Below are 288358 nucleotides of genomic sequence, written 5' to 3'. Positions count from 1 at the left end.
AATTTTTCCAGATATGTAGGGAGAGGAAATACTTAGTTCCAATGGAAGTCAGGCAGGTCTTTTCTACTGGGAAAAATATGACATTGGATGCATATCTTTGTGTTCTGAAATTATTTTGAAAGTCTGATCCTTGTTTTGTTTAGCTCAGGCTGCCAAAGCCCTTGTTCTAAACACTGCAGCTCCAAGGCTGGATTCAGTAAAACCAAAGTTGATTAGTAAATTGGCCATCAGAAAAACATAAAGCAGGCACACTCCCTCCTATTCCCACACTGCTCTTACCAAATCCACACGGAGTGTGACACATTCTTATCTACATGTCTTCCTATACCTAAGTTTAAGGCACAAAGAGATACCTCGCCTGGAGATGTCTGGGATTTTGCTTCCTTATTATGCCCTACAGGATGTAGCAAATCTGATCTTTTTCAACTGTGAGCTCAGCACTTCAACTCCTTATTAGGAAACTAATCTTTTCTGAAGCATCCAGAGATTTCCTGGCATGAGAAGGTTCCTGTCTGTGATAAGTTTTTTTTACAAATTGAGTTTGCTTTGTATTGCAAAAGAAAATCTGTTTCATCTGTTTCCTTCTTCAGCTTGTTTGTTAAATGGCAGAATGCTTAGATAGAATGCAAGGGAGAGAAACAGGTGCTCTGGTGCTTAGGGAAGAGCATGTAGATGACCTTCATTTTGCAGATCCCCAAGGTATCACATGAAATTCAAAGATTTTGCAGCAAAAATCATGGCATACAAAACTAACATATCTGTGGAACCAGAGGTGAACAGTCCAGCTGTTATTAGATAGTTTTCCCTGTGCAGTGATAAAAATCTAAGGTGCTGCCACTGAAAAAGCAGCAAGGGAAGTCAGAGAGAGAAAACATGTACACACATCTATGCATATTTCAGATGGTGGAACTGGAATATCTTATTTACAGCACATGCTAGCAATTGCTATTTTGCAGCATTCCAAATTACATTATGGTTTGCATTGATGCATTTGCACATTGATAGCTTTACACTGATGTCCTCTAAAAGCTGCATTCCCCCCAAAACCTAATATTGCAAAGGAGACACTTGCTGAGCTGTGCTAGTACATAGCTCTGCAAACTCAGATGCTGACATTCATATGACCCATTGATGATCTTATTGACTAAGTGCCATTGTTAAGAGATTGACTGCTGATTTCAGAGAACCAGAAGATGAAACCAGGTGTCCAGGCTTTGATACTTGTATTTGACAGCTGGATTCATATCCCTTCACAAGATATCTCTATTAAAATATATTGGCATCTCCCAGTGAGGCAAAAAAACCCCAAAAGACATGGGCAAAACTTTGTATTAGAGGAGAAAGGTGAAGCAAAGACAATAAAATATTTTGTCTGGCTAACATACAGATGCAGAATAATTGGATTTGAATTCAGAATGGCACCTCTAAACCCAGTACTGAATGATTAGGTATTTTGTGGGCTGACTTTTTCCATCCCAGCTTGTCAGAAAGGCTGAAGGAGGCAGGCAAGTGTATGGTCATCCCTACTGCTGCAGGTACAGCAGCTATGAGGACAAAACTGAATTTGTGTTGACTTGTATTTACTAACCCTCCCCTACCTGGCAGGGTTCCTCTGCTGACTGTAACAGGAATATTTTTATTTCCTCTGAGATATGATTTAAGGCTCCTGCAGAACTCAAAACAGCTGTGCAACCTGAAAAAGAGAAGGGACTGCACAAAATGCAAGGAAGAGGCAGAGTAAGTAAAAATAAAGCCGAGTGGAATGATAGTGCAGAATATAAGGAAATGCAAGCATGACTCTTGCTAAGGCTGCAATCCAGACCTTATTAATTTCTACAGATCTTTTCCCCTTGTATTCAGTGGTCTTTTAACCAACTCCACGTCTGGGTTTAAGATCAATAGATCTTCTTTTTACCAGTTTCCCAGTGTATAAACACTACTGGTACAAAGAACCAGAAATGGAGGATGTGATAATGTTGTTCCCCTCACAGAGAAGAGGACCGCTCTGCACCACTGCAGACAGCCAATCGGTGTACTCAGGGTGATTTGTAAATGCATGTTCTGTGGTGTCAGTATAGCTGCATATCAGGGAATGGAAGGACAGAATGAATTATTGAGACAGACGGGCAAAATTTTCATGAAGAACTAACTTAACTGCCCATTTAGAATTTGTTGTATGGCAGATATACAAGACTGAAAGAAAATCTGAAACAATACTGATAAATTGCTAAAATAACGGCTTTTTGATGAGCATTATGGATCCCCATATCCTCTACCTTATCCCACATGCCAGATCTTTCTAGCTTCCTGTGCAAGATCCACACAAATCCAGAGATCTGGAAACTTTGCCAAGAAAGGACTCATCAACTGTTGTGGAGAGTTTTTGTAATTGATTGAAGATCTTTAGCAAAAAGGGCACACACTTTCCTGCCCCTGCCCAGGACAGCTTCTGTAGAAGGAACTATCAAAGACACAGGTGATGCCTGATTATTTTCAAATGTAGAAATAGTTTTATTAAAGGAGCCATATAGTTCACAGGCAATGTTATTACTCAATTTTAATATGGCTCATGAAACAAATAAATAGTTTTTAGCAGTAAGTGTGCAAGTAAAGAACTGCACTAGGGCAATCATCTGCAAAAGTAAACAACAAAAAAATTGCAGTGGTATAAAGCAGCTCCTAAAGGGTCCTGTCACTGTGGTTATAGTCAGCCAGGTGGGACTGCAGAACACCTAGAGCTCGACTTACACAGTTAATGTTCCTCTCTTCTGGCACAACAGCAGTCTTGGGGCAGAGCCATCTTGGGACATCCGTGGCACTGGCTATGAGCAGAGGCATTGAGTGACAGGGAGGCAGTTGCTGCAGAAATCCCCAGCCAGCATGGTTTTCCTAGCCAGTCACCCTTTGGGAATCATAGAATAGTTTGGGTTGGAAGGGACCTTTAAAGGTCATCTAGTCCAACACCCCTGCAATGAGCAGGGACATCTTCAGCTAGGTCAGGTTGCTTAGGAAATATTCACTCTTACTGTAAGAGTGAACTGACTGGATTGCAGTTCCTAGTACTAGCCTCTTTCCACCAGCCTTTCTTTAAAACAGAATAAAAATGACAGGCATTCAGCCTAGCTCTATATTAGAAATTAATATGGCTGAGGAAATATGTTTTCTAGAAATTAAAGGGAAGTATAACTAGAAAAGATAGTCACCAGTCTTGACTATGCTTTTTGCCACCAAAACAGTTTAATGATGTCCTTTATTAAGTTCTTTGTGTACTTCTTTGTATAGACACTAGAGAAAGAGAGAAGAATTGAAAAATAATTCTGGCTGTGATACAATGATAATCTCATAAATCAGTCCACGAGGGGCAGAACCACAGATGTACAGTGCAAAGCTGTGTATGCTACAGTGCATCTGAAATTACATTATTAGAGAGAAGATTTGGCTGTGTTGTGCACAGCAGAGCCTGAAACAGTCAAAAATCTGTTGTAATTATTCTCTATTTTAGGAGTAGCCATTAAACATTCTGATATGAAGTTTAACAAGCAGTACTCTGCGAGAGAAAGAGATCCTTAAGTAGTGTCGGGTCTGGGGAAGACTTGACAGTTCATAAGTCTTGTGGCAAAGGCACAAGTGGCTTGCAATCCATACAGCTTTTAATTCAGTGCCCCTCCCTGCTGATTTCTGGCGTGAGCTTCAAAAAGCCATGACAGGGCGCCTTGAGAAACCCTTCTTCAACTAGCTGGAGCAATTCCTCCTGGAGGTGCTCACTTTTACTCCCATCTGCCTCATCTCAGAAGACTGAATTCTCTGAGGTTGGACTCACTAACGGGGTCTACATGCTTCACTTCCCATGACAGGCCCTGTCAAGAGGGGGCTTGACATGTCACTGATGATGAAAACTGTAGCCACTAGCTTTGGTGAGTATATGTGGGAATGGTCTGGCCTCATTTCATCCCAAGGCAAGGGTGATATTCAGTACTTCTCTTAAATGTATGTGATACAAATCAGAGGCAAGTTGTAACGTGGCTTTACTTTCCTTTGGGGACAGGCCTTGATTGTTCTCTTCTCACGAGAAGCATGTTTAACAAAATATAGATTCCTCAATCATGTGTGTAACAAGCCGCTGCAAAAATTGCTAGGACTTCAGTTTCCAGGATAAAGAGAAAAGGCCGCTTTTACTGAGACAGACTTGTATGCACAGGAATTTCCAGGGACTCTGTACCTCCTCCTGCATTTTGCAGCCCCTTTTCACTGCTTTATCTTAGGTTTGGACTGATGGTACCACTGGGGTGGTCTAGGGAGAGTTTGCCTATGTGCAGTCTTTTTACCTGAAAGACCATCATGTCAGCACATCATTTGCAAATGTTAGTGCAACAGGAATGCCTTGAAAAGTGCTCATCAGTATGCATACAGTAGCTGCTGTGCACAAATATGTATGAAATTTTGATCATTGGTATTGAAATGGTGATCCTGAATATAAATTAGGAGGCTTCTAAATATATCAAATTTCAGATAAATGGGAATGAAGTAAATACTGCTTTTTTAAATTATAGTTGTCTTCCATTTTAAAAAGGGAAATCTGATGTTAGTTGATTCTTCAGACTAGCTAAAGCCCTTTAGGGAATGTAAAAAACATTATTAAAATAACAGAGACATTTAAATTTGAAAAATAATTGCCTAGGCATAAGCAAGCCTCTTATCATGCATGTGAAGCTTTTAAATCTTTAGATGTTGTTGAGATATGGCAGATAGGAGATAAAAATGTTTACCTGTGCAATACCTTTCTGTTATCTGCTCAGGGAATAAATTTTCATATAAATTTATTATCCTAAACAAACAAACAAACCCTAAACAGAGAGAGAATGTACTGTACCTGGTTCCAGATACCGCCTGTGAGGAGTTTGTCTTTACAGCTTTCTTGCTATGTCAGCTTTCTGAAAACCATTAACAATTGGACACCTTCTTCTTCCCCCAACATTAAAGAAGGGAGAGTTCCCATCATCAGAGATGTAGAAAAGCCAACGTCAAATTTTCCTCAATTCCCTTTGCACAGGAGCTGAAATGCACCTATTGAAGACACCCATAATTTTTTCTTGTTCAACTAGCAAACTTTCTTTAATTAACTATCTCTCTCAGAAGTTTTTAATTCCCTGAGAAACACTTGTATCAAAAGTGCAATCTTTCAGGTTTGTAAACAGTACACTTATTTGTGGTTTTGAGACAAAGGTTTTCTATTATGAAAATACCAAGAATTATCTAGCACAAGATCCCAGTGCTTCTCTGTATTTAGGAGCTGTTATTGCCTTCATTCCAAATTGCACTTGAACAGCAAATCTGCTATGTGATATGACTTGCTGTGTGTTCAGTAATGCTCTGTAGATTCTGTGCATTTTACTTGTACAAGAAACACAAAGTATGTTAGTACTGCACATGTTCAAATCACCGTGATGTAAATATTTGATTAGTTATCTGTTCATCTTAAGCCAGTCTATGCTTAACACATCAAATAGCTGTGCTTTAATTGGGGAAAAGGAGAATGCAATGAATAGTAAAAGAAATAACAGGAAAGGATGTCAAAAATTCAAAATCAGTTGGGAATAGCAGTTCAGAAGGCAGTATGTTACTGGTAGAGTATTATCTCAGTCTCCAAAATAACATTAGTACAAGATGCATCTGTGAAATAGAGCCACTGTCTGTGATGAAACTGTAAGTGTAGCTACTTCAGATGTTTATAGTGTAGCATTATTTGAAGTGTAATAGGCATGCTGTACAGCACTCTGTCCTGCTGCTGTACAGTTTGGATTGTGTACAAGCTGAGCTTCTCAAAAATGACTATTACAGCTTTCTAGTGTCTCCCCATTCTAGAAGGACAGAGGATGTTGACCATCCATAGAAGCTCAGGATGGGAACACAAACACTAGTAAATCCAACAATTGTAATTATCCTGACAGTCTCAGATATAGCCCATGGATCTGCTGAAGACAATCCTCTTTGTTTTCAGCCGTATTCCATATTCCATCCTGGGAGAAGGGGGAGTGAATGCATTTACATGCTCTGCTGGGTCCACACTTTCCTCTTACGCTGCATGCTATTGTTGTCACCTGTGTTTTCTCTGACTTCCTGCAAACTCACTGGGGCCTGAGCATATTGTTTACTGTTCATGTATCATGCCATATGTGCTGCCACATGTGTGTACTGCACACTAAGCAATGAGTATTTTGTATTCTGATACCTAAAACATGCCCCTGTTTAAGAATTTAACTGTGAAATTACAGCAAAAGGAAGCTTCTTATTTTTGGTTGCCCCAGAAATCTAGTTGTATGGGTATGATCAATAAAAACAATCAATCAATGACTGACGACTGACAACTGTCTATCAACAATTTTGACATGACAAATATTTTTGAACCATATGTAGAAAAGTGAAATTAGTGCTGATTTATGTATCTTCGACTGTCCTCCCAAATCATCTTCTTCAGATTCCCGAATAGCTGACCGTACCAATTATATTGGAGACTGTCTTTTTAACCTGACATCATCTTCATTTTATCCTCACCACAGCAAGTTACAAACTATGACCCTGACAAACATTCTGCTCTCGCTGCCAGTTCAAACATGGCACCTGAGTCTCCTCCTCGTATCGTTGGTGTAAGTGGAGAAACTCCACTGAAACCAATGAAATGATGTGAGTGCAAAAGTTGTGCAATATTAGAAGTGGTCTGAGAGCACTGCAAAAACCATAAAGCAGGTTTTTCTTACCCTGATATACCTGCTTAACCTCATATCCTGCTGTATACTAATGTGTAGCTATGCATTTCAATCAGGATTGTTATGTACAGCATCATTTCCAAACAAAAGTCCTTTTTAAATGTTGTGTAAATTAATTTTCAAGGGTATTAATTCTGTTTCTTGAAAGGGAGTCTTATTTGTGCCATGAACCAGACTTCAAATAAGACTTACCTGAGTCTCTGAGGATTTAACAAGCAGCAATTAATTTTTTTTTTTTGATAAAAGACTTCTGCAAATCAATGGGCCTGAGTTCTGATGCTGAGTAGTATCTCGTCTTTGTGATATTTAATTTCCCAATATTTTATGACAATATATTTCCTCTTCCTAGACAGAATGTGCAGGTAGAAGAAAAATCAGGAGCATTTCAAAAGGTGAATTATTTTGAGTGGGTGAAAATCGTCCCTCTAAGACACAAGTACTCACAAGTGCAAACTCATGCCCTATTGAAAATTAGGAAACACTGCAGACGCTTTGTGCTAGCCCTAGGAGGGCATCTGGTATTTGTTTCTATGTGCTTTTTTCCTTAATGATGATAATATTTATACATTTAGTAAGCATATATATGAAGAGAAGTGAAACAGCATTTCCACTTGCAGTTGGCATGCTTAATGTTTTATTGATAAGATGCAGGTCTTGCTGACTACTGTACTTATCCTTTCCTTCATTTCCTTTGCAGGCAGCAAGAAATCTATCATTCACATTTTTCTTTTAGCCTACATCTGTCTTAGGCAGTATTCTCAGTATATAGTATTGTAAAAGTATAATCTATCATATTATTAAGTTGATGGCTAAATGCCTGATCCTGTTGTTCAAGCGCTCTCAGTGGGCAAAGGGGTTCTACAAAATTTTGAAGGTCCATGAACATCTGAGACTCTTGAGTTAGGAAAGAAAAACTGCTAAGTCACAAAAGTAACCAATTCATTTTGCACGTACCGCTGTGCAAGAGTGAAGATGCAGATTGAACAATGATGCAAGAGAAATGTACACGTACAAAGTGAAGTCACACTTCTTTCCAAAGTTGCTAGGATAGAGATCTAAAAACCAATGAAATAGTAGCTTCACCATCTCCAGTGAGTTGGCATCTTACAGTAAAGTTCACTTCGGTGCAAAGACCTATGCACTGTTTCAGTATCTCTTGGGCTCAGTATTGGCCCTTTCGGTGGGAATAAATGTGTTCTTTAGTACACTTACTTTCATTCTAAATTATAATTCACGGACTCAACTCACTGTTCACCATCATCTTTGTTTCTGTCCAGAAATAGAACTATTCCTTACTTATATGATGCTACTATTACCATAGGAGAAGGATATTATCATATCCTGTACCTCACACCTGGTTTTGAGAATGTTAAAACAAGACCCAACTTTGTGATACATAAAATCATAAGTAGAAACAGTTCAATAGAATAAAGCAATGATTACTGCAATGTACAAACATGAAAGCTGCCCTCAGGAGGTCCCTTAAACACATTGTCATAAGAAATGCTTACAAATTCAGTTTTCCATGTCACTAAAGTCTTCTGCTACAAATATGCCACCACTCAAAGAAAAACTGGCAAAATGCCTTCTGGCAGAGTGGAATCACTCAAGAGTATGGGGGTAGATCACACTCAGCCAGTCAAAGACAATAAAAAAACATTTCTGTGTCCATTCTGGCTCACTCATGTTTTCCTATTAGCCAGCAGCTCCAAAACTCTTACTTATTTTCATTAGACCTGCTTCCACTATAAATTTTGTCTTTAGTCATATGTGTAATTTTAATTCCATATTTGAGAAGTAGATCTGGTGGCTCTGTCTTTGTTCATTGCTTTAAAAGTAGAGTTGCTGAGGTCTTGCCTGGTTGGTGCTTTTTTTCTCCAGTGTTGTCTTCATACAAGTATGTGTGAGTGTGTATGCGTAAGAAAGAGAGCAAGAGAGCAGATAGAGAAGAGCATTAGTTCTTCCTTTAAATTACATTCTCAAAGATGCCTGGATATCTGGATATTGTCAATATTTTTTTTCAGAAGCATAGCCCCTTTCTCCAGAGTTTTCACCCTGCTTTACAAGTAGAGGAATCTTGTTTTCCCCTTTAGAGACAGAAAAATTGAGACACACACAGTTAATGCCCAAAGTTATTCAGCAATTTCTCTCTTTCTTTTTTGTCTTATTCACCAAAAGTATTCTCTCATCTATTTCATATCTCTCAAAATTTCTACCGATGAAACATCTATTTTTTCATGGTTTGAGCTGTATGTTGGCCTTAAAGAGTAATTCCTTTGGTGCAGGGACAGAGTCTTTTGCAAAAAAGTACCCAGGTGAACTGCCAAGTCAAGACTCAATATGATAATACCATCTGAGGGAGGCTTTGAAAAAAAATAATTAGCTGTCCTTGCTCCTAGATTTCTATTTGAATGTATACATTCTCATTTTTGGAAGTTCTAGGAAAGCTTAGTTATAAGTTTTGCTATTCTATTGCAGCAGTAACTTATCACAAAGTGATATTTTAAAGCGGGTCAGTAAAACTTTGATCTCAAATTTTCAAATATAGCTGCCTTTTGCCTGACATACAGTAACTTAAAGAGGGTATGATTTACAGACGGTGCGGGCTCAGCACTTTCTGAAGGCGAAGTCCCCCTCTTGTCTTTCAAGTTGAATGTTCAAAAAGGGAAGCGTCCCCAAATATCAGACACAGTTTGGAAGTCAAAGTGAATATTTGCTGTACTATATTTGGTGTCACTGACTGATTTAGTTTTTTTCTCTACTTTTACAAGCATAAGAAAGAGATTACGCAGTCTGTCTTGTAGCCCATGTATGCGGAGTAGAATAAGTGGTCCAATAAAATGAACTGTCATGTTTATGTTCATTATTTTCAAGAGCTTAAGCTATTTAGTTCTCTGAAAATAACCATTCAGCAGTGTTAGAAGTTCTCCATGTAGCAAGTCTGTTCTATTACACTGAAGCACCCAGCCTGAAGGAAGATGCATGATCAAGCTGTCATCTGCATCTTTCAGACTTCACACCTGCTTGGAGTCAAGACAGTTTTCTATTCATAGACTTTCCCCCCTCATCACGCTGGCCAAAGCAATTCTTAATAGTAGTACTGAGCTGCAACAGCAGGTAATTCATACTTGTAAATAAAAGACCAGCTTCTACTGATGCAGATGCATGCAAAACAACACAGTTCTTACACTGAAACCTTTTCAGTGCTAATACAGACTCAAAGACAGAGTCTTACTTCCTGCCATAATATGCATTTACTCATCCCTTTATCACCACAGGGCAAAAGTGATCTTCACCTGTCACAGAACTACTGGAACTCATCTTCATGTGCCACTAGCATAAGGGTTTCTTTGAAAATTTCATGGGAGAGCCATTTGCATGCAGTACGTTGTGGACGTGCTCCAAATGCTGCTGCACCAGAGGCATACAAATGTAGAAGTCTTATAAAATAGGGTTTGTCGTGGCTAGTCCTTGAGAGACAGCATATTGGAAGGAGAAAAAGAAATGTATTAATTGAGACCATAGCCATTCTCTCCTTATGAGAAGTGTGTCATCTGCCCATCATTGCTAGTGCTAGTAGATGCCAACTTTACAGAGACCTTGACATGAAGAATCTCTGAAGACAAGGGGGAGTGTACATGGACTTAAGGATTGATATGGAACATCTGCAACATTTGCAAATAAAATTATGAAGACTCTTTATTTGGAGATGCAGATGTGCATATTAGGGCATGTATAACTCAGTTTACATCTAGTAAGTAATGAAGTGGCAACAATGGAGAAAGAAGGAAAGGTCTTTTGTGACACAGAAAGAACTTGCATAACCAGGTTACAACACCCAGAAAGGCATATAGTTGAAGTGCATAGTGTTTTCAGCATCTTGCTTTTTTGCTGTTACAGATCCTGTAGCTAACAGAATTAACCAGCAGTGCAATTAATCATTTTGCTATATAGTATATCCTTTGCTTTTATCTTCTTCCAATGATGTGATATATAAAACTTGGTGATTTCTGGATATTTTATTTTCTATTCAATACAATATGTTTACTGTGGTCTCAAGGTATGTGCAACTTATAAACAACAATTAAACCATAAAAAAACTTGATATAGCAGTTCAAAATACAACTTCCCAGACAGCAGGGAAGACAAAAATTGTGTTCTTATCAGTTATCTAACTGTCATAAAAATATTTTGAATCTTTCATTGTCTATTCCCTGCCTATTTGAGCACAAATTCGCTATGGAAGTGCATCAGTAGTTCCACTAACGATGAGTCAATAGAAATTAAGACTGAGACTGAAAAGGAGACACTTTCTCTTCACCAGAAGAGAAAGGGCACACACATGGGTTGAGAATAGAGGTCTGTGTCAGGAATCCTGCAGTATTTCCTGTGGAATATGCGTCAACTTGGGAGGTCAAAAAAGGTAGTTAAAAAAGCCCTATTATCAGGAAGCTTAAATTTGCCATACATGGAGCCACATCCCTATGTCAAATGGGGCTACTCAAGCTGAAAATGTTTAATAACTTCATTAATGACTTCAATGAGGTATTAGAGAACATGTTGATTAAATTTGCAGATTAACACCAGGACTGAAGGGCTGCAAGCATTTTGGAGGATAGGATTAGTATTCAAAGCAATGTTGATAAATTAGAGAAATGAACTGAAAAAATGTGAAAACAATTTGATAAGAACAAGTGCAACACAGGTAGGAATGAATGCTACAGCATCAGAAAAACAGGATGACTGGCTAGAGAGAATTCTGCAGAAAAGAGTCTAGAAGACTTTGGTGGATCATAAATCGGACTTCAGTCAACAGTGTTGTACTATTGTGCAAATAACCAACAACATTTGAGCTGTCCAAACTGAAACACAGCAGGTAAGGTATGTAAATGCTCCATGCTTCCCTCACCTCTACTGGAACAATTTGACCTATTTGGCACATTGCACTTCAAGAAAGATTTGGACAAACTAGTCCAAATGAACCAATGAACAATGGTAGCCAGAGAGATCACAGGTCTAAAAAAACATGGCTTTGAGGAAAGACTGAAGAAATTGGGATAGTGCAAGGATGTCAGGGCTGATGGGGGTGGAGGAGAATGAAAACAAATTGCCATGTAGTAATACGCATCTTCTTTCTTACATCTGTGTTCTGTCAGCAATGTTCTGTTATCATTGGACTTCTAAGGAAATATCTCTAGACAGCAGCATTTAGCTTTTTTTGCTCATCTATGGCATAAAAATATTGATATCAGTTTTCTTGGCTGAATAGATAGGAGGATGTCAAATAAGTCCCATTTTTCTAGGCCAATTTGACAGAAATAATTCAAAATTGCTCTTTATTCTTACCCAGTATGGCTTTAAAGTTGAAATTCAGTAAAAATGACTGACTTTGTGGAGGAAATATCAAAGTTGGAATTAAACTTTGTATTTAGCTGCCTGTAATAAAAGAGGTTTCCCATACTTACTTTCAAGTATTTAGCTCAGCAGGAACAGAAAAATTATTAATGTTGTTAATCTGTGACCTGTTAGCATTTCACATTTATTTTAACTGTTTATGTTATGATATTGCATAGATATTCTGGGATCCACACCAACTAGGACATTAGTGATTTTCCTTTTCCTTGTCTTTTCCAGAAGACGATGGAATTGGGAGTCTTTTACAGACATCAGAGTGGTAGATGACCAAAACGTGCTTTGGACACTAGCACTTAATTCTCCCCCTTTAACAAACAAAACACTCGATTTCCTTGGTTTATGTCTCAAATTAAGTACAGAATGAAATAAAGAGACAGAAAACAGGGAACGCTGCTGCTCTGAGTCTCTGTTACCTTGCTGATGCTAATTTTCCGATTAAGATAAAAGATTTTTTCAGATTGTGCCATTCTGCAGACATAGGTGAACTCTTCTCCCAGAGCGTCATAGTCATTTTGCCCTTGACCATTTTTAATGGAGTAATATGTAATTCATTTAGCTATTTTTCAAACATCAGCTGTTTCACCACCAAATCTCTGACACTTATCTAACTTTTGAAGTATCAGCCCAAGCAATGTAGAAGGGCTGCAGAGCCAGCTTGTGTCTGTCAGTGTATATTGATGATCCTCAGCCTCTTCTATATTCACATGCGTTACAGGTATTTTTCCACCAATTAATTTGGTTTGCCTTCTCTTTATATGATGAGCACTGGATTTACGTCCAGGGTATATAGAGTTGACTTGTCTACACAGAGATAGACAGTGCCCTTCATTGATAAACTAGTCATTTATTTTCAAGGTCAGTTATTAGGGGCATAGCTAACACTTCTAGTTAGAATATTTTAAGAGCTGACTGAGTCAAAGTTTTAAGATTCAAACAGCTAGGAAGGGATAATACTTTGCAGGGCACCTCCAGTAATTACAGCAATTTTCTTAGAATAACATGCTCTTCCATGAAGTGCATCTGTAATTATTTATCTCATTAATTGGATAATCTGCTTTTATCAGCATGACCATGTGAAAATGCATTTCAACATACAGATACAATGCTAATGCCTTGTGTGTGTTTTTATTAATTTTTCAGTCTTTGAAGTATTAATGTCTCAAGAATGTATCTGTGCAGTGAAGATACTAAAATAATTTTCTGTCACTATCCTAGAACGAGTACGCATATCATCATTACAGATGCATCCAACTTCATTGCAGTATACTGCCTTGATTTCTTTCATGCCGTATTTACATGATAAGTCTTTCTTTTCCCAAACACTCTTTTTAGGAAAATTATTCTCTTCTTATACTATGTTCTGGTTTGATCTTTCCCCTTTTTTAGTCTTTCATTTTGCTCACTAAACTGACTTAATAATCTTCAAGGACACAATGGATCTTGACATTGGATTTTGCCTTCCTATAGCTGAATGAGATTTGGGAATTTTACAGGAGCAGTTGCTAGTCCTTCGATTCTTCCTTGTGAACATGCTCTGATATTTTCAGGGACTTAAGTGAGGCTGACTGGCCTGTATTTCCCCGAATCTTGCTTTTTGTCTTTTTATATAGGTGGATTTTGCCTTTTTCAAATCATTGGGATCATAGGACTAGTCCAACTCTTCCCCCACAAGAGATCCTGGGAATCGGGTTGACAATGACAGGCTACTGATGCCTCACACCGAGAACCCTTGCTGGGATGATCTGGCATTACCCTAATTTTATACAGTGGGCCAAAGAAAGACTGCAAAAGAATCTGAATGTTTATTTTAAATTATAAATAAATTGCACCTTTCTGGGTGTAGACAAGGGACTCATGGAAATCTCTTTTGCTGTGTGTCAGCTGAGGATTTGGCGAAGACTTACATTGCAGGACAAACTATATTTTCTTCAACCAGCATAGTAAAAAGGAGATCAATGTGTATTGGTGTCTGTTGGTAAGGATGGTAAGTCATGGAAGGAGAGAGCAGCACCAATGGAAAAGTATATGAACACTACAAAAAAAATGAAAGCAAAAGGCAGCTATGTGTGAAATAATTTCTGTTCAGACAAATACAATACTATGAAGGCAAGTTACTGAATGGAATAGTAATATAGGGAAATGTCTTGGCCAATTACTGAAGGTAAATTGGAAGGAATGTGCCTAAACTATGGTGAACAATTTCAAGCAGCTGTGTTTCTCATGTAAGATATGTTAATGTATACCAAGGGTTTTACAGCTTCCTGTACATATGAAGTAATCTACTGGGAATAGAAGTACAAGGGGAAGCCATAGCTACATGATACCATTATGAGAAACAGCTAAAATGGCTGGAATCACTTTGACCCAAGGTGCAAAGGAAATGAGACTTCAGCATCAGTGTGTAATATCATGCTCCTTTAGGAGGTAACTGTTCTTTACTTTTGTCTTTTAGATGAAATAGAGAATACCTTGAAACAGAGGCTATGGAATTTTTTAAAATAAATTAGAAGAAATTAAGAATGGCAAAGAGCTCTCTAAGGATGTGGTTATCTCTGATTATAATGTGGGTCCCTGAATGTACTCCCTACAGCCTCAAGAATCTGTGCAGAAGAGGACAGAATCATACTTAGTTGTGCTAACTTAAGCACAGCAAGCAATTTCAACTCCTGTAATAATCAATCATTGGTTCTTAATAATAATCAATAATAATAAAACCATAGAAACAGGAATCCTTACTCAGCTCGATAAAATGTTAGTTGACAGCTATGAACCAGCAGACATCTAAGACATTCTGCTTTATGCAATGTTATATTCTAATTTTTTATACATGCGAGCAGCTCTAAGGCCATCTCAAATAACATGCATAATCTTAGAACTTGTATTTGACTCTGTGTCCTGCTCTGCAGTACAAAGTTGTGCAGACAGAGCTATGACAATGTGGTACTGTTACAAACTTTATAATTTGGGTTGGCATACTCAGGGTAGCAAAATCCTTGTTATGAACACAGCTATTCCTAAATAGGAATGATTGTTTTCAGCTTACTTCATGTTGTTTAGAGAGGTTGCATAACTTCCCCTATGAAAAAACCCAAACCCCTTCCTTCTGCTGTGATATGCTCTGCTCTCAGCAGCTGTATGTGCACAGAGGAAAAATGATCCTGTTTCGCACTACTCTTAGTTTCCTGTGTAGCAACTTTTTGTATATGTTTTCTGCACACTGCCTGCCACAAGAAAGAGAGTTCGTTCTCCGAGTACTACCTGCTATGTGCTGTTTGCTGGGCAATATGGAAGGTTATTTTGTAGGAGACTGGGAAAATACATAGTAGTTGTGGATTTCCTATGTCTAGAGAACCTTGAGAGTAACTCAAGGTTCTACTTAAGGGAACTTCTAAGTCAGGATTTTCTCTGCTAACGAGAAATAAGGTATATGTGTCTCCTCTCCTACACAATGTTCATCAGTGTAATGAAAGCCTTTTGGTTAATTTCTTCCAGGGTTGGGACAGGTATTGCTAATTCCTCTATTCTCTGACCATTAACCCTTGCAGTTGTTCATCCTACAACATAAACTAGCTGAATTTGTATACTGGATGCTTGTCCACTTTGGCACCTTTTCATCTTTCCCTCTTTTCTCATATCCTTATCCGACAAAATGAATCAGTTCCTGTAAGGTCTATGCAAACCTGTCCCCAGTAACTCAGGAACAGGGATTGGTATAGGAGACAAGGAAGCTGCAAGGGTGAATTGAATGGATGTGACATCTCTATTCTCCACTTCTGCATTATGGTTCTTATTTTCCTTGAGGAATGAGACAAATGGGGCTTGTTTCCAAGCTAGTGAGTATAAAGTTGAAGTAATTGCATCTGCAAATACGTGGTCATGGTTTATATGGTTGAAATAAATGACATTGTGTCTCAGTGGTCAGTGATGTAGAAAACACAGTTAGAGACAGAAACATAATTTTCTTCTTTTTTCTTTTTTTTTCTCCCTGATTAACCAACATGTCGCATCTTCATCTGAACTCTACCTTATGTGATAATAAGCAGCTGTGTGTTCATCGGCATAGAATCTGCAGCAGAACACCTGTGACATGGACATTTGCAAGGGATTTTAATGGTTCTCCTCCAACATTAAACATGATCTGATTTGTTATTCACTTTGTGAAATCCTGAGTATACAGCACAAGGAGAAGCATACATTTGTTATGCTTTAGCAAACAAATAGTGTTTGTGAAAGATCCAAAACAAGTCTGCTGCTAGTTATGTCTTACATATAGGTTGCTATCTTAAAAAGTATGGAGCTTTCCATCAGTGGGGTCCTGTAGAGTTCAAGTTAATATTTCAGTAGTTAAATTTTATTAACTTACTATCTAATACATACTTTGGCATGGTTCAATTAAGTTTAATTTCAAAGAAAATTTACCTCATTTTGGTTTGTTAGTTTAAAGGAAAATTATTCTCATTTTCAGGAGTCATGTTACTATACTTGCTATTGATTCATGGTTGTGTTTCATGAATAAAAGCAACGTTTCTTTCAAACCATATTTGAGTTGATCATCAAATTTAATCTTGCTGTCTTATTCATGGGAAGGAGCCCTTACATGCTAGTGTAGTAAGATCAACCTGCCACAGGGCGAGAGCTGCCTGCTGTAATAACAGGCCAAACTGATCACATCTCTCCTGTGCTCTGTAATGGGGACAGAGTATCCCTAGTGCAGCTATTTTCAGATCTGCTTGCTTATTTGAACTGGTGCCTAGGGTCTCCACTGGAGATTCAGAGTTTGCTGGCTGATTTAAACACAAAGTGAAAGCACTGCCTGTCCCAAAGAGGGACACATGTGGGAGAGAATGTATAAATGAGGGATCTGAATACATAAAGAGATGTAGTGGTATGTCCATGTATCCTTTTACTGAATTGCCAAACTGCCCCTGTAGACAAGTGTGCTCTGGGGGACAGGGGGGGAGAGGTTGGAGGGAGTGATTTGGAAGGAGCCTCTTGAGGGAGAATTGCCGAATGAGTCCACCTGCCAGTAGTAGGAGTGCTGGCACAGCTTCCTTCATGCTGCTGGCTGCTTCCTCAGGTTTGGTGAAAGCCAAAAGGAAGAAGGCGCCAAAAGGAAGAAGGCAGCAAAAGGAAGAAAGAACAGAGAACAGGAAAGTGTATGGGATTTGGAAATTTGCTGACAGAAAAGGCAGGAGGGTTGTTAGGATCTAGGAGACATTCCCAGATTAACAGAGCTGAGGTTGTCAAGAGAGAAGGTGCCAGGGGCTGTCAGAGAAGAGAGATGGCTTTTCAGGATAAGAACAAGGAGAAATTGAGGGCAGATGAGACAAGTGCCATGCTGGTGATGGAGGGGGACATGGAGAAGTGGGGAATTCTCACCCCCAGAAGGAATGGCAGAGCACAGCAAAGCAGAGGTTGTGGGAATCAGTATAGGAGACAGAAGGGGAACGAAGGATTGGCAGACAGAGAGATTAATTTTTTTTCTGTGTGGATCCTGCCTCGCTAGTGTTGAGAAAGCCTGGCTAAAGCTCAACAGGATTTCTGTGTCACAGGCCTTGCACCCTACACTACTTTCTCATCCAAACTAGGGAATCGTCTTTAAGCCTTCACTAGCATCCCAGCCGAGAAACTTTGTGGCCTGGATCAAGGAGGCGTATAAAAGCTTGTTATAGGGTTGATATACTGATTTACATTACTCTTTCTATCCTTTAGGCTATTCTCTTTTCATGAGATGATTTAAACTCTGACCCTGACAAAAAAGACAGGTGGTACCAACCGATGGCACAGTCATTGTGTGAAAGACAAGTGCGCGTTAGTTCTCCCATCGAGCTGCGGTGACTGCAGATTCACTTGTACCAACTCTGTACCACAGTGGAGCTTACTGTTTGGTTTGTGCTGGACTGAACATTTGCTCAATACAGTCGCTGCCTGGCCAGTGAGAAGGAAAGCCCTAAGCAGCCAGAATTAATCTTTGAAACCATTTTCCCAGTTGAAGATGTCTGCCACCTAACTCACCCTCCCTGGATTGTGCGTTTACCTGTCATGCTCTCTGAGCACCTAGGCTTCAGCCACCCATGTGAGCAAGGGTCCCCACCGATGAAAGCAATGGGAAGTGGAAGTCTGCACAGCTAGCTGTGCAACCCTTGCTTAAATGAATGGTTAACATGAGTCTGGCCAGGGGGAACAGAGGTTAAACAGTGAACAGGAGAAGAGACAAGCAAAGGGGTATTCTTTCTCTTTCTCAGACCAGTGCTAAAAATCCAGACGTTTTTCCTCCTCCTTCCCACCTGCCCATTTTACAGACCAGCAAATGCATGTAAGTATGCATTCTGGAGAACCTTCTCTTTGCCTCTGTCATTTCCCACTCAACCATTCCTCCCTCCTGGCCATCTGAGTCAGTACGGGTTTTCTTACGCTAAAGCATACTGCTTTAACTTCAGCTGAAGAAATAGCTCTGTTTCTTCTCAAGCTTAGATTTTGGCAGAGGAAATAAAGCCACTGTAAATTTTCCAGTGCTAATATATGTGCTCAGGTTTACTGAGACTAGGAGGTGGATCATTATGCACAGGTAACTTTAGAAACCCCTCCTTTTTTAGACTGTTATCATTTGGCATGCTATCCTGCACATACAGTTTTTATAAGGTCTTACTAATGAAGCTCGGTGTAGTCTTGCATGTGGTCTAAAAAGAACCATAATCTCAAGAAACACCAGTTTTCCCATCACTGCCGTAGCAGTATCCACTGTGTTGTAGGTGCTGCCATTAACCATGAAATATCGGCTTAAGAACTATATAAATCTTGAACACAGATAGTGTGGGATTCAGGGAAGGTTGGCCTGAATTGTATTTATTTTTTGGACATGAATTCACCGTTAATTCTTGAACCTTATACGGTATGCTCTGTGCTCATTCTAATGAAGATTCCCATCAGAATCCAGATTGCTCCATGTACTTAAAGGGAATTTCTGAGTCTTAGAAGAAGTTGAGGCACAATTCTAGGTTTATCTGCTTACAAAGGAGCTCTTCAAGAAAATAAGTATTGGTAGCTAACCACTACTGACTGTGCCCTAAGAATCTGTCCTAACTTCAGGTTATAAACAGAAGATTATTTTGAGGATAATAGAGAAGAGCATCTCAATGTGGGAACACAGTCTACTTCTCCATCTGTATTGTTGAAAAGGATGCATTGGAGTATCCTTCCGTATTCTGGAGGAAGTAAAGGGTAATGATGTACTGGATAAGAGATAGATGCACAGACAGCGATAGCTGCAATGAAAATACATTCCTCCTTTTTCCTAGCCTGTTTGCTAAAGACAGCTGGAGAGAGTGCAGCCTGGGAACCCTGAGCACTTCTGCATAATTTTGCACTTAGTAATGATTAAAAATTTGCTCATTTGCTGATTTCTAAGGAATCAGTTCCAGTTCAGCTGTGGATAAGTTATTTTTCCAGCTGCATCTAAATGATTGTTTTCATATTCAGCACCATGATTAATGATTTCAGAAACAATAAGAAAAAGTATAGTTTTCATAGGCATATTTCTAATCCTTGTGAATCTGGAAAGTTCATGTAAATAACCCAGTCTTATCTTTATCTGTGTTGGTTTCTTTCTCCTCTTTGTTGCCTTACCTGAACACTGTAAAAAGGCTTCTAGATGAGTGCCACATGTTTAAGTAGCCAGTGTCCTAGTTTATACTGCTCATATGATGTAGTTCAAAGCAAACCTGCCTTCAATGCAAATCGGGAGTAATCCCACTATTGTTAATGAAAGTACTCCAGAATTATACCAGCTCAAATGAGAATAGAATATAGTGCTGTGATACAAATCCAAGGCAATCCAGTTGAACTAAGCCCTTAAAGTAACCACCATAAACGTACTATAGACCTATGGCCACACAAAATCACCACTTCTTAATTGTTGATTTTAGACATGTTTATTTTTATTCTCAGCAAACCTGAAGTGCCATAAAACTGTTAATAAAATTCTCTCCATCAGAATGTGAAATCTTGAAATATTCAGCCTTGCCATTTTGTGTTCAAATACTTGATCCCAAATCGTTTAATTCTTCTAGCACTTTTATGAACAGGTGTTACTAGTGTCATGAATTAAAGCATCAGAGCTTGGTCCTGCATTCCTGGATTCCTCCTATAGGTTCTGTGTGCTATGCTTCAGCTTGTATTTTGGCCTGGGCTGGAGAAATACAGCAAGCACATGCGAGGACACTCATATATATGCTTTGGACTGTTAGATTAGTAGGAGAAGATAGGTATATGATTAACAGTGATTTCAAATGTGTTTCAACAGGCTTTTACCAGAGCTGATAACTTCTGTCATGGTAACTTCTTGTACATGGGCTTTTTCCAGCTATGGAGGACTTTGAGCATGAGTTTCATTCCTTAGACTATTTTAGCCTTGGCATTTCTGAAGATAATCTGAGTTCCTAGCACCATATTCATTACTGGTGGCTTTTTGGGGCTAGTGTATTACTTAACTTTTACCTTACCAAGCAGTCATCATTTAAATAACTTGCCTTACTTGCTTTTGTCTTAACAAATGCTTATTAGCAGCTGCACTAACATGGTAAGTTTTTTCGGCAAGCTCCAGGCTAAGTCTTACTTCTCAGGCACCATTCCTTTATTTGAAAGCTGTCCTCTGCTGCAGATTGAGTTACTCTGTTGGCAGAACCACTTCCTTGAGCACCTTAGATAAAGGAGTTGTGGCTGACAATTTGTCTTCAAAATGCCCTGTTTTCTTTAGGAAGGCTTGTTATTAATAGATCCCTTTAGCAAAGAGTTAATCTTTTTATTGCCAATTTCCAGTCTGTAAAAATCACTCATACTTCATCATAGCAATAGTCGTTATTACCTTGTAAAGACCTTTTGTTTGCCCCTGTCATAAGCTCATTGTCATCACACCCATTAATCTGAATAAACTGCATGTTGTTTATTTCCATCATTCTGAAAGCTGGCGATGAGCTCTGTCAGTCTCACAAATATCGAGATGAATGGGTTTCCTTGGAAAAACAATGCCAGGGCAGGGAACAACAATGACAATTAAAAGAATAAAGTGCCGAGGAAAAGAAAGGTGAAACTTAAAAACTGGGCGTAAAATTGAATCTTCTGGATTTAAAAATAAGATTAAATTACCCTTGGCTAAACTGCTGGTAGGTTGATTTTGAATTCTCTGAAGTCAGTGGGAATTTTGCCTATGTTCCATGAGAGCAGGATCCCATGTGAAAATGGGTATGTATTTCTTACCAGGTTATTTGTCAGCAGATACAGAGTCCTTTGAGTCAGTTGAGCCCATTGATTAAGCTAAATACAATATGAGCCTGCAGACCACCCAGCTGATCAGATACACGTGACAGACAGCATGATGGATTAGAGCCCAAGGCTCTAACCCAGATCTATGTTAACCATGTGAGCAAAACCAATGTGACCAATCTTCTGCTGAACCTTCTCCATTTCCACAGAGTTATAACGAGGCTGTTTCTTTGAAACCTGCAGCTATGAGAGGATATACATTTTAACCAGGAAGGGAAAAGTGCTTCGTATACTTTCAGTAGTTATGTTCAGTGCATATTTGGAGAGAAATTACAAATGAATAAATTAGGATGTCTTGTTGCACTGAAGCACCTTTTAACAAATTGAAACCCCTTGTAGTTGCCATGGGAGAGTCACCCTGTCTTGCTTCTTACCATGTAAAGTGCAATGCAGGAAACAGTGGAAATGCAGTACAGAAATCCTTTGTTGAGGTTGCTGTGAATATGCAGAGATCCATCTCTAACAGCAGAGAGGAAGAAAAGCTTCTTCCAGGTTTATTTTTAAGGATTGAATCATGTGAAAAACTTGCTAAAGCTGAAAATCTCCAGATTCAGATAAGCTTTCCCCATATATTTCTTATCTCCCATGGCTGCTGATAATGGCTGGCCTTTTCACCTGCGGAACTGCTCAAGAGCACATTAGAATGTCAAGTGCTAAATGAAAGCGGGCGGCACATATTCATGAATGCAAGTGGTAGCTTATGTCCCAATTTCCAATGAGCAGTTTCATTTGATGTGACAGAAAGCATGCAAATTGGAATATTGGCATGAACCAAAAAAGTTTTTTGTGCATACGGTGTTACAAAAGAAAGCATCAGTGTCTGCATATATTAAAACTAATCTGTTTTTAAGGTAGCAGTACTGTGAGAAACAGCTCCTCTTGCATTCAGTGTTTTAAAAACAGAATTGGGATTACACAACAATTTACAGAGAGGGTTTTCACACCAAAGAAAATGTAATTCCCGAGGGTGAGTGTCCACAAGTTCCATCAGTGCAAAGCCTGCAATCATAAGTCCCAAACCACAAGTTAGATACAACAGTGTCTGGTCATATGCCTAGTGCTAATTAAATACTGAGCATTTCTGACTTAAAACTTTAATTGGTGTTAAAAAGAAAAAGAAAAAGAAAAAAAAAAGAGAAACCCCAAAACTAGAGGTCAGACAAATTCTGAAGTTTTTTTCTTTCTTTTTTTTCTTCCTAAAAGTTTATGTAGATCTAAAAATGCCACTGTTGACATATTTATAGTTTTCTCTCTGGGTTGTGAGGTCTCTGACTTTAGGTCACTCCTCTGACAAAGCAGAGGAGTGAAAGCTCTTCAGAACAGTTATGCACAATATTGGCAGAAAGGAAACACCAAGGAGCAGAAATACAGGCAGATTTGGTAGCATCCTTTCATTTTTGCCTCCTTCCCTACTCTATTTGCTTGGTCTCTTCCCTTCTTCCTTGAGGCATATTTTCCTCTTGTATGTTGTGGCTCATGTTCCAAAGCTCCATGTTGTGTGTCAAGTGTGAAGGTAGCTCTTACAGGGCAAAAATGGTGACTTGGAGAGAGACTGATTTTCTTTACCTGTGCAGTAGTTGCTTTCTTTTCCTTTGGCACTGATCAAAATTGATCATGGTAGTATGTTCTATCTCCTGTATATAGGTCAGCTGCTGGCATACGTGGTCACTGTTTTTGTGGTGATTCTCCTCCTTAATGCTGACACTGTTACCAGTGCTTTGCTGAGACGTTCAGCCCTTTGTCCCATTGTTTGAATGCATTTAAAATTTCTTACTAAATGGCCATTTTAAGCAAATTCCATTTATCAGCAGAGTATCACTGTGATTTCAGACATGACTTCTGGAGTAGAACTTGTGATGACAACGGTTGCCTCATCTTGGACTGCCTCTTTGGTGATTTACTCCCCTAAATAAAGTCTGTCAACTACATACTCAGTTATATATACATTGCTGTGTCTCCCTCCAGACATTTGATACCTGCTGATATCCCAAAAGGACCCTCTGAGACTGAAACTAAGCAGTGGTTTTATTGGGGAGGAAGAGGAAAAAAAGATATTCTTCTACTGGCTAGTTTCAAGATGATACAGTGGAAAATTTGAGGTTCTGTGAGTTTTTAAAAGTGGAAGGAGCTGGAGACAGAACGGAACTTCACCTTTTGATAGCTTATGTTCTGCAGATGGGTATCTTGGAAAAGGCTAATCTTATATTGTAATGCTGGACTGTGTTACAGATGGAGAGAATAAATTGAGTTGGCAGAAGATATGGGCTGTACTTTGTTTCTGTAACTGACTTACTGGCCTCAAATGAAAGGCGGAAGGGCTGGCATGTATATACTGCCAACCCAAGCCTCCAGCAATTTGGGGACACCTACTTCCCTGCAATGACTATTAAAGTTGTATGTGCCATGCGGCAGGGCTTGCTGAATTGCCCCTTTGTTAGATGTCTGCAGCAGGTGAAGAGGTTTCCACCTCAGAAAGACAGGCTGTAGTCATGGCACCTGGAACAGTTCAGAAAGAAAAAAGGTTGGAAATGTTTTCATTTTCACTTAGGCTGCTGTTCATGAGGGCTTGATCCATGCCCACTGCCTTCCTCTCATTCCTGGCAGCTTGAAGCTCTTCATGTTTCTGAAATATTTGGCCATCTTCTAGCATCTCAGATTTTTTTCTCCCTTCTTATTCCTTGCATAGTTTGCTTACATTTTTGGTAATCAAATTGTTTTATAGCTAGTGTCTTTTCTGCACCTAGGTTCTCATACCCAATATTCAAAAAGCAAGCAAAAATTTTGCAAGAAGTTTGGTATGGTGTGATGACCTATAGTCAATCCTGCAGGACTTGCATTGTCTTTGTGTTTTTCCCCCCTGAGCTCATTTACACTTTCAAATGGTTTCTTGCTGTCAGCTTCCCTATTTATCTCCTCTATTTCTCCTGGTTGCTTCTGCCAGCATTCTTGCCTGCCACCTATCGTAAGTTTGGAGATGTCATCACTTATCCCTAAGCCATGTTTGCACTGAGCACACACATTTAAATATGGATGAGCCTGGATAGATTCCACTTTGTCTTTTGCCTGGCACTGGTAAAAGCTTGTCATAAACACTTCCTAAAGGATTGCCACATTGAAATATTTAAGAAGCTGTTTAATCTAGTCACACTGATTAAAATTATTTAGTTCTTTAATGCACCTCTCTTGCTTGCTTATATTTGTTATATTTACTGTGCTAGTTTGCAAATTTGCTGGGGAAAAAGATCAACAAATGATACTAATCTTAGCAACTTGCATGCTTTTGTCATGAAAGGCTCATCTTTTGCCACTTTCTGCAAAGGAGGAGTTGGCAGCAAAGAAATACACAAAAGAAATATAAATATAAAATATTTATAAAATATAAAAGAAAAATAGTGGCGTGGGTGTTCAATAATTGCTTAGGCAGGAAAAAAGCTATAATTGAAAAGACTTTCAAATAATTTGATTCCAGGACTTCAAGCCTGAATATTATCAGTGGCAGTTCTGCTACTTCCATCATTAGGGAAGACTTTTTACTGCCCTTTCATGTCTGGCAAAATCAACAGTCATCTGAGAAGTGTCAAATTATTCGTGACTTTGGTTCTGAATGCAGTAAGCTCCTGCTTTATGTGTCATTAGTTCAAAGCCAGTAAGGACAACCAGGTTTTGCCTGTTCTTTGTCTTTTATTCCCCTGGATAGCTTGCCTTATCTAATTAATATTTTGTCATCCATCACTATATAAGTCCTCAATGCTGTCTTCCATATGAAATGTTTTAATCTATTTTGCTCTTTGTACCATGTGTTGTATAATGGGGTCTAGTCAGTAGACAATAGAAGCAGCTGCCTATGGCGTTAAAATGTGTGGCAAACATGTCCTCTTCCTTGCTGTGCTGCTTTGAAGCTCAAACCTCATGGTAAGGCTCAAAACTCAGAAGCATGAAATAAATATTAGTCTACAGACAAAAATCTCTTATTATCACCAGCAAGTAGCAGGAGTCCATGTTACCCTTGTTCATTGTTCTGCAAGTCACATGAATATTGTTGGTGGTGAAGAAATAAATAGTAGAAAATAATAATAAGTTTAAAGTATTTTCATGATACATATTTGTAAAAAGACATAGTTCTAGGTTTGCAGAAGCCTTAAGGATTTTGGAGATAATCATCGAGGCTTTTGGGGCCTTGAAGAATTGGTCCAGGAGTCTCTCAAGGAAGAAGCTGCTTGGGAAAATTTTGATACTGTTTTTTCCTGATTTTTTTTCAGAGGTTTATCTACTTGCTGCATATTGGCACTTCTCTTTCTGGTATAATATGACAGGGGGAGACAGAAAACATTACCTTGAATTACAGGAAGAAGAAAAGAGCTAGCCTTGATCAAAGCTGTTGAAAGGTGCCTCTACAATTTTTTTCCTCTTTTTTAAAATTTGGCAGCTCCCTGCTCATTCAGAATGGTTCCAAAAATCTCTCTGAATGTCTTCCAAGTGACTTGTGAGATTAAGCTGGGTGCATGAAATGCAAGTCTGCAAAAGTCTCGTGATTTAGCAGAGTGATCACCATTTAAAATCTTTTAAGGTGTCACAAATTAGTCTTCTAATTTTTTTCCGGTTTTATTCTAACATGATGACTATACCTATTCTAAAATTATTGCTAATTTCTGCAAAATCTTGACTGACATTACTTTGACCTAATTAATTTCTAATTCTTTAAATCTGTTACAGTGTTTAAATGAATATTCCTCATCTATTTCACAGATTTTAACAATACTGAGTTTGTTACCCTGGTATTTATCTCAGCACTTCCATGTAACTTACATTTTTGGAGCAAGATCCTCTGTTTCAGTTGAGAACAGGAAGACAGAATGATTGGAAGCAATTTACAGAGCATTTTTGCATTGTTGGTGTGGTGGGTTGACCCTGTTTGAACGCCAGGTGCCCACCAAAGCCACTCTATCACTCCCTCTCCTCAACCGGACAGGGAAGAGAAAATATAACAAAAGGCTTGTGGGTCAAGATAAGGACAGGGAGATCACTCAGCGATTACCATCATGGGCAAAACAGACTCGACTTGGGGAAATTACTTTACTACCAATTAAATCAGAGTAGGATAATGAGAAATAAAACCAAATCTCAAAACACCTTTACTCCACCCTTCCCTTCTTCCCAGGCTCAGCTTCACTCCCAATTTCTCTACCTCTTCCCCAGCCCAAGCAGCGCAGAGGGACAGGGGGATGGCGAATGGAGGTTGTGGTCAGTTCATCACATGTTGTCTCTGCCGGTCCTTCCTCCTCAGGGGGAGGACTCCTCACACTCTTCCCCTGCTCCAGCATGGGGTCCCTCCCATGGGAGGCAGACCTTCATGAACTTCTCCAATGTGAGACCTTCCCACAGTCTGCATTTTTTCACGAACTGCTTCAGTGTGGGTCCCTTCCATAAGGTGTAGTCCTTCAGAAACAGACTGCTCCAGCATGGGTTCCCTATGGGGTCACGAGTCCTGCCAGCAAACCTGCTCCAGCATGGGCTTCTCTCTCCATGGGTCCACAGCCTCCTTCAGACACACGAATCTGCTCTGGCATGGGTTCCTCCACAGGCTGCAGATGGATATCTGCTCCACCGTGGATCTCCATGGGCTGCAGGGGGACAACCTGCATCACCATAGTCTTCACCATGGGCTGCAGGGGAATGTCTGCTCCAGTGTCTGGAGCACCTCCACCCCCTCCTTCTTCACTGACCTTGGTGTCTGCAGAGCTGTTTCTCTCACATATTCTCACTCTGCTCTTCAGCTGCAGTTGCTGTGTTGCACAGTAACTTTTTCCCTGTCTTAAATATGTTATCACAGAGGTGCTACTACCGTCACTGATGGGCTCTGCCTTGACCAGCAGCTGGTCTGTCTTGGAGCCGTCTGGCATCAGCTGTATCAGACGTGGGGGAAGCTTCTAGCAGGTTCTCAGGGAAGCCACTCCTGTAGCACCCCCCACTACTAAAACCTTGCTATACAAACCAAATACAGTTGGGAAGCCTCAATAAGCTGTAAAGTGTCTCAGAAGTGTCTGTGTGCCAGCACACTCTCTTTCTGCCTGTCATTGCATGGGTGACGGTGCACAGACAAGCTGGACTGACCTCATAGAATAAAATCATTTATCTTTCATTTATACTGCCTACTTTGTGCCTTATCTTGTAGCACTTTACAGGTGAAGATACAGAAACTTAACTGAAAGTGAATTGTCCTTTCCCTGTCTCATACGTGGGTTTCCACAAGACGGTTGTGATTTTGCAGGAACCTGGATATTCCACAGCAAGCTCAGTGCTTTTTTCTGTATCGTTTCTTGGGAATCCAACAGCAGAGGAGGATAACCCAGACTGGCATTTAGGCTTATGTTGCCTCCAGGTAGCCCTTTGCTTAGGAGGGCACAGCGCAGATGAGTGTGTGTGCACCTGCAGCTGGTTGTCCCAAGACTTACCTCCATGCATCCAACTCTGACTCAAAAGTCCCATGAAGATACCAGCATGCACAGGCTGCCATCCCTCCTGTCCGCTTTCACAGGTGGGTCACAGAATCATGGAATCACGGAGTTTTCAGAGTTGGAAGGGACCTCTAGAGATCATCTAGTCCAACTCCCCTGCTAAAGCAGGACTGCCTAGAGCACATTACTCAGGACTGCATCCAGGCAGGTCTTGAAAATCTCCAGAGAAGGGGACTCCACAACCTCCCTGGGCAGCCTGTGCCAGTGCTCTGTCACCCTCACCGTAAAGAAGTGTTTCCGTGTATTTGAACGGAACTTCCTATATTCTAACTTGTGCCCATTACCCCTCGTCCTGTCACTGGGGACCATTGAAAAAAGCCTGGCTCCATCCTCCTTCAACCCACCCTTTAGATACTTGTACGCCATAATAAGGTCTCCCCTCAGCCTTCTCTTCTCCAGGCTAAAGAGTCCCAGCTCTCTCAGCCTTTCCTCATAAGGGAGATGCTCCAATCCCTTAATCATCTTAGTTGCTCTTCACTGGACTCGCTCCAGCAGTTCCCTGTCCCTCTTGAACTGGGGAGCCCAAAACTGGACACAGTATTCCAGTTGTGGCCTCACCAGTGCAGAGTAGAGGGGGAGAATGACCTCCCTCGACCTACTGGCCACACTCTTCCCTATGCAGCCCAGGATTCCATTGGCCTTTTTGGCAACAAGGGCACATTCCTGGGCCATGGATAATTTACTGTCTACCATGACCCCCAGATCCTTCTCCTCAGAGCTACTTCCCAGCAGGTCCACCCCTAACCTATACTGGTGCCTAGCATTCTTCCTCCCCAGGTGCAGGACCTTGCACTTGCTTTTGTTGAACCTCATTAGGTTTTTCTCTGTCCAGCTCTCCAGCCTGTCCAGGTCACGCTGGATGGCAGCACGGCCCTCTGGGGTGTCAGCCACCCCACCCAGTTTGGTATCATCAGCAAACTTGCTGAGGATACAGTCTGTCCCCTCATCCAGGTCATTAATGAATATATTAAACAAAATTGGACCGAGTATTGACCCCTGAGGGACACCACTGGTTACAGGCCTCCAACTAGACTCTGTGCCGCTTATCACAACCCTCTGAGTCCTGTCCCGCAGCCAACTCTCAATCCACCTCACTGTCACCTCATCTAGCCCATACTTCCTCAGCTTCCTAATGAGGATGTCATGGGAGACAGTGTTAAAAGCCTTGCTAAAGTCAAGGTAGATGACATCTACGACTCTCCCCTCATCCAGCCAACCAATAGAAAGCTATCAGACTGGTCAAGCATGATTTACCCTTGGTAAATCCATGTTGACCACTTCCAATAGCTTCCTGTTCCTCAACGTGTTTGGAGATGACATCCAGAATGAGTCGCTCCATTGCCTTCCCAGGGACAGAGGGGAGACTTACCGGTCTGTAGTTCCCTGGGTCCTCCTTCTTGCCTTTTTTGAAGATCGGAGTGATGTCAGCCTTCCTCCAGTCCTCAGGCACCTCTCCTGTTCTCCATGACCTTTCAAAGACGATGGAGAGTGGTCTAGCAATAACATCTACCAGCTCTCAGCACTCGTGGGTGCATCCTGTCAGGATCCATGGACTTACGAACACCCAGCTTGGCCAAGTGGTCTCTGACCCGGTCCTCCTCAACTGAGGGAAAATCTTCCTCCCTCCAGACCTTCCCCTTTGCCTTCAGAGTATGGGATTCATGAGGGACAGCTTTAGCAGTGAAGACCGAAGAAAAGAAGGCATTCAGTAACTCTGCCTTCTCTGTGTCCTCCACCACTAGGGCACCTGTCTCATTCACCAGTGGGCCTACATTTTCCCTAGTCTTTCTTTTTCTATTGATATACTGAAAGAGTCCTGTGCCATGGAGCTGCTCAGCAGGCAGCGGTGCCAGAGATAGCTTTTCCTGCCTCTCTCTTGCCTACCAGGCATTTGTGCAGCTGCTTCTGTGGCTGGCTCCATCAGGAGTGCTCTGGCCCCACTGCAGCAGCACTTGGTGCTGAGCTGAGGGAAGTGTGGCAAACCAAACCTAACTTAACCTGTGTAGCTCTACATGTGGTGTGGGCATGATCTAACCAATCCTGTGTGCAACTCAGCAGTCATTTCCAGCTCTCTCCTCCCTCATTCGGACTGAAGGGATTTTTTGTATTTTAGTTTTTCATGGAAGAAAACTCCTTCAGAACTGAAATATTGGAATATACTGTTTTGCAATCAATACAAATGTGCTTATCAGTAGCTTTGGGCTTGAGAGGCACACAGACTGTGGCAGTACATATCTATTGACTCTAATATATTAGCTGACTAAAGTACTTTCCAGGAAAATAGCAGCAGCAGTTTGACCTCTAAGTAATGCTGCACTCCATTGGGTCCTGTGAACTAGGCATCTTCATTCCTATTGCTCGTAAGTGTGGACGCTGTAGCATGCAAAAGCAGGGAGATATGAATTTCACCCTGCTGGTTCAGTCATCGACATTTTTCCTTGTCTCTCCAGCCCCATCTCAGCTTGATGTACATCTTCTATGTAACTGATAAACAGAATTGGAAATTTGGAAATTAGTGAAAATAACTGGGTTGTAGAGTAGAAAAGTGTTTCCCTTTTTAGTTGAGGTGTAAGAACTGCTGTCCTTGCTTGCCTGCAGAACTTTTATGTGGGGAAGGCCACAGTGGCAATAAATTCCAGTCTGAGCTTTGGTCTAAAGGGGGTTAGAATGCCAAATCTCCTGCAAAAGCTGCTCTGATGATCCCAGACTGCTTCTGGTTGAGGGACAGAAGCCAAAAATCACCAGGAATTCATTTTTTTTGTGCGTGAGGTTCAGATAATGGTTCTCTGTGGTTCTTTGGGCCCGAATTCTATTTGAAGCTATTTATTTTTTGGGAATCTCTGTAGCAAACAGTGACCTGTATTACTGTTGTATCACAAAAGCTATCAATTAACAGTGGGGCTATAATGTGGGTCCTACCGTATTTAATGATAGTTGCTGGGTAGGTTAAGTATCAATGACAGTTTAAACCAATCTTTAACATTCAAGAGGCTTGGAGGTCCATGGGATTGAAGAGCAATTTAAACTTCTAATGAAGATAGATGGGAGTTACAGGACCATTTAAACAACATAAAGGTGAATTGAGCAGGGTAAGGATGTCAGGATATTGCACTGGATGAAATAGACGCATTAAATCCTTTCAGTTCTTATACTGAAAAAAGATATTTGGTTCTATATGTGAGAAACTGGGGTCCTGCTAGTGCTGCTATATTAATTTTCTGGAGTGAATATAGTTTGGTTTTTTTTCTGAGCATAAAGAATATTTCTTTTGAAGCTCTTCCTTGCTTGGGGGAAAAGGGCATTTGTTAATGCTTACGAAGCCAGATTTTACCATGTGCACTGCATATGAAGTCCCACTGAAATCAATTAAAGAATATATGCCATAAGTGACCATTCAGTATGAGTGAGGATGGCAAAATCTGGTCTTTAGATAAACCACAGGAGGAGAAAAGTCTGTCTTAATACTTTATTTTTATGAATCCTGAAGAGAACACAGGACAGATTGGTACAAACATGTTGCAGAAATTGAGGTGAGCAGGATTTCTTCTAAATAGCCTGCAAAATTGCAATCTTGCACCCTGCAAGATTGATCTGGTGATAAATACAGAAATAAACTAATTAGCAGCATTTTCTGTGAGAGACTAATATCCTGCTGTATTAGCCCAAAGTACTGGGAACCAAAGAAAAAAGAGACAGATGAAAGGATGGAAAATAAAGGCCTTTAAAGGAAAAGACAAAGGGAAAAAAAAATATCATTTCTGCCTCTGAACAGATTCCAAATGGGTGATTGACATAAAGGATCCTGGTATTGTCTCCCACCTTCTGTTAGGGCTGTCTTATGGCTTGAACTGAGGAAATCTTAATTTTCTAGACTGGTGCAAAAGGAAAAGCATCTTGAATTCCCTGGCCTGATGCCCTATTGAAGCATCAATTCATATGCCGTTTCGGAATGGGCCTGGCTAACAAGTGCTTCTGTTTGAATCCTGAAAAGCTTTTGAGGACATGCAGTGGTGGTTGCCTGGCAGAGAGGAGCCGTCTGTTGAAACCCATATCTGGTGTACATCTGAAGAGCTGGACCAACTGAAAATCATACCTGCTCTACTTATATGTATGAAGAGATCAGCAGGATGGTGTAGAAGGATGCAATACTAAGACAGAATTGGTGTAACGTACATAATTATGGTTAGTAACAGCAAAAGACTGATGGAGGGATGTGTTCACTCTTCATATAATAGCAAAAGACAGAAAAATGTAACTAATTTATTTCTGATTTAAATTTCTTAAAAATGACTGCTGTGATTATTGAACATCTGGATGACTTTTAAAGAAAGTACATAGCTTTTGATTAAAAATATTATATTTAAAAGAATAGTTATTCATTTAAGAATATGCAAATAAAACCAGAAACAAAGGAGAAAAAAAGAAGAAGAAGGAAAAAAAGAGAGGAGTTTAGTCATGGTTCTGAAGACAAACATGAAGGAATTGTGCGATCTCCAGAGCATATGCAGCCCTCATGCAGCTCGTGGTAGTGACGAGTAATTGGAGCTGTGGTAGATGATTGTGGGCACTGACCAATGCTAATGTGGGACAAACACCTAAAGCCACAAGAAATCTGGGAAACCTCAGCCTTTATGTTTTTCAAAGTGGGACAGCAGAGAGGAGTGTGACATCGTGGTGTGCACCACAATGAGGTTACCAGTTATGGCTGTGGAAGTGTTGAATGTGAAGGCTTTTAAGTTAAACATTTTAGCCTGAGAATGAACTGCTTTGCTGTGCTGAGTTTCTGTGCGCTGGCAGGGGGACCTGCACTTGGGTCATGGTCTATACACACAGAAGGGGGTACTGAGATGCAAAGATACCATTTTGTTAAAAATATAGGTAGGTAAATGTAACGAACTGCTAATAGTAGTCTGTTCTAATGACAATGCCTTTCATTTTCAAAGGGTATTTTGTCCAAGAATTTTGAAGTATTTCAAGTTAATCAAGGGAAACCTTAAATCTGTCCAGTTTTCTGTGATCCTGCTTACGCAGGCTCCTGTGCCTCCCCTGTTGAAGCCATCTCTGGTTGCTCACTGGTGATTCCCTCAGATTTTATTGGTCAGGTCACGGTAAAGAACAATTCTCACTACTTTCCTGTATACGCTTCTTGGAAACTTCAGGCTGCTCTTGGTTCCTGCAGCCACACTGGCAGGTGACCAGAGCAAGGAAGCTAATGGTTCTGAATGGGAAAATGGGTTCTCCCCTTTACTTGGTGAGAAGGAGCGAGAGGAAGGATAAATTCCCAATTTACTGCACTCGCAGATGTAGTAATTTCTTTTTAGTTTGTCAGCTTTTCTGAGATGTCTTTCTATAAATTAGTAGGCAATGGACTGCATCAATTTATTGCATGATTGATAATGGTGCATACTTTATCCACAGTTTTAAACTCTACAACCTTATGTCCTGAGCAGTTTTTCCATATCACTTTTCATAGGAAAGATAAAAATAATCTTGAAGTCTCCTTTGTGTGTTTTATTAGCATTATTAATATATTTTGTTTCCAGTTCAGTCCCATTAAAGTCATACTTCAATCACATTCACTGCTGAATATCTCATCAGAGAGAGCTGTATATTTATAGTCCCTGTTTGTAGCTTGCCAGTCATACAGTCTCTTTTTTTTCCTCCTTCAGAACAACTTCATTTTTCAGTTTATCAGTATCTCTGACAGTAGAAGTAACGGGTGCTCCGTTCTGGACTGTTTTCTTTTACATTATTGCTCCTTAATGTGTTATACGGTAGTTTCATCTTCCTGTCTCCTCCATTCCTTTGCTTATGGCATCACTGTAAATGTATGTTCTATAACCTCCTGTTTTGCACAAGTCTGGGAAAAACATGAGCAATAAAAGCCCCATCCTTTCCTATTCAGGAGGACATGCAGGAAAAGTGTAATGGTTATTAGTACAGAGGACAAAAATATTTTAAATCTAAGTAGCTGGGTGAGAAGAATGGGTACTTTATTATTCCATTAGGTAATTTGTGTGAAAGTCACATTGCTTTATCATCCCACTCCTTTATCACTTCTATTAATAATCATGTTTATTTTCTATTAAGTTGTTCCTGGAATGTACATCCCTGGAGCCATAAATTGTGCTGAAATATGTTAAGATTGTGTACTTGTTTATGCAATTTGGTTAAAGCCAAATTGGATAAGAATGGCTGAAAGTGATGCTCAGGATTTAATTCCATTGAATACTTTATCAAAAACATAAAATAATAGATAGTAATTAAATGGTGCAAGCAACTGATTAATGCTTTGTGAAGCTGCATATGTAGTCTGTCCTATTGCTGCTGTTTTCAAACAAAGGGCTATGACAGTCACTCTATGCTTCATTGACTTGTGTGAAAAAAACCCAAACTTGTTATACATCAAGGCCACTTGCATGGTCATTTCACTGCTGACATCTTGATATAAACCCCTTAGGGGTCTAACAGAGATCAGTTTATCAGTACAGTAATAACCTTATTAAGTGCCAGGGAAATCATGAAGCATTAATGCTATAATGCGTTAGGATTTGGGCCATTATTATGTTAGGAAAACATTATTAATAATATTTTATGCCCGTTTATAGGAATTCTTATGAGCAATTTGAGATAATAAATTGCAGGTGGGTTGGTCATGCTCTCTTTAGTCAATGAGCTTGTGGATGAAAAGACAGGAACTCCTAACTTCCACTCTCCTATTACTGCAGACCTCCTGTGCAGCATGGGACTAGTGACCTGAGCCAGTGCAGCGGCACTGGCACTGCCTTACCTCGCAAGTCTCTTCATACACACATCAAGCATTCCTATCTGTCCAAGACAATATTAAGAACTTCAGCTTTAGTCTTTTAAATATAACTGTTAGAGACATCCATAGCTGAATAGTATTGTCTTGTGATTTATGCATAGCTAAATTGCGCCGTAGGAAAGGTGACTCATCCAAGTTTTCATAGATAAGGTCCTCCTCGCGTTCCCTAATTCTTCTAATCCCCTCTAAAGCACTGTGACAGGTAAGCTGAGTCTAATGCCAGGTATCTTAGCTGCAAGTGTGAGGGGCAACTGTGTGCTTGCATCCCCTCAGGAGTTGTTATAGCTGGTATTGCCACCTATGGCTTTAGTTAACATCTGATGCCAGCTGGAACCTAGGGAAATGGTGATCAGTATCAGTTTCTTCAACCCTTCAGGAAAATAGCATATTACATTATGTGCAGGGGCATTTTTTGCAACACAGAATCACAGAATCACAGAATGGTCAGGGTTGGAAGGGACCTCTGAAGATCATCTAGTCCAACCCCCCCGCCAGAGCAGGGTCACCTACAGCAGGTTGCACAGGATGGTGTCCAGACGGGTTTTGAATGTCTCCAGAGTGGGAGACTCCACAACCTCTCTGGGCAGCCTGTTCCAGTGCTCTGCCACCCTCAAAGTAAAGAAGTTACTCCTCATGTTAAGATGGAACTGCCTATGGTCAAGTTTGTGCCTGTTAACCTCTTGTCCTATCACTGGGCACCACTGAAAAAAGACTATTCCCATCCCCCTGGCACTCTCCCTTTAAGTATTTATAAGCATTAATAAGATCCCCCCTCAATCCTCTTTTCTCTAGACTAAAAAGACCCAAGTTCCTCAGCCTTTCCTCATAGGAGAGATGTTCTAATCCCCTAATAATCTTTGTAGCCCTTTGCTGGACCCTCTCCAGCAGATCCCTGTCTGTCTTGAACTGGGGAGCCCAACATTCCTGTGTGACAATGATTTGCTCTTAAAAGGCACTGGAATACGTTGCTAATTCTGTGGAAGATAAATTCTGGAGATTAACAGAGTAATGAAACTATAAAGCACACCAAAGTCATTTCCAACTCTCCTCTGCAGCATAATATCAGGAAATGTCAGAACCCTGGGTACTGACATACTAAACTTTACCTGGACTCCTGACACCCAACCAGGCTTTGTGTTTTAAAGCACACAAACACATATGATAGAGGTTTAAAGTTAGATGTCAAGGTACCCAGGAGCTAGTCACATCATCAAAGATGCTTTTTAGGACAGAATGCAAATTCTGCTTTTTAATCTGCTTTTGGCTTTTGTTTTGTTTACTTGTTTCTTGTTTCTTTACTTATTTTTTAAATAAGGTGGCTTGGTGTGTAAGGAGGACAGAAGCAGACTCTTCTCAGTGGTCCCCAGTGACAGGGAAAGAGGCAACGAGCACAAATCGAAATGCAGGAAATTCCATATGAATGTCAAAACTTTTTTTATTATGACTTGGTTGAACACTAGAACAGGTTACCCAGAGAGACTATGGTATGTCCATTCTTTGAGATACTCAGAACTTGACTGGACACAGCCCAGAACAACCTGCTTTAGCTCACTGCTCTGAGCCAGGGTTGGAGTAGATGATCTCCAGAGGTTCCTTCCCACGTCAATTATTCTGTGATTCCTTTGAGAACAAAAACTTGGTGCGGATTATGTAATGTTGTGGAAATAAGGAAATATTAAATATAGCCATGGGAACACAGGGCAGAAGACAGACTCTCCAAAGGGTATAGCAAAGAGAATTTACACACTTATTACCACAGCTGATGTATATTAGCTCCTGGAGAGAATGTAGAGCTTACTATCACCTCTGAGAGGAAGGCCAGGATGTGAGCTAATACTCAAGTCATTGCTTAATTAACCAAGGAAAAAATATCAATAGAGGTGCATCTGAATGTCATAGATAATATGGAAATACAGCTTCTAATTTAATACAGTAAAGTCTCCAGACATGCCCACCCCACATAAATGAGATCTGGGCCATTATTAAATAGAAAGGATGATAAAGCAGGGAAAGAAAGGCTAATCTTAAACAGCTTCCTTCAACTTTATCAGAGATGTACTGATAGGGATCATCTGTGTTTCTGAACAACTGTACTTTCAGTTTAATAAATAATTGTTTTAAAGGAGTTGTCATTCAGACTTTAGGTTACAAGTCAGTGCTCTACTATTGTTCACACAAATAAACAAATCTACCATCGCTTTTTAACCTGAAGCCATTGCATTGATAATATAGTGTAGCTTGTAAAGTAGAAGCATCTTTTTCAGAGCTGCAGCAAGGCTTGCCTGCTGAACCCCAGCTAGAGAGGGTACCCAGACACTTCCCGGTATCTACAGTATTTGAAACAAAACAATCCCTCACCTTTTCACTGGAGATCCTGTGCTGCTCTGTTCCTGAGAGGTGCGGCATTTGGATTTGGTCATATGCATTTACTTTGTGTTACTGGAACATCTGGAAGTAATGCACCTGGAAGCAGAGAAAGGTGCTTTCTCTGCCATGGTATTGGGAAACCCAGTGTGGCAGACAGCTCTCCTTGTCATCAGCAAGAGTATCTGCTAACTGCTGAACCATTCTAACTGAGCTAAATCTTGGTGTGTGCACCACAGAGCTTTGTTGCCTTGAACTGAAACAATTCCAATAAATTGTGTAGTGCTGTTTCTTAGCAGCTCTGTAATAGCAGGTTATTTTGAAGTCAGATATGCTTCAGTGGCATGGATTTACACTGAATGTCTGGGATGTCAACATTGCAGTCTGAAAGGAAATGTTTCTAAAGTAATTTTCAAAATGTTTTGGTTTTCTTTTCTCCTGCTGCCTAAACAATCTACTTTAGTTGTGTCCTTATTTTCCTGCACTTGAGTGCTCAGATTTGCATAGCAGCCACAATGCTTTCTGCACAGCATATCAAATGGGTTGTGTAGTCCATAGCAACATCTCAGTTTCAGTTCTTGTTATAAGTCTCCTGCATTCACCCAGCTTCATCCTTCACTGTGACTTTTGGGGACTTTTATGACAACAAAACAGTAAATCTCTCTGTAAGCATGTGTTCTGTTCATGAATGGTACTGGGTAGTCCTGGAAAGTGTACACCTTTTCCTTATCAAACAAAGATAGTATGGACAATTATGATGGATATTCTTCTCAACCTCTTGCTCCTTTTCTCTGACTGCCCTTATCTGAAGATGTGACAAAGTTCCTCTTGGGCAGAACCAGCTCTGTGCCATTCGGTCACTGGTGCTGTTTGCCCTGACTCTCCAGGCAGAGCACCATGAGTAGGCTTTCTGGCTCTGGCGTCATTCTCTGAACACCCACTCCTCTGACCTTAAGCAACAACACCAACCTGCCTAATAAGGTGCCCTGCTCTGTGTTCCCTTTTTGTGCTTCATGCCAGCTACCAGCCAGGAATATTGCATCACTGCACAGTAATGTTTCCATTAATATAAGTACGATTACCTGCTGCTCCATATCACTTTATCTTGTGCTCATATGCACAACAGCCTGTATCTGTGCTGTGCAGAAGGATGCATCCAGAATTCATTTTCTTTCTGGTGAAAGGTATTTCTGAAAGAGTAACTAGTGAAGTGATGAGAATCCTCCAGGCTTTGAAGTCTAAGCTTTGCTGGTGTGATTAGTTTAAATTACTAGTTTGCCATATAGGGAAGTGGTATTGATGGGTTTGGTTTCTTCACTCCCCTCTTCTGTTTTGAAATTTGATCTCTCCCAAGAAGTGCTATTTGGAGCAGGCTCAAAGCTGCTGTTGTCTTTCTCAACAGGAGCCCTCCAATATATGTGCAAAGAGGAAATCACCTGGCATTTCTGAGCTGTTCTTTTGGTTTCCCATGCGCTACTTTACAATGAAGGTGTTTGAGAAGATGGTGGTGGGTGCATAAGACAAGCTTAGTTGGAATCTTTTCTCTTCAGAAGTCCAGGGCACTTCTCAAGATACATGTTTCTGACTCATAGAGTTAAACAATTGCAAATGCTTACAAGAGCAGACGCAAGTTGTCTATGCACCCAACTGGACCTTTTCTGTAAAAGTTATTTTTGGTTAAGTTATTCAGCTCTTCAGTCAGTCTCCCACAATGAGGATTTATCTTGGTGTTTGTTGCTTCACTCTCATCTCCTCCTCATTAAAATGAGCTCTCAGCCAACATAACCAAGACATCTGCCATTTATGCACTCCAGACTTCCCTGTTGATGGGTATTTAGCCTGGAGAAAAGGAGGCTCAGGGGACACCTTATCGCTCTCTACAACTATCTGAAAGGAGGCTGCAGAGAGGTGGGAGTTGACCTGTTCTGTCAAGTAACAGGTGATAGAACAAGAGGAAATGGCTTCAAGTTGCGCCAAGGGAAGTTTAGATTGGATATTAGGAAGAATTTCTTTACTGAAAGGGTCACCAGGCATTGGAACGCATTACCCAGGGCAGTGGTGGAGTCCCCGTCCCTGGAGGTACTTAAGGGTCGTGTAGATACAGTGCTCAGGGACATGGTTTAGTGGTGGGCTTGTCAGTGTTAGGTTAATGATTGGACTAGATGATCTTACAGGTTTTTTCCAATCTAGGAAAATCTGTGATTCTGTGATTAAGATGGACCTTATGATGGTAAAACTCACTTATGCTACAGACTGACCTGATTTACTAACATGAAAAATCAATCCTAGAACTCATCATAAAAAGCATTTTAGTCTCTCAAACCCTCCTGTTAACTACTCTGTTTCGGCTTTCAGACACGGAGTGCAGAGGACAGCAGGATCCAGAGATAGGTGTAAGCTGTAGAGGCATTGAGGGACCAGAGTATTTCTATCATCATTTATAGGCATCTCAGGAGCTAGAGACCACTCAAGCAAAATAAAGTACACACGAGCCAGACCTCTGCCTATCCCTGACAGTGTATACACCAAGAGAAGGTGATGGAAATGGGCACTTCAAATCCTATTAGCAAGTAGGAAAAAAACAGCCGTCATGAATGTATTGATTTTTAGGGGATGTCACCTGTAGACAGACATTCAGTGTTCAGTGGTCTACACCAAATAGCAAAAGAATGAACCTTCTCTGGTGATGCAATGCCTTTGAGATACGATGACAGCTAAGACAGAACATTGCCAAACTTAGGGATGTAAGGATTACAGGAATATATTGTTGGAAAATTGTTGACCTTGCCAATATTTCACAGGATGGTTGATCACCCTATTCTCAAGGCCAAAACCACCCACACACAAACAAACAAACAAACAAACAAACTTTCCCATCTTCTTCCATTATAGATGCTTGCTTCTATTTTTCTGTCCACTTGAATGCTTTGATTGTCTGTATGTTTCACAAATTGGGTGTTTTGAAACTTTTCCAGGTAATGAGACGCTGCTCAGAGAACATAAGCTTCTCAGCATAAACTTCCTGGTGTTCATACACATGGAGATTCTTATCTGCCTCATAAGGAATGGGAAATAATAGAACTGCAGTTGTAATTAATCACCTTTTAGCATGCTCAATTCGCTCAAAAAATAATAATACAAAAGCAAGAGGCATAAAATATAAAATGAAGGTGCTCATATTATTAACTATACATGTCTGCCGGGTTTTGGTTGCACTGGTTGATTTGGTTAACTTCTTTGTTTTCAGGAAATAACTAGCCAAAATTGCTTAGCTGTTTGGGTAGGGGGCTGACCATCTTCAATAACACCCCAACTACCCTTCCTAGTGACCCTAGGCGTGGGAGGAGGAGTCATTTTGGCTGGAGTATTACTTTTATGTGTTTCAATCTTCCTGTGGATAGTCATCCACATGCTGACAGCGCAACATCCTTGTGGATTTGGGTCCAAAAGGCTTGCCAGAGCATCATTGTTGAAGCCTCCTGTGACTCTGTGTGCAGTGAGCATGGTCTTCTCTAGCTGAGCAGGGTTTATTTGCAATCAGGGGATACTTTAAGTCAGGCTGGGCACTCATCCTCTCTCTTCTTACACCCCAACAACTGAAAAAGCAAGCTGTCTGAGTGAGAGTCTGAGGAGCTAACAGCTGGGTCTATGGTTTGTGCTAAGAAAGAACACAGACTTTAAATAAATATGTTTAGAAAACCTAGACAAAGGAGCGTTAAAATGACAAAGTACACAAAAGTTGAGCTTTCCTGTATTTCCTATGCAGCGTTAATTCAGCTATTTTACACACTTGAATTTTGTTGAACTTTTTTTTTCTTTTCTTTTTTTTTTTTTGCTTGGGTCCTTTGCTTCATTTAAAAACTAACATAATAAAGTGTGCTCTGGAGATAAATCAATAGTCTGTAGTGAATGAGCACCAAAGCCGTTCCAGTTGCAGAAAGTGAAGAGCACATAGCCAGTGATGCAAGGATCTGCAGAAAGAAAAATTATGTTTTTGTGATGGTTTTCTCTTGTGACAAATGAATAGCGGAGAAATGGATTTTATCTCCACATGCGCCAGAGAACTCTTTACTTGATTCTTAGCATCCTACTTGCATCAAATGAAACTTTTCAAGGCTGTTTTCCACTTGTGAGTTTGTCTTTTTTTTGTGGTACACAGCTAAGGTCTCAGGGTTGTAAACTGGCTAACTGTTGAGCAATCACAGTTCCAGCTGAAGCCACTGAGATCTTAATCTTAAATATATGAAGCACTGTATAATAGCCTGAAACCACAGGTATTAAACAGCTTGTGTTGGGTACCCAAAGTTAGCTGGTACTTCTTACTCAGTTCATGTTCCATAAAAATGGCAAAAACTATAACCTTAATATCTCAGAAAGTTTATAAAAATGAATGTATTGATGTCTGTAGCATTCATAACATTCTGATAAGCACCACAGAAAAGCCTATGAAGAAATGAATAATTCTGTTTTCAAAACAGAACCTGAATAGTGTGCAATAAATAATGCCTGGTGAGAGTGAATAATGAAGGGAAAATAAACTATTGAAAGCTACTCATTAGTTGAACGTTGTTCATTCTGCACACTGAATGAGGTAAGGGTCTTATGGAAAACAGCATACGTGCCAATGTCATTTACAGTGCTATCGTGGTGCCTGTGCACGAAGCACATGAATTCATGTTTCACAGGCAACCACACCATTTTATGTGCTTGATCAGCAGCCTTTATAATGTAAGCATAGCATAGTTTTTGTGTCCAATAAACAAGTTACATGGTTTTTAACTCATTTGAAGTCCCTACTTCAAGATCTGAATGCTCTGAAGCCTTTTCAGTTAAATGGTACGAGGGTTATTCTATTCATTCATGTGGGTGAACAATATATTCTCCCTGCTTTAGTTCCCTGAAATATGTGAACTATTTTGTCTGAAACTGAGAAAGAAGATAAAGAGACAGCCTGGTGCAGGTATCTCGCACGATTAATTTTATTAATACTGTAAATGAAAACAGAATTTAATCATGGAAAGTACTGGGCAGGGGCTAAGACATCCCTTCATGACCTCAATGTTTCCTGTTGTACCACTGTTATTTAGGAACATGGTAGTGGTTCATGCACCTCATAACAGCAGTGACTGGAGATGCCAGACCAGTCTTTTCCTTGGCAGAGTCACCAGTCTTGTTTATATTTCTGTCCTATCCTGCTGTTACTCATAGAAAGAAAAATCTGTGTCATTATCCACCTTCAAGGATAAAATGGCAGTTTGGTCAGCCTCTGGGTGACGAGGCTGAATTGCTGGGTTTCATAAGTGGTTTTGTAAACAAATACTGGTTAACACTGATAGGATTTAAAGGAGACTCTACATGGCAGACACCAATGCAGTATACAGAGATGTGAGCTAGATGGAAGTTACTCGTGAGATGATCAGGTTGTGAGGATGGGTTTATATCGTTTGCTGCTGCCTAGATAAAATTAGTGCTGATGACACAGGAGGGTGTCAGATGGTGGTCAATCTGACTTCCCATATGGCAGAAGACAGAGAATTTAGGATTTGCTGAAAGCTATGAACAGCCTGAGGGTCATTAAGTAATAAGCTCCTCTGCCCAGAGCAATGATTAAAAAAAGGCTACCATTCAACTTAAATTTTACTTTTTAGCCTTTTTTAGATGTAGTCTTCAGTTTTGTCCACTGACAAATTCCCATTCTGCTGTGCAGGACTCAGACACTGGCTTATTTCAGGATAAATTCTCTTAAGTACTGGTATCTTTTACATCTGAATCCTTGTGTGCTTGGTTAAAAAAACAACAAACCACCATGTTGCTCTATGCTTATTGTTTACTCTTGCATTAAACCACAGGAACGTTGTCTTGCCCTTTGAGTTTCCTTAGAAGATGGATGAATTCCCAGAGATGTCTGAAGCAAACAAGGGAGCTTTAACTTAACATGAGAACAACGACAATTTAAAAAATGTATAAGGGTGCCAACCATGCTGGTTTAATTTTTGATAAGGGATGATACCACGTTTCTGCATTTTTAATAAAGCAACTGACAGGAGTCATTTAAGCTACATAGAGAGACAAACTTTTACAGCAGGACTGTAACCAATTCAAATGTTAATGGTGAAAATACCAGGACAGTGTGTGTTAAAAGACTGTCATGAAATACTCACTAGTGCTGCTGCATAAAAGTAAAAAGATTACTTTTGATTTGAAGATACATTATGCAATGCTTTCAGATTCTTAAGATTTATTTGGAAATCATTTTGATATTGTGAAAAACTGACGTAATAAAATCCATGAAAATACCGTCCCACACTTCAGGTAAAACCAGAAAGAACTTAACTCTACCAGATTTCTGATTGTTAAGGGAAGACTTTGATTTATATTCCCAGAATTTTTTACGTGTTTCAGAAAGATAAGTAACTTCAGATTATTAAACTCTTAAGAATATAATGCACAAGAAAAGATTACTGCTGCTATTGGTACAAATTTCATTTTCAATTGCATGGTATGTGTTATGATCAGTAGATCATAACACAAGCATATGAGGCACAGTAATACTTCTTTTTTTTATTTGCACAGTCTAGCCTTACAGATTATCCTTACTTAGGAAGAGCGATGTTTATCCATGAAACATTTATACTATGAGCACCACTGCAAGAAACCTGACTGGACACTTTGGCTTCAGGTCGGGTTTGTGCCCTTTGGCTATTTTGTGAGGGAGCTGAGTCATGAATTGAGACCTATAATCATCCATGCATCAGATATGCTAGGTGGGTTGAATAGTAAGAAGAAGGGCTCTGTTGTTGGGAAACAACAGAGGGCTTTTCATAGGGTTTCTGTGCATGCAGTGCGCTACTACCTGGTACACTTCCTAGTTGCAAGGCAGTGCCATGGCCTATAGATGAACTATGTCTTCTCCGCACTGGATCACAGAGCAGTATGACCATCTGCATCCTGCATATGTGACCACAGATGGGGAGACAGAGGTCACGGTGCAGAGCTGCGAATGGATTTGATATGAGCCTCACTGTAGGGAGTGTGCAACAGGAGATAACTACATTGCTCTCAGCCCTGTGGGTAAGATGTACAAGGCTGCTGGTTGCCTTTCATGGGCCTGTTCTGCCCTGTCTCATTTTTTCTTCCCTCTCTAAAATGGATCCTGCATAAATTTTCCTGGCCTGGCAAATTTTTGAGAGGCCAATAATGCTGTTAGACCCTAGATGAACATGAATAATAGCCTGTTTGCACAGCTGATAACTGAGCTGTAAAAATGAATCTGCTCCCAGATGAAACTTGACATGCAAAATTTAAGCTTGGGGAGCAATTCTTTGAATGTATTCTGAAAAAAAAAAAAAAAAAAAAAAAGTTTGGACTGCTTAATTTTTATTCATCCCTAAAATAAAAAACCCTACAGGAGGGTCAGCAGAGAAAGCTTCTGTGTTTTGACATAGCACTTGGAATTAGCTTTAAACATAAAATACAGCAAATGTCTAATCTGTAATAAAGTTGAATCTGCTCATTTTGGAGAAGAACAATGGCCGAGGGTCGAAGCTTTGGGTTCTGCAGTTGCCAGATGGGATCATTTCCAAATGGGAATTTGGATGGTAATCAGTGTCCGCTGGGATCCATGCCCACCGCTCCAAGTCCGCGTGCCACAAAGGAGAGATTAGGGGCAGAATGAGAATGTGCAGGGCTGGCACGAATCAAAGGGACTCCCTGTAAAACCTATTACATCTGTGCTCTAAAAAATGCATAGAGAAACTGACAGTCAGGAAAATGCAGTTTTGATTGTGCTTTGATGGCTGGGAAGCTAAAATTGTGTGGGTGGGTGGCTAAGTGTAGCTCCATGTCCATGCCAGCTTTATTTGACTGAGACAGCCAGAGTCAGGCCAGTTTTCATTGTCCTCTCAGGACTTTCAGAGCAGCAGGATAAATAAAGGAATGAAATGGGGAAATGAATTTATAGACTTTGGTTGTCAAATGATTAACAAAAGGCCTGAGTCTTGGTGTTTTGTTCTATTGATTTTGTTTTGGCAAGGCAGAGATAAGATTGCAAACCTGTACAAAGGGAGGTGGCCTTTACTTCCCTCTGTGCCTTTGTGATGGCTGGGTGATTTGCTGAATTGAAGTTTCACTTTCAGACTGAAAGCAGGTGTTACTCTACACTGAATTATGAGCTACAAACATTATGTCATGTTTGTGGGACCCACAGAGTTGGCTAGTATTAAATCAAAACAAACTCCAAACATTTGGGTGGGAATATCTGAATTTCTCCAATGTCTGCTTTGTAATGGTAAGAAAAACAATTCACTTCCCCAACCAAGTTTCAGGTGAACTACAAGGACTTGTCATGATCTCCGGGAGCACATATTAGTCCTTGAGGCCTGTGCCTTCTAGCAGGTGAGTGTGCCCATGGTTTGAGTGCTAGCCCTCTAAACCAGATGAAGAACATGAGCTGCTTTAGCCTGATCTGGCCACGGGATGTATCATTTTCCAGGGGAAAGGGAACAGCTGTGCAGGGCTGGGAGGTTGGCTGCAGCCCTTCAGTGCTCTACTCCAGCGTTTTGTGTTGGCCTGGTGTTGCTGATCTGTCCTCCTAGGGATCATGGGTCTCCTTCACAAATACAAAGACCAGCCTTTGATGACTAGTGGACAACAAATATCTGGCAATCCTACCAAGTGGCACAGGTTATATTGAAACAGAAAAGTTACTTAAAAGAATAGTAACTCTGAGATTAGCTTAGACGTGTTTAAGCTTTCTAAAGGGTGAATGAAAGGAGACAGGGTCTTTCTGAGAGAATAGTAGGAGTGTCTATATGTAAAAATTTAAGTGCATTAACCAAGTGCTGTTTGAAGAGTTTGTGGAAGTTAAAACTGTAGGAGTCTGACAAGATCTGTGCAGACATACAAATGCATAAATACTGTGCTTTATCAGAGCCATAGGAGAAGACAGGGCTGAAGCACAAAAGGTGCAGCAAATCAAGGACCAGCTGAATTAGTAGGAGTTGGTTTAGGTTGGTTTAGACTAAAAGTATCTGTCTGCTTGTACTCTTTCAGGCTTGATCTATCTTCGTTAGAACTTAACATCTGTGGAACTGAGAGACACTTTTGTTTTTGAAGGAAGAATTGGGGCTGAGGGAGCATTTTGAAGGGTATACGAGGAAGGGTGGGAGGAGAGCTGTTTTGTACTTCTAGAAACTGTCTCTAGGACATGTTATTCTGAAGTGTATCTATCACTTGATGCTTTATGTGATATGACAAAATGCCACAGGGATTGTTCCATCAACTGCTGTTGTTGCAACATGGTACAATGGGCAGGAAAACTGAAAGGACATGTTTTCTGAAACTTTGTTTAAAAGAACTGTAGCTCTAGGAGTGCACATACACGTCTGTCACTCATACAAATGGGGATTCTACACATGGTGTCAGCTCTGTCCTAGCATTGGTGAGAAAAGGTTTCTCAACTTCAAAGAAACAAGTTTTTCACAACTCAGTTACATTAATATCTCTTCTCAAATGTATGGACAAATGCAAGCGAGGCTACATTTCTGTGACTTTCATGTATCTCTAATGAAGCTGTGCAGAGAGACACCCAGAAGAATTTTATCATTGACTAAGCAAAACACCGTGCAAAGTGAGGAGATATTTGAACATCAGGCCTACATTTGCAAGATGATAATTGGATTCTTTTTCTCTCCTGGAAAAAAAGATCTGCCAGTGTTTCCTTTTTCTTCACTTCCCCCCATTCGTCTTTTGGGGTGATTTTAAAAACTAGTTTGATTTTTATCCACTTTGAAAAGCAAATCCACTCTGACCAAGCTCAAATCTTTTTGTTATGCACAAGACTCCACTCATTCTCTTGTTGTTTAGGGATTGAAAGTGATGAGATGGCAATATCTAATGGGATAGCTTTGAAAAAAATTATTAAAGACAAGCTAGTAAATCAAAAGAGAAAGCAAGAAAAAAATATTCAGAATCCAACCTTGAAAAATTTGCTTTTAATGAGCTTTCACTTTAAAAAGGAAAACAAATCTTGGGTTCATATTCTTTCATACAGACAGCTTTGTCAAGCAGCTATAAGAATTCACAAATTAGATGACTTAGGCTCTGCTGGCCACTTAACATGAAGGCATAGATTCAGCACTAGCTTGAAAGCAAGACGGGTTTTAAAGTGTTCTGCTGTCATACAAAATCCATAGAAAAATAATGAGATACATTCCATGCAGACATCATCCTAAAGTCCCATTTGGGTATTATTTTCTCATTGATGTTGTAATTAATGCTAAAATAATTTGTCTGTGAGCCTTCGAGATGCTTAGAGCTTTCCAGAGGGCTGCTAGGAGCTGAGGGAATTTTGCACCTCACAGAACCAGACCTTGTCTCTGCTTCTGCCATCCATGCACAATATACCACTTCTTTGCAGCATTGGGGACTAAACAAATAAGGTATGGGAGAAAAATTGAGCGAGTGTCTAGCTTACAGAATTTTTAAAAAGGGAAAAAAAATAAATCCAGGCATGGTGCTGCTATAGGTTTCACTGTTTGTGTCTAAGCCCTTTGGGAGCCATAGAGCAAACAGCCGTCTGTGGTACTAATCTGCTGCTTTACAGCACTGGTATATGGTCACTGTAGAGTTACACGAGACACTGTCAACTTCAGTTTTGCTTCAATTCATGATTCCTTTGTTAGTAGTAATAGGATAAATGGTTTGAAGTGAAACATCTTGAAAAAATCCCACTGTACTTGTTACTAACTGTGGCCTCAAGTCTGCATTTCTGTTAGCTTTCACGGTGATTAGTCACTGTATGACAGCAAAGAGTAGATCAGTCTATAGCAGTGCTCCCCTAGCATGCAAAAGATCTTGCCAGACACCTAATCCTCACTTTTTTTCTTCTTGGTCCCTTCATTCTTATGCTCATTAAAATTAATGGCAAAGGTCCCTATTGTGACTGTAGGTTTGGTTGCACTCAAAGATCTATTGTCTAGGGATACTGCTATGGCGGGGTGTTCAGTCTTGGGATTGGAAAGAAAGGCAGAAGCCTTCTGTGTTAACTCCTCTCTAGCTGAATAAAAGCTTTACCAATGGACTGCAAAGCATCTCATCTTCTTCCTACACCCTCGAAAGAGCTGCTATAGAGAAGCAGGAGAGAGAGCATGAAGTGGAAGAAGATGGATTTGAAGCCATACTGGAGAAATACTGTGAATAATACAGTGCTTTCCAGGAAGCCAGGTTCCCAGGGAGCTGCTCTTCTCAGCTACATTTACATGGCCAGAGTACTGCTGAATGGCGATGGATAATATTCCAGTTGATTTGCTAAGGAAAATCAGGAGATGGTAGTCAAAATGGACTAACTTGGGTTTGCAGTGTTATATATATAAAAGTTTAAGACAGTGGTTGTGAGTCAGAATTGCTCTGAAGACAAGAATCCATGAGTGTGAGATAGGAACAGTTATCTATGCATGTGTATATGCAATTAGGGAATGTGTGATGCAGTGTGTTTCACATTTAAGTGGAAGCTTTGGTCACTAAATGCTGCAGTCTCATACCTGGACAGTAAGCACCACTGAGATTTTGTTTGGCCAGCGGTGTGTCAGTGTTATATCATACTGCTACTTAGGCTTGAATAAAGGAGAACTGAGTGACAGTTTTAGGACAAAGAAGAATTATGGCAATGGAAGTGAGAGATTCTGCCTTGTAGGAGAGATGATTCTTGGATGATAAACTGATGAGGTTTGTAGTTTGATTTAAATCTGATTGCGTGATGCCCTCCTTCATTTACTAGGCCACAAGCTAACTAAAAATAAGGATATCATTAGAAGACTTTGAGTGTGATAAGGGGGTTAAATTGACTTTTTAGGCATAAAACAAGCACAAGGAAAGTCCCAATGGCTGTGAAAGGTCCCTAAAAACAGGAAGATGTATCCAATAGACAAAGTAGTACAGAGCATGGGTTTAAATAAGAAATATGAAAAGCAAAACAGCAAACAGCTGCACTACGGGATTGGAGTCCTCTGGAAAGAAGCTGAAGTTAAAAGAGAACAAAATTAATCTAAGAAACAAAACAGATTATGGAAGATAAAAAAAAACCTAAAGAATTAGAGCCTTAACTTGCTTTCTCACACACAAAAGAAGATTTGTGCAAATGAAAAGTAATATCACCTGTCACTAAAAGTGCCCTTACAAAGAGACAGATGGGAATGGCCACAACGATGTATCAGGGCTGGAGGGTAAAATGTTAATGAACACCAATACTACAGTAACAGTGGTCAAGTGCATGAATTAGGCAAATTTCTATAGCCACATGGACAAAAGTGGAAGTATTTAAGGAAGTCAGTACGAGAAAATTTTTAAGTGAGAGTTCTTGGAGATCACTCTAGGGCAAACCTATGAAAAGAGGGGAAATAGAATAAACTTTTCTGTGCAGTTTAAAATGGGCAGATTTTGAAGAAGTAAAGCAAAAGACTAAAGTATTTTAACAGATAAAAAGGGTAAGTAGAAAATTTTAAACCAGAGTATTAAACAAGGTAAAAACACAAGTAAGTTTGGTTAATCCCAAAAGTAGGAAGGAAGGTTATGAAAAGTGTTAGTCATTTTGAGTAGGTAAAAACCAGGAGCTATGTAAGAGTCTCAGGGACAAGTCCTGATCAGAAGTGAACCTGTACTTATGCTCCGCTGGGTTTCTGGCTTGTTTTGTAGAAGCAGCGGAAAATGAATTTTAGCTTTAAGTGTAATATACAATACTATGTATAGCTGAAAACTCACAGTAGATTTGGCAAGAAAATATTATTAAAAAATGTAAATAGTATTGCAGGTACATTTGGCAGTTTAAGGGATGTGGCTGCTAGTGCACCGATACAACTCACTTTAATTAAAAGGTTTAATTTAAATATCTGTTTGTAAAACATATTACATTAGCATGTCTAAAAGCCATGAGGTATTAGAAAGAATTTGAATTAGATTTGCCTAGTTGAAAGAGAAGACTGAAAAATGTCAGCCTAATGGATGGGATATTTTCAAAGGTTAAACAGAAGAGGTCAGTTTTTTAAATGTCCATTTCAAAGAAAAAAAAAATAGATTATAGAAGAACATTAAGTTGTTTGGGGGAAAATGGGGGTGAGCATTAGTACAAATAGCTTCAGAAACTTGGTCTCTGTGGCTTGAAGAGTTTCAGCAGATAGACTGGGGACTTCCTAGTGGAAGTATATGTACAGTATTGTTCTTTCTCTTCTCTGACAGTCTGACATTGCTTTTTTTACATTTAGCAAAGATTTTATTGACAAAAAAAATGAAGCACCTTCCATTCTTCCATACTTGAGAGAGCTCTCTTTGGCTGGGGCTCTCTCTCTGACAGTGGTCACAGGGCAGGGGAGGTCCATGGCTTGCTGACATTCCTGACTGTGAGTGGCAGTAAAAAAGCCCAGGTAAGTCTGATACTGTTCTAACTTGGCACCATCATGCCCAGATTATCAGTGTTCAACTAGGTGAAATCTGTTGCCCACCTCTAAGTCAGTGTGGATGGTGTTGGTCACCCCATCTTGCACAGTTCGTCTGTGGTCTCTTCAGCTGCTATTTGGTGAACACTACAAGGCTCCAGGGGGTTGTACACCAGGTGGAAGTGCTTGTAGCATATTGCTCAGGATGGACTTTTGGTCTGAACCTGTGTAATGTTCTGCAAAAGAAGGGAAAGTGTATATACAGTAGACAAAAGCTGGAAACACCAGATGAACTTTCACTTAAATAAGTTTGATGCATTGCTTTTCATGTGCTTCTAAATGATTTTTGCAATTCAAATAAAATCTGAGTGGGAGGGTGTGTATATGCACACCTGTGTGAGTAAACAACAGAAGAACCTGGTGTACTAATACAAGCCTGCAGAAGATCCAGCGTGCAGGGTATCAGTTATTTATCATGACACCAAGGAGATGTCTCTGATGTAGCTATCGTGAGATACATAAGGATCTAAGTGGCCAATTGTTGAAAAATCTAAGTATGGAAAAAAGATCTGTGTTCTGTGTTAGGAAAACAAATCCAGCTATAAAAATAATTTTGTGAAATAGACCAAAGAAATGGGATGGATGATGAAAGACACAGAGCTAGCTGATGGGAAGCTCGATCTGGATGGAGCTCTATAGAAATAGCATGTCAGTATTTTGATGTGCCTTGCTCTGTTAGTGGCAGGCTGATTTGTGTTAGTTTGTGTTGTTTAATGTGCGGTGGTGTGTGACCTGAAGTAGAAGCAAATTAGTGGATCACACATAAAGCAGGTTATTGAATTGTCCCTTCCTTCACGGCACTTTGAGATGGTCTGAGAGCCTTCTGCTCTCATCTTCTTCGTGCCCTGGGGATGAGGCTGCCCCGTTGCTGGTTGGTCTGCCTGAACTTTTAGGATGACTTTGAATGTTTAGTTAGTAGATGGAGGTAGAACATACCAATGACTCAGATGGAGGAAAAAAAAAAGAGTTGACACAGCAGCCTGAGCCTAATTCCTAAGAAAAACTATATATAACAGCCAGTGAAAAAAAAGTCTGCTACAGCAGGAGCCCTGTACTAGCTTGAGAAATGTTGAATAAAGCTGGGTCACCTTTATGCTACAGATCAACCAAAAATAGGTAACGTGTAGTTCAACTCTGTGCTGGTCTTCTAAAAATTATTAGGATGGATGGCACTGTGTTCCTAAGTTTACTTATGTTACTCTTAAGCTGAAATATTTCTATGCATGGCAAGAGCACACATTCTGTGCTATACAGCTGGAGCCAGTAAAGACCAAGCAGGCGCAGAGCAATGCAAAGCAGAAGTACTTCACACGACAGGTAGAGCTGGGGAACTCCTTGCTTCAGGATGTGACCCCTGCTAAAGCTTTTACTTATGTTACATTTGAAACGGAACTGATATTCCTGAAAACTTATTCAGGACTATTTGAATACAAAGACACTACCACTGTCTCAGGAAGTCCTCAAGCCACTAATGGCTGGAAGGTAGGAAGCTATTCTGTGCAAGCATTGCTGGATGCTGGCTCTGGTCTTACATTCGCCCTCAGGCACCTTCTATCAGCCGCAGTGTCGGTCAGAATGAGCTAGAGACCCTTGGTCTCATCTACCGTAACCAGTCTGGAGATTAGGAGACAGACTGGTGTATGTGTGTCAAATCTATAAGCAAACTCAGTCACCAACTAGCAAATGCAGTATATTAGAATGTATTTTGTATATGGTGATTGGTAAATGATGCATATTAGCTGTTAGAGACTTACTGTTTGGTCAATTATGTCTGTGCTGTTGCTTTACAGATCTCCATACAGTCTGGATAAAAGAAGTATGAGCTCCCGTTCCAGTTTCTGACTCAAAGAGTTGAGCTCCTGGAAGAGATGCACCTTGGGAGGTAAATTAACAGTCTTAATTAATTATTGGAACATAATCGATAAAAGTAGATTTAATTTCACTTACATACCAAATGGTTTCCTGTGCCCAATTTATTTCCCCTTTAGCACCCCTAGTTTTCTTCTTGCCTCTGCAAGTCCTTGGAGACACATATGTCCACAAGATGGTACTAGGCTACAAGTAGCCCCTACAACGGCCAGTCAGTGAAGGCTGTTGAAATTGCTGTTGGTCAGATGTCATCAGAGCAATTTACTCAAAAAAAGCTTATTAATGTTGTTATCTGTGAGAGGCATTCAGGCCAAAATACCAGTTTGGCTTTTTAAAATAAACCAAAATTCTGACAGGAATCGCAGCATATCATTGCTGTGACTGATGCCCTGCACACTCACACCTGTTCCATAATGGATAGCTTCATTATTGTCTTCGGAGCCCCTTCCAATTTAAACTAATTTAGGAAAGCGAAGAATGAGGCCAGGAATTATAGTAGCTTTATGAATCTGTGTTTTGGCACATTTAAAACAGAGAAATTTGATGTAATGTATTATAAATACCTCATTTGCTTTAAGCAATTATTGTAATCTATCACATTGATCCAGCCAACACAAACATGCACTACATTTTGCATGCTAAAAAATTGTTCAAACAGGCTTGAATAAATTGCTAATACCCTATAAGCTGCTAGTGAAATAGCTCAATGATTAGCTCTTCTCTTCACATGATTCAAACGCATTAGGGACACTACTGACTAATGACTTGCAAAATTTTTGTTAAAGGCACAGGTGCATTTTTAAACGGTGGACCAGTTCTGCAGTCAATGGCATTTCAGGGTTTGAAACAGAAAAGTTTTATTACATCAGTTTACGTAAAATTAGTGCTTGATTTTAGTTTTTTTCTTTTTAAAATAACACTCCACATATAATCACGTTAATCCTGTTGTATTAGATTTGAGTTACTCCTGAAAAATATCATTTCGCAATAAGGTTACTAAAATACTCTTAATCCTGACTGTAGGAACAACGCCGCAGTGTTAAAGACAGTGAACCGCTTTCCCACCAGCACTGTGCAAATGCAGTGATGAACACGGCCCCCGATAGCTTATAAAACATTTTCCTTTGTAGTTACTGGTCAAACCGCGTGTGCTGAAGCGCTAGCAAGGGTGACCTGCTCCCACCAAGGCGGTTGCCACCTTTAGCACACCTCGTGCTCGTTTCACTAATTAGAACGCAATTAAGTGGAGATGACCACATCAGTACGGCCATAATGAAATCCCTCAGTGGGAGATCTGAAGTAATGAGGAAAGCACACAATTTGTGACTCGTGGGCATTTAAAAGAGTCCACGTCTTTAATTGACTTAATAAAATTAAGGTCATGAATGAGACTGTCACTGCAACCGGGCACACGCAGGGGGGGTCGAGGCTGGAGGCCCCGACCCCGTGCCCTGGTTCAGAGCGGCGCAGGCCCGTCTACCCCGGCAGGAGCTCCGGGGCTATGCCAGCAGAGCCTGCGCCTGCCCAGCTCCCCCGGGGCCCTTTCGCTGCTGGCTGCCCAGCACCGCCGGCCCGCGGGTGCCGTGGCGGCACTTCGCCCCTCGCCAAGCGGCAGCAGGTGACCCCCGCCGCTGCCAGCCCCGCCGCCGACGCGGCCAAGGCCTCCGGCCTGGCAATACGTGCCCGAGCGCGGCCCGTCCATCCGCGGGGCTTTCGGGGGCCGCTCTCTCTCCCTCTCCCCGGGGGCAGCGGCAGGCGGCTGCCGGGGCCGAGCCGAACGGCAGCGCGCGGGGCCCGCCCAGCGGGGCGCGTCACGGCGCGGCGGCGGCGCGCGGCGGGGCGGGGGCGGCGCCGGCCGCAGTCGGCACGGGGCAGCGAGCGGCGCGCCGGCTGCGCGCACCCCGCACACGGCCAGGGAGGGAGCGAGCACCATGTGCCGGCCAGCGCTCGCCCGGCTGCTGCTCCTCCAGCTGCTGCTGCTGAAGCTGCACCTCAGCAAAGGTGGGTTCGGCTCGGCCCGGCGGCTCTCCCTCAGCGCCGGGGCGGCCGCGGCGTGAGGCAAGTGCGCGCCTCGACTCGGCGCTGCCGGGGAGCGGGGCGAGCGTCCTGCCTGCCCGGGCACCCAGGGGTGTGCGGCCCCGGGCACCCACTCGCCGCGGTGCCCGGGAACGCTCGGGGGTTTGCGACCTGCGAGGGGCCGGGCACGCTCTTCAGCGGGCGAATGCAACCCGACCGCTGGTGACAGGAGCTGCCACCTTTAATCCCTTTCTGAAGAGATTTGTGCCTCATCAGAGCAGCGCTGTACCGTGTCTGCAAAGCAGATTTGCTCTGTCCGACACCCCCCGCCCCCGCCCTCAACTTTAGTTGGGTCAGTTCCCTTTTCCCGGGACGGCGCCGGTGCCTGCCTCCCCCCCCCCCCCCCCCGCCCGCGTCCCCGGGTATCTGTGCGTTTTGCCTCGGTAACGGACGCGCAGGAGGTCCCAGCATCGGTGTGCTTTATAATTTTTCTTTGTCTTTTGCATTTCGGGTTTAGCCATCTTCTATTCCTAGGCTCCTTTCCCCCCGCCTTTAAAACAACGTGGAGAAACACGGGAATGGCCCCTTTATTCCCCGCACAAAGCAGCTTCGGGATCACCGCCGTCCTCCCGCGGAGGCGCGTCTCCCCCTGCCCGCACCGAGCCCCTCTGCCCTGGGAGCCCAGCCCCCACCCGCGGCCGGCGGCTCCCGGCGCCCTGCCCGCCTTGTGCGCGACCGGGACCGGGCGGGGGGGCGGCCCCGGGATGCCCCCGCCGGGGGACCGCGCCCCCCTGACCCAGGCACGGCCCCGTGTCTCGCAGGCGCCGTCAAGGAGTGCGAGGAGGACCAGTTCCAGTGCCGGAACGAGCGGTGCATCCCCGCCATCTGGAAATGCGACGAGGACGACGACTGCTCGGATAACAGCGACGAAGCGGATTGCCGTGAGTGTCCGACCCCCGGCACGGTGGGGCGGGGAGCCGGGTCCGGGGGCCCGCCCCGCGCCTAGCCTGGAAGGGCGCGCTTCCCAGCTGCGCCTCTTTTTTTTTTTTTTTTTTTTTTTTTTTTTTTATGAATGAAAGAATGAAGTCGCGCCGTCCCCGGCTCCGGCGCCGATTGGCTGCCGGGAGCAGCAGATCCGTGACGCGGCGGCCGGGCCCGCCGCGGGCTGCGCTCCGCACCGCGGGGTAGCGGCTCCTGCTCGCTGCCGGCCGCGGTCGGGCTGGCTCGGCCGGGGACACCCAGAGGGTCGTGCGGCAGCACTCACCTGGCAGCTCCCTGCCCGCCATGAGGTTCCGCCCTCGCCTTCAGCAACGTTTCTGCTCAGAGTGTCCGAAGGGGGCGGCGCGGTTTCAGCCCTCAGGGGAGTTGGGAGAGATGTTTCACCCTGAGGGAGGTCTGTGCTCGGGGCCGGTGACAGGCGCTCACGTGAAGCGCTGCTACTTTTAAGCATCACCGCAGGATGTGGGGTTGGTGTGAGTTTTGTGTTTAAATACATGTTTGCAGTCACGGTGAGAAGGGACATGAACAAGTAGCACTGCCTGGCAGCGTTAGCTGCGTAACACTGACTGACTCCCTGGTAGCGTAAGGGAAGAGAGAACAAGGAGATATGTACTTTCAATCCTGGGAAGATGGCAGTCTTGCCTTCTGTAGTGTGGCCCTGGTGCATGTCAGTGACACCCAGTAAACTCTGGGTGGTTTCTAGGGATGTGCTGTTACTACGTCTTCGTTATTCTGCTTACAGCCTCTGACAGCCTAGTAGAATTTGTCTCAACCATGGAGTGTAAGAAGCATCTGTAAAAAAAGTTATGGATCCTAAGTATTAAAGAGAAGTATCTTTAATTTGGAGTTTTAAGTTGCAAATATTGTAGCAAGTACCTCCTCTCTTGAATTGTCTCTGTAGGACAATAAACACTGAATGTGCATTGGGTTATAATTCATTGAATGAACTCATGAAAGTTCATAGACCAGCAGGATGTATCAAGAAAAGAAATGTCATTGGTTATGTGTTTTTCAGTATGCGACTATCCTGTTAACAGCTTCACCAATAATTATGTGTCAGGTGATACTCAGAGTGATGTCTAAGTAGATTAGTTTAAAGAGAGCAGGGAATCCCAAACTCTTGTTTATAGGAAATGTTTTGATGTTATAACATAAACCACAGCATTTATTTCTGGTGCTTTTGTATTCAGAGGACTTGATAGGCTTTATGTATGCTTTAAGTTTATGATCTGGGGAGTTAGCAGCATCACTTAATTCAGATATAGACATGATTTATGCAGGAATAATATTGGCACTAATTAGAGGCACCTTAGATTTGGAATGTTTCAAATTACAAAAGACTCTGGGAAGCCATGGCTGACTAAAAACTAGCTCGGACTCGTGTGTAGTCATAACTGGGCAAGTTTTCTCAGAAGCATGAATTTCCAGAGAGAGACACTGATCTGTGGAAGCACTGGCAATCTCTGAGCAGGCTGATAATGGTATTCCTGAAGCCTTCTATTTAGAAGTCTGTCTGTGCGCTGTTGTACAGAGGCTTGGAGAGCTGCAGGTGACTGATGGGCTGTGCTTTGGGAAATGAGCTTTCAGAGGCTGGCATCGTGGCTGGAGTAGCATCTTGAGGAACAGATTCTGCACCCCGCACTCCACATTGAAGAGTAGGTTTGTGTCCTGAACTCCTTGCCTAGGACGAGTGAGTGCGCCAATATCTGGGCTGCTTTTTTATCTTTCCTTTTTCCTTGTGATCTGCCCTCTAAGCACTGTGTCAGAAAAGACAGTGTAAAACAACATCCTGCTGAATATCAGCTGGGTGTGAATTGTGCTGTGTTAGAATGGTTACATGGATAATTGCATCTGATTTAGTTTATTTCAGAGGGTTTTTACAGTTGTTGGGTTTGGGGCTGGTAAAAATATGATGGCTAGTTTCTGGTAGAATGGTGACTTGAGATGTTGGGGAACAATTTTTTTGATATGGAGACATCAGAAGGAGTTCTTCGCTCTATTCTGAACTTGGCATTTATTACTGATTGGGGAGCGTACTACAGAAATTACTCATGGACTGTTAATTTAGTTATATATGTATTGACTTTGCAGTTGTTTCTTCAAGCAGTCTGAAAGACATTCAAATTGCATTTTTCTCACACGTTTTTCTCACGTTGTTTCTGAACACCATTTTCTTTTCAAAATGCATACTGCTTTTTAGCATATGTAATGTTTAGAGTTATACTCACTGGGTGAAAGAATACGTTCTGTGTTTCTGCTTCTAGATATCACCTCTGCTATCACTGCTGTAATAAACAGATGCTTATTTAAAACTATTTTAGAAACATTCACACTGGAAGAAATTGTTCTGAAAAACTCAGCATGCTGGAGTGGTAATGGAGAAGGAAAAGAAAACGCAGGTATCCTGTTGGTAATGAGTACTGATACGAACCCCAATAGCTTCTGTAATTACTTGCTGATGCTTTTTCCAGAGTTGATAACATATTTATAATAGCTCATTGCTGCTTGTATATATCACCCCTTGTTGAAGAAACATGATGGTCTTCATCTGTGTTAAGAGTTGGTTTATGAAACAAGCGGGTCCTTGTGGTAGATGGTCTATATTCACTGGAAGATTTTGTAACTAAGAGTATCTTGAACAGTTCTGGAAGAAGATAATTTTTATTTTGTTTGTGCAAAACAAGGGCTTGACAACCTGGCAGTACTCTGTGTGCTTCCTAGTAGAAACCATCTTTGCATAAAGACTGATAGTGTTGGGTTTTGTTTTTTTGGGGGTGTTTTGTTGTTCCCCCCCCCAATTATTTGCTTGAGCTCCATCCGGTCTGCCTAGGCCTGACAAAACCCAGTTGCAGTTTACAGCTTGCACTGTCACGATCTGCACTACAAGTGATCCGCACAATGAGGACAGGGCTCCAGGGCAGTTTTGAACATGATTTTTTAGATGCGTTTCACTTCTTCCTTGTACAAGCAAGTGATGCTTTTTCCTCTCAGGAAAGTCCGGAAAGTTAAGACTGAATTTTATAATCTATTTCAGGGAATGTTTGCAGATACACAGTCATCAAGGCTTTTACTTAACGGTATAGCAACAACATTATCAAACACCAAAGCTATTTTTATAGTGGGGAAAAATGTCCATTTTCTGAGGCACAGTGTCTTGGCAAGGAATCACTCCTTGCTGAGATGCTCGGAATGTGGGATGCTGGGTTTTGTTCTGTCTCTCTTGGGATAGGTGGATGCTGCAGGGCCAGGTGAGTCTTGGGGCCCACAAGCTGTGTGCCCAGGGTGCCTCCTGTTGTGTGACATGTTGCCCAGAATGGAAAATCCTAGAGAGCTGCTTTCATTAGGGGAGTGGCTCTTGGAGACTTTTTGCCCAGTTTTGCAAGTTTCTTCTTGCTTGCTATTGCAGCCAGCGGGAAAACAAGGAAGAACTTGCAAATTGCAGCCAGACACAATATATTTGATACAAAATAAGAGCTCTTAGTTTGATGGTTGTGTTTGATAGGATTTTATTTTTCTGCTGCAAGTAGAGTTCGCATTATCTGAACCTGGACCTGAGAGTGGGTAAAAGAGACTGGAAGACCTCCGCTTAAATGTTTCACTATTGATTAATCCTTAGACGTGGCAAAGAGTATAGTTGCAGAAAGCAAGCAGTAGCTTGACTGGTTTCCGAAAATGAAACACAAGCTGCAAGGGCACTTTGGCTTTGTAATACCTTGCCTGCATGGGGACACAGCCTAAAAGCACAATTGCTATTTCTCTTTTTAAGCTGTTTTCCATGTTTGTATTGGGATACTTTCTGTGGCGTTCCTTTCTGGTCAGTAGTGTGCATAGGGTTATTTTGTACTGGACAGGGTTGAGATGCAGTCTGAGGGCAGTTACTGCTTCAAAGACTGTTCCTACACGTGCAGAATTCAGGGTAAATACATGGCATCAGCAAACTTCCCCCTACTCCAGCCCTTGCCCTGCATTGGGGCCACAGTACGTGACTGTGTAGCTGAGGCATGCTGCACTTGCTATCAGGAGGAAGAAAGACTCCTTTCTCCTCCTGGCTTTGTGTGTAAAGAGTCTGCAGAGAGTTTGATTCCTGCTGCCTGAAAGCCCAGGAGGCAGCCAGCCTGGTATTCTCTTTGCTTTTCAGTTCAAATTTCACTTAGAGCTGGAATTTGGGAATAAAAATATATCAAAAGCCTATTTGAGAACTAAAATCTGGATCCTGTGAAGAGTTAAATATGGCCTGAGTGGCTTTGACACGCAGGAGTGCAATGGTGTGCCATGCTTGCAGGTTTTGGGACATGACAAAGTGAGACAGCCGGCAGTCAGAATTGCCACATATATGCTATAATTTTTTTGTCATCCTTTAACCGTTGCTCCAATTTTTCTTCATGTTCAGTGTTGAGACAGTATTCTGTGTGCTGAGTGATAGCTGCATATTACTCTGGAGATGCCAGTGTGTCTTCGATACGTGCCCATCACCATGTGGAGAGTTTTAGGTTTCCTTGACATATGCATAGTCATATGCTAGTGATGCTACTATTGATTGAAAATAATGATTAAGTTCAAGAAGGAAATTATGAAAGTGCAGTCAAAACTGACAATGACTTAGTTTGTTTATCAAAGAGGGCAAAGCTTTTGTTTCACAGGATATAAACATATTCCACATCTTGAGCCAAGGTAGGCAAGCTACATCCAGAGCATTTTAATGTATAGAAAGTCAACGTAGACCAGTTCTCTTTTGTCTGCAGTATTATAGATGCAGGATTAGCACAGGTTTGAGATGTGATTTCTTATGGCTTGATGTTAGAGTGGAAGATACTTAGGATAATTTAATGTTAATCAGAAAATGTTTAGAGATTAATTCAAATAAACAAATTACAATTATGAGGCTGGAGGAATCCAGCGTAATGTGTTGGTGAACACATTTCTAACACACCTAGACTAAGAGATTGCCAGTGCTAGAAATAATGAGTTTTCTTGACTCTATTGTCCACCTAAAGGACCATTAAACACTCTGTAACGTCTGAAAAGGTATGACAATTACTGATTGTCTTAGCAGTTTCTAATAGACCAAACACCCAGCTTTTGTTTATGCTAGCTTTTTTAATGGAAAATTTACCGTGTCTGTGGTGTGCTTCAGAGACTGGGATGTTGTATTAGAGATGTGTTTGTGGTAACCTTGATTTGGTGTGAATCTCTCCTGGTCCTTCTACAGTTGCTTCTCTGATGGCCTTTTCAACATCTTTCAATAACTTTCCCATCTACCTGCAGTTTTTCTGTGGTAATTTCAAAGATGTTGCCAAAGCATGTTACTGCTCAGCTCTGCTTTTCTGTGTCATTACATGCCTTATGAAATGCCATAAGATTTCAATTTTTCTTTCTTTGCTTTGCCCATGAAAACAAATCGGTAAGCTGAGTTTGAGTGATGGGGATGACGATTTGTGTTGCTGCTTGTTTCCTTATGCAGTGGCATGTCCTTGGTGGAAAAGCGGACTACCTGCTCCAGTGTGCTCGGCTTCCAGTGCAGACCGCTGGCTCGAGCCAAAGGGAAGCCTACGCTATTTTACGGTGTGTGTGTGGGAAGTCTTGAAAATGCTGACTGTAGTTTTACTAACTCTCTATTTCCTGTTAAAATTATTAATATTTAGATAGCCACAAGGGGAAGGGAAAGGGGTAAAAGGCCCTGTGATAGAATTAATGCAGATTTTCTGCTCTGTGAAAAATTCTGGCTGAAATACAAGAGATAACAAACTGATTAGACTTTAAAAGTTACAAAAATGCTTTAAGCTAGTTGAAAAATAAAACTAAACCCATCCAAACGGAAATATTTTGAAAAGCCAGATTTTAACCTAAGAGAAGCTAAAATATTTTTAGAGTGGGGACGTGAGCTTCATCTCTGATGGTCTCTCAGGGTAAGGTATATTCTGAGTCTTGCCCTAATAATGATGCCCTGATACGCTGTGGTTCTGTTCCTGGCAAGGACCGTGACTTTTTCCCCAGAGCTGAGGCTGATTCGGCAGCCCTGTGCCTTCTTCCTCATGAAGAGGTGAATAAATAGTGTTACAGCTTTTCTGCAGGTGAGAGCTGTCCCTGAGTGACTCACAGTTGTACAAGTAGTCAGTAGCAGAGCCAAGAAAAGAAACGAAGTCTCCTGCCTGCCTACCAGGCCAGTGCTCAATACGCTCAACCATATTGCTACTGCAGAGGTACCTGTTGGACTAGTGGAAGTGTTTCAATTTTTCCCCTGGCTTTCCTGGCTTTTTTCAGTCTAAGCTAAGGTCTGGTGGTCAGTTTAACCTTATGGTTCATGCCAAGAGCAAGTGTTAGAAACTAGGAGAGACCAGGATTTATAGTTGGCTTAGAGTAAGGTTAGTAGCCTTTGGGCTGCCGCCATGTAAAGTGAGCTTTATTGCCTTTTTTTTTTTTTTTTTTTTTTCAGATGTTCTGTTTCTGATACATTAATATTATTTTTGTGTTATTAATGTTTATTAACTGCTTGAGAGCATGTGTGGCACTGTACCAGGACCAGAGCAGTCGGGGACTCAGTTTCCATGGCAGCAGGAGCACAGTCCTGTACTTGCAGAACCAGAAGGACTCTTTTTGGCAACTGCTCTCTCTGCTGTGATTACTTTTTCTTTTTAAAGATAGATACATAATTTAAAAAGTAATTAATTAGTGCTGCAGAATCTTGTCCATCCTGGGTGAGAATTTTGCCTGCTGTAAGTTCCTTTATCTTTTCGAGAGTTCTAGCTTGATTTCTCTGGCTTCTGTGGGTGTGATTTCTTTTACTTGTAAAACACTGAAAGGGGGGGAGGGAGAGAGAATGTGTTGAAAATCCCTTGAAATAGATACAAATTTCTCCTTGATTTTCGTTACATTTGGAATATGTTATGTTGTTGTAGACTTCTCTCCCTTTCCGAGTAGCCTATAGCACAGTTTTGTCAATTTAAAAAAAAGATTGTTGAAGAAATGGGTGTGTACAACTAACAGTAAACTCTTAACTGTACTTTTTTCCTTGTTTAGATTACTGCTTCAATTCCAGGTTTTAACTTTGTATTTTAACTGGCCTTGTTTCGTACTTTTTTTCAAGCTTCTTTCTTAGAGATGTAGCGTGTAGTATAGTGTACATTGAGATGACGTTTTACTTCATTTCAAAGGGTGAATTAAATTTGTCTTTTGATCCTAAGTCTTTGTTCAGCTGTGCGTTACCCAGTAGAGGTTTTCTGTCCATCTTTGCTTTCCCTGTATAAAGTTAACATGATTAATTTCTTTCGTGACTTTTCAGGCTTCTTCTATTTTTGTTGATCTAGATGAGTAAGGTTGTAGGTATCTTTCCAGACGTGTTCCGTGGGTCCCCAGTGATATCAGCTGCTTGGCTTGCTTATTTAGCAGTGATTGTAGTCAGTAAATCTTGGTGGATTTGCTGGGCCTATGTCATCCAGATATGATGCGTGTGATCTGGGGAGTAGTTACAAGCATAAAAATCTGCAAGTATATTCACTACTCCTGCTATTGCTCTGAGCCGAAGAATAGGTGACAGGTGATGGCTATTTCAGATGTAAACTTACAACTTTTCCTGTACTCTTCTCATCCTGAATCACAATTGCATCTATGCAGCTACTTATAAACAGAGAGAAATGTCCTGGTTTCTTTAATAACAAATGTCAGTGTTGACTGATATAGGCCAAGAAATACACCTCCTGTCTCTGTCGCTGAGTAGTTCTATTCTTGTTAGTGTAATTGTGTTACACTGATTACACATTTGTCATCCAGTGGCTGGATAGCAGTTTAGCTTTCTGTAAATCTTCACCATACAAATAGACTAAATATTATCTTATGGATGTGAAAACTGATGCTCAGAGAAGTTATCCTTTGCCCAAGGCTGTAGAGTGATTCAGCAACTCATTGTGAACATTAGTGACTCATGAAGAATGTTCTCAATTTTTTTTCTAGTCCATTATTGCATTGTTTTACACAGATAATCGTGTTCCTTGGATTAAATGACTGCTCAAGGGCTCAGCCTTTGTCATACACAGTTTGTAGAATAATCAGAAAAATCCCAGTGTTTAGATAAGTCACTGTTTCAAAATTTTACCGTTGGTCAAGTGCAAGAAATGCTTCAAATGGATCCTTACTTGTATTTAGTATAAAGACATAAAATACAGGTGCTTGCGAAGGAGCATGGTATTAGTTTTGCTTTTCGAAATTGACTTCTTTTTGTATATTCTAACATACCCTAAGGAATAATAGAGTGTGGCCTGTATACAGGCAGTCATCACTGCAGCTACCTTTTCAGCTGGCCAAAAGTCCTCATTTTGAGACTGCACACAACAGATTTTTTTTTTTTTTTATTTTTCATTGCTAAAGGGGCTTTTTCCATTTCACCTGGGGATACTGCCTCTCCTGACCTCCTTCTCCTCCATGCCCACACCTTGCTGTTATCTCAGCACTTACTATTGAAATAATTTATCACTAGTGCACATTTGCTTTGATAAATTATTTGTAACGTATCCTTGGCTGGCAAGAACCAAGATAGCTAGGGAAGTTCAATTTGCTATTATATATTTTATTGTTGCCTCTATTTTCCTTCTTCCTTTCCTGTGTAAAACAATGAAGATGCAATTTAGATTGTGCAACTCTTAAGTTTGCGCAACAATATTAATTTCTGCCAGCTTGATGAGTAGGGCTGCATCCTTACCTTGGTGGCAATAACAGGTAGCATTTAAATTTAACTGGATACTATTGGGTGATCCCGTTGGGCTTGTTATACAGTGTAGAAGGGGTGACCTATATGGGCACAGTTCTTTGGATGATAAATAATGAGCTTCAAAGGGAGGCTCTGGAACAATCTCTGCCAGGATCACATTGGTGTATTGAAATTGCATGCTTTACTTCAAGGATTTCCTCTTTGCTGGGTGATTTCTGTTCCCCTTTACACTAGAGTTCTTTAACACAGAATTTTGTCCCATTTCTTATAAAATGTGTTATCTGTGTTTGCCCAAGGTGCCAGTGCATGTTGATCCCTGAAGTTAAATAAGGATTAAGGAGCTGCATTGACAGGTGCTGAAAAGGATCGCAATCCGTCCAGTTCTTGTCTGGAGGGACTCCGATCATGGCGTGGCACTTCAAAGAGCGTGAGTGCAGAGCAGGGGAGAAATCCTGGGGCCTGCGGTATAAATCCAGGCACTCTCTTCTAGAGGGAAATGACAAATAACGTAGTTAATTTTTCTTCACGGTTGTGGGTGAGCATGTGCCTGAGCAATGTGGAGCCATTCCCAGGCCTGCATGCAGCATCTCACTGGCTTGCTAGAATCTTTTTCCTTTGAGTCCTTCTGCATGAGTTTAGCCATTAATTCTCACGGCCCTGTTTCTCAGAGTGCCTGTCCTCAGCACCAGTGCACAAAGCCTTTGTTAACACCTTCCCTCGCTCAGGCATTGAAGGAGACTCTGCAAAGCTTGGCTGAGAGCAGCAGACAGTTCTTCGCATTTGATTATGCACACAATCATGTGAATGCTGCCAGCCTTATTCTGTGCAAATACTTGTAGAAAGAATTAATAGCTCCTGCACAAATGCTATATTTCGGCTGTCTAGAAGCTGCTACTTTCACCCTGCCCAGATCTATTTAGTTCATTTACAGTATTTTTAAACTTTGAGACTGAAATCAAGGTTGAGGCTGCTAGGGTGACAGTGCTGGAGAGACCGGAGCTGGCATGGAGCTTCACACCTGCCTACTGTTGACTCTGATTTAGTCCAGGGCAGTTGTGCACCAAATTGTTGGGCATACTGTGAAGTGTATTGGCAAATGATAAGCCAGAAGATGGCTTTTGTTCTGTGAACATACATCAGCTGTCACTGAGCAGTTTTGATCCTCCATCTTTCAAGGTCAGAACTGAGATATTCAGTACCATGGGAAATATTGCATTCCTGCAGCAAGAGTCAGGTTTGGGGGGGGTTTACAGGGCCCTTGGTTTACAGGGCTGTTGCCCTGACAGCTTCATCTCTGCCTGCTCCAGCACATGGTAGGAGTGTTTCAAGAAACCTTGAAACCAAAATATGCTTTTAGGAGACTGTTTTCTTTCCTTTCTTCTCTATGCAAGCTTGGTAGCTCTCAGTGGGTTGTCTGTAATAGTAAGGCTTGAGCAGTGATCTTTGTTACTAACAGGTTACTTTTCTGTACTGTGTTGTGCAGGTTTCATTATCATATCACAGGGTTAGTGTTAGAGTGTAAAAAAGATGCTTCTCTGGCAGTGAAAACCATAAAGGGGGAGGAAGGCCGCCAAGTACAGGACCTAATTTGCCCCCTTCCTACAAGAATTTTTTTTTCTTTCTGTGGGGGAGTGTGAATTTGAATCTGGCATTAGAAACTTATTCAATGACTGTTTTAGGGCAGAGTCTTGCTTTATTGTTTTTGAATAGGCTTTTCTCCCTGCTGCTTGTTTTTACTGAAGTCTTGTGGGATTAGGTTTCTTGAGGGAAAGAACAAGCCTGATGAGACCTAGAACAACAAACTGAAATTCCCTAAAGCTTTTCTTTAAAAGCTATGGCTGTTTTTTGTGACTGTGGCACACCTGAAACCTGGTGTCATCTCTCCTTGAGCTGGGGTGGGGGTGGGGGCGGGATTTCCTGTAGATTAAGCTTTTTGGTGCATCAGCTTGACCTTTAACATAGAAAAAGGACATGTGTAAATGTCACTTTTCAACAGTATTCAGCTGGGATTATCCGTTAACTGTGTTGGTTTTTTTTCCTCTGCGTTTATAATAGCAGAGATTTTTACAGTAGTTTGTTATATAAGAATGATACAGGTTTCACTGTCTTACGTTGGATAAATTCTTGTCAGGAGATGGGAAGGAGAAGATTCATGCCTGCTATTGCTGTGTTTGTGAGAATTATATTTGTCTTTGGATATGAATTGGAAGATTGAGGATCTCATTTAATCCTGAAGTGTTAGAAATCAAAATATTAGACAATGAGTATCTCGGGATTTGGGGAAGATATTTGCTGTGTGTCTGCTCTAATTAATTGTGGCATTTGGTAGGGTTTCCTTATTACTTTAATCTATGGACAGCACCATTCCCTGATGTTGAAACTTGAAGAGGGGGAAAAAAAAAAACCATCTTGTCTGCATGATGTCTCAGCCTGATCTTGCTGCTGCAGAAGTCTCTGATGAAATGCTGATCTGTTATTTCAGATTGCTGACTAACAACTTGACCCCGCAGCTTCATAGCACAAGCCTGACCTTCTACCTGCTGGTGTAGCTCTGTTGAGATTGACGTCTCTTAGATGGAAAAACTGCTGCTGTCGGCCCAGAAAGGCTGAAAGGAGACAGGTTTGTGTGGTCCGTGAGGTTCTGCTGAGAGAAGAGCCCTGGTTGGCCTTGCTGTGCCTGTAGGGCTGTACCCACGTAGCTGTGCTGGCAGGGGCTCCTCCAGCATACTCAAGGCCACAGACTCCCATCCAGGCAGAGTTTCACTTTGGGTATGTTTTATCTCCTGGGGTGAGCCTTGTGAAATAACTGCAAGAGGAGCAATGTTGTTAGGGGAATACACTGGATAAAACATCACGTATAGAATGGTTTGGGTTGGAAGCGACCTTAGAGATTATCCAGTTCCAACCTCCCTGCCATGCGCAGGGACATCTTCCACCAGACCAGGTTGCTCAAAGTCTCATCCAGCCTGGCCTTTAACACTTCCAGGGATGGGGCTGCCACAACTTCCCTGCACAACCTGTTCCAGTGTCTCACCACCCTCAGGGCAAAGAATTTATTCCTAGTATCTAATCTAAATCTTTCAGTTTAAACCATTACTCCTCATCCTATCACTAGACTCCCTAATAAAGAGTCCCTCCCCATCTTTCCTGTAGCCCCCTTTAGGTACTGGAAGGCTGCTATAAGGTCTCCCCGGAGCCTTCTCTTCTCCAGGCTGAACAACCCCAACTCTCTCAGCCTGTCTTCACAGGAGAGGTGCTCCAGCCCTCTGATCATATTCATAGCCCTCCTCTGGACCCACTCCGACAGGTCTGTGTCCTTCTTATGTTGGGGGCCCCAGAGCTGGATGCAGTACTCCAGGTGGGGTCTCACCAGAGCAGAGTAGAGGGGCAGAATCACCTCCCTCGACCTGCTGGCCACGCTTCTTTTGATGCAGCCCAGAATGCTCTTGGCTTTCTGGGCTGTGAGTGCACTTTGCTGGGTCATGTTGAGCTTCTCATCAACCAACACCCCCAAGTCCGTCTTCTCGGGGCTACTCTCAATCCATTCTCTGCCCAGCCTGTATTTGTGTGGGGGATTGCCCCAACCCACGTGCAGGACCTTGCACTTGGCCTTGTTGAACTTCATGAGGTTTGCATGGTCCTACCTCTCCAGCCTGTCCAGGTCCTTCTGGATGTCATCCCTTCCCTCCAGTGTGTCAACTGCACCACACAGCTTGGTGTTGTCGGCAAACTTGCTGAGGGTGCACTCAATCCCACTGTCCATGTCATTGACAAAGATGATGCATTGGTCCCAGTAGCAACCCCCGAGGAACATCACTTGCCACTGGTCTCCACTTAGACATCGAGCCCTTGACTGCAACTCTTTGAGTGTGACCATCCAGCCAATTCCTTATCCACTGAGTGTACCATCCATCAAATCCATGTCTCTCCCATTTAGAGACATGGATTTTATGGTTCTTTTATCCTCCACAGTTGTAGTCACAGGTAACAATGAGGAACCTTTCCAAACTCAAAAATCAATGGTTTCAGTCCTGTTTCGTTCACAAAAAATATTTTCTGCAGCAGTTTTTATTAGGCTATTGCCCTGTTTTCTTTTAGCCTCCAGAACTGCATGGAGCATCATTGTAGACCTATAAAAAAATCAAGGTCCAGTCCTGGTCTGTGATGCATGCTTTGTAATGGTACAGACTTAAGTGTTTTCTGCAGACAGGAACAATGGTGCGCAGGAAGAAGAGCAGGCTTGCTGGGGAGATACCATCTTTGATGACTACCCCTTGATCAGTTGTCAGTTCCCACCTAGTTACGTGCAGAGTAGGCTCGACGAGGGGGCAGCAATTTCTGGGCTTGGACAACTGTTTTGTTCCAAGTGAGGATTAACTCTGCTGTAATTCTGTCTTGGAAAAGAAGGTGCAGTTTCATTCCGTTCCTGATCTCATGCATCCCCCAGCTATATTGTTGTGTGAGGACTTGCCATAGGCAAGCCATGAAAATAGAACCCATCCATATTTTATTGACTATTCATTCAGTCTGTATCCAGTACTTCTTTTGCCTGTGTTCTCCAGTGTCCTGCTGAAGGGCAGATCAATCACAGGCGTATTTTAGTTTGTGGTATCCATAGTTGAAGAATGGTCTTGCTTTCAATTTGGAGGGTGCCAGTAGGCTGCTTAGTCTGCATTTACAGCTCTGCTCTTTTGTGGAAGGGGCCAAGCTCACTCCAACAGATGGTGTGTTATTCCTACAGCTAAAGAAGGTTCTTCATGTGCTAAACTTAGGTCTCTCTGCTTTTTGGAGCAGAAGGACCTAGAGTTCTCGGTTTGGTATAGGTGTAGCGCGTAGGTTTGTGCTGTAACACGGGAAGGCTACAAGAGCAGGAAATCACAAGGGTTGCCATAATAACTGTATTGAAAGCCTGCTTATGGCAGTAAAATCCTCACAGTTGCTTTGACTTGCCAGTGCCTCTGGTGTTCACCCTGGCCTAAACAATAAACATTGCAGCAGCTAAGGTTTCTCCAGGCTTGGCCCACAGTTTGCAGCCTTATCTGTCAAAGCAGGGGTGGACCCAAGGGAAATAAACAGCGTTTCTTGGTCCCACAAAGTGGTATGCAGGCTGTGCGTCTATCACTGCTTGGGTTGAGTATCCCCAGTTGAAGCTCCTTGTCCTGCCTGACAGTCTTGTATCCTGTCCTAAATGCGGCTTGGAAAGCCTCGATATTATTGCTTTAATCCACTTGCTTATGAAAAAGTTCATGTTCTGTTTTAGATATTGTGCAATATATTCAACTGACAAAAAAAAAAAAAACACAACAAAAAAAACCCCAACCCTGAACCATTTGGAGAGGCAGTTCTGCCTGCTAAGCTGTAGGCTATTAGACCGCACGGCAGAACTCTTGGTGAGTTCAAAGCGAGTTTATTGTTGCTGTGTGAGTATTTAGTGAGTCATTGTAAACCTCTCTAATTCTGTTACGTCAATATTGCAACTTACATCCTGCTTTTTCAGTACCCAGTCCTTAGCTAATATTAATAGGATTTTCCTGTAATATATAGCTACTAAACCACTTCCAGAGTATTAGATTTTTTCAGTTTGACTGCAGAAAATGGCCAGGAAGAATTGCCAGATATGAGCAGGCACTCTGTATTTCTGTCTCTGATGTGCACTTGTTTATAAGTGTATGAACTTGATGGAGGTTAGTCTTGATGAGCTTTTGGCAGGTTGGACTTTCATTCAAATAGCATTATGTCTGAATAAGTGAGTCAAACTGCCTTCGTGTTTTTCAGCATTCTCTCTCTCCTCCAGATGAAGAGCAGGTAACTGTAGTTCTGTCCTGCCGAATCTATTTTATTACAGATTTTTTCGAGGAAGGTGACTAGAGTAAAATTGTACTGCTCTTGCAAGGATCCTTGCTCACAAAGGCTTCGTGCAGCCCCTCTGGGGACAACACCCAGGGGCCATGTTCTAGGGGAACACGCATGTGAGAGCCAGGCCTGCTGACGGGTGATTTGGGTGCTTTGGACGTTTATATCTGCAGTTCTCTGCTGGAAAGATGCCTCCCTGCGCAGAAAGCCTGTAGTGTAAGCTTGAGTGATTGGGCTCAGATGCTGCAAGACAAGGGAGCCTAAAGAGAAATAAAATGTCACCAGGGCTGGGAATGAAACCCCTGTGCAAGGTTGGGTGAGACAGCCAGAAAGTCAGCCATGCCTGAACTTTGTGGTTTTAATAAATGGAGCTTGTGTGATGCCTGTTGAGGAAAATATGCCCAATGTGGAGAAGCCATAAAGGGCAGAAAGAGGATGTGATGGGAGAGGCAGGCTGAAAGCTTGACAAAACATGCCCCTGTTTCAACAGGCTCTGTGGTAGGCTCTCCCCTCCTCACCCAAAGAAACTGTGTAAACTTAACCTCAAATGTCATCAGAGGAAGTCCTCATCTGGAAATGAAGAGCTGTTTGTGCTCAGGCCTGTTCGTTCCTTAGCCTCACATTGCTGATAATAATCGTGATGGTGTGTTCTGTGTCATGCAGACCTCACCAGTCAGATGATGCTAGTTTGATCCCAGCTGTCATACTGTAAAGGTGAGTGGTGCCCCATCTCATGACCAAGTCTGGTGGGGTGACAGCACAGTAACTGAAACTTGCCAAGCAGCAGACGCACAACAGGAAAGCAGGAGACCTTTGCATTGCTTTATTGTTGCTATTTCCTGTGGAACTGGCTTTGTGTACAAAAAACTATCACTGTCAATGCAGAGAACTGGAAGGGTGCAGCCGCATGTCATTAAGGTGTTTTTCTGCTGCAATAAATAGCAATAGCAAAATAAGAATGCCTACCTTACCCATTTGACTATTAGTGGGGCAGATAGGCCCCCCAAGTAATGCTTAGGTTATGCACTAAATGCCCTATTTTTTAAAATGGAAACTAGAAGTCTCATTATAGCTATCAAGAGATGCTGGGTACTTAGCTCTCTTAAAATGTGGCCTATTTATTCAGGCAGGGGCAGGGACTTGGTATAAAATGTCTTTTTATTTTATATTGGTGCCTTTCTAAGTTTGCATTGACAAGTCCCTTCGGCTCTCATTTTCCCAATTTACTTACTTGTGAGATGGGGAAATAGTTTGTCTTTATTTTCATAAAATAGTGCAGTTGATATATGGTCAGAAGAGTGGAAAAGGAGCTTCGTATTGCTGTTTTAAGTGTGCGTGCTTGCAAACAAAATCAGCAAATTGGCATTTGGTCAAGAGAAGCAGCTTTCAAGTTTAGAGGGACGGGCTTCTGAATCCAGTACGAATATTGAATGCAACCCAGATGGCATCCTGGAGGGAAGTTTGTGTCATCAATTAGCTTGTAGGTGACCATGCTTCTAGCCAACTGTGAGTTATTTGGCAGCTTGCCACTTGACTGTTAGTGCAAACTCAAGAGCAATGAGATGAAATAGAGTTCCTGAGAGACAAAGAGAAAGATGTCTTCACTTGAGAAAAGAGACTTGTGGATACTGTTTCTTACATGATTTAAGCTGTCTGCTCTTGTACAGCCACATATCTCAGCCTCACTTATATACATTTCTCTGCCACATTTGTATAAGTAAACCCATTTAAAACTTCTCTCAAATTTCACTTGTAATTTGTTCTCAGGAAGGAGACTGCAAATAAAAGGGCCACCAATAGCTGGACCAGTGCCCTTGTAGCTATTAGAAGGTGAGTTTAATTTGACATTTCCTTCTGGAAATTATGTTCTGGTCTAGATTTTAGGACTTGGGTATTTCTACTGCAGGTTAAGGCTAAATGAAGTTGTTGCACTCCAGACTCAAAAGGAGCTGCCAAATCATAGAATTGTAGAATGGTTTAGGTTGGAAGGGATGTTAAAGATCATCTAGTTCCAACCCCCCTGCCATGACCAGATTGCTCAAAGCCCCATCCAGCCTGGCCTTGAACACCTCCAGGGATGAGGGATCCACAGCTTCTTTGGGTAACCTGTTCCAGTGTCTCATCACCCTCATAGTGAAAAATTTCTTCCTAGTATCTATTCTAAGTGTACCTTCTTCCAGTTTGAAGCCATTACTCCTTGTCCTATTGCTACATGCCTTTGTAAAAAGTCCCTCTCCAGCTTTCTTGTAGGCACCCTTCAGATACTGGAAAGTTGCTATAAGGTCTCCATGGAGTCTTCTCTTCTCCAGGCTGAACAACCCTGACTCTCTCAGCCTGTCTTCATAGGAGAGGTGCCGCAGCCTTTTGATCATGTTTGTGGCCCTCCTCATGTCCTTATGTTTTGAGCTCTAGAGCTGGGGACAATATTCCAGGTGGAGTTTCACGGGAGTGGAGTAGAGAGGCAGAATCATCTCCCTCACTGCTCGCCACACTTCTTTTGATGCAGCCCCCTGAATTTTTTTTTTTTTTTCTTAAAGTCCATTTTAAAGGGACTTAAAATCATCTCCACGTCTCAGGTGCTAACGTTTCAGATAGCTTTTGCATCTGTGCAATGAGGGATAATTAGGTTTGTAGAGCAGATGTTCTGGAAGCCTGCACTGCAGTATGCCTTGGCTGTTTCTGGCTACAAAGATTTACTCCTGGGTGCACTTGCTTTCTTTTTATGCAGGAGAATGGCAAATTCCCAAACAGTCCTCTGTATTCGGTAAGGACTTCAAGATCTCATAGTAGATTTAATCCGTAAATGCTTCACTAAGAGCTTTAGAAAGGAATAGTTTTGCTCCCAAGAATTTATTTCAGCTGCTTAGTACTGAGTTTTTACTCTGCACTGAAATGTGTTGTGGCTTTTTCAAAATGAGCAGAATTATTTGCAAAGAAGTAATGGTGGTGAGATTTTTCACTTTGTTCTCCTGAGCATAACAATTTAAAAAAAAAAAAAAAGCCTCCAGGGACTCCAGGGAAAGCAGAATTATACCATTATCCCAGAATTGCATTCTGTTGTGTACTGCCTTTTGCTGTTACTGCCTGTTGAAGGAAGAAATGGGATTTTGTAAATAGCCAGATAAGAACAAGGATATGAAATGTGAATATGGATGTATGCTACGAGTGACCTAGGACTAGCTTTCTAAAATAAAAAAATGTTCTGCATGACAGTTTTTGGTCTGTAGATGTGGTTTTGCTCAGTTTTATCACATCCCACAACGTTGCGTGCTCGCAGTGTAGCTGTAACAAAAAAGGCAGTGTTCTGCTTTTGAAAACCTTAAATGCAAAAAAGAGGTAGCCTTATTATCAAAAAGTTACATCTGAGATTTTTCTGATCAGACAATATTACATGCAGATGTGTTTTCCCTCATCCTTTTGTCAGGTATGCCTGTTTTTCACAGACAAGGGCTTAGGCAGCTGATCTTCGCTTTTCAAAGGCCACCAATTTGCTTCCATTCCAGAGGGGACAGGTCTCTTTCAAAAATGACTTCGCTAGGTCATTCCTTCTGGCATTAGTCCAATACAGCACACGCATTTGTTTTAACAACTTCAAAAAGATGTGGTATGAGAAACAATAATAGTTTCTAGGAAGGACCTGGAGATGCAGTGTTAAAAAGTAAGACAGCTTCACAGGAGCACTTGTGTGGGGAAAAAATGCTATGCATTCAGAGTGATACGGTGGGAGATTTTTTTGGGGGGTATCTTTTCAACTGAGAATCAAAATGTACACTAGTTTTCTTGTTTCCATCTTGCTGCTACTGAGTTGGGGTCAGTTACATTGCAGTTCTGAGCAAACTCATCTCCAGTTTGAAGTCAATGGAAATTGCAGGGATTTCCTCGATCTAGTTCTTTTGTTTCATAGTGACTATTGAAGAAAGAGACATGGGCATGCACTCTCAGGCACTTTACACGTAAAACTAAAGCATAACATTATTTTTAGATCAGATTTTTTAAAATGCCTGCTGAAAGAGCTTTCTCTCTCTGCTTTGCATAAGAATGAACCTGGCAATCAGATCCTTATGTAAATAAAACTTGCATCTCAATCAATATTTTGTTCTGTTCTTGGCATGTATAGAATAAAAATCACAGAAGAGCTAGTTAATTTTCACAATTAATGCTGATTCTGCAACAACAGTCACAATTTTAAGAGTCACCTGAAATCTAAGTCTCTGCAAAATCTTGGTCAGAGGATTTTTTTCTTTCTCCAGAGGATGCATTGCCATGGCACTCTTCTGTTCTGAGGATTTTAATTTTCATATCACTTTTGGCAGAGTCACGTTTAAGAGCTGCACGTTTCTCCTTTTTAAATACCGCAATAATTAGGAAGACATCCTGACAACTGAGTCATCTGAGTGACTTTCCTCTCATCCTTGATACAGGATGAATCCTCCTCATGCCTGATGCACAGGAAGGTTCAATTCCTTCCTCTCAATTACTTCCAGTAGTTTATGCAGTGATCTATCAGCTGCTGCGAGAGAGAGAGGAAGCGATAAATACGGCAGAGGGTTGCTATGCATATACAATTTCTGTTGCTGGCGAAGTTCAAAGTCTGTTTCAGTTTTCCCTTGATTCTTTGGAAAGAATCCCTCCAAAATGTTCTAATATCTTGTCAGGGCTGTGCTCCAAGGATGCTGGATGAACTGTCAAAACCCAAAGTGCTACAGTGCTTTCCGTATGCAACGGCAGCTGCTGCAAGGAGGAGAGGGAACAGTGCACTGTTCCCTTCTGCTAGCAACAGCAGGAGGATCTTGTAAGGGGCACTGTAATATTTTAGTACCTGCTGGGATAGTTTATTTTCTTTTTATCTCTGAGGCAGAAAAGTCTCACCAAGCTGTAAGGCACTTAGGATCAATGCTGAGAGCTGAACTTTAAATCTGATGCAGCCAAAGGTGTCCAAGGCTAGCACAGTGACTTTTGAAGGTATTGGGATGTTTCCAGATACAAGACCGTTAATCTCCAGAGTAGACAAGACCTTGATTTAACCTCTGGGCCCTCTGCAGTGTCTCTTGTTGTGTTGATGTGTTATTGGTCACTATAAGAAGTCCAACTTAATCCTCAGTCAGAATTTGAACTTCTGTGGTTTTTGCGTTTTGAAGTCCTGTGGGATCATCTGGTGTGGATTTATGCAGGAGCGGTGAGGACATGGGCATTTGCCACATGTTAATGGAAAAACTAGTGCTCTTCTCTCTCTCCCGAAGGTTTTTTGGCATGGTACTGCATTCCTATCAAGTTATTGCTCTTAGGCTCATGACTTTCCTATACTCATGGGACATTTTCAATTTAGTTTTTCCATTTCATCATGGTGGGTACTACTTGGTGGTTTTGTTGAATGTCTGATCTGTTTTTTTTGTTTTTTTAAATTCTTTTCATATTTTGTAGGAATGACAAAAGGAGGACTTGCCTCTTACCCTCTGGTCTAGTGGTGACTCAGCAACTTAGCAGGCTTACACACCTGCCAGGAATTCAGGTCAAGTGGCCCAGTGTGATTTCCGCTGTTAATGCCAGGTGTAGACAGATCAGAAAAGATAATGCGAGGCCTGAAGAAGGACAGCTGTGTTCCTGTTTCCTGCTTAATTCTTATGTTTAGGATTGTCTGGCCTTTGTGCCATCTTCACCTTTACGTCCGCAAACAGAGCGGTGACAAAATCTTCTTTACAGACTTGTTTTGACAGTACAAAAGCCAAAGGAATAATGTAGTTTGTTTTCTTTGCCTTTAAAATCCTCCCGCAGAAAGGGTGCAAGCATGGTGGTAGAACTTATGAAATAAACAGTTGTTGGATGAATTCAGACTCTGACCAATTCCCTCCCAAGCAGGAATGGTATTTTTTGGTCACAGCTTACGTTGACTTGAGACAAAGCAGGGTTTTTAAGTGTGAAATATTTCACAGGCAGTTACTGAACCAGAGCTATCCAGCTATCCCTTTTGAGCGTTTTCTGAAGTCTTCAGTAGGATCTCCATCTTTCCAGTCCAAGTCTTGTCACTCACAGCAAGGTTGCTTTTAGGATTCCTAATGGCTTTCTCTTCCACTTGCCTTTTCTATTTTGCAATAAATTATACAAACCTTTGGTCTGGTGCCTCATCTAATTAACTCCTGTTCGGTATTTTTCTGAGATGAGTACCTGAAAAGCACAACCAATCCATTACACTAATGGCACTAATTATGTCTAATCAGTGTTTTTTTTTTTTAAAGCATTCTCACAAGCAAATCCAAACCAAGCCTAGCAATGTTTCAGACTACTGGGTTTTTTATTGCTTTTTATATTTTTATTAAGTTTTAAAATTTAATGTTTCAAAGTTTGGCCATAGTCAATTATTGGCTTTTCTTTAGGTCTCCGAGCACCCTGGCCCTGGCTGGAAGCATGAAGTCTTTATGTCACACATCAACACAGAGTTAATCTTTTCCATTTCACAAAATTAAATAAATTGTCTGTTTGGGTTTCTGCTGTCATTGCAGGTTTGAAATTTAGTCCTAAATCTTCCATACTCAGTTTATAAGTCTGTCCCAATTTTTGCTTGGTTTGTTTGGTTTGGTCATATATTCTGTTAGCACACTGTTTTCAAGATTGGTGGGATTAGAGTTTTTCTTAATCAGGAGGCATTTATTAAAGAAAATTGCAATTGGAGATACAGACCAAGACCTTCCATAGGCACTCAGCTTAACAAAATCTGAGCCACGTACTTTTGTCCTGTGTGTCTTACCTGCATTTTCACCCTCCTAGCCCCCAGCAATCAGCCTGATTTCTGTGACCTCTCAAGAGAGCAGAAAAAGCCACTCTGGTACTCTGTGTGAAGCTATGGATACTCTGATTGGGTTGTCAGTGCATCGCTGAGTGCCACCAAACAGGATGTGTGCACAGATATGCTTTCCTTCGGTGAGGATGCTAATTCAGAGCACTCTCACATAGGCTGTCATTTTCTGAATCTTAATAAAGTTCCTATAATCAGCTTTGAGACCTATACTTTGTTTTCAGACTTGATTGAAATTAATCAGCTGGTTTGATTAGTGGATATTAACAAGAGGTGTAACAGACAGAAAGACAGCATGATCACACAATCGTGGTGTTTTCAAGATGACAGTCTACGAACAGAGTAGGCTTCTACTTAACTGGAGTTCCAGCTTTGTCTCTGCTATTATCAGGGGTAAGTTATAGATACGTAACATAGACATCTAGTGGCTGAATACGATACTGCGAATAGAGGTGCCACTGGGAGATCCTGGCTCCGTGTGGATGCCATACAGGAAAGATACTTCCAAAATGAGTCCTATCAATGCTCACAGCTCCAGAATAATGGAAACCTTGGACCTGCAATTGTTGTGCCCCACAGAGTGGGAATCAATGCAGAAATCCCCTGTAATACCCATGAAGCTGACAGATTGTTAATTGGGAGCAGATTTATTGCTTACACTGTTGGTCTTGGTTATAGAGAAGTAGACATGTAAGTTCAGGGCTTAAGGTCTCCATAAGAAATGCAGTTCAGAATTGGAGGAAGGTGATCAGTTTTTGCCATGGGATGTTAATTGGTTTACATGGTGCTGCAGATATCCCTTTATTGTTCATCTTTCTGTAAAACACAGACATTTTTCTTCCTCTGACTTGATTTCATATTATATTTTATCTTCATAATAGATATTTTTAGTGTACATTTGGATGATATTTTGCTTATCCCTGAAGTGCAGTTGTCCCATATGGGCTGAAGGGACGCTTGTCAGACTACTGTGAGGGGATCCAGATTTGACTTTGTTCAATCTTGGATAGAGCAGCTTTTAGGCAGTTTCAAGCCTTAATCCTGGAACATTTGCCTTGAGGCTCAGACTTGGGGTCTGTGACGCCCCTCTGGCAGCGGAAGCTTTGCCCCGGCTATGAAACTGGTACCATTTCATTGGTACCAAGTCTCAGGCTTTTAACTTTTCCACTAAACTACCTTATTCCACTGTAAAGATCAGATTTCTTTTCTTTTCATTAATTCTATTGATCTGGATTTCCTCATGGCAATCTGACTTCTTCAAGCTGTTTTTCCTTCTATTTACTCATCTGGTCTCCCCTGTGCTCAGTTTGGTGTGTGCTTGCTAGAGGCCTCACTACTCTGCCTTGACTGGTGAGTCTGTCTTCCATAGCCCTGGAGGCCTTCGAAGTGCAGCCTTTGATAATGGGGCTGCAGTGTTGGCTAGGATGCAAAAGCTGTAGGTAGAGAAGTTCCCCGTATTTTGTATTTTTTTTTGTCCTGATTGTGTAAATTGCTGAACACTTCCTCCTTTCATGTTGGGCTGATGGAGCTCTTAATTTCAAATGACTAAGCTCAAGCCCTTAGGCACAAGCCCTTGCACTTTAATCTGTTTTAGCTGTTTGGCTTTGACTGGAAAACTTGTGTGATTTCTTGTAACAAGAATTAAAGCTGCAAATGGTAATTCCAAGGATGAGACTGACAGAAGAGTCAAGTATATTCTTGGAGTTTTTTGTTATTGATGTGCAGATGCAGTCTGGTATTCGTGAAATATTAGAGGTTGGTATTAGGACTAAGCAAGAAGTGTTTCTTTATGTGCTTTCTTTTTTTTTTTTTTTGTTAATTTAAGTAGATAAGTTAGTCCACAATTACTGAAGAAAACGATACAGGGCTGTAGTGTGATCACAGTGATGAAAAATGTACTTTGGTGTATGAATAATGGTGTCATAGGAGAGGCATGCAAGGTAACCTTTCCACTAGTGGAGCTTCTTTCCAAGGAAGTACTTTGATACTAGTACTGGAAATTTGAATTTTTGGTACACGAGATTTAGATTAGGCATCTAAAGGGTGGCAACAGTGAAGCTGTGGTATGAACTCTTTATGTCTTTTAGACAGTATGTCTGTCACTGGAACTTTTAAGACCAAACAAACTTATCTCAGGAGCGGCTCAGGGCATTTGATCTTGCCTTGGGACAAGAGTTGGAGGTGGAGGACATTTCAAGATCCCTTCTGCCCCACTTCATGTATTTTCCTTTGCTGGGAAAGAAGGTGTAGCTGCTGGTTCCTCTTTGTGCCCAAATTCAGAGGAGATGAATTGTTTCGCTCTTGATTGAGCAACGGTTTATATAAAAAAAGCAGTCACAAAACTGGTCATTTCGGTGTGGGGAGGAGATGCTCTTCTAAAATAATGAGAGTTATTCTTTGGAGATTGCTGGTTATTCTGCGACAGCTGCCTAGTGAGCTTGCTTACTTAGAGTAAGTGCAACTCTTCAGATGCTGCAATTATTCTGTCTGTTTTAATGAGTTATGCAATTTGTTAGATCCACACGCAAAAAACCCACACCAAATCTTAGATATCCATAAAATACACATTGTTTTCAACTGACATTTATTGCTGCTGTATTTCAGTTTAAAAAAAAAAAAAGTACAATAAATATGGGATGTTTTTTCTTTCCAAGCTTCAGAGATTCCAGCTTTGAGAACATAGTCATAAAATCGTAGAATGGTTTAGCTTGGAAGGAACCTTTAAATATCATCTAGTCCAACCCCCCTGCTGTGGGAGGGATGTGTTTCACTAGACCAAGTTGCTCAAAACCCCATCCAACCTGACCCAGAACACTTCCAAGGATGAGGCATGCATAACTTCTCTGGACAACCTGTTCCAGTGTCTCACCACCCTCAAAGTAATTTCTTCCTTATATCTAATCTAAATCTACCCTCTTTTAGTTTAAAACCATTACTCCTTGTCCTATCACTACAGGTCCTGATAAAAAGTATCTCTTTATCTTTCTTATAAGCTCCTTTATATATTGAAAGGCCACAATAAGGTCTCCCCAGAGCCTTCTCCGGGAATCTGCAGGATGAGTCTGTGTCTCCCGCAGTAAAAGCGAATCAGGGGTATGAGGTGTTCTGACACGTGGATTCTGGGATACGGCTGTGTCAGGAATACCTGCTCAGCAAGGCGAAGGGGAGAAAAATGCAAGGATGGTAAAATTGCAGTAATCTCGGAAAATAAGCATGCATGGGACTCTGACTTCACTGCTGGAGGACAAAAACCAATAAGAATGTAAAAGTCCAGTATGCTCATTGAACAGAAAATCCAGTTGTATTTGAATCTGAGACAGAGGCCCTGGCAATTAAAGGCTGTAGGCCCTAATTTAGTTTTGAAAAAAGCCAGATTGGTAGCGGTATTGGGTAGCTTGGGTCTGGGGCTGTGCCTGCATGCTGCTAGGCTCCATCCAAGGGGGCTGTTAGCTCCATGCTGGGATTTTCTGGTGTCTGTCAGTGCTGAAATGTGTTCATTAAAGGAGATGGTGCTGGTGTCAGACGTCCACATGCAGGGTTGTCACAGTCTGGTTATTCTGCGAAGATTAGTTCTTTTATTGACTTTTTGCTAAAGATTGGCATGCATTTCCTAAAGAAAATCTGGACGCCACCCCTAAAAATAGCCGAAGACAACTGGCTTCTGAGTAGTTTGCAGCCAGTCTGTGGCCTTAGAGGAAACAAATCTGTTCATGAGCTTCTGGTGAGCCAATCCAATATGTGACTCTGTCCAGTCTTTTACATGTTCTCTTAGCCCAAAGCTTTGACTAGTTCACAAAATCACCCAAAGTCCAACCTCTCTCATAAATTCGGGTAGGATTTAGGAGGTCGGTGTGGCACTTTACCCTTCTGCTGGATATGCTGCTCCAGGTAAATCCCACAACGGGATTTTGGATATGCAGCCTATAGTAGTAGCCCATGGCTTGGTGTGAGCAGTTGAAGCTCTGGTGGACTGGGCTGTGTTCACAAAATTGTGATGTGTCCTTGTAATCAATAAGAAAAATCAACAGGACTCAGCATGTGTACACAAGTGGATAGGATTGATGGCTGTATAAGTCACTGTCCTGCTACAGGTCTGCATACCCGGGGAAGGTAGTAAGTAGCAGTATGTGCAGTGACACATAAAGGTGTAAATCATTTGCAATGTCTGTATCTACTAGCTTTTGGAAGAAGTGGGACTCCAACTGAATGGGAACACGGCTGTGACAGCAGAGCTTACAGTGAATTGAGGCAAGGTGTCTGTGCTTCGCTGCTTTTCAGAAATTGGTCTGTCCTTGGCTTCAGCTGCATTTTTATGTGACATTAGACAAATCGCTTAACCTCTCTGGGCATCGTTGCTTAAAATGGAAGCCTCAATATTCTTGCCAACCTTTGTGAGCTATCACTGGATTAATGGATAAAAATTGCTGTATGAAGTATAAGCGTTGTTTGCGAAATATTTTATCTTGTTTACTTGCAAAGCAGCTGGGCTACCTTGAAGTGTCACAACTGCCAAAAGTGTGAGAGGGGACCTACTGTATTTGCCTGAGTCAAGATAGCCCCAAAACTAAGATTACCTATAAATTCTTGAGACTGGTTTAGAAATGTATTTTAAGCAGGTTTTATCGAGTGTTTGAAGTTTAATGTAGTGCAGAACTTCACTTTCTTTAATGGACTGTCTGAGCTCCGTGCTTTCAAAAATTGAGGAAGATGACAGCATAGACACTGACAACCATAGCTGTCATGAGCAAACCTGGGTAGGCAGAGGAAAAGCAAATACATTGTCTTACTTCCAAATAACCCATCTTCTGCTTTACTTATTTAATTCCTTGGATCTTTGTCTTTAGCCTCCTATTTTTAAGCAAATTCTTCCTGTGCATTTTCATTATAATTACAATGTTTAGAATTAAAATAAGTATAATATATAACTACTTTTCAGCTGCATTACTGAGAAAAAGAGACTTAATATGACAGCTGGCAAATTGTTGCGAAGAAAGAAAAATGTTTTAAGGGGAAGGTAATTCAGATTACTCCACATAGGAGGAGGAGCAGCATACACACGGACAAGTAGTAAAGATCAGTTGATGTGCTAGCATTTCCCTGTGATAAGGTGTTCTCCCCTCCCACCTCCAACATGCAAATTTAAGACAATGTTTATATTTAGATCCTTAAGAATTGTGGGGGGCTGGAGGGGTGTCATCTTGGGTTCTGTGCAAGATAACATCTTTCTTTATGCACACGTGTGCTGAGAATTAGCAGTCCATGCTGAACCCTGTCCATCGGACTTGTGTGTTTCTGAGGGTGCCCCATACCCTGTTTTTCTGGCCTGTAACTCTGTCCTCTTGCTTTGCTGTTGTGGAATCACCGCCCAGTCCTCCAGCTTACAGGTTCGCTGCTTCCATCCCTGAGCTGATGACGTTCAGCCCGTGGACAGTTCTCAGAAGTGGTTAAGTTTTGCTGCCAGGTTGTTTCATGTCTACAGAATTTCTACCAAAATGGTTGTTTGCTGTGCTGTTCAGACACACCCTCCCTTATCAGACAGTCAGTCACTATTTCAGAGTGACTTGAAAATCTTGCAGTGTTGTTCTGGGGCACAGTTACCCTGGAAAAATGCACGGCCTGTGATTCTCAGCTGTTTTCAGCCAAAACAGTCTATGGAAATGAGGAGCCAGTGGGGTAGAGTAGTGAGCACAACTCAGGGCAGCGCATCCGAGAAATCTGGCCCATACAGTGCCATTTGCCAGTTCTGCATGGGACCGGGGCACCATGGTGTTGGGCATGTCACAAACACATAGCAAAGACCTGGCTCTGAGGCTTTTAATTCTCTGCTAGATGCTGATAGCTGATAAGTGAGAAGAAGCACAAAGATACAGTGTCTTGTAGGAATAGGGTACAATAAGGGCAGAAAAAATGTCTTTGAGTCTTGGTCTGTCTCTTTGTCTGCATGACCCTTCTTCTTCAGGCCTCTTGGATGTGCCGGTAGAACCATGTTTTCTCACTGCTGGAAAAACTTTGTGTGGCAAATGTGGTGTGACTCAAGCTGTGATTGGCAATGACTGTGAGATTGTCCCTCAAAAGCTTGTTGAGGTTTGCCTAGGACTCGGAGAAGCACAACAGGGAAGGGCTGGGGCAGGAAAGAATCGGTAGCCGGCAGTGTTGTCTTAGGCCAAGTACTGTCATCACAAAATCCTTGCACTAAGCTAGGAGGAAGATGTTGGGGTGTTCATTTTGATTCCTTAAGCCTCAACGGCTGTCTGTTTTTGTTAGCAGGCTTCCCTGTTACCCCATAATCCCTTCAGACACTTGAATTTGTCTGCTTTTCTGCCTAGATGGTGGGGGGTGTGGGGAGGCTTCTTGTTTCAGAGGCAGTCGTGGTCTTTGAATGCAACTTTTTACCCTAATGTGACAAAAAGGAGGCACAAAGCCAGAAATCGCATGCTGTGCTGTTTATTGCTTGATTTATTTGTGGCCATGTCTGTCACACAGATGCCAACATGTTTTATCTTCATTTACAATAGCCCAAAATGTTTCACCTGGACTGATATACAGTCCTAGGCCAGACAGGGAGGTTCCACAGGGAGATTTTTCTTAGCATGTAGCTTGTTGCTGTGATTTTTTTTTTTTTATTACTTTTTTTTTTTTTTAACCCCTGCTTTCCTCTCTGACCTTAAGTTCGCTTGTAAAGCTGTGCATGTTTTCAGTGCACAGTTTGGATAATTAAAAATAGCTGCTTGCGGCTCTTGGCTTCTGTGCAGTCTTTTATCAATAGTGCCTCTGAGAATACCTTGTGTTTGGATGAATGGTTTTAAATAGAGTGGTGAGAACTGCATGGCAGACAAATCAAACAGGCCTCTTTCACAGCAATCTTTTTTATTTTACAATTCCTAGAAATGATTTTTAAACTGAAAATAAACATACCAATATTTGAAATTTAATATCTCTTTGTTGATCTTGTTTTCTAATTATCATGTTTGGTTTGTTTTGGTTTTTTTTTTACTGGTGGAAAAGTTGTGCTCACAGAAATTAGTTATCAGTGTGTCATTCTAGGAGTGGTGCGGGACATGCAGGATCTGTGACAGCGAGTCTGCTGCAGGGTCCCATCCTCATTCTGTCCCGTGAAGAATCCAATACGGTGGGCTAAAAGGGAGGGTGCCAGAAACCAGTTAGAAAACCATGAGTGAAAGTTGCTACCTAATCTCCTTCAGTGATTATCTTAGGCTCTGAAACTGAAGACATTATATCCCATTAGAGCTAGAATTCCCATTAAAAAACCAACCAACCAACCAAACAAAAAAACCAAACCAAAATGTGAATGTACTTGTGTTCAAAATAATAGTCTAATTCCTTTTCTCCCTTTCTGCAGAAATTTCTTCCTTCCTTGCACCCTAAATCTCAGGGATATGTTGTCATGATTTCTTCTGGAAATCCATATGCTGTTTAAAATCTTTCTCTGATTTATTTGTGGCTCTCCAGCTTTGTAGTCTGCCATGATCCATCCATTGTAAGAGCATGCAGAGTTCCTAATTTCCTTTTTTTTTTTCCTGTGCAATTTACTTTATTGAAATACTTTCCCATGCTTTCTCTCCTTCATCTTCTCTCTACGTTAAACAGTTGAGGAATGGAAAGTTATATGAATTGCTGTTGTCTGTGGTGTGCTTAGCCTGTGAATTTAAATTTTCAAAGCCTTTGTCCTGGTACGTTTCATGAACAATGCATTCTCTTAAATGAGGGTGTGTAGAAGTAAAGGAAAAAAATTTCACCTCTTTACACACAATTTTTGGAACATATTGATTCTTGTATGTTCTTTCTCAGAAAAATCTCATGTGTGTCACAGTATCTTATTTCTTAAAAAAGAAAAAGAAAAAGCCAGGTGAGGCTCTTCTGAGCATGCAGATCATTGTGTAAACTTTTTTTCTTTAAAAAAAACAAAATACACCCAGGTATGACCTCCTAACAGAAGTGGAATAAATCTATACCCCAGTAGTGTTGCATTGTAACCATGATTTGCAAATGTGCATGTGTAACCGTGTCCAGTGCAAAGCTTACTGACTTTCTAGGAAGCTTCTGTCCTGAAGAGCTTGAAATCAAAGGTGGTGGGTTTTCTTTAAGTGTGTACACACACACTCAAAAGTAAAGAACAATGCTAGAGGTGTGTGTGCCCCTGTATGACAGGTAATTAAGTTATGTGTTACTGCAATATTGATTTTTTTTTTCATCATTGACAGACTTGGTGATGTCTAAGCCATTGATATTTTGCGTCCTGAGTTATAGATGGGTAACATGATAGGTTTGATACTGTCCTAAGTCATCTTGATAACTTTAATTTTAACTCTGGTGAATTTCCGATGCTGACTTATGATTTGGGAGAGAAAAGTAAGGTACATGGACTGAAGAGTGTTTGTAGAGTACCTGTGAAAGCATTGCTTAGAAAGCATGAAAGGGGAAAAAATAATGAAGCCATAGTGTCTTGGTGACATTTTTGCTCTGTTTTTCTTACCTGGTCTCTGTTTTGCAGTCATACTGCAGAGAAGTGAAATGAGAATTTGGTTATGGGTGAACAGCTGCAGAAATAAATTCTCAGGGCAGGCAAAGGCTTCGTGTGTGTACAAATACATGTGAGGATGTAGACCGGGCTATCTCCAAAGGTTTGCTTCCTAGAGAAAAGTATATACATAATCCCTGATGGTAGGGCTTCTGTTTAGAACTATCAGCTTCCCATTACCGATTACATTCGAGAGCAGACAGCAGAGTTTCGGGATGCCTCTGACTCTTACTCTTGTGGTAATTAGCAGATAGCCGTCACTCTGGTGAATGTGTGGTTTTCAGTGTCGGTCTTTCTGGCTTCACTGTTTATCTTGAATTTAAATGGGAATTCAATATATAATCAAGACCTGAAACCTGCTAAGCGCTGACGTAGCAGCAATGCCCAGTGCTTCTGATCTGACCGGCAGCATATAAGAAGCTAAATGAATATTAATGCATTCCTGTCGACTAGCAGCTTGGTTTACTTGTCTCTTTCACCTTCTGCAATGAAGTATGAGCTTTCTGGCTGGGTCATTAATAAAACAGCTAGTGGGTGATTTATTTCACCCAAAGTACTAGTTGGCCATTGTGTCTCCAGCGTCAGCAGTGAATGGCTTTTCTGCTGTTGTCATGGTCTCCCCCTTAGTAATCACAAGGATTCAGGAGAATGCGAAGGACTAGTATCGTGAGGAACTTGCTTACCGCTCATCTTGCTTCTATTGTTCTCATTGTACAGTTTTCAACTGAACACAAATCCTCTTTTCCTGGGAGACACCAAGACCTCCTAGGCCTCTTGGTAAGAATGCAGGGACCTTGGTACATCCCTCATGGTGCAGGGCAGATTAGACTGCTGTAGCCACTACAAAAGAATATCTTTTTTTCCAGACTGCTGAAGATATGATGGTGTCTGTCCTTCTTCCTGGTCTGGAGGCTGTCTTACTAATCGCCTCCGTGTGTCTGATGTCCTCATGGCTCCCAGTCTTGGCTTTGTTTGGGCTGCCATGGATAAAAGTGCTGATTGCCTGTCAGTCTTAGGAAAACATATTATTTAGAGTAACAAAGTTGCTCTATAGTCTCATTTAAGCTTAAACTAAACAATTTTGATGCAGGGCGCAGAAGAACACGATCACCTACTCTGAATGAATGTAAGATCTATCGAGGAGAGGGATCTTCCTCTAGAGAGTGTCAAAAATGGGCTTAAGTTACTTGTTCTGGATTTGGACCACTGTTCAGTTCAGTTAGCAGACCTTAGTCAGCAGAAGAATTTGGTTCAAAGCTAAATAGCTCAGCAGTGAACTATGATGAGGCAAAAGTGTCCTGGCATATCTAGACACGTAAACTTCTGAACAATCTGAAGACTGTAACGTACGTATGGCTTAGACCAGCAGATCTTATCAGAAAAATGAACGGGCTCCCTTCCCCTGCCGATTTTGGTGTTCATAATCTTTACTGTTTGTTTGCAGCCATTAAAAATATATGGAACAAGTCCTGGTTCTAGGACATTCATTCCCTCTCCTATGGTTTTAGTGGACGCTGCACATGCAGCAGCTGCACTAGCTGAAGCACTTGTGCAAATTTTTGCTCATGGATACGCTCTTGCAAACAGGTGATTACAGGTCTGAAGAGGTAAGTATATACTCTCAAAGGCTTCTGTACAATGTGCATTTCTATGTATGCAGATGAATTTTTCTGTTTTCTCCTTGTTCTTTCTCCTCTCCTGATTTTTTTTTTTTTTTCCCCAAGCACATTTTTGGCATCTGCTGTCAAAAAATTTGCCCTTTCATTAAGACTCCAACTTTAAAAGACACTGAAAAGCTCAAACAACCATTTCAGCTGGTATAAGCAATTACAGATATTTCCAGAAAGCAAAATGACAACCTCAGTGAAGCTTGGACAATTGCTACATAGATGTTAATCAAGAGGGACGCGGGCAGATTCCTGCATTATTAAAAATGCAGTAATGTTTCTGAGGCCTTGATATGCCCTGATGAACCATGCTTAGGAAACAGCTTTTGCCTGTCCTAAGTTCTCTTTGCTGGTACAGCAGAGTAAGAACTGAGCAGCCTCCTTTCCTTGCCTTTCATCAGTTGGAACATCTTTTCAGCTTTGAATTTCTGAGGCTGTTTCATTGCTTGTGCTGCCATTCCCCCTCCCACCCTTCCGCTTTGTTTGCTTGACAAGAAGAAAAGGCAGAAAGTGAAGCATGCAGCCACATTTCCATAAGCTTAGACAAACTATTTCTTTTTCTTTGTACCCCGGACAGGGTGCTTATAATTAGTCATCCCTGCTGTGGTTGAAGCAGAGTTTTTAGAAGAAATCTTTGGTGGTTTCTTACCAGCAAGAGCAAGAGTGAAAAGTAAAACAAATGCAGTTCATCGTTGATTTGGGGAATACTTGTTAGCCTCATAATCCAGGCAAATAATTTTCTTCAGCCATGTTTGTTAGAAATAATGGAGCAGAGAGCCCTAGTGGTACTTTCTCCTGTCGTGCTGAGATCAGACAGCACTGGCAGCATGTGGTGTCTTCAAGCTGAATGCAGAATTAAAAGCTTAAAAAAGCGGGCTAATAAAGTGGCACTAAGAAAACTCGTTACACTGCTTAGTGGTTGGGTGGGATAATCGGAGTTTCTGCTTTTAATTAAAAGTGTTGTAGAATGCTGGCCTGGGTTGAGAGGGTGTTCTGCATGTGTATTTTAAGTCCTCCTGAAACTGGCAGTATTGAGCTATTGGGTTTTGGACAATGAGCAGTTCTAGTGTTGAAACAGAGAAGAAAGAAGAGGTGAAATAAAACTTAAGGGAAATTTTACTTCCTATTAGGGAAGTCTAGAGTGTAAATGGTATTGCAGACTCTTCCTGGTAAGAATTTTAAAGCAACTGTTCAGTGGTGAGATGTGAAATATATGGTTATTAACCTTTTAGTCTAAGTGATCCAAGAGAAGTTCTCTCTGTCACTGTTCTTGATACTTGCTATGTCATTATCCTGTCTTGTAAGGAGCTGAGATGTGATCTAGCCTTCTCTAACCCTGCAGAGCTTATTCTCTCATCCTTTTTTAGTAGGAAAGGAAATAAAATACATTGAAATATATGTACATAAACCCTGGCTATGAAAGTCATGTTCTGTTGGAGCAGCTAAAGAGACGAGTCCTTCTAAGTAATGCACAACATTTGTCTTCGATTTCATTTAGACAGTTGGATGTAGAAAACTTGTTGGTGTACAAAGCCGAGCTCCAAGTACAGCTCAGATGTAGTGTGAATTCAAGACTTGTTTGCATGTTGCAGCAACAACAGGAATATTATAACATAATCTATTTGTGCAAAAATTGGGCCCTCACTGCTATTTTTGCCATACAATAGATTCTTAGAACTGATGATTTGCATTTAATAGACATAATATGAACACTGATTCATTAAATCTGACTCTTTCTTTTTTGGTAACGAGATACAGGTTTGGTTATTTCCCACTGTAAACGTGAAATTGTATTTTTTAAGTTCTATTTAATTATTCTGGGAAAACAGTTCTTTGTGGAAACTTATATCACTGTTGAACTGAGAAATGGTTCAGAATTGCTTGGTCATTCTGGGGGGAGGAACAAGGATATAAAAACAGGATTTGTCTGTTTTAAGCAGTAGAGATTCAAAATTTGGAAAGGTAACCAGTGCTATGCCCAGTATTACATAGTTTTTATTGAAGTAACTGAAATTCTCTTTTAAAGTCAGTCCACTACACAACAGATTTACCACTTAACTGAGTTTTAATTGACCCTTTTATTATTATAATGATGGGAATAATGCTCTGGTAAATGTATTTTCCAGTTGCTGATTTTGGTAATAAAAAACACCCTTAGATTGCAAAAGAGAGAGAAACTCAGTTTCATGGAAATGGGCTGCCCTTCCATTTCAAAGATAACAGGGTCTTATTTTAACCTTGGATGGCACTCCTGAACTTGTTTCCTGTCTTTTCTTCATTATGTTGGCTCCTTGCCTTGAAGAGGAGATGGCTTTTTAATACAGCCACTAAATTCCACCAACTCAGAATCTTTCAATCCAATTACTATGGTAGATTAGTTCTTGACTTTCTCTGTCTCCAACTACAGCACTTGTGAATCAAGTGTTTGTTTTTCATTGCAAGTTTTTTGCTAGACTCAAAAGATTTTCTTTTTTTTTTTTTTTTTTATAACTTAGCTTGCATTGTTAGAATGGCTCTCAAATGTTAATGACAACGGTTTTACATAACACATCAGCTAGGCACTGGCTGCTGTGCTTTGTAAAATAAAGCTTGATGTAAAGTTGAGCTCGGAGACACAGCAAAGGTTTACATCCTGGAGCTGCGAACGTGGCTGGAAAATGGGTAATCCCAGCTGGTGTTCAGTGCTGTCCAAAAAAACAAGCCTTTCACTTTCCCCCCAGGAATAGTAGTAATACGATAGTACAATATTTTGTATTGTATTCAACAGTTAGAGGACAAAGTGTAGAATGATAAACATAATTTTTAACCATAATTATAATCTAGGGACTGTGCCATATAATCTAAGGAAAATAATCTTTTTGTCCAGGAAGGACGACAATCCTTTATTCTAGAAATTACAGTTTTAAAATAGTTGGGCTTGGGCTGACATAGCTCGTTGATGAGCAAAAAGATAGTTATTAAAAATTATTGTGGGACTTGGTTTTGAACTCTAACCTATCAGTGTGTTCCACTGAGCGCCCCCAGCACAGGGTGCCAAAGTTGGATTTAATTTACAGCACTTCTGTTGAGGCTCTGGGAAGGGAGGATTTAGGCTTTACGTTGTACTGATCCTCTAGCGGCACCAGACCCTGGCTGGCTCCCGGCATCCCTTTAGGTGAGGGCTGCTCTGCTCTGTGCTGTCTAGAAAAGTCAATCCACCGGCCAGAAATCACTGTAGTGCTATCTAATGTCATCCTTCCACATCTCTGGTGTACTTGCTCTTCTCCTTTCTTTCCTCAGCTGATCCCCTGCTCCTGAGGGGACTCTGCAGCCATTGCCATAGTACACAGCAGCCCCAAAATTACTGAGCTGTGCTTGGACATGACCAGTTTCAAGATGTAACACTCGTTTCCTGTGGCTCATTCTAGTTTAATCTGTAAAGTTTGGCAAAGAAAACTGTCGCTATGAAAAATTGTTTAGCTACCTAGGTATTATTTCTTTTAGTGCAGAACATAGTTTGTGTTTAAGTAGACAGTTTTTTGCCTCCAAAGTACCTTGCTTTATGCTAGCTTCCAAATGAGAACCTGAGTTCTAAGCCAGTTTCTGCTGCAATTTCTACTGAAGTCTCAGAAGTAGTTTGGGCTGAATGCACTGGGAATCATTAAACCAAATCCTGTATTTGTGCTTCATTCCCTGGTGTAGGAATTGAGCATCTGTTTTGACTGGCAAGTGTCCCTCAGCTGTAGTCACACTTATAACATGACATGGGAGTTTGTGGACAAAAGAGATGCATACAGACAAGATCTCTCGTACATTCAAAAATGTGCAAAAGTCTTTACTGCTGGTAATAGAAAGAAATGGGAAAAAAAGCTATAGAATAAATTCCAGGTATGGTGGCATTTTTATCATAAGCAATATACCAAATTTATAGCCTGCTGATGATAAACTGAAAGTTTTGAAAACCTCCTTTTTTGTATAAGTTTAATGAGGATTAAATACTAAATGAAAGGTAAGTAATTTGAATGCAGGCAAAACGGAGCAAGGGTGGTTTCCTGGTAGTGCTACTCCCAGTTAATGTAATTGTGCCAAGGATGTTGGGACACTTTATAGATACCCCTTCTAAACTTTACCTCTCCACCCCTGTGAAGTTGTGTGGTTCATCATTTACCGGCACGTGATTCCCATCTGGGTACACAGGTATCTATCGCTGTGCTTCTGCAGACGGGCTGCTGCAATGAAAGCTATGAGAGAGGACCTGGATTCGGAGTAATGGGCTGTTCTGCGCACTGAGGGCATCTGCCAACTGCTCGATGTCTCCAGGGTCTCGCACAACAGCAGTGCTTACCGGCACTGCAGAACTGCGAGAGACTTCATGTTCTTCAAAGTGGAGTTTTGAAATCCTTCGTGGATTCTGCAGTGGATTACACCATTAAAGATGTAATGGGAATGAACACTCTTAATCCTTCAAACCAGTAATATGTATTTGAATCACTAAGCATCAAATAAATATTAAAAACATCTAGAAACAGCTTTAGAAAAATTGTATAAAGTCAATGCTTATGCTGTAAATGTACTGCAGCAGTTTCAGGAAAATATTTTCAAGTAAAAAATTTAAAACTGAAGAAGTTTAAGAAAAAATACATTTAACAAAATAAATATTAAACTTTGAATATAACAAAATGCAAATTTGAGGGAACTCAACAATGTTATTCCAAGACTTCATGTAAAATTTAATTTCCAGTCTTTACACACATTTAATGGATGTAGTATAGCCAAAGTTTTATATGCTTTTAGTGTTCGCTGTTTTTAAGCAGTATGCTGCTGCTTTGTTGGATGAACTAAAGCACGCTTTCTGATAGCTCACTTCTTACAAGCAACCTGCCCAAGCAGGTTTCCCTGAGGTGCTTTTGAGGCAGATTACAACTTTGTACTGTCCTTTACTATGTGGCTGCATCACAGCTGCAGAGAAGTGATGTTTGTAGTCTTTTGGGTTTGTTTGTTTGTTGGGTTTTTTTAAGTGCAACAAGGCATGATTCATTTTTTTACAGGGAGGCAAGCTTTATGTTACTTAATGCTCAGTTAATGTAGCTCATGGAGAAAACCAAGCCCTTCCAAATTTTACAATGAAATGTGTCATCTATGAACCGGCTTGCCCTGCAAGGAAAAAATATTACAACCATGTCACCTTTACTTCAGATTTTTTTATTGTCTTTATTCTGTGGATTAAATTCCCATTTAAGCTTAACTTTGTGTTTGACTAAAATTAAAAGGTTGTATCACCTACTTCAAGTACTGATATCCCGCTCTGCTCTCCCTTTATAAGGGAGAAGACTATCCCTGCGTATATATACGCATACACATGGGCACATATACATATACTAATTACCTAATCAGTCTGTTTTCAGAGTGATTTTGAACATATGTTTTTCCTTGTTTTGCTTTCATTGGAGTTTTCTTCTGAATATTCATCTTTACTGTGCTTTTCATTATTTTGATGTTCCTAAGAGCAGTTATAAAGAGAACGGCAAGAACACACTGATCACTGAATTCTTTTTAAAAAGAACAACTGTGAAAAGAAAGACAAACAAATGATTGTTTGCTTATTTACTGCGTTTTGCAGATTTTTCCAGGTTTTTTTAAACCAGTTCAGCTTCATCAGTTTCTTCTGAAATTGGGAATTTTGATGTTCCCGTTGGTTGTATTATACTACTTACTTAATCTTGTTGCTTAAAATGTTAAGAGGGAGCTGATACACTAAGGCTCTCCACATTAGTAATGTGGAATTTCGAACAGTTGCTGACAGCAAAGAAAACATTGCACAATTTTCCCAGTTTTAGTTTAGTGTGTTTTTTAAAATAATGGGAAGCAAAGGCAATACACATCGGAGAGAAATCTGCTCTTCGGATAGGATTTTATTACACACTTTGCAGTAATGAGAAGATTGGAGGGTCTGCAAAATCTCTGAACAAGTGTCTCACCAGGTTTTGTGTGTCACGCTCTGATTTCTTTACCTTAGGGCATAAGCTGTCAATGCATCATGCAGAGAGAACGTATTCTCATTTGAAAACATCTAGGAAAGAAAAACTTCTGTGGATGCGTCACTATGCAGTTGCCTTTATAATTTATGCCTCTTTCTTCCTTCATTTCAAGCTGCGTTCAGCTCTGGTGGTGGTGAGGAGCTGAATCCCATTTTGCTTCTCCTGTCTCTGTTTGAGGCTCCGCTTTCAGCATGCGGTGACGGGGTGACCCAGATTCCCAGGGGTGTTTTGTGAATGCAGTGTTGATGCACTGCTTTCAGAGTCCTTGGTTAGCAAGTCTTATCCCAGCTAGACAATGTTCTGTTCTTTCCTGCTCATCAGTTTCTGACAGGTGCATCTACCAGTAGTAGTTTAATAGAGCTAGCTTTAACTAGCAGCATGTGTGCCTGGGTATTTGTACGAATACAAATGGGAAAAAGGGTTGGATGAAGTGGCAGACAGGTGTGTTTAATAAAATATATCAGTGGGAGGGGGTGGAGAGAGAGGGAAAAAAAGCCCACAGGCATAGCAGTCTTGTGGTGGAGCCTGAGAAGCCATGAAGCTAGGTAAGCTGGAGAGGGTTGGAAAAGCCAAATGGAAATAAGATGAGGGGGGTGGCTTCTCCCTGGTGATGAGCAAAAGGAAGAGGGAGTGGGAACAGATGGCTCTAAATTGTATAGCCCCCTGATGCTCTACGCCTTTCTGGGATCAAACTGTGCTTGACTTCTTATTTGAAGGTGGAACTGAAGCTTTTACAATTGCTATGTAGAAAATTAGATCCTTAAAAGGCAAACCCACAATTTTGGTGATTCCTGAAAAGGAGAAGGAGCTTGTGAATGTACATCTTTGTTGCAAAAGAGTGGGGCATGAACAGTCATGAGCCTTTTCTGATGGGTCATCATCTTTAAAAGACACCAGTCTGTTCATCTTAGATGGTCTTGGTTTGTTGTGCTTCCCCTCCCCCCTCCCCCCCCCTTTCTTTTTAGCTACACTAAAAGCAAGGTAGGTTGGGGGATTGTTTTCAGCAGCTTTCTCAGGTTAGACACTGTATCTAGGATTCTTTTGCCAGGAGTCCTTACTGCTGCTTGTACGGTCAGTATGTTTAAAGTTGTTTTTTGTTGGTGGGTTTTGTTGTGTGTTTTCTTTGTAAAAATACTTGAATCCTGTAACACAGACACGTAATGATGTTGCTCATTAACACAGCAGACTGAGTTTATAGCTGATGAGGAATATCACGTGAGGGAGGCAGTACAGGGATCCCCAGTGAATCTTGAGATCCCACCACAGTTTTTAGTTTTCCTCTTCCGTGAAGTAAATTATTGATGCTTTTAGGAAAGCCCACCCTGAACTGTGAGATGGTAAAGGTGCTTCCCAGTCCGTACCTGGCAAGCAACTAGCAGAGCTGGAAAAATAACTTGCATGAAATCTCTAGGGACTGAGATCCTCTCCAGGGGAGGAGTGTCTTTTCTTTGACCCTAATGCGCAGTGTATCCTATGGTATTTTTTCTGTGTGCTGCTTATTTCTATTAACTGAAAGGACAACTTTGAGGAACTGGGTTGTTTCCTGGCTGTCCATTAGGCAGAAAACCTTTTGCTTAAGTTCTGGTAACATACTGCATTGCTCTCTGTGGACACTGCAAAACACACTCCTGTTCTGAAAAGCTTTAAATATGGGAAACTAGTAGAAAAAATAAATAGCTTTTTGTAAGAGTCTGGAATCCTACTAGATTTTATACTGCTTCTCAAGTGTTTTCGCATATTCAGAAGAATGACTTCAGTTTCAGGCTTCTGCCCCAGTCTCAGACATATTACCTACTCATTTTACTGTATGAATTCAGAGGCTGCGTAGGTCTTGGAAGCAGTGTCCTTTTCTTTGGGTTCTCATTGCCTTTTATAAGTGAGTGCTTAAAAACATGCCAAGCATGAATATGGCTTTAAAAGAATTAGTAAAAGGTCCCCAGTTATTTATTTATTTTTAAATTTTTTCTTCCATTTTTTTAATCATACATTCTCTGTCCAGATCTTCATAGTTACACTTTGTATCCTGTGCTCCTCTGTTTAATTCAGTTGAGTCATTTTTGATGTGTATTGCCGAGACTGTAGTCAAGCCAAGAGTTTTTGTTTGTTGAGGAAAAACAAGCCATGGAGTTTCAAACCCTGCTGGTTTAAATGTACTTGGCTGAAAGGCATGAAAGCCTTACTCCTGTGCAAGCAGCCGTACAGAAATGCGGCTGTGGAAGTTATGAACTCTCAGGCTGTAAGACAATCCCATATCTTCAGCCTGTGCTGGGATAAGTTGGCATAACTCAACTGAAATGTTGCTTTAGGATGGGCAGAGTTGTATAGTCTGCATGGCAGACTATTTATAGTCTGTTTGCAGGATTGCTGGTCTCTATTAAGTATTCTTTCCCTTGGCTGTCTTACTCTGACCCTTCAGGGAGGGTAAACATACATCTGTCATGATAATTGGAGCCATGAGGAATACTGAGGGAATTTCATGTCTTCACCACCTCCTGCTTCTGGAGATAGCAGCAGCTTTCTGGGCATCCCTAGGACGCAACCTGGGGTTTGACTGTTTTGGCTGAGCGTAGTTGGCTGGAACAGTATAATGATGGGTTTGGAAGAGCAGCGTGCAAGGATGCAAAGTGCAGCTCAATGAAAAGTTAAGAGGACACCTTGGTTTCAGTTTGTGGAGTCCGTCACATTGGATTGGTGACAGATGGAGTGAATGGAAGTTGGCTGTGTCAGGAGACTGTTTTGGCAACCGGAAAGAAATCTGATGAGACAGACACAGCAAGGCAAGAGCTGGGGAAAGGGCAGAGGGTGTTTCATGTTGGAGGGGAAGCGATGGGGTAGAGCACTGTGGTGTCTGCAGCTTTAGTTATGCATCTTGATGTTCCACCTTCTTATGAAGTACCTTGAGAATCAGAAAAATTGCATTTGTGGTATTGTGCACTTGGTACAACTCGTGACCAAAATTTGAAAAAAAGATGGCAATATCAAGTTAGCTATTGAAGGCCAAAGGGAACCTGCGTGCTGTTACATTTCTGGGGCTTAGTTATTGTTCACTGTCGGATAGCAGCCCAGCTTTAGGATTCACTGGAAGGAGTTTATTCAAGGAAAATTCAGACATGAAGGCAGTAGCAGTGACAGTGTGAAACACCTGATGACTTTGGATTGCCTGGTGTGGCACATCTCAAGCTCTGGCCTTCAGAGAGCTGTCTGGTACTCAACTGTGAGAGCAGAGAAGGAGAAACTATTGTGTCAGCTGGACAAAAAAGCTGCAGAGCATTGCATGTCTGTTGTGGGGAAACCCGGCAGTAGTTCCTCTGTTCTGAATGCCTAATGCTTTTCAGATTAACTTAAAGGATTCCCATGGTTTGTGGGAAGGGTGCTAATGACCTATCCCTCTTCCTCTGTTTGTGGCAGGTGTTTGAAATCTAACAGGAAGAAAGCCTGCAGACCAAGAAAGTCCAACTATAAAATTCTTTTCAGGTTTTGTTGAGATAAAAATTGTATTTTCCTTTTGTTGGGTTGTTTTATAAGACTAGCAGGATGTTTCTAAAATGCTGGCCTACGTTACTGCCAAAGGAACAAAAACATATGCAAGAATGTCTGTGTGCTTGTGAATACTGCTTGCTATTACATGTTCTCCTAGTCTGGGATTATGTTCTTCAATTATATGATGCGTTTTGATCTGCCCCATAAAATTCCTGTGTTCCCTGGTGCATGTGTTGGACTCATAAGAGGACAGAGCTAAGACTGTGCAAACTCTTAGGTGTGCTTGATGCTGCAACAAAACTATTTTATAAAAAATACTTTGTAGATAATGCAGTGTGTACTATTTATGGGCAACACAAATATTTCAAGGTTATGCCTGGAACAATGAGAGCAAGAAGAGTTGTAAGAATTTGCAGATTGTAGTATGCGAAGGTAGAAGATACAGTCGTATCTGTTACATTTAGGAGAAGTCTCATTGCTGACACAGACAGCTGAAAATGATAGGAACAGGACGGGGTAGACCCTGATATCCCTTGAAATTGGCAGCTGAAAGCAGTCAGGTGCAAAAGGGGAAGGTTACTGCATCCTTACTAGGAACAACAGAATGGGCAAACCCTTCACTGCCAGTGACAGTTATGGAAGATGCTGGTGGATTATGAGAAAGCCTGTGGTTGGAGGTGAGTAACAGGTACAGGTGCTTTATCTGCTAGTTCAATTCAGTTTTACTTGAATTAATTATTAACATCAAGCAACTTCTGCCAGTGATGTGGATCTATCATGTAACTTCCTTGGTCTAAGAGAAAGCTGTAGATGGCTCATTTTTGGAGAACAGCTCATCTTTCACTAGTCTTCTCTGGTTGGACAGGAGCGGTTCTATTCCCTCTATTGGCGTGAAAACTGCATGAAGAAAACAGAAGGCTGTGAAGATGTGAATAGGTATCTTTTTCTCCATCTTCCTGTGCAGACTTGAGACAGGGTGAAAGTTACAGCTGGGTAGAAGAAACCAATGCTCTTGGTTTCCATACTGGTATATAGTGTTGAACACTATAAAAATAAACTTGAACAAATATATGCTCTTCTAACTGTCAAAAATCATAAAAACATGCGCTGGGTTTGACGAGCAGTTGTCTAGGCATTGTAAATATATTCCTAAGAAACTGGGTTTGACAGACAGGGGAGGACATGCAAGCTGCAGGATTTCAGCATTTTTGAAATCTCATTTTAATTTCTGGACTCTCAGTTGTCTTTTGTGAGTACGTGCACAAATACCCATGAAGGCAGCGTTCCCATTGCAAACTAGTTTCCAACTTTGATGGTTTAGAAGTCTAAAATTGTGCTGTTTGCATTTCAAACGATATCAGATTTACTGTAGCATAGGGGCGCCCTAAGCAACAATATGCCCAGAGGGATATCTGCTGACCGCTGTCTCTAGAAGAGGCAAGTTTTCGAGGTAACCTGGAGTTTGCCCAGCTAAGGGGCAGGTTGTGTTTTTTTTTTAAAAAAAAAATCTATTGCAGTAATTCTTCTGGAATAAGTATTTTGGGAGAGCTGCTTTGGTAAACATCCAAGTGCAGATTACTTCCGAGTATCTTATTTTCCTTCTCCACTAATTGCCTTGGGCTCCTGCTAACAATTGCCCATCCCTTGCATACGGAAGGGCAGTTGGGGGCGGACGGTGCGCGGCTCTGGTCGGTATTGCAGCCGCCTGCCCGGCTGCTGTGCCCTGCAGCCTCCCCGCTGTGCCGCTCTGCAGAAGGACCGGGAGGGGACCCCACTGGGAAGCTCCGTGGGGCACAGGCGGTGCTTTGGTATCCAATTCAGAGGATTAATACCACTTTCTGTTCCTTGGACACTGCAGCCAGTTGGCCTAGTGTTCATATTCAGTTTGCCCACTTCTTGAGTGCACTTACTTGTGTAAATCTGCTCAAGCGTTTAAGTCTGAAAGAGCAAACAAACAGAGAAATGAACAGACGGCTCTGCTGGCTCTGGAGGGGTCGCTTGCTTCTCTTTCCTTGTTTCCATGAATGTGGCCCCTTGCAGTACACACAATGCCGTCTGTCAGCCCTCCTTTCCCAGATGAGGGCTTTGCTGTGAAGTGTAAAGCGCCGTCTGTGCATCCAGCATCTTTGCTCCTTTAGAAATGCTCATTGGAAACTGGACACATAGTCATTCCTCTTCCTCAGCGCTCGGTTCCTCTGCTGCTGCCTGTTTGTGCCCTAGTGCCAGGGGCAGGACAGATGACTGAGTCCCCCTGGGGGTCTGCCAGGAGGAGCTGCCCCAGTTGCATGGTGGCTACCTATAAACACACACACACACACACACAGAGAAGCGTACAGGTGGGAAGAGATTGTGTGCTTGATACAAAATGGCATGTAGGGTTATACCAGGGGAGGACGGAGGCCTTTGGCCATGCATATTCAAACACCGTGGCTTGTCCCACGACTGATGGACCTCCACTTTATTAAGCAGCATGGTGAGGATTGACCTGCTTCACATGCTGACAGTACCACAGAGCTGACCATCAGGTCGGGTTCATATCATCTGAAAGGTTTTCTCTCAGAAAAGTGCTAGTGCTGTTTTGTTGTGTATTGTGGCTTGGTTTGATACATGCATGCACTTATTGCTGAAGAAATCTGACCATGTTTGAGAGTCTTAAGATTATTTTTCTGTTCTTTATTACTTCCATTAAATGGCAATGGTGGTGTTAATCCCCTCCTGGTTGCCCAGTGATTCTCAGTTGTTTTAGATGCTTTGGTCTCCCAGGTTATTGCAGGGGTTCCTTAAACACCCTTCTCTCGCAGACATCCTGTGCTAGATTTTAGCACCTGCAGTATTGCACCTTCTGCATTTTGGCACAGTGCTTTCTATATATTACCCTGCATGCTTTGTCGTTTCCATTCTCTTAACCTTCATACCTTTTAGTCTTGTACTAAATGCCTAGCTCCTGATTTGAGTAAGTTAGAGCAAACTTTCTGACCAAATTCAGGTCAGAGTTTCAGGCTGGATTTCTCATGGGTAATTTAATTTTGCCTATTTTAAATTTCCATGCAACCACTTCAGAAATGACATTTATTCCAGTCTCTAATTTTTCTATGGCAATGTCTGTACTGTTTTTAAAGGCTGCCACAGTCTATCCATGAGTATCTGGTGTTATAAAGATTAAAGGACTGACTTAGTGCAGAATCGGCCCTGACAGTGTATTCTCAATTGAAGAAAACCTGTAATGACTGTAATTCTGTCGTGGAAATTCTGTGTTCTTGTTGTCAAGCAGAGGAATATCTTCAGGCAAAAAGGAAAAAATATCTAAGATCTACCGCATATTTTAATAGTAACTTTTAATTAAGCCTGTTTTACTCAGTTTACTTCTATATAGTGTATTTTGGGCATTTGGTGACAGCCTCCAGGATGAAGAAGGTTCTTGTTCTTTGGTGCCAAGCAGATGTGTTGGAGACCCCCAGACAGCAGTGCAAGGGAGGGAATCAGGCAGATTCTGGAAACTTCTGTACCTATGGTCTGTTTCCTCTGTCTGTGCTGGTCCTGTATGTATCTGGTTTTGCGTGCCATCCATTTCAACATGTGCTTCCTGAAGCTGCCTGGTTCATTTAAAATCCAATGCTTTGTTGGGAAGCCAGTTCTCCAGGCTTTTTGCAGTGAATTATGTTTCAAAAGCTGATAGATTTTGCTTTTTTAATTGAGCTATGATGTTAGGCTTTTCAGTGGAAGGTTTGTATAAAAGTGGCTCTCAAACTTCTCTGCTTGTGTCCCCATTTTCAGTTGCAAACTCTTCCGCTGAAGTTGAATTTCATCCGCCTGTGATCCCATCTGGGATTCTTGACCCTATTTGGGGAGCTACTTGCCTAGGCACTCTTAAAATGTATTGCTTTCTCCAGGTTCCAGCAGGAGCTGCTGCTGCTCAAATCCTGAAAGTCGTTCTTTTGGTGATACTTATTCTTGCTTTAGGTGTAGAATGCTGGGCCAAAATCCTTCCTGGCATATCTGCATCAAAAGCAGGGTCTACACTGCTGCTGCTTTTGGTGTTATTACAGAGCTTGGCTTTAGTTGAAAATGTCAGCCCTAATCAAACACACAGGTGTTCCTGGTTGGTTACATCTAAGGTTTCCTACAAGAAGTGTTTATTTATAAATAATATATGCAATTTCTGTTCAAGTCCTGTGTGAACTTCAGTGAAGATACCACAATGCTGATTCTCTTTCCCTCCCCTTTCAGCAAGGTAAGATGTTGTCTCTGTTTTTTATAAGTGCTGTCAGACTCAGTCCCCCATCCAGGCAATGTGCCCTGCTGCTTTGCATTCATCCAGGTTTCTATCCCTTGCTATTAAACAGGTGTTTAAAATGTCACAGAACTCACCAGTCTGCCTTTTGCACAGTTCATTTATGATTATTTGCACCCTAGTGATGACCTGCTGCAAGACTGGGGAGGAAGGGAAGCGGGTGAATTGTTGTGTGAGACCTAATGTCATCTCCCAGATGGAAGGTCACTAGCACAGCAAGAGTGTTGAGAGAGTCTTACTGGTGGGAGCTGCTGGAGAACCCTGCTAGCATGAGGGCTTGTCTGCAGTTCTCTCAGTGAAGGGGAACACTGTCCCTCGAGGTAGACTGACCCTAAGGACAGAGGCTTGTCCTGTGAAGATTCACCACGGATAAGTCATCTAGGCAGAAGCATATATTGTGGGACACCAGGGAGCCTTGTTATAGAAGCTGTATGAGACAGGATAGGAGGAGAAAGAAGGTGGAAGATTTCAGGAACTACCAGTGTGGTGATGGATCTGTGCAACAAGAAGTATTCTTCTTAAGCCCTTGTAGCTCTCCAGGAGACAACCAGAGTGCAGGGTCCTGGGACAGACTGATGGTTCATTCCAGTCTGACCCTTTCTCTCTTCTTAGTTGTCATTGCTGTGTGAAGTCCGGTGACTAATTGCACTAGCCATACCTCCTCTTCCAGATCAGGGAATTCCCTTGTGCTAATAGACTGCTCGACTCACAAGTCATGTTCTCTTTTTCTGTGTTTCAGAGCAGAATTTTACATCCCCCTTAAATGGGCTGCCGAATCCAAACTTGCAGTAAACTGAAGCTGTCTTTCTTTGGCTGAATTCTGCTATCGATCTTGGGTCTTGACTTGCAGTATTCTAACCCCAGACTAGGCGCTGGGTTCAGTGTGCCGCAGAAGTGGCCCAGATTACCTCTCCAGCTCATCTTCGAGATATCTGGAACTAAATCTGGCCCTGAACTATGTCTTTGGGAGATCTGCCAAGATACTCTGTAGCCCTTCTTTGACATTTGAGCACATCTCTTGATCTTGTGTATGGATCTTGGATCTCGCTTATGTTGAAAAGTCCATGTCTTTCTGAGTTCGGATACTTTGGACAAAAGTGAAAGCACAGCAGCATCAAGGCAGCTCAATTCACTTGCATTTCATGCTGCCTCAAATTGAGGCAAATTCTTTCCATCAGAGGAGTACAGGCTCACTGCCCTAGTGCAAGGCTCTGCACCTCTGCCTACCCCTTACCTATTTTTTTCTGGGCTGCTCTGAAACAGTAATCAAATGTGTGATCCTCCAGTAGCATGCCAGCACTCTGGGATCCTTTTTAGTTTTAGTCGGGGTGGGAGGGAAGCAAGATGCAGAGCTGGTTCCTGGGAGCCCTTAGGAAAAAAATATTGTGCCTTGTAAAAACAAGTCATTTTACTTATTGCAATTGAGGAGTCAATTAACTGGCTAATTAAAGCAATTTCTCATTACATAATTGAATTCTGGTTCGTCACCATTTCTACTCTGCAAGGCTGCCCCAGAGAGCAGAGCCGATTCTGAGAGCTCTCTATCACAAATAGAAGAACCATTCGCTCTCTCAGCATTCAGATGCGGCACAGAGCCACTCATGAGTCTCGGAAAGGGAGAAATGGTTGGGTGGGACCTCCCTTGATTGCTTGTGTAAATAAACAATGGGATGTCATCCAGATGGTTAAGAAAAGGGCAGTTTTCTCAAACATGTTTCTAGTGCCAAAGATAAATGAAGAAAGGAGGTGGCGAATACTGGAGTCCCAGCTGTTAGCATGGAAAACATGAGGTTTAGGATGCCTAGGGTTGTAGGACTCAAGGTTACACTTGAATATGCAGAATGTCTCAAGCTCAAAGCATTATGCTCAACAGATTTACGCTTAAATTGGCTGAAGAGGAAGAGCTTTTAAATGCTGGCAGCTTCCCCTTGTACAGAAAGATAGACTGAAGATAGAGTTATTTTTTAATGAAGGATGAATTAGTAAAGTGTCGATGTACTGAAATGTTGTATGGTAATGGAAGGTATATGGAAAAAGTGTATAATAAGAATTTGAAATGCTTTAAAATCTACAACATGAGATTTTAGTGGGCATAGTTAAAACCAAGCATGGAGTCAACCCATGCCATCTGAAGGAGAAGGGAGGGCCAGGTTAATGGCTTTTGTTGCTGGTGAGCCCTAATGTGACAATGAGGGATTCTGGCAGAGATATTTTTGAAGTTAGGATATAACTACTTCAAAGCCCAGAAAAAATTGCATTTGGCAGCTGATGTGGACTTTGAAGACTGAATAAGACACAATTAAAAGAGCTGCATTTAACATGTTCAGTTTCCCTCACTAGCGTGATACCTAGTGACTCTGAATGCCCTGATCGTGTTGTACCTTGGAAATGGGACTCAGGTGGAGCAGCAACCATCTTCTCACTGAAGGAGAAAACTAGTTAAAATTAGCATATGTTGTGGATTTAGTTAGAATTCAGGTATTTTGACTGATGTCTCATTAGTGAACGTGAAGTGCTTGAGAGAAAATTATTGTGTGGGATTTTTGTTTGTTTGGTTTTTTTGGTTTTGTTTCTTTTAAACATTCTTTTCAGACTACAGACCTGGGCTCGTTCCTGTGTGTGAGACACCAATCAGGTACCATGTTCCCTAAGCCCCAGTTCCTCATTTAGAAGCTGAATGCCTTTCCTCTACGTCACAGGACCCCTTTGGGGCACAGTCGCTAGTGTTTGCGAATCCCTCAAACCTTGTTGATAATGACCTCCAATAGAAATACTGGGCTTCTAAAACTTAATGGGAAATTGTTTCATGCTTAAAACAGATACTATACTTTGAGAACTGCAAAATTTACTGGATAGGGAAGAGTAAGAGCAGAATAAAAAAAACCAAACAAACAAACAAAAAAACCCAACCAAACAAAAACAATCAAAAAACCCAAACCAAACCAAAACAAAAAACCCACCATATATATAACTGGGGCCTATTGGTAATATTTAGTGTCTCCAGAGTATGATGAAGAGAGAAGGAAGAAGCAGGTAATGATGGTTTTGCACAGTGGAGTATCTTGACCTGTACTTGGATTTCGGTCGAAGTACAGAAGGGAAGAAAGGGAAGCAATGAAGGCAGAGTGCAGTATGAAAGCTGGGGGAAGGAAGCAGAAGGTTAGGAGGAATAGAAAATGCCCATGTTAGTGTATGCTGTGAGGAGGGAAGGAGTGGGTATAGTACTGTGAACAACTATTCCATAAGTGGGAAAGAACATTAGATTGTTAATGACTGAGTTATATTTGATAAATATATTGCCAAGAAGAAAAAGAACATAAATTTGGAAATAAAATCTATGAGAACAGCATATTTTAAAAATACTTGACCAGGACCTGGAGAGTAGAAAGCCCTAGGATGTGTTGTAGGGAGCTGCCCAGCACTGGTGGAAGTAGATCACCTGTAGAAACAAGTCTTTTGTGGGCTCAGTTTAGGTTATTTTTGCTGTGGGTTGTGTGATGGGGTTTGGTTTTGTTTTGTGGGTTGGAGTGAGTTTGTTTGTTTTCCCTGTTGCTGGAGTATGGTAGGAGGTGAAAATTCAGGCAATATTTTTTTCTTTAAATATGTAAAATTTCACTTCTGACTACCACTGCTTGGTATCATGACTCTGGTGGAGCTTAGTTCCCACCCTTGACCAGCGGCATCAGCCTCCATATGTTCCTGATACCGTGGGTGAAATGAGCCTTCCAGCACCTGTCAGACCACGCAAAATCATGTTTTAACAGTGGCAGTCTCTTCCTCTCTCGATCAAGTTATTAGTGTCATTGTCATGAAGCGCTCAACATCTTTGAGCCCTTAGGGATGAGGAGCCCTGTTTGAAATAGAAACCTGTGCACCCTGACAGCACACGTTGAAGCACTGTGATGTTCGTTGTCCCTTAGGAAGTACTCTAATTCCCAGGCTGGCACTTATGACATAACTCAATTATGGAACCATAAATAAACAATTGACATAGGCCAGGGGACTTCAAAGCAATCAGTACAGTCATAATAGGTTCTAGCTTGATAAATAAACCATGCTGATGAAGTCTCAAGGATTCTTAATTTTTTTTTTTTTTCCTTATGTCTTAGATCAAAGCTGCTTCCTTGAACTGCAGCCCGGCAACTCTCCCTAACCCCTTTCTTTCCCCAACATCCCCTCCTGATCTCTTGGTACAAGCATCATTACCCTTGGGACTGGTTTCTTTGCAAGGCACACTCCATCTCCTAAATTGATTGGATCCTGATACACGCTTGCATGCCAAGTAGTTCCTAGAGAATGATTATTGGCCTGTATTTATTTTTTGTTTTATTGAGTTGACACATATAGCCTGGCTTCTTAGGGAATGAGAATCACATGTATGTTGATCATAACAATTGTGTCCATGTTGTTGCGTCCTCTTTTAGTTGCCTCCATTGTAGCTTTGTACCCACACAGTGGGGTTTTGTTCCCAACACGACCAGGATGCAGTGAGGTGGTGGCTGAGGTGGTGTTGCTTGCACAGCTTGAAAGGGTTACTGAGGCCTTTCTCCCAGACCGTTTATTACGCTTAGAAGCAGTTGGTTGATGTGTCACGCCTTCACTGAGCCCAAGACTCTCTTTAAGATATCCCATCCTCCATTACCAGACTGAAAGCATCGTGGGACAATCAATGTCCTGGGAATCAGTGACAGGCCTTGTGATAAACTTGCTCTGGGTTCAACACCCTGTTTTTGTGCAGTCCTTTTTCTTGGCGTGTTGTCCGTGTCAGTAGTGAGATGAGCGCAGGAAGGTATGGAGGGGAGCAGGTGCCTACCACACTGCTTCCGCCTGCGCTCTGCGGCCTTCGCAGGGAGCGCGCGTTATGTAAAAGCGTCCGGTCTAAAATAGTGTGAGTCATATGCCCGAGTTCATAGTTCCAACTTAATTTGTGAAGTCCGAACCCAATCAGTGAATTTTCCCGTTCATCCCTGGCAGTGGCATGGCACTGGCTCCAAGGAAAAGGTGCCTTTTGCTTCTGTGTCACAGTGCTGAATCCCGCACTGTTTCTGGGATGGCGAGGGGGCGAAGGGGAGAGGGGAAAGCAGCAGGCACAAGCAGGCTCCTGCTGTTAGCGTTTAAATACTGACATGTCAGGAGCTGGGAAATTGTGTGATAGGCAGTTTTCCTGTGACCTGGATCCTGAATGCTTAAGGAAGTCTGAAACTTTTTTAAAGAAGCTGATGTATTAATAACAAGCCAATTGTGTGTGTATGTGGGAGGGTGTCAGGTTTTTGCATGAGAAGATCCGACCTTCTGAAAAATCCCATGTGATGCCTGGGTGTTGATGCACAAGACCACCACCTATTATCGTGCCGCCTCCTGTCCAGAAGAACTTTCTGAGAAGAAACCAAGCAAAAAACCCCTCATAACTCCAAATAAACAGGGAAGGAGAAGTCACTGATGTTGTTAGCTTCCTAACAGCTGCATTTACAATGACTCCTGTCGGCGAGGACAAACAAAATCTCTAGTTTTGGATTAATAAAAGAGCCTGATCTATGGAGAGCTCATCTTTTCAGGTGTACCGGGAGCTTCCTGGCCTGCCACAGGACACCCGTGTCAAAATAGTACAGAGCCTGTGCCTGGGTCTTTGGCCCCAAAATGTTTGATAAATATTTTAGTGTTTTGCACGTCTTGTTGCCAAAAACTCAGTCTAAAACTGTCTTCAAGGGAAAGGGATCTTTATGCACGCTCATGTTTGATGCAAGCATTTGTTCTTGCTGTGTGGTGCAAAAAGGTAAGCTTTAAAATCAATTCTCTGCTCCGTTAGCATCCTCAAAGGATTTCTCTGGTCACATCAGAGGCAATCTGTGCTCTCTGTCTTTTACGTTATTGTTATTTGTGTTGTTTAAAACTTCATCATCTATGAAATCATCTGTCACCCTCTGCAGGGACCTGTCAGGGCACTGTCTGTGTATCTGCCGCTGTCTGGGAATAAGGAAGAAGTTTCTGTGTTGCTGGCTGCCTGGCTGCCTCCCCTTCGGCTGAGGGAGAAATGCTTTTTCGTGGCCCATTTGGTCCTTGGCCTCTTTGTTCGTGCTGTCGTTAATGTTAAACTGAAGGTAGACGCTTCTCTATTAGATACTGGAGCAGTGCCATCAGCTAGTCGCACATGGGTCACCAAGCAGCTGCCAACAATAATGTTTATTGCATTTCTACTTCATAACCTTCACTTCATGATTGATCGCTGTGGCTTATATAAAACTAATAAAATTGACAAAATTTTAAACTATTGTGAAAGCCGGTAAGTGAAATGTGGGCATGAGAGCAGAGAGTTTCTAGCCAGCAGCTTTTGTACTGTTGTTGAGAACACAGAGGAAGGAAAGACAGTGAAATTAAAAGCAAATAAGGGTGTGTTTTGTTTAGGTTTCAAACAGAAATTTTCCTTGTCATGTAAGGATGTGATGTTCAGTAGCACACTTTTAAGTCACGTATTTTACCTTGTCCTTAAAGATGCTGTAATTTCTGCCTGCCCTTGCACACTCACCTCTGCATAGGACAGCTCTCAGGGTGGTATTTGACTGCCTAGGGAACATTAAGACACAGCGTCATATTTATGCTGATCCTCATGGCATTTATATTTGTTTAACCAATGAGCCGGACAGTCTGGATCCAGTGCTGATTAACTGCTCCCTACTACATCATAAGTAGTTACCTTATTCGTCTTGTAATACTTCTGTTAAGGAACCGGATCAAGTGAAAGCAGGATTAGCCCGGCCGATAAGGGAGCCCTGCTGTGGCACTGACGGCTTCTCTGAGCACACCATGGCTCGGGCTAGCAAATCTCTGCAGCATGTGCCTGGCCGTCAGTGGGGTATGGCCCTGGCGGAGCCCAGGGAGCCTGCCGTGCTTCAAATGAAGTGCTCTGTTGGACTCGATCCACAGGCCTCATTTTGATTGTTTACAATTGAGTAAATCGGACCTGTCCCCATGGAAGTTAATGGGATCAATCCTGGTGTGACAGCAGAGTGAAACCCTGCATGCTTGAATCTTGCAGGCTTAATATAGTCCATTTTTTCCTGTTTCAGGTCCTTTACTCTTTCTCACGTGTCTTGCTTCACGAATGCGTTCTGTTAAATGTGTCATGGATCAAAACTGTAAAATACCATCTGTCAGCATGGGTGAAATCTGTAATCCCAGTGCTGTTCAGGTGCCCAGCAAACTGACATTCATTTATTTGGAAATGGGGCACTTAGCCATCCTACTAATGTTATGGATTTGTTCTTTTTTTTTTTTTCCTTTCTCTCCAGATTATTAGTTACATAACGTATGGACTAATAGTTGCTGTATGGTTTACATGTAAGTTGCTTTCTAGAAGCCATGTGTAGGCAGGGAGCTCGAGATGACATAATGTAGGATTAAATAATTGTAATATTATGTTGTGATGCCAAAAGGGGGGCGATTGCAGTACATGAATGATGCTATCCAGTTAAACTGCATCCAGGCAGAAGTAGTACAGCGTGCGGATGGATGGATCCTCCTTGATTCATGTTCTCTGCAACTAAAATTCTTCCTGCTGTCTGTTGGATAGATTTGGGAGGACAGGGCTTTCCTAGTGATGCCACTGTAAATTGGGACTGAATTTATCCCAATGCCACTGAGCTGTCAGCCTAGTTCATTGTACTGGTGTTTATTAGTGCCTTCTGATTGTGCATAGCTTAGTTTGGTATCCCCCATCAGTAAATTTTGCTAATGTTTCACAAATTAAAAATGTTTTGACTCCATTTTCCCCCTAGTCAGCACCAACTTTTTAGATGAACAGTTTGTAGCTTTAAATAAGCATCGAGATTTTGTTGTTGGCTTTGTTTGTTTGTTTTAATTCTGCTTTGGAACTGGTTGTGCCTAAACTCACTGTGACTCAGTGTGGGTCTTGCTGCCTTCCTTCAGAAATGCACATTTGCTGAACTCAGCTGGAAAAGATTTTTTGGTCAGTGGAGAGTGGAAAGGTGAAGAGAAGTGCTGGAAAAATTCAGTTAACACGTCACTGCAGTGCTTATAGCCCAGCTATTAGCACGGTACAGGAATGTGAAAATGAATGTAGAGTATAAACTACACAATTTTGGAATATCCAGGATAAGAAGCAAAAAACCCATAAGATGTGGTTAGGTAAGTTACAGTCTAAAATAGCTTTGCTTACAGATACTCAGGAGTTCCTACTAAACACAACAAGGATTTTCTTCCTCAAGGAATGCTTTTTTTATAATTATTAGGTATTTATTTAGCTAGAGAAACCCTTAAAGAACAGTGCTATGTCTTTGTTTCTATACGGGCAGCAATTTTCTGCTATGAGAACTGGGAAAACTTAAGCCCAAGCCTCAATGTACGAGGAAAAAATACAGGAGTGGAGACACAGGTGTGCCTGGTTTCTACAAGCGTCTGCAGGCTCTCCCCGTGCTCCGGGACAGTCGCCTGTCATTGTGTGCCATGAAGTAATACGTTCGCTATCAAACTAAAGTGGTTGGAGTGGCAGAGCCGTTGGGCTCATTATCCTTTGCGGACAATGCAGTGTGACAGTGAAATGGCTGATGAAATCTAATGCTGTCTTTTCAGTTAAAAGGCAGCGTGATGATTACAGCCATTCATTTCCTGAAGGCAGCTGAGTGGCAGGGATTAACGAGAGCAAGGCAACCCCACTGCATCTCGTGAGCAAAGGTTGTACCCCAGCGTGGAGCTGACTTACCTCCTGAGCTGCCAGACCAGCTCTGGCCTGAGCTGGTCTGAGGGTTTGTGGTGGCCAGTGGGTTGCTGTGAGCAGTTGAGGCCTGAGATAAAGTCAAAGGAAAAACAGTTCATGTATGCAGAAAGCAATTAGGTTAACAGCACAGGATGATGTGTAAATTAATGTCTGCGGTCAGTGGAACTGTTTGTTCAGGCCGGGTACTACCTTGTAAGCTTCTGCGCATGCAAGAGTGGTAAGGTCTCCCCGAGTCTTTGATGCTTGTGTTGCTCTGCGACATGGAAAACGCTGCTCTTTTGCGGTTTCTGGCTACTGTTCCATATGTGGAAGTGTCTTTTGTCTTGTCTTGGAAACTGGGAGGGTTAATTATAAACATTAGTGGCCATTAGAAGCCTGGAGAGCAGCTGAAGGTCTGCAGGAGAGAGAATCTTGCACTTGGTGCTAAGGCTGAGCAGTGGGTGGTGAGGGGCATGCTTAATAAGGTGCCCCTGGAGGCAAGATTAAATTTTTTTCTGCATTTGGTTACAGTCTTGCCACCCGTGTTGTTGGAGGCTATTGTTGGAGGGGGTAGATAAATTAAATCAGCTTAAGGCATGTTCTTTCCTCAGTGAGATTTTTCTTGTGCATTGATTAATCTGCTTTAGGATGTATTGCCAAAGTGCAGATGGCACCATCTGTAGAAATGATCAGAACTGGACACTGCACTGTTACTGGGAACAGGTATGTGAACCTTTAATTAGCGAAGTCCTTCTCAGGCTTACTGTTAAGCATCCTCTGCTGAGGCCCCAGTGGATGTTCCCTGGGCTCTGGCTTTGTGTCACTGGCTCTTTGCAAGATGGTTACAGGCAGCGTCTCTTACACTTGGAGCAATTCAATCTTTGGTGATTTTAAGGATGCTTATGCAGTGTAGTGGAGATGCGTGTTAACTCCCCATCCAGCCCTACCAGCGTGTCCTCTGATGAGCCGGTGCTGACATCTCCAAACAGTTAACTGTTTGCCTAGCTGCTGTAGTCACCTGGTGCTGCCATACTGTCAGTCCAAGGGGGTGCTGACTGCTGAAATAAATGCTATCCATCTGATTAGTATGTGTAGCAGCAGAAGGGTTTAATTATATGGTTAAATACACAGAAATATAGGATTGTCATATGGGATCAGTCTGTTAGCCCTTTGTGGCTGACATCCTGCCTCCAGCGGTAGCCAGTGCTGAATATGTTCGTGCATAACATATTTCTTTTTGCCCTCAGAGTAATATGCACAGGCTGTTACAGAAAAATTTCCCCTCGTGCTTTCTTAAATCCAGTTTGTGTCCGGAAGAGTAATTCCTCCGCTGTGAACCCTTTCACTCTGCTGTGGTTCAGGTTAACCCAGGGCCTTTTCATATTTTATGTTTTCTAGGCAAATTATGTAAGGTGATTGAGCTCTTTTTATTTTTTCCCTGGCTTTAACAGGAGAATTAATCTCTGTAGAATTTCCTGAAGTTTGTGGTTTCTCCAGACCTTTCAGCACTTTCTTGTGCGTAGTGGAAATTCATTCAATAGGTGACCAAGTGGTGACCTTCCAGAGTATTTATGCTCCTGTTACTCTTTCCTTTTCACCTTTACTTGTGACTATTTCTCATGCAAATCAATCTTGTAATTTTTGTTAATAATTTTAGGTCGGTTTGAGTTGTTGGGGTTTTTTTTATTGTTTTCACTTTCTATTTAATTAAGCATTGACTGCTGGAAGTTAATTATACAGTTCTGATCTAGATATGCATAAAATGGTACACTAAAATTTTGTTTTGATTCATGTGGGATGTGCTGTGTGGACTCTCTCAGTTTGAGCAGGTGAGTACGAAAAGGGTGAAGACAGCAAAGCATTCTTCCTGGTGGCAATATCCATGCAGGGGATTCTCTGCCACGTGGATGGTGTGGGATGGGGAGAGTGGCTGTTCCTTTAGCACTGTGACTATTGTGCCTTTCAGTTGTGCAGGAAGAAAGCTGTGAAGCAGCTATTGCCACGTCGCGTTGGAGGATCCCAGTCCACTGAATTTGGGTTTTCTGCTGCCGTATGGAAGGCTTGCTCATTCAGCTGTGTTGGCGTTGGCAATAACGGTAAACTTGCTCACTGAGAGTCAAGAGGTCTCAATTACATTCACAGAGGTCACTGAGCATGTGAATACCAGTCTGCGCAACCAATTTTAATCTGTGGCCATCTGGGAGCCTCAGACTACGGCTCTGCGGAGTCAGAATGACTCATCAGCCGAGCCCGGGCAACCTTTGGTACAGATGCAGCTCTCGTCAGCAAAGGAGTATTGCTTCTGTAATAGTTTCTGGTATCTGTCCAATAGAAGTCGGTGACACCTGCAAAAGCTATAGTCTTCTGTGAATTTAAGTGGCACAAGGGTTTTTCCAGAATGCAAATATTATCATAAAACCCCCATGGCCCTGGCAGTTTGTGTTTCTCAAGTTATAGACCAATAATACATTTATCTTGGGGGGGGTGGGGTGTCATACACCAGTAGTTGAAATGCAGATTATAAAAAGGGTCACTGAAGGTCTCTGGAAACTGTGAGATGCTGTTGCTCCTTTGAATGCTTACATACAAAATTCAGCACAATGCAGGTGCAGAAAGATTCCTGGGAAACCAGGTTCTTGCAAGATGTGAATTCCAGTCACTCAGTGGATGCATATCAGAGTATGTCGTAATCCGTGCTAAACAAGTGTGGGTGTTATCTTATTTTTCATTGTGAATGCTGATAAAGGATTAAGAGATCCCACTGGACTGAGAGATAAGCCTAACAGGAATTTTCCTGATTACTCGTTACTCTTTTGACACTAACTAAATGGAAGAGGGAGGGTGGAAAGACGTGGCTCTAATGGGTTTTAGATTTGATTGGTTTAGATGTGGTTGTGGGAGTTCATTTCCCCTAATTTGGGAAAAGTTGTTTAGGACTTGAGGTAATGGATATTCTCTATGTGTGAAATACACTGGAGGCTAATTGATTTATGGGCAAATTAAATGTTACGCTTTCACAGGTGGAAAAAATTACCTTCAAAAGTTCCTGTCCTCCCAGGTTCCCACCCACTGTGCTAACACTGCGCCTTGGTCCACAGCACAGCACCCTCCCTTGGGCTGCTGCAGTTGCTCTGGGGCAGTGTTATATCTTGATCATCGCAATGACTGTGTGTTTTGGGGTTTTGTGGGTTTTTCTTTTTGCTTTCAAGGAAGCAAAACTGGAGAAAATACTATAATGTAATGCCAGACTGTACCCCTCGCTGTATGAGTTTGTGAGATCTCTGGTAACCGTATTTTGTGGACTGTAGGTTATGCGAATGAAGTAATCATCCAATACTGCAAAGAACATATTGATTTAATGGGTTAAGTAAGAGGCGAGGTAGTATTTAGGAGTTGTAGTTTGCAGTCTGAGAATAAAAGAGTACAGGCATTGGCTATATTGATACATGTCGTTCTTCCCAGGCATAGTGGCTTTTCCTAGGTGGTGCATGCTATACGTCTAGATACTGTCTATTTAGTTATCCTGCCAGATATTTACAGAAGCTCATGAAATACACAGCTGCCTGCGCAAGTTTGAGGCTTTACATACAGTCTGCATACAGCTCTCCTGCGTTGCCTCACAGGAAGGGGATGATGGAGAATGAGTGTGTAATGAAGGTAGCTGGATACTCTATTCTTATTCACAGCATTTTGCAGCTGTAATTCACAAAAGGTATAGAAACTATTTACCTTTCAATTTATTCTTCCTTTTCTCATAGACTGTTTAACAAAGATATTCTCCTTCCCGTTTGTAGGGTTTGGATTGGAGACAGCCACAGGAACTGTATTGAAATAAAATGGACCTAGCAGAAACACTGGTTGTGATGAACACTACTTACAACTTCCCTTTTTAAAACTCTGCTCTCATTTGTCCTAGCTAAGCTATCTAGACTCTGCATTTGTTTCAGACAGATTTTGTTGGTAAAGCAAAAGATGAGCTGTTTATCAGAGAGACTTAAGGAAAATAGTCTCGCTTATGTGTATGTGTTTGGTCTTCACTGAAGAACTTGAGTCATTAAGGGCTTGAAATCTGTCACGGCTTTGTCTTTGTGTCGAGGATGTGCTTTTAATAGCCCCATTAAAATTCAGCTGGGCATGAACCTTTGTGCAAATCTCTATAGATGCATGTTTAGCTTCCATCCTGGAATTGTAATTTTTCTGTCTGATTTTTTTTCTTTTCTTTCCAAAACCTTGGAATAATCTTCAAGGATTTCTATTCAAAGAATATTGAAGGCATAGTCAAGCACTTAAAAATTAGATATTGTCAGAACTGACAATAGGAGCTGTTTTTTGCAACCTCTAATACTATTTTAATCTAACTCTTTATCTGCACATTAAATATCTTACATGTGATCTGAACCTGGAGACAGAGTTCCACAATTTGTGGCTCCTTAAAAGGAATTGTATTTTGCTAGAATACAGAAAGTGTGACAGATGATTGGGGCGGGGGGGGAGAGGATAGACAGAAGTTTTTGGTGACATTTACTTCAAAAAAGCTATACTGTAAAAGGAAACATACCTCTGGCTTGTGGTAGCACATGTCAGGAACAAGCAAGCAGCTCGTGCTTCTGACCTGGTAGTGAGATGAGCTCAGAGTCCAAAATCGTGTGAGTGTGGGTCCAAGTTGTAAAGAAACTTTAGCAATTCAGTAAACATCTTTGCTTTTTTCAATAATGGATGATGTTATTTAAAACCTCAAGTAGAGAACGCATTGAACATCACCTTCATATAATTTTGAGTGGTAATTGTTCACAAAGGATATGTCTAAGCTATTGTGTTACTTTGCTTTGCTTTATTTTTTTAAAGTACAATATCTGTTTTCTTTGAGAAGCCCCAAGACAGCTATTCATAAGTTTTTCTGCAGAGGGTATCATTTGCTACCAACAGAAGCAATTGTTTGCTCTACCTCTCATTGTAATTGTAGGGACTGCCACAAATCTGGAAGCAAATAAAATAGAGCAGCACAGCAGATGTCGTTGCCCATCGATTCACAGGTAGTACAAACCTGATTCTGTTCGTAACACTTTTTTTTTCTTGCAGTGTGATTACTCTGATACCACTGTAACTTTTTATATCACTGTAGTTGAGGACAAAATTAGGCCCCCTGTGATGAAATAATGATTCCAGAATACAGCTTTTTAGCTCTGCTGGTATCCCCACAGTTATCCATATTCCAGTTGCTTGGGAATTCCCATTGCTTTAGCATGTGTTTCAGTGACTCCCCTATTCCTGCCATACTGTGGGACTGGACCACACCAAAATCTGCTTCTGGATTCTGGTTACATCTGCCCCAGGAGCTGCTGAACGCGTCTTTCACACGATGAGGATTTCTCATCTGCGCTTATATTAAAGGAGCGACTCTAGTTGTGCATGATGCGTGCTTAAATGTCAAATCTGGCTGCCAGCAACAACTGACTTCATCTATTTTAGTTCTAATGTCAGTAACAGGTTAATTTGTATATCTTATCTGCTATTATTCTTTTTTCCACATTATATTTAATTTTCACGTGGGGTACTAAAAGTTATAAATCTTGCTAAGAGAAGCATTTCCACGGCAGGAGAGCTGAAGCAGTAGGATGGACTCAGACTACAGAGGCATTTTTATAGCACTTAGATTGTCTAGAAATTCTGCTGTGTTCTGAAGTAGCAAGGGAGAAATTTCCTTCAGCAAACGATGCCTGGTCACAGAATTTGATTTTTAAGGTGGATTGTGTTTGTATTCTGCAGCATGCTTGGTCAGATGATTTGGATTTGGGTTTGGGAAAGCAGCTTAAGTGCTGACTTGAATTGTGAGTCACGGATCACATGTCTGTGAGGCTGGTGTGCGTTTGAGCTGCTGGAAGTGCGTGGTACTGGAAGGACTCTGGTGAACTTGAGGAGAGGAGAATGTGGTTTATGCAAGTGGAAGTGAGCAACTCTGTCAGTGCAGGAATGAACAGCCAAGGAAATCTTGCCAGCAAAAGAGTGAATACAGGTTGCATAACCCAAATTTAGCATTATCAAAAATAATGCTCTGGAAGGTGAGGAGGAGAGAGGGGGTTGAGATTTTTGCATGTCCCCATTGAGCAGGATTGTAGAGGGCTAGAGAGCTAGAGTGGAGCAATAAGAAAGATGGGGACATGGAGTGGAATTGGATCACTGTGATTTGCAGGAAGGCAGAGGGATATGTTGCGGAGATCGAGGGGCTTTGTGAAAGAGCAGGAAGAAAAACAATTTGGAAATAAATGCTAATCTTTTGAACACTGAACTTAATCTGAAACCAGCCTTCCAGACTTTGAGGCTTACTTTTTATGATCCCTTGGCTTTCAACTGAATAATTATTGCTTGGCTCTTGAGACAGTATTATCCTGTTTTATTGCCTTGTTTGTTATATGGAGAATAAAGCAGGTGATTTCTACTTTCCTTGCCTTGCCTCTCAGAGCAGAGGACAGCAGGACTTGCCTTTCAGTAGCTGGGCTTTGAAATGTGCACCTTTCACACTACTTTAAGTGACTTGGTAACGACAAACGCTGGGTACCACAATGAAGGATGTGAGCATACCTCCTCAAAGCAGAGAATCGTGTGGCTGAATTGCAGTTCCTGTTGCTGCTTTAGGTGCCATCCAGACTTCATGAAATCATGTCATGGGAGTGTTTATAAGGTAGAAATTGTCAGCTTGCTATGAAGTTTCACTGAAAGTAGAAATAATAGGATAAAAATGTATTATTAATACTGAGTTTCCTGGATACAAATGGAAACCACTTGACAGGTTTCAAGTGTGCATGAGTTTCAGGTAGAGGAAAAGAGCATAAAACTGCCAGGGAGGGAAACAGAGGGAGACATATGTGAATCAAGGAGACATCACAGGTTGTGGTGGTTACTGTGAGACAGAATTAAAGATGCGCTCTTTACTTCGGGCGACGATGTGGAAGATTTGTGTTAATGCATTACAGGCTCTTGTGCGATGGGCAGTGACCCTTTCTTCCTCGCAACTGCCGCCTTCCTGCCAAGGACGTGACAGCAAAATGCACCCAGCAGGCTGACCCCGCTGAAAGGGACGCAGCAGATCTGCGGGCGAGTGAGATGGAAGGGCAGCACTGCAACATACAGGCTGGGAGAGGAGGATGTGAGCCTACTAAAGATAAAGCAGGCCTCCGCATAAAGAACAAATCTGGGCCATGCCATAAAGTTTTGGTTGCCTCCCCAGCACCCTCTATTTGGAATCGGTCCTTTGGTGATGGCCATGAAATATACAACAATGCTGCGTGCGGAAAGGAGGGCAGTGGTTTTAACTGGAGAGGTAAATACAGTCATTGTCCCATAGAACCAGCAGCAAGTACCTTCCACCCAAGCTGGTAAAGCCCTGCCTCAGAGATAGATCTTTCTTCCATCATCATGGCAGCTCTTTACCCATTTAATGTCTTTAAGACTCTACTAAAAGTGCAAAGATCCCACTGAAAGTTTATTGCTGTGTTTCTCGTAAGTGAAAGTTTATCGCTGTGTTCCTGGTGAGTGAAAGTTCACTGCTGTGTTCCCGGTATGCTAACAGCTCTCGTGCGGTCCCCTTCACCCAGTTCACATGCTCTGCTCTTAGCCTTTGCTTTAATGGGCATCAAGGTTGCGTGGAGTTTTTTTTCTTGCTGTAAATTTTGACCTGATAATATCCAATATGAACGGAAGTCCAACCTCTTGGATGGATGAGTTTTCATTGTAGCATTTAAGATGGCACTAGTGAATGCTGAGTACCCTTAGAAACTGAGCTGCATTTCTCTTTCGCTGGGGTATCACTATTGTCTTCACTGCAGCTCGTTCTTGATTTACCCTGCAGCAAGTGAGAATGGCCGCCAGCCCGGGAAAGCAAGCTGAGCGAAAACTACAGCAAGAGAAAGAAACCCTGAGAGAAAAATGCTAATTACATATTTTGACCTTGTTGCATTAGAGATGGCATCACCCACATTAGCCACTATTCATGATCATTCCCCAGGGCCTGAATTGCTTCTGGACAAGTGAAGAAGTCTGGGGCTTTTATTGTGGCTGCCTAGTTAAGTTACAGAATGAAATATATACCATGTAATGCTTTTAGACAAATTCAGTGGTTCTTAGCTGCTTTTGCCTGCTGTTTGTCTTCTGTAGCTCTAAGTAACTTCTGTAGCAGACAACAATTACAAGACCAAAATAAAATCCTGGGCAGAGGATGGGAGTGAGCTGCACAAAGGGGACAGGGGTGGAGCACAGTGTTCCCTTTGTAGAGGAGGAGGGAAGTTGGTCAGTAAATTCACAAAGAAATTTGTTCTACTCATTTGCTTTAAATCTTGGCAGGTGGCTCAGTTGTCTGAGTGCATGACTGGGAGCCAGAATTTGTGTTGCAGTCTTGTCCTGCTCAGTGATCCTTTTAAAACATTCTTGAGTCCCCAGCTCTCACTCTTTAGTACCTTGCACAAGGCAAGATTTCTTGCAAATGGGAGTTGGTAACAGATCGAGTTAAGTCTGTTCGTGCTCTAATGGTAGGAAGGGAGTGGGCAGAGACAAGTGGGAAAGAGGCACTCTGTGAAGAAAGGCGAGAACAAGTTATTTTCTGTAAATCTTAGATTAAAACAGTGGTGTATTTGAGAGAGGTAGAAGAACCTAGTGCCTAGACATCAACGTAGCTGGCATCTTCTCACTTCTTGGGAGAGGTGTTCTATCTGCTATGAATCAGGTTAGAATTAGGTCCAGTTTGTTACAAAGTATGTTCAGTTGCCTAACCTTGTTTTCCTTTAAAACCAAGACTTGCATACACTCATTCTTGATGTATAGGTGTCTGGCTTCTTTTATTTGTGGACTGTTTGTAGTGGCATTTGAATGAGGGACGGAGGTCTCAAAGCTGTAAGGAAGTAGGTCTCCTGCCTCTATCTTTTGAGTTTCTTGGTTTTTTAGGGGATTGGAGAAAGGGTCTTATGTAACTGCATAAGACATCAGGGAATCTGCACAGAGGAGTCATGTTCCTGTCTTTAAAAAAAAAAAACAACAAACCCTTCATTCATCTCTTGCACATCTTCTACACCAAATCCATTGAAAGCTGAGCTTCAGGAGGTGCAAGAAATTAATTTGCTTTCCATGACTGAAACAAAATTTCTTGTTCCTGAGCACTGATCCATGTCCCAGTGGTGACCAGTCAGCTGTACGCAACTCGGAGGGCAGCTCATTTTGCAGTAAGGAATGGCAGGATTCCCCATGGTGGTCGGTCCTTCAGCTCTGCTTCCACAAATCACAAGCCAAGTAAGCAAAACAGGTAGTAACACACAGCATGGGATGCTGGGCTTCCTTCTGTGGGATTGCCTGTTTAAGTCTCCCAGACTTTGGAAAAGAAACACGCATATAATATAAATTTTAATTTCAAGTAAACTTGTAGCTGTATGGATTAGATCTGCCCTTATCTTTTAGATGTTACCCTTCCCTATGGGAAGCCTATTAATTTCCATAAGTTAAGCATGTATTGTCCCTCTTGGCATTCTAATGGTGTCACAGTCTGATCTTTTGTAAAGGTACTGATGCTGTCTTTCCTGTGGGCAGAACAAGTTGCCTCGCAGAGTGCACCCTCATGTCATTTGTCATCAGTTCATCTCATTTACTAAGGCTATATTTTATATTGTGTTGTTTTCAAACCTGGACGAAGCACAGACACAGTCTAAGCTAATGCCTCATTTTTATTTATTTAAGTCCCATGCTGCCAACTTGACCCATTTTTTCCATTCTACCGACTGTTCAGATCTCACAGATTAATTAGTCAAGGAAGGCACAGCTGATCCTGGAGCGAAATCCATACCCACACATTCTGCCTCTCTGTGATCCAGCCCTCTTGGTTTTTTCCCCATTCTGGGATATAAGCTGTCGGTATTACACTGCTCTGTAATAGACCTGACTAGCCATTATCATTAGCAGTGGGTACCAGCTTAAAAACCCAGTCATCAAAGAACAAAAATGCTGGCAGCTAAATTGAGAAATCCAGCCAGGAGGAAAACAACCCAGAGCATCAGCCAGACGCCTGCTACTCCCTGTACAGAAGAGGAGGACCATGCAAGACAAGTCAGCTAAATGTTGTCTGACATTTACAAACAACTGCTCTGTTGTATTTGAGGATGTTGTTAAGAAACCGCAGCCCAATGCAAATGGCTGTCAGCGTGCCTCAAAATGACCACAAATAGGCTGAATCCCCCTTCCCTCTGTGTGTGTGTGTGTGTGTGTATATAAGTAGACAGCCAATTATTTCATGTATTGCATGGGGGCCATGTCCCTTATTTATTAGAGCCCTAGGATGGCTTTAAGCTTCCTTGCTCCAACCTTAGCAAATCCTGTTACACCTGAGAGCCATTGTACTTACCATTTGTGTTCACGTCCTACTGAATTTAGTTCCCCCCCCCTTTTTCCTTCGAAAATGTTATTAACTAGAGCATTAAATGCTGGCCTCCAGCAGGGCCTCTCCATATGTTTACAACAAATGTTTCCTCCGTAGAGGGAGTATGTATGTGTGTGAGAGAGCATGCAGATATAATGGGGCAGCTCCCAGATCCAGCCTCCCTGGGAGGCGAAACTCAGGCACTTGAAAATGCTTCTCAGTTCAAGTAATTCAGATGGAAACAGATTGTAACATCTCCCGATGCACCTTTCACCCGTGGCGAGGAGAGGACTGCAGGCACGACAACCAGATTTTTCTCCCTTGTGATGCATGAAGATTGGCCTATCTCCTAGGGGAGCACAGACCGTTATTTGGTGTGGCAGAAACTGCTTTATCGGGCAGGTTGGACTTCAAAGCCAGTCGGACTGACTCTACTCTTCTTTCAGTCCAAATTCTGTGCATAAAACATGTTTCTTATCAAGCCATGACTTGCCCCCCCTGTGAGCAGTTGGGAGGATGTAGAGCATCTGCCTTCAGCGTTCCTGAGCATCTCTCTCCGCCGCTGGCCGGCGCAGCGCGGAGGGCTGTGGGGTACATGGCTGCCGCTAGCTCTGAGCTGCAGCGTTCCCAGAGAATAGCACTATCCTGTAGGAGACGGGGTTCGAGACGCTGTTGAAAGTGACTCTTGTAATGCAATTCCCATGATTATCAGTTGGAACTGGACATCACTGCGTTGATCCCTAGTGTCAGTACTTTGTGGATTAATTGTTCAGGTAGTAGCAAAGGCAGACTTAATTGCAGCTGTTTTGAACTGGAAATAGCAAATAATGTTCGTCAGTTTTATCCCCCTTTTGGTTTGTAAATAATTCATAAGCTGACCCTTCTTTTATACAAATGTGTGGTGTTCACAATGATGTACTTTGAAGGACTTATTTTTATTTAGTGTATGCTCATCAGCTCCTTTACCTTCGTAATTTGTTCTACTGTGGCTGTCATCCAGCAGTGAAGGTTTTGTTTCTGCTTCCTGCTCAGCAATTGAAATTTAAATGGAGAGAAGTAAATAGAGTAACAAATAATATGCTTTGGTACACATTTTCATGAGAAATAATTGTTTGAACTAAAAGCTTTCAGGATTCATTAACTACTGGGCGTTTGTGGAAATGCTATCAGAGCATTTATGAATAATGGAACATGAGTGACTATTGCCCACTGAACTCTGGCCTTTTAGATTATGCAAATATTTGTGACCCTGATTGTGTATATTGTAACATCTCCTGAATCGGCTCCTCACAATTGCAAGGAGAGGAGTGGAAGCAAGAAAATGTGATTTTTTCCTCCTTTGTTGTTTATAAATAGTTGTAAAAACACAGAAAACAGTTGTTAAAATTGAATGTTAAATGTTAAAATTAAAACCATATTTTTTTTTTAAATTGGGAGAACCACACTTTCTCTGACTTTGCAGACTGATACAGCTTAAATTTGTGTTGTCTGATGTCAAGGTTGGGGAATAAACTGTGCAGCCTGTGCTATAGACTGTATGTAGGACACCTCGGTCGAAATGATTTATTTGGAAAAGTTGTAAATAATGGAAAGTCCAGACCACAATACATATGCTGCACTTGATAAAACATCAAGGTTTTATCAACGTGCCTTTGGGAAAGCTATAATAGTTAATACATTAGCCATAAGTTATGTAGGCCATTTCAAACAAGTTCAAGTAAAAATAACTCTATACTGTAAGATACCCACTCGTGTTCGCAAGTTTTTATATATGTTGCAGAGAAACTGCCTTGATGTTCCAAACACATTGAAAGTTGAGGCAAAATGTAACCGAAAGCTAGCAAAGCTTCAAACCTTTGGCTGTGTGTCTGTTTATCTGGGCAGTATTGATACCCATAGGTAGTTTTACTTAATCTTTCACGAGAAATTCTTCAATATTACCTGGTTAGTAGTTTACAAAGGCTGTCCGGTGTTCTGGAGCTGCGTGGCCCAAAAACCCCTGAATTCGGCTAGGATTGGTGTCTGAGGACATTTTGCAGCATACCTGGTGCATAGGCAAATATTCTGGCGGGATTCGGGTAGTTTGAAGCTGAAAAGAGGGGCAGTAGAGCAGTGCAGAGGTGGTATAGAGACGATACCTTCTGGTTGCGTCCAACCCAAAGACGTGCTCGCTGTCTTCTTTGTAAGTAGGCAGAAGACTTCTAACGCCCACCGACAGTGATTGTGAGACCTTCCCTGCTGAAATCAATGGCAAATACTCTGGCGACTACAGTGGAAGCAAAAATGGGCCAGTCCTTTGGAAATGTGTTTTTAAGGATAATCTGGAAAGTGTAACTAAGGTAATTGCGTCGTCTCTTGAATGACTGTCAGATGTTAACAATTACAGATTTTCTTTATATTAAGAGCATCTTTCATTTGTTGTTCCGAAACGGTCTCAGCCCCCTCTCCCCCAGCGTGTCAGTCTGGCTGTGTTGCTCCCTTGGAATTGGACTGCAAGTATCTTAAGAGATTTCATTTTGCTCAGGATGCAATGTTTTACGAGGCTGATTCACTCAGTTGGTTTTATGGTTTATGGTCTGCTGCGGGGGCTTTCTGTCTTCTGCCCAGCCTAGCATAACTCCAGCTCTGTCGCTTCTGCCTTCCTAAACATCGTCGGGTGCATCAGTGCTGCTCTGCTTGATAATGTTTGCCGGAAAGTACTGCAGTTCCGACTGTTGCATGTGTTGCCCGTGGAGATGCGTTTTCTCATCTTTATTTTCCAGCTTATGTTTCCTGGGCATTTTAATGCGATAGACAGGGACTTTTTTGTTTGAGGAGGTTAGCCGGTCACTGCTTTGTGCAACTGGGGCCTGGGCTAACCAGTCCGTTAGTTTATTTTCCAATGATCGTTTCCTGACTGCTTTGATAGCTACCTCATTACGTCTCAGTACTTAATGGTTTATGAAGCACATGGAATTTTGTAATAACTTCAGGACTCATTTTCATAATATCAATTTGCAGTAGCTAGAAAACTATTCATTTTCATTTTATTGCTTTAATAATTGTCCTAGAAGGTTAATACCGGTAGTCTGGCAGCACTAGTGGTGCTTTAGCATCTGTTTCTCATTGAAGCGCGTGCCCTTCTGTCTGTGGGGGCCTCTCCTTGCCCTGAGTCAGGGCGTGAGCAGCTTATGGTGGAAGCACAGGTGGAAGTATAAATCTTTCTTGAACATTTATTTTTATGTTTTGAAATGGGTTTGGGCACAGGTGAGAGCAGAGCTGTCATCTGTGCGATTGCCTGGGATTTGCTTTTTGCTCCACGGACAGGTAATTCCCCTTTCTCTTCTCCCTTTCATCCCTTCAAAAACCTGAATTTCATTTAACAGCTTATTGCTGCAGAACCACCAGTGGACTCTTCAACGCTGTTTTGAGATATATTAGCTCCTAGAAGTGATGTTACCCTTCCAGTCTGAACTTACCTCCAACCTAAAGTCACTGGAGCACGGTAGACTTGCCTGCGAGGGTAAAGGAACATTCTAATACCTTATTCTTGTTTACGAGGTAGGTGCTCTCAGTCAGGAATCAAATCACTGTTCACATCTGCTTTGATAAGCTGCGAAAACTGTTATTTCTGTGAGGCTCCTAGACCCCTGAGCAAAACAACTGGTTAATTTGACAGGATCTCATTTTTATAAAGTTATGTTGATTGTCTTAAAATTAAAGACAAATGTAGTTCACTTCCTTAGATCAGCTAGCACTGATACTAGGTTGACAGGTCGAAAAGCAGTCAGTCGCATTTAAATTCTGACATAACATTAGCTTTCTTTGAGTCTCCTGGAATGAGATGCATATTCTAAGATTTACTGAAAACAAACAGTATTTTTTATTGCCTCCCCTCAGCCAGCTCTTTTAAACTCTTGAGTACCGGTTATTTGCCTTAAAAAGTCTAAATTTAATAACTGCTGTTTAACATCCTAGTTGTTGAAATTGAAGTATTTTATTGTCTTCTGCTATGGAATGGAAACTATTTTTGAGCACTTTCTACATTATTACTGTCTTTTTTAGGATATTTTAAAATGTCTTTAGTCTAATTTTGCAGCCTGGAGAGTTTCTCCTTGTGTCATCATGTTTGAATGTTGCTTTCAAGAGTCCCTGCCCTGTATTTATTGCTATCAGCTCTGCTTTTTGGTTTTCCTCTCTTCTATATAGGTTGGGTTGTATTTTTAAAAAACTCAGTCTTCATTTTTATTGACTTTTATCTGATGTTCATTCTAGCCTTTAAGTGTGAGGCAAAGATTTCAGTTTGTCTTTGGCTTCTGAGTAGTTTTCAAGCAGAGTGTCCGTCCTGTGTATTCTGAAGCAAGTTAGTATGTGTTTACCGAATTAGCTGGCACAGGGCTAAGGACTACTTTATTATCAAAAACATGCTGAGGATGGCATATATGTCCAAGGGATGCTAATAACTATTTCATTATTATTAATTTTCCAGCAAAGTGATTTAGTAACGGACCTTTACCACAAAGATAATTTAGCTGCTAAATCATATCTAAATTACATGTGCACTTCCACTCTGTACACAGCCTATTAGCACTTCTGTTGAAAACAGATAAAGTTGGAATACATTTTCTAAAGGAAAGCGCATTAGAGAATAGAAATTAGTTTAGTTCTGCTTGTGACTGGGGGAAAAAATACCACGCCAACCTTTTGAATACTTTGTATGCTTTTTCTTTATTTTCATTGTCTGGCTTTATGTGGTTTTTCTCCCCATGGCACCTGAACGAGTAGGTCTGTCGCTGGTTCGTCTTTTCTTTGTGGGAGGGTTTCTTTGTGTGATCCGTGGGTTGTGGATTAAGAGCTTTCATTGCATTACTGATGGAGCAACGTTGCTGAATACTTAGCAACAAGCTTTTTCTCTCAAGTGTTTTTAATGAAACAGAAGTTTCTTGTTGCCATCTAATAGGTTTAAATACTATTAAAAAGAAATCCCCTCCATTTCAGTTAATCAGATTTTGTTTGCTACCCATGATAACATAAGCCTGCTAGTTCTGACATGTTCAGAGGGAGATGAGACCTGAATGTTTAATTTTAAAAAGAAAAGCAGAAAAAAATGGGTGGGTTTGTGTGAGAAAACTTCCCTTGTGGATAATAAAAACAAGAAGAGGGAGAAAAGGGGTGCAGTAATAAATTTTCTTCCTTTTACAGCTTGCTTAAAGCAGAATGCATGAAAAATACTTGCAAATTTATACACAGTAATGTGATTATATTTTTACAACAGCATAGTTTTGCTTCAAAATTTATTACAGAAATTTGCTTGCCTTTTTTGTGGTGGTGTTTTTTTAAGAGCTATAGCAAGAATATTGTTTGCCAAACATTAGCTTTTTAACTACTTCCCTGAAGAGCAGCCTGGTAACTCTCCAAGGATTACCATACTGCTGACTTCAGAAAAAAATAGAGAGCACAAAGAAATTTATTTGCAACCCAAGCGGTAAGAGAAGAATGAATCCCAAGTGATTGTGGGAACTGCTGACACTGGATTGCCTGGAAACAACATAGGTTTCCAACATGGGTGCATTTGGGGATTCTGCTGTTGAGTGACACTGAAAGCGTCTTGGGTGTGAGGTAGGATGAGGGTCCCATAGCTTCTCCAGTGGGCAGGGGGCACAGCCATCTTGGCCAGGCAACGAGTGCCCAGGAGGCATCTATAGCAAAAGTTGAAATTGTCTCTCTCTTGAGTGATTCATAGCTCAAGTTTCACAGGTCATCATTTTTTAAAATTACATGTAGTTGGTGGTAGTTTTATAGCAAGGACTTGTCTGACATTTCTGATTTATATTGCAAGCTTTCCTGTGTTTTAACGTTTGCCAAACTGTGACCTTTTAGTCTGACCTTCTTTGTGTCCAGCATTTTGTTATTTATTTACTACATATATGGTTTTGGTTAAAATGTCTTGAGACTGTTGGAAGAGCACTATAAAATGTCGCAAGGGAGTTGCCAGCTTTGCATTCAGTGGAGAGTCTGGATAATGCTTGCTGAAGATCAAATAAGCAGGTATAGAATTAAAATGATGAAGAGAAATACTCAGTAACTCCCTGCTCTGTAAATGAGGCACAGCTGGTAGGGAAAGAAAATAGCCCTGGAATATATAATTCTATATTATACTGTAAATTCACAAGGGAGCTCAATTAAGGTTGTTCGGGAACTCTGGCTTGACAGTTTGCTTTGAATGTGTGATTTTTATAAATGTAATGCTCCTTTAGAACAGTAGTTTCTAAACTACTGTGTGTTTTCTAAAGAGGCATATAATATACTTGCTTAAGGGGGAACCTGCAAGCAGGAATTGTGAGATACATTTGGCTCACGTGAGGACTGCTCTGACAAGATGCTGATCTTGCTAATAGAGAAGTCTGAGTTGTGCTGGAGGCCAGTATGTCCAACACCAACACTGATGTATGCAGGTCTCTGGCTGTTGGGAGAGGACCTGTCGTGTGCTCCTTGATCGTACCTGGATCCTGCTGAGCAGAGAAATCTCAGCACTGAGTTTATTCAGACAGGTCCCTCTCGCAAGCCTGTGTTTTGTGGGCAGTATTGGGAGTTCAAAGTGGATGTAAAGGGACCTTGAATGGCGGCAGCCATCAAATGTTTACCGTAGTCCAGCTGCTGTTGCTTCTGCTGCTACTCCATCCAGGGGATGTTTAAAAACCTTGTGTGGACAAAAGATGGAGGCCTGGGTTGTCCCTACCTGCATGAAGGCAGCAGTTTCAGACCCTGTTAATATTGTACCTTTGGCAAGATGTGGCTGGACAGACCCCAGAGGATCTGTACACGCAGCGGTTGGCTCCAGTTCCTTGGCAGGAGTGTCTCTAGACAGCAAACGAGGATTCTGGCTGGTTTGTTTTCCAAGGCTCTGCAGTGACAGGCCTGTCTGTGACAGCTGAAACCATGTGGGTTGTTTAAAGCTGACGCTGTCCTTCTTTTATGGGTTTCCCTCATCTGCTAGCTGGAAGGGTAGTGAGGGGTGATACCCTTCAAATCGTTAATAACACAGAGCTCTGTTATCATAGAATAATATAGAATACCAAAAAAGTATTGCACCACCAAGTATTGTGCTATTGTGTCTTTTGGACACAGGATTAGTGAATTGTCCAGATTTCTGACTTTTGTACTCAGTCCCTGAGGTCACATAGGTGTTGGCCGTGAAGAGGAAGTACATACACATTCAGATACTTACATGTTTATTACACGTGTTTTGAAGAAGTAGGTGGTTGCTTCCCTTAACTACAGTAGAGTTTTTCTCCTCTCATATTTCTGCAGAGAGAAGTCATTTGCTTGTGATCCAGTTATGTGAAATGTAGTCTTTCAAGTAGTTGATTTCTTTATTCTTACTTTAGTTTGTTCTTTCAGCTGGCATTTTGAAACTGGATGCCAGTTGGCATTCTGCATAGGGGAACAGAATCATCGGCTTTGTCAATATTTTACCCTGATGTATCTTGTTCAATGTAAGTTGAAATTAATTGCCTTTTTCTTTCCTCCACAAAACCAATTACAATTCTGTCATCTGTTTAGGATTAATGCTATTAAACGTATCCCTTTTTGCAGGTAAATATTCCACTTAGTACACAGGTATTCTACTTACTCTAGGCTTATGCATAAGCAGAAGCTGCATCAGTTTCAATTAAATCCCTCTAGCCAATTGTTATATAATTTTCTGTGTATGTCCTTCATTTGAGTTAGATGTGGCTTACATTGATGGAGTTAAGATTACGAACGTCCAGTTGAGTGGGTGTCCTGTCCCCTCCTGGAGCTTCATACTGAGATATTGATACTAGATTCATTTAAACTTTTCAAACGTGTTAAGACGGCAAAAGGGTGAGAACATTTGATGAAATTGAAGATGATGCAGATTGGGGGAAGAAGGATCAGGAATCTACTCATGCAAAGAAAGATGCTCCTACCTGGGTTTTGATTACCGGGTACTGTATTTACTGGTGACGAGAAGGACAGGTCGACTCTGTATTTTTTTCCAAACTTAATGTTTGGTTATATTTTAGGGTAAAATTTTGGGAGGAATAGTGTGATAAGAAAGTAAAGCTGAGCAATAGCCATTGAAACCAGACGAGGATTTCAAATGTTGCTCGAGTCTGAGGACGCTTGGCTTTTCTTAATACTACGATATATATGCAAGTCCCAGGATTTATCACTTCCAGAGGTATCACAGCTTGTCAGAACTGCCACTTAATTATTGTCCTCTTGTACCATTGCCTGCTGTACCGTCTCACCTCAGGACCTCTTCTGGCCCTGTGAGACACTTGGAGCGCTAAGCAGGAATTTGTCCTGATTATGCAGTATTGATTCATACAAGAAGGTAAAAAAGAAAATGCTGAAAGCTTTTGCAAGGGCTCATGTCTGTCAAACTTTGTGGGGTTCTGGGATTCATTCTGTTTTCATTTTGACTGCATTTAACTCCTTGATAGGTTACCTTTCTGTTTTGAATTCACTAAGTACAAGATTTGGCCCTCGGCCCTGAGTGCTCTCCAGTCAAGTGGAGTGTGGTTTTTAAGAGTCTGTGATGTGAACTCCCCAGTAATTGGTCTCAGTTGCCAATATGGATGTGGTTTTTTTACACCCCACCCCCCCAGCTATGGAATGTCAACCCTGGAGTTTTTCCTTTTGGTTTTAGTGTGGTCAAACAAGATGCAGGTAAATTTTGCATGAAAATAGTCATATATGAATTAGCCATCTGCTCCTAAAGTGATAAAAAGTGATCTAAATACTCCCGTGGGGAAAAAAAAAAAGTATTCTCTAATCTGTGTACACATTGGAGAATACTTTTGTTTGGCTCAGGAAAGCACTCAGCATGAACTCTAGCCTACCCAAATACTCCAAGAGCTGGTGTTACACGGAACCATTCATGTGGCAAATTAAAAAGTCTGGTGGACAGATGATATGGTTCTGAGAACTCAATAAAACTTATTACCTACGAGACTGATCTTTCTATTCCAGTGACATATGTGCCTGAGTTTTGCAACAGCAGGAATAATTAAGAAAAAAAATACTATTTTAGTATTTTGAGGCTTCATTTTAATGGAGAAAGAGAACTAACTTCTGCCTCAATATGTGCAGGATTAAGTGGAAACCTCCCCTCCGTTGCCTTCCCAAAAAGATGTGAGGTATCTAATTGAAGTCATACTTGCTAAGCTAAAAGCTTAGCTAAGCTAAGTTATGGAGGCGTGAATATATTAAGGTAAAACTTTGAGAGGCTGAAGTAAACAAGAGTGATTTGACTTGCATCGTCAGGGGTATAAATTTGTCAGTTTAATCTGGAAAACAGCCTCATTTCATTTAGACAGAATGGTAGCTGAGAAACACACAGCTGGTCTTCCCTGGGACTAAGCTGATCTTATAAAAGTTCTCTGTAAGGTGGTTTAAAACCAGAGCAAGTGCTTTCATGCGTCTCTTGTCCATGAACTGTTTGGTGTTTGCTCGTGATTCTTCAGGGTAGGAAACAATAAGGAAAACCTTCAAATCCCATCATCCAAAGTAAGGCAGACCCCCGAATGAGAGTTGTTTTGAACACCGAGATAAGTATAATGAGCAGCAAGGTAATAAATTGCATTACTCTTCAAGAGTGCTTGTTTGCCTCTTCTGCCAACCTGTCTTCCGCGTGGCCCAGAGGCACCAGTGAGAGCTGAAGAGGTGATGCTCTTTCTCTTCCATTTTGAGGGCGTATTTTGAAGTTCAGTCTGGAATAGGAGCACTGACTTAAGCTGTAAAACCACATTAGGTTGTCTGCTTGGTCAGCCACTGTCTGAGCGATAAGAAGCGTCTGTAAGGTAGGGAACTGAAACCGCTATATCTCTTTCTATACTTTTTTCACAAGTGAATGTCGGATAACTCCTTGAAGTTGAACTTGCAGGCTGTCGGTAGTGGCAACCTGCAGAGGCTGGCTGGCAGCCTTACAAGTATTATAAGCATCCTCCTGTTTCTGGGATAGTATAAAATCATTTTAGCTTCATCTTTTTTTAATTGGAGGAGTTGGGGGAGTGAGGGGTAGATCATCAGTGCTCTGAACCAGAAATCTTATTCGGTAGTCCTATAATTGTGTATGGGAACTGCAGTATATTTTAAGATCCTAGAAAAAAAAAACTATTTTTGTCATATTAATACAGGTTTAGGCCTATGCTGGAGCAAACTGTAGGCCGAATTCTTTTTATTTCCATTTCCACATCACAGTATCACAGTATCACAGTATGCTAGGGATTGGAAGGGACCTCAAAAGAGCATCTAGTCCAATCCCCCTGTCGGAGCAGGAACACCTAGATGAGGTTGCACAGGAAGGCGTCCAGGCGAGTTTTGAATGTCTCCAGAGAAGGAGACTCCACAACCTCCCTGGGCAGCCTGTTCCAGTGCTCTGTCACCCTCACTGAGAAGAAGTTTCTTCTCAAATTTAAGTGGAACCTCTTGTGTTCCAGCTTGAATCCATTACCCCTTGTCCTATCATTGGTTGCTACTGAGAAGAGCCTGGCTCCATCCTCATGACATTCCCCCTTTATATATTTATAAATGCTAATAAGATCACCCCTCAGTCTCCTCTTCTCCAAACTAAAGAGACCCAGCTCCCTCAGTCTTTCCTCATAAGGGAGATGCTCCACTCCCACATGCAGCAGTGTTGGGTATACCAAGAAAAATTCTAATTATACGTTACTTCTATTTCAGCATTTTGATGCTGGCAGCACAACTATGTCTCCCCTTGATCTTCTTTTTCTTCCCTCTGAGCCAAGTAACTTCAAGAAACATTTTGAGCTAATGATGATCATGCAGTAATAGTGACTGCAGTTCTAGTACCTCTCAATAATACACATAAAATCACAAAGGGCATGGTAACAAGTATTTTGGGAAGTCCCTTTTGTTCTCTTCCCTTAGCTATCTCCCCTCATTTGCTTATATTGTCTTTGGAAGGATGTATTTCCGTCAGTTGACTAGTGGGGAGGGCCTGCATTGCTGGATGTGATTCTTTGTAGTCAACTCAACAGAATTTACAGATGGCGTAATTGCTGTGCACGTGGCACCAACTTCCTTTGTTACTGCCCTGCCAGGTTGCTTTGCAGTTGACTTGACTTTGAAGTTCTGAGTTCTCATTTCTAAGAAATTTGTTGTGTTTTTTTGGCATTATTTCCTCTATGTTTACGAAGCTTCCCATTCATATTCACTTCTTGTCATTGCCTTTGCACTGGCTGGTTACGAGAGAGATTTGGGGTGTTATAAATAATAAAACAGAATGAGACAGATCTATTCTTTGTTCGGTTCGGCAAAGCTCATGGGAAGCAGCATTCTTATTAATTCTCATCTTTCTGCCAGTGACACGAGAGGGGGGTGGACATGCATGGTTAAGGGGATGGCATTGTTGTGTTTTCATCGGTTTTGTCTCAATGTGTGTTTGTGTTGGGCAGGGGTTGGTGTGAGTTTTCCGGCTCTTACACAGGATGATTGTGGAAGCAGTTCATGTCTGTTAGTTGTGAACAGATGGTAATGCATTATTTTTGGCATGGGGAAGGAAAAGGAGACCTCACATTGCATATGAATAGACATCTCTGGGGATTTTCCTACCAAAATGAGGATGCAAAAGTAAAAGCAGAATGAAACTTGTCTAGGGTTTCGTGCCCCACTGTATGGGACTTAAGTGAGTTCCTGGCGTTATCTTCTGGAAGTTCTTTTGGTGGATGCAAACATGGTAGGGCTGACAAGCATATTTATTTTAGCTAGTTAAAAAGATATTGCTTGCAATTTTTGGAGGAGTATTAGAAATGGGTAGGTAGATGGGCCGGCAGGTTGGGTGAGAAACATAAGGACTAGCTTGACTATAGTGACATAATTTGTCATTTGGGTTTTTATTATTAGTGTGGCTGGGACTGTGTTGTATTTGCTGTCGTGCTACTGCAGAACAAAAGGACTGTTTCTGGAGTCCACACGTGAGGAAGCATAAGGAGATGCTACTGTGCCGAGGCCAGTGTAATAACTGCTAGAAAGAAGACATTACAGACTTTACCTGTATTGAGTTTTTCTTAGGTGTTGTAGCAAGGGGCATCTTCAAGGAGGTATTTGAAAGCAGAAATGTGGTTCCTTATGATTATGGCAAGTCATCTGAAACATTAGCGACCGTGTAAGGGAAAGCAAAAAAACCCAAACGACTGCTTTAAAAATGGGCTGGAGAAAAGGTGAACGTTCGTCCCTTGCTGCAATGTGAGAGGAGTGCAAATTCATCGGTGGAGGGATGCACATAGATGGCTGATGTGCCAAAGTGCTGGTCAATTTTTCTTGTCTGTACCAGTCCTCGGCTGGAGGTGGGTAGCTGAAAAGGAAGTCTGCATCTGTTCAAGGGCAGAGAAAAGGATCCTGCAATGACTGGGGCTGATGAGACTCCAGAGAAGACCTATACCTGTAAGCAGAGAGGAGCCCAGGGTGTGCGAGGTGCTATTTAGATGGGGAAAAATAGAAAGAGGTATCAGTTGAAGAATGAGGCACAGGCTACAGGTGAGGAGTATAATGTGAGGGTAGTTGCTGACTGACTAAGAAATGAGATTGCAGGGAGTTTGGAGTAAAGATCAGAGTTTCATTTTAGGCATACAGACTCTGTGGTGAAAACCCAAACATCTGCAAGGAGGAACTGAGAAGCAAGCTAATTCTTCTTCACCATAGGAAACTTTGTGATTCCTCTGTCCCCACATGTGCGCCTCCCTTGCTCCATTTCCCACCCCACTGTTCAGCGTTCAGTCTAGCTGTCAGGCTGCGTGAGAAGGACTGTAATACAGCTGCCCTAATTACCTCCAAAATAAGGTGCACAAAGCTCTATGGCAAGGAGCAAATCTAGGGAGTGAAAGAATACGACCGGGGGATTTGAAATTGGGGTTGTTGAGCATTTAGGACTAGTGCTCAAAGGGGCACATCTTAGGAGGTGAGTGCAGTCAGGAGTGATAGTGGAAAATCTGAGGAGCTGGGGAACTTCAAGAGATAATACATCCTGGGTGAGATGTGACATGATAGGTTCATGCCATCTGATACTGGACTCTTGAGTACAAGGTACTGGTATCCACTGATACCTGTGCGTGCTGGTTTTGGCTGGGGTAGAATGAATTTTCTTCACAGTAGCTAGTATGGGGCTACATTTTGGATTTATGCTGAAAACAGGGTTAATAACACAGGCATGTTTTACTTACTGCTGAGCAGTGCTTACACAGAGGCAAGGCCTCTTCTGCTCCTCACCCCACCCCACCAGTGAGTAGGCTTGGGCTGCACAAGAAGTTGGGAGAGATACAGCCAGGACAGCTGACTCTAACTGACCAAAGGCATATTCCGTACCATATGACATCATGCTTAGCAATAAAAAGCTGGGGGAAGAAGGAGGGAGGGGGGGGACGTTTGGAGTGATGGCATTTGTCTTTCCAAGTAACCATTCCACATGATGGAGTCCTGCATTCCTGGAGATGGCTGAACACCTGCCTGCTGCTGGGAAGTAATGAATGAATTCCCTGTTTTGCTTGCTTGTGTGCACGGCTTTTGCTTTACTTATTAAACTGTCTTTATTTCAACCCACAAGTTTTCTCACTTTCACCCTTCCGATTGTCTCCCCATCCCACCTGGGGAGAGTGGGCGAGCGGCTGTGTGGTGCTTGGCTGCCAGCTGGGGTTAAACTGTGACGCTGTGGAAGCAAAGTATGAACCAAGACAGAAAACCAAGTATTAGAAACCTTCGGGGTTTTTTTTTTTTGCGTTTAATAACTTGCATTTGGCTTCAAATGCTAATCATTTAAACTCCCAATAGCATTCTCTCAGATTGAGGAATTAAGGGTTCATGGGGGAAGTGGAAAGCTCTTTGTATTCTTATGGAGAGTCCAGCCTGGACATTCAGGGCTGAGTGATTGCTCTCCAGCACAAAGCCTCTGAGATTCTGTGATGCCTGTGGTGCCTGGTTCCCTGTAGTTTCTTAGTTGTCTGGCTTTTAGTTTGTTTAAATAAAACTTGACTTTACAGCATGAGAAAATTGTTTCTTGGATGCATTTTTAATGAGCTCTACTACAGGTGGTGGGACCCAGTTCAGTGTCTTCTGCTCAATGCTGCTGATCCTTGTCAGAGACGAATATTTGACAACACTTAGTGATTTAAAAAAACAAACAAACAAAAAACAACAAACAAACAACAAAAAACCACAACATCGAAACACTGGTATTATCTTTTATTTTTAATTCTGTTTTACAGTGGTAGGTTGGGTTTGTTTTGAGTCACTGCCACTTTGACTTTGTGCTGCACATTCCTTCAGTGCTGATGTGATAGCAAATGTTTTCAGGTCGGATCAGACTAATTAAATGCTAAGACACAATTGTATGTGAGTGTCTGAGAAGGTCAGCTCTGAGGTTTGCCTTTAGCCTTCTCCTGAGAGAGTAATTATATCGTATCTCGCTCTTCGGGCTAAAGAGTGCTGCTCTGTTACCAGGCCTGGTCAAGTTAATCATGCTGCTCTGAGCAGACATGTAAACAAGGGCTGTACTGTGTATAAAGAAGATTTGGCTCTTCTTGTGAAGATCACTTAAATATAACAGCACTCAGTACGTGCAGATGTCTATATTAGCTTTTGACACAAGTGTGCTATTGCCTTTTAATTCTTTTGGTCTCAATGTAATGTGCTGGATCGTCATATGGCATCGGTATGCTGAAGTGGTAAAAAATGATGTTTTTATATTTTTACTGCAGTCTGAGTAATAAAAAAGCTGTAAACCAATAACTTGTTTTAAGGTTTTAAATAAATGACAAAATTTAAATAAATAAGTAAATAAAATAAATGACAAAAACTGTACACTTTAAAAATAATCACAATTACAGCACTAAGTTTACAGTGACAAGAGCTAGGCACGTTTTAACCCTTTGGTGAATGCACCTTGCAGTTTAGTTTGGGGTCAAGTGATTTAAAAGCTGAAATAAAGATTTTTATTTTGCTTGACTGCTTTGTAGCAAGTATAACTTGATTTGGTCTTAAAGACAGCAGTGTGTGGAGAGTGTTCATTTGGAGCCACAGGCAAAATTATTTTGCACCAAAACGTATTATTCAGGAATAATACTTGAAGAACTGAGAGAAGAGCTTCCTTTGGGTTCAGGATGTCTTAACTTATGAAGACGTGCTGGCAGTCAGATGGGCTGAAAACCACCAATCCCTAACCAGCCATTTAAAGTACTTTTGCACATCCAAATGGGACTATGTTTAAGTACTTGCTGTTGCTCGTGGCAAGCTTGTTTCTGCCCTCCCTCCTAAGTAACACACGATCAAGAGGGAGGGACTTGCATGGTGATAGTTCCCAGTGATTTTAGTGCTCTCTGAGAAATCTGGAAATCTCTGGGATGCTGCAGTGTAAATAAACGCTGCCCCTTTCTAGCTGAGATAAACTTCTGAAACTGTTGTCTTTGTAGAATATGAATTCTACGTGAAAAATTATGATTATCTGCCTAAATTAGCTCTATAAATAAGGATCCTATTTTAAGAAGTGTGGTTTCCACTGAAATACAGGTGCTGTATTTGTGGAGAAAAAAGGTATCCTCTTCTAATGAAGTACCAGAAAGATTGTGCATTTCTTTGCTTGAAGTCAATTAATTGAAGACATACATGAATTTACTTTTCTAGTTTATATACTCTGTAATAGCTTAATACTAACTAGATATCACACATTATTGTAGTCTAATAACTTGTCTTTGAAGAAACGGAGCATGCTCCCACCAGCTCTGGATGGGCAAAGCTTCAGGTTGCTTGTGGTTTTGGTGATAATATTTCCAATTTCAGACTTATTCTCGAGTCAGAGGGGACAGGAGTTAGCTTGTTACGGTTGTATCCCAACAGCTGAAATGCCACTGGGGGAGGGGGGGAGGGTAGAACCCCAAAACATCTCCTCAAAGTTTAAGAGGGCTTCATGTCTGAAACATAAACTGCTTTTGGAAAACATCTGAAGTTTCAAAACAGTATCACTTCTGGGGGGGGGGAGGGGGGGGCTGGTTGTTTTTAAGCGCAAATTCAGCTCATTTCGCCAACTGCAAATATCAGGAGAGCCTGGGTGCACAAATCTGTCTTACAGGCTCAAGAGAGAAGCTCTGTGCTTTTCTCTTTCCATCAGGCAAACAAAGAGTCAAATTCTCACCTGGTGTATGTTGACACAGGCTCTGAAGTCAGTGAACCTTTCCAGTGATCTCTGGTTCATACCGTGTAACTCTGTAATAACCATCGGCAAACACAGATGTTCACCATATCATGGCCCCGGGAAGTAATCTAAACTCATCAAAAGAGTGGAATGATAAAGGTGGTTCTTGATCCTAAAGATCGACAGTAGTAATGACTGCATCCGGAGCCCCTGTGACACTAGAGAGCTGTATGGCATTGAAAAATTCCCCTGGGTGGATGTGCCTATGGCTTTGTGCTTGTATCAGCTGAATAGGGCAGTAGTATTTGTTTCTCTAGCGAAAAAAAGACATTGAGGTCTTTGTTGTGAAGACATTGGATTCTAGGAATGCAAAGCAAATTAAATAAATGAAAATAAAAATGACACGAATATAAACTGATGTGATGGGAATTGACCTTAAGCAGATCAAAACTCCTTTTTATTTACAAAATACAGAAACCAATCGCTGAGAGCATTTGACATGACTGATGCCATATTTATTTCAGAAGGCAACGCGAGTTATTGTCATAAGTGCCTCAAGCAAGTCTCTGGTGTTGCCGAGTTTGGCTTCAGTGTCAGTAGTTTGCTGTTCACAATGAAAACTCCTGTTTGGAGTGGCCTCTACTGGGTTTCTCTTTAGTGCTATGATAGAGCTGGGGCTTTCAGAGATATTTGAATGGAAGTGCTATAGCAGGCAGCTGCTCAAGGGAGGTTTTCTGGGAATGGGGAGACACAGAAAATAGTAGCCGAGATCCTTAGACTTGTTGGCAGATTGGAGCAGACAAGAGATGAGGAAACACCAGTAAACCGTCTGATAGCCGAGCATTAAAGGAAGGACAGGAAACTTTTGCTTGGCGAAAAAACGCGGTGAAAGGAGGAGAGAGACTCACGTGGAGGCATTGGTGCCTGCATTCAGCATGGATGAGAGGAGATGGCAGTGTCGGGGATGGCAGAGAGAAAGTGGCTGTGCATCACTTGGGGTGAAATACAACATGATCCAGTGCATTCATTTTAGAGAAAACTTTCCCAAGGCACCAGGAGGTCTTATATTGCTCACAGGGTGACAGCAGTTTCAGCTGCCATCCAGGGGAAATCCTTTGGAAATTTCCTCTCCAAAACTGGAAGCAGCAGCTTTGTGTGCCTTGCCTGCCTGTAAACCAGTTGTGGCTGTGCTGCGGCTTGTGGGGTGGTTTGTTTACCCTGTAGAGATGACTCTGTAGGAGACATTAATGGATAAAGACTTGAAGGAATAGTTGTGCTTGGGGTTTGCAGGAAATTTTAAGTTTTTATCGGTCAGAAGTGGCCAGCTGTATTGCAGAGAGAACTTTCTGAAGGCTGGTGGAGAAACGCAGGTCAGTTAGTAGTGACTGCCCTGGAGTAGATGCATTCAGTGGTCTCGGCTACGGGTGCAAGGATGTGAGGCAACATTTTGCAAAAGTCTCCGCAGTACGTCGCTTGGCAGGTTCACATGCTTCCTCTGAGTAGTTCTGCTCTCACTGAGCCCAGACTGACAGTTCCAGATATTATTTTAATGCTGTGCAAATAGTCTTTGTATTTCAAAGTGGGTTTTAGATTTTAACAACAGTTCTTTCTGCAAGAGCTGATATTTCTCAGTGTTCTCGCACTATCCAAAATGTCAAGCCCCTTGGGAAACAGCAAGCCTAATGTACAGTGGTCAGCGCTAGCTAATTAAACTTCTAAATATTTCCTCTTGTGTCGGGAAGTTGAAAATTCCTTGCTTTTGTTTAAATTGCTTTGTGATTTCCATGCTCTGATTTTTTTTTTTTTTCTTTCTTTCTCCTGATTGCTTAATGCATGTCATAACCAGAATACTTGTTTCTCTATGTAGAAAACGCTATTTCTGGGGAGAAATGCAGAACTTGTAACCAAAGTACTTGCCTCTTCTTAATTATACTTGACTATTACTGTGTTTGCTGATAATTGTCAGGTGGTCTCTATACTTGCTGCTTAAATAGTGAGCTTTTTTCAGTGTTGTTGGAGGGAGTTGCTTAACACAAACAGAAAAGTAATTCTTTAATCCAGTGTTAGCTTTAGAGTCAGTTTGTGCTTGTGGAACTGGCGGACTGGCTTCCAGCTTGCTGTTACTTCTTTTTGGCGTTTTGGCAAAGAACACGTCTCTGGCACTCTGGGCACCCTGTCCTTCCTGTACAGGAGGCTGATCTTCCTGAGAAATAGACCTTTTTCTATTCTTCTCTACAGCTGCTCTCTGCCTGACTTGCTCTGAAACTTGTGGAGACTCTTTCAAAGACTCAGTCACATTATTCAGAGCCAGAGGCGTGGGGGTGAAGTCATCCCGGGCAGCTGTGAGAGGCAGCCACCTCTGTGTCCCTCTGCTTGGGAGTGCTGCTGCTTTTCCATGCCTGGGATTCCAAAGAAGGTCGGGGGGATGTACAGGTTTCCTTGGTACTCTGTAGGGATGCAGGTACCAGAGTCTAGCCATGTTTGTCTCTCCCTTTGGAGACTTCGAGGATTCAAGGACACAAGTGTGTCACTGGTATTGCTCATCTGTGTGTCAGTGCTGTGGGATGATTCCTAGTGTGCGTATACCCACTCCGCAACAAGTGTGAAATAACACGTTGGCTTAAGTGGCAGCGAAGGAACCCCTAAGCACCCACAGTGAATTTTAGTACATTAAACCAGTGGCTGTGTCTGTTAGCTGGAGCTATGCATACGATGGGTAATTTTCACAAGGATCTTTGAATGTTTTTGTGAAAGCCTTTTGTATAGCCCCAAACGGCCTTTACTGAAGTTGTGTTTCTTCACCCAACTTTATTTCAAACAAGAGGATGACTCCTTTTTCGGGTGATGGCAGCCAGCACTCGTGGGAAGCTCCTGCCCTGTATAGGATCTTCCTCTGGGCCTTTACACTTTGTTCCTTAGAGGTCTTGTAATATAAGCTGGCACTGAAGAGAGGAGGCAACAGGGAGTGCAGATTGCTGATGTAAAGCCTGCCCATCTGAAGCGTGAAGGTTGGCAGAAAAGGCGCTGAAATGGGAAGCTGGAGTGTGATTCGGTCTCCAGAAGTGGTGCTCATGGAGATTAGGTGGAAACAACGAAGCTCTTTCAGGATGACAGTGGAACAAGGTCAAGTTACAGTGGCTGAACAGGCTGTTGCTCATCCGATGGGCAGCCATGGCATCTCTGTGCTCGTTTGGCCCATCGAAGTAGGTGGAGAAATGTTCTGGCATAAAATGCAATGAACAGAGCCTGTGTCTGAGCTCGGGAGATTACAGTGTCTGCACTGTTACCGTTATTACTGTTCTTTATTTCTGTCCTTTCAAAGCTCTAGAAGGCATAACTAATTTAAAGGCACTCTCTCCCATTTGCTTCTGTCTGATGTGTAAACATGTATGTGTTTGTAGCAAAAAGGAAAGGGGGAAGTCCAGGAGAAAAAACGATCCTGAGGTTTGACATAGGGAGGTTCAGTCTCATGGAGGATGTCTGTCTTTCAGCAGTGAGCTTTGTCGTGACGCAGCACAAACAGCAACAGCATTGGCATTGCCATTGTTTCTTTAGTACTTTTTGAATTAGTCCTCAAAACTCTTCAATCTGTGATTGCTAAATAAAAATGTTCTGGGGCCTTTATGCATGTCACTTAATCTCCATCTGTTTCAGTTCAAAAGTATGGAAATCTATTCCAAACACACAAATAGCGTGGGGGTCTACAAAATCTTTTTAGGGAAAAGGATATATTTGAGTGTGGAAGCTTAACTGCTCTTTTAAGTCCCTGAATAGCTGCTAGAAAATTTGTCACTGCCACTTCTTTGAATTGGAAGAGAACAACCTGTATTTTCTGAAATTCAGCGTATCTAGAAGATCGGCAGTCTTCCTTCTCTTTATCGGGGAAATGATGCAACATTATTCCAAACAAGATGAGCACTGCACGCAAAGAATAATCAGGATCACAGTGAAAACCAGTCATTGAAATCCTTTTGCATCTCAGGATCTCCTTTATCATTGTATATTTGCACAGTGTTTATTCCTTTATGCTGAAAGACAGCAAGGAGGAAAACCCCTCTGGTCCGGGACTGAGCGCCTGCAGGCAGCACCACTCTGGTTAGTAGATGTTTCTGTCCTCCTTCCTTTCCATCTCGCTGCTTTGTATGTGAACCTTTGACATTTGCATATGGCGGGAGTCAGAGAAAAGATGGTGAAGGATTTAGCCTGAAGGAAAATAGACTCCGATAAGAAAATGAGACTTTCAACCTGGGATATGTGCACACAGTCTGATGGTGGGAGACTGGCTGGCTCTAGTTATTATTCACTGTGGATACGCATGACACAGAAGTGATGGTCCCTGTCTCATGGTAGTGACAATGTAGATGGTCCCTGAAAGATTGGGAGATCCCTGGCATGGGAAAGAGTTTGCGTAGTAGCAAACTCTACTGTGTGAAAATGAAGCATTTGAGACAGTAAACAGTTTCCAGCTGTCACTTCCTAGAAAGTAGGACTTTTTATTCTTTTTTTTTCCCCCTCCTGGTTCCTTCATGGGTTAAGAAGATATCCCGGGTGTTAGATTTGTTCAGATAAAGACTCACTGCCTTCGTACTTCTGGTTTCTGATTGTTTTCCTTCAGATAATTTGGAAAGCATCCCTGTTAATGGTACTCTGTCAAGGTCCCCTCAGGCTTGCTGAAGTCTCAGGGACCATTTCTGGGCTCTGAGTCAGTAGTGCAGTTCTCTATCTTTTCATCTTCAGCACTTCCTTCCTAAATTCTGTGTTTTAGACTTTATTTTAACATTTTCTGCAAGAAAGACTCCATGACGTCGCTAGGGTTCACTTAGGTGCAAAATGACGCTATATATTAGAAGAAAGAATTGGGAAAAGGATTAAAACTAAGAAGAGTTGGCATGTTTGCATTACTTGATCTTTTGTCTTAGTGTTGCCCAGACAAACAGAAATGTCTCCAGTGGCTATGTCTCAGCAAAGAACAAAATCAGGAAATGTTTTTTCTTAGAGTCTTTCTCTCTGATGCGTACGCACGTGTGTGCCCATACACATGCGATCTAGGAACCTAATAGATTTGTTGGTGATTAATAACTGTTAATTTTTATGGAGGCAGCCCCCAAGGGAACTGTCATGAAGCATTAGGATCTTGTAGTTCAGGATGTCATGCAGGCATGTGATAAGGGTAATCTGTCCCAGAGCTGTGACTGTGCTGGGGTGGGACAGGGTACAGGGACTGAACGACTTGGGCAAAGGGAGGGTGGGAGGTGGAACAGAAGAGAACAGCGAATGAGAGGTTTGCATTAAAACCGAGTTCTCTCCTAATCCCTGGTATTACAGAGGGCTTTAAAGATAATGCAGACATTGCTAATTTTGAGCCTTTCCATGTAAAGGAGGCAGCCAGGGAAATGGACCCAGCGGCCATTATCCTTGCTTTGAATCCCCAGCTAGATTGTTCCTTCTTATAACCTGTAATAACTTTTCCTTCTAAGATCAGCTCTTCCTCTTCACTTCCAGATTAAGCAATGCGGCTGTTTTTTGAAGCCTTTATGCACTGCTGTACTGTGCTAATGCAAGGTTTCTCCTCCTCCATAATTTCCCTATTACATAATATCACCATCCATGAAAGTGGTGGTGAAAAGAAGCAGAATTGCACTATGTTTCCAAGTTTAGTGCAGAAACCTAGTTTAACTTAAATAGATTTAGCCAATGTATTTTTTCTTTAAATTGTCTATTACTAGTCAACTTAATATCTTATACAAATAATCGTTAAAGCAAAACCACAGGGTAAAGTCTTCGTGTAAGCAAAGAATGGGAAGTATTCCAACCATCTAATGAATTAACCTGTTCAAGGAAAAATTTCAGATCCTTATAGCATATTAGTAAAGGCTTTGAAGTGAATAATAGATAGTGTGCTGCATATTTGAGAAAATGCATTTTCCTTGCATCAGGGCTGCATGCCTGATGGGATTTCTTGACATGGGTATGAACACAGAACTGCTATAAGGGAGCATAGCTCAGCTTAGATTTGCAGAACTGCACCTGCCACAGTGGATTTGATCCATTACATCTCCACAAATGTGCTTTTCATTTTATTTCTCACCCAAGCCTTTCTGTGAGTGGCATTCAGGGCTCCACCAGGTGCCTTGTTATTGTACTAGAAGTATGTCTAGTTCTCAAAAACAGTTTTTTAGTGCTGGAAGGGACCCTGGCATCTAGACTGAAGTGCACTTGTATTTGCTTGCTCTTCTGTTCTAAAGAGGAGGGGATTTTGCTTGGGACTTTTCTTTCTCAACCAGCCCAAAGAGCACTTTCTGCATTAGGGGAGACGCCACAGCAGTAGAAGAGGAGGAATTCCCTCTTCCCTGAGAGAAGAGCTGTGACTCGTGTTCACCTTACTTCGCAATTATTTTAGGATCTAGCTCTTTTGTCCCTAAAACCACAGTATCTGCCTAGAGCTATTCCTAGCTCTGTTGCACTTTGAGAGTGAGTTAAATCCTTGTTCTGATGCTTGGTACCTTGTCCCAGCCTTAGATGCAGCACTCCTTTGATTGTGCAGGAAAGGTCAAACTGGAGGAGATATGTGGAAGGGAAAAGTCGCACCTTTTTTTTTCCTGCTGTCTCATTTCTTGCATATTTCACTTAAACATGAAAAATAGGTTCCTTTTTGCTTTAAATGTCTTCCTACAAAGCTGTGAATGCATGAACAAGCTCAAGCGCTTTGAAAAAGATTAACTGAAATATTAGCCAAACTCAAGACAGAGTGTGAGACCGAAGAACTGGCAGGGAGAGGTGACCAGTCTGGTTATGCATGAAATATGCAGGTACCTGCCTGCACCTTGGGTAGCCAGGAACTGGCGTGTTAAAAGGAGCTCTAAAGGTAACACAATTGAAGTCAGAGGCTGAAATGGCTGTTGTGATAGAGGAAAAATGCTTTGGGGGAAAAAATGAAAGAGCGTTAGGGGCAAGAAGACTACTGAAGAAGAATTAACACCCTGTGAAATGTGAGAGCAGGTCAGGTTACTGGGTATGATGTGGGCTTCTCTGGTAAACTTGCCCTGGTGTGACTTCTACCATCGCTGAGCTGTGGGCAATTTTGCTGGTAACAGAACGTATAATACACGTGCTCATTATTAGCTGGCAAAGTTCACGTACTGCTTTTGTGTGAATGTTGTTGCTTGATGAGTCTATTGGAAGCTTTAATGGTGGCTGGTTTAAAGCTTGTACAATAATAAACACAAATCCTGCAGTGCTGTAAATCCTGCAGTGTTTTAAAATCCCTGTTCTCAAACTGATAGGATGTTAAAGAACTGAATCCTTAGCAGCAGTGAATGTAAACAGCTGTGTTGATTTCTGTAAAGCTAAACTGGTTTACGTCGACTAGGGTTGTGGCCTAAAGTACTTACGTATGTTTAGCCCGGTGCATTTGTCCAAAAATATCATGACGAGTCTCTTTGCAGTGCCAAGAAAATTGTCCCACAAGCAGTGGAGCGCACTCAGTACATCATGCCAGTTCGGTCAAGGCTGAATAGCAAACGACAAGCCCCAGAACTGGGTAAATGCCTCTGTAATTTGTCTTCTGACATTGTACTGCTTGCAGCTCTGCCAAGGAAATGGAAAAATGTAGAGAGTGAGTCTTGAGCAACCCGTCACAACACAATGAATCCAGCTTCCAAAACTATTGTAACTGGGATGCTGCTCTCCTCACACATGCCAGCAGCTACAACAAATTAAACAAAGCAAAATCAACCCCCCCCTTTGAAAGAAAGGAAGGGGCGAAAAAAAAAAAAATCGCACGATGTCATATTTTGTGAGAGCAGCATAAACTTGGCAGTTTGTGCAGCAGGATTGGGTCAGTGTGTGGAAACAACAGGCAAGCCTAGATCCACATAGCCTCCCTGCTTCAAGTTTCAGCTGTCATACACCTCTGACCAGCAAGAAGTCAAGGAAGCATCTAAGATGTTCCTTTAGGTCACGTTCTGCAACATGCACTTTATTATGGCAATATGTACCGACGCAGCTTTGATGAAGTAGAACCCACTTAAGGAGCAAGAACTGCTAATCCAGACAGAAGTTCTCTATTGACAGCAGTAGGTGAGGTTCTGACTTCACAGGGAAGGTCTACTACATTAATACCTTAAGTATGAAGTGAGGGCAACTAAGCAAAAGGCAAACCTTTCTAGAAGCTTAGGACCCTCAGGGTTTTGATTCAATACAATTGCCTGCTCAAGCTTGTGTCATGGACACACAGGATCACTCCAGGGATCCCCTAAATCTCCAGGGTGCTCTGGAGAGACAATGCAGCTTTCTGATGCAGTCAACGTTTAACATCCAGGATCTTTTCCTGTTGTGCCACATTTCCTTTTTTTGTTTGTTTTTCTTTTTTCCCCAGACAGGTTATTAAATACAATACTTTTTAGTCATACAAAATAGATTTTTCTCCAGATAAATACATTCTTCAAACAGAACTAAATTTCCTGAGAAAAAATAAACCACATCTCTGTTGAAGCTGTGCTAGTGATAAAACATAGTCCTTTTCATCTTCAAAGCACTGTGCGAACTTTAAATAATGGGATTGTTTTTATCAGGGCTGTGAAGTATGTATTAAAGTTCCAGATGAAAGGTGGGAAACCAAGAAGAGAGGTTAAGTGATTCGGTTAAAGTTGTTGGGGTCAAGAGCTAGCTTAGAGGGGAGACTCTGGGCTGCCTGGACCTAGAACACGAGCTTCATGCTTCTGCCAGTCTGAGACCTAGATGTAATAAAACCTAGTGATGCCAGTGGAGATCCACTAGGAATAAATTTATTTAGTCTTACTCGTGTGCTGAGGTGCTGCACCATTGAGCAAAAAGTCATCGAACTGTTACTCAGAACGTCCTGTGAGTTAGAGGGAGCAGTTCAGTAAATGTTTTCAATGAGTGTCGTAGAAGTGGAGAAGGTTCTTGGGGGTGGAATTAAACCTGTTTGGCTTTGCCATCGGTATTGACTGTTCACGGGAAGGGTTTCCAGGACAATGACATCTCAAGGGATATTAAGAAATAAAGTGTATTTGGATTTTCCAGGCTGTGGCGAAATCTCAGCCTGTACCCTTAGGAATGAATGTGTGATACTGCAGTGCGGCGAGTTTATGATGTCCTGATGACTGTTAGGGTGGCTCAGCATGTTGTGATGATGAGGTCTGTCTATTCCAAGCACAGTAACATAAGCAGCGCATTGTAACTTAACAGTTTTATTTCACGATTCATTCTTGCAAATGTCACAAGGGAAATGAGAAGGAAATATAACATTAGGATAAGACCTGGGGTATCTGAAGTGAGAGATTTTTAGTCCAAAATACTATGCAGATGTCAGGTAAATATGAAAGCATTTGAACCAAATGAAAAAAAAAATGTTGATTTGTATAAGCGACTGTTGTTTATACACAGGTCACCAAGGGAGCACATTATAGAAATAGGCAATAAATTAAGATGAATTGAAAGCAGGAGATGGGTTGAAAGGGTGAGCCTACCAGAATAATTCAAACACAACCCAGTTGAAAGGTCAGATAACTGAGTGGTAGCTACTGTTCCCATGAGATTAGGCTAGGGGAAGGCAGACCAGATGCTTCCCAGATCCTCATTGATGTCGGAAAGATTTTTCTCACTAAGGAGTGTGATTCCCATCTGCAACTTAAAATGGATGAGAGGGTGGTCAGAATGCAGCGCATGGTCTGAAACTAGCTTCAGATATTGCTTGTTTTCATAAAGCACTGCCTACAGCTACAGCTGGGCTTGGTGGTCCTTGCCCTTGATGACCAGCATATGTCCATTGATGGAAGCAAAGGAAGAGGAAGCACTAACCTCAGGTCTCCCTGAATTGCCCAGATTTCCAGTGAAATCTGATTTCCTTGGTGTTCAAATACCTACTGCCATTAGTAGTAGGCTGAGGCTTCTGGCAGCCCTTTTTAGAAGTAAGATTTAAAAATGTAATGCGTCACGGGTTCGTTTGTATTGTTTAAAATCAGGCCATTCACTGCCTTCAGTGCTGCAGACGGACGGCATGCTAGCATGGCTTATAAGACCCCAACAAAATTTCTAATGGGGTATCACAAAGACTGACTATTCCTACGTGCTCAGTCATGAGGTGTTTTGTGTACAGCTGTTTGAGCAAGTTTTGAAAACTCAAAAGTGGAGCGCAGGTTTCTATTCATCAGAGAATGACATTGCGGAAGTGGCTAGGAAGATCTTCTGAGGTGTGGGAACCATGGGGTAGCCAGGAGGTTCTCCTCATGTTGTATGTGCATCCCTTGGTCATAAGGTTGCACTTGTTTTCCACTCAATCTCTGAACAAGTAAGCAGTAATAAGCACTTGAGCATTGTAACTAGCGACCACGTATGCGTTTGTTGGCTTGTAAGTAAATCATATCTCCTGGAAAAAAAGGAGATATAAACACATAAGTAATATTTCTGAGTTTGAGGATGCTTGGAAAGGTATATTGCTGCTAGATGGGTGGTTGTAGCAGTTGAAGAGTTGCATGCTTTCTGAACAACCGAGGATGGATAGTTAAGGTCATAACAAGTGCATATGAGTATGTGTACGCATACGTGTGCATGCGCGAGCACATGCGTGCTGGAAGATTGATTTCCAGCAAGCAGGTTAAAACTTTTCAGGAAGTGTTATGCTTTCTGCTAATGGGCTGTTTCTCTTTTAAGGTGTAGACAGTGCCGTCACACAAAATGGTGACCATCCTCTATGCTGAAGTTTGCAGCAGTTTGTATCTGTTAGCAGCTGTATAACGCTATATTGCCTGAAAAGTTGGCATCTTTTTTGGGGGGTTAAACTCAACATCTGATTTGTCATGATGCCTTCTGCCATGTTGTGAATTAAACCTTCAAAATAATCAGGAATGAACTAGTTACTAATCTTCAAAGGGAGTCTTAAAAAAATAAATTTGCTTTAGGAAATGCTGTTAAACATTGTTTATGTGTCTCTGATATTTTCATCTTGTTCCCTGGGCAAAAATCAATATTCCTTTGTTCTGGCAAGAGGGTGTAAAGCTATGGTAGGTGTTGGTTCTCCAATGCATACAGCTGGAGGAAGAAAGAGGACTGACTCTTTGGGATCTGTCTTTTCTCAGAGTTTCAGATTAATGTGATATTATTCCATCTCCATAGGCTGTATTTGGTGCTTTGGCTTCTCATGAATAGATTAGAAGCAGCTGAATTTCTTGTACAGGTAGATTGATTTCTTGCTTGCTCCTTACAATTCATGTGGGCAGGTTTCTAGGGCATCTTACTGCTTTCAGATAAAGGCTTGTATGTGCTCAAATGAGAGAGTCTAGTGTTAGTTGTGTAATACACACAAATTTAAATAAAAGTGGTTATTTTAGAGTTAAATTAGAAATATTAAGACATTACCTTATTTAGCATCTTTCTTTTCTGTGCTCGACTTTGAATTGTTGTCCTTGACCCGGAATACATAGTTATTCCCTAGCTAGCACACCCTTGCTACCCAGCCCTATGGGAGGGCCTGGAGCAAGCGGGTGATTCCTAAAAGGTTTTAATAATATATGAATAGCATTAAAGTAAATGCAGGTAAAGTTTTGACCTTTTGAATCTGTAAAATTACAGATGCGTGCGTTCCGGAAGAGGGATTGTGATTTATAGGTGCCCTGGGGGCAGGTAGAGAGGATTGTTGCTGTTTGAATGTGATGTTACAACCCTCTTGATTTATTATCTTATCATAATATAGATTGCAAAGTGCTACAGTGTGGGAATGGCATCTCACCCTGCTTCTGTCCAGCACCATACAGCCTTCAGTTGGGACGTGAGAGTTGCTGAGTGTGGCTGTTGGCAGAATGGTCAGCTTGGAGATGTCTGTCTGGGATGTAGCTTCTCCAGAGGAGGTTTGTCCCTGCAGAGAGCAGATTTTATAACCAACAGCTTACATACTAATCCTGGCAAGGAAAGGGGGGAGGGGGGGGGAATGTGGAGACTGGCTTGAGTCCCTTTCTTTTCCACCACTCCCACCTTATTTTGGAGCTGGCAACACATGGCTGCAGAAGAGCAGAGGTCGTGGAATGATGTGTATGTGTTCATGTGCTTGTTCCACCTTCTGTTGGGATTTCTTCTTGGAGAAACCTGAGGTCCGGGGAAGGACGGAACCCATGGGGCAATGCAGCCAGAGAATGAGGGTTGGGCTGAATGTGATGCACCTCAGGTATCACTGATTTAGGACTCGGCTGTGTCCTTGCAGTGTTAGAGGGAGGCTTTCAGTTTTTGTTTCTTTTTGGCTTTCATTGTTAGAAAATATTTTATTGGTTTATAAAAGATGATCACAAAAATGTAGACTAATAATAAAAGGACTAAGCTACCAACTAAAGCGTCACCCTGGCAGCATCTTTGCTGCATCAATAAAAAAAGATTCGGCAGTGTGGCAAGTTGTACAGTAAAATCACACTGAGAAACAGCAGTGAAAACAACTAATAAAAACTGACATAAACATCCAGTTTTAAGAATTAATTCAAATAAAGCAAAAAACAATACATACTTTTCAAGTCAGTGATTGGGAAAGGGGATGAAAATATCACTGCAAGCTGTATATTTTCCACAATTTTATGTTTGCATAAATCAAATTTAAGTAGTATCTTATTGCTGACTATGGAAAAATATTTCAAATTATAATTTTGTTGCATGTGTTTGTTCTGAATGTTTTTATTAGTTTTTAGATAATATTGAATCTCTAAGGACAGGCCTGAAGCTGAAATAACTGCAGATTTTCTATTGCTCTGCTATTTAAAAACTTGTTAACCATTCAGGTCTCAAAGCAGAAAAGCTGGTCCAGAGAAAACTGGACTGTGACTGCAAGGGCAACAGCAGGTGTCTGTGGCTTTCCACTTTTCTTGTTTTACTGCAGCCAAGCCACAGAAGACCAGGTATTGTTCTCCATTTGAGCTTACGTAAATTCAGCTTAACCCATTAGGAGAGCTCTTCCAGGCTATGTTTAGAAGCACAGCATGACTTGGGGAAGCAAGAGGGTTTTGTCTTCTCTCTCAGGTTTTGATCATTGAGGATTTCTTGAGAGGACTAAATTTTGAGCAGTGTCCTCTAAGCAGCCAATAGCCATCATCAGTTACCTTTTAAATATTAGCGACTGGTTTCCATTTGGCCTCGGGTGACTTGTGGAGAGGACGATGAGGGTTTGAGCTAAATCTTGAGCCTGTGTCTGAATTGAGTTAGCAAAGGACTTGGTGTTTTCACAGAAAACTAGCATGAGCCTGAAGATTTCTAAGCAACTATTTATAAATTCATCTGTCTCCAAAATAACTTTGTACCGTTGTACGTAGTGCATCTGGCTTCAGGGCAGAGTCAAATTTAGTCTTTGGGAGACTGCCAGCAAACCAATAAATCTTTGCTATGCGGGACAGGTTGCTGTTAGTCCTTAATTTGGATTTGGGTGCTTCTGTGTGTTGTAGTCCTAGACCTGTGGCTGGTCCTTGCTCGCTCTGTAGCAGCCTTGTAGGGACCGTGAGAGGCCCATGTCCTGGATATGCAAAGGGCACAGCCCCTGTGGGTGCAGGACCCAGAAGTTGTGATTCTTACAGCCTGAGAGTCCAACAGTGTTTCCAGGCATTATATGCATTTACCACATTTACCCCTTGATAAACAGCTATTCCACTGTTAGCAAACCTTGACTGGGTTGCTTCCATGGAAAAAGAAGAAAAAGGGAAAAAAAAAAAAAAAGTGTGAGGCAGCTCCATTACATAACGAAGGTTACCTGGAGACATAGATACTCTGAAAGTCCCCTCTGTTCTTTTCTATTCCCAGGGACAATCGGCTTATTTTCATTTTAACAGCTTACTATCAGTTCTGACCCATTTAAAATTCACCTGCCAACTGAATTGCATGACAGGACCTAGCTGACCCAGGAACAAAGTGAAACGTTCATCTCCTCGTAATGAACTGCCACAGAGCAAGAGCCGAGAAGAAAAAAGGAAAAGAATGGAGCCAGCTCTGAGAAACAAAACTTTTTTTTTTTTTACAAGGCAGAGAATAGAAGCTTTCTTACTAAAATATTGTAACTGGTTTTGCTCTGCTGTCTGTGGTCAGCTTCACATCCTTGAATTATTTATTCTTTCACGAGAAAGGAAGTTTGCGAGTTGGCATACATTCATGCATAGGCCTCTTCCCTTCTCTCATAATTATTCTGCCAACCTACTCCTCCCTTCCACCACTCTCCCAATCAAAAGCCGAAGGCAGAGGAGGGAGGATGGGTCAGTCTGTGTGTTACCTGCTTCTGCGGGACATATGGATGACTGTCCATCAGAAGGGAAATGCCTGCTGACCGGCGGCTGTAGTTTCAAGGAACAGGACTGTTAAATGTGTGGCCGTTTGCAGAAACTTCTGCATTCTAAATTTTCCATCTGCATCTGCTCCATATTTGATGTCAGTTGGGGTTAGGGTTTTTTGTTAGCTTTTTGAGGGGAGCGTGTGTGGTTGTTTTTAGGTGTCTGTCCTCAATAGTAATTAATTTCATGAGAAATGGCCACATGCGTGTCCAGGGATACCTATTAGGTGATTACCTGACCTGGGATTGAGCCACTATTGACTTGGCAATTCATTTAACTACATATTATTATTTTGCTTACTTTTTTGCCCATAACAGCCAAAGAAATGTGTGAGAAGTGAAGAGCATCAAAGCCAGTGTGCAGTTATTTTCCCTCCGTGCAGATGGGCCCTTCTCTCTGTGTTCCTTTACCAGTTCCCTTTCCTTTCCCAGAGGCAACTAATGGAGAAATGTGGACACATAGAACGGAAACGGAGAAGTCGCACGGTGATTAATGATATTGGGATTGAACTTCCCAATGCCAAGTACTGTAGGACAAAGTCATTAGAGCAAAATTATTTCTAACAATAGTAATTTGCGGTTCTTGACTTCTTCAGGCTTTCAGAGGGATTTGTTTCTCTTATTCCTATCTTCTGCTTTTGGGAAAACAAGCACTTGGTAATGGAGACATGATATGAACCACATCGCACAGCTTCTCCTTAACAGATTTGTGTACTGACTTGCAGAGGGAATGTGCAACGACAGTGCCTCCTGCCTCCATCGTGCCTCCAGTCTGAAAACGAAGGGCTTGCCACCGTAGGGAGAAGAGGTGATTCCTCTGGTTAGACTTCTTCCACGTCCCTGTATTGCACACCACTGAGTGTTTAATTACTGCGTTGCTGTGGCTTCAGTGCCAGCTGCCAGCGCACATTTGGCCACCTGGAATACAAGTACTCTGAAAGCAGATTTTTATTTTATTCTTGCATTCATGGCACTGCTGAAACCAGGAGAGCTGGGGAAGGACTTTTTACTAGGGCATGTAGTGATAGGATGAGGGGGAATGGCTTTAAACTGAAAGAGGGCAGGTTTAGATTAAACATTAGGAAGAAGTTTTTCACTTTGAGGGTGCTGAGGCACTGGAACACGTTGCCCAGAGAGGTTGTTGAGGCCCCATCCCTGGAGGTGTTCAAGGCCAGGCTGGACGTGGCCTTGGGCAACCTGGTCTAGCAGGAGGTGTCCCTGTCTATGGCAGGGGGGTGGAACTCGATGATCTTCAAGGTCCTTTCCAACCTAAACGATTATATGATTCTATGTGGCCAGACTGTATTGCTTGGGCTAAAACTTACAACTTGATTTGAAATGGGAAAGGAGGAAGAAGGAGCAGATAAGTTTTTTATGAGTTTGAAACTGAGTTATGTTTGGAGGTTTATAACCTCAGTCAGCTGCCAGATTGATTCACAGATGTAAAGATGTTGAAAGTTATTGTCAGGTGTTGAATATCCCACTGATCTAGATATTGAGCCCCCTGAAATTCCTGCACCTGGCTCTGGTAGGGCTTGTCCACTTAGTGGGCAGCTTCTGACAATGATGAATAGTTGGGAGTAATCTTTTGAGAAATTGGAGTTCTGTACCTCCAGGGTTTTTATTATTTTCAATTACAATGTTCCCATCAAGGAATTGGGTGATTGCTCAGCAAATTTGGTCTGAAACCTCCATTCATCTCTCCTAGCTCTGGTGACATGAGAGAAGCCACAGACAGGAGTAACTGCGGGATTTGCAGAGGAACGTCTGCGTGGCACAGCCAGTTCAGCACATTGTCATTAGAATTGATGACTATCATACTCTGTTGTACTCCTCTTCCCCAGTTGCACTTAATGTCCAAGTAATACTGGGCTCATGTAGCCCAGTATGGCAGTTAGATCGTGTTTTTCTCTCTCTCTTGAGTTGTCACTAAAAACCTAGATTTCCATCAGAACAACCCTTACTGTCCTGAGGACCACTGTGTGCTGAGACAACTGCTCTTCCTGGCTCCTCACACAAGTGGCAAAGGTTCCAGAGTTTACAGAATTTGGGGAAATAATCTGCTGCTTTTACTGTCAAGTTAAGCACTGAATGGGTTGGATTTTAATTGAGAACCAATTTTTCAGTCTCTGACATCTCTTTGACCCAAAACATCAGAGATTTTCTGATGACTGTGCCGTGACCCCTTGGAGTCCTCTCTGATTAGCATACTTTGGCATTTTAGGGCCAGCCAGCAACATACATAGTAGGCTCTACAAAATATTTTTCTGAACGTTCATATACTATGAAACGTGAGGGTTTTTTAATGCACAGACATGAAGAGACTTCTCTTAATATTTGAAATAAACTCTTCTGTGATTTAATCAATTGCTCGCAGCTAGGCAAGGAAGGGCCTAATAACAGGAGGTTGTATCCCATGTCTTCTATGGAATGATCAATGTCTCGAATGAGTGTAACTGCACAGAGAGCCCCACCAGGCAAATTGTCATAGTCTAGCAGAGGCTCCTGCCTGATCACACAGGCTATCCAACAGTAATTTCACCTGGCAGGAGAATGAGAATTTTTGCTTAGAAGCTGCACTTTATTAATCTGGGAGAAAGGACTTCACCTTAGCAAAAGGAAATGTGGAACAAAGAGGTGACTCACGTTGCCTTGCTTTTGGCTCTCTGCAGTTGAGCTGCTTGCAGTTGATACTTTAATCAGTAAATCCTCTTGTAGCCAAGGACTTGATGAAGTGTCACTGTAAGAGGAAAATAAACGCATGTGAACGCTTCAGCAACACCCAAGCAGCTACGTGAGCTGCGGACAGCAGGACGTCTGAGCTGACTTTCATTTGTGTGGGGGACCTGCAAAGCTGCCAGAGGGTCCAGACCCCCTAGAAAGAGTATTTCAAGAGTCTTGCTGGAGGAATATGGAGCCTAATAATAAATCTTATTTATTCCATATATCTAAAGTAACAACTTAAATGCCTGTTGATGGTCTGGTAGAAAGATATGTGAAATAAATCACACTGCTATCTTTCTCATTGTTATTGCCCCAGTGTGTGCTCTCGAGGGATCCGGTTTAGCATGCTCTCACCAAAAGGCAGTGCTGCTGGGTTTTTGTTGTTGTGTTTTTTGTTACAATCTGCATGAAGGTGAGACAGCAGGGTGAGGAAGGAGTTTGCCATAACCCTCTTGGCTCTCACTGGTTATGAGAAATTTCAGGTGAATTACCTCCTGATGGAAGCACAAAATTGAGGGCACCACCAGTCTTCTCTTGAAAATCTGGCTCTAATTGTTCTGGTTGTAAAGTGTTTGGGACTTTTCAGTGAAAAATGATCTGATACGATAAAAAAATTACTTCACGTTACTCAGCTTTAATGGGGAGTGCAGCTTTCAGTGTTTCCTACTGCTCCCTCATTCTCAGATCTTGGTCTCTGAGCTTGTCATGCATCTTAAAATTCTTCATTATGTTGTCCAAGTCCTTTTAGTTACACTTGCTGAAGCTGTTTACTAACTTAATTTTTCAGACTGATAACATAACTACCACTGTGCTTGGTTTATCACCATTTTTGCTGAGCAATTCGTGCATCCAGAGCATGTCTTTAACACTCTGAATTTTAAGACTGCCTCACACATCAGTCCCAAAGGCAAGATAAGGTATATTTCTTTTTTTCTTCTTCTTCCTTTTTTGGGAGTTGTCGGAAATAAAACAATTGAAATGCACAGCTCCAGGGTTGTTTATAACCGGGCATCTCTCGACGCCCAAAGCTGACTGGCTTTCTTACACGTAAAGTTCTGCCCCAACATTGGGACTTATTTATAGTTGATATCCGGGACAACAAGTAGTCAAAGAAAAAGTGATGTTTCCTAGGGAATGAGAAGCCCGTGTCTGGCACTCCTGAATTACAAGGCTGAACTTTTTTATGTGTGTGTCTCCTCCTCCTTTTGCTCTGTTTTGTTGCTGCCTCCAGTAACATTTTTCCTGACTATAGTACCATTGACTCCTGTGATAGTTTAATAGTTTCTGCTGTTTACACAGTTGTCATTTAAGTTGTTGTGATTTAAATTTGCATGCAGAGTTGGTAAGTGCTGGAGTTTACCGTGGTACCCCAAAGGTAATTTGTATTCTGGTTGCTGGAGTTGTCTTGGTAACACCTAGGTGACGGGAAACCATTTGCAGAGGGGAAGTTTAATTCTGATATTGCTCACTGGTCCCAATTCTGATGGTGACAGGCTGGACGGTGTTCAGTAGTTAAGAAATCTTTTAACGTTGCCTTGTAGCCATAGTCTCCATACAGGTTCTTACCTGTGCTGCTATTTAGAGAAGAGTTTGGAGGAACATATGAAAATGCTTGTTCCTTAATTTCTGACGTGCTGAGTGTGGGGATGCTGTCCCTCCTGCTGGAGACAGAATTCTCACCCCTCAATCTCACTTTTCGGTTCTGATGATACTTTTTAGTTTCCAGAGGGTAGCGATTAGCTGGGGACTAGAGATTATTCGTTGTACTGCCGTGGTAGCCACTCAGTATTGCCAGTATTTGTGATATAACAAACTCTTTTTTTTTTTTAAGTTATCTTTTCTGTTGAATTAAAGTTGTACAGTAGATGAATGCTTTCAGTGTATGTTAATGCTGGGGACCCAGAAAATTACTGAAGTATTGCAAGTTTAGGACTCCGTACTCAAACCGCAAGGCTTTTACAAACTCCTCTTTTGAACAGTCTAAAAAGATACTGCTGACTTTCTTGTTAAAAAGTCTCTGGCATTTCATTCTGGCTGCCAGAATGAATTCTACTTCTAGAAAGTATTGGTACTTTCTCACCTGCAAGGACCTGGTACAGAATTGACAATGCTGGAAAAGCGAGAAAACATAATAAAACGGTCATCTTGGAGACATCGTCATGGTCGCTGATCTCCTATAAATCCATTCATAACTGTTGCTAGGAAAATCACAGTGCCAAAAGACTTAATCAGGAGCCAGACATTGGTACAAACTTCTGCGTTTCTGGGCTTCTTGTGGTGAGGAAAAAAAAAAAAAAACCCAAACCAAAACCCGTCGTCTGTAGTACGTTTAAATAATACCAATGCGCTATTGCAATACATCTTGGTGAAAGAGGTTTTTAAAGGTAATCTGAATTGGAGTAGCTACGGTGACTTCAGAGCAGATAAGCCATTTCTCACACCAGCTGAGGGTATGGTACGGTCAGGTTTGGTATTTGGAATTACAGACTGAAATCTGCAGAGTTGCTTCTGCGTCATACAAGAAATGCTTTCTCCACTTTTTGCCTTCTTTCCTATTGTGAATGAACCACAGGAGAATAAGGCCAAAATCCACTTTTGTATTGCTGGAAGAAAGCTATTAGGCTTTGATAGCGGCTTATTTTCACAGAGTTTTCTCTTTTTTTATGTCTTATTAAAGATGGTTTCCATGGGTTTTACATAGGTAAGTCACTGGCCTCATGAAAAAAAACTGCGAGAAACACGTAGAAATAAAAAAAGTGGTAATCACTGAGAGGATTATATATGTGGGTGTCTTGGGCTTATGATACTTGATCTTTCATCAGTCAGTGTTCATGTGGGACTCCTTAAGCAGTAAAAAGTTCTCAGTTCCGTAGAACTTTATTTTCCCTTTTTTCTTGTAAAACACCTTTGGAAATCAGTTCAAAGACAGTAGAGTTTGTTATGCTTGTCAGTCATACCTTCTAATGTATGTTTTAAAATGCTTTTTTCTTACAAAGTCAAGGGAATTACTGATGAGTGTGACTACTTAATAACGGAGTGAAAAAAGAAAAACTCCTTCTGAAAGTAGGGAAGATCTGTCTGCAGCTGATGCTGCTGTACGAGTGACATGGGGATTGCTTATTAAGTTAACTACATATCCTCCAGGTTTGCTTTTGGTTGTGGATCACTTCAGTACTGATGTTTTGCCACAACACACTAACGGGTGGACTGCTGCCTAGGACCGAAGGCAGGGTGCTCCATCCACCTAGCCCGGCTGCGTTTGGCTGGAAAGCGCTTGGTTTTCTAAATCAGGGGAAAACTCTGCTCATCAGCCTCTTGCACAAAGGGGAAGGGTTGTTTGTGTTTAGAGGCAGAAAGCAAATTGGTTTCTCTTTGTCTCGGCCTTCCTGCGCTATCGCCTTGCAACTCCTCCATCTCCATCAAGAGACTCGTGATTCCTTTGTTGCCTCCTGCTCATTTCCATGGCAGCCGATCGCGCCGTGGCAGGACCAGGCTGAACGGCATCGCGTGGACAAGCCGTGGGGAAGGAGACAGCCGAGTGTGGGAGCAGAGGAGAGCAAGAGCAAGAATGGAGCCTGTCGCTAGGACTGACTGTACATAATTGCATAAATTCCATCAAATGCATCCCATGGTTTCAAGCCCCTGGAAGCTGTAAATAATGCGTTTTAATTAATGGGTTGCCAGGAGCTTTAAAGGAAATCGGATTGGACTGAGGGCTGCAGAATTCGGCAGCTGTAGTGGCTGGAGCATACACGTGGTTTGACTAACCGCTGGTTGCTCATTTTATTTTAATTAAATGACTTACAGAGCTGAAAGCTCCTTCCATCCTCACCTGGGTACCATTGAAATCCATGAGGTAGGGGGCTGGGGAATTGGGCAGAACTGGTTGACAATAACGGCAGAGGAGACTTTGAAGGCTGTGTGCAGGGCTGTTACTTCAGTCATACAAATCACAGTGTTTATTGTATTTCTTTGTGTGATCCTTGTGGTTTGGGTTTTACATTTTCTGCACATCTAGTGCAATTTGGTGGTGAACAAGAAGCCTTTCGTTCCTGTCCTGTGTTAGCTGAGCTTTAGGGCTGGTAGGTGAGAAGCATCAGAGGAGCAGTTGCTCTTTGCGAATCTATAAAGTACTTTGGAGTGATGTGTCCTGTAGCTGCGCCGTATGAGTGATTTGTATATCATTTGGTAATTCATTTGGCTGCAGAAATGAGCAAAATGAGCAGTGTAAGTGCCACAGAAGGTGTATTTTTGATGCCTTTCCCTGGCAGCATCTCCCAGCACAACCAAGGTTAGGGACTGTTTGTCTCTCTTTGCCTCAGTTTCTCGCTGTGTGCAGTGAGGTTAATGGTGCTACCCTGTGGCATGGGGGTGCGGTGAAGAGGAGGTGTCTGAAAGATGGGAGCTATGACAGTAGAGGTGGGAGCACACAGGGACCTCAGACGGGTCGATAAAAGGGTAATGTTGATCCCTGGTGTGGTCCAGTTTGTAGACAATCTGCCTGCTGCTCCCCCATGACCTCGGTTCACAGCAACTTGAGAGTAAGGGGAAACGTGCCCACTAAAAATGTTGACATGGTTCCACCATCTGCTTCTACTGTATTAACTTTCCTGACTAATTGCATGTGTGATGCCGTGCCACATGGTAGCTTTGTTCTTTACATCAAAAGACAAAGCCTCTTTGTGTTTCCTATGGACCTCTGAACCACACTTGCCATTGAAGGCCCTGTCAGTGTGACACAGTAGCTGTTGATGTCTTCTTGCCTTGATGATTAGAGAGCTCAGAATAAGTAAGCTTGGTCATACTTGTTAATAGGTTAAAGGGTATTGTTGCATGCATCATAATTTCCATGTTGCGCCTATTCATTTCCCATCCCCAGGGTACTAGTATTTAATATTGCAGTGCACAAAAGCATTTGACAACACATGATGATGGGTGAAGAGGTTTGTACTTGAATGGAGGAACTGCGTGCCCGATGCCTAACTCTTAACCTGACCACTTCACTTAATGTAATGCAAGAGCCCATCCGCTCGTGCTTCCTGGCAGAATATTAATAGACGTTTGTTTGGCGCTGTTCCGCTGTAACAGACTTGGATCAGAGGATGAACCTGCTGTTCAGTCTGAAACGATGCTGGCTTTGGAGACGTTTTTGAAAATGCTTTTGTGTGCAATCCCTTACAATTCCCAGAGCTCTGATTCAGTGGTCTTAAAAAGCAAGATTCCTGGCAAATTAGTAATTGGATGCAATTCATGTCTTTTTTACAGAGCAGCTTAACAGAGCTGTAGAAAAGGTATCTTCACAGGTACATACACGGGGACATCTGTTGTACTGGTATGTCTAAAGATCATTAAAAACCAGGCTCTAAATTTTTTTTTATCATCTTGGATGTTCCTGGTGCGTTGCTACCCAGTTAATTCAATATCGGTTCCTGTATTGGGATGACATAAGAACGCTTTCATGTTTATTATGGCACAGGGAATTTCAGTGTATATTTTTTTCTTCTGTGGTATACCAATTATTACTTTCCATTTTCCAATTCTATTTTTGGTGTCTGAAGCAGTTAAAGAGTTCAGGGTAATGAATGCATGGTCAGAAAGAGGAACTTTGTTTAATAATCCTAGAAGTAAATTTTTACTCCAAAAAGCACTATAATTTTGCTAAAAATAAAAGAAATGGGAAAAGAGGTTAAAGCTGAAAACACTGGATTTAAGTCTTTAGGAAAATCCTCGCTCCTTTCATTGCTATTGACTCTTCGTTCTTCCAAGACTCTGCAGTGGATATTTTAATTGTGGTATTTTAGCCTCCCAGAAAAGTAAACCATAGGAGGTGAGGTTTTTTAACTATAATAGAACATTTCTTGCATTTTTCACCCTGCAACTTATTGATTAAAGTAGGAACAGGAGAAAAAGAGCAAACATTGATCCAAGACTAAGCAACTGGACCATGTATAGAAGTCCCATAAAACGTGGTGTTGCTTCTAATAGAAAATTAATAGATGCGGTAGAAATAAGGAAAGTCACAGCTTCATGCCAGCCAGAATGCTCAGGCGTGTTACTACACGTGTAATTCCCTAATCAGGAGCACAGACCTGCATCTCCTTTTCCTACTGGTCACTCCCACGGATTTGTGCACAGAACGGGCAATACCTTCTCAGTCATCCCAAATCTGGTATGCTGCTCTTGTCCCCTCTCCCTGTTTCCAACAGAACGCATCCTGTTGCCACTGAGAGGATTGAGTCTATTGAGTCTTCAAGTACGGGATTGTGGTCGTTGATCCTGACTCTTGAAGAGCCTTTGCTTTTTTTCCTTTTTTTTTTTTTTTTCCTTTCTTTCTTTTCTTTCTTTCTTTTCTTTGTTTTGTTAGGGATTGTGAGCTTTGCATTGAGTTCCACTGGGTTTCCAGCGTGTCATTAGATTTGGGTAATTTATATTACAGGTCAGAGATACGTGGGCTGTTAGCAACTAACACGTTTTTGGGGCTGTATAATGGAAGGTAGGAATGTTGTATGTGTTATGTTTTGCCACACTTACCAACACAGAGCTTGCAGGTGTAAATATCAGGTTACTGTTTTTCTGCACAGTTGTAGTAACAGTATGCAGCCTGGACCCATGCCAAGTTCTACGAAACAGAGCTTAAATGGTATATATTTCTCTTCTGGCTGTTTTAAGGCTGAGTTGCAGAAGAAGTGACTTTGCCTGCAATTTTGGGGACTCCCAGTGTGTAATCACACTGGTCTGCTTTCGGTGGCAAAGGTTACTGGTGAAATTGCTGCTGCTTCCCAGCAGATGTGTTTTGCACTCTCGCAGCCCGTGTCGGCCAAGAGACCGGGGCTGCAGAACGCACACGGCTGCGCAAGGGCAGACTCTCGCAGTGAAGTGGCAAACATGCAGCCGGGGGCTGAGGATTGCCAGAAATGCCTCACGCTGATTTTATCCCCAAACATAGCATACACCATGCAACTACAGCTTAGGCATAATGAGATTGTCATAGCTGGGTCTGCGCAGAGTTTGAGGCTCCTGGATTTACCTCCCACATGCAAACTTCAGTTTCGGCAAACTTGGCATGAAATTCTGCTGAAGGTGCCGCATTTTGCTTTGGTGTACTTAAACCTTACAAGTAGGGATATTAAATTCAGGCAATGAGAACTTAAATGTTGTGACCAACCTGCGAAAGGCAGCTTCTGCAATGTGCTGTCTCCCCTGGGAACATCAGTATTGTAATGTTTCAATGCAACAGCATAGCCCAGGCAAGAAATAGTAGCTCCTCAGGCTTTGGGGATGTTCTTTGCCATCCTCTCACTGGTCTTGGAGATTTTGTTACTACCATCTATGAAAAAGGAGTAATACTTAAAAACTTCAAATAGAGCGGAAATCTTACGTAGTGACTATGGGGGTGGGCTCTCCTTTTCCTTGTATCCCTTCTCAGTATCACTTAGTGAAATGATCTGTGTTAGGATCATATGTCTTAGTCTCCTCCTTTCTCTCCTCTTCTGAATAACTGAAGGCGAATTCAGCCTTAAAGTATGGCTGTTCTGTTTGCCTGGTGCCTATCTGACAAGCTATAGACGTGCTTGTAAACGGGAACCAAAATTGCTCCATGAACTTAAATTAACGACTTCTGCTTTTTTCTGCCTTGATGTAGCTCCTTTCAGAAATGGCCATCGGTATGTTTTGTCCTCAGGAAGCCTGTATTTTTTCATCAGGGGGTTGATTGTTTAACCTCTCTATAGACAGGGATAGCCGTTAACAATTTGTGGATATCAAGAGTTTTCAAACTCCAGGGACTACAGCACAGTATCAGCCTGGCTGAAGAGTCCAATGCTTGTGATCACTCCCAAGTTTCAGAGTCTGGGGGAGAATTTCACTCTTTTCACGTTTCTGTCTGGGAATATTTTTGTATCTCTGTGACCGTCCTGTTGAACAGCAGTATGTATAGGTGCCTCCTTGGGGCGCATAACTCTGACTTAGACAAGGGTTAAAAATCCTACTTTGAAAACAGCCATCATAGGCTGTCATAAAAACATCTGCGTCCAATTTTGCACAGAGACCACTGAGGCCAATAATTATTCATGGACTTTGGTTGTGTTTCATCGGGGTAGACTGTGGCCCCTAGTGTTTCATTCCCAGAAAGAGAGAATAATGTCAAGTGCCTCTTGGGGAATTTGCAGACATCTTTCATTGTGAAATAACATACACGTAGGTGCCACCCAAGAGCTTGTGTCTTGCAACTATGTCTTGCTGCTTGTTAAAAGAAGGCAAACCAAAACCCAGAGCAGGCAGACAAAGCTGGCAGTTCTGTCAGCAGAAGTCAGTGCGGATGAGCTTTAGTCAAAGAAATATTTAGAAACAAACTGGAAACTCGGAGCATACCAAATCCTTTGAAGGGGTTGTGACTGCAGCAATATGGAGTTCTGGAAACGCATTCAGATTCCACGGCAGCGTGATGGCTGCTCTTTTCCATCCAGGCAAAATTTTGACTTGAGGTTAAGGTACCTCACTAGCAGACGTGGCTGAAAGATGTGGGTCAGATCCTTGCCACAGATTTGCTGCGTGACTTTTGGCATGTCACTTAATGTCTCTGTGTCCATGTACCTGTAACTGAGGACATGGGTGACTTGTACGTTTCAAGTCCTCAGATCTCTTAAATAAGAGGAGCCACCTTTCTGATAGTCCTTTTGTACATTTGTACTCATATAATCTTTGCTGTAATAAAAATTACATTTTCTGAAGCCTGACCCTGTCTGTGTGCTTGCCAGCCTCCTTGTCACTGTTGCTGCTGTATGAGAATGAGCGTCAGTGAGATTTTGTCGGTGGGCATGTTTTGACACTGAATGGCAGGTACTTTTTCACACCTGCCAACTTGCTACATAGCAGTGAGGTTGATCGGTAACATCCAGAGGTGACTGGAGGCTGGACAGGATTGTCAGGCTATTTCTGAGCAAAGCTGGGGGTGTACTTAAGTTGTTGGTAAGAAAATCTGTCCCTTCCTCCCCCTTCCTCTGTAGAAGGACACGATTTTCCAATTTACAAGTACAATTGGTGGGAGGTTGGTTCGTATTCTTGTGGGTTTGTTTTTTGGGGTTTTGGGTGGGATTTTTTTGTGTGTGTGTTTTTTCCTTTAAACTCCAGAGACTTGAGCACTGAGGTGACATGGGTTGTTGCAGAATAGCAATGTGAAAATTGTCACAAAACCTGGGTTTATATAGCTTAAAAGATCACTGATGCTTCATGAGTGGTTCTTAAAAAAACAAACAAACAAACAAACAAAAAAAACAACAGCTGAGAAAGCTGAAGGAAAAATGGAGGGAGCAGATGTTGGAGGGAGTATTGCCTGAAGGAATGTGGAGCACATTCCTCCGAAGCAAGGCAGCGCTTGAGCTCTCTGCCCAGGCTGTTCCCTGCTGCAGAGCTCCCCAAGACAAAGACCCAGAGCCCTGCCGAAGCCTTCAAACTCCAAAGGAGAACTTGTCTTGAATACCTATGTAGTATGTTTTACAGACCTCTAATGCCCTCGAAGGAGCACACCAGTCCAAGTGGTCATTTTGCCCGTGGACTCTCTTCTGGGATTCCTGCTTTTCCAACTGGTGAAGCATGGTTTGTAGGGACAAATGCTGCATTCATTAGACCAACCTGTATATTTGGGGGAAAAAAAACAAAACCCAAGAAAAACCAGATCAACTTTTGAGCGTACAGCCACTTCTTGAAGCCTGAAATGGCAGCAGCAACCTGAGGAAACCTGGGGAAAATTTTTGTTCAGTTTTGCCCTGATTACATGAATTGATTTAGCAGCAAAGGCATGGATGTGTTAGTTGAAGTCACTTTAATTTCATACGTGAGAACAAAATGATGTTTTAGTGTTCTGTGTTTTCCATAGCTTGCAATTAGGTGTTGCCATTTTCCTCACATTAAACTCAGTGTTCAACATGAAAAGGTATTTAAATAATTCTAAATAGGGGGCTTACACATATTACTATTTAAAATGCACAAAGGTGGATACCTTTGATACTAATGAAAATCAGAGGTGATGTCTCTTTTTCTGCTTTTAATTTAATTGATTTGCTTGATCAGAGGGGCTAGTTTAGGCTGAGCAGCTGCATGTTTATTTTTTGGGTACTGCAATAGCAGCTTCAAGCAGTCCCGAACCCTCTGACTGGGCTTCTGTCAGTCCAGCGTTGTTTTCTGGGGCTGGTTCAGAGGGTCTTGCGGAGAAGTTTCTTTAAAATGTGTTTCATGTGGAGTATCAAAGGGAGCGTGGTCTGTGCCTGAGCACCGGCTGTTTGAGGTGATCTGATTAATCTTGCTTTATAAATATAATTGCCAGCTGAGATGGCAGCATCAAAAAAAAAAGTGGCTAGATTCAGAGAGTGGTTAAATATTCCCTTTCATTACTTCAAGGTGTCCTTAGTGGTCTGAAAATTAAAATAACTCGACAGTCCACATCCACTAGGATTTCCTGACTTCAACATACTATTTCAGATCTTACCTGTTGCCATTTTATAGCCGCAAACCAACAGATTCCTGGGCTTTCCAATGCCGAGGATTTGGCAGCGAGGGGCCACCTGCAGCCAGCCCCGTAGCCCTGGCAGAGGCACTGCCAGTGGGATCGGGCTCCCAACACGCAGTGTTTGGGTGCCTGAAGCACGGGCAGCTGGGCACGGCCAGGGATGGAGCGCTGTTTGCCCACCCACTGGGACCGGGAAACCACAGCAGGGTGGATTGTCCTGCACTGTTACACTCCCTCCTTTGCAAAATCGATACCACGTTAGTCAACAGGAGGAATTGAGAGTGCTCGAGCTGCAGTATTGTCAGATGTAGGATAGGATTTTCAAATCTCCTTAAAGGACCAAGACATCCTTTGGGTCTATAACCGGGCCAGAGGATTCGGGATCAATACCACAGACTTTTTTTGAAGGGCGGGGATGCTGACGAAGTATGTGATTAGGGCTCAGTCTCCTGCTCCAACAGTTTCCTCAGTTTGGGAGTACATACCAAGTTTGCAGTGAGCTTAACATCAAATTTTTAAAAATTTAGAAAGTAATTTGTTTTTCTTGTATTGCTGGGAATTTTTGTTTGGGAGGGGCATCTGTGTCACGGTGGCTGTGTTTGCAATCGGGAGTTGACTGAAGTTGTAAACTGAGGACATCTGTTTGCTGTCAAGTTTTGTACAGCCCAGAAGCTCTCTCAAGAGCTGAACAATGAGCCCAGCCCTTACCTTTCTCTTGGTCAGCAGAAAACCTCACTGGGCCAAGCAAATGATTCAGCTAGGCTGTATTTTGCTCGCTGTGAGACGGGATTAATTGAGGTACGTAAGAAGTACAGTGAGCCATGCTAATGATGTATATAATGATGATTGTCCCTGCCCGTGGCAGGGGGTTGGAACTAGGCGACCTTCAAGGTCCCTTCCAACCTAAGCTATTCTATGATTTTCTTCCGGGAGGAGCTAGCTTGTGCCCTGTGTTCCGCTTCAAGCTGCCCTTGGCACCTCTCAGGGCTGAGTGATGGTGATGGTCTGTGTTAAGATCCTGAACTCGTGTGATGCTGCTTTTCTTCTTCTTGTATGGAGTCTTGTCAGCGGCTCCGATAAACCACTGATCAAAGTTGCCATTGAAGTTTCCCAGCATGAAATGAAACCCTGTCTTATGAATTTCAATGTCTCGTTCTGGCCTACCATCATCTTCCCATCCTCACGTCCTACAGGGTTGTGCTATTTTACTGCTGCAGAAGGATCACAGCAAAACTGCCATTGTATGGCCTTTTACTTTATTTTATTTTTTATTTTATTTTACAGCGGCTTGGGTGAAACTAGTTTCTGCAAGAAGGCTGAATACTGGCTGCAAACGAGAACGGAGACACAGTTTGACGGGAGGTCTGGTGTTGATTCAGAAGTTAAAATAGGAGCAGGAGCTGTGTAAGGGAATGAGGCTAGCAGAACAAACGACCCCGGTTTTCAATGGGTTTGGTCTCTGGGCTTTTTGGTCATTTGTTTGTTAATCCCTAGTTGCCTTCTTCCCTCTGCAATAAATCTACCCTGGGCACGAGATGCAGCAGCTGCGCGGCCCTGGCTGGCAGCACACGCTGCAGACCGGCCCACTGGCCGCTTTTCTGCCCTCATCTCCCTCTGCGGAGCTGTAGTTTTGATTGTTCTCTATTCAGCTACCAATTTTATGAAACTTGTAGGAGTAGATTTATTTTTCACATCTTTCTCCCCTTTCAGAATCGGTGGAAATTGGTCAACAGTTAGTTGCTGAGGGGGAAAAACGGGGAGAGAGCACAGTCTGTAGGGTCTTCATGGGTTAACGCTCGAGAATACTCTCATCATCCTGGCTTTCTGTCTGCATACACACCCCAGAGTTTGAACAAAACCGTCGATCTAAAAATCCTGTGTTTTGGAGTCTGTTATTACTACATAGGGGTTCATTCTCTTAGGGGGGGAAAACGCCCTGTATATTTAACTGCCCTTTACAGGCAAGTTGTAACCAGAAAACGTGCTTTTGTGTGTGCTTTTACATCACTGCTACTGTAACAGCTGTAAACTAGCTGAACAACTGCCGCTTTGCTCACAGAACTGTTGATAAGAGAGGAAATACGTTCACTCTGCTTTTCAGCTGTGTTGGTTTGGGAAAATTCGGAGTAGCAAAAAAACCGAAGCTAGTGTAGAATGGTGTATTGCTTAGTATTACAGATGAGCAAAACAGGAATAAACAAGAGGCATGAACTAGAAAGTGAATCACAGAGGGCCTGGTATCTTATAAAGAGTAACTGTAAAGGTATTCCTGTCCCATAAAGCCTCTAGAACTGAGGGGAAACGTTAAGTCAGGTTAAGTGAAGTGACTGAGGGGTTGTGAGGGCGGTGGGAGGGTGTTGGGGTCTATTAGAAAGACGAAGAAAGAATAAATCCTGGACCTTTCATTTAGATTCAGACATCTGTTTGGCTTTAGGGTCAGGGATTAGGCCTTTCAGAGAGGGATGTTTGGGGAACTTAGAAGTCACATTTAGATTATCCAGTCCCTGCTCCTAGCCAGTACAAGATTTGTTCCTTTCAGTATATACTTATTTCCTCCAGTCTAACTATACGTCTCTCCTGATTGCTTTTTTATGAATTCCCTCTATAAATGTTCATGCTCTAAACCAGTCTCCCTGGGTTCTCTGCTTTTAATTTGCTGCAGGGATGAGCCCTGAATGCTTGCATCTCTCATCCTGAACAGCAAGTGAGTAATGGAAGGGAAAAGGACGTTTTGCAAAATGAGGAACCGTGTTGGTTTGATGCAGTTTAGTTTAAAACTTAGTGTGTTAGGGTATTTTTTTGTCATGGCTGCATCAAGTTGAAACCTTCTTTTCCCCCCCTTGCCTTTCTTCCTGGGAGAAGAAGGAATGATTTCCTCTGACCAAGCCTGCCTTTGGAAAGCTGCCCAAACCAGGGCTCATCCCCTGTGGGGACTGCACCCCACAGTCGCACAGGCACCGACTTCCACCCTGGAGTTTCTGACATATCTGTCCAGCTGCAGATGTGAGAAAGGAAAAGCAGGTACCAAAGGCAAATCAAGCAAGAGTCAAAAGAAAAGCAGTCTCTTTGGTGTCACTCTCTGCATCCAGGCAGGGGAGAAGATGAAAGGCGCTGTGTACGCTTCAGCAGCCTTCTCTTTTCTTGTTCCAGGTATCGGTTTGCCCCCCGAGGAGCAGAGGCGCAGGGATGCTGTGACTACTTACTCTTGTTTGTTTATGTTCATTTTGAAGAGACATGTGAGCAGAGCTGCCTGGGCTGCTTACGGCAAAGGAAATGGATCTCAGGGGAACAATTAATTTTGCTTGGCTATTTCTGAGCCAGGTGAAACCGTAAAATGAACCTGTGTCCTCTCCATTGTCTAAACGGGATGTATTTATTTATTTTACATTTTAATGCACCACTGACAATTTATGGTGTGAACCTCAATGAATTCTTAACAGAGAATTGATAGAAAAAAGGTGTATAACATGGGAGATTAATAGAAAAGGTTATCAGACTTGAAAAAGAAAAAGGAAGAAAAAGACAGAGAGCTGATATTTTAATTAACTGCTCCCTGCCTGTGTTGTGATCCCAGAGACACGACGATTGAGTGCCAGAAGGTGAATCTGGTTGGAAATAAAGTGATTCCAGTATTGCATCAGAGGTGAGAAATGAGACGGTGCTTCAGTATTCTCGAATTGAGTAATCTGGGTTGCTGTTTGTAACACAAAGCAGAGTTTATTGGAATTAAGACAGCCTGCAGAGCCATGACCCAGTGTGTTGGAGAGTAATAGTAGTAAAAAATAATAACAAACAAAATATAGTGTATAAACTATAAGTAATAAAAATAAATAAAAAATAATAAAAAAGAAACAATTAAAAAATAATTGTACAAGTAAATATAATAATCATAGAAAGGTTTGAGCTTCCCCTTCCTTAATCCTCCTGCTTTAAGAGATTAGACAGCTTAGGTTCAAACAAAGGACCAAATGCGTTTGTATCCTGCTGATTTATCTGGCATGGGGCTGTTGGACCTTTGGGTAGGCGTGCGGACAGGGATGGCACTTTTCGGTTAGGCTATTGCTGATGGGTGGTTGTGCCCAACTTCATTTTGCAAAGAGGAGCTGCACTCAGGGAGCACATTAACACCTTCCAAATGACACCCCGGGACTGTCAGTTATGCTTTTCTCTCCCCCTTTTGTGAATCCTGGCAATCTATTAATTGTGCTGCCGAAGAGCAGCGTCAGGGGAACAAAGCAATCAGTGCCACCATCTGCTGTGAGCAGGTTGGCCATGTTGAAGGGAATGCCTGTTACGCTCCTTTCTGCGGCTGAACCCCTCGCTCGCGCTTGCGTCCACATGTCCCGGAAATAACAGCGATCCGAGTGTTAGACTGATGGAAAAAGGGGAGGTTTATTTTGAGGTGGAAAAATAGTTGTGTTACTGTCTGAATCTCTAGAAAATGTGCCACAGGACAGTTTTCCTATGGAAAACGACGCTAGGATGTTGAGAGAGTTAGTATAAAACTAAATACATTTTAAAAGTTAAGTTTCTTATGTCTCCAGTATTATACTAGTCTCTGCTTTCTGGATAGCAATGTGACTGTTCCACTTGTAGGTGCCATAACCTTCCCTTAACATCAGACACCAACATTTCATCTAGTCAGCTTCACAGCAAGCAGCGGAGTGCTCCAGCTTGGCTTATGCATGCATATCCCATCTCTATCTGGTCAGAATTTCTGACCATTAAATACATTCAATTAATTAAATCAAACTTACATTAAATAAATCAGAAGCGATGCTGGATAGGCAATTTCACACGTTTTGGTTTTCTAACAGGAGATGTTCAGGAGAGGTCTGTTCCCTCTGATAATGGATTTGCAACCTCTTTGGAAGATCAGACTGGATTCTTCATAGGTCTAGTTTCTTGTAAAATTCATGGTCTATGTGGGGTTGGCTTTTTTCCCTATATTAGTTCATAATATCTGGTTCTGAATGACTGAAGACAAAATTGTCCTTGGTTGGTTGTTTTGTTTTCCTAGAATCTGGCTCATTTAGCAACTGAAGGGGAGTAAATGTATGTTCTCCTTGTAAAAAGTGCTTCCTGAGAGATTGTACAGCTGCTTAGTGATGCTTTGCAGTGTTTTCCTGCCGGATGCCTGTTCAGGGAAGCTGTATGTTTTGTGTATTAGAAAACGTGTACTTGATTTCTGCCATGTAGACCTCTTCAGCACCTCACACAGTAATTCTCCTTGTTTCCTGTGTAGGCACATGGCCTATATTTAATATGGTTCCCTCCCTGACTATAGCTCACGTAAGAAAAAAAGAAAGGAAAAAAAAAAAATCAAACCCTGGAGCCTTATTTGTTGTGTTTAATGCTTTGAATATGTTTGCTGGAAGAAATATTGATGTAGCAATGATGTGTGCACGTGACTTATATCAAGGAATAGCTATCAAGCTCAAACCTCACTGTGAGGGCAACTAAACAGTGGAAGAGATTGCACAGGGAGGTTGCGCTGTCTCCATTTTGGGGGCTTTTAAGACCAGACTGGATAAAACGCAGAGTAACCTGATCTGACCTCAGAGCAGGAGCAGGGGGTTGGACTTGATGACCTCCTGAGGTTCTTTCCTACCTGAATTTTCCTGTGATCTTCTTAGGTTGTCAGCAGCTTTGCAGAGGGGAGAAACAAATCTCTCTGTCACCACTTCCTCTGTAAATTGATCACTAGCAAAGGTAGATACCAGTTAGCCAGAGTCTTGCGCTTCAGGCGTGGTAACACTGAGACCGAGCCATTGCTCATGACTCGTGGCACGGCTGTTCAGCCCAGTTCCCAGCAGCAAAGCCACTGAAGTAGTCATTGCAAAAGCAGTGAGTGTCTGGTGATCACATTTACACTGTATCGTGGGCAGATATCTGTAGATTACTTTCTTTCTGCTGCAGTGAAAAGATGCTGATTTGTATTACAGGGCACTGGTTGTGCTGCGCCACTGGCACGGAGGAATAGACCGATTAATTGCTTGAGTTCATGTCTTGCGTGTTTTTCAAGCCCCAGATTACTGCAAGCAAAGCACATTGTGCGGAGTGGTTGACATTTAATGAAATGGTTTTTAGTGTTTGGAGGAGTGCTTTATGATCATCTTCTATGGTGACAGATGTACTAAAAAGCCACTAAGAGATTGCATAGATAAAAACATTACTTATAGTACTCCAAAGGTGAGACTTGTTTGTCTTATCTGTCTGTAAATCATGCAGCGCACTTTCACTTCCATGTAGGCAGTGGCTTTTTGTAGTAAAAGCCTTAGAAAATTATTTTGAAAAAGAACATCCCCGGGTTTTGAATGTCTGGAAGAAGACAGAAAAGACTGAATCCAGGTTGAGTAATGGAGGGATAACAGTTCTAGTGGGAAGAAACACCCATCTTTTGATACCTGTTTGACTCTGTCATGAAAGAAGCAATGTTGAATGTGAAATGAATCCTCTCAATACAGGGCAGTCAGTATTGTCCGTAGTGGGGCTGGATGCGATGGAGGTCTTCTGCACTGCTTAGACTCATGCCAAGTACTTTTTTTTTTTTTTTTTTTTCCTTCTTGCAGCAAAGAAAACTTGTGCCGAGTCGGATTTCACTTGTGACAACGGCCACTGCATCCCAGCCAGGTGGAAATGTGATGGTGAAGAAGAGTGTCCTGATGGGTCAGACGAATCAGAAGCAGCATGCAGTGAGTAGCACAGAAAAGTGGTGTTTCTTAGACACGTTGTCTTACCAAAGCGTAGAGAAATTGGAGGTGGTGTTCCCAACACTTCCATGATGATCTGTCAGCTTTTGCTTCTGTTAAAACAGAAATTAAAGACACAGAAGATTGAGGTCATTCAAATCAGATGGTTTCCAAACTTTCAAATGTACCAGTTTTCCAGACTATGATACAGGCAGTGCTCTCTAGTGTGTGTTTCTGTCTGTGACAGAATTGACAACATCTCTAGCTGTGTTGTAGGGCTCATGATCAGCAGCAGTGCACAAAGATTCACGCTCACCTGGGATCAGGCCTCTGGGAGCTCAGATTTGCAGTGTTTTGCATGGTAACGTATTGGGACTTATTAACACTGCAGACAGCACTTCTTTCGTTACAGGGGAACTTTGCAATGTTAGACCATTGCTCTATCTTATTTAACTTTTTTTGCGTCCGAGAACAAATGAAGAAAAAAGTAGCAGATGAAAGATGAGCAATGTAAAATAACTAAAGCTGGGAGTAAGTACGACAGATGCTAACTGCAGGTAACGCCTTTTAAAAACCCATTGATTAAGTACATAAAAGCACATGCCTTATTTTCATGTAGCATTTTATCTTGTTCTTTTGACTCTCTCAGGAGGTCCATTTGTGCTTCACTGATCTAGAACTGTGAAGGGTTATCTGATGTTGAGTTGAAGGCAATCCCAGGAATATTTTAATGAAAACACTAATATGTAGACTTCTATTTGTGTGCTTACTTATGTCTGCAAATTTGTTCTTGGACAGACCAAGAAACTAGTGCAAGCCATTCTGTTGAATTTCCAGTCATGTTCTTCACAAATATATTCCTATGAGTCAGAAACAGTGTTGGAGGAAGTATTTGATCAAATTTCACCAGAATTGGGCAGGCATATGTAGGACGTCAAAAATTAACCATAATTTTATTTTTAAGCCTAGTACCAGTCCTACTTTCTCCCTAATTAAGAAAGATGAATGTGTTTCTCTTGCATAAAATGAATGCAATCATTTTTGCAGCCATATACAGGTTACAGAAAAAAATTACTTCAGTAACTACATTAACATATTTTATGTACCGTATGTGTTGGTCTTTCACCCTGCATCCTCCTTGGTCAAAAGATTGTAACAGCTGCTGGAAATGGGAGTTTCACCTTCCATTTTTCCCCCACTTATTTCATCCTCTGGGGAAATCGGCCTTAAAACTTAAGTATCGCAGAAGAGACATGACCTGAGCCTCTGATTGTTACTGTATGAGACTGCTGTCCTGAGAGGAAAGTAATTTGTTCAGGTTTGTGTGATTAGTTTTTTTATTTTCATTTTTTCTTGAAACCTTCTAAGAGACTAAAGTCTTCATTTCTCAAAAAAAAAAAAAAAAAAAAAAAAAAAAAAAGACTGCCCTTGAAACATCTCCCTGCTGCTAATGGGAGTGGGCCGGTGTCACCTTGACATAGGAAGAAGTTTGTTCCTATTCTGTAGTATATGCCTAACAGATGAACTGGGAATTCCTAGTGAAAGTAGCAGAACCTGTACGGACCGATTCTTAATTTGTTTATTTTAAATACAAGGGCTCTGAAACCAGCTCAAAGGCTGCGGTGTATAACTGTGCCATATGTTTATAACTGTCTCAAGCAGATTTACCATGCTTTGCCTCAGCATAAGATATTTAGGCTTTGTTAGAAGTTCTAGCCAAAATAGATCAATTTTTGTGTGGTGGATGCCTGAACTTGTGTCTTGATGTTCACAGTATATGTGACACAAGCCTATGTCTGACTTGTGCTAGCTCACAAGAGAAGCCAGTGTTTCTGTCTGTAGCAATTAAAAGCTTGCCTTCGAATCGTAAAAATGTCTGCAACTAGAATTTTGGAACTTCACTTGTTTTATAGGATTATTCAGATTTGAAGTTCACCCTTAATCAGATGAAGATCAAGTAGTTTTAATCTTATGATTGTTGATAGCTATAGGCTTTAATTTGCACGGTAAGGACATTCTTTCCAGATGTTTTGTATCCTTGTGAAAGTATGTGTCATCTCAAAGGCTGATCCGATCTGCTCTGTGAGGAAACAGAATCAATCTGGTAATGCATAAGCACAGTGCTGGTTGTGGGGTTAATTCACGTACGTTTGCAGGTCTTCCTACCGCCACTGGTCGAGATGACAGTGAGTTATAAACTAGTGGATTATTAAACAAAAAACTGGAGTGTTAGGCTTTGCTTTTAATTTGCACGCTTAATGTAAAACGCCGTAACTCTTAGTGTAGATGTTACTTAAGGGCAAAGAAGAGGCTGTAATGACAGACAGAAAACGTAGCGAGAGGCAAAACACGTAGTTGGATGTTCCTGTATGGTCCTTCCCTCCAGTCCCATTTTCTTTCTCCCTGATGAAAGCAAGGCTGAACTTTCTCCCTGTGGCTGAGGAATGACTGCAGGCCCTTGGGACCGTCTCATTTTCCTGTTTAGAAATGCAGCACAGCCCTTTGGAAGAGTCTGCACTGCAGAGTTTCCCTGGGGAAGGGGCAGGTTGGGAAATGGAGATTTCTCACCTCTGGCAAGATCAAACTGCTTTAGAAAATCAATTGCTTTCAGACAGGCCACATAATGGCCAGCACCTCTGCCAGGATCTAGGGTTATTCCTTGATTAATGCAACATTGGGATATCGTCCATAGTCCATTCGAGCTAGGGAGGTTAAGAGCAGCATTGATAATGCTGACTGCTGCATTTTAGGAGTAATTCCAGCTTAGAATGTGATGAAAACAAGGCAGTTTCTCAATATCTAGCCACCTGCTAAATAGCTTTTTATTTTCTGAATGCTTTTGTGGTGTGTTTTTAAATACGTTTTGTGCTTTGTGATTGGTAGTCAGGGATGTTGTGTCCCCATGTCTGATGCTCTACTAAAGGTAACAGTTTGCAGTCTTTTTTTTATTTTATTTTATTTTTTAGATAACACTACTGCAAAGCCAAAACAGTACTTTGCTTTTTCTGTTTCCCCGATCGCTGAAGTTGCTCAGCTTTAGACCTAACAATATCCTCTCTACGGATATCACCCATCCCCAGGTCTTCAGGACAGCATGACCTGTCTTATGTTGGATAGGTAAGATGTCATCACAGCTGGCCTGACTTCTGTTGGACCTGTGATGTCTAGGGCCTTTTCTGCTATCCATTCAATTAGTTTTTTAAAAAACTGCATTTTCTTTGAGCCACTGAACATGTCCGGGAGCAGTAGGTGTAAGGATATCTTTTTGAGTCCCATTGAATTCTCAGCTGATGAGATCTATTGGACTTCTCGCTGTTGTGGGTTTTCGGGCTAGTTGAAGGTCAATTATTTTCTAGCATGGGCTGATTTTGGAGAAGATGGTTATCCAGGCTTTTGGTTTGAAATGGGTCATTATGAATAGGAAACTGCTTGTATTTCTTCATTTTTCTTCAAGCCAGATCTTTAACCTAAACATACTCTCACATCCATAGGTTTGTTGAAGTGAATTATTCATGTAGCATGTGAGTGTCGCTGCTAAACCTCAGTGTTCTGCCATCTGTTAGTTTTTCAGTGCTATTATCTGTCTGCTGAATTTATTTTCTCATTTAATTTATATTAAGGTTTCAAAGAAATGTGTCCCCCTTTTCTGTAAGCTGATCTATTCAGGGGCATCTTGTGGGCTGGATCTGTTCTCTCCGAAGTCATCATCAGAAATGCTGTCAGTTTGGGGGGGAGATATGTTTTATTATACTTTTTGTTTCTGTTTGGAATCAGAATGAACCCCTAAATGAAGAGAAGCAAAATCATGTGAACTCAGAAACCAGTGCTATCCGCAAGGGGCAGAAGGGACCAAATTCACAATTTAAGAAGTTGTGTTGATTGAGGCTGGGAGAGGGAGGAGGGATTTAATATCGAAGAGAAGAAAGTTATTTTGAGAAATGTACTTAATAAGTGAAAAGAAAGGGGGTGGTGGGTGAGAGGGAACAGAGAAGCACCGTTTAACTGTGCTGCAGTGATGTTCCTGGTGGGGAAGGGGAAGAGTTAGAACTTGGGCATGCCAACTTCCAGCCTTGTCATCTTGACTTTTTAGATTCAGCGATTGCCTGAACTAGGCCTCTGTTCAGGAAGGGTTGGCCACTTGTACATAAAGCAATTGGACCACTTTGGCCTTGCAGAATATACACCAAGAAAATAGCCAGGGGAGAAGCAGGCTTGTCCTCCTGTTTGGCATCAGCCATTGCTGCTCCTCTCCCTAACTGCTGTGAGGGAGAGCCTACGGTGGGTGCAAAACTGCCATCGCTGGAAGGTGCTCTGAAATGATAATGGATTTCGTCTTCGTTGTGCCAGCTTGTTAGTATGCAGGGAGCTCCCCGCAAGTCATTAAAAAGGCTAGCAGAGTATCTGGAAGTAGTGGGAATAGAGTTAGTGCCTCTGTCAGCCCCGACGCCTGCGACTCCCACATTCCTCACCAGCAGCTGTTTTGAGATACAGAAAATATTTTTGACCTCAGAGTAGGCTTGAATGCTGAGGATCTTATAATTGTTTGCTGCAGGGTTGTGCAGCAGCATGCCTCTGCCACCTACGAGAAGATCTTTGGTAGCCTACACGTACTCTCCCGTTGGAAAGCCCACCACGGCCAGAGCCCTGGACTTATTTTTCATTGCTCTCACCAAAACCAACCCAGCGTGGCTTGATGATCGCCCTAGAGTTGCGGTGCAGCCACTGCCGATATGCACAGGCGTTGCTTATGCATATGAAAAGATTTCTCAGTGTTTTCCTATCCAGCTTCTTGAAGCTGAGAGAGGGGGAAGGGAAGTTATGTTTCTTACTGAGCTAACAGAGACCTCCAGCAAAATGAATGTTACCCACCTAAGGCTGTTCCAGCACAGGTACTGAATCATTCTGCTTTTATACAAGAAAGAAATTTTAAATTTCCTCTGAAGTATTTTGATTATTTAACCAGTGACTTAAACAAAAAATCTCTGGAGAAAAATAAAAACAAGTGCTAACAAACAGTAACAGCACTGATGGGAACACAAATTAAAGGGATAGAGCAAGTGAAAATCTAAGCTGGCAAACTCTTGCCTTAGGACGTTGTATATATAATGAGATCGAGGAACGCAGGCAGCATAAACTCACGGCTTAGTTCTTTATCAGATATGTGACATTCTTCTAGTTAAGAGCAGAAATTATTATACAGAAAGGTATAGTAGGGTGTTATGAGGAAGAAAAAGAGGAGAAGAGACCTGAATTTATATTGCATTTAATAAGGGAATGATTTAATAGGGCAGGTTTAATAAGCAGCAGTCCTAGAAATAGATTTTAAATGGAAATGGAATATAAAATCAAACCCTGAATGTTGGTTTGAAATACAGTACCAGTTCATACAGTCCTTTTTATTTTGAAGTACATGTCATGAGTCGTTCAGGGAGATGTAATCCGAACTTGACAGTTACATTTTTTAATGGGTATTTTCCATGGTCCTAAGCACTTTGTGGGCTGCTGCTGTGTATGCTGATCTGTCACAGTGGTGATCAGTTCTGTCCTCATTTTCTATTAAGTTGCCCAAATGCAAAATTCTGTAACTGCTGATGGTATTTCTCACCCCCAAATGCACAGTCCTCTCCGAGCTCTCCATTCACCCCAAAGGATATTATGTCTCTATTGTTCTTCGTTGATCCAGATCTCCTGCCTGACTGAGCGAGTTTGGTGGCATTACTGCGCTTTTGTGGAAAGGGACTTAATAAACTGTTCCCTGCCCGTGGAGAATTTATCCTGGAGAAGGCTGAACTGTCTCATTCAGGGCATCACATACACTGGGCCGTTGAACTTCAAGTAGCAAAAGAAAAAACTAGGCCAAATCAGCCAGGCACAGCCAGATACCAGGTTTTAGGACCTGGGGCAGTAACAGAGAGGATTTTTTTTTTTTTTTTTCTTATCCCCCCCCCAACATTAAGAGCAGATCTGTTTGTATATATGCAAAAAGGTGGTGGGGTATTGTAAATGCAGTGGAGCTTGTAAATTAAAGACCATTCTGTTGGATTAATTTGTTAGAGGTAGTTCAGGGAATTGAATAAGGGGATGTTAGTGTCATGTTTACAGGTTTGCATTTTAACAACACTCCCACTACACTAACTGGCTATTACCAGCATAAAATACAGCAGCTTCGATAGTCTTGTCACTGTCCCCCTGCAGTTGTTCCCCCGCCACTCTCTCCAGTGGGCCACTGGGAACATTGCTGAATTACAGCAGCTGAGGACCATATCCCAGGTTTCCACTGCAGCTGTAAAACAAATATAGGACAAGGTACAGGATGTGGGAACACTTCTAGAGCTACAGGATCCTCCCAGCAGAACATAGAAGAGGCAGTCTCATTTTCCAGATGCCCAGACTGGTTTGTAGGGCTAACGATGAAAGCTTTGATTTGTCTAGGAGATCAGATTTATTGAGACAGAATAAAAAAAACACATGATCATCTCTTCATGAAGTCCTGGAATAATTTAAGATAGAACAGACCTCTGGGGGTCATCTAGTCCAGTCCCCTGCTCAAAGTGGACCCCTGTCCTCATGTTTGACCATCCTTATTAATGAAGGAAAATCCCTATATCTCACCAGAATTTCCTTTGCTGTAGGACATGGATGTCACCTCCCATCCTATCACTATGCACCTCCAAGAACAGTCTGGCTCCATATTTTCTAGACCCTCCCATTTTGTAGTTGAAGGCAGCAATAGGATCTTCCTGTAGTCTTCTCTTCTGATGGCTGAACAAATGCTGTTTCCTCAACTTCTCCTTGTATATAGTCTCTCATTTCAGATTGTCTTGTCAGACAATTGCAAATTACATAATTCTACAACCAGGATACAGCTTTTGCATTGTTCACACACCTCTGTCAAAGCTTTACCACATCCAAAATATAACTTAAAAATTAATTCATTTTTACGTCTCTAGTATGCTACTTAGCTTCCAGGTCTACTTAGCAGAGGGTTCCAGACTCTTGAAAACTCCATGGAAGTGGGAGTGCTTAACAATACACTAGAGATGGACAAGACTTGTTGAGGCCTCTTAGCAGACTAGTAGTTCCCTACGGATCGTAGCTTATAGTCCTGTTCAGATTTTTAAAAGTCATTCTTATCCTAAGTGTATATAACTCTTCAAATTCTGACAAATGTACCTTTACTCCCGATTTAATCATCGTGTCTCGGCCGGTGTATACTTGCTTCCCAGGTGCCTCTCTGATACCTTAAGCACTGTAACCATTTCGAATGCCCTCCAGGTGTGTCCTCATTGAGCCACCCCAAGTTGACCTCAGTACCCCAAAGGACACAAAACTCCAGGTACTAACACAAGAAGTCTTTGACAGGGTAAGGAACCAAATCCATTTTTTTCCTGCATCCTGTTCCTTTTCTTGAAGCGTGTAATTATCCTTTTACATCAAAGGAAGTTCAGCGATCTCAAAGCCTAGCTGTTTATCCCCAGTAGTGGGACAACTTTGCAGCTCATGGGAAGTGAATTACATCTCCTTTTTGAGGATTACATGGCTGTGGTGGTCTCAGAATTTTTCTTACCTAGACTTGTAAATGAATTTAGGGTATGTAATGATTGTGCTCCAATTCTACCAGTGCTAAAGTTTTAAGTAATACCTGTTTAAAAAAAATTGTGGTTTTTTTCCTTTAAGGGAAGGTGGTTAGAGCTTATATCTCAGAAGTGACCTTTTCAGAGGGCTGAGTCCAATAGAAAAGCAAATAGAAAATACCTATGGGGTCTTTTCTGATGTTTTTATTATTCTTTTCTTCAGCAGTGTTAGCTTGCGAGAAAGTAACTTTCTCATGTAGCATTGCAAGCTTTGGCATTTGCAGTCGTCTTATACCTGAGATCGACTTTGAGCTTTTGCTAGTTGACTGCTACAAAGATTTAAGCGCCGGCATTTAAATATTTTTCCTATTGGTCTAATGTGTTCATGTAGTTCATAAACAGGAACAGTCATAAAAAGGTTTGATGCTGCCTTGTTATGGCTATAATGAATCTTGCAGTTCTTTCAATAGGAGAGAATAGCAGGAAAATGAAAGTTGAGCATGTGAAGCTCTTGTATGTGTAATTATTTAATGGGCCATAAATATTGAACTAGTAAAAACTTAAGAGGTTTTCGGAAATTTCAAGCAGCTTTTCATTGCCTACTGATTTCATTTTTCTGTTCTCTTGCTGCTTACTTTTTGAAATTCAGATTACCTGGTTTTTATATTTGTATTTTTACTTGTTTGTTGGCCGAGGGAGGAGGGATCACGGTTGCTTTACTTACTATGGTTGATGTGAAAAGGAAATAATTTCTAGAAATCAAAGGCAAAACATAATTTGAAAATGGAAATATTTGCTAATTGAATGAAGCATTATTGCACTGTAAGAGCACAGAAAGCAAACCTTTTCTCCTTTCTTAAATGGGTGAATTGTGGTGTGAGGAAAATAAGTGAATATCAACTGACTATTTTAACATTTTTTTCAGGTTTAAAGAGCTTCTGTGTTCTAGTATCATAATGAATTGTATGTTGAAGCTGTGATTCCTAGTTCCACCACCTTTTCCTTGATAGGTATTTTTCCTCTCTTTCTCTATTTCTACAGTTGTAGGATCGTATTTTCATGCAGGACAAACTCCCACTGAAATCATTTGCAGTTTTAATAAGGGTCTTGTGATACTCCATCCTGCTTCCTTGAGGATTAGGATCATGATTAAGACTGGTTTAATATGCAGTCTCTGCATGCTTTGGTAGATAATTTATGCAATTTAAACCTTGCACTGGAGATTTTTTAATTCTCTGAAATGCTTTCAGTCAGATTGTGCTCTGGGGTGAGGCACGGTGCTGATGGTGCTGTCTGCGCCTCTGGGGGTAGTGTGGATCTTCACCCTGTGCATTAGTGGGGTGCAATGAGCTTCCGTAGCTGCCGAGAGCCTTAATCAGGGCTTTGCTTTAGCAATAGCTTCGAGCCTCCTTTCTAGGGAGGCAGCACTCAGTAGCTATACTTGAAGTGATGCATTTCAGCTCACACTTTCTATCTTGTATTTTAACATATTAAAACATGTTAAGAATCCTTTGCATTAAAATACAAAGGGCTTAGCTCGGTAGCTTTGTTAGACCACACGTGCTTACATGTTCCCATATGATTATGCAAGTTACTGCACCATTTTTCTGGCTTATACTGCTAGGGTAGTCATCTTACCATGTCGTTTGAGTTCTCTAAGCCTCCTGTTGTACGAGACTCGTTATTGTATGAAGACTGTGAATTCTCTGTTTTGGGATAGAGGTTGCAAACACTATTCATTTTAGCACAAACATAACTGTGCTTCTCTCCCCCCCCCCCCCCCCTTTTTTTTTATTGTACAGAGAGAAGCATGTCTAGCATGTTTGACAATCAGCAATTTCATTTCTAGCCATTGTGTGTGCATTTGTATGGGTAAAATTATACATTTGTATTTAGAAATGCACATACACACAGACACAAAAAATAATGGTATGTTGTTCAAGCATTTCAGCAGGTATGTTGGCCCCGTATGGAATGTGAATGAGAAATAGTGATTAACATACTGAATTCTGCTAGAATTTGTATGGTTTTGCTTCAGTTCCTGCCTCTAGACTGTTGGAAGTGTCAAACTTGGAGCTGAGTTGTGTGACCCAGCAGGGTTATTTGTAATGAAGTAAAGGTGTAGGTGGCAGGGGAAAGCCTTTTCTTCTCAGCCACAGGTCTACACACCACTATTCTTGTGCAACAGCTGAACACATTCAATTAAAATTGCCATCTAAGCTGCCTGTTCCATCCTCTGAAAAAGAAAAGAGGTGAGGGTTTCTTTGTATGTATATAAAAGATTAAAAGTTCATTCCGAGATAAGAAACACAATTATTTAATAGCAGCAGAGACTTTTCAGACTTACTTTCTTTTGCGCCTATAAGAGTGAGGATATACTAGAAATTTTTAAGTCTATGCTCATCTACTGAATACTTTTTTTGCCCCGAGTTCTTCATGTTCTGTTGGTCCCTTTGAGCAGCAATTCATTTGTTGATACCTTTAACACCTCAGAAGAGTTGTCACCTTAGCGTGAAAAAGCAGCATGTTCGTTCGGAATGAGCTCGGATCTTGATGCAGCAATTGCCTCTTTGTGGCCATGCGGATGTTACCAGCAATGGTGAAGGATGGCTTCCAGCTGCTGTGGCTGCTGGAGATAGCATAACATGGAGTGTGACAGTGCACTTGATTTTTCCTTTGCATTACAAATTTTTAAGGAGTCCTGGATGCTGTTTGGTATACTCAATCCTTTGACAGAAGAGAGAGGAGATACCATAATGGGAGATACAAGGTGAAATACCATTGTTGCAACATATTTTGGCAAGCTTTTTGTTTGAATTAAAAAAAGGTGCAGACTTCTGGTAGCAGGAAAAAGTGTTTTACAATGAATTCTAGCAGTTCCCTGGAAACCTGTATAATTTTTCTTCTATTTTTATCACTCATCTTTGCAGGTTTCATTATGTTTGCTCATCTAGGGACCTTTTGTGGCTTTATTCTCCCTATTGATAAGAAGCACTTTTGTGGCCATAATCTCTTTTACAAATGGGTATGGTCTCAATGCTGCTCGACTCCTTTATCCTTTGTATAATTTTGTCCCCCTAGCGTTCTGTGGGGCTTTTTTCTCCCTGTTTTGATTGGAATCGGAGTAATCTCTGCGAACTAGAGAAAGAAAAAGAGCCTGGGAAGGGGGAAAATGAAAGAGCAGCTGCTGATAGAGAGGCTCAGAGAGCCCCACGGGTGTGTGCTGGACTCGTAGCCACAGTTGAGAGACTTCTGAAGAGGCTGTGTTTTCATTACTGTTTGTAACCAGCGGGCTCTCGATGGAGCCCAGTGTGCAGTCTGTGAGCATTCCTTCTTTTCAGCACCCAGGGTACAGAATTGCTTCTTGATTAGCCAGAGAAAGAAAGGGAAGGAGCCAGCGTGCACACGTGCGCTTGTATGTGACCCCCCAGTCTCATTTATACTCTCGAGCATCTGGAGAAGAGGCGCTGCCCCCACTGGACCCGATCTCTCCTGAAATATTGGTGCTTATGTGGCTGTCCTGGGCTGGCACCAACTGCAGAGCACCTGCTCTGCTGGCAAAACAGAGGTGTTTGGGGTAAAGGTGGTGACTAGTCATTTAGTAGCCTGACATGGTAGATAACTCCCGTTATGGCTTCCTCCCTGTCACTGAGCTCTCTGACCACGTGTTTAATGACATTTCAGCTTTTCGAAGCAGGGACTGAATAGTTCCTCTGCTTATCGGGTACCCGTAAGTGCAACTACTGATGTTTCACTTTTAAAAGTATTTGATTGCTGGCGTGCTTTGGAAACAGCATGTTAATCAAACAGGTTGCTTCAGCTGAAAACAACTGGGAGGAAATAAGATAAAGAGCTACTGGTAAAGTTTTCTAATCTTCTGGATTTACTGGAGTACACCAAGCTTTTGTATAGTTTATGTAAAATGAAAAAACCCACCCTGTAATAATAGATTTAATTAAATTAATCTCAGAAAAAATTGAAGTGGGCTTTGGAAGAGGTAATTTAAATCTCTCAACCAGTCAGATACAATGTTTTGTTTTTTACAAAGGAAAAACATGTCTAAGTTTCTCATTGGGCTTTTGATTATTTTAATCAATGGTTTCTTCCCAGCTTGCACAATATGTTCATTTATAAGAAACGGCGATGCTGTGTAAGATCACAATAGAACAATCTATGGTTTTTCTCATAATTAAAGTTCCATTCTGTTTCCATAATTACCTAACTGCTTATCTGATGTTAAACTCGGAGAAACAGTTCCTGATCCATTATATTCAAGCCAGACAGAAAACTAAACTGCTTTTAAGGGATTAAAGAAACATTGTCAACCTTAAAATGACATTTTCAAATCCTTTTTGCACTTAACTACTTTACTACAAGCCCCTTTTAAATTGTGCTTGTACACGATGACCACCAAGCACTTTACGAACCGTGATTAAACTTGGCAGTTATTTCAGCACCAAGAGGTGCAGGAGGTGCTTCAGAAAAGCAGATCAAACGCGGGTCCTGTAATAGCGTTCACCATTTCCTTTATAATTAAGTAATTGCGTTCGCAGCAGAGCATTGCTGAAGCCAGTGGGGTTCTGCCCAGGGCTGTGCAGCTGCCTTCTAGCAGCGAGCGTATGGCCGTGGGGAAGTTACGCGCATGCGTAGAGTGGGTTTTATATCAGACTAGGCTCAAGCAAAGCAAGAAGACTAATGAAACGGAGGCATAGCAGGAGGAGCGGAACAAAGGTTATAGTAATAAGGTCAAAGGGGTCTGTCATCCGAGGCCAAGCATGGCTTGATCGTTACCTTTGTATATACGTAGATATATAATTCTATTAACAAGATCATTATAGATTTGGCAAAAGTAGCCTGTGAGGGTGCATTTGAGGAAGAGAAACAGCATGAGCGAGAAGTACGAGAGGATGCTCTGTGCAAAGGATAGGGCGAGCAGCAGTTAAGGTAGGAGGGAGAAGGGAAGGGGCAGGAGAAACAGGAGTCTGCTGCCAGTGGTGGAGCACAGCTGCTTCTGCTTTCCATGCTTAGGTAGCAGTAGCAAATTCAGATACAGTACATGGTTTTGAGGGGACTTGCATGATATTGCTCAGGAAAGTTGTTGAATGTTGCTCTTTCACAATTCTTTACTTAATTTTTTTTCGCGCCACTTTGGTAAGATGTTTTCTTAAGTTACCATTTTCTAAGAAATGTAGGCAAGGAGTCAAGCATGGACATTCAGAAGTGCACAAGGAAATATCTATAGGTTCTCAGCTGAGACTTATGAAAAAGATTAGCGATTTTTAAATGCACCTTTTTGGATGCTTCAATGTAGGCAGTTTCTTCTAAGCTGAGTGACCTAAATCAATGACTTCTAGGAAGCAATTGCTTTTGCAGACTTTACTTCTCAAGTGCTGGTGGGAAGGGGGGCATCTGGCCATGTCCATACTTTAATATCATGTGTACATGCTCCAGTAGTTTAGTGTGGGCAGTGAGGTGCACAGCCTCTGACAAAGCCTGATCTTAAGCAGGTTCTTCAAAAGCATCTTTGTGAAAGTTTTTTATAAAAAAAAAAAAAAAAAAATAAAAACGGAGTTTTGAATCTATGTAGCCATCAGGCACAGAGCATCCCTTCCATATGTGCTCTGAGATTTTGCATCTTGCTGTTCTAATGCCTGCTGTAGCTGGACTTCATTGTCCTGACACGTAAAGGTCACTATTGCAACTTCCAGCTGCTGTTGGGCTGGGAGCATTATTTGAGTCGTCTAGAAGTCAGCCCATCATTGCAGAATAGGAGTATGATATTGTTTCAGTACCAGTCATGCTCCATTGTTTAGTGTGGTTTGAACTATTCCTTGTTACTTTTTGTGAGTCAATAATCTGGGTTGTGAAGGTTTAAGGAGAAAGGTTTAAGCAGTATTGTATGTCAGGATTATGGAGAAAAAGCAGAATTTTGATTGTCCTTTTTCCTTCCTTTCAGACTGTGCTGGTGTAAACATTACACCTTGTTTTATTTGAAATGCAGAATTATCCTTTTAAATGATAACTTGTAATCAAAACCAGAAAAAGTAACAGATCTAAACTGTTGGTGGCCTCCGATCACTGGTGGCCTGAATTCTGAGCACAGTTTGAGTCGTAATGTGCGAGATTTTGTATTTATCTAATAGTGGCCATTGTGTTGTGATTATGCATACCAACTTCTATACACACTTGTGTCTAAGTTCTGACTGTTTATTAGATGGGAGCCCCTGATATTTTCATCATGTGGTATAAAATATTATTGTTTTTAAAGGTTGGCTTTAGGACTGTCAGGACTCTGTCTGTAATGTGACTGCATTTAGTAACATAAATCAAAGTCCTTTTCTTTTCGCATGTATTTAAGAAGCTATGAGGAGTTAGTCATGGTGATTTCAAAATTCCAGGGAAATGACCACTGTGAAAACTTTTCAAAGGGAAATAGCTTGAGGCTATAGAATGATGTTTAGAAAAAGCCAATTTAAACTAAATAAAAAGGTAATCCCTGTTATACAGAATAAATGGAGGCGAGATCTCTAAAATTGTGCAAAAGTAATAATTTTTAAAAAAAAAGGTCTGGGATTCAGGTTCCTGATGAAAGTGTGTTCAATGATTATGCAAAATCAGGAACTTCGTAATTGTGTGATCAGATCTTATCTTTTCATAGCCTAACAACAATTCTGAATATTCTTCTTCTTCACTTGGATTTTTTCATTCATCTCCTATGGTCCTGGCTTGGAAGAAGTGTTTTTTTTCCAATGAGTGTAAAGCAGCTGCCACTGGAAGCTGTTGTGTAACATATGTCCCAGAAGGAATGAATACATCCCTATCTGCTCATCAAATATTATGAGAACTAGGGCTGATGTTTCTGGTTTTGAAGACACATTTTTCTCTTCTACTGAGCCAAAGGAAAAAATTTGATAGTTCAAACCCGCACATGTGCTGACTTACTTCCTCTGTACTGTAATTACTTCACCACTTTCCCAAACCCCGGAGATCTTTAGAGATCAAAACTGAGTGGATGGAGAGAATGGAGAGGTTTGAGAGGAGGAGAAGGAGGAACAGCAGCATGCAGTCCTTGAGTGTGATGATTCAGTCTCAGTTATGGTAGCCATGGATGATTCATACTGATGTATGCAATACATGGAAGCACGAATCTGTCTTTTAAAAATCATTTGCTATGCCTGGAGCTCCTGCAAATCATGTACCCTGTAGGTGTTGTCAGCTAAAACCATATTGTGACTGGGACCTGACAGCAGGGAGACTGGACAGAGCAAGTCAGGTTGTTATGTTGACTGAAAGTCAACAAGAGCACATTATGTCATGTTCTTGAATATGCTTACAGAATTTGAATTTGATTTTCTGTACACCCTGGTTCCTTGAGACTAGGCACCGTTTCAAAATAGTGCTGGAATCTGGATGCTGGGCCAACCCGTACGCTGGTTTTAGTCTTTTGTGTGGCCTCACGGTGTTACCTTTATTGAAAAGGCTGATGTAATCAATAATTACATTTGAGTGTTGTTATAAGCACACTTCTCCAGTCATAGTCAATCAGCATTTTGGGGTTATTTCAAACTGTAAGAAATGGATATTTGATTTTGCTGATTTCACATGGCTACTCTTGTTTGTGTTGAGGTTTGTTTTTTTAACCCAACAGAACGAATAATTCTTTAGTTAGAATCATAGAATGGTTTGGGTTGGAAGGGACCTGGAAGAACATCTAGTTCTAATCTCCCTGCCATACTTTTTCATACAGTTTTCATACTTCCAGTTGCTTTTTAGGGGTAATGTAGGAGACTAATTTACATTATGAAGGTTACACTGTTTCAGCTCAGCCTTTCTTATTAACTCCAGTCTGGGATCATCAGAAGTGTGTGGAGCTGCAGGCACTGTAATTGTGACAGATCAAAATCTCTGCCAGGCTGTCCTTTCCCCTTTCAGAAGCAGAGTAGCAGACTGGCATCTGTTTTCTTCAGGGAAGATGGCACAGATGCCCGTACTCTAGAGGAGCTGACTCACGGCGGTATAGCTGACCTTTCTGCGATGACCTTTCCCCGATGTTAGTGGACAGGGAGGTTGGCTTCTCGCTGCTCTTGGCTTTAGTGCGACGCGGGGCTGGGCAGGTGCTTTGACTCTTACAGCAGAGCTCTTACAGTCTGCTAGACTTTCCCTTGTCTTCTCTCCTGCAGTTGTCAGGTGGAAAAACCTACATAAAGACAAGTCTGTCTTGTTGTCAGAGAAGGTTTTGGAAAGATTAGGCACTGGGAGTGTGGCAAGCTATTTAAAGTTCTGACATCAAACTCCCTCAAGTCTTAAGTGGCTGCATAGGAAATTATAGCTGACCTGCATAGGAAATGAGGTGTACTTTCAACTTGAAAGTCATAAAAATTACTTTATCTAGACCAAATGCAATCTTACCTACTACACGGGCAACAGAACTTTTGTCTGAGATCTGTTCTACCTGTTCTAGTTACACTAGGGTGGAAAAAAGGTCTTCCTGCTGAGAAAGTTAAAAAGCCATGTACCAGCCCTTAAGAACCAGTGCATTATCCTATATTTCTGTGAGCTCTTCCCCCCCTTGCTATGTGGGTCAGATTCTTGCAAATAAAGATAGTTTAGTCACGGGGTTAGCAAATGGCTTCAGGAGCACCAGAACTAGTGAAATTTGATTTTTTTTTTCTCCCGCACCCCTCCCCATTCATTTATGTCCTGGGCTTGATTGACTTTTTGGTGCTTAAGAGGGTAAGAATTGCAATTAAAAGTTTTCCCCCGTTTCCTCCTGTGTGGATTATTTGTCCATAAATAATATATTATTTGAGCTTACACGGCAGCCTTTATTTCTGTCAGAGTATTCTGCCCAGTCATGTATTTTCACTGATCTTTTAGGAACTCGTCTTGAGACCTCTTATCTCTTTATTTTCTTCGATTTGGCTACTGCATTTAGAATTTATGAGGGCAGAGAAATAGATTTTGGGGTTTTTTTTTATTCATATATGGAAACTGTTTCCATAGGAAATCGGCGTAAGGACCGATAATACTAGAAGTTGAAACAATTAGTCTAGGTACAAGGGGTAGTTAGATAATAAAGACATTGAATAAGGAAAAACAGAAGTATGCATAAAAAGTATATAGCCAGATATATTAAGGATTGTAAGGAATTCTTTAGCTGTATGAAAAGCAAGTCCATATAGTGTGATACTGGTCAATGAGAGTGAAACAGTAAGCTGCAGTGGCAGAAAATGAGAAAATACGAAGAGTACTTCTAACTTCTGTTCAGAAAGAGGAGGAAGATAATACATTTGCACATTTAACAACACACCTGCTACTAAACAGCAGCTGTTAAAGTTTTGTGTTTTTAAAACAGAAGCACTGGCAAATTCATTGAAGGAAGCAGCCAGTGAATTTTCTGATCTGTATTTTGATTTTTCTTTTTTTAAAAACTTATATTACTATTTTTTTAACAGATGTTGGAACAGTGGTAGAAGTTTCAGTAAGATGGAAGCTCCATCCCTGGAGATGTTCAAGGCCAGGCTGGATGAGGCTTTGAGCAACCTGGTCCAGTGGGAGGTGTCCCTGCCCATGGCAGGGGGGTTGGAACTAGAGGATCTTCAAGGTCCCTTCCAACCTAAACCGTTCTATGATTCTAAGTTAGAGAAAGCTGGCGTTTTCATAGTAGTTGAAAAGGTTAAACAGAGCACTGTATCGAACCTACTGTAGAAGGTCTGCAGTCCAAGACTTTGGGTTCCTAACTGCTACAACAATTCCAAGAGCTGTATGTGCAGATCATGCTGTTATTAGTTTTGGACAAGACTATAGAAAGGCTGATACTAGCCCAATACATCACTATTTAAAAAAAAAATAAATAAAATCTGTGTCAACATGTTAGGGAAAACAGGAGTTGTCTCACTTTTGCTTTGTTGATTGAATCATGACCTTGTTAATAAGATACTGTGTGTGTTAATAAGCTACTAGGTGTATTTTGTGATATGTGATTTGACTTAAGCATAAAGGTTATAAAAATGTAGTTTACAAAATAATTAGAAGCAACGTTAAATTGAAAAATAGGTGACTGAGAGGTGGTAAAAGACATGGGTAGCTGCTATAAATTGGAAAGGTTATTAGACAAGGGGTTGTGAACAATCTTCCAAGGCTCACATGATTATAGAGTTGGAAAATATGCCTTATTAGAAGGGTATTTGATTTATTGGAGAGGGTTGAGAGTTGGCTTTATTAATTTACACCTGTCTTCTTAGCGGCGAGGTTTCATCACACAGTTGTTTCTTTAGCTTAGCAAGAAACACTATAATTTGATCCAGTGAACAAAATCCAAAACCAGATAAGAGAACTAGAGATAAGTACTAGAACTAGAGATAAGATACAGATCGTAACAGGAGTGGTAAATAAACAAGTGGACTCAGTTGTTCAGAAATCTTTACCAATTGAAGTCTTTAAATCAAAATAGATACTTGTCTTAAAGATATGCTGTCATTTAAATGGGGTGTTGATGTAGAAATGACAACCTTTTGCTGTGCAAACATTCAGTGGATTTAATGCTCCTGCAGCTTTTAAATGTGGGAAATTCAGCCAGTGCAAAGAGACATTGGTGAATCTGTACAGTTTATAGGTAAAGACATTTGGCCCAGCTGCTACAAGCCACAGTAAGCTCTGACACCAGGAGGTACTCCATCTGGGAATTAGTTGGTTATACAGATCACACTGGGAAGGAATTTTCAGGGTAAAAATAACCTTGTTTGGTTAAGGGAAAATACTTTGTTCATGGGGAGGGGAGAGCCACTCTCCTTCCTGCTCCCCAGCCGTGAATCATCATTCGTAGATCTCTGAAGACAGTCAGAGGTATCAAGAAACCTTTTTTCTATTCTTTGATCCTTGGAGATCTGTCTTTCCTCAACAAATGGAAAGTAGGAGAAGCCTCTGAGAGGAGAGGACATGTCACATGGATGGAAAATGTAGTTGGTGAGATTTTGCACAGTGTATTAGCTTACTGCCTGACAGGCGGATTGGTGGCAGAGTTTTCATGGAGTTAGTATTCTTCACTAAGCAAAAGTTATCTAATATGTATATATATACACTATATTACACGTATACTATTAAATCTAATATATCTATATATACTTCTTTTCATCTCTTGATCTGCACAGAATGTCCCCAGAGATAATGAGACACTATGTTTTAGGGAGAGGAAGGTGTTTTCTGCCGTTGGCAGGTTTTGCTGCTGTGACCTGCTTGAAGTAGGCTTGCTGCCTTTCAGGATTGGGCCCGCAGGGAAGCTGACAGTCACAGTTAAAGCAGGCTCCATTGTCTGAACAAACTCTGGCTTGTTTTCTTCTGATCAAAAGTGCTTGGTGAAAGGTGCAGCTTGAATTCTTTAAAGCATCTCGTTATAGGTTATATTTAGAAGTGGGAAGAATATATTATTAATTAAAAGGATGCTCTAAAGCAGAGAAGCTGTTTAATCAATGCCCTTGATGAACAGGAAAGTTACTGTACTGAAGGAAGATTACGCAATTAACAGTATATTCATTAGGAGTCCATCAGATAGCAAACTATGCTTATCTTTGGGATAGTACTAGAATATCTGACAATTTCCTAGTTACTGCTTAAGTGATAAGAGCGAGAAACGGGAACTGCCACAGGAAAATTTATATAATACAGTTTACATATCCGTTATCTGTCAGTTTTACATGTATATATATTATTTTACATCTCAGTTTACAGGCTAAGTACTCTCCTGTTGCCTTGGTGGAAGTGTGGTTTGCTGGGAAGAACTGGAGATGGAAGTCTTGGCTTCCCCTAGCATTTCTTGGCTTATGTGGTTGCTAAATGGGCGCAGTGGATAGCCGCTTACTGTGGGGATCGTTACAGGTTTTTTTCATATCTTTTGTTCCCTCAACACCCCTTTTACCAAGGTAGCTGGCCAGTGGGTTCATCCCACTATCATTCTGGATGTTTGCTTTGACCTGTTTAGTACTCTCAACTCCAGTCTGTGTATTGGCCCCGTAAAACAGAGCCACCTTTGCAGAGGCATTTCTGTAACCTAAGTGATTTTTCTAATTACTTTCAGTACTTACAAAATGTGAGTATTTTTTTTTCTGTCTTCAAGTTCAGACTGACATCTGGTAACTGATTTTTTGCTAATTATGTGATGTAGTGTGGTGAACTGGTTTTTAAACTGTGCTCAAAAACCTAATTTTGAGTTGAGCATTAATTTGCTTCAAAAGAAATGGAGAAGTCAGAAGCTGAAATGTGCCAGAACTTGTATGAAATAAGACATCTTTGGGAATTTGTTTCTGGATTTGCTGTAATAGGAATGGAGCGCTCTGGTATGCATATTATGGGGAATTCTAGAAATGAGTATATGGGAAGATAAAGAATTCCTGGTGCTGTGCTCAGCTGCTTGTTTAAGAATTTGACAAGCGAGCAAGGTGATCGGGGCTGGTAGACTTGTACTGAGATTACTGCTAGTGAAAAGAATGAATTCTTTCTGGAAGCCAATTTTTAACAGTTCAGGGTCACAGTGCCAGAGATTTGAAGACAGTCCAGAAACCTGTCATTTGTATCCGTAAACCAAAACCAGTCAAATAACGTTTGCTTCAATGAAAAGTAAATGTGTCTCTTGTCTATAAGTATCCGTGCAAAAATTGTTCCAAGATGCTTTCAAACTGCTGAGTTACAAATCACACGGGGAGGTATGGTTGATTTGTTGTATGCTGAGATCCGGAGCATTTTATCACTGAATCTTTAGTGAAGAAAGTTGATGTTAATAAGGCTGCAATGTATTTAGACCAAAAGCCTAGGAATAAAGAAAGAAGCATTACTATATTACTACAGATCAGAACTGTGTTTGAGTAGAGAACAACTCTTTCCGTGGTCTCCTCTGGGATAGGCTTTGTAAGTCAAGACTTGAGAGTGGGGTCTGCTGTGCCCATGGGACGCCCAGGTAACGGGAATTCGGCTGTGCTACTTAGGCACAGAGCTGACGCGGCCAGGCTGGTACCTGAATAGATGACAAAAGACTTGTACTAAGTCACACTTCGGTGGAGGCAGGCTACGGCGGTTGTTCCCCAGCTGCGCACCTTTGCTCAGCAAGGCCACCGCAGGCCCCAGGAGCTGTATTCAGCGGCGAAATGCATCAATTTGTCAGCTGTGTGGGTGCGTGAGAAAGTCTGAAAGTTGTTCAAAAACCTATTTGCCCACAAGGCTTCGGAATCACTGATCTAGGGTGGTGAACAAGTTTTCCTTTCAAAAGTTGCATTTCTCAGGGTTAATTAGCTGACTTCCATTCATGCCTAGCTTGTGCCGCCTTAACCTCCTGACTCTCATTTCTTCCTTGACACTCTCCTTTCTTCCCATAGCATGTCTGTGTTTGAACTTCACTGATTCCCAGCTACATTGCTACCAGTCTGTGCTGGGTCAGCTGTTACCTTTGAGTGTTTTATTCTCTTAAGGCTCGCCTGAATCAGAATTGCCTTGAAAGCATCATGCATCGCTAATCATGAGGGAACACAGTGGATCATCGTGATAGCTTTTAAAGGCTCTCTGCAGCCAGACTTGGGTTTTCACAGTAGGTGTCCCTGGATGTAAGCAGAGGTGGAGGATCTTTGTTGAGGAACAGAGCTCTTCTCTCAGCCATGCCAAAGACTGGAGTTCAGTTTGATTTCTGGGCTATAGGAAAGGCAAATTCCCCCCCTCCTTTTTTTTTTTTTTTTTTTTTTTTTTTTTTTCACCCCGACCTCACCCTTTAGTGTTAATGCAAAAAGGGGAGGGGAGGCTGAACTGCATTACAACCGGCAATGTGTGCACAGACTGACAGGGTAATTATTGATGTAGACAGTGGTGGGACGGAGGGTTTGACAGGACAATGTTGTACATCACTCACTTTCAAAGTAGCTCTAAAAACAATAGAGTTTAAAGAAGATGTTATGTTCAGAAGAGAAAAAAGGGGAGTATTTTAACTGACCTTAAAACCAAGCCGTTTCTTTATTGGATTTTTTAATTTTTGCTTTTGATTGAGTATGAAAAATGCCTCTCGCAAAAGAGAATATTTAATAGCCTTGCTATTAGAAAACTATCTCTAAAGAAAATTATGAGTCCTGGGTTTTGCTAACAGGCTTATGTATTTACTAACTAACAAACTCAATTGTCAATTTATTAAATTATAAAACTGTTTGAGATAAGCATTGCATATTGCTGCTTTAGGTACACCAAAGCCAGGCTCTTTTTTAGCTGTTCTTGTTTCTTACTTTGATGTCGAAGTTTTTCCCTGTGTTTATTACTAATATCTTCTCTCCTTTCCTCTGTGCCAAGCTAGGGATGTGACCAGCTGATCCCTGAGATCAGAGATGCTCATCAGTGAACAGAAAATAAAATTTAGAGTCATGCAAAATGATCTGAAGATCTCTTAACATGGAAACTCAGGTTTTCAGTAGCCAGAATAATGTCTCAGTGTCACAGCTCCTCTTGAAGACAAGTTCTGCCCTGGCTTAGAGGTGGAGCAGAGAGAAGGGCACGAAGGTTTGGTGGTTTCACAGGGAGGAACCATGTTAGGGTTTTAACGGGGCAGGGTGAAGCACCCAGCCACTCTGACTCTGCCCATTCCTCCTGCTTGGCTACATGTTGGGCTTCAGTGGCTTGTGTAGCACCAGCCTGTTTGAAGTCTCTGACATTGCACTTTTGTGCCCATTAATACCAATAGAGGCTACTTTTGTGCTGATTTAAATGAGTACCTTGAACTCTTTGTGTAAGCAGATGTAAGTTAAGGTTTTATCCCCCTTGAGTTTAAAAGGGCTAGCCTGCCTTACGACTGCTCCTGATAAAAGTACAGAACTAAATCTTCTGTATAGCTATTGTCCTCCTAAAAAACACTGTAGCAGTAATATCCTTTTGTGACTTAATACAAGGAAATAAATGGCACAATTGGCAAGGATATATTTGGATTGGTGTCCATATTTAATGTTGGCCTTTAGGATACTGGGTGGGATGGAGCAGTCGCTGGACCCATTTTGGCAAATTCTCAGCGTGATCTGTGACTTGATTCCTGATTCACATGAAGCCAGCAGCAAATTTCTTGGGCTAGGATTTTTCCATGAATGCTTGAACGTTTCGCCATTTTTAAGTCCAGGGTAAATTGTGGATTTGTCTCATCTATCGAGAAGACATGCAAAGGGCCAAGGTTGGTAGAAGTAGGGGGAAAAGTTGGCAGATGGCCTCAGACTTCAGTTTGTCAAAATCCCCTTTTGTTCCCCTAAACAATGAGGGCTGTGCTTCATAGTGATTAAGCTAGGCACTGGCCTGTCATTAGAGGGCTGTATTAATTTCTTCTCTGGATTAATCTGAGTAAACATTTCTAGTGACCATATGGCTGTGGTGTCAGGAAAGATGTAAAACTCGGTAGTGTTTGGAGGTGGCACACGGTTCATAATATCTCACATGGCTACACACAGTATAACAAGGTTTTGCTCAGATGACCCTTGTTCCTGTTGTACACCTTTTCTGCCTTGCCACGTGCAGTCTTACCCTTCATGCTCAGCTCTGCAACAGGATCAACACCTCCTAGCAGCATCACGCCACTAGTAGGTGGTGGTCGTAGTTGTTTTGTATGTTACTGTTGTCCAGAATCTATATAAAATGATAGCGAGGATAGTGAGTTGGGTTGTGTTATGTCTCATTCAAGTTTATGAAAGGATTCATGCATCTCTGACCAAATCAATGCTTAGCACCATTTAACTAACATCTAAGAGACATCTAAGTCCTACTGATCATAAGAAGCTGGGCTGAATGAGCTGAGTGGAGTACAAAGGCCAAGACAGTCCAAGGACTGACCTTGTTGAGGAATTTCTAACCCTCTGTGTGGAGGCGTTAAGTGTCCCCTGGGAAGGGAACTTTTGGGCATAAAAGCTGCTGTAGAGAATGAGCCTTCACAGTAATTTCTTTCTCATGTCTGCAATGGCAGGTAACGAAATGTGGTTTGGTTGAGAGCAGAAACCTGTTATTGTATTGTGTAGATCTTTTTCATACTTGAAAACCTGCTGTGATCTCTTAGAAACTGGTCTCTCTGTGCTCAACCAGAATTTACAGTGGGGGAATGCCACTGTGTATTGTACAGACACCACTAAAACACTATCATTTTACAAGTGCTAGATACTTAAAACAAAAAAAAAAAAAAAAAAAGAGTTTAATGAAGCTCAACAACTGTATCCTGACTGTAGTTAAACATTTGATCTTTGTAAATTCTGAAACTGTAGAAAGTATGCCCATGAGGATATAGGTTAAAAACAATTTAAAAGCTTCATGACTCCCACTGAAAGTATTGCAAGTTTCCCTACAGTTTTGAGGCCGAGGAGGATCCTGAAATCATCCAGTTCGACCTCCTGTTTACTATGGGCTATTAACATTGACTTGGGATTTACCTGAAACGAGCCAAGTGACTTGAGTTAAAGGACTTTAGTTCTCAGCAGCAGAGTCTGTCGGGCCTATCAGGTAGCGAACAGAAGTGCCATCAAAACAATATCTTGCAAAGAGATGAAATCAATTGAGACATGCTCAGATGATTGCAGCAAGTGAGCATTTACTATGTTTACAGGAAGACAAAATCAGCTGAAGTTGTGCCAGTCTGACTGGGGGAAGGAAGTGCTTTTCTTATCCAAGTTTGATGGAACTTTTGATTTCTAAAGTGGGTGAGTAAGACATAGCAATGAGGAATCTAAGAAAAATGACGTGCTAGAAGCCCAAGAGTACTAGTCCTTTCTGTCTAGCGTGCTATCTTGAGCTGTGCCAATATTCAGTATTCTGGGAGAGGTTTAAAAACAAACCATTAAGTGTGCCTGGATAGCTCTGAACTTGGGTTAAGGAATCCCTTCCTGACCCATGCAGATGATTCAAGTTGTGGGGCCTGACACTTAGTTATTTGTTACTATAAAACCGGATGCCATTTGTCTTTTCAGCATACTATAGAAATATCTTACCTCTTTACACTGTGCTCAAATACAGTTTATGTTACCTATTAAAACTATTGGCAGTACTCCTGGGAATGGTTTTCTTCATGGAGGTTGTTTCAGTGTTTGCGTTTGAAACATGCTTCTCCTGTAAAAGCTACCTCACTTTTATTCCGATAGTAAGTATATTTCAGTAATTAGGATCCATCCTGGGATTTTGAATTCCTGATTATTTCACTCTGATCTCAGAGGTGATAGTCACCGAGGTGATACTCTTCACAAAAGCAAGGTACATGCTATCTATTTTAGACATGCTGACCTGTTGTATGCTAAGCTAATTCTGTCCCTCCAGTTTCTAGCTGGAGAAGTTGGAGACTCATCGAAGAGTCCTAACCCATGCTGTTGGAAAGAAGCCTTTCTTACAAGTACACAAGAATGGACTTAATAAGGGCTGTACTATGCAGTGCAATGGAGTTAAATCTGTGTAAATCCTTTTCCATTCCCCTGGGAACTTCAGAACATAAGTCACCATCAAACAAATCACACCACAGAATCTTAAGTTTTTATCAAGTGTATCAACTGTTAATACTGTTTATGATACGATTTCTTCACCTTTATAGTATAGTTTCTTACTAGCTTTTTCTAATGTGTCTTGAGTTGCTCAAAAACGGAGAGTCAGGTAGCAGCAGTCCAAGCTCCCAGGTCCTGGGAATCAGTGTTGTCAGCGTGCCCCAATTCTGACCTCAATAGACCATGCCGTGCTCGCAGATGGATGGGTCAGCCTCCTATGGCAACAAAGGCATCAATTGTGGTGGTGGTTGGGTCTCATTCCACGTCTCAGAGTGCTGTATTCTTAATTCACTTAAGCCACTAATCATCACATTCATTTTGGCCTGGGCTGGTTTCAACTGGAAATGTAAAGCTGCCTTTTTATCTGTGATCTGAAGTGTATGCATAATCATAGAATCATAGAATGGTTTAGGTTGGAAGGGACCTTGAAGATCATCTAGTTCCAACCCCCCTGCCATAGGCAGGGACACCTCCCGCTAGACCAAGTTGCTCAAAGCCCCATCCAGCCTGGCCTTGAACACTTCCAGGGGTGGCGCTTCTGCAACTTCCCTGGGCAACCTGTTCCCGCAGACCCTTATCACCCTCAGAGGGAAAAATTTCTTCCTGATATCTAATCTAAATCTGCCCTCTTCCAGTTTGAAGCCATTCCCCCTCGTCCTATCACTACATACCTTTTTACAAAGTCCCTCTCCCAGCTTTCCTGTAGGCCCCCTTTAGGTACTGGAAGGCATAATACAGATATGGTGAGCAAACCAAATACTGCTACTGGATGCAGTTGCGCTGACTTTAGTAGAAGTTGCAAGTTCATGTAAAGCTTGCTGTCTCAGCAGGCTGGTGCTCACACTGTGTTGCTTTACATGACAGAAGAAGTTCACTGCAGAATCCTAACCTTTGTCCAAAGAATTCTTTGATTAACATTCCACGTCATGTGTTCTGTCTTTGTGTATTGCTCACACATAGAGCCAAATGCAGGCACCCGGCAAAGCTGTGGGCTCAGGGGAGTTCCTGTGTAGTCTCAGTGTCTGTGCTCTGTACACCAATGCCAAAGAAATTCCTGAGACACGTCCACCGTGGACGTTGCCGCCCTCATGCAAACACTTCTCACGGTAACTGAGTCTCTTGTTTGATATTGTTTGGTTTGGGCTCAGCTTGGCACAAGGAGGAGATAACGGGGATTAACTAAATATAACAAATATGATTATATAATACTCTTTAGCAGAAAATCTGATGTGTCTTGCCAGGTTAAGTGAAGTAAACTAAGGCAACGGCATCCTGTCCCAAGCTACAGAGTGAACTAAGGGGTGAATAGGATAGAAGCCAGTGTTCCTAGCACCCACACTGAGGTGGGAGAAGAGGCAAGGGAAGGAAAATACCAGTGCAGACACACCTTCAGCTGTGATAGTTATTTAAGTCACAAGATGGATTTTAAAATGTTTTTCTTATGCACCCTAAATACTTCAATGGGAAAGTATCAGATGTCAGTAGTGAGTGTAGACTGGGATATACATTTTTATAGATATATATGTATACATATACACATTTTTCTATTAAAAAAAAAAAACAAAAAAAAAAACAAAAAAAAAACAAAAACAACTATATATGTAAACTTGTGACTGAGATGTTTTTCTGGATTGCAAATCTCCAGGAACTGGGAATTCTGTGTTCTGAATTTCCCTAAGCAACCTCTACCTGCCAGCTCCCCTTCCTCTCTTCTGAACGGTTTCTCATTTAACAATTGTGCTCGTGTTGGCTGGAAACAGAGGTACTAGTCCTGTACATGGGCAGGTATGAACATCAATTTTGTTCTTGGTACACCTCTGAGATCGGACTGTCACCTATGACAAAAGAAGATTGAAGGGCAATATTTGAGGAGGGGAGGTCCTTGTTAAAAAAACATCGCTTTAAAAAAAAAGCTGTCAACTAAACCATTGCTGGAGTAAAGAGGGGAGGTAGGAGTTTTAAGTTCCATAATAAAGGTAGTAGTGGAAGTTTTGCAGGAACAATCCATTGGCATGTCAGAAATTAATTAAACCATTTTAGTATGGTATATCTCTGTCGCAGAATGAAGTTTGGGGTTGGTGTTTTTCTTCTGAAGAACCTGGGAAAAACAAGGGGGGCAGTCTGTAGAGGATGGGGTGTTATTTCAGCAAATACAGAGAAACTGTTCAGACCTGTAAGATGATGTATTTCCACAAAGGGCATTCTTTTCAGCCTGCTGATGAAAAGTCTTGTGGGTTTCCCACCAGTAGAAGCCGCTTAATTACATTTTGTGTATGCTCTTAGAGTACCTGTTTGGTGAGAACCTGACAAATGGTCTTCTGAAAGTAAATCAATTCTGTTTTCTTGGGCTTTCTTGAATATACATGATGTCCGGAGCCTGAAAAGCACAGCAGTGGCACAAGAGGAAGCAAACAGTGGGGCGCCAGTTAGGCTCTATGGTTCTCTGAAAGACTTTGTAGCCTCCTGTAAAGAAAAAGAAGAATGTGCCATTGGCGGTAGTGAGTAAATGGAACCTTCTTGTCTTCTTTGCTCTTGTCTCCTTATAAATAAAGCATTGTTGTCCATCCTTGGCATTTGCAGTTCATTGTGATAAATTGGTCTTGATGTGTCTGACATTTCAACCAAGTTGTTTAATGGTGCTTTTCTGAAAAGGCAGATCTTGCTATAACTCGCATTGGTCCAGAATACATCCAGGGTAAGAGCACTCACCATCATGTACAGCGCTAACCCTTTCCTTTCTGGGTGGATGAAGAGGAAAGTAGGAAGTAAACATTTTGGTCACGTAAACCCAAAAGGTTTGGTAAACAGTGTGCAGAAACGTTAAGTCTGGATTGCAGTTGCTAAAAGCCTGTTTCGTAGCGTGGAGTCCAATTGCAATGCTGTAGCATCTCTTGGGGGGAGGAAAAACCCCAACTTGCTAAAATAATGCAGAAGTATTTTCATCAAAATTTTGCTTTGAGTTTTATGCAAGATCCCCTGTCTGTTACCTGCCCATGCTTACAAGTTGTTGGCTTCCATGCAACAATTACTTGGGTGCAGAAACTACTGAAACGCAGAGATTTGATGGACTGTGACCAACAGCAGCTTCTCTTGCTGCATCCCTGCAAGTTCAAGCTTTGATTTACATTTTTTAAATGTCTGTAATGACTCTGTCAGCAAGATGATTAACACAGAAATGGCTTTCCATAAATACGAGTCTTCTGTCCATACCTTTCCAAACCTCTCAGCTTCCCACAGCTATTACGCATCTGCCCACAGCAGCTAAGCAAAAGTAATAATAAATACTTTGTACCGATAATACCAGTAAATAACCTTTTTGCTGGTTAATGATCCCAGTGTGTTATGATACCATTTTAAAATTACATTTCACTTTCTTCAAAGTCCAAGGGTAGGGAAAGTGTTCTCACCTGTCTTGACCCACTTAGTTCCTAATGGATACTTACTACGAGGATGAAAAAGCTGGTCCTACTTGGTGTCAAAACACATTTTGCCTCCCATCACCAGAGCAAGAAGAACTAGAATATTTTTTTTAGGATGTGGACCAATAACCTGATTAACAAATGTCTTCATGACTTTCTTTTGTCTTCCAGTTTTCCCAGTATGCCAGTCTAATGCAAGGCTTGTTCTTGAACACACTGCACGAATGCACTCAGGAGACAGATTTTCAAAGTGTAAAAGCATGGAAATCCATTTGGAGTAATAAATCTAGCGAGGAAAGTTATTTTTATCCCATGTATTGTAAGCATCTGTTAACTTATTTTAGAGCATGGGGTGGCCTAGAAGCAAACCTCGTCACAGGGCCCAACCTGGAGTTGAGTGGGAGGAGAAGAAGGGCTCAGCAGGGTGTGAGTGCTCTCTTCCACAGCCGTGCGCAAGGTGGGGGGAGTGGGGACCTCCATGCCCCAGCAGCAAACCCCATCTGCCTCGTCCTCTGAATTGGCTCCTCAGCAGCCAGGGCTTGGTGGTGAAGGTGTTTGGGAGAGAGCAGCTGAGTTTTGGTGGCCGTGGAGCTGTGCACCTCAGAGGTGAGAGGCTTTGGAGGCCTTGGTGGAAAAATGCAAAGCCCGGGCAGATGCTGGAGACCCCAGACATGTCATCCCTCCGTACAGTATTTGTGACAATAAGTTGTTTTCACCAATGGTGCTTGGTGGGGCCCCTCAGAAGACAAGAGCAGCCCTGCTGCTGGGGTTGGGGTCCCGCTGCTGGGGCCAGGCGTTGTGCCCCTCTCGCCCCCTCAGGCCGCCTGTGCCATCCCTGCCCCTTTCCCAGAAGTTGCTGTCTTCTCCTCAGAATTGCTACCTAGGCACATGAGAGCAGGGTAAGGCCAGCAGAAGCAGTATTTTTGGGGTGCGAGCCCTCTGTGCTGAGGGGCTGTGGTGCTTCTAGGCCAAAGGGACCTTTTTAGCTCCATTCTTTCTTGTTTGAGGGGGCTGCTGGTTGCTAATCGGCTGCCACAGGATTTGTTTTCTCTTCTGTATCCGTGAATTATTTGAGTATGTTTGAGGATGGCATGCCCCAGCATACAGCTCTGGGGATGGTGTCCGGAGCAGCTCGGCTGTGGTGGAGCATGCCAGCTTTCTCGAGGGTGAGGGCAAGCACCTTGTTCACAGCACCATTTTGCACAGTTGGCAAGTGACCTGGTTTTCAGAAGTGCTGTCTGACTTCTGTGGAAGGACGCGAGTGCTCAGCGCCACCGAGTGTCCCTGCGGTCGTGCATTATAAACCGTCAGCTTAGAGGGACCGGGGCTGAGCAGAAAATCCAGGACATGGGTCCCAGCCTGTGGCAGGGCACCGATCTGAGCTGGCCGGCATGTTGATCCCGGTAGGGTGTTGTTGTGGAGCCTTTCCAATGTCACGTGATTTTTATTAGTGACCTGCTGGTAAATAATCAAAAAGCTTAAATAAGGATCCCTTTTTTCTCCCCACTCCGTAGATCACGCAACATTCCTAAATGTTGTTTAGGTATGCAGTGAGCAAATTTCAACAAAAACGCTCTCTTGCCTTAGGGTTATAAAACTTCATTATATTAGTTATTAACTGTCTGTCTGTGGCAGGACCTCGTTTTTCTTGGTATATTGATTGCCCACAGCTTCTAGAAACTACTTCTTATAGCACTTCAAGGTGCTATGATAGAGAAATCCTAGGATTAAACGGCACTGCTTTTTAAGTAGTTGATTGATGCTTTGGGGCTGTAAGATGCCCCTCTACAACCTTCTCGGGCAGGTGGAAAGGGAGAGGTATAATTTTCATCCACTTTTGCTCAGCACTTGGGAAGCTGATTGACTTTGCATAAATACCTTTACTAGGGCAGGGTAATGTAAGATTTTTAATTCAGAATTTAGGTTTCTCCCTTTTCAGTAGACCTGCAGCCATATATAGCATTATCATCATTGATACCAATGAAAAAACTATTTGAAAACATGCAATTTTATAAAGAGAGAAACTGATCTGTTTAATAAGCAAATCCTGCCAAACTGGCTGATGATTCCAGAATACTAAACAATTGTTTAAACTGTGGAACATTATTCATTCAAGCAGCCTTGTCACAATAAATGTAGATCTGTTGCTCTTTACAGTAGTATGAAAAAAAAAAGGAATTTTGGCAATGCAAAAAAGTTAAAAGAGAACGAACTTCACAGCTTTCTTGGATCCAGATGAATCCAGCAGATTTTTTTTCATAGTTGTATTCTTGCGTGTACTGGGGTTTTTGCTTCAGTGGGTCTTCCTCTGTCTCCAAGTCTTAGATCACAGTCGCCTTCAATTTAGGCAGTTTCAGTTAAGTTTGTTTAACGTGTGTGAGTTCATGCGTGTGCTTGCCACTTTTTCCCCAAGTTTACTAACCATAATTTGCCTAGATCGTTAAATTTAGAAATTGCTCTGCAATACCAAACATATAAGTAAAACCTTATACTAAAATTGGGCAATTCATTTTTCCTGACTTAATTTGAGGTAGTATTTTCAGAGTAGTTTGTCCAGTAATGCTACTGCTGTTGTGTGCAGGGTGCTAGTGTTTTAATAGCAAAAGCACAGTGTGTTGGGGGTTTGAGGCAGTTCCAAACAGGCAGTGCTGTTGCTGTATTGACCATTACTCACACTGAGCGTTCCAGTCCTTCCACCAGTCCTTCGACCAACCCTAGGTTCTTAGTTGAAATCCCTGTGGATCTATTGAAGCAACCCTGCCAGTTCATTTTGGTTGAGTTAAGCTTGAAAATAAGAGTGAGGGATGGTATTTGTTTTATTTGCATATTCCTGTACACTTATGTTCCTGGAAGGGAATGGCTGGGTCAGGCGCAGGCTGGAAGGTCCTGGAGAAGCCTGTGCATGGAGACCTGGTTCAAGAGGCAGCAGCATGTTGCAGGGAGGAAAGTGGCAAGACAAAGCTGGGCACTTCTAGCCCATGCACAGACTGAGATGGCAAGGAGAGGTGGCAAAGGGCCACCAGGCCCCAAGAGCGTGTAAAAAGCCACAGGCCTATGCACAGTTTATTGCAGCTTGGTGTCACTGGGATGGCCAGAAGGAAGAGCCCGCCTGCAAGGAAATGCTAGGTAGGAGAAGTTGCATACGAATCTGCCTCCTGTTCCTCTCCGTCCTCTGGGATTTTGTTGAAATAAACAGTGGTGCTTCCCCCTTCCGTCCCCCCACCCCCCTTTTTTTTCATGTAAAAGTATTGTGATCTCTTTTGGGGAACACATATGGGACATTTAAGCAGCCATACCTCAAAATCATTGTTGACTTGGGATTAATTACCATACGTCTCAGGATTGAACCATGCAAAATACAAGTAACTTTAGAAGTGCAAACAATGTTAGCCATTTCTAGAATTATGTTTAACTTGGTTTTTTTCTTTATTTTATTTTTCCAGCCAAGCAAGTATGTCCAGCTGAAAAAATTAGCTGTGGAGACTTAAGCAACAAATGTATCCCGTCATCCTGGAGATGTGATGGGCAGAAGGATTGTGAAAGTGGTATTGATGAGGCTGGTTGCACTCCTGGTGAGTTAGACTAATACTTTAATACGTATGCAACATCTCCCTTTAGGACTATAAGAGTCCTAGAGTGACTATTACAAATTGCATGTAAATGGATGACTTTTCCTGCCAACATATTCATCCGCTCTACATTTGCAATGCTAAGTAGTGAATTTTAGAAAAAGAGAGGAAAGAAGGATTCTCCAGTTGGAGCTGCCTGGAGAGTATAAAGTGAGCTCTATGGAGAATTAAGTATTCTTTTACTACTGTTGCAGAATATAGTTAGTCAGTTTGGAACATGATTATCAGGGTTAATACCCAGATGGTATGGTAAGGACTTAAATAAGTGTTCAAACCTTCCTCTGTGGTAGCTCAGCAGCTTACTGCCGTGTCCTTCCTGCAGGCTGTAGCCCTATAGACTAAGGCTAGCTTCTGCTGGGATATGATGGATAGACCTGGACACTTCTTTATTAATAGCTTGTTGGTTTCACGGGACACAGAGAGAATGATATACTATTTACTGTAACTGTTTTAAATTCAGTCCCTAAATGGCCATTGCCTTTTATTAGGCCTTTCTCTGCTGAATGAAAGAGCTCTCTAACAGTGTTTTTTCTCTGTGAAAACTCCTACACTGTGTAATCAAGCCATTTCTCAAACTGTCTTTTTGATAGACTAAACATATTTGGTTCTTTATGCTTCTTGTTGTCAAATATTTTTTTCTGAATGAATGCTTGACTCATTTGTGTGGCTCCCTTCAGCATCCCAGCTGATTTTCCAACTTTCTTTTTGTACAGACCAAAAGAACTTAGGGAACATCAGTTTTACCAGTCTGTGCAGACATAAAATCACCTTTCTAATACTGTTCTTATGTAGCTCTGTTTGTTGTTATTAAATTCTTCGTGTGCAAATGATCCCAGGCTATTAAGAAGCTATCTCATGCTCTGTGTCGTTACTTACCCATCCATCAGTATTTCTGGTGTTGCATGTGATATCAGCAATGTCATTTTTACGTCCAGGTTACTGGTGAAAAGGTTGAATGATTACAGGCAAGCACACATTGATGTTTCTTCATTTGAAAACCAAATTTTGGGCTCTAATACCTGGCCAGTTCGTAATCCACATTATATCTTTTCATTGAAGTTGTGTAATTAAATATGTTTTAGCTGAACATTTTGTTTTTCTGAGTGAAACACTGTGAATAAATTTGTTTCTTTGTAGTCAGCTTTATCAAACAAAGTCTTACCAAAGATTTTACCATCTGAGCAACCTGTTCTAGTGTTCAGCCACTCGCTGTAAAAATACTTTTTCTTTGCCATTTTTTATTTTTTTCCTTTATCACAACTTGTGCTGTGCGCTTCTGAGAAAAGTTTGCCTCCAGCTTTGCTGTATCACCCCTTTAGATATTGGAAAATTGTAGTAAGATCTCCCTCTAACCATCTCTGGGTTAGCCAAACCTACTTCCCTCAGCCCCTCCTTGTATATCATGTGCTCCTGTACTGTCAGGGTGGCCCAAAACTGAACATAGTATTTCAGATATGACCTAACAAGTGCCAGCTAGATGAGAATAACCACTTCCCTTAACCTGCTGGCCTCGCTCTTGCTAATGAAACCCAGTGTGTGGTTTGTTGTGTATGAAGCTTCAGTGCGACTCACTAATTCAGTTAACTACAGATTAGACACAAAGTTTTTCAAAGCATCTCCATTCCATATTGTACATGACTCGGGTCCAAGGGTAGGGATAATAGGTTACTGTGCTTGTGCTTAGCCTGTGTGGGATAGTTCCAGTTGGGTTGCTTTCACGGGAAAAGCATAGGTTGCCTTATGTTGCCTCCTGTTGCCTCCTGTTTCGTGTGGAATTAAGTGCATGTGCATGGACAATTCCTAAGTAATAAATTATTATGATGTGGTAAGTTGGTGATGTGCTTAGACCCCTGCTCCTGTGTTGTTTGAGCTAATGATGTTTTAGCAGTTTTCAAAAGTCTTTTATGTGGTTTCTATATGAAACTCTCAGTGTTCTCTCTATAGCATATGCACTTTTTTTCCTTTGAATGGCAGGCTTGAATTAGAGACAAGTTCAGAAGAGAGTTGTGACTGTTACTGAAAAATTATTCTCCCAATGTAAGTTAGTGAAATTAAAACAATTTTTACACTGGTGGCTGCCTCCACTAATTTAATGCTGCTGCTGCTTACACCAGTAGGAGTTGTCTCATGAACTCTTTTATTATTAATAAAAGTCTACTTGAAATTGCTTTAAACTTCTTTTTTTCAAGGCTCTAGGTAACCACCAAAATAAATGTAAATATGTTCTGAATGCCACATAATTTCAGCATAATGATGCTATTAATGGATTTAGAAATAGCTGAGTGTTTCTTTTCTGGATGTTTCAGCATCTCGAGTCTTGCTTATCTTCCACGTTTTTAGTGCACATGCAGGTTCTTAAAATGGAAATTTAATCCAAGGACAAATTACCATCTTTTGATAGTTGTTGGGTAACTCATATGAAATGAATTAGTGGCTTTCATTTAGTTCCTTGCGATGGAGTATTGTCCCCACATAGGCTGCCACCTCGCTGGATGTGGAATGGCAATCTCTGCCGCGGGGTCGCTGCTGAGTCTGAATGTAGGATGGGCCGTTCTTTGGCCAGGGGACCAGGCAGAAAGGCAGTGACAGGCAAACTTGGAGCTTCCTGGGTGGGTGCAAACATCAGAAGCTTCAGTCCTAAGATCTGTCGACTCAGCACCTCTCAGAGGCATTAAATAATTCACTTTGAGAAGGAAACAGGAGGCACTGCTGAACGGCTGTAGTGGGAGCATTTTCAGTGGAGTTGCTTGTCAAATTAAGGTGTTTTCCTCATGGATGAGAACAAATGTGTTAGCCGTTTAAACTGTGAGAGCTTGTGGAGGATTGATAGCTATCCTCTCTTTTATCCAAATCTGATAAACCTCACTAAGCCTATCCACTGATACTCTGGTAACATTCCCATTTCTTCTCTGTTTAGAATCCATTTTCTCTTATCTCAGCAGCACAGTATCCTGACCAAAAAAAAAAAAAAAAGTCTGTTCCTAGGTTCAGACTCTTTTTTTTTTTTTTTTAACCTCTGCACTCACGTTTTTGTTCTCATTTTGAATGAAGCTTCAGCACTGACTGTCACCTGCAGCCCCTTGGATCAGGGCACCCTGTCATAGCTAAGGCTGCACCTCTCACAGAGCTCACCAACTTGTCTATAAATTACACATCTTTCTGCATAAATGTTTGGAAGGGAGTTTATTTGCGATTAGGATAATTTCTATGGTGAGAGCTTTTATGTGCAATAAACAAGTGGAAGATGACTTGACGGTATTGTGAGTGAGGGCATACAGAAGAAAAACCCTAAGCTCTTTCTAAATCCATGTTAATAAAGCTATTACTTTAGGCTAATGTGACACTTTAAACATATATTAACTATGGATACTCCTATTTCTTGATAGGAATAACTGGCTCTTAGTATGCTAATTCTTCAAAATAACTTAATATGAAGTTTATGAACCTGCATTTCTGCATTGGTAATTTGTACCGCTAACAGTATTGTGCTGGTATCCAGATACAGGAGCCAGGCTTGGTTGTGTTGAGGCTGTGCAAGTGTCTGTCCCTATGTCAAAATGTTCACAGTCCAAATTAAGGAAGGAGCTACTGCAGGAGGGTGCAGGAGAGGAAAACAATAATAATGGTAGTAGTATTCAAAACAGTAAGAAGTGCAAGTGTATTATGGTTTTTCCTTCTATGATTGCTTTTGGCCTCCAACAACTTGCTTTTCAGATACTGTTCTGGATTTGATAATTCTTGATGGATTTTTCTTCTCGGAATTATGTAATTGCTTTTTGAATCAATGTGAAATTTATCCAGTATATTCAGTGTAGGCACCGGCACGGCCAGCTGGAGGGAGAAATTCAGAACTGAAGTATAAAATAAGAGACTCTTCTGTTTGGGTTGGGTTCTCCTTTGTGCTATCAGCCACATCTTTGGTCCACCTTGTACAAACGGAAACAAACTGGTGCTCTACATCCCTCTCCTTTGCTTTTTGTCACTGTTGAAGACTTGCTGTTCCGATTAGGACTCTGTGTGATGTGAAAATGGTTTGTCACAGCAGTGCTCTGAGTATCTTTCCTTCAAGGAAGGAGAGAATTTGCAGTCTTCTGTACTGTCCTTGTGTAACCTCCTTTAGACAGAGGGTTCAGCTGCAGTTAGCAAGGTCTGGACCTGAGTGCAGGTATGCTGAACAGCTCCCCCCCCCTCCCCCATCATCCAAAACAATGGATAAGGCAAATATTTCCTTTGAGCTCCTCATTTCACCCGTACAATCTAGCCCTATAAAAAGCTAGCCTCAGGAGTAAGCAAAGCAGACTGTATTAATCTGAAATAAGGGTCCTGTTTGCTATGTCTGGACTGAGAAACAACAATTTGATAGGTGAAATCCATTGAAATAAAAACTTCCACAGAGATTTGTAAAACAGTTTTTGCTGCCCTGTTACGCCTGGTCTGGTACCAGTATTAGGAAAGCAGTTATTCTCATAAGCAGTACAGCCACTGACCCCATCATACTGCTTGGAAGCCATTATCAATGGATGGTAAGGCACTTTATTGTTGTTGTTCACCTGTGAACAAGGAGGAAAAAATGGAGCGATTTTCACTCTGTGGAAGAACTTCCAGAACTTCCCAAGGAAGCAATGGATGCTGTGAATTATACCTGCAGTGGATAAAGCACCAGTGATTAGGGATCCAGATTTGTGTCTGCACAGGCCGTAATTGCAGGGATTAATTGCAGGTATTAATCCTTGCATGTAGGTAGCGAAGTGCCTGTCTGCCTAAACAATTTACTTCCAGCAGGTAGGCTTTAAGTCCACTGCTAACTTCCAGTCCAAAAACAATTTTTGAAAATGCAAATATCTGTCTTTCTAAAACAAAAGGGTATATAAAAAGAAAAACACCTTATTTTTCAGCTCTTTGGAGCAGAAGTAATTTGCATCTTTACACTACTGAGTGTGTTGTAGTCAAAGGTCGGGTTTAGTCCTCTAAAATAGACATCAACAGTTAATAATGTAAGAGCAGTCTTGAACATGCTGGCTTCCTCTTTCTTGTTTCCCTGGTTGAGGTTTTCTGCTCCCAGTGTACCTAACCTTTGTCACAATTGATTGGACAGGCTTAGGAATGCATTTACTGAGACTAAAAAGAAAAATTAAATATGAGAGACTGTAATTAAAGCATGACAACTCAGGGTCAGTCTGGACTTTACTAACTACTGCAGAACTTGTTAAATATCTGCTAAGAGAGATATTAACCACTGTTTTGTCAGCCGCTCAGAAACGCAGATAGCATTTCAGCTTGGCTTTAGAACAGAAGAGCTACCAGCCTGTAACAGCTGAAATGGGCATTGCACCCCTTTAATGCACACATCACATATTTCTCCTGAAAGGACTCTGGGATGCTCAACAGAGAGAGCAAGGCTGTGGCCCCATCTCTTTTGATTGTGTTACTGATTCTCACCTGGAACCCTTCTTGCTTCCAGTCTTGCAGATGAGGACTTGGAAGTGTACAATTTTCCCCTTTCCCAATAGTCAGATACAGTGAAATGATGTATTCATTGATGTATTGATAGCATAATGAGCTATTTTCCCATACTGTGATTTATTCTGCTTAACTACAGTACAGAGACAGCAATCCATGGGAACTCATGCAGGTAACAGACGTACCTATACCGATCTGATAAAGTTGTCCAAGCGTGAGACCCAGGAATTCTGGCAGGAGTCTCATGATAGTGACAGCTTCATTACCGAGAGCATCTTCTTTTAGACCCTGGTCTTCCAGCTTTTCATTGCTGACAATATATCTCAAGAGTTAGTCCTATAGTTTCAGCCCTATGATATGATATGCCAGATTAGAAGTGAACAAACTAGGTAAAGATTTTTAAATTAATAAGGGAAACAACAGTGAACACGTTCTTACTCAGCTATAAGCAACGTGCCCCTGCTATGATAGCTCCCAGCCTTCACATTTCCGTAACACATATATATCACTGACAAGATCCTCAGAGCAGAAACTTTTCACTGGCTCTTTTCTGGCAAAGCTCCAGGCATACGCGTGATGCTTCATAAAAAGCAGCAGTGCCTACAAGTGAGGAGTCCTTTTTCTGGAAGGTCCAAGTGCAGAAAACTTTGAGTCAACTCTTTCCAATGCCCTGCTCAATAGCTCTCGCATCACCTGAGAACCGTTGGCAGAAGGCGGAATTTAAAGCAGACTAAAGCTGGTCTGATCCCTCCAGCAGATCCACCTGGTGATGAGCCAGCTGAAGTGGAGAAATTACAAAGCTGATTTAAAGCCACCTTTCTCCACACTGCCCCTGCACCTGCACTCACTTAAAGTGACCTTTCTGTTAATAGTTAAATTGTTTTATCATCTTTTATCATTGTCCTGTAGCAATAGGGAGCATCATGTTTTCTCAGCATCATTTTATTCTTGATGCAATAAAGGCACCTGTGTTTTGCATCTGAGTCACATTTCCAGTGTTACCTATGGGGATTTGAACATACTCGGTGATAATGTAGCACTAATTTTATCTTCCTTTGCAGCCTGATTAATACATGCAAAGTTAGGAATTCTGTTCGTTATCTTCATTAACAGGCTAGGTGCACAGTGATGTACTGTTCCTCAGTCAGCTCAGAGGGAAATCAAACCCAAAGGATCAGATTTTGCCATATATTCTCCCTGAAAAACCCACCAATTTTAATGGGGTTAAAGCCGATAGTATTGCATTTGTGCCGGTAGAGGAAATATTTATCTACTGTCATTATTCATGATTATTTCAGCATGTAATGAAAAGAGACATGGCTAGCCTGAAATTCCTGTCATTTTATAGAAGGCAGCTGTAACTTGAGTACACTTGCCATGGTGGAGGGATCTACAATTATTTCCAAGAACAGAGAGAAAATGACTATAGATTTAACAAACGAAAGTCCTTCGTAAATAAGATAAGGTAGTACAGCAATGATATCCTCTGGGCTTTACATGATGTTTAATTACTGGACAGCTGGAGGGATTAATGCTTGTGCATTATGCCCTGGCTCTCAGAAATTAAACATGTACAGCTGCCACTTTATCACTGCTTAAAGTATTAGAGCTCCTTCAAAAGCAGTAGTAATTGCAGAAAAATCCCCATTGTTATTTAGGAAAAATCTCAGCCCGTAACTATATTTGTCCTGAGTTCCTTCAGAACAAAACAGCAAGAAAAATGAGATTGGTAGTTACCTTTAATTGCACTCTTACAGGAAAAATGAAGGTAGTTGCATTTTCAATATATTGGATGCAATGTAAAATACTGCATGAACTTAGGTTAGATAGTCAAGAATTAAACCCTAAAGCAATGGCCTAACCTGCAGGTTAGGGCAAAATGGGTTGGTTTGCTCTAGTGCTGTCTCTTGAGCTTAGGTTTAAAAAAGACCCAGACACATGTAACATTTTGCAAACAGAGTTTCCCAGTACTGAGTGGTGCCTTACCACCACAGGCGTTGGTGGTGACCTCTGCACATTTGCTCTGTGCTGATCCCTCAGTTACAGATAAATTGTCTGTATCGGTGTGTTCCATGAATAATTTATTCTTTAAAGCATAATAGATGAAAACACAGTATGAAAACAAGACAATTTAAAATTTGGTACTGTTAGAGTGTTTCCCTGAAGGTACGCTAGGAAAAAAGAGTAGATGCAAAGAACACACTGCAAGCACACTCTCTCTCTCTCGCGCGCGCACACACACGCACACACATATATATGTCCTACACACATCAAATGATAATTTTTCACAGAGTTATGGAAGAGTGGTAGGAAAGAACTGGTTTGATACAAAGATTTGTGGATAATGACAATGAAAGCCTAATCCTGCTGGACTGCATGTTACCTGTGCACACACACAAAAGCTTTGTCCTGCTGCTGTTTCTGTACTTTAGCTGGAGAAGTTGTCCCTGATTATTCTTTCCAATCTCACATGTCATACTGTCAGAGAAGCAAAAATTGGCTTGTAGTTATTTTTATCTTCTGGGCAGTCTATCTTTCAACAGTTAGAGCTCTTGGAGTTGAAATAGCCAAGAAATTGCACCTCTTATTGCCAAAAATGATTGTGTTTTGTGTCCCCAAAGTGCTTTCTTCATAAGAATGGCGCTATAATTCTGAGCCTATTCATCCAAAAAGAAAGACTCTATTAGTTTTATTAAGGGAAATCTTTTGTAGCTGTCAGTGCCCACGATCATGTTACGATGGCAGATACGTGGGTAGGAGTTCCATCCTTCAGTAGCCACGGGTACATATGCATTACACTAATTAATGAGTGCTTAACAGTTATGCTTCCTGAGCATATGATCTGAAGACTGAATCAAAATCAGTTAGCTTGAACTCAGTACAGTCCTACGCAGGAGGGGACCATGTAATGTTTGATGCAAAACCAAAGAAAAACTGGTTTGTGAGTCATGTTAGTGGGTAAAACAACATCTGAAAATTATCTTAGTGGCTGAAATTTTCATACAGAGGAGGATAAGGTGGTTGGATTAACTTTACTTATATCTTGCAAAGAATTTTTTTTATTTGATAAACTATAACTGGGAAGGTTTATCTCACAATAAAATGCATTTCAATACACTTCTTTTTCCAACAAGTTGAAAATAATTGCTCGTGTTGTACAATTGATTCTTCATTTCAGCCCAAATCAAGTAAAGTGCTGTCTTCTATTTCAAAGCCATAGAAACTGAAGGGCAAATCCTAATACCATAGAAATCTCACTCCTAGTAAAGACAGTGCAGTTAGCACACGACCCTTACACTTCTAATTGCAATGAGTGTCACTCAGTGCTTAAATTTTCCATTTCAGTAGAAGATCTAAGACATTTTTTCTGAAAATGGTTGCCATTCTTTTGTGGAAGTGTGGGTACATTACGTGCATACGTTGTTTTACATCAAGTAATAGCTGTGCCCCCTATACCACATAACTGAAAATAATTAGGGGCTGGTTGTTCCCTGAAAAGTCTGTTAATCTCTCTCCCTCCCAAAACCACCAAAGTGGTCTTGTCTTCACAGACTCGGTCAATACAGTATGTGCTTCACAACCTTGAGTCTGCCTACACTGAATTCTGCCAGTTGTCTCATTGTATCCTCGATGCTTCTTTTTTAAGGTACTTTTCCCTTCAGAGCAGTTGTCTTGCAAACTCTTTTATTTCAAAAGCATCTTTTTAATTGTTATTGTACCTACAGCCGAACTCATTTGGGATCTCTGTTCCTGGAGGAATGTGAGAGACAGTTGGGTAAACTGAGGGTGTGAGATGTGACAACTCTCAGCGGTTTCCTTGTTTTGTCTGTGCCCCAGAAGAGTTAATAGTGCCGTGTTCCAAATGCAGTGAATATTTAAGTCTAATAGTGAAGCAAATTGCAATAAGAAGAAATATCTTCTCTTACAGAGAATTCCCATCAAGCAAAGTAAATTAGTGGAAATGGAGATTTTATGGGGCAGTGACCTCATTGCTTGCAATGTGAACACTGCTTTGTCCCTCATTACTCAGCCGAGTTAAAACCGGTGAGCCCTCAGCTGCTGTAGCTGCCAGATTACCGTGCTGAAGCCAGGCTTTTCTCTCTGCCTTACCTGTTTGGCCCATTGGTTCAGACATGTATCCTGAAGGTGGCCAATGTGGCTTTTCTTTGCTCTATTTTTCACAGATAAGCCTGTGCGGTGATTCCATCAATGAAGAATTCTACTTAAGAATTCAGATATTTTTCTTTCTCTGTGAGTGCTTTTGAAGTGTGCAGTTTTCGTGGCGTAAGAGTGGCTGCACAAGCATTAGCAGTGCATGTAGCTTCGAAGTGTCAGTTGCTGCTCCCTTGTTCCTTACCCGTGTTCAATAAAGATAAGTACTGTGTATTGTTACAAACCTCCGCGTTTCCCTTCTTAGTTACAGCAGTGTAAAAGACTTGATCGATTCTGGTGGAACAGTTCAGTTTTCCAACTGGTTGAACCGGTGCCATCCCTGTGCTTGGAAATGCGTGGGTAACAAGGAATGGCAGGCCAGCAACATGGCTGTGGACCAACAGATGTGGGTTTGAATTCCTTGCCTTTGCCAGTCAGAAAAAAAAAAAAAAAAAAAAAAACCAAAAAAACAGAGCTTGCAAATTTTTTGAGAATAACACAAATTGTGCCGTCACTTGCCAGTGTGACTAAAGTGTAGCTTTTAAGATTCTCTCTCCTGAGCTGGACATAAGAAACCAGAAAGCAATGGAGAAAACAGGCAGGTATATAATAAGGCAGTTCAGGTCTCTGTTAGCAGATGAGCCGAGGGTGGAAATCTGCCCAATGGATGGAAGGTAAGATCGATGGAGTAGGCTTTTCCTGGCAAAGCGTCTGTGATTTGAATTCTGCAATGGCAAAATTAACTCCTGCTCATGCAGAAAGGTCTGTGCAGGCAGTTCTCATAACCACAGGGGATCCTGCTGCATCCAAGGGGTCTGTGTACGCAGTACCGTGGGGGGTTGTGTACTGTCACCGGCTCAAGCCCTGTTCAGTAACGCTCTGTTCTGGTTGCTGAAAAAACATTTATATATTCCTTAGAATTATGGAGTTTATGTGATAATATTAGAGCAGCTGTTAGTTTCATGGATGTTATCGGCTGTTTCTGAGGGATTTGCCAAATTGCTGTAATTTGTAAAATTGCCATTTTAATAAGCAAGTCATGTCTGAGGGAATAGGAGTGAGTGTGTCCCATACAGGTTCCAATTTTCAAAGTCAGAAAAGAAATCCACGAAACACATCCCCACATATTTTTTTTCCATTTAAATTTTGGCTAGTACCAAACGTCTCCGGTCTGATTCAGCTGATTATTTTCCAATTGGAATATAAAAGAGTAGTGATAGGTCGTTATCCCCACAAGATCCCTTGGGGTGTCTTGCATTTTAGCAAAAAGCTGCACAATATCAACCTTAGGCATTCTGACCATGCTTTTTTTTTTTTCTCCGAAGTTGCTGTATTTTACCCCCAAATCCTCTAGACTGGACTCACTTGTTCTTATTTTGAGGTCATTTTCAGTCATTTAACCAGAAGAGTCTGTGACAAACTTTCTGAACTTTCCTAGGATGAAGTAAAATTGAGGAGACTGCAAGTATGAGTTAGCAACCTTAATGAACATAAGTAAGACTAAAGACAGGGAAGAAATTCGGAGAGTGCAAACCTTTTGTACATAAGCTGTTTCTCTCCGTACATTGTGGGGTCATAATTAATTCAATTTTCAGAAAATTAAGCCACTTCAAATGAATATATGATCCTCAGGAAATACATTCTAAATCAGTAAATACATTTTTGAACCAACTATTATTTATCAGCAGGGGCTTTAGCATCCGGTTGCACCATTATAATTAACTAATACTATGCAAATACTGCTGCAGAGAATGGAAAAATAACTCATTTGTGTTTGAGGGGAGCAGTGTGGCAAAGGCCGTGAGCGCATGCAAATATTAATTTGCAAGAGTGCGTGAAATGGCTCCTTAGCTACATTAGTGATTTGAACAATATCAGGAATTACTATTCCTTCTGCAGTCTTCGTCTATATGGGCTTTTCGGTATCAATCACCATAGCAACAACCACCGTTAGTAGTGAGACTGCAATTCAGCTGCATTATTCCCTCCATGGGAGGGCTGTCATTTTTTCAGAGCAGTGTGCTTCAAGGTCATCTTCATTTACCTCCATCTCTTTGCTGCCATGCTGGAGGGCAGCTTTCCGTGGGAAACTTGTCCTTCTAGGCATGAATCTGTGCTTTCAAGAGTGGCATTTGACCAAAGATCCGTATGAAAAATTCACATATTTGGTAAGCGCACCAATTGGCTGCAGACAAAACAAATAATTTAGATACAATTAAGCCTGAAAGTAAATACTAGTTAAGTAAAACTAATATGATGACAGCATTGGTAGCTGGCCTGGGAATTCCGACTTAATTTATCCTGTCTGGACTCTGACCTCCTTATCCACAGTCCATCTCAAAAATTAATTTCTGTGGGCTGTGGTAGCTGGGTTTGCACTTTGTGCAGAATACCTGGGCAGGTGGAGCACGGGCGTTCCACTCCTGCAGCCATGTGGAGCTCAGATCCTAAACCTCACAGTTTTAGGAGAGTTTCTGAAGTCCACCAGCCTCTCCTGCCAGTGTTGAAGTGGTGATAAATTAACAGCAGATCTCTCCCTCCCCAATGCAAATGTTAGTATGCGCAAATCATCCCTTGCCTTCTTTAGAAGATCCATTATCAGATTTAAGCAAACAAGAAATTCCGAGCCGCACTATTTTAAGTTGCTTTGGGGAGGGTGTCAGAAAAATGCAGTGTAATAATTCATCTTATTTTCTTGTCTTCAGCATCAGTAATTGCTGTTATCCGCTTTACCACAAATTTTACCAAATAATTATCTTTCTTTAAGCCATTCATGTATTTTCAAGTGGAACTGACTTTTTTGGAGGAGAGAGATGAATTAAATATCTGACTCTTACTGAAAAGCTAGAAAATGTTTAATTAAAGATTAGCGGTGGCAGCAGTTATAGTTCATTGTACGTAATTCCCAGCTCCTATTAATGATGGGTATCCTGTTTATTTCATATTTTGAGTTTTATCCAGATTTGAGGATCCATGCTTGGTAAAGATGTATATTGTAAAAACATTATGTACAAGTACATGTTTTTGGAAATTAAAGTTCTCAAAAAGTGCTCTGTATCTTTAGAGCGTTCTATTTTTCTCTATAAGCACTTAAAAACATGTGGTAGAATTATTCTTTTTTTTTTGTGCAGCACATGAGCTAAGATTGTCCCTGCTGCACCAGACTACTTACTAAAGCCTCTGGTTAAATCCTGGCTCCAGGCAAAAGACAACCAGCCGATACTGAAACACTAACTCCACAACTGCAGTCTCTCTCTCTCTCTCTTTTTTTTTTTTTTTTTTTTTTTTTAAATTTCCTCTATCCAAAAAATGCTTCTGCTCCACTCTCTTCAAAAGATGTGACAAGACTGGAGCTGGAGGCTGTGAGGCAAAAACTGTGACAGTTGTCCTCTATGTACTGTTATACAGTACAAGGCAGAAATTAATGCAGAACACTTCTGGTATATAATGTGTCTATAGGCCAAAGCACATGTACACTATCATTTAGATGTGATGTTTTGCTTCCTAAAACTATGAAGAACCTTAACGGATTACAGTACTCTACAATACTGCTTTTGTAATTACGCTCGTTTACTGCTTTGAAGTCTGTTGGTTAAACACTTCTTGACAAACATTTCCAAGATTTCTACTGGGATCGCTTTATGTTTGAAGTAGGTTTTGTACCTTAGAGTATGTTATTTACTAATTTCTTTGGCACTAAGGAAAGTAAGCTAATATTTGTTTCCTTTGTTTTGCACAAATAAGCTTACACTAGGACAGGTAGCAAATTCAGAGAATGCAAACAAATTGCTGAAGTCAAAGAAAAAATACCCCAGTGATCATTTAATTACTATTCACACATTTTCTATTGAAATGCTCTGGAGGCAGTGAAATGCTGTAGTGATGGGACTACCTAGGTACCCCGACAGGTTTATGAAAGGACATGTGAAGTAAACTGTCTCTGGGACTTTACTTCCTCATCCTCATCTCTCCAGGGGCTATGTAAGATAATTTGTAGGGCTGCTTTTTGATAGGTTCTTCAAACCAGCACCAAACCATGCAGCAGGGACCCTGAAGAGCACAAGCGTGCTGGCTCTTGCCTAGGTACAGAGGGATTGTAAGCAGCTTTTCTCCTCTGTTGCCTGTTTCTGCCAGAGCAAGTCCCCGAGTGGCTGGAAGCTGCGGGCTTTGCTTTATCCTGGCATGCCCTGTGGGTTTTAGCTGTCAGAGAGGATAATGGAAGGGTGAGAGGAATTGGGACGTTATCTGCCTTCCTGTGGCCAGCAGGAGAGCCAGCTGCACATGGAGATGGAGGTCTCCACTGGAGGCGTGTGTGACCTGGAAGGAGCTGTCCCATTTGAGCTGGTCTGAAGATGGTCATTAGCTCTTTAAATGAAGAAAAGGGCGTTTTTATTTCTTGAGTTCACCAGTGGCACTGACACTGGCTGCTAGCACACGCACTGCAGTGGCCCCTGTGACAGCTCTGGTGGCTGTCCAGCAGCCTCCTTGTCATGGCACACTGGTTGCAGCCTATCAGTCTTACTGGTTGTCGCAGCAGCGTATGGCTGCTGTAATTGCAGGCGGGAAGACCTGAGCACAAAGAGTTGCTCTTCTGCCTCCCAGGCCTTGTCCCAGTGCAGGTGATGCCCTGTCAGTGCTGGTGCCGCTGCCCCTGGCTGTAGCTGCACAAATGAGTTGCAGAGATTGACACCCACCTAAGGACTGCGCTGGTGGGAAGGGGGAGTTAGCAACAGCCAGACTGCTGTGCTAGTTCAGTGGAGGGAGAACTTGTAGTCTCTAGTGCTGTCATCACACTAAATTTAATTTTTAAAAAGAAATAAAATAATCATGACCACGCGATTTTTCTAGCTAGTAATTCACAAGCTTCACTGAGAAAGTCCTCATGAGAGATTACAAAAGCTGAACTGCTTCTATTTTCTGGCTGTGATTATCAGTAATTTTATATCTGTACTGGGATTTGTAGGTGCAGAGGAGGAGCTTTTGTGCAAACTTCATTGTCTGTATCCCACACATATGTTTATCAGTCGCTAATTTGCCAATGCAGCAGATTTCTGAAGGGAAATGTCTACAGACAGAAGGAGGGGGTGGAGGTGGGACCAGGAAAACAAGGGAAAAAAGATGGCCTCATTACAGTTGGGGGAAAGGAAATTAATGCACATTTGGAATGTGCAAATCATTACAACCTTGCCCAAAAATTAGGGATCAAAGGACTATGCAAAATTTTGCTCACTGATCAGTTTCTAAGATTCATCAAAATAACATTAGAAAAGCAATTTCTTCTTCTCAGCCTTGATGTGTTATAGAAACTGCACATAGCCCTAGAAATATTCCTGTTTCTCAATTCCTTTTTAAGTAGATTGGTAAGATTGTAACTGTTACCTTAAATTTCTACTTGGTGTTCCGTATTATGCATCATCTGAAAAGAGTATTAGGTTATGCAGCTGTGTAGGGTTAATAGATTACTTTATTTCTAGTTATGGGATAAGGATAGAAAAGTATGCTCAATGAAGAAAAAAAGCAGAATTTGGGTGAAAACCAGAGCATTTCAATGGTCTCAATTCTGCCACGCAAGAGGGGTTTTTTTAGACGTTTCTCCACCAGACCGTGCTCATATTTCAGGTCCTTATGAGAGGTATTCATCTTCTAATATTAGTCATCTGATCTCAGTTCCCTCTGTTTGGAGAGGAGAAATATTAGCCCCTCCAAGGGACAATTCTTATCCCAAGATAGGTGGCAGGAGTTGCTTGTTGAGGGCATCTCTCTATATCCAAAATACTCTACTGAGTACAGAAGGACCCTGAGCAACTGACCTCAACCAGATGATACCTTGTGTCTGACGACTAGGTCCTCCTTTGGTGACCACACTCTGTTGCATTTAGTTATTGATGTCAAGTTGGGCACACAGCAGAGTGCAGCTGAGATTCTCTTTAATGTTTATCCCTGTTGGAGGGAGCTTGGGTTGTATCCAGTGCATAGTAGTATCGCACCAAGGAAGGCAAACTTCTTTTTCTTCTAATTAGGCGGATTGCTACTCTGGTAGACACGGTAACATCTGGAGAACCTGGGACTAAATGGGACAGAGCACAGGGCATGAGGGGAGAAGTATATATATTGTCACGCTCTGATGTAAAACTGCAGGCTGCTTAGTTTAACAGACAGAGCCCAGCAAGTTTGCAAGCTAGAATGTAAATAGGTACCTTTGTTCAAGTGATCATGTTCTTAATTGCTAGATAAATAAGAGTTTCATTCCCAGGTGTGAAACAGACATAATATTTCAGTAGAATACCCCTGGGTTCCTGTTGCTGGCTGAGAGCTGGGTTACGACAACTCCTTTACAGAGATTCTGTTCCTTTCCAGATGCACTTGCCATCGCAGCGTTCGGTACCATCTGAACTGTGTGGTTTAGCGTAGGGGCTCTGCAGATATGACAGTAAATAGTTCCGCTTCTGAAGACAAAAAAGACCCCCAAGTGCAATGTTTAAAAAAAAAAATAATGTATTGTAATTTATTTGTATATGTTTATTGTACTTGTAATTTATCAAAGCCATAACTTGCCTATAGATGACTGACACTGCAGAAGCAGAATTCTTTTTTAAGTAACTACCTAAAAGTACTTATGGAGAATTTCTTCCAGGCTTTTAGTTCCCCCACACCTTGATGAAATAAAGCGACTGTGAACTGCACGTTGTTGGAGTACCTGAAAGTTTTAATTTGAGCAGGCTTCTCTGATTCAGCTGTCCATTAGGCTTGCAGAGGAGAGTACTCCACTCTGCTTCCTATCTGACAAACGCCTCATTTGTATGTTAATGTTGAGTTGTGATTTCCAGGGAAGGCATTCAGTGTGTTGTAAAGGGCCTTACTGGCAGATTGTAGCTAAATTGATGCTCAACTCACTAAATATTTACCCTACACATCCCACTTAATATGTCCAAAACCAGGCACACTGTGAAATCATGAAACCTGATTCTGTGCTAGTGAAAGTCAGGAAGCTGGTAATGTCAGCGCGGAGCAAAGTGAAGCACTGTGCGAGTCCACCAGCGCGTGCCAGCACACCTCCAGCCCGCCCTGCGATCTCCCCGCTCTTTCGGTGCTGTCACCCCATACACCGGGGTTTCCCTGGCTGCTTTTGCCTCAACACCGGGGCAGCGCGGCGGCTGGCCCCCCACTTTTCCTACCTGCAGTTCTCACAGCCCTGCTGCCCCTTCTCCAGGGCTGCCCGTGGCCCATAGAGGATGCGCCATATAGCACAGCTGGGGGGCTGACCACTGTCTTCACCTGCTCCTTGCTATGTAGTTTACCATTGGGAAAGATGTTTTGGGTTAGGACAGCCAAGGTAATGCTTCTGCGCCCTCACCTTCCCCCTGTCTCAGACATTCCTAATGTGCTAAAGCTGGCACAGTGGTGAGGGGTGGGTTGGAGACCTCACAGCTCACCTGTTTGTTTTTATTCCCAAGCCTGTTCTCCCAATGAGTTCCAGTGCAGTAACAAGTCGTGCATTTCCATCATCTTCGTGTGTGACGGTGACAATGACTGCGGGGATGGCAGTGATGAAAGAAAATGCTCTCCTCTGACCTGCAACCCCAATGAGTTCCAGTGCAACAACAGCGTGTGCATCCCAGAGCTGTGGGTCTGCGATAACCAGCCGGACTGTGAGGATCAGTCAGACGAGTCCGTAGAGAAGTGTGGCTATGACGCCAAGGCCCTCAACACCTGCGCGGCTCATGAGTTCCAGTGCGGCAATGGTGAATGCATCCACCTGAACTGGAAGTGCGACGGGGATGAAGACTGCAAGGACAAGTCTGATGAGCAGGATTGCCGTGAGTGTCTGCAGGGGTAGGGCAGGGCTGAGCGCGTTTCTTTGTTGGGGAGAGGGGCCAGAAGGCTGCTGTGGGCTGTGTTTTAAGGCAAGTCTTTGATGCCTATGCAGCAACTGTGTGCCTGACAAGGAGCGTTTGTTTCCCAAATGGCATGGCTGGGTGCCCAACCCAGCAGGGTCAGGTATATTCCAGACTCCTTTCATGCTTTTTCCTTGAGGATTCCGGGAGGAGGTGCAAGAGCTGTTGGATGGTACCGTGCCTCAGAAGAGATCTGTTTCACTAGAAAGACAAGGAATGGAAAATGGGAAAAATGTTCAAAGCCCTCAGGCTGCATGGTGGGGTCACAGCCAGGAGGTTAGAAGCTGCAATGCTAAAGGGAATACATGATCAGCAGAAAAAAATAATTAGTTTTCTGCCTCTGAAGTTAGAGTATACTGAACAAGGCAGTCAAGAGCGGCACCTCTGAAGAATCCAGTTTGAAATGCACTTTGAGCTTGGCTTGATAAAGGCACAGAGCTAATAAATAATGGATTTCTTTTCAGCTGGCTTTATGCATTTAACATGGTGTTGTTGGTGTGTGTGGTGTTTTGAATGTCTCATCCGTTTTTAGCCACTAAACTCTTCAAGCTGGTCACTTACCTGAGGAGGGAGAGAGAGACAGACAAGAAAATAAGAGCAAAATGTTTTGCTAAAATATTAATAATCACAAGATTGAAGTAAAATAAAATATTTACATAGCTGTATATATTTAGCAACTCTGACATCGGGCCACCTCTGGGGAGGAAGACAGCAACCAGCTGCCAAAACCAGACATTATTGCAAAGAGACTTAAGAAAATTTACCACTTTTGCCAGCACTGAGCCCAGGCCATTGAGCTCAGAGCAGCTGTATGGGAAAGCCCTTCAAGGAGTGGGGGGTCAGACTCTCTCCCAGGCAGAGAGAGGCAGATGTAAATTCAGAGGCTTCTTTACCAAGAGGAGGACGATGTAGTAAGTCCTGGACACAACTGTTTGCACTGCAGAAGAGCAGGGGGATGAGCGACAGGTAACCCTGGAGCTGCTGAGCTTTTAAAAGAACCAAGGACTCTCTTAAAAGAGAGGTGAGAGCAGAGTAGGAGAAGCCAAATACGTTTTGTTAGGAAGAGAGCAGCTTTAACTGCTGGGTACAAGGATGTCATCTCTGTCAACTCCCTTCTGAGTAGGGATGGAATAGGTGGGATGTCTTCTCCTTCCTCTCCAAGGAGGTGATACAGGAGCTGACAGAACTCTTGGGCAGCAGCTACCCAGGCAGTGCTTCCAGGGTCTGACTTGCTGTCAGCACAGCCCCTGGCAGGCGGTGTTGCAGGGACAGTGGAGTCAGGAGACAAAGTTCCTGATTTCATTCTGAAGTGACAATAAGAAAGCCAGGCAGGAGCATGTCCAATGGAGACATGCACCACTGGCAGGGGCATCCTGTGTTGGTTGGTGCCTGTTTTCATTCTGAGACTTCCTGCAGACAATCCTGTGCTTGCATCCCCTCCGAATCAGGAGGCAGTTGGTAGACCTGTGTTAGAAACACAGGTGAAGAACTGGTGTCTGGCACAGGGGTCTTCAGGGTTGCATTCCCTGAAGTGACAGTGACCTGGCAGGATTTTAGACAGCTCAAGAGAGGGAAAAATGAGCTCCCTTCTACTTCCAAATGATGAAAAAAGAGGGGAGCAACTTACAGATGGCATTTTCTGATGAAATGTCCCTAAAATGGGATTTCAAGCCTTGTTGTTCAACTTGAAATTAATCTTTTTAAGTCTTTTACAAGGCCCTTGACTCTGCTGGGTGAGCGGAGCAGGGCCGTGCCCATATCCCTTGCTGAGGCAGAGGAAGCACTCTGTTCCCCAGCTTATTTCCTTGACCTGAGGGACACCAGCAATATCCAGCTGAGCTCGGACTGCCGGGACGGCGACAGAGCAGGTTCTCCAAGTAGCACCTCCAGATATGCCAAGGGCAGCCTCCCTGGGGCAGAGGACACAGCTGGGCACCGCTGCAGCACAGCACAGTGCTGACAACCAGTGGAGGAAGGAGGAAGTGTGGCAGAAGTGACTTGAGGCAATTAGATCCCTGGCTAGCGGAGATTTAGCGCCCGAGGGTTTTTTTCCAGTAAATCTCAGTACAGCTTATCTACCCAGGAGAAAGGCGCATGTGAGCTGCTTCTGTTGCTTTCAGTCCTGTGGGCCAGGGAGCTGTGGGAGTCAAAGCCTCATGTTTTAGCTACTGCAGTGCTCTGTACGGAGTGCTTGGCTCTGCGCTTGACACGATGCAAACTGGGAATCGCCCCAGTACCACAGAGGTGCATAAGTAAATCTGCTGCTGTTTACACCACGGGGAGGGAAATCTCGAAGGCAGCAGCCAGGAGGGGACTCGTGGCACCGAGTGCTCATGTAGCTGATGGGTCATCTGGGTCAGAGTCAAATCTAATGCTGCTTCGCCATCCTAAGTGTAGCTGTTGCTTGAGTACACGTGCCTGCAGTCAGAAAGTGACATTTGAGAGCTCTGGAAACACAGCATCACTGTTCATCTGTTGGACTGAAGAGTTTAGGGATTGACCTTTATTATTTTTTTCCTCTTTTTGAGATCAGTATCGTGTGGCATGCAGGGAGTTACAGGTGTATGACACTGCTCCATCCCCTTAGCAACAGGGATGGCACAAGTACCGCTGGGTTTGACTTGATCAAAACTGCAGATACCAGCACTATGTCTTCTCTTGCAAATGGGAATCATATAGGGTTTGCGTTGTATAAAATAGAGGGATGGGAGCTAATGCTTTAAAAAAATGTCACGAGGCCATCACCAGTCATTCGTTATAATCATTTTGAGGGGATAAATGAGTAGAGCAGAAATGAAGGGTGACAATTGGTGAACAGGTTTTGGCAGCCAGACAGAAAATAAATAGGAGGGAATGAGTCATTTCAGGAAAGCTGTGTGATAACATTGAGTGGTTGGGTTTTTTCCCTAGCATATATATTCAAATATGTATATATATTTATTAAATGAACATTAGGTTAGATTTATCAGTCTCCAAATCTGGAATGGTTATATTTTAAAATGTCCTTTGCAACTCACATTAGGGCATTCAGGAAGGAGAATAAATAATGCTTACAACTGACAGCTAGAAAACAGATCCCTTGAGACCTGACCTCACACTTTTGTGTCTCTGTCTCCCCATCTATAAAATGGGATTGATGCATTTTGCAAATGCTGGGGTTTTCTTGGGATTGAGTTAATTTGGGGGAAGAAAAACAACAAACAGGAGAAACACAGGCTCAGGCTTGGAATCTGGAATATACCTGTGGAACTTGAGCAGTACAGCTTTGTGCCCAGTATTTGCAAATGGGAAGTGTGTCTGTTTGAGTGTCCCTGTTAATTTAGCAGGGCTTTAGTAAATTGTTTCATATTTGATTTGCAGAGCAGAGGAGATAGCTATAAAACTGCTGAGGTTTCACTGATTTAAACCCCCCAAAATAGCACAGCAATTTTCTGAATATCTTGTGCAAATAAACAGCACAGCTCTTGCCTCTCCTTGGGATATTTCTCTGCTTTGGGAATGGCCCTGATGGTGACCTGCTGTCAAGTCTGCGAGTGGTGCTGAGTTGGGTTTGTGTCCTGGCTTCAGGATAACAAATTTCCTGGCCCTCTCCCCTCAAGGTTATGATCTCTAGCCGAGGTATAAACATAGCATTCTCTCTCCTCCTACTGAAAAATGCACCAAAAGAGAAATGCTGTGTGAGCATTTTAATAGTTTTGTGATCAGTAAGAGTTGTTACTGTATCTCCTCTTTTTGGATGTCCATTAAGAGGCTCAGGGGCTATTCCTCAAAGGTCTTAACTTCCTCAGCTCTGCTGGAGTGAGAAGAAAGCCAGGAAACAAAGCCTGCTCTCCAAACGTCTGTCTTTTCTTCTTGAAGCAAAAGCTTTGTGCAATGATGTTGTACAGTCCCACATCTGTGTTTTGCAGTCCTTGTAGCAACCAAGCTGGGAGCTGTGCTGTCATTTTTCTCAGTCTTGTGGTGCTTTTGCAACATCATCTTTGCAGTTCCTTCAAAATTCTCCTTCATTTAAATTTGGTTTAGGATTAGAAACCTTTCTATTCTTAGCATCTAGCTATAACTGCTCTCTAGAAGAGCTTTGAAGATTATAACTGAAGACAATTAGTAGGTTTTATAATGGCTGCCTTCCAAATCTGTAGCTGTTGTCATGCAGATTTACTTGATAAACTGAAGGCCTGTTCCTACTACAGGAAAGACAAGACCCCTTTTATTTAATTATTTTATTACATGTAGCAATTTTTTTTTGAGGTTTAATACTTACAGTTAGAAGTGGAGGACCATATTTTCCTGTCTCCGCATCTAGAAGTTGCTACAGAAGAGGTGAAGTAAACTGTTTTTCCTGTTGGGGGTGAAGACAAGAAATACTTGTGGCAAGGGAATTTTTGGCTAGACAGTAGGAAGAACTTTGCAATGGCCAAGGTTTAGCTTGGAAGAGGTTGGGATTGCCTAAGGACAAAGCGGTCTCTCCATCGTCAGGGCTTTCTCCAGACAGGTGGTTGTATATGGCTGGAAAAGTTCAAGAAGTGCCTCTGCCTCCCTGCAGGAGCTCTCAGTGCCACTTCCAGATCTGTGGTCTGTGATTGTCCCAGACTACAGCTTTGTTTCCTCCTCTCCTGCATTTTTCTCCATTTAGAGCAGCAGTTCCCACATGCTTAGTTTGGAGCTGCTGTCCCGGATGTCCCACTGAGGTTTCCCATTTCTGTGCCTGGGTTTATTAGCTGAAATGTGGCAACACAGCTGGTCCCATAAGTATGCTTATTGCTTGCGATTTTTTTCTCGCTTTGCAGCTTTTTATGAATATAGTGCATATGGCTTTCCTCTCCAAGGAGCAGTGCTATTTCCAAACTTTTCTCATGTGAATACTGTGTATTTCTGAAGGCAGGATTTCTCCCTTCCCCCACCAGCCCTGCATTTGTGGCTTTTCCTGTCTCTTGTGCCCTTCACTGGCTGAATATGATGCACTAGAGCTAAGTCCAGTGAAGCAGTCGTGGATCTGGATCCTGCATCCTGTGGGATGCTATCACCAGTGCTGACCCTTTGTGCAACTAATACTTTATGGTATCGATGCAAGCTCACTTCATGTTTATGGCTCTTCCTGTGTTACCTGAAAGTAGTCATTTTTGTATTAGAACTAGTTTGTCAAATTGTCAAGGAAGGTCTGCCACGTAGCTCTTGCCTCCCATGTAGTAACATCAGTGCTGACCTCCTCTAGCTATTGAGAGGCAGTGATTTTCTGCCATATGATACCAGGATGCAATCAGCAAGATGGAAAGGCTAGAATCAAGAGCTCTCCAGGGTGCGCTGCCTTAATAGGATTTTAAGAAAACATCTGCAAGGCCGGCCCCTCAGAAGTGAGCTGCATAACATGTCCCAGCAATGAGGAGCCTGTTTTGCCAGCGAACTACAGGCTGCAGCCCTTTGCTGGCTTGCAAGTGCCTGTATCCTTTGTCAGTGCAAGTCTGGTCCCAGCCAGGGAGGTCTCTCACTTAGTGTAACCTTGGGGAGGGAAACATGACTGCTTTTAGTATGGTCAGTGCAGCTGTCTGTTTTATTTTTTTCCCCAACTTTGCTGGTCATCAGACCTGCTTTGAGTCTGTAACAATCTGACCTGGGCAAATGAGCTTCAGGCTTGAAACCTGGCCGGACACTGTGGAGATGTTTTTGGCCTGTAACCCCAGGAAACACCAAGCCGCAGTACAGTGGAGCTCTTCTGCCTTCCAGTGGTCTGTTACCTCATGGTTATTTAGTAACCCAAATGATGATGTCTGTGTTGATGGCTTCGTCCCTGGTGTGAGCACATTGGCTTTGGCAGAGAGAGTCAATGCATGTCTGTTGCCCATGCCCTTAGCCTGAACATGTTTTGAAATACATCTTAAATATTTTTTCTGAAGGAAGGAGGGCTGAGGAGCAGTTGCCTTTGCCTACCCAGTGCCACTCTGCACTCCTAGTTGGAAAGCAGCCTGCCCTCTCACATAGACTGAAGACCCCAGAGGGGCTCCTGTGCTGAGAGTTTTGCTGCCCACTTGTTTTCTTGTGCCTCACCCAAGAAGCTTCATGGCCTGCACTGATTCTGTTTTGACTAGATCTGCTCATATGGGCTTTGGGGCTCTTTTCCCAAGAACATAGAGGGTGATCTGGGATGGCAGAGAGGCACAGGACAGTGGCTGAGTAGAAACAGCCGATGCTCTATGCCATTTGCTGACACGAGGGTGCAAAACTCCAGCAGTGTCAGAGATACATGGTTAAAAGGTACCGCACAAAAGATTAAATTCCGGTGTGGTTAATGCTTGAATGTGTTGTTTTAAAGCTCTGGTGACCTGCCGGCCGGATGAATTCCAGTGTGGCGATGGGACCTGTATCCACGGAGCAAAGCAGTGTGACAAGGTGCATGACTGTCCTGACAACAGCGACGAGGCAGGCTGCCTCCAAGGTAGGTACAGACAGCTCTGCACTCCTCATGCTCTGTGGTGTAAGCCTGCAAGAGCTCTGTGGCCACTGGAAAGGGAAGAGACCTGCGCTGCTCCTCTGGGCCATGGCAGGCTGCTTCCTGTAGAGAGTTTTAAGCCATTCTGGCAGCGGGGTTGCTTGGGAGAGATGATTGTGCTGACCAGGCAGACTGCATGTCTTGAAAAGTTCCTTGCATGATACTCAGGCTTAATGTTCGTTTGCTTAATCTCATCCCATTTCTGCTAATGACACCCTCTTGAAGCTTTATGTCAGGCTTTTTGTTGTCATGAGCCTCGTCTAACTTAGTTGCTTTCCTCTCTTGCCCGACATGACAGAGTCAGCATGTGAAAGTCCCAGCAAGTTTCAGTGTAAGAGTGGAGAGTGCATTGACGGAGGCAAAGTGTGCGATTCACATAGAGACTGCAGGGACTGGTCTGACGAGCCTCTGAAAGAATGTGGTACAGTACTTGCCTTCTACGTGTTGCTCCTGTTGTAACTGCTTCCCCTCTCCTCCATCTGGTGCTCACAGCTTTGAGTGTAACCACATGTAGCTGCTAATGCTATTTCTCACTCTGCTCCTCTTTCCTTGCCTTTATTCTCTCATCACCCTTCATATGAATATAATTAGTAGCCTAGTCTGATCATCTGCAAGTTTGAACTGTGCCCTTCTCAGCTCAGCTTTTATTCTTTGGAGAGATGTATGAACTGAGCACGGGACTAGGAACCAGGAATTCCCCCTCTCCCCACATGCTAGTGTCTTCCACAGTACAGAGCAGTTCATTTAGCCTCATTGCCTAAATTATCTTGGAATTGTAAGATAGTGATAACATCATAAAGATTTAGCACTGGAAACATGCTTTGAAGCTGAAAACACATAGAGTGGCAGCAATCACTGAGAGATGACTTCATCCATTTCTGGGTTTTACATGTTGTTGCTGCTTCCCTTAGAAATGACAGCAGGTTAATCTCTGAAGCGTCCTGCCGGCTCTGGGCTGGTGAGAATGAGCAAGCCGCGAGAGCTGGGTCTGCATGAGGGCTGTCAGTCAGCAGAATGGAAAGCGCAGGCCAGAGAGCTGTGACACTCTCAGGGCAGCCCCTCTCTCACCTTTCCCACCAGGCATTGTGGGCACCAGCCCCAAATTGGAGCATTACTCAAATGCGTTTGTTTTTTTTTTTTTCACTGCAGGCATCCCTTTCCATGACATGGAGCACCAGTAGCATGGAGCTCAGTGCCAGCTTCTTAAATAACTCAAATTAAGGAAGAACTGCTAGTCTGTCCTCTGTATCAGACAAGTGTGTGTGCATGCCTAGTGAGGATGCTCTTACCGTGTGCTTTCAGTATGCCCTTGTTTTCTTCCACACTAATCCACATCCCCCTGTCTTTCTGAGTGGGTGTTGCAACTTGTCTGTCTGTGGAGGTCTCCCAACAAAGCTGGCAGCCCAGTTTGTCTCAGGAGACCAGGCAGTGGCACAGCACAGCTGGGCTTAGTGCACAACCTTACAGTGGTGCCATGGCTGACTTGGTGCTATCCCAGGCTGACGGTGAAGTGTCATTTGAGTTAGGAAGCTGAGCAGAGAACAGCCCCCAAAGGAAAGATGTTTCTTTAAGAGTGCAGAATGGTGTGGATTGTTGTGAATGTAATGCTCACCCACAAGTAATCCATGCAGAAGGCAGGAGGTGCAGGGCATGCTCCTCATCTTGGTGTGTCTGTCTAGCAGTGTGCTAGACACTGCAGTGCCCTCCGAGATTCCCAAAGAAAAGCACGGCAGAAGGCAGAACATCGCTTGTCTTATTTTAGGCAGGCAGTGAATGTACTGCTGAAGTTTGGGTAATGGGCAGCAGCTTCCCAGCAGAAAGAGAACAGGCTAACATCTCTGCCTGGCTCCTCCTCAGCTCCTATTGAGAAGTGCAGCAAGTGAACCAGCACTTCATTTACAGTCTCTAAATCCATTCCATAAAGCACCTCTGAAACCAAGGGAATCATCTGAGTGAGGGTTTGCTTGTTAGTCGAAACAGCCTTTGTAGTATTTTGCAGAGACCAGTTGTGCATGTTTATGATCCAATTTGCTAGAAGCCTATGCAAGTGTAGGAATAGGTGATACCCATTAATAAACATCATTGAATAGTGACAACACACAATGTAACTGTGGACACCTTCTGGGAGCCTAGTGAATGTGCTCTATTAATAATGTATTGATATCTGTATGTGCGTGTCTTTGATAGGAGGGTGAAAGCATCCCAGAGCTGAGATGGAGTTCCTTCTGGCATGATACTTTCTTAGTCTTACTGACTTAATTGCCTTGTGGTTGTTTTCATTGTCTTCCAAGAGCACTGGTTTAATGGCTCTGCTGTACTGCTCACCTGGAGTGTGCAAGGAAGCAAGAAGTAAAAGATAAATGAAAACTTTGTGTTTAAATTGGGCAACCTGGTCTAGTGGGAGGTGTCCCTGCCTATGGCAGGGGGGTTGGAACTCGATGATCTTCAAGGTCCTTTCCGACCTAAACCATTCTATGATTCAATGAAATTGCATTACAGATTGAAGCAAATCAGTTTTGTTTGTTCTAGTGAGCCCTCTATCCGTGAAATCCCACAGCTGCTGTTCAGCGGTCTTACTTAGGGAGAGGACTTTCTCTTCACCTTGTGTAGGTTAATTACAACAAGAAATGTTATTTCTGACAGGAATCCAGCTTTCCTCAACCTCTCATTCAGTTCTAGTTACAATGATCCATTTAGTCTGTTTTTCATTTCAGCACTTGAAAGCAGGATCAGAGAGATGGCCTTGGATTAGACAGGGACCCAGGAGAGGGTGGGGGCTGTTGCTTCATAAATTGCACACTTGGGCTGATGCAGGCGGCCAGCAGAGACTGTCATGTGGGAGGTGTTTGTGGGAGGACTGTATCTCAGTGCTAATGGAGTATCTCTGACAGACTGTACTTTGGTGTTTTCTGGAATCTTCACATAGGTCATTCCTTGGAGCTAGATGGGAAAATAGTACAGTATTTCAAAAGAGCTGGCCCCTGGGAGATGAGACTCCCCCAGCATGAATTATTAAAGCTCAGAGAGACTGTTCAGAAAAGTCAACATGAACTAGCGCATGGGAAGAAGGAGTCTCCTGGAGGGAGCCCTTAGGTCCCTTGGAAGTTTCTCGCATGTGGCAGAACATGCTCAAAGCAGCAGCTCTCTGATGGGATGAGATGCAGAGATTCACATATGCTGTATCCCCAGGGCTCCCTGTTCATTTAGCCACTAGCTTTCAGTCCAAATGATCCTACAGTGTTGGTTTGGAATAATAAAGGGCAAGAAAGTGATATGGTGGTGACCTCCTATCTGTGAAGTCACTTGTATGCTCTATGGGGCCAGCTCCTCGCTACCAAAAGCTGTGGGAAAATTTCTGAGGGCCTTGACCTCTCTTAATTTTATTCCATCTTATAACTAAAAGCCTTCCTTTAACATAGATGATCCGTATATCCCTTCCAGGTATTAATGAATGCTCTATGAACAACGGTGGTTGCTCACACATATGCAAAGACTTGAAGATTGGTTATGAATGTGAATGCCCGCCCGGATACAAGCTTCTGGATAAAAAAACGTGTGGAGGTAATTTACATGCAAACAGCAGTCCCTTGTGTTTCACCATACAGAGACGTGATTATATTCACTTCAGCATTGCTCCATCACAGATGGTTTGATTTCAAGTTATTGATGGGTTTCAAACACTCCTTTCAGACATAGATGAATGTGAGAATCCAGACGCTTGTAGCCAGATCTGCATTAATTACAAGGGGGACTACAAATGCGAGTGCTACGAGGGATATGAGATGGACACCCTGTCGAAGAACTGCAAAGCTGTAGGTAAGACACCCCACAGGCACTTAAACTCTGCTTGCTCAACATCACAACTCCGATAAGAAAACACGCTTGCGGGGCTGAGGCTAGGGGAACAGAAACAAAAGGGAACTAGCAACGCAAGCAAGCAAAGACACTTCATTTTGAGCAGCACAGAACTGCTGCAATGATAGCAGATGCGTCTCTAGGCAAGAACTACTGATCATGCAGATCAGAATATTTTAACAGTGTACAGAGTGAGATTACAGTCACTAGTTGGCTGTTTGAAGCTGAAACCAGAAACGATAGTCTCTTGACAGGTGTTATTAAAAACAGTGCAGCAAAACCATTTAGTGGTAGTAGTACTAAAAGGAAGAAAACATCCCAATTAAAGCACAGTAAAGCCACCTCTCCACCCTCCCAGCCTCTTACGCCAATACCAACATGAACACCAGCAGTTTGCTTGACCTTATTGCAAAAATGAGTGTCAATGTCAGAGGGATAGAAAGTTGAATTGTGCAAGACTGAGCATTGGCCATGCTGAAGGTTTCTTTTATGGCAACAGTGGGTCTCTTGGGGAAGGGTGAGTTATCTGCAATAAAAAACTGCTGCTCTAGTGTTATCCTGCACATCCATGTAGCCTCTTTTTCCCAAGTTGGTATGGTATTTTACAGTGTCCAGCTGTCCTCATAAAGTCTTTTAGTCTCACACCTGCAGTGAGTTAGGACTGACCTAAATTCTGGGACACTGATCTGCTTGTTGGTTAGAAAATTCTGTTGCGCCTGAGAGTCTGTGCTGGGAACCCTGCAGCACCACATATTCCAGACCTAGAACCTTGTCCCAGCTCTTCCCTTTCAGTATCGTGCTCCTCAGTCCCCTTTTGTCCTTCTCAGTGAAAAGAAGCTCTTCACTAGGATCTTCTACTGGCCACTGTTAGAGACAAACCAGTCTAACCCACTAAAGCTCATTTCTGAGCCTCCCATCCTGTCTCTACCTTAAAGAGAGAGGTGCACAAAGAATGAACTAAAGCTTTAGCTGTTTGACTCATAGCTTATTTTAGCGACACTTAAGAACATAGAGAATCACCTCGCAAAGGGCAAAGATGTGCACCTCTTGATTTGAGCCTAGATGTGTAGGTACATGCCTCCCACAGTAGGAAACTGGACTCCACTGGGGCCCACTGTGAAAAACTGGCGGCTTAGGTGCTGGCTATGGTCTTCTAAGCAAAATAACTATTGGGTTTCCACATGTCCCGCTCTCCTGTCAACTTCATGCTCCATGAGAGGCTCTGGCCTGGGATCACGACTACAGTAGCTGTATTACCAGCAACCAGGCTGCAGGCTCTGGCCCTACAAAACAGGGATGTGAACTGCCTGAGCCCAAGTGCTCAGGTGGACTGTGTGAGTTCTGTATGTATATGACAGTCAAAAATTCCTCCCTGGCAACCAGTCCTGGCTTTGCTGGATTCAATGTGGCTCTGTCATGCCACATATCTTCGGCTGCCTCCCTTCCCTCCAGCCAGCCCAGAGGGCTCTCTTCCTTGTCCTGACCATGAGCCACCAAAGTGTGGCCCATGTATTTTGTATCTAAAATGTGTAATTGAAGGTGAGAACATTCCCCAGAGTTTTGCTTGTGACTTAGCAGAATGGGCAGACCAAGAGCCAGTGTGCATCTCGTAGTGACCACAGAGGTGCTGCAGTCCTCCATGCCTGTGTGATAGCTCTGCCTCTGGAAGCCGTTTACATTTGCTTCTGGTGCAGTGCAAAGCTTCCTTACAAAGCAGAACTGAAAGTGACTGATAGTTCTGTTGGTGTTTGAGAAATGAAAGCTGAATCCAGCCCTTAGGTCAGCTGCTAAAATGACAAATGTGCTTATTTTCTGTGGTAGGCAAGAGTCCGTACCTGATCTTCACCAATCGCCATGAGGTCCGTAAGATAGACTTGGTGAAAAGGGACTACTCTCGCATCATTCCCATGTTGAAGAATGTCGTGGCACTGGACGTGGAGGTGGCAACGAATAGAATATATTGGTGTGATTTGTTCTACCGAAAAATCTACAGGTAAGGAGGAAGAGAGGATGTGTGTTTTGGTACCTTTCCAAAGCTGTGGATCAATCTGTACCCCTTAAGGATCGTCTGCAGAGAACAATGCAGGGTACAGTGAACCTGAGGGCTTTTTTTCCACTTACTGGGTTACCTGTTGTGGCCCAGACCTCGTAAGCTTGATTAACTCGTAATTGATAACGAAATCAGGAGCTTGTGCAGTTGTCTGGTTTGGTAATACAGGAAGGCTTTTTGTCAATAATAGATCCTGTGCAATAGATAGATTTGTGCAGTTACACGTAGACTCTTGTTTACTGAATCATAATATTGCTAAGCGATGCTGCGCGAGACTGCTGCTGTGCTGTGTGCTTGCTATACGTGAAACCACAAAGGACTTCGCATCTGAAAGCACAAAGGAGGCAAATGGTGGGAGCGAGGAGGAAGCAACACAGATACTAGCTGCCCACTGTACTCTCTGGTAGACTGGGTTTAAATTCACAGCACTCGACCACAGTACACATTCTGTAATTCTCATTCTCCCTCCTCCTTCACCTGATTTTATGGCATCCATCATGTTATTATGTACTGGGGCTTGTGAGTGTGCCTAGTCAAAAATGCATTTAATTTATGCGCTGAAAATCCCCCATGTATATTCTGATTTGTAGAGCTATTGCACCCTATTGCAGCTTCTACAGTGATTTGTTCTGGATTTTAGCTAATGATCAGGCAAAGGTGGATTGGTTTCAGTGTGTGGGTGCCAAGCCAGGGTTTCTGCAGGCTGTGGTAGCTCCCATGCCGTTGGCAGGGAAATTTGCCCAGGCTGTGCTGAGCATTAAGCACTCAAGTAGCCAGGCAGGTACCCTGAGCAGCCCTGTGGGGCTCTGAAAATGGGGAGATGGTTCAGAAGAAAGCGGGCTGCTTTCACTGTGTCTGACTCTGTAGGCACAGGCAGGGGTGGGTAAGGGCTTCATATTCATACGCAGAGAGTTGTTCAAGACACACTGGTCCTCCTGCAGCTCTCTGACAGTGAAGGCACTGGGGACCCCTGACTGTACCAACTCTTTTTTTTTTCCAAACAGCAGAATTTTTCTTACTTACTCCTACTTGCATTAGCTTTGTTGTAAGTCCCGCCTTTTCTGCAGAGCAACCTGTGCAATCATAACTACTTAACGACGATCCTGTTTAAGATACTGCTACTATCACCAATATCAAACACTTCTAAACAAAAGGCTACCACATCCTTCCAGCAGAGAACGGGACTCCACCCGCAGGAGTCCTCTGGGGAAAAGCAGTCTATAGTTGTGAGAGGCTATTGCAAGGTGAAAACTATGGTACAGGAGGTAATTGCTAGCAAGAGTTCCCATCTTTCTTAACGATCACCTCACTTGCCTTTACAGTCCCTCTCCTATTGAGGTGATGTCCCCGTTGGGGTGTCAGAAGATATTTTACAGTAGTTAGTTACTGGGAAAATTGAAATGTCACCTCTCTATTTCAGCCCTCCCATTCAGAAAGCCACAGGAGCCTCACTTGACTTCCTCAGCAGTGCAGCAAGACCCATTAAGGATACAGCACAGCAGCTCACGGCAGTGGTGGTCAGGAAGCGTGAACATGGCTGTTTCACTGGGCAGGAATTAATTGACCTGGAGTTGTGTAGTCAGAACGTGTGGTGCTCATCAGACTAAAACAACAGAGTCTTGGGAACATTGTCAGATGCCCTGCAGAACCCCAATGATACTGTTCATTTGGTGTTGGGTCAAAGAGAAACAAAAAACATTCCTTGTAGTGAAGATGCAGTAGCTTGCTTAATCCGGGCTGAGCCTGTGTAGCCATTCCAGCCTGGGCCACAGAACATAAAACAGGGTTAAAAATTCCTTGGTTTTGACATTTAGTTCCAAGTCTGTGATCTGATACTCGAGTTGTCTGAGGTCCAACCCCATGCACATCTGCATGGCCCTCTCTGTGCTGTCAGTCCAGTGACGAGTCCTGTCTTTGCAGTGCCTACATAGACAAAGCGAGTGACACTGCTGAGCAGGTGATTTTGATAGACAGCCAGTTGAACTCTCCTGAAGGACTGGCAATAGACTGGGTTCATAAGAATATCTACTGGACGGATTCCGGTAACAAGACCATCTCAGTGGCCACTGCAGATGGAAGCAGGAGGAGGACACTTTTCAACAGCGACCTCAGTGAGCCAAGAGCCATTGCTGTTGATCCCACGCGGAGGTAGGTGTAAAGACCACAAACATTCCCTTCACTAACAGGGATGTTCTAGTCTTCTTTCTGCCCCTCTTCCAAACTTGCGGGTGGTTCTCATCAAAACTTACAGATGCCCTTTAAGGTAGATAGATCCATTGAATTTAAATGGGACTGCTGAGATGGTTCAACTAACTCTTTGGAAGGCCACTGCTGTTAAAGTTCTGAAAATAATGGTCAGGCCATGTGTTTGATGGGCCTGAGCTGGTCCAGGCACACAGGTTGTGTTGAGGAATTAAGTAGTCTGTCTGACATGTGTATGGGGTACTTGGATAAGTGAAGTCCAGGTACCTAGCAGACACACCAGGAGACAGTTTGCATGGGGTTACTAAGGTGACATTTTGCATTCTGGTGCAAGTTTTGTGGCAGAGCACCCTGTGGGACACTATGTTGCTCCACTCGGTGCATATCAGAATTAACTGCTTTGGCTGAGGGGCTTTGCTATATTAAGGAGAGAACAGTACACCTCTCACTCCAATCAGTGGTACAGATCTCTTACACTAGGGTCCAGTGGACTGTTTGCTTGCATCTGTCTCTTTCAGGTTCATGTACTGGTCTGACTGGGGAGACAAAGCTAAGATCGAGAAAGCTGGCCTGAATGGCGTGGGGCGGCAAGTGCTGGTGACTGACAACATTGAGTGGCCAAATGGCATCACACTTGGTAAGTGCCCAGGTTAGAGCTGCAGCACCCACTGTGGCTCACATAAATTTATTTCTATTGTTAAATAGGAAAAAAAAAAATTGTAAATGTGCAAAGGCACCTGTGTACAAAAATCCTGGAAATGCTCTGTCACTTACTGCTCACCAACGTGAGCGATTTTATTGCAGTAGCAAGCATAGGTTGGTAGGTCTTGCCACAGTCAGAACCTCATGCTGCAGGAGCTTTGAGTTGCTTTCAGGTGTGCCTTATGGCAGAGGGAAATTTTGGGGGAGGATGCAGAGCTGCAACAACCCTTTGCAAGTCCAGGAAGCATCAGAGAGTCCTTGGTGCTAGTGTTTCTGGACCTGGACCTGTCTCAGAAGCACTGTCAAGATACTTCATTGGACCAATTAATGCATGGTGCATCAAGGAAAGAGAGAAAGCCTGTTCCCCTTCGACACACCTGCCCAGCCGCAGGTAGTGAGGTAGTGCGGGTAGCCGCAGGTGCGGGTAGTGAGATGAAACCCAGCTTGGCTCGTATCCTGCATCCTGCTGGCACACAGGGGGCTGCGGTCGTTCTCGCTGGCGCACTGAGTTGCAGGAATGGAAGGGAGGTTTCCTGTCCTCATGGGGCAGCAGGGGACAGCCTCCTCTGGAGTTACAGCTGTACACTGTTAACACCAGGCAAATGCAAGGTTCTCTGCTTGGTGTTTTATATTTGAAAATTCTGGCCATGACAGGGATGCAGGAGAAAATGCCGCTACCATTGCATAGTGTTGAAGTGTTACTGCTGTGAACAAATAATGTTGTCCTTTAGTAATTAAGAAATTAATTAATGACTTGTTTAATTACAGAACTTGTTGTGTGTTGGCACTCATCCATGTGCATTCTGTTTAGTGAATCTCATCCAAAATGAGTGAATTTGCTTCAGGAATAGAAATACAGTGCTTAGCATTTTAAATAATACTGGATCCTTCCCTCCCACTCCTACCTGCGCCCTCCCCAAAGCCGAGCTGGTTGTGGCAGGAGTGTCCCCACCACCAGCATTCCCCCAGCCTGCAGCACAAGAAGGGTTTCTGGACCCAGGATTCTTCACTGAAAATGCGTAAATCACACATCTTCTTCAGAGAGGTGTTTCATTTGAATCACAGTTGTTGTTCTCCAGCCAAGAGGCCAAGGACTGAATAGCCTCGAGAGGGATGAAGCTTCTCGTTCAGGCACTGATGGAGTGACTCTGGGAAGCCTGAACTGCTGCTGGCCTGCTCCTCCTGGTAACAAAAGAACCTCATTGTACAAAGCTGCCAGTCAGGCATTCCCCACACACACAACAGAATGTTCCTCCTTTTTAATCTTATTTATAGGGCCTTATCCCAGCATATCTGGGCACTGATTCAAAATCAGAACTAGTGTTTAAAAAAAAAAAGGTCCAATAATAAAGAGATTAGTCATGCTGCCAGCAGGAAAAACATGCTGGGCAAGAGAAAAAGACTTGCAGGAGCTGTGTGTAATTTCGCTTCATTGTGTTTCACTTCTCAGATTTGCTGAATCAGCGTCTCTACTGGGTAGACTCCAAATTGCATTCACTGTCCTGCATTGATTTCAATGGCAGCAACAGAAAAGTTCTGATCTCTTCTGTTGACGATCTGAGCCATCCTTTTGGCTTAGCAGTGTTTGAGGTAAGAGTTGAAAACGGATGCAGAACAGACTGGAGACTACAAGAGGTCTCAAAGCTCTTCTTGATTAAAAGCTCTGCCTTTTGCATAGCACAGAAAGCTCATCGAGGGTGTTCGCTGCTATAGAAACCGATTAACCTGGTGTGGGTTCAGTTGTTTTCTAAATCCCTTAATCGGGAGCAATGCATTGTCTCATGTTTTTACCTAATGCAGTACCGGTGTGTCTGTGAGGGGCTGGTGGTGCCTAACATAACACGTCCCGCAGAACTGGAAAATGGGCATGGGTTTTCCTTGATGTGAACTGAGCCAACTGGCTGTGCAAAGGCCAAAACTATTAGCAAGGGAAGGGAGAAGCCACTTACTGTGATCATCAGGTGGGACAACTGCAACGTCTCAGCTTTTGAAAGCCAGACTTTATGGGGAGCTTCATGGGCTCAGAGCAACCCCTCGGCCTGCAGTGGAGCACTCTTGCTGCTCTCACCAGCTTTGTTACATACCATCTTTGCATACCTGTGTTGCATTTTCTGGTGCCAACAGAACCCTCAGGGGAGGACCGCCCTTTAAATTTTGCAGCGTTGGCTAGTTGTTTCTGTTGTCCATCCCAGCATCTGCAGAAGTATCCTCAGAAACGTTTTCACCTGTCTCAGGAGTCTCAAGGCTTCAGCTGGGAGCATCTGTGCCAGCAAGGCACTCGCAGGGCTCCCCCTGCAGTCACTGTGCACCAGTGCGTCTCTGGGGACATGGCATTAAAAAAGTGTTTGTTCACCTAGTTCTGAAAGGGTCAGGTAATCCTCTTTCAGACTGAACTGCTCCAGTTATGACACACAAACCCTGCCACACATCAGAGAAACTTCCCTGGCCAAAAAAATATAGCTGTGATCCTACAAAGACATAAGCCTGTTTTCCCAAAAGCGTTAAGGCTTCCAACTCCTGCTTGATTATGTTCTATTGAAAACCCAATTAGTTTTGTAGATTCAGTGCTCTCGTATAATTCAGTGTCACACTGTAGACTTACTAAAAGCAGTGCGGTAATTAATTAAATAGTAGTTCAGATCCTCAAATATCATCAAGGAAGAACTAAGACCTGCTGAGATCTGCAGATATTACTACGTAAATGGGCATCCATGTGTCTGCCGTTAGTTTATACACAACTGCCCCGTGGCAGGGCCCAGGGCTAACGGCTTTCTTGCAATTTGTATCTCATCTAAGCATGTGTTCAAAGCTCTGCGTCCCCCATGCTACCCCAGGAGTACTCCAGGGGTATGGAAGACATAATTCAAATTCCTGCTTTGCCTGGGTGGAAACAGAGAAACAATCCAGCTCTTCCTGCCCTGGTAGAGGATTGTGAGTATCACTAGCCTGGGGCAGTGAAGTCTTCTCTCTTGAAGCTAAGCTCCTTTCTGTGATTCTTTAAATTATTATAGGAACAAAAGCTTCGGCTTTGGCACCTCAGTCTAGGTAAGCTATAGCAGAGAAAGGTGTCTGGTTGGCTCCCTGTGAAGGTGTGTGTCACAGCCCCCTTTCTTTTCATTTCACTTAACTAGGTTGGCTTTTGACTCAGCAAAAGCCTCATCCTTAAAACCCCTGTTTCTCCCATGCCATGTGTGTGATATCTAGGCATCTCACTTTGGGCACGGGTTTCCCCCAGACATTGCTGCTCTTTAGTTTTATCTTTATCAGCAGTGTTTGGAAGGATCTCTTGGGTTATTTAACCTCTGTACACCCTTCCTCATCTTTTGAACATTAGAAATGGCAGTGTCCCCAAAAAAAGAAAAAAGCTACAGATAGAAGTAGCATGAACCAAAGGTGCCCCAAGGTAGGAACACAGTGCACTGACTTGGTGACTACTGGAGTTTAATCCTACTTGAGTTGGATTTGAGCGGGGCCAGGTCAGAAATCCTGTGCATTTCCTGCAGGACAGAGTGTTCTGGACTGACCTGGAGAATGAAGCAATCTTCAGCGCAAACAGGCTGAATGGCTTGGACATCTCCATTTTGGCAGAAAATCTGAATAATCCTCATGACATCGTGGTATTTCATGAATTAAAGCAGCCCAAAGGTAAGACACACCCTCAGGGTCTCATGGCCCTAAATCAGGTTTATTCGTGCTAGTAAATGAAATGCTTCCTGATGTTTCTTGATGAGAGAGAAAGCACAGGTAACAATGTGAAATCAATGCCTAATGTTTGAAGTTCCTGCATAATTAATTCAGCAGCAGCATTTATTGAAAAGTCTGCATTTTGTTAATAGCTGTTTAATTAGCATCTTTGATAACAGTGAGTTACTCTCATCACTGTGACACTTGCCATTCATTATATATTTGGGTGGTTTTTCTAGTAGTGTAAGGTTTCACTCTACTCCAAACTGTAAAGATGCTTAAGCAGCCCGATAAATTGAGGTAGGGAATGGAAGAGCGTCTTCTTCAAGGACCTGATGTTTCTTTGCCAAGAACAAGAAATAAATAATTAGAAAAATAACTTGTCTTTTCTTTCATCCTTGAGCAGCTCCAGATTCCTGTGAGCTCAGCCCCCAGCCCAATGGCGGCTGTGAGTATTTGTGTCTTCCCGCACCTCAGATCTCTCCCCATTCTCCCAAGTACACGTGTGCCTGTCCTGACAATATGTGGCTGGGTCCTGACATGAAAAAGTGCTACAAAGGTAAATACAATCGCGTCACTGTTTCGCTATTCCAACAAAATCATACTTACAGTGAATATAGTTCCTGATGGTGGAACACAAACACTGGCTTTTGTATTCCGCTATTTGCTGCCTTCCGAACACAGATAAGTGGTGTCCTTTATGGAAAGCTTGCTTGTTTTTGAAAGCATAACCAGAAAAAGATACAACAGGAAGAAGGTAAAGGGAATAAGGCCTGGCACTAAAAGCATGAATGGTCAATAAATCATTAAAATTCGCCACATTATTGCCCTATAGATACTGAATCTGGAGAGGCCACAGTCATTGCTGATAATATCCTGGAGAGACAGGTGGTTTTGCTGTAGCTTTCCCTAATGTGCAAATAGTTCCTGATACAAATTCAGTATCTTCTGAGGTACTGAAAAAAAAAACCTAAGTTTTTTAACTTCTGAACTTCCTTCCATCCAGCGTGCTTTATTACTCTTAATAAATTAAGCTTGACTTCAGGAAATCATTTGTGTAGCTTTAGGCAGAGAACTATCGATGGTCTGACTATTTGGTAAATAGAATTGGAATTTCGTTTCTGTTTCTGATCAGTAAACATAACAATCCTCCCCGGATTTATATCACCATTTGTGATTTGCTTTGGTGCTCACTTTAGCGAAATTTCATTATTGCTCTTGCTTTTCAGATCTTCCAACTACTTCAACTACTGTACCGGTTTCTACAACCGCAGCATCCCGTACTGCCGGTACCACGACCATTGCAACTGTACTTGGCAGCACCAGTAACACCACTGAAGTCATCCCCAAAGCTGTATCTGAAGCTACGATTACCACCCCAAGTTTTCATTTCCTTTCCACCACATCCATCCTGGTAGATTCTGAGATGACCACTGGAAACAGCAATTTATCACAGCACTGTAAGAGAATGAGATTCTTTTTTTATTTTTCTGTATATGCTGTATCACAAACACTCAAGCACTGGTGGGACACCTGACCTAACAGGTCAGACTCAGGCACATCCTGTTGCACAGCGGGAGACATCAGGTTTTCTTTCTGCAGACGCCTCTGTTACAGTGGCTGATATGCTTCCAGCTGCTCAGGACCTTAAGGGACTTACGTCAAGTTTTCATCCAACACACATGAAACGGAGTCTAGAGATGAGGCCCCAAAAGTTTATCGGAGTCCTTCCCTTGTTCCCAGTACTAGTTCATCCCAGCTTCAGTGCTGTTTGTAGTGCTGCATACTGTAATATGGATGATTCTACAGGCACTTCACCTATTTTAATTGTTTAATTATTAATGCGATCCAGCACAAGTTGTGGGTGAAAACTGCCTCCTGTCCAGCTTTAGCCCTGCTGGACGTCTGCAATTACGACGGCCGAAGATGAGCTGCATCTGTTTTTTTTTGTGGTTGTGCTTTGCATGTTAATGTGGCCTGATCCATGACACACATTTGAAGTTTTGCATTACAATATCAGAAAAGTATCCCAATGGAGAGCACTGACAGGCTCTCCTCAAGTTCCCCCTATATGAGTGAGTAATGAAATACCAGCACTGCCTCAGTGCTAACAGGAGATCCCTCTAGAACCTGCTGCCAAGGTAAAGCAGAAAAGCTGAACTGCTTTTCCAAAAAAAAAATTCTAGTCCAGAGAGAAGACTTTACTTTTCAGGACTGTCATTCAAGACCCCAAACACATGTAGATTGCTTTAAAAATACTTTTTTTCCCTAAATGTGTCACGGAGCAGAACAGGCAGTTTCCACTGCATCTGGAAAGCAAAAATGAACTGTGGCTGTTTGCCTGGGCTGCTGTTTGCAGGGACAGCGATGCAGCGCGCTCTGTACTGCGCAGGGGAAAGCAGAATCCAATTTCTAACATTTGTTCTTGTAAGGTCTTTTTGTGCAAATTTCTTTCAAATGCAATAATTAACTTTTTAATAAGCCATGGAAGCAAGGTGCTTTAATTGTCCACATTTGAAATAGTCTGGCTTATTATTAAGTAAATAACTAGAACAACCTGCCACAGGGAAGTATTTAAAAGGATAAATTGCCTTTTAAGTTCCATGAATTGGTGTATCAAAAGACAAACTACAGTTCATTCTTCCTCTCTCAATTCCTGATATTTTAGCAAAAAATAAATTTTCTGTGCTGATCCCCTATTGTAAGACCTCAGAGTAGACATTTTTAAGTATATAACTTGAAAAAATATTGATTTTCTTTTTTAATTGTTTTTTTTCTATTGAAAGTACAATATCGAGTTTTGGGGTCATTCTCGCGTGCTGAGGCAGACTGCAGCAATGAGTGATATATGTGTCGAATAACTCCTTAGCTGTCAATAAATTTAAAAAAATGATCAAAAAGAAAAGCTGTGCAGATGGCTTTGAACTACATTCTTCTTCTGACAGCTCAATAAATCATTAATTGTGTCAGTACTAGAAAGTGTTCTGTGGATTTTGAGGAGCACTATTCACCATCCCCTGATCCATGCATGGAATTTCCATTAAATGTCATGGTTTTTAGAACTGGCCTCCTTTTTTGCGCTTGAAAATTAGAGGCACGAGTACAGTCACTTACTCATCTCTGGTTAGAGCTTCTCTATCTGCTGCCACTGTACTGAGCACTTCCCTGAACTGGCCACACTCTCCTGGTGTGTCGTTTCCAGCCCTGCGAGGGCAGTAGCACTTTCTGGCCAGGCTGTTTATCGTTCCTAAGAAGCAACAGCTCACTTAGCCCAGATTTGTGCATACATGCTTTTTATCTTCTCCTTAATAATTTTGTTACAAAACTTCTCATAAACTCCTTGATTACAAAAGCCTTCTGATGGGCAGAACAACATGGTTACTAACATAAAACATTCTTTAGACGCAGGTTAAAAACCAACAAATGAATTAAATGATCAGAATTACTTCTGTAATTACAGATGCAAATAATGACCAAGGCTTTGATTCAACTGTGACAGCAGCTGTCATTGGAATTGTCATTCCTGTCGGTAAGCTTATTTGATTTAACCTTTGCAGGAGCTCATGCCAAAACGCTAGTGTAAATACACTCTTCCCATTTTCAGGGTTGGGGGTGGGAAAGGATACAGGACTGTTGAAATGGGGACGAGAGCCCGGCTTTGAGAAAATTGTGCAAGGATGGATATCTACATGGGAACATCGCAGCAGACTCATGCCTGGCTAACAGCCCTTTCTTTCCCCTTTCCTCAGTGGTCATTGGCTTGCTGTGCATGGGGGGATACCTCATCTGGAGAAACTGGAAACGGAAGAATACTAAAAGCATGAATTTTGATAATCCAGTGTATAGGAAGACAACAGAAGAGGAAGATGAAGACGAAATCCACATTGGGCGGACTGCCCAAATTGGGCATGTTTACCCAGCAGTAAGTATCGGAAGAAACTGCCGATGGAGGTGGTCAATTCCATTTAGATACAGAATTATCTCCTGCCAATTATTCACCATATAATGACAAAAAAGAGAACTTTAATAATCATTGAATAGGCAGAAGCCTAAACTTCTAGGCAGCTCCTGCAGTTGTCTTAGAATATAGTGGTCTGTACAATGAGATACTCTTGTTCAAATGAAGAATAATTGTCCTAACCAGTATACATAGCCAGTGTAAAGCTAGCTACTGCAAGACCTCCATATGTGACAGCTGATTACTTATCCTCTACTGGATTCCATAATAGCTGTTCTTAGACTGCTACCAAGGGTCTAAACTGTCTCAAGGCTAACTTGAGTTTCCTCAATAATATTTTCTCTGTAACAATGTAAAGAAGAGTCAGAATCCTCATAAGGAGGCATGAATGAGGTTCTGTAAGAAGTTAAGGAAATTTGCCTTGGCAAGATTAAGCTCTACAAAAAGCAAGCAGTCCTGTGTATGCAGCAGAGAGAACCTGTTCCGCGGTGCAGTTTTTCTGTAAAGAAGCCTCTTTCAAAGCAGCAGCCCTGGTCAGATGAAGCACTGCCAGTTATAACGGCATTGTTATTTTTAGAAGAGAGCATAAAGATCCGTAAGTAATGAGTGAAGGCAATGCAGGTTCTCTAGGCAGGCAGGCAGGCACATAGGTAATGCCCTATATTATCTAAAGATCCTGCTAAAGACCACACTAGAGAAGGTGTCATCCCTTACAAGGAACTTTTCAATACACAAATAAAGTACGCTTCCCAACACCTCTTCAGTAACACTTGAGTGAGCGACCCCATTTGAGGAGGAAAAAATCAGTGCATAAAATAGATTTGTCACCAGTACACTAGAGACAACAATGAGATTTTTTTAACAAGAAATACAAGGTAGTAGCAGTATCACAAGTCACAAATTTTCTCAAATGTGGTGGTGGTTTTTTTTGCTTCACAGCGTGTCGCATTAAGCTTAGAAGATGACGGGTTGCCATGAGGATGAAGCTGCTGCTCCAGACAACACACTGAACAAATTTGCTTTGGATCACAGAACCTGCTTTTTCTTTTCGATCGTTATTTATGTTGCAGAAGGGTAACCACAAAGTTATAATGAACTGCAAACATCCAAAGGATGTGAGAGTTTTGTATGTATAATCTTTTATACACATTTTAACTTGTTGCACTACCCATTTGTGATAGTGAATAAGCGACAGCTGAGCTACTAACTCAATGTACATAACCAGCCAGGCTGAAGGTTCAGTAGCTATTGCTTTATTTTAAGACTATATTTATAGATATTTTGTAAATATGTTGAATATGCTTTGTGGCTATCCATCAACATAAGTAAAACAAATTCTGTACAGGCAGTTTAGAAATATTTATTAACAAAATCTGGATTATAAGATCTGTTCTGTAAATATAGTAGAGGGGTGAGAGTATTTATTTTTTGTATGTTTGGCTTGCTGTGCATAGATTATTTGTTTATATATCTATCTAGACTAGATAGATATATAGGCATATAAATATATACATATATATAAAAATATATACATATATTTTAAAGCTACTAGCCTACGTTTATCAGAATTAGGAATAATTGAATTTTTACAGGATGTTTGAGAAGTTTGCTTTGAAATCTTAAGACACTAAGTAAGAAAGAGCTGTAGGGTAAGACAGCTGACAAATGAAGCACTCCTGTTTTCCAAACTGGCTCATAAGGGTTGCTTTTGCATTTTCCAGTCTATCCAGAAAGATTCATCTGCAGTGCTTTTCACTGAAGAGCTATTGCTTACAGCATTTCAGGCAGGAGAAACTTCTACAGCACCCAATTTTTGTGGTTTGTATTGTTGCTTTTTACAGCTTGGTACAAATTTGATTCAGGTTTTTTTGTTTGTTTGTTTCTAAATGCAAATATAAATGCTTTTCCCCACTGGGAATCTTGCACCTCTCCAATTAACTTAGAATTAGTAGAAACAAAGATTTAGCCATATACTTCCATACACCCAAAGTGAGTGCTCTCACCTGGCTCATCAGGAAGAAAACCCAGCATGATAAAAAAAGTTAAATCCTTCCCTCCTTGCCCTTTTCCCCTGTTCATACCGATTGAGAGTCCAAATTTAGGAGGTGCTGTGGGGCAGTGTCTTAATTCAGCATATGTAGAATTCTTTGAAGTGCAGCAGTTACCTTCCAAATTGCTGCCCATGGAACAACCTGCACCGCAGTAGATCTCCCATACCACAGAGCACTAGGCAAGAAGGTTAAAGGAGGTTAAAAACCTCACAGCCTTATCAGTATCTTTGGCTGGGTCATCCTGCACCTTGCAGAAAAAACTGTTTTTTCTCATCTCATTCTATAAGATTCCCCGGGAATTCTATGAGAAGTGAGTACACTTACCTCCCACGGCATAATGAACTAGCACCTCCCTGAACTGTACCAAAACCTACAGAAATCTTCCTCACGTTCTTACGTCTGTCCGAGCTTTTGTACTCAAGTGAGTAGAAGAAACTCAGCCTGAATAGGTTTGGGGTTTTTTTTCCTGTTGTTTTTCTTTCTTTTAGAATAAATTCAGAGTGTAATATGAGCTGGAAGTTGATTCTTGATGAAGAAAAGGACGAAAGTGTCTAAAGACCTAGTATGCATTACAAAGATAACACATACTCTCAAAATACTTCATGGCCTGCATAGACAATACATAAATAATCAAGCATCCTTCTATTCAAATTTTAGATTTTAAGGCAGTGAAAAGATGATTGAGCTATCCCATTATTGTTTTAAGGTAGGAAGCTCTGTTTCTACAAATCCATGCACTGTGTGCATGAAGGAAAAAACTGAGAAAAGGCTGTATGTGATAACACTGTAACTAACAGACGAATGTAAATATATTTGAAAGTTCTACAGTTTTGATACTTTTTTAAGAACACATGCACACAAACCAACCTGTATAAACCATGTATAAAAGGCTGCAGTTTTTTTCAAACCATTGTAAATGAACTCAATGTGCAGTGCTGATTTCAGCCTTTACAGATTTATAACTACTGAGAAGTCAAACACCAAATTTGTTTTTTAAGAAATTAATTATTTTAAATAATGGTTCAGATTGTTAGGACGATATTTAACATTGTAATCACTTCTGATCTCTGTCTTGTCATATTGAAGTTCTGTTAGAGTAAGTTCTTGCTTGGTGCCTTTTGTGTTTCAGTTTTTATGTTACGGACAAAAGGACCAGGGAGGGGCGGGGGAGGGATCTGCTCTGTGTAACACTTGCTGTACTTACATCGATAAGGATTACTGAAAACCAAATGAACACATTTGTAAAACAGTGCACTGTTTCTATAGAAAGATTAAATTTTTTTATCTGGGACTACTGAAATAATTACTTTGTAGTGCCTAAAATGCTGTTCTAGACCAGGGACTGTGTCATATTTTGGTCTGAGTTTTCCTTAACTCTTAATTGTCCAAACACAGAGGGGCATTTGGGAATGCTATTGTATAATTCAGCTATTTAGCTGCAGCTTCGCAATAGCAACACTGAAAACAGTAAACATTCTACATGTAAATGAATAGACCATTCTGTTCTGAACTGTCTTTCTCTGCCACTTTGGCTTTGGTCAGCTTCAGATCACATGGAAAACAGTACCAGGTTCGTTATTTCCTTGAGCTGAACAATTATATCAGTGATGTCACTAAAATAAGTGAGTAAAACTCACAGTGGTACAAGCACACTAGTCCTTACACATTGTGAGAAAATGGTGTCTCAAAAGTGAATGGTGCATACAACAAAACCAGTGTCGTTTTTAACCCAAACTCTTACATGTTAGACTATTCAATGACTAGTTGCAAACTACTCAATTTCTTCATGCAGCTTGTGGTAACGCTTATGTACAGAAGCTGAAAAACTTGTTACAGCCAAATATGCACTCTTTTGCCATCAGGAAAAAAAGACAGAAATACTGCTATTCTTGGAATCAAAACAGGTAGTCTTAGCTATTTTCTTTTTTTTTTTTTAAATACAAGCAATCTCTTCAATGGAAATAAAGCCAAAATGAGATCCTCTGGACTAGAATTACAATGATAACTTTAGCTGGAGACGAGTAAGTGAGAACTAAATGTGCAGTGAGCTTGCTCTCTCTTCCCCTTCCCTTGTAAACATGAAATCCTAAGTAAGAAGCAGGGATATTGGTAACAAGGAGGGATGACTGGAGGCGTTTGCTGAAACAGATGGGTGGTTTGGGTCCTATATGAACTTATCTACCACATTTCCCTGTGCAGAGAGACGCTTTAGCAGGCAGTCATGTTCTTGAAAGTCTTTTCTCCTTTTAGGTATTGCTGTACGTCCCCTTTGGTCTGTCTTTGCAGGAAGTCTACTGCATAACTTAACTTATAATTCAGCTTGTCAGCCAGGGGAATAAAGTAGCCATAAATACCAACATCCACTGTCATGTACCTCTTGAAAACCAAGACAGCCAAACTGTGCATCAAATCACTTCTATTTCCTGCCGCGGGTAATCTGCAGGATGTGCTCAAAGCAGCATTAGAAATGGAAGCACAGAAGACAATACAACCTTTCACTGCCGGGTGTTGTTATAAAGCCTTTGGAGGCAGTGGGTTTATTGAAAGTAACTTTCTGTCACTTTCTATCCCTAAAGGAACCCTGCCAAGTAGCAAACATTTTTCAGGCACACATAGTTATTACCAAACTAATACAGAATCATAGAATCATCTTAGTTGGAAGGGGCCTTTAAGATCATCGAGTCCAACCATCAACCTAACACTGCCAAAACCACCACTAAACCATGTCCCTCAGCACCACATCTACCCGTCTTTAAAATACCTCCAGGGATGGTGATTCCACCGCTTCCCTGGGCAGCCTGTGCCAATGCTTAACAACCCCTTCGGTGAAGAACTTTTTCCTAATATCCATTCTAAACCTATCCTGGCACAACTTGAGGCCTTACAGACTTACGTACTGGTATACCTGAAAACAGGTTTTTGTTACTCTAAAATATTTCTCCATTTCAGTTAAATATTTTATCAGAGTAATATGGTAGCAAACAGAAAAACTGACAACAAAAATCTCTCCAGGTCTAAATGGAGAGGACAGCACAAATGAAAAGAAGTGCAAGAGCCTCATAAGAGAGTCCCAAACCTATCTGGGGCATTGAGGTATGCCTGCCAAAACAACTACCTTCTTTTTCTTTTAAAATTCTATTATTTTTTTGTTTCACTTTTTACACGTAGTAACTGTACAGTATGAGGTAATCCATACTAATACTGTGCAGCCTACTTTCATCAAGATGCTGTACACCTATACATACACCTATAAATCCCTTTAGTGTTTATATACCATATGTAAGTTGGGTACCTTTCTGCCTTCTTCAGGAGTACATATGCATCATTTCCTTACACCGAGGTTGGTCTCCACCAAATCAGTCTTTTACCTTTGTGAAACAGTTTTAAACCTGTCTTCCTAATTGACGTCCTTGCCGTCAGGAAGGGCACTCCAGCCACAGGCTACTGCAGGCTTTTTCACTGCTTCGGTGCAGGAGTTTCTAGAGTAGAGCAAATTTCGGTTGTCTTCTAAATGCACAGTGTCAACATTGGAAGGATTCAAAGGGAGAAAGACAGCATCGGTGACAGTGAATTTAGATGTGGGATGCATAAGCCACCTTTCAGATTCTAGCCACAGGCCATTTGCACATTAGCACGCTGAGTGCTTGGTGGCCACATCAAAGCACTAATTAACAAAACACCCACACTCACTCCTACGCTGCAGGTCCCGGTGCCCTCTATTCCAGCAGGGTGACAGGAGCACCGTGTCAGAGTCTGCACTGAAACCAGCACACTGGTTGATGAAGGTACCAGTACAGTGCCGGGTGACAGCTTGACAGGGTCATTTGCAGTTGTAGTTTGAGGGTTGTTGTGGATTGTCCTGATGACAAAAATTGGGGCTGCAGCTTTGCACCTGTGTGTTTCTGCAACAACTTGCGAACGATCATTCCCATGGGAGGGCAGCAAGCATGTCCCAGCCAAGATTGTCATTTCATGCTGAGGCAAAATGCAGTAAATCTGGGGTGACCCAGAGCTCTCAAAGGCTGTGCCAGGGACAGGACTGCCTCAGCTCTTCTTGCACAGCAGGAGTGAGACTGAACCCTAATCTGCTACAATGAACTGGAGGGAAGGCATACGGTCGTCATCCCAGTCACAGGGCAAAAATATGCAGAGCCATGCAGTTAAGTAAATAATCTGAAGTCCCTGTAAGAGGGGGGTTGACGTTCTTCAGGGCAGTGACAGAGACATAACTGGCTGTGCTCAGCTAGATTAAATGCGCCTGGAAAATCGTTTACTGAGCTCACTGCACCTTGGTCAGTAGGAAATGACCTGAGATAGCGCAGCTCCCTTTACTTGTATGGCTATGCGCACACACTCCCCAGCCACAACACAAGTCTCACAAAATCAAATTTTACACGGATAAAGATGAACTTTTGATATCACAGCAGGAGACACAGGAACACAAAATAGCAGCATCACAAAAGACTACCTCGCAACAGTGTCCCCAGAAGTGAGGCCATCTGCCTCAGGACACTGAACTTAAATTTCTCATACCAACAGTGGTAGCATCTACCAGAAGAAACCAACAAGCACTAGTTAAGGCCGTGTTCTTACCTCTCACAGGAGGCTGGCAACATAACTTATACCTGTGCCTATATATCAACAAGCAGAATGAGAATTAACATGATTTTAAAAATATTTTTTACAAATTGTTTGCAGCATTCAAATTTCACTATGTACCTCAGCAGGAGAACATTTTCTTAAGGGATTAGCCACAGCTGCCTGCTAAATTCTCTACACTATTAAGGAAACCACTGTAACCTCGACAGTCATGATGAGGCAGCCATCTTGGCAGGGAGTTAAAAGTTATGATAGCGTAACAAGCAAATCTCCCCGATGATAGTTTGATAAGCCCCAGCCTGGTTACACGGATGGCTTACGCTGGATTACAGCAAAAAGAAGGCTGAACCGATACTTCTTTTGTTTTGGCTTCACATCAGTTCAGTTCATCCGTCCTTGCCTACAGGCTACAAAGTCAGGCAGAAGAGTAGAGGTTGTAACTACAGTTCTTGGCCAGATACAACTGCAGACAAATAACAAAGACATTTCCCATTACCCTATTCAATATTTTATCTGCTGGGTCTGCCAATCGAGGAGTTAATTAGTTCCAACTGTTGTAATTTATTTTCAGGCATATATTCCACCACTCAGACTTAGCTGAAAGCACATACATTCATTTAATTCGAGCCATGACACATAAAGGATAGTGGAAAGCCTCATGAACAAACGTTCAAGAAAAATCCCTGAATCTACGTATTTTGCTAATAAGACAGACCTAAGATCTAAGCATAGAGAACACCTTGCAATAATGCTTAGAAGACAAACAATACTTGGAAAGTAATGTTTAGGTCTAAGTTTTGATAACAGGAATTTTCTTACAAAGTCTAAGTTGACTTTTAGACTCCCTGTAATAATGAAAAACTGACAGGAAATTACTGGAAATTTACATTAAATTATTATTAGCAATATTTGAAATGTATGCCACATTTAAAAGCTTGACCTCATAAACTGACTTCATATTACTTTGATGCTAAAGGCAGCAACAGCAATAACAGTCATGAAGAAGTTAATAACAAAAACTTTTTCAAACACGTCAGAGGCTGGAAGCCTGCAAAAGCGCCAGTGAGGGTAACAGAATCTATTGCTGGAGAGGAAACTCATGGTGAATATGTATTTTTAATTTTGCATAGCACTTTGATCTTCCCAGTCTAAAAAAGGCCTAATGCAGTTAGATAAGACAGTGAGAAGGTCAACAAGGATAATTGAGGAAGATTTTACATTTTTTCAAGGCTTCAACTCAGAAAGACACAACTGAGAGGATGTACAACACCTAAACAGAAAATCATCCATGGTGCAGAGAAAGCACTTGGTTGTAATTATTTTTCTAATTAGCCATTACTAGCTACTATCAGATAGGAGCTGGGGTAAAGGGAATCAGTGATTCAGTGTGACAGTCCTGATGATCAAGTTAGTAATTTCTCTTATTTGCTTTTCTTTTTTAATCATTGCCTTATTTACTATGGAGCATGGAAAAAAAAATAGAAAATACAATAACTGAAGCTTATCAGACATATTTTCCATATGAACAAAGCAGTTCATGTACCTTAAAGGCAGCTCTGCTTCCATGTGGAGCCACACCAGAGCATTACACACCCGTCCTTCCTTTATTCTTTAATATTTACAGGAGAAGGAAAACATTTGCAGTTTACCTCTTTCAGGTAACACCTGACCAAAAGCCTTCATCTCTAGGCTGCCATTAAGGTCACAGTAGCACTTGTACACCTGTGCCTGCCTTCCTGGTCCTCTCAGTTGCCTCCTGTGGTTCTTTTGGAGCACCGTTCTTCAATAAATACCTAATAGCCCTTGTTTAAAAGGCAATATTCAGTAGAGTCACTTTGACAACATATTATTGTTAATTAAATCCAAATGAGGTGAATGAGAGCGATGCCCTGGCTGGGATGTTTAACTTCTGCTCTTTCTTTAAGACAGTCCTGTGAAACTGCAAAACTCAGTTACAAAATAGCAGCAGTCTTCAAAACAGAAGCATCCTCACCCAAAAAGACACATGCAGAGTTGCTCAGGCACTAAAACTGACAGTGCTTAACAAACAAATTACAAAAAAAAACAAAAACAAAAACAAAAAAAAAATCAATGTTAATAATGTCAAAATAGGGATTTTAGGATGTTTTATTGTTCAAACAGGCCTTTTTATTATCAATATTAGAATCTTAACAAAGCAAAGGGGAACAGCAAAATTTAAAGGCAATGGACTTGAGAAAAAAAATCTATTTACAAAAAGAATGAAAAAGATATAGACACAGACTGTGCAATCTTGAGATTACAAAACATTGTTGAGCACGCGCAGCAGAGATTCTAAACAACTGTGTAAAATTATTTTCATTTCCAAAACTGACAGATAAACATGAGCTTCCAAGGTCTGTATCATTGTACCATAAATACAAGCACTGTAAGAACAAGAAATTTTAAATAGTTCAGCTAGCTGGATAAGTTTATTCTGAGAATAAAAGTTCGTTCTCTCAACCATATGAGATGCCCCGACAGACTGTCATTTATGAGCACTGGTCTTTTTGCAGGAAAGGCCAAATTTCAAGTCCTTGTGCCCTTCTGGGGTTAAGCAGATGTGAGCTCCATCTCAGTGTGGTGAGGCATGAACTCTCCCAAACTACATCTCCCTTTGTTTCTTCTGGTTTTGGGGGGGTTTGGTGATTTAAGAACTTCCAATACAGACTCTGCCCATGAATACCTACTTTGTCTCTTGCAGGCTAAGAGGCAAGAACGTAGGGCTTTGGCAGACAATCCCAAACAACAGTTAAGGTTGTTCCTTTGCCTTAGCTATCACTCTTTGCCCAGGACATAAGACATCACTGTTCATTTGTAGTTAAGTGTTACAACATACATGGACAACCACCAAATACAGAACAATTTGGATTTTTTCTTCAGTCGTGTTATCAGTTTACAGAAGCTCATATAACTTCGATATATAGGGCATCAAAACAATTAAATTAGAGAAGGTATGATATTCAAAGTATGATCACGGGCCTAGATTCAGACTCTAAGTAATACAAATATACACAGATAGGGATGCACCCCATGCCTGATTTATACACGATCAAAGATACATGGCCCCATTTGTAGACCTAGATAAATTGAGAAGCTGTGACAGAAGTGTCTAGTGATGATGCTGCATTTGTTTGTAGTACGTTACTCTAGTCTTTCAGCTACAGTATTCCAGGAATTAGCTACAGTTATGGTTTCTCATAGCAACAAGATATATCGGACTAACTTTCCAGGAAAAATCAGCTGAACAGGAGCTATACCTCCCCACAGCAAGCTTACCGAAGTGTTCCCTTGGGTTGCAGGAACCTGAAACAAGGCTCCTCCACGTGCACCTGAAATACATCTTGAATTTAGCCTGTTCATAGCAGCAGGTGTTTGACCAGACCCACACTGGTCCAGACCCTGTAGACAAGCCTGGTCAAATCAAGGAAGAATGGACTAAACTCACTAAACTTCCCCCCAGATTCCTGTGTCCTCACTGATTTAGGAAGAAATGAACACAGGTAAATCTATGTCCCTGCAACAGGATAAGACAGGAAATTAACCTTCAGAAGCACTTAGATTTTATAATATAAATGTTCATTTATAAATTTTGAAGTGAAAGAATGCATTGTTTGAAGAACCATAGAGGACAGACCCATGTACTTACACCATAAAAGTGCTAGTAGGCAGTAACAAGTGTACGTGTCATCAGAGTCATGAACTATCTTCATAGTAATCATTATTTTTCCAAGTAACAAGCATTGCATAGTATGTAAACACAGTCCATACACATACTAAAAAGCATTCAAGATTTGTTAGGAATGGTCAAAACTTACCACAAGCAACCCCATAAGAACACATTCTCTTAAACTCCTCTCCCCAGCCTACAACAAACAAACCCAGCCTGGATGGACTTCAGCATGAAATGCTCAGTAAGTTATCATTCAAAACAATAAGCTGACAATTTCTGGTTTCCCACCATTTCTTCAAAGCAGAAAACAAATGGTTTCATTTGGGATCCACTGCATGGTTGGGAAGACTATCTTGAATTAACTGAAAGGGAAAAAAAGCATCAACTGGCAAGAAAGGTAAGGTGACAAAACCAAGACTGCAGCGGCTGGCATATGGAAAAGCAGAAGATATGTATGCAAAATAATTATGCACAAAATAATATAAGCTCTCATTTCATCAAAGATTTTAATAAGTCTTGAGCACAGGAACCCTGCTTACAAAATCACTGCTGTTCAGTTCACTTTCCTTGCACAGTGACAGTGCAGACTGGTTCTGCATTGATTATGCCTTAAATTGTGACTGCACAGCACACTCTTACAGGTAACAGGAATGACTATGTGCAAATCTCTAGTGCCTTACCTGATAACACACCATCACGTCAGAGCTGGCATTACTTTTGTTGAGAGTTTTCACCTTACAGAGCAGGTGCGTATTTGGCAAATCCACCACCCAGAACTGAGCAGGGCAGGGATCAGCCAAGGGAGCGAACTGGAGCTTTCTGAAGGGAGCACAGACAGCAGAGCGTCAAACACCTGCTCAAAACACCTTACTCAAACCCACAAATATATATTAATATATATATCTATAATTTATTTGATGCACAGTTATCTCCGTCTTTCCTGAGGGACCTATACACTGTTTGTGCTACAAATACAGCAGTCCACAAAAGGCTCAATTTAATTCTAAATACTGGAGCAGTACCTACTAATCTGCAGGTATACAGAAGCCTTTTAATTTCAGTTAGTCAATTCAAAGCAAAATCCTAGTGAAGATAACATAATTTGTAGTGTCAATAGCTATTAGTGCTACGAAGGCTACAAAATACCCTGAGCTTTGATTTAGTATCTCCCTTTTAGAGCGCACTCTACCTTCATAACAAGGATGAGGCCAAAGAGGAGTAATCTGCAGCTGCTTCTGCAGATCAGGAGTCTGCAGCCATATATTATTTTGATTAACACTTCCTCCTTTCAGAAAAATGAACACACAGTGCTCTCAGAATACTTATATCATCAGATCAAATGAATATCAAGTAAGATATCAGATAACATTCACACAGTACTAGCTACTGCCTTCACTCAAGAGACTTAGCAACATGGTTTCCCTTGATCTGTTGAAGAACATTCTAGGTATCTCTTGCTCTTTTGGGCTGCAGAAAGCTCTGGTCCCAGTAAGCTATCCTTTCTGCATCAAGCAGACACTTTGCTGCTTGACACTGATCTTACCAATGTTAGTTTTGTCTACTTACCCCTACTTCTGCAGCAGCAGGCCTCAAATAGCTCCTCTTCACTACCAAAATTTTAAAAAAAGGAAATAAATAACCAAAACCTGTCTAAATTACACTCAAAACTATACTGCTTCCAGAGAGGATGAGAGGAACTGGTAAGGAAAGAGCATGAAATGTGAGTGAACTGAGACCAGTGGCAATTAGAACAAAGCAAAGGGCAGCTGGGCTGGAGTTCTGGGAGGGGAATGACCCCAGCTGACACTTATTCAGAAGATTGGATAATCCTCGAAAAAGGAATTTTAACCTCCAAGTGCATATACACACAGGTGCTGCTGACAAAAGAAACACAAGCAACTATAAGAAAAAAATACACAGGATAACTTTTTATATATGTGAATTCATGTCACCCTTTGGCACCTGATCATTAGTACTAGTACTTAGTATAAAGCAAAAATATTTGGCAGTTTGAAAATTGTGCTTGCATATAATTACTGTGCTGGCATTGACTATATTCAACAAGAGTATGCAAAGAACTGCATGGTAATTTCTGATAAAAAGACAGGCAACTCCTCAAGCCGCTACTTTACGCTACTATGACAACACAGTAAGAACATAGATGATTGCTTTCTTTTCTGCCACTACCCTAAAATTAAGCCTTTCCCCACTGACACTCATTTGGCTAACACCTCTGATCTGATGAGCATATTTAAGTCTTTTTTAGTTCCTTTTTAATCAACTCAAAGACTGCTGGAGTAAAACTGGTCAGACAAATGGTCAGTGATGAGCTGGCTGTTCCTTTGCTATTTCCTTCGTAGAAGAGTCACGTTATAAATTTCACATCAGACCTGGGTATTTTTAAACATTTTCATTTTATTTTCTTTCTTACTCCATGCAAAAAAATGTTGCCTTAGTCAAAGACCAATTGCTTTGTATTTACCCTTCTTTACTCCACACTCATTCTTTTTACAACTCATGTCATAAACTCTCCACACTAAACCATAAGTCTTTACCTCACTAACCTTACAGTTTTGAGTTACTCAGCAAAAAATGCACACGGCTCTTTATTATATGCAAAACCTTTATGCCTCTGTGGTCTTTAAAACCATACAAAACTATGAATTAATGAGTTGCGATGTAAACCTAAGCATTTCAGGCTTCTGACTAATGTAGAAAATAATGATGTTCAACATATGATTTGTTGAGCTCTATATGAGCTCTATATCTAAGTATGTTAGTACTTACAGGTATGTTATGATTCAATCTGTTAACTCGAATGACCAAACGCTGCTCTCCAGCCACCAGTCTGTACTCCAGCTTAGCAGTATCAGCTCCGTATGCTGGTTCTGACAGATTCAGAGAGAGGATGCTTACAAAAGTGTCTAGAAGCACCGCACTATGTGACTGCAAAAGGACTTAGAATGGGAATCAACATAGAAAATAAACAAACGTTCAAGTCAATAGTTCTAAGAACAAGTTGTTGTTCAGGCTAAGACCTTGAAATACTTAGTTAGGTATTACTTTTTTCATTCAGAGGATACGCAAGGATGTCTTGTACTTTTTCTGGCAGAAGACTTTGAAATTTTGTATGTTAGAGGAAAAGAATGTATGATTACCTGCAGCATTCTCAAGAGTATACAAGGATAACACCTACCTTGAATAAAGAATTAATTTTCAAGGACTACATTAACTCTCAGTAAAATGTGTTTGCTATATATTAACAATGCTAAACCAAAATGGGTTAGAGGTAGCTGCAGAGAAGACATTTGGAAGATTCATACTTTATCTGAAGTGGAAGTAGCTGTGATAAAGTCAAAATAGGTATAAATGCATTGTATCACTTTAAGGAATCTTTCATGATGGTTAAAAAGTGCAAAATGCCCCAGAGTATTAAAATCAAGCATTTCTATTAAAAATTCAAAACCTATACTGTTAAGGCCTGGTGAAATACAGGCTTTTAAAGATATTTCAAATAAATGATTCTCCCTTTCATGAAGCTCTTCAGTGATCTTACAATCCAGTTTTTTTACAACAGACAGTCTAGATCAAAGTTTAGTGGGCATGCTACAGTGGGGGGAGATGTAATATATTCATAGAGTTACAAGCAGAAGAGCATGCAATATACACATACTATACTGCTGCTCTGTATCACTTTCTTCCATGGCTACACACTAGAGATCTCTCCATTTGGTGAACGTGCTGGCGCGTGGTTGATGGCCCATTCCAGCAGAGGCTTTGACAGCTTTCTGTTGAAGCAGATTATTCTGATTACCATAAGGGTTATAAGTTACTTTCATACTGAACCAGTATGTATTCCCTTTCTCCTGCAAAAATTTGCCAACGCCTACCTCCTCAAAAGATAACTACCAACATAGAGAGCAAATCAAATGAAAGAAGGGAAGTCTATTTTAACCTGAAATGGACATTTTAATTGTACTATTTTATCACACTTAATTTTCTGTCTTGGTCCACAAGGCAGATTACACAGAGATACTTACCTCTCTGCACCTGTGAAGAAATCAGGTGGAAATGTATATAAGCTGAGGGGGTAGAGAGAAACAGGGAAAATAAAAACCTGCAGAAACCCTGTCAGCCTCAATTCCAGTATGCAAATACTTTCCCTTGAGACTGTTCTGTTTTTTCACAAACTTGCATACTTTGAACTACATTTAAAACTGAGGAGAGAACTTGGAATTGTAGTTACTTTGCATTAAGAACAGAAAAAGCCACCCTTCTGGTGAAAAAGGATTTAATGTTTATTCAGTTTGTAAATTGCTTAAGACTGGCATAATGTCTTTATCTGTTTCCGTTATCTTTATAGATGCTATTTTTACCCCCTATGTCAAAAGCAATAGAAAGGCCTCTAAAACAACAACAAAAATCCTCTTACAGTATATAAATGCTATATCAAAAAGCTTCTCAATAAGAGCTAAAGTGTCATCTTACAGAATATCATTATACTAATAATGGTAATATAGTTTTATTTTGTATTGTGTCTCTGTGATTCCAGGTAGTATTTTTTGAGTATACAGAGAAAGTATGAAGTATGAGGTGACAGAAGGGTCACAAGGTTTTGGGTTGGGGTTTCCAACTTTTTTGGTTTGGTTTTAACTACTACAGGTCTTGCAAGCTCCAAACTGGTTCCTTCCTTCCAGATGCTTTCGCTCCTCAGATGCCCTTATATTTTCTTAGTTAGATGTCTACTAGAAATCGGAGGGGGGGGGATATTTAAAAAAAAAAAAAAGAGTAAATAGATTGAGTATAGATTGAGTTGTCAGAAAGGCTTTCAGTTCCTGGAGCAGCTTCACGTTAAGAAGAGGTCAATGAAACAATAAGAATGCCAATATTCAGTCAATGTCTTCTACTGACACTTCATTTTGAGACAGATAATGCAATTCACTTCCCTAAGGAAAATTACTAGGGTGGGAATCTCTTCGAGCTCTTGCACAGTGAACAAAACATGAAGGAAATTTACGTGAAAATGGTGTATCAGACTCACACAGCTAAGACCTTTGAGTTTCTATAACCCAAATAAAACAAATCTATAATTGTATGCGGGCACCTCTGACATGCTAGGCAGCATGACAAAGTACCCAGTTGGAGCTGGGTTGACTTGGTGTAGATGAAGTTAGGGGAAAAAAAAGACAAGACAAAATAATACAAGAATAAAAGAACTTCAGCTTCAGCAGAAATAATGCAGTTTCAATATCAGGTACCCACTAAGATGACCTTTTCTCCAGTACTGAAATAACGAAGCCACAGAACACAAATGGTGATAAACCAACTTCAACTTCACAAAATCAATTTATATGAGAATAAAAGAACAAAAGACATGACCTTTTCTTTACTATTAAATAAACCAAATCCATTCTACTGAAGTCTTCTTTTTGAACATAAGTTATTGCCTGACCTTTCTTATTCCACTGCAGGATGCAGAGTGATTGAGCGAGCATTTAAGCTCTTTTGCTCTTCCTAAATCAGAGTTTTGTGCCACCATAGAGGGGAAAATGTGCACACCTTTCTTAACCTTACCACAGGAGCTTCTGTAGGTACCACCAGAGATCTGTAACATCTCCCACAAAGTTGGGTTGAAGACCACACAGGCTAGCAAGCCACAAAGGCTGCTGCTGAAATAGGAGTGGATCTTTGGGCTAAAGGCCCAGAGGCCAAAAGGAATGAAGGCTGGGATATGATCGGCCATCCAAGTGGGCCCTGTATCTCCTCAGGGTCCTGCAACACACAAGTACCAGTTCATGGCCTGTACAATGAAGAGCATTAAAAGTGAGATATGTCTATGAAATATTATATCTATTATGTCAACATTGAGATATTATACCTAACACTGATACCATTTTGTGTCTTATTCTCAAAGAATATGAAGCACAAAATATATTTCCTGAAATTATCCTTTTCTGTGGTATTGCCATGAGCTGAGGTCTTGGTCATTTATTGGATTCTCTACAAAAATTTTTATAATTAGTATGAAATCAAAATTGAATGTAAATTAATGATAATTACATACTTAATGTAATCATAGTCTAAACATCATTTTACCTATAATTTTTCTCTTGTGGGGGCAATGCCCAAGTAATGTTAAACAGATGGATGTTGCAGACAGGGATAACTGCAAAATAGGTTTATTCATTGAAAATAGAAATGTGTTATTATTTCCAATCCTTTTAATCCCAAGAGCCATCTGTGGGCAAGATATTTCATTTGATCTATAAAAAAACATATGCATATGAACTTGCGTATGTGGAAATATATGAAAATATATACATTAATTCATTAAGCTGCCATCCACCACACTTAAACCATTGCAATAAGGTACTGCTTATGCACCATCCCCATGGCTTAACAGGATAGACTTATAGTCACAGTAATCCTGGCTGACTGGAAATGAAGAATAATTTTCTGAGAGAGAGTCAAATCACTTTATTATGAGATCTACATGCAGACAAATAACTCCCTCGCTCCTGGAAGAGGATTAGTTTATTACAGTCACTATCATCATTTTCATCTTGGTTTGGGTTTCCATCCTCCTGTTTTCTTTTTTATCACTGAAAAAATTGCCAGTGACATGAAACAGAACCAATCTGATGGCTCCTAGGGGCAGGAGAGCAGTTATGCACAACAAAGTAGACTCTTGGAAAAGATGACCAAGAACTCTCTGAGATCAAGGGAAGTGGACAGGAGAACAGCAGGACTGAGAATTGTATCACCTAGCTATAAAATAATAGTGCTCGAAACCCAGAATAGGAAATTATATGCCCCCATGCAGTATGGAAGGGCCAGTCTTTTGCCAAAAAAATGTAGAGAAGGTGGAGGGAATAAATACTGGTATACTTACAGATGAAGGATAAAGAGCATTAGTTAATGAAGATGCACAAGGGGCTCTATGACAGTGCTAATTTCAAGGCCCGCCTATCTATTGCTTCTAATAGATATAAGACCCCTGAACAAAAGACACAGGGTACCACGAAAGGGTACATTTACTGATAAAGCAGTCTTTTTCTGGATAAAGAAAAAAAAAAAGGTTGCCATGGCAACCCAGAATGAACTCAGCACATCACCTGCACATAAAGTTTATCTGCAAGGGCTGTCTTGAAAGTTGAGGGTCTGCCTCCTTCTTGCTAGGGATCCCTGAAAATTATACAAAGGTTTTACAAATAAGGATTGCACAGGAAATGGATGGTACATTTGTATCCACCAGATCAAATACAGGCAATGTATTTTTCTCACCATAAGTTTTCAAATGGCTGTACAGATTGGAAAATCTGATGCATGAAGCGGAGATGTAAGGCCTGAGAGTTCTCTGTGAGAAGACAGGACTTGCCAGAGGTCTCTAGCATTTTGCTAATGAAGCCTTATGTTTGGATCTCCTGATCTACTAGACTAGTTCCTTTCTTTATAGAACAAAGGAAAAGCAAAGAACCAAATTTTGGAATCAAAGATGTTGGAAGAACTTGAGTTGTTTAGAGGAGATGACAAGCATGAGAAAAAATGAAATGCAGAATCAATTAAAAAGTATGCAGAAGCACAGGTTAAAAAGTTAGAAAGAAGTAAAATTCAATTCAGCTTCATCTCAAAGCGTAATAGAGAACATGAAGTACACTCAGAGCAGCATAAGCATGTCTCTAAAGGTAAAATTAAAAAGTTTCTGTTATATACACACTGCCCCGAGTCTCTCACCTCTGTAAAGTCTGTGAAATTCTGGTGTGTCAAAAGCCTCTTTCAGATGATCAAAACATGGATTTGGCAAACCACTTCAAAGAAAAAAAAAAAAAAAGAAAAAAATAGCACAATGTTTATTGAACACACAAGCAAAGCCACATGGAAGCAAGCAACAGCTGCTTAGTAGCCCATGTCTGAAGTATCATCTTGAGCAGCTCAACACAAGTAGGACACTGTTTCAAGTGACACAGACCAGAACATACACATTCCAACTAAAGGGGTAAAACACCCAACACTCCTCTGATTATTTCCACAGACATACAGCTCTTCTGTAGACATAACCCGCCCCTATAGGAAGGTCAGGGGCTAAAGGTTAAATAAACACCTTTGCTCCCTGCCATTTGGGGAACCTTCAAACAGTTTGGCAGATCTGTTTAAACAAAATCAGCTTCCACAGAAATACATGAATAGAATACAGCACTTGGCTAATTTCTAAATTAAGAGCTTGAAACATGCAGTGACGTAAGATACCTCTTTCTCATGTAGCACCAACATTTTGGGGGAACTACTTAGAGGACAATTCACAAAGGCTAACTTCAGTCAAGATGTGCCAGATTCTTTCTGCATCTCAGAAGAAACCACTGGAGACAAGCTTCCCCATGCTAGCCTCAGAAATATCTCTGTAAAATTTTAAAGTGAGAATTAACACACATCTATTTTTAAATAAAAGCAAATAATATTTTGTGGAATTTGAAGCCTCAGCTCTACCATTAGAAAATCCAATTTAAATAAGTTATATTTATTTTTTTTTAATTATTTGTGGAAGTAAACTATCCTGAGGTTAATTCATCTGTACCGCACCCCTGTTAGTCTTTACAGCTAGCAGTTCTTGTACACCAACTTCTAGCCTTGCCAAACCAAACAGGTTAGAACCAAACAGATTCATACGGGGGCTGACTTTTCAAACAAGAAAGTAAGTTACATGATAAACTTGCATTTGCCACAAAAACACTCTACAGAAAAAGCAGAAAATAAAAATCAATCAAAATCAAAAAGCTTCATTAAAATTCAGAAAAAGATTCACATGAGAGAGAGCTGATCTTGTCTGGGGACAGAGGGATAAATGTGGCAACTATGACAGTCTCTTTCAGTAGCGTTTTATATTAATTTCCATTAATCTTTCTCATTTTCAGATACTCAGTTACAGATCTGAGTCCATACTAGGCTTAGGATTTGTTTTCTGCTAATAAGGGTGCAATACACTGCATTTTTGTATACTGAGTCATCTTTAGTGAGTATTGTTTTGTAAGCAAGGATGTGCCTTTGCAAAGAATGTCTTTCAGTCAATAGCTGGCAAGAGCAGCATAGCTCTGCAGGGAAAACCTTAACTCAGAGAGTAATAAGATCATTCTACCTAGCGCCAAAACAGTAGATGTTACTTCCTACAGAGCTATATTTTTAACCAAGTAGATAAAACTTTCCATATTGCAATTTCAAGATACAAAAAAGGATGGCTTTTCTAAATGGCATATTATGATGCATAGCTTAGTATTAACACAGAAACCCACAGTCAGTCAGTTTGTCTCTAACAGCCACAACAGACTGCTGACTCAGCTATATTTCGATACTAATTATCTTTCACACAATGCAGAAGCATACAAATTAACATTCTTCAAAACTAGAATATAATTTTCTTCCCAGCAACTAAAGTAATAAGAGGTATAACTGGGACCTATATATAAAGACAAGATCCACACCATGCAACACACTAAATGCTATCATATACATTTTAAAGAAACATTTTATGAATTTGTTAACTTCCAAAGATTCTATTGTCTTAGGAATCTGTAAGAATAAACGCCTCTATAGATACAAGGAAAAGCGATTGCACAAAATTCTGCACATTTAGAACATAGTTTCACAACTTACAGACATGAAAAATATCAGAAAAGAACCTGACTTATTTGTAATCTGTGAAAAAAAATCTGTCACCCAGTTCTCCAGCGTTCAACATTTCTAATGAAGAGAAAAAAAAATAGCAGAAATAATAAAATTATTTCAACAGCATGAGCAGATTTTCAGGAAAAATACAAACAATTCATAAATCTTGCAACCTTAAAACTAAGTTAAATTAGGGATCCAAAGTAGGTTGATTTATTAGAGCTTTCTGCCAGCCTTTACTGACATGAAGAAAAAACCCAACAAATAGACATACTCAAAGCCTGTTTATCTGATTTCTCCCATTTCACCAAGTGCCATAGATACCTGCTCCCCACAGATCAGAAGTGAAAATTATGTAAATTTTGGTCTTCTTAAAACAACAAAAAACTCCAGAAACATTATAAACCAGTATCAGTATCAACATTTCATACGCACATTGTTATATTACAGTCCTTCTATCATATCTAAAATAATAATACTAAAAATGTGTATTTATAGAGATATTTTCTTCAGAGACAGAACAATTACAGCTTGTATATACTTTTAAGCAGAATAAAAAGAACCACAATCCACACATTTCTGTCTTTCACAAATACAACCTTAAGCCATTGCATTCAAGCATAGCATGCTTTTTGATTATAAATGTGTCGAGATAACCCAAACAGTGCTGTGGTGGCAATACGCTATCTATTGTAATGCCATCAAACATGACAGTTATTTTAAGAAGACAAAAAACCTAATGCACACACAGAAAAAAAAAAACATTTTTATCTCACTCATAATATGCATTCATCATAAAATATGTTAGAATTAGTATACAGAACTCAAAGACAGTTGACACCTCCCAAATGAATTTAAACACAGATTCTCAGGATAACTCATATTCCAGTTTGATCTTCCTTCCAACACAGTAATTTAAACAACAATGCATTAAGCATTGATATTCCTGAAAAGGCTTATAAACCAACTTAGACAATTACAGTAGAGTCATTCTCACACGAAAAAAAAAACCCACCCACCCAAAAAAACCCAACCCTCTGAACTGGAAGTCAAACCAGACAGTACTTGAGGAACATCCAAAGTTTATACTTGCTATTACCTTTAGATTGGACAACAAAGTTCATATAATGAGCAGGGTAATAGTTCTGCCCAAAATCCCTCAACCTGGTATAAATAGGAATGTTACGTTTTTAGGCTCATGGTTTAATTTCTTTGCATCACTTGTAAATGTTAAGAAAGCAATTTGTTAGCTATTTCTGTATCAGTAGGACTTCTACTGAAGGGTCAACTTTTAGATATTTTGTAGAAAGGTAATTCATAAAGAATGCAAAATGCAACTGTAAGTATTCAAGCCTGAAGATATGAAAAATAATTAATCCTTTTTCACATGTATATAGCTACTACCAAGAGTCTGCTTAAACCCGTGAAACTATGGCCAAGATACCAGTAATTTTTAACTACCTATTTTAATTATAAACAGCCCTTTAAGAGTCCAAAAGAACACACTTTTCTTGAATGAATACACTTTGGATACCATCTATAGCCAGCTAAATTGTGAGAGGACTCGAGAAAACCTCAAAAATTTTACCGGAAATGTGCCATAAGTGACAGAATGATATACAGGTAGGTCTATTGTGATGGGAAATATATGGGGATCTTTGATTCAATAGCCCAAGCTACTAAGCCCAGCAGGACAGACGTGACTTTGTCCCAGTCATTTAGACAGAACTCACCCCAGAAAACCTTTCTCCTGAGACACCCAGGCCTGGCAAGGCTTCCTAGCGGTAGCTCCCATCTGTTTGCATCAGAGGGCTTTGCTAACTGGTACTTAGTTTAAAAGAATTAGAGCTGTATTAAGCGATCGGTTTCAAGACAATATTCCTAGAAAAGGACAATAGTATTTAAACAAAGATTCACATCGTACATGGAGTAGCACTGAAAGTGCTTCTTACCAGATAGACGGAACAGCAGTGAACCACATCAACTTCCTGTCAGTGCTAGAAGTGGACAGGCATTAACAAAATAAGGTGATATAACCACATTAGATCTTTTTTACATGGAAAAACTCAGGAAGATGAAATGGAATAAAGACATTTAAGTGTTTGATTGTTAAATGCTGCAAGAGAATGCAACTCCAATTTACTTTTAACAGGAAAAAAGGACTCCCAACATTTCCTGCAAAACAATGAGCCTCTTCTTATGCATACACTTAGGACAAATATGCAGAACAGGCTGAGTACTAACTTTTTTTTATTCACAGAAGCTGAGGTCTTTCTTACCACAACTGTTCTAGTGGGAATATGGCACCCAAAGAGACTGAATGTTAGGAAGGTGTAAAACAGAGGAGTCTATGGAGGCTTATAGAAAGCCATTTAATTGGATTAGTGTAACATGAGTCTTCGTTAAACAGAAGTGAGTGTAGTTTACAAATATCGTTTACATGTGCCAGTCACTTAACTGTGAGAATCTAAACTGAAGTAAACTAGACATAAATTCAGGCAAAATGCATATACGAGCATCCTCATGCAGGTCAGCTTTCCATTACATTGCCTCCTAGCATCTCTGCTATGAGAGAAAAGACTCATCTACATTCTGAAGTCAAATACATCTTCCAGTCAAACCCGGCCAGATTTAATATTTCCATTATTCCTAACCATAATGTACAATGCAAGAAGAAAAGTGATTTAATATTTATTTTAAAATCTACACTTTTAAACTTCTCTTCACATATTGTGAAACTTAAAAAAAAAAAACAAACCTTTACAGTTTCTTTAGTGAACCTCTTTAACCTAATGTTATGTCACTTCACCAAACTTCTGCCTTTTTCATTAACACCTTCTGAGGTGCTTCCATGGAGTTTACTTCAAAATGAACCATAACTCTGATTTTCTAATAGAAAAAAAACTGTAACTTCAGAAGATGTCTTCACTTTTATAATGACATCTGGCAGAGCTCTGAAGATGCTGTTCTATTAACTTCTAACTACAGGTAAGGATTAAATTTACTCTGAGTATATACAGTATAACGTAGCATGTCACATGATACAGATCAATCAAACTACAATACAAATGCGATGAGCACCGCCACACTAGACTTGAGAAAAAGTGCTCTATTTCATCATTTAGCTGAGTTGTACATATTTGGGTTTTAATCTTTATTCATAAATAGAATTCTCCAGACTACCAATCATTGTCCCTCTGTATCCTCCAATTCCCTTGGAGGGAAAGAAAAGCTCTCTAGCCTAGGCAGAGGAGAAGGAGCTTGACCTGTTACCACACAGTGAATGACACTAGGAGTCCATTATCTGTTCAAGAGTGAGCCTTAAATATTTCACCTCCCTTTACCTATCTTTTTATTTTCTTCTCTCACTCTTGATGAGTCTAAATTTTTCTTTATTTTTTGTATGGCCGGTGAATAGTGCCTTTAGTTTTGAGCAAAGAGTAATTTGTTAAATGAGATGAAGATGCAATTTCTTTGCTCCATTATTTTAATCCAATGAAGTTCTAAAATATATCCAAAGTAACTACTTAAGCCGAATTTATGAGTCCCTGCATTTAAACATTCATATTTTTCCAGAAACATAATCTTATCGCCTCTTGCTGTAATAATTCATGTTAAACCACCAATCCCAACATTTTTTGGTTTTGATTGTACTAGTGCAAGCTTAGAGTTCCTACACAGTCTGAAGAGGAAGCTAGATCACAAAAACACACAGGGCTCCTGAAAAACAAACTACAGACAAATCTGACCTATCAACGGGGGGTTTAGTCAGTTTACATATGAATGATGGCCAGATGTGGACACCTAAAGCTTACATCCACACAGAATTAACCGAGATCAAAAGCATTATTTGATTATTTACACAATACCATACCAAAGACTGTGTTATTTCCATGGACATCTCAAAGCAGTTCAGCTACTTCCACTGAGTTCGTAATAGTAAATATTGCCAGACTTAACTTTGCTCTAACTCTAAAGTAAGCAGAATGGGCTTCATTAGCCCTGCACTAACTGCCTACATCTGGGATGGGATGCAGCACCACCTAAATTAAATCAAGTTCATCAGTGTATAATCCATTTTCAGTACTATCACAGTACAAAATATCCTCCCCATTCAGAGTCCTCAATAAAGTGTCCCTTTTAGTGATCAGCACAAGAGATTCCCTTTTTCTAGATTTTTCTTTCAGAAGTTAATATATTACAAAAGGGCATGTCTCCAGCTATTTCCTTTCTCTCAGCAGTTCCCCAAAAAGTAAAAAGGCAGATATTACCACCACTCCATTTACCCTCAAATTTCACCCCACCAGTGATGAGGCTTACTCGGCGAACCCCTACCAGTGAGGAGGAGGTACAGGGGTGCCCTGGCCGCGCAGGGGCCAAACCCAGCCCAGGGAACAGCTCTGCTGGGTTACTGCCTTCATCCGAGGGAAGCACAAATCACCTCACATTCTAACACAATAACACTAAATGTTTGGACTCATAGTAATAGGCCAGCTGCACCTCATTTTTCTTTTATTACTGCTATGTCTAAATATTACAAGAAAGTCTTTATTAGTAACGAGTAATTTTTGTTTTCCACCTAGAAAAAAATCTCAGGTTTAAGGGCAGAGCATGCAGTGTGCCCTTCACCAACTGAATGGAGTGGCCCTGTGTCCTGTATCGCCCAAACCACGGCACCCTGACTGACAAACCAATACTTGGGTGCGGACTTTGGTACTGTTCTACGTTTCAGTGATGGCACCCAAGCCATCGTCACCACCACAGCTGCGGTGTGGGGTAAGGGGATGTGATAATCAAGCACCGGTTCGACTTTTTTCTGCCGAACACTGCAAATATTGCTACGAGAAAAGAGCTTTGTGTCCGCTGCCCAAGGCTCCTGCTACCCCAGGGGTAACCGCCTGCCGAAGGCCGAAGCCTTTGCCCTGGGGAACGCGGTCGGCCTCGGGGGCAGGTGACGGGGCGCCCCTCACCTCTACCGCTCCGAGGAACTCGGCGATGTGCGGTCCACCCCGGTGCGGTTTCGGCCGAGGCACCGCCCGCCTCCCGCCGCCGTCTGAGGGAGCGGGAGCCTCGCCCCGCCCCGCCCCGCCCTCACGCGCCCGGCCGCAGCCAGCGGCGCCCGCCAGGGGGCAGCCGCAACCAATCGGAGTGGGGAGGAAAGCAGCCGCTCCCGCCCGCCGTGACGCGCTTCGCCCGCGCCGCCGCGGTGCATGCTGGGGCGGCGGGCAGCGGCGGGACCATGGCGAGCGATTTCTACCTCCGCTACTACGTGGGGCACAAGGGCAAGTTCGGCCACGAGTTCCTCGAGTTCGAGTTCCGGCCCGACGGTGAGGGACCGGGACCGGGACCGGGACCGGGCGGGGGAGAGGGAGGGAGTGCGGGAGTGCGCGCCGGAGGCCGCTCCCCGCGGCATGCGGGGCCGGGCTGGGGCCCGCCCCTGCCCCGGCGGGGATTTAACGTCCGCCCTGTCTCCGTCAGGGAAGCTGCGTTACGCCAACAACAGCAACTACAAGAACGACGTCATGATCCGAAAGGAGGTAAGGGAGAAGCAGGGGGAGTGGGTGGCTCTGCCGCCCCTCGCCCGCAGCGGTGCCGGGGGGGAACGGGCGAACCGCAGCACAAGGTCTGGGCGAGCCGGGCGGCGGTTCATGCCGGAGCATCGTTCGTAGGCTTACGTGCACAAGAGCGTGATGGAGGAGCTGAAGAGAATAATCGACGACAGCGAAATCACAAAAGAGGATGATGCGCTGTGGCCGCCTCCAGACAGAGTTGGCCGACAGGTTGGTGTACAGTGTCCGTTCTAATTGCTGCTCTGATTTTGACGTGTTAGCTCATTAGAAACATAACTGAGCTTTTTTCTAGCCAAGAGGAAACAAATACTGTCTTAAAGCCTCAGCAGTACCCAAATGGCCATTTAGTCATGAGCGTTATTGTGGTTCACAGACCTGCTGCATTCAACACCTTTTTAATAAAAGTGGAAAAGCTATCATTAAGTACTGAACTATTTATGTAACTAAAACCATAAAACAGTAGTTTGACTTCCTATAATCTTCTACTTTTCAGGAGCTTGAAATAGTAATCGGCGATGAGCACATCTCCTTTACCACGTCAAAAATCGGTTCACTCATAGATGTAAATCAATCCAAGTATGTACTCTGCTTTTTTATGTTGCTGTTGTCTTTCTGTAACAGTCTGTATTACAACTTGCTGATTGCTAGCTACTTGTATTTTATATCGTTTCAAAGTACAAATCAGTTGCTGGGGGCAGAAGTGCTCTGTGTTCCAGCGTAATGTACCAAACACTTTTAGACTGTGGCATTAGGTATATTCAGAGTCTGAGCTGAACTGTCATTATGACAGTAATGTCTCTTGGAGAACCAAGACTTGTGTATTCCACCCAAGCTGAAAAGGCCAGGTATCATGTTTTGTAAATCCAAAGTGATGTTACTACTTGCTTTCATGATAAAAACACACATTTTGTCAAGATATAACTTGCAAACTTCGTCTGCAAGCTATTTTATAAATCCATGCAGGATGAAACAAATCTGTTAATGCCTAAGATGACCTCTGAAAAGCCTCCCTGTAGGCTTTGGGTGTTTTTTTTAATAGGTTACTTCTATAAACTTGCTTGTTTAGAATGTGAAACTAACTTCTTCCTTCTGTTGTGCACTGCAGGGATCCAGAAGGCTTGAGAGTGTTCTACTACCTGGTCCAGGACCTTAAGTGTTTAGTCTTCAGTCTTATTGGACTACACTTCAAGATTAAGCCAATTTAAATCAAACAAACTGAAGTTTGTATTGCCGTGTCTGTACGGGGGGGTGGGGGGTGGTGCTGTTTCAATTCCTCACTTTCTGGCCTGAAGCTTTTATGTATGTTAGATTATTATCTTTTTTTTTTTTTTTTTTTTTACAAACTGTAAGTGACTGTCTTAATAAAATGGTGAGATCTGTATTTTTAATTTATATGTTCTGGTGAGAAACTGACTTCCTATGACTTCCTAACACTTTTATCATGGTACGTGCAAGGTACATTACTTCCCTTGTATCACACAAAGCTATAGTTGACGTCTCTGTCTACGCAGCAGTACAAAATGGAATTGTCTGGCTCTGTCAGGTTACATTTTTGCCAGCTGTCAAGATAAACTTTTGTTACTGTCCTGAGTTGTTGTCCAGCCCAAATATGCAAAACAACCAAGAAAGGTTGAACCAGGTGATCCTTGAAGTCCCTTCCAACCGGGGATTCTGTGATTCAGCTGAAGCCCTGACTCTGCGTGTGATAACTGCTTATAGCAAAGACACACGTCAGCTTCCGAACAGCCTGCTGCTGTGATCACCCGTCTGCCTTTAGAGCAGAAGTAGACAACAGGCCGGCCGGGTACCACCCAGGATCTTCACTGATACTCCATCCAGCTTTAAAAAAAATGGAATTAAAAGCAACATAGAGTGTATTTAGTTTAGTTCTAGACCCGCAGATCTGTTGTGCAGAATTGATTAAGAGACTTGGTGGACCCAACATGTCTCAACTTCAAAGTGGTAATTTTTGTAAAGCACTGTGGAGACCCCTGCCACGGTCTGAGGCTCCCGCCGCCGGCCCTGAGGATGCTCCCCATGGCTCTGCCAGACTGTGCCCTTGCTTTCTCTAGCACCTCTTTCTGTTTTTCCTAGATCAGTAGCCATTGCGATTAAAAAATTACGGTGGTCAAATGACTTTTTAAAAGGTAAAAACATCTAACCCTGTTACCTGTGCCAGCACCTCCTGCTTCCCTCCTCTCACCACAGGTACCCTGTGCCCTTCCCGCCAGCACCCTCCTGCCCCCCCCCTCACACCCCCCGCCCGTGCCCGTCCCTCTTCCCCACCACCCCCATTCCCCTTCCGACCCCTCAGCCGGCTGCCCCGGGGCCCGGCCCGCCGCGCCTCCCGCCCGGGGCCGCTGCGGCGGGGCGGTGACAGGCCGCGCCGCCGGGCGCCATCTTGACCGCGGGCAGCTTCGGCTTCACGGGGGCTTCAGCGCGGCAGAGAGCAGCGGAGGCGGCCGCCAGCTTGGCTGAGGGCAGCAGCGCAACGCGGTGGAGGTGGGGGGGTGGAACCCAAACCAAACCCGGCACTAAAAACCCGCAGGAGCGGGGTGAAACCGGCAGCTGGTCCCGCCAGGGTTGAGCGGGGCGGTCAGGAGAGTCCCGGCAGTGCGGCGGCCCCGCGAGCAGCCGGGCACCCTGCGAGGCCATGGGGGTAGGTAGGAGCCGCGGCCGGGCCGGCGTGCAGGGGGCCGGGCCGAGCTGAGCTGAGCTGAGCTGAGGGCCTCTCTCGCCGCCTCTTGCCTTGCAGAGGATCGGGCTGCAGCTGCGCGCCACGCTGGAGAACATCACGGGGCTGCGGGCGGCCGGGGAGGACTTCCGCTGGTACCTCAAGGTGCGGGGGCGGCCGCGGTGCTGCGGCGCGCGGGGGCTGTCCGGCGGGACGCCCGGCCGGGGGGGGGCTGTGGCGTGGGGGTGTCACCTCGCTCGGCTTAAACAGCGACGTGGTTTTTCCCACACGGTGCAAGCGGGCTGCTAGAGCAGCAACGAGCGCGATGATGGAAGTATATAGGCGCGTTTAGCGTTAGTTTGTAATAATGGAAAGTCTTTAGTTCAGCGTTGGTCAGTGCCTCCACTGGTGAGGCGGTTGGTAACCCAATACCCATCGGTGGGTAACTCGGGTAAATCGTGAGATGCGCTATTCCCATCTTTTACTCTGTGACTGTGCTTTGTAACATGTTGTGCACCCGACGTGCGGAAGGGCAGACCCCCTGCGGCTTGCCGGCCTGTCGGGATAGGCGGCGACGGGTCCTCTGGGCTGGGAAACGGTGGGGATGGTGAATCCGGAGGGCTTACATCAGCTCCTGCAGCTTTTTAATCCCTGTTTATTGACATCTTTAAATTCTCTGATTTATGTTTCTTTTTCAGCTGAAATGTGGGAACTGCGGTGAAGTTTCTGAGAAATGGCAGTATCTGCGATTGATGGTATGTTTCCCTGTTGCAACCTGCATCAGAACAAAAATGAGAAAACAAACCTGCCCCTTACACGCAAGGGACATTAGCGTCAGGGATGTGACAAGTTGCACTTTAGATGAGATAGTATTTCAATAGGTACACGCATTCAGGAAATGCTGTCTTATTCCATAATAAAAAAAAAATATGTGGATATTGTTAATTGAAATATGCCATTGGAATGGTGACTGTTGGTGACAAAGTATTTACATCTGCTTTGAAAAGCCGCCTTTCTGTAAAAATATCATTTGCAAACAAACTCTGAAGTGATATCAGAATAAGTTTGTGCCTGTAGCATATTTCTCTGATGCTGATGGAATCTTTTTGGAGAAGTTTAGGTAATTCAACGTGAGTTAAGCATGCTAAATTAGCATTTATAAACTGAAAAAGCAGGATAAAATTTATCAGGGATAAAAGAAAGTTCTGTTCTTAGGAATAATCATCCCTTTTTGTTGCATACTACTGAAGGGTAAGAATGTATTTTGAGGAATTAATGGAACGTGCCTATGTGGACAAGACATAACTACCCGTTACTCACTATTTTAAGTCTAGAACAGAGTAATCCTTTGATAATCACAGTTTTCTGAATTACAGGTCTCGCTAGTTTAAAAAAATCCTTCTTGATGCAATATTTTTAAAAAGTTAAAGACCATTGTTGTAAAAACTACTTTACCTTTGCAGAAGTTTCCATTGGCTCAGCTAGAGTGTAGTTAAAAATGATGTCCCTGTTGTCATGGTTTTTAGGATAGTGCTCCCCTGAAAGGAGGCAGAGGAAGCGCCACTATGGTGCAGAAATGCAAGCTGTGCTCCAGGGAGAACTCCATTGGTATGTACTTAGAAATTTAAGAGGCATCACACATTTTACACATTTTCTCCTAAGGTTTTTTTTTGTCCCCATTTTTGCTTGAAGCTGTTTGTAAAGAGCATCCACCAGGGATTTTTTTCCTTGTACACTGATGCTTGCATTCAGAACAGGTATATCCTTGTCATCATGCTCATGGAGACAGCAAGGCCTCCCGGTGAGTTCAGGTTTCTGCATGAACTAAACTTGTATCCATAATGTCATCTTACAAAAGCACCTTTTTTTTGAGGGCCAACTACAGGAACTGCTTGGTTACTTTGTTTCTTTTACTTTGTATAAGGAAATTTCCTTGAAAGAAGCTGGTGCTTGGTTTGTGCTGAATAAATCTGAAGACATAATGTCACTCACTTTTACACTTCTGATTTTTTTTTTTTTTAGATATTTTAAGTCAGACAATCAAACCTTACAACGTAAGTTTGCTTTCTCTTTTATATAACAAGTGAAAGATAAATAAGCATTAATAATATTTTGAGGTTTTGCTTTATCATCACATTTCTCTTTCAAGAACACAAAAAGCTGGTATTCTCCTCTGACGGAAAATTCTTTTCTACATTTCATAAGCAAAACACAAAACTGTATCACTCAAATTAGAGGCGATTATTTAATGCCTGTATTAGTTTCCTTTTGAAGGCTTCCTTGTGGCAGATTAAGAAATTCTAGTTAATCACCACCTATTAAATGACCCCTGTCACTTGGGCCATCAGAGTTGATAGTACTGCCTTTAAAGCAATTCATTCCTAGACTAATGCTTGGCACTGTCTTTCCCTATTAGATGAAAACTAATGGTATTCTGACTCAATTATAGGCTGAAGACAGTGAGAAATTTAAAACGATAGTGGAGTTTGAATGCCGAGGTCTGGAACCAGTTGACTTTCAACCACAGGTGAGTTCTTACTCATTATTTGTTTCTCGGTTTTCAAGAGCACTTGTTATAGACTCTAGAGTGATAAAATACACACTATTTTAAATGGTATTCCTATGCCTGGAACATCCTGGACCTCCCTAGTTTTCCATCCTCTCCACAGTTCTTTCATTTGACTCCAAAAAAAACCCCAAACCATCATCCCCCCAAGCAGCTAACACTAACAACTCTAATATTCTTTGTGCCAGTAATATCCAAAATTAAGCACACCTTGGAGTTGTGTTCAAACTGCCATACAGGTGGCTCAGCACTGCTCATTTGGACTCATTTGAAAGGTCTTCATTGCTCAGATCATTGCAAAAGGGAGTCTTTCCCAAGGGAGAATTGCAAGAGCGCATTGTTAGATAAGACATGTTGAGGAGAGCACCACTGTGCTTCTTGGTATGTCACAGAGTAAATGAAGTTATGAAAAGTCTTCAGTATGCAGCCTCTAAAAATAAATTTTCTTTGAGATTTGACATCACCAAAGCCATAGGAAATGAATATTGACGTTTTTCCATTTGAAACTTGATCAGCCAAAGACTGAAGATCGATGGCAGTTAAAGACTGTTGCAAAACTCAATGTTCAGAGTGAAGGGCCAAGCCAGTCTTTGGCAATTCGTTTGCTCGTGCATGGTCATGCTGTATGCAAGCTAACTCCCTACTATATTTAACCTATTATTCCAGTCGGATTAGGTGTAAATAGACTGACAAATATAAACCTGCCTTATCCTTCGCTCAGACTGTGACACTGTGCTAAGAAACAGACCAAAAAAGCTGATCCTACAAAGAATTCGGTCTAAATAAAATCACCACTGCAGTGTGCTGCAGGAGGTCTTTTATTTATTTATTTACTTACATGAAGCCCATCTTTTTAAGGAACAGAAAGGTTATTAGTTTATTCCTGTCTGAAAGCTTTGCAGCCAGACCTAGGAACTTGCACTTCAGGAAAAATCTATGAGAAGACTACGAAATGTAGATGTTTATAGCTGTGCATCCTAGCTGTCAATTTTATTTTTATCTGCAGAACAAAAACTTAACAGCTGTAATAAAGCTTTTAATTAAATATTCTCAGTTTGGTCTGTGTACTCTATTGGAGAGTACACTTGAATCCCTGAACAGACATTTCAGTGAATTTTCTGCTGCATATATGAGTAAATATATAGACTTCTGCAGTTACAAATAATTCTATAAACAGCTTTATACTTGACACGATCCATGCCAGCCTTAGATCTGGCTTTCGATTAGCACCAAACAGGATAGCCCACAGCATTACTGTATTTTCTTTGTATTTTTCATAGATCTAATACAGCCATACCTGAAGTCAATTTAGAGTGGCTTAATACTTGCATGTCATATTTAAATTATAGTAGTTTCCTCAAAAAAATCATTTAAGTCAAAGAGGAGGTATCCTTTGATTGTCTGATTAAAAACCCGCTTTTCCTACCTAGTAGCAGCAACAAAGTCAAACTAGGTACTTGTGTGTTCTAATAATGGGCAAGGACAATTCCCCCCCCCCCCCCCCCCAATTTCTTATCTTTCTTGTTTAATGTGCTTAAATAGGTACATCTACTGCAAATCTGATATCATTTTTGGTTTTACTTGAGCATAGCTCAGCTCCTTTCCTGTCCTTGTCCCTCAAGTGAATGCTTTAACTAAAAACCTGAGGTTTCTTTATAAAATTTCTCTTAAACCTTCTTGAGCTTCTATGCTTTGTGGCACAACCAATAGTTTCATCGTAACAAAAGTGTGACATACCACTGTGCTGTAAAGTAAAACGGGTGGTTTTGGTTCTTTGGGGTGTGTTTTTATGCTTTAGCCATTGGTCCTTTGCTGGTCAGCAGAGGGCAGACAAGTCCTTGCATATCCCAGCTCCCTTATGCCGAGGTTAAATGAGTCTCTGCCCTGACGCCAAAGCTGTAAGAACGCAAGTCCCGCTGACTGGCTGGTACAGAAGCTTGTAATTCCAGTCACATGGCTTCTTGTTCCTTGGAGGGCCAGTGAATAGCTCCAGGTGGCAAAAGCAAGGCTTCTTTTATTTTTCTAGTGTTTGTTCTATACTGCAGCTCTGCATTTTTGTCCCATGATGCTGATCTCCCTCTGCACCCCTAGCAGTTCCCTTGAGATGGGCTGCTGACAATTATATAAAGGCCACATTCGCACTGTGCCTTGCAGATAGCTCTCCTGTTTTTACGTCTGCCACACTCCCTGCTATATTTAACTTCCAAGTGTTTAACCTTCCATTCAGATCCCCAAATATTTTAAAATCCTGTGTCTTACATCACACATTCTTACACAGTTAAATGTCTGACTGGCACTAGCAGGGATTTCTTTATCAAAAATGCAAGTGTAGATTGCTTGCAGAAAACCGGGAAGAAGCTACCTTTGCTTTTTAGCCATTTCTTAATAAAATTTTGTAGTTAGAAATGGCAGTGTAAGAAACATTCCTATATGCTATAGAGGTCACTGAAAATTTTAAATTTACTTCTAAAACTAATAGAACTTAATTTACAGCTTGATAACTCTGAACCCTAAAATGAGAAAGCTGTTCCTATAGAAGATGACAAAGAACACCTTGTTCCTGTGCTATACCCCACTGATACACTATTTCCTTCCTAGTGCTATCCTTTCCTTCACCTCTTTAAAAACAGCAACAGTAACAACAGTGAAGAACTCTCCCCTTTGAAATGATTGTTTGGGTATACTAATCTGTTCATTCAGCCAGCTGATCCTCCTTTCAGGTAAAGCTTAGTAGTCACTTTTGTACCTAAATCCAATACGGGCTGCTCCTTCTCTTGAGTGTCTTGGATTCTGACAATATTTAAGCCAAAACTATTAACTTTCTTCCACATTTTCTTTCTATTCTTTTCTTGCAATGTAAGTTTATTATGAAGCTATTTTATACATAATGCCTGCATGGATTCTGAACACAAATTAAAGCTATTAGTTGTTGGATGCTGCTACGTAAACTTAGAAACTTGGGTTTAACATTATCTAGAATTCTTGGAAATACCTTTTTGGCAGGAAAAAATAGAGGAGCAGTGTTCCCTCATTTTACTCTGTGGTTGCTTAGACTGAACTTTTCCAATTCACAAAGAGGGTCACAACCTTATACCGACCCTTAACCAGGAAAGAGCTTGACCATTCTTTACCTAATTTAAAAGAAATGCAATAAAAGTTCCTGCTGAGTTACCTTCTTTAAACATGTTTCAGTGATCGTATTTATTATTTTCTTGGTACAACTCACTCTTAAGAACTTACTGCAAATGTGTTTGCAGGCAGGGTTTGTCGCTGAAGGTGCAGAATCTGGCACACCATTCAATGACATAAACTTGTTAGAAAAGGTACGTTCTCTTAGTTTCATTAGTAAATCTAATTATCTAGCTTGCTTGCCCTAAGTCACTAGTCCAAAATACACACCCTGCACGTGCAAGAGACAAGTTTTGCTCTTTCATGGAAGTGCAAGGAAGGTCATAGCTGGAGAGAGAAGCTAAATGAACTATGAACAACCAGCATTACTAACAGCGTCATTTTAGAAGTACACCTTTTATAGCTTAGCAGCTGGCAAAGGTAGAAATGCAACTTTTCTTTTAAGTCACTCAGGAATTCCAGAGAGCAAACACCTGGAATAGTAAATGGATGGGGTTATTCAACATGGTGAACTGACTTTTCTAGGAAGGTGCCTGCACTTTTTCCTACGCGCAGAGATATTAAAAAGTAATATAAAGACACTGTCCTTCAAAGCTCAGGATAATGACTCCAGCATTGCAAATCTTCCTTGGCTGTGAGCAAGAGTCTCAAGGTCAAATCTGTTCCCTGGTATCCTACTTGGCAGGGATCTGCTTGTCTGCTTACCCACCTGACAAGGTATTGTAAATGATAGATAATCCTTTCATCTGGCATGGTTGTTGTCCACCACAGGCTGTGGACTACATATGAAGAAAAAAAAAAATCATTGTTAGAATAAAAACACTGAGACTGAAGCTCATTTAATTTCAGGTCAGTGCTCTTGCTTCTCTCAGGTAACAGAACTAGCTTAGTGAATGCACAATGCTTTCCACAGAAATCTAAGACCCAAGCTTTGAGTAAGGCTTAGTTTGGATTCCAGTCTGTGGTTTAGACAGTATTGTATTCTATCTTCTGCGACTAACAACATGAAATCTTATTTCCTACAGGATTGGAATGACTATGACGAAAAAACAAAGGAATCTGTCGGAATCTATGAAGTTACCCATAAATTTGTAAAATGCTGAAGTTCATAGCCCTAATAAGTCTTGACATGCTTATTGATGAATGAGCTGTAACCATCAGAGACTCAGTTTCCTTGGAGTTACTTTTCACATGGCTGTACTTTGGAAATGGAAGCCAGTTGTACTCACTGTCCCCAGGATGTCCTAATAAAATATTTTCCGCAGAGCACTCTGAGATGGCCTCAGTGCAAACTGAAAATAGTATATACGCTTGACTGAACTGTGCCATTTTCTTAATGTTGTCTTTCTTGGAAATATATATGGTTGTGACAGACTGTAGCTTAACTACAGTATCAAGAATTTATTGCCTTAAAGCTTTTAATAGCCTGTCACCAAGAAGTACCCATGTTTGACTCTCTAACATAAGCAAATAAGGTCTTTTCACTCACCACTCCTACCATCAGCAAATGGCTATGAGTATTACTAAAGGAATGTGTTAACTGTTCAAGCAAAAAAGTACATCTTTAATAGCTTTTGGCCAGTTCAAGTAAAGACCCCGAGGTGAGTTTACTGAGAACACTTATTAAGCTTGACCGCTATTGACATTTACACATAGCTGTTACAATCTTCTGAAAACTAAGTTATCTTTCTGAGTGTGTCATTAAGTAAACCTCACTCATTTCTAGTTGAAGACAAACTTTCTACTTCTTGGCAAGTGCACTCACAAGCTCACCAGCTGTTCTCATGTTTTTTTTAAAAAAAAAAAACACAACCAACCAACCAACCAAAAACACAAACCCAAAAACCTTCTTTAGTGAATTTCATTCAAAGGCATTTGGTCTGATTATTTCCTTCACCCCCCAAAGGGGGATCACCTTCCTTTCTTTATTTAAATGAGCAAGAACAATCAGAGACAGTTTTAAAGTAAGTTTTAAAATAATCCTTTTCAACTGAAAACTAGGAAGAGCACATTACAGGCTGCAGAGGAAACAGCCCTGACTAGGAAAAGCCTTTGGGCTTACATATTTAAAGCGTGCCTCTCCCTTTCCTAGCACTTGCAGTTCATACTTCAAGATATGGTATTGCTTATGCTTACTGCGATAAAGAAGAAAGACACTGGGAGAAACTGGAAGCTGAGATATCCAGAGGAAGAGTAAAGGCAAGGAGATTTCTGAGCCTCTCAACCTAACGTGTGACATCCAACCAACGTGCTCAGACTTTATGTTGTAGATTTGGTTGTCCAGGACAACCAAAATAGATTGTTATCTTGGTTGTCCAGGACACTGTGCTGAAAGACATGAGCTGCACTGTTTTTTACTCAGCTCTAGAGAAAGACTCTCCTTCCCAGAAGAAAAAGAGTTGAAGTCAAGAGGGTTAAAAGGCAGAGGAGTTCAAGTTATACATACCATAATTAATTTTCTGTAAAAATGGGTATCTCATGCAAAGGGCATCTGTGTTGTAATCCCAGCAACTCAGAGCACCTTTGGTTTCTTGACCAACAAAGGCCTCTTCCCCCTTTGCTATCACTCACTTTGTAGGTGGCAGAGTCCCAGTTGTGAACAGCACACGACAAACTGGTCTGCATCAGTTTCATCTTGCATTCACAGCATCACTAAGTTGTACTGATGTCTATGCTCAAGCTCTCCTGCAGTCCTTCAGAGAGTTCTGATAAGTCTTCAAAATTTCTGCAACAAGCCCCAATGCATTACAGACACAGCTCAAGGCACTAAGACTCTGGCATTTGCTACAATAAATAATGTCAAAAGTTTTAGCTGATAGAACAAGGAGGAAATAGGAAAATGTTCTGTTGAGGTTACTTTTTCACAGTAAGAGGGAGTTTGAACAAAAGAGAACCCCAAAAGACAAAGTTCAGCGCTTTTTCTAAGGCACAAGAGCACAGGTTTATGTAGCAAAACAAAAGCAGATTATTGGACAGACTTCTCGTATGGAAGGGAAGAGCCAACACTGCAGTATGCTTTCAGTATTATTTTCAATCTTTATAAGAAACATGAGCTATTGATAAAGGGACTACCCATACTGTCTAATTTTGATACAGCAATAAAAGAACTTTGTGGTTATTAACAGATAGCTTTATTACAATACAGTCTTTTCCAGTCAACAACACAGTTGGTGATTGCAGGTTACTTAAAGCCTCCCACTTCATTTTCTGTTTCTCGAAAAGCTGTTACAGTGGAAAGGCTCAAGCAGTTGAGGCACAATCAATTCCGATACTGAATCAAGTTTGAAGAGAAAAGTAAGTGTGGCAAGTTAGTAAGTAAGCTTACAGCAAGAGTGTAAATCTAACCGCTCTTTCGTATTTAAAACTATTGCATATTTATTTTTTAAATCAAACAGTTTAAGAGTGGTATCACAGTGCTGTTGCCTGTCTGAACACTCCCGGAACACAGATGTTCTGAGTTCATAAACTTGGTAACAATGCTTTCTATTTTAAATGATGTGTTTTAAGAACACATGGATCTGCTGGAACAGATGGATCTGTGACTTAATTTTGACATTGTGAACGTCTATATTTCCTGAAATATGTGTTCAAGGTCAGTACTTGATTTCTTTAAAATAGATAATAATTTAACACTGAATCTAACAGTATTCAAGTTCAATGAAGATAAATGAAGCCAATTAAGCCGGGCAGTCTCAGCCACGTTGAACACTGATTAGTATGGCAGTTAGACAGTCTGCATTTTGCACTGCAACTGTAGGGTTCCAACGTTTTTATGTCTAACTACCGATTTTCTTGCCCTTTAAAACATTAAAGATATCTTCTAGTGACTTGTATATACACTGAAGGAATTCTTTGCCGTTCCTAGTTGGGTAAGCGGAAACATTACAACCTATCCAATCCTCATGTACCTGATATCCTACTCCAAAGCCATCTGACACCACTGGGCCAAACCCCCCTAATTGCACAGCTGGGCTAACCAACGTGCTTGTAGAAATGATGTTGTGATTAAGCCGAGCATAGGCTTGGTCTTGATAGAAATCAGGCAGTGCAAGACCTTTGGATAAGGCTAAATAGCGCAAGCCAAAGAGATGTCGGTCAAATCCCTGACCTGTTAAAATAAAATAACAAGTGTTAGAGAGACGACTAATTTTTGTGAGAAGTAAACTCACTTATTTTGACATCACATCATTTTTCAACCGCAAAAGAGGAGGTCTATAGAACTGGGGCTTATTTTTGTATTTCAGGAATTATTTTTCAGCACCCAGACATTCTTCACTTGTAATACACATATCCTAGGGAATGAGGGCTTCCTGTTTTACTGCTAGCCTCAACCAGGAATCACAATAGTAAACAAAAGTGCAATGTTAACAATTTTAATACTACATCGCATTCTTTGATTAACTATTTATCTGAACATATCCAGAAAGGCTTTACTAAAATTTATAAATCTAAAAAGGAAGAGGATCTTGCATCAACAAAAGGAGACAAATTTTAGACTCCATGGGGTAATGTTCAACAACCAATTTTACTGAAACAATACAACACGTTATGCTTCTGGGAAGGGCAATTCAAAAGAAAGCATTTAGAAAAATACCAGGAGTAGCACAGCCAAAGAATCAGTTTGATTTTGAAGTTGTTAAAGCCTGTTAAAGGGGATAACCCCTGCAGGGATAAGATAGTAACTCCTCAGACATAAAGGCAAAGTTCTTGGTTGCCTTGGGGACTACAACACGCACTAAGTATTCATCAAATCTTCAAATAACCCAGCTGCTACAAGGACAAAAACTAAAGAATAAAAGATTCTCAACACATTAACAACAAAGTGGGAAGTACAGAGGAATTCTCCTCCATCAAGAAATGAGTCTTAGAGAATGCATTTTAAACTGCAGCATTCTGCTACAGTTTTTCTCAAGTTTACATTAACATTAGACCTCCATCAAAATTAAATTATTTACTTGTGAAGTAAATGTTTGTAGCAACCTTAATAGACGTTTAGTGCAAAAGCAAGAGTGTTTGATATATTTCTACTTACCCATAGCAGCTTCTTTTGTCAAACGGCCATGGTATTTTGAACACTCCATTATCAACTTCTGAAGCTCTTCTGTGCTGTGTTTGGACAGTTCCCTGACAAAAGCTTCTGAACATTTCTTTGTATGGATAGAGGCAGGACGTATAGTTTCTGTACGACCATGTTTGAAAGCTGCAGTGCTACAAGACTCATACGTAGCAACAGTCTGATTGTATTGTCGAAGGAAAGCCATCTGGAAGGCAAGCTGAGCCACAGCATCTGGGCTTACCTTCTTCTGCTTTAGAAGGTCCTTGCCCCCTTCCTGGAACTGAATCAGATTAAGAGACAGTGCTTCTACACTGGCATCAAATTTCTGTTTGGCTTTGGTAATTCCTGTTTTTAAGGCATCATTCAGCTTAAAGTCAAGTTTCTGCACTGCTCTAGAAGAGTCTACTGAAGCAGGCTGGGACTGGGGGCTGATGGCTGGTGTCTTGGTGCTATCTTTAAAAACCTCATTCTGGAACCTGAGCACAGCCACACCATCTCCCCAGGAATGTTCAAAATTAACTCCTGCAGTGCCATCCTTAGTTATGATAAGATTAAAGGATTTGTCATACCAGCGGTTAGCACCATCTCCATGCAACATAGTGTGGGACAAGTGCACAAAGTCTTTAACGGCAAAATCATCTAAACTTAAACAAAACACAGCAGAGTCTACTTTTTGAAGAGCTTCTTCATTGCCATTATCCAGTAGATTCTTTCTCAGCAATGCCCATGTATCTCGATTTTCACTGGAGAGGTAGCCAAGAGGGAAGGCCGGGGCTGGACTGTTGTCACTAAGGATGTATTTCAAGTGTGCTTGTATTTCTGAAGGTTTCAGCATATTTCCATCTCTATCAAGAACATCAAATATATAAAAATTCCCATTTCTCAGTACCAGTAAATGTTTTGCCTTTTCATCCGTATAAAGCTCATCTCTGTTGAGTTTAGGCAGCCGTGTAGAATTGAAAAGCCTGAAGTACTGAGACATATCAAGGGGGTATGCATTGACCATGTAGGCACCAAACCAAGAAAGTGAAGAAGGCACAAATCGGATAATTTTTTTAAAGAGTTGAGTGTCACTTTTTTCTGGATTGAGGTGAAAAACCTCTGGTTCAAGATAACCAGCCCTGAAGGTCTTCATAAAACGTATAGCAGAAACAGTCATGTTTGTAGCTCGTACGAGCTGATCGTTATACTCAGATTTTGGATCAGGATTAAAAGACATAAATGCATTAAAATTCAAAACAACAGGTTCACGTGCTCTTAGGTACATGTCAAACCAGGGACCTGAAAATGGAGAGTTGAAAAATAGGTCAGAACATAAAAGCAGCTTACTGAGTCAAACCAGAGGTTCATGCAGTCAATATCCTGCCTCCAACAGTGATCGGCTCTTGAAGCACATGCAAACAAGACAAACATATGCAATAATTCCCCCAGGAATTCTCCCAACCTCCAATTATGAAGAAAGGTACTGTTGGCTAATTGTAAAAATAATGTGTTTGGAGTAATCCGTATTAAGAGTGTCAATGTCAGCAGCAACAAGGGCTGGTTTCCATGTTTTCTATATGGCTCAGTGATAAACCATAACTCCCGCCACATACAATGCAGCTCCCCAGCACTGTATTTTGGTGCACACCTCACATTTGGAGTAGAACGTGCTTTTACCTACTCTTAAGCTATTAATTTCTGCAACACTGTCACTGAGGGGTTCCTGCACCGTTATTTCTGATCCAGTGTTATCTTCGTTCCTGGCAGCATTCCATCTACATTTGCTGTCTTACATTTCCACCTCCTTCCTCTTTCTATCCACTAAAATGATCAGCACAGGGCAAAACTCTTGATACCGATGCATTACCATTGGTCTCTCAAGCTGGCAAAAAGATGAGGTTAGAGGGGACCTCACGGTTATTCTTCCAGGCCCAGAACTGACTTCAGAAAGCACAATTACATTTGACACCCACAGGTCTTTTAGACAGTCTGTGAGCATATCAAGAAGTGACCGAAAGGTTTTGTGCTTGCCAAAACCAAGGGAACTAATCACAGCTCTAAAAAGTAGTCACACCTTTACACCTGCCTATGAGTAAATGAAAATCCTGGATGCAGAGGCAGAGAAGGCATTTTTTAAGTAGGTTCTATTTCATCATCATTAACAACTTCAAACTTGGCAAGCTCTGGTAGGCCACACTGACTGGATGCAGACAAAGGGTGCAAGTGCACACCAACTTCACCTCAAGGCAGCCAATGTATTAAAAACTATTATTCCAAGCCTGGATCAGTCCCAAATAGGACCTTATAGCTGGGCTGTAAGAAGCACAAGGGGTAACTCAAGGACCTAAGTTACAATTTTAATTCCAGGCCCTCACAGGTGAGTAACTAGCCTTCATCTGCAGTTTTGAAACCACACCCATCACCATCACATAGTCTTTTAACCTTGGACTTGAAAGTCGAAGGTGGAGGCAACTATACGTACTTTCAGAAACCAATTTCAAGTGGAACAGGTCTTTTATGAGGTCTAAAAAGAATAACTAAACAAAAAGGAATACAAACACCCCACAGCTCATAGACACAGCATGCTGGTTAGTGTTGACAAACACCATAAAGCCACCAGTTAAAATCCTAGATGTTGTTCAAAGTGAATGGAAAATTAAAGATAAGACCAAACAGCAGCTTTTGTGAAATAATGTGGTATTCTCTACAGAATTTGTGGTAGGTAACACCCTTATAGGCAGTCTCAACAGATAGCAAGGACAGAGGCGCATTCGCTGGGCAACATGCAAACTTCTGCTTCCATGGGTATTTGAATATTTCCACCTCTGTTGCTACCCACCCAATACTTTCCGAAGCCGACACTTGTATTTGGAAGCCAGTGGAAGCAATAATAAGGAACAATAATAAAAAAACCTATATGCATACTCTCTCTCTCTCTCTTGTTTTTCTTTATTCCCATCTTCCTCTTTCTGTCACTCCTTTTGTTTTGCTCTTTAAAAGAATATAGTTTTGTAGTTCGGGGGGGAGGGGGGGGGGAGTGTTAATCCAGAGCACTAACCACTTCTACCTCCCAAAGCTTAGTCATATTTTCTGACACACACATACCCACCCACCCCAGAGTTCAGCTTTCTTGCTAAAAAACTTGGAATTATTTGAAAATGATTGGTTTAGTTTCCTTAAGTGAGTTACCAGTTAAGCTCCTCTATTAACCTAAACATAAATAGGCAGTAAGGGAAAAAAAAAAAAAAAAAAAAAAAAAACAACCAAACAAGATAAACCCTGTAAACTCAAATTTAAATACAGCAACTCATGAAAAAATACCGTTTCTCCAATATCCATCTACTCAGAATTCTGCTGTATAGAAGTGAGATGATGGGCATTCTTCTTTCCACCAGAGGCTCAGAATTTGCTCAAAATTCAATCACAGGTAGTATTCACAGCATGTTATTCCAAGTTTATGGAGTAGAGAACTTAAGCTTCAGCCTATTTTATTTGTAGCATTATGAGCTGTCTCATGATGATCTACAGACTCCTGTATCCAGTAGGCCAACATACCTGTGATGTAACTAGTATGCTTGTTCCTATTGTCTTGAGCAACCAGTTGCTCATGCAGCTCTCTTCCAATTCCCTTTTCAAAGTGACGAGCAAGTTCTTCAGTTTTCCTGCAGCAATCAATAAGAGTCAAAATGCTGTCAGAAGCCATAGTTTTTATATGTAACACTTGGCTTTGAAGCAGCACATGATACTGCAATACATGTATCTTGTTTGTCCGTACCTGAATTGGTCATCATTTAAAAGCGGTTTCTGGGCGTTCAGATATCTCATAATTGTATCTTCTAGTTTGGGAACCGGCAGTCTGAAGGAAGGGGAACAGAGAGACATGCACTTTATGAGCAATGGTACTAATGAATTCTGTTTCTTACACAGCAGTCTCTCTTTCCCTCCCCTCTTCCCCTCCCCTCTTCCCCATCCTTCCTTATGCCCTATATTATCCAAATGGCTAAAAAATTTCATGTGGAAGATGAGAAGAAAGGGAATAGATGGACATACATCATCACAGCATAAGGTTCTTGGAAAACAGGGTGGAAAAACAGGTTGACTGTCTTGTTACAAAGGTATTGCAGTGAAGTGCCTTAATACCTTACAGGGAATACAATGACATGAAACCATTGCACAGAGAAGCAGTCATTTAGAAGGAAGGTTTAGTTCGGTAGCCAGCCCTATATGGGGACTTCCACAGCACTGCTGGTGCTGAACATCTACTCTTGCAAATTTCCTAATCAGTACTTTTGTCATCTTCCTCTCAGCCTAAACATAGAACCATAGAATCACAGAATGGTTTAGGTTGGAAGGGACCTTAAAGATCATCCAGTTCTAATCGCCCTGCTGTGGGCAGGCACACCTCCCACTAGACCAGGTTGCTCAACGCCCCATCCAGCCTGGCCTTGAACACCTCCAGGGATGGGGCAGCCACAACTTCTCTGAGCAACCTGTTCCAGTGTCTCACCACTCTCAGAATGAAAAATTTCTTCCTAGTATCAATTCTACACCTGCCCTCTTCCAGTTTGAAGCCATTCCCCTCATCCTATCACTACATGCCCTTGTAAAAAGTCCCCCTCCAGCTTTCTTGTAGGCCCCCTTTAGGTACTGGAAAGCTGCTATAAGGTCTTCCCGGAGTCTTCTCTTTTCCAGGCTGAACAACCCCAACTCTCCGCCTGTCTTCATAGAAGAGGTGCTCCAGCCCTCTGATCATCTTTGTGGCCTTGTCTGGACTCTTTCCAACAGGCCCATGTCCTTCTTATGTTGGGGGCTCCAGAGCTGGACACAGCACTCCAGGTGGGGTCTCAGTAGAGCAGAGTAGAGGGGCAGAATCACCTCCCTCGACCTGCTGCCCACGCTGCTTTAGATGCTGCCCAGGATGCAGTTGGCCTTCTGGGCTGCAAGCGCACATTGCCCGCTCACGTTGACCTTCTCATCAACCAACACCCCCAAATCCAACATGAAAATGCTATTTTTACTACAAAATAATGCTATTACACTCACAGAGGTTACTTTACAAGCTGAAGGGATGTTTCAGTAGTAGGCTAATAGTCATATTTACTCTTTAAAAATTAAATCACTCCTCTCCACTGTGATTTTGGCAGAGCGGTACACCAAGAGCCGAGCAGCACATCCCGAGCGCGGCCATACAGAAACGGGACGGAGGGCACTTTCCTCTCCTCACAGCGGACACTCCGGGGCCGCCGTCCCCACACGGCCACCTGCCGCCGCCGCCACCGACCTCTGCCCGCGTCCCCCCGGCGCCCGGCCCGCCGGCTGCCCTCGGCGGCCGCCCCGGGACCGGCAGCCACGCTCGCTCCGCGGAGGACACTCGCTCCAGACCTCGTCCCGGCGCCTCAGGAGGCCGCGCGACGGGCGGCGCGGAAGGGCAGGGTGCCCGGCGGGCCCAGCAGGGAGCGGAGCAGCGTCCCGCCGTACCTGGGCAGGCTCTTCTGGTAGTGCATGGTGGGCACGATGCTGCGGTGCAGGTACTCGGCAGCGCCCGCGCTGCTGTAGCCCCGCCGCCAGCGCGCCGCCGCCGCCGCCCCCCGCCGCCGCAGCAGCAGCAGCTGCCGTCTCGCCGCCATGATGCCCGCGTCAGAGGCCGTGAGGCACCGCCCGCGCCGCTCCCCTCGCTGCCGCCCCCGGGCCGGCGGGAGCGGCCGCCCTGCGGCCAGCTGGGTCCACGGTGGAGCCCGTTTGGGACGAGCTCACAAGGCCCCGCGGCGCGGCGGAGGAGCTGCGGCTTGTTGTTCCCCGAGGCGCACAGGGAAGGGGCGGGGGGGGAGGTCAGCCGAATGGCGGCCGGGCCCCGCGGCACCGAGAGGGACCCCCAGCGCTCGCCTGCCCGGCGGGCCTCGGTAGCGCCGGCTGCTCCGACCTGCGCGGCCGTCCGCGGGGGAAGGCCCAGCGGCAGAAGTGAAGGTTGCAGCGAGCGTGGAGGTCGACGAGATTTCACGAAGCATTTTTTTATTATTATTTCATTTGGAGGGCGCATTTGATGCGTGCCGCCGGGGTAGCAAAGTTATCTGGGGTTTGAAGGTGTTCTGGAGTGGGTCGGTACAGCACTAGTTCGGTCCTCTTCTGTTGTATGCATTAATAAAATTTTCTGCGATCTTCTTGTTTTCACAGCACTCTTGTTCAGCATAAAGACTCCACACAGTTTTTCTCTTTTTTTTCTTTTGGTGTGTGTCCGTATGTCTTACTGACCAGGCAGCGTGAAGGTGCCGCCTCCAAACAGAGCCGTTAAAGCTCTCATGAGATTTTTCATTCTTAAGTGAGCAGGTAACAACACTGTATTACAGTATAAAATATAATATTGTAAACACACGATTTTATTGTACTGTATGAAATAATTTCCATAAAAACACT

At 41.9% G+C, this 288358-nt stretch overlaps 4 protein-coding genes across 7 annotated transcripts; 3 read left to right on the top strand and 1 right to left on the bottom strand.

The window, feature by feature from the left end:
• Positions 1-54318: 54318 nt before the first annotated feature.
• LRP8 (LDL receptor related protein 8) lies at positions 54319-243950 on the top strand (the record flags this gene model as incomplete). The annotated part of the gene is made up of 19 exons (XM_082484536.1): positions 54319-54562; positions 55399-55518; positions 170276-170398; positions 202345-202473; positions 219597-219959; positions 226345-226467; positions 226820-226942; positions 229963-230082; positions 230212-230337; positions 232198-232369; positions 234347-234574; positions 235147-235265; positions 236781-236920; positions 238834-238975; positions 239421-239573; positions 240244-240474; positions 242475-242543; positions 242764-242936; positions 243912-243950. Exons 1-19 carry the CDS (start codon positions 54493-54495, stop codon positions 243948-243950), a joined length of 2763 nt encoding a protein of 920 aa, XP_082340662.1. The 5' UTR covers positions 54319-54492.
• Positions 243951-268187: 24237 nt separating this feature from the next.
• Positions 268188-269912, top strand: MAGOH (mago homolog, exon junction complex subunit). Its single transcript, XM_082483892.1, has 5 exons — positions 268188-268297; positions 268449-268507; positions 268640-268750; positions 269034-269116; positions 269646-269912. The coding sequence occupies exons 1-5, from the start codon at positions 268210-268212 to the stop codon at positions 269743-269745; spliced, it is 441 nt and encodes a 146-aa protein (XP_082340018.1). The 5' UTR covers positions 268188-268209; the 3' UTR covers positions 269746-269912.
• A 1036-nt stretch (positions 269913-270948) lies between these two features.
• On the top strand, positions 270949-278215 carry CZIB (CXXC motif containing zinc binding protein). 4 transcript variants are annotated; one of them, XR_014269216.1, is made up of 9 exons: positions 270949-271199; positions 271296-271379; positions 271913-271969; positions 272741-272822; positions 273237-273268; positions 273664-273741; positions 276379-276500; positions 277038-277103; positions 277935-277976. XR_014269216.1 is itself a non-coding variant. In XM_082483598.1 (8 exons), exons 1-8 carry the CDS (start codon positions 271194-271196, stop codon positions 278010-278012), a joined length of 483 nt encoding a protein of 160 aa, XP_082339724.1. In that variant the 5' UTR covers positions 270949-271193; the 3' UTR covers positions 278013-278215. The 4 variants fall into 4 exon arrangements, 3 of the variants coding, with proteins under 3 accessions (XP_082339724.1, XP_082339725.1, XP_082339726.1); XM_082483598.1 differs by lacking the exon at positions 276379-276500 and having other exon boundaries at positions 277935-278215; XM_082483600.1 differs by lacking the exon at positions 276379-276500 and having other exon boundaries at positions 271187-271203; positions 277935-278215.
• Positions 278216-280026: 1811 nt separating this feature from the next.
• Positions 280027-287577, bottom strand: CPT2 (carnitine palmitoyltransferase 2). The gene is made up of 5 exons (XM_082484488.1): positions 287426-287577; positions 285723-285803; positions 285503-285609; positions 281942-283246; positions 280027-281017 (listed from the first exon to the last, which is right to left on the bottom strand). The coding sequence occupies exons 1-5, from the start codon at positions 287572-287574 to the stop codon at positions 280686-280688; spliced, it is 1974 nt and encodes a 657-aa protein (XP_082340614.1). The 5' UTR covers positions 287575-287577; the 3' UTR covers positions 280027-280685.
• Positions 287578-288358: the final 781 nt, after the last annotated feature.

The sequence above is a fragment of the Vanellus vanellus genome, assembly GCF_965231255.1.
Source record: "Vanellus vanellus genome assembly, chromosome: 5".
Classification (NCBI taxonomy): Eukaryota; Metazoa; Chordata; class Aves; order Charadriiformes; family Charadriidae; genus Vanellus; species Vanellus vanellus.
This window is presented reverse-complemented; position numbering and strand designations above follow the sequence as displayed.

What these genes read in the sequence shown, in the direction of transcription:
- CZIB (XM_082483598.1), top strand. An exon ending in CTCCAGGGAGAACTCCATTG is followed by an intron (nt 272,823 to 273,236) that starts GTATGTACTTAG and finishes TTTTTTTTTTAG; the next exon opens with ATATTTTAAGTCAGACAATC. An exon ending in AGACAATCAAACCTTACAAC is followed by an intron (nt 273,269 to 273,663) that starts GTAAGTTTGCTT and finishes ACTCAATTATAG; the next exon opens with GCTGAAGACAGTGAGAAATT.
- CPT2 (XM_082484488.1), bottom strand. Translation starts at nt 287,574, where the DNA reads ATGGCGGCGAGACGGCAGCTGCTGCTGCTGCGGCGGCGGGGGGCGGCG. An exon ending in TTAAATGATGACCAATTCAG is followed by an intron (nt 285,610 to 285,722) that starts GTACGGACAAAC and finishes TGATTGCTGCAG; the next exon opens with GAAAACTGAAGAACTTGCTC. An exon ending in GCATACTAGTTACATCACAG is followed by an intron (nt 283,247 to 285,502) that starts GTATGTTGGCCT and finishes CTCCATTTTCAG; the next exon opens with GTCCCTGGTTTGACATGTAC.
- MAGOH (XM_082483892.1), top strand. Translation starts at nt 268,210, where the DNA reads ATGGCGAGCGATTTCTACCTCCGCTACTACGTGGGGCACAAGGGCAAG. An exon ending in GTTCGAGTTCCGGCCCGACG is followed by an intron (nt 268,298 to 268,448) that starts GTGAGGGACCGG and finishes TGTCTCCGTCAG; the next exon opens with GGAAGCTGCGTTACGCCAAC. An exon ending in ACGTCATGATCCGAAAGGAG is followed by an intron (nt 268,508 to 268,639) that starts GTAAGGGAGAAG and finishes CATCGTTCGTAG; the next exon opens with GCTTACGTGCACAAGAGCGT.